Raw genomic sequence first — 288,358 nt, 5'->3', positions numbered from 1 at the left:
TGTCCCAATGTTCCAAAATCACAGTTTGTGCAGCTACAAGGAAAAGTTCACAGAGTCCAATCAGATTTCTTCATACACACTAAAAGGCTGGAGCACTCTTACCAACAAGAATGGCTGATTGAATGACAGATCAGCATAAAGGTTCAGGTACTATGTTACTATAGTTCCCCTTCTTCCTAGATGTCACTCAAAGAGGACAGAAAAAACATAGCGTAATACTGTTTTAGATCCCCACTCGTGCTCAGTGTATAGCCCCCACACGTGTATTATTATTGATAATATATACCTGTGTACTATGATATTGACATGTGGGATATACAAGAGTAAAGCACAGTGCGAGTTATAAAGTGGGTTGATAATACATACCTTGGTCCATAATCGTCTTAGTGTGTAGATATGCCTATTATTGTGCTTATTAGGTATATATAGGTTATGTAGATGTAGGACTGCAAAGGATACTAAATGTCAAAGTACTGTTTCGAGGAGGGTTCCGTTAGTGATGCTAATTTGCTTATTGTATTGTATTGATTCTAATATGACTGATTTACTGTATACATGAATCGACAAATGATTATGGCAATGTCTATGGCGGCCAGATGAGGGACGTCTGGTTTCCATGGAGCTAATACATGTGGTGCGGTGATGTGTTCCGACCTGATAGGGCGGACAGAGTCGAACACCAATATGTGGAGTTCAAAGACGTCTGCAACAAGACGCCATGATGCCGAAGTCTGATCAGACAAATAAGAAGCCGTGAGAGTATGGCCGTTCCTAACCTGGCGATTTGCATACAGGCATGCTTATGGCGTCCCTGCGCTCGGCCTGAGGACATGCCCCTGATGAGTCATTGATGACGAAACCGGTAGGGTGGGGTCTCAGGCACGGTGTGCGGAGACACTGGAAGTGAACGGCGGCAGTGTGGACATCCTCTGATTTTATATGCGCACTGATTTTATACTTCATGAGAGTGCAATACGTTTTACTTCTTCTTTTTTTACATTAACCAGATAGGCACTGCTGCTGCCGCCGGCTGGTGCGCGCGATCGGGCGCGCCCCCGCGTGCGCTCCTGCTGCCCGCCGCTAGCCCCCCGATCAGTGAATGGGAATATAATTCCCATTCACCTATCTAACTTCCCCGCAGAAATACAGACGCTTTCTCTCCAGAGCGCGCGGTATTTCTGCCCCCAGGAAACTTCTCCCCAGCATTTTAGTTCCTGGATGCGAGATCGTTCGCATACAGGACTTATTTCACTGTGGCCATCTTGTGGCCAAATAGTAAACTGCACCCACATACATTTTTAATAAAAAAAATATATTATTTTACATTTAAAATTAGCAGTTTCCCTCCCACACCAAAAATTACCCACATACACTTTTTTTTTATTAAAAAAAATAAATAAAAAATACAATTAAAAAAAAACAAAAACAGCATAAATAGTTACCCAAGGGTTTGAACTTTTTAAATATGCATGTCAAGAGAATATGTTATTATATTATTTAAAATTATAAGCTTATAAATAGTGATGGACGCAAATTGAAAAAATGCACCTTTATTTCTCAATGAAATATCAGCACCATAAATTGTGATAGGGACATCGTTTAAATGGTGTAATAACCGGGACAGATGGGCAAATAAAATACATGAGTTTGAATTACGGTAGCATATATTAATTTCAAACTATAACGGCCAAAAACTGAGAAATAATGAATTTTTTTCATTTCTTTCTTAATCTTCCTGTTAAAATAGATTTAGAAAAAAATAATTCTTAGCAAAATGTACTACCCAAAGAAAGCCTAATTAGTGGCGGAAAAAACAAGATATAGATCAATTCATTGTGATAATTATAAGTATCAATAAAGTTATAGGCGAATGAATGGGAGGTGAACGTTGCTCGGATGCATGAGATTTTCGGACTGCGGTGCTGAACCGGCTAAACGGAGTTACGCTATGTTAGCCTGTTCTCTGAGTTTTTAAAGGTACTGCAATGATTTGAAGGCTCTGAGCCCCAACAAGTGTTTTTAGCTGGTCAACAGTGGATCAGCCATTGAAGCTGGTGAGCGTGCATTTTGGCCATCTTGCCACTGCGTTGTGAACACGTGTGGGGGCTATACACTGAGCACGAGTCGTGACTGTTTGGGGATCTAAAACAGTATTACGCTATGTTTTTTCTGTCCTCTTTGAGTGACATCTAGGAAGAAGGGGAACTATCTAGGCGGAGTAACATAGTGCCTGAACCTTTATGCTGATCTGTCATTCAATTAGCCATTCGTGTTGGTAAGAGTGCTCCAGCCTTTTAGTGTGTATGAAGAAATCTGATTGGACTCTGTGAACTTTTCCTTGTAGCTGCACAAACTGTGATTTTGGAACATTGGGACAATTGTTACATCCTGAGAGTCCTGGAATGTTATTATAAATCTGTTAATTGATTAGCTACTGAGCAGATCCATGTGCAAGACTTATAGTATGGGATGTTGAGCTCTGTACCTTTGCTTTTTAATGTGCTCAGTACATGTGCATTTTAATGTGCTTAGTATATATGTTTCACTTCCTAGCGGAAGCTTTTTCAGGGGAACAAAGTGAAATGCTATAGTGCATAGTGCTAAGTGCTAAGGTGCAATTACATTAAAATAAAAAACAGAGAATCATAGAGCATGTCTGCTCATGACAGCAGTCATATTCAACACCTCCTCGGACTCTATAGGATGGCAGAAGCCCTTCCCATATTTTTTTTTAAAATCTCATTCAAAATAAAGCTGAGCTCAAAGATAGACATGAAAATATTCACCAAAGTAGGGGAATATGGATATTTATTGATTAGCCCCCAGTATATGTGGCCAGGCATAGGTACTCCAGTATAGGTAGCCCGGTATAAGGGCCACCAGTATAGGTAGCCAGGTATAAGTGCCTCCAATATAGGTAGCCAGGTGTACGTGCCCCAAGTATAGGTAGCCAGGTATAAGTGCCCCCAGTATAAGTAGCCAGGCATAGGTGTCCCCAGTATAGGTAGCCAGGTATAAGTCCCCCAGTATAGGTAGCCAGTTATTTGTGCCCCAAGTGTAGGTAGCCAGGTATTAGGGCCCCCAGTATAGGTAGCCAGATATTAGTGCCCATCAGTATAGATAGCCAGGCATAGGTGCTCCCAGTATAGGTAGCCAGATGTAAGTGCCCCCAGTATAGTTAGCCAGACATAGTTGCCCCCAGTATAGGTAGCAAGGTATAAGTGCCCCCAGTATAGGTAGCCAGGTATAGGTGCCCACAGTATAGGTAGCCAGGTATAAGTTCCCTAGTATATGTATCCAGGTATTAGTGTCCCCAGTATAGGTAGCCAGATATAAGTGCCCCCAGGCTGGGCTTCCAGTGCAGGAGGTGGGAGAAGCAGGCAAACTGTGATACAGCCATGAGAAAGGGGAAGTGGGACTCCTCCCTCCCTCTCCTTGGGCTCCCCTCTTGTCTGTACTCCCCCCATATGCAGAGCGATTGGCACAGTGGAAGTTTAAGTAACACACTCTCTTTCCCAGGCTCCAAAAAATGCTACATGGAGGGGGCCGGAGCCTGGGAAAGAGAGTGTGTTTAATCTTTCACTGCGTACGTAACTCGCATGGGGGGAGCACAATGACAGGAGGGGTGCCCAAGGAGTGGGAAGGAGGACAGAAGTGGGGCATCCCTCCCCGCACCCCCAATCTTCTGCAACTTTTTGGTTGGCCCTGTCTTCGGCGCCCCCTGCTCCCCCATCTAGCACTGCACTCCGGGTGGTAGCCCGCCTCACCCACTCCTAGAAACGGGCCTGTTTATTTTGCACTGTGCAATACCTTCATAATCATGACTGTTGTTACTGATGAATAATGTGATGTTGATTATGATTTTAAGTTTTTTTAAATTATAAATTGTGATTGTATATACATTTAATTTTTGTAATTGTTAATATAGATTATCTATATTTATTTATGCAGTGGTGCTGTCTTTTAGCCTTATTTTTGGGAGTTTATTGCTTTTTTTATGATGAGTCTCTGTATTACAGCATCTTCCGCTTTTACTACAGTCACTGAGATGGCAAAGTACAGCATGGGACAGCTTATCAAAAAGTCTTATTATCCACATGGGCTATTGTTAGTACTCCAGTACTAAGCCCAATAGAGGTAATCCTAGAGACCACCTTGCGGGGGACTAAATAGAGGCACTAAAGTTTACTTTTATGCAGCTCATAATATTTGTATAGTTTCTGATGGTGTCCCTGTCCATGCATCTTACTTTATTTTCATGGCAGTTCTTCTACTTGAGGTTTATATTTTTAAATTTTAAAGTGTAAGCTTTGGTTCAGCATCAGTCACACAACTGATGCAAAATTGTAGGGCTTTTTGTTTTTTTCTGTAATTTCAAAATCACAAATGTCGCTATTGGAAATGCTTTTCACTGATAAACTACTGTATAAGTTTAATGTAAGCCCGACATTTCTAGACAGTTTATCAGGCATAACGTCACTGGAATAAACTCACTTAGCATTCCTCTTTCGAGAGCCAACTCAAACAGCTGACATCCTCTTCTGACCTGTGAGGTCAAGTGACTTCCTGATCGCGCTGCATCCCCAGTGGCAACATGCCCATTGTGGCCCTGCTAGCAGCCAGAGGGGAATTGCTAATTAGTGGCTCGATGATCAACCACCCTGTTATTTGTGCAGCCAATAAACTTAATCATCCCAATAAATTCCACTGCATTCCCTCCCATGTAGCAGTTAGTTACTAGCGTGCTACTCTGCTTGGTGTGATCGTCGGACTGCTCTTGTTTTAAACCTGGTCTTACCATTGATCTCATGTTTGAAACCATTGTGTACTTTGATTGTGTACCTCAACTTTTTCTTGTTTAGCCCTTTGGATACTGTGAATACCTGACCTTCCATACATGACCTAGGCTTGTTGGACTACTCTTGCTTAATGGTTTGGTACTTCCAACAGGCCCGGATTTGTACTCTTTACCTCCCAAGGCCACTGTCACCAGCCGCCCCCCTTCAGTATAGGTAGCGAGATGACCCCTCCCCCTTCCCTCCAGTGCAGTATAGGTAGAAAGATGATGCATCCCCCCTTCCCTCCAGTATAGGTAGTCAGATGTCTCTTTTAATCCCTCCTTTTCCCACTCACATTTCAGTATAGGTAGCTAGCTCACATTCACACCACAACAGTCATTAGTGTCACTCATTTCTTCACTCGTCTCCAGCACAGAAGCTTCCTCTTCCTTTCCGCCTTTAATGCTGCCCCAGTCCATAGCTGCTGGCCACAATGCAAATGTGCGCAGAGAGCAAGGTGCCTGCTGCACAGGCGGCTAGCAGCAGAGTACCGCGGTCAGGTGCTCGCCTGATATCCCTGCATGGCAGCATTTGCAAGCTTGCAAATGCTGCACCAGTTTAGCCTGCTGCTTTGGTGCCCTTGCTCCTGTGGTGTCCTAGGCCATGGCCTAAATCCAGCCCTGACTTCCAAGATTTTCTGTTGCTGACACAGACCATCTTTCTACCAATCTTGCCTTTATCTTGCCTTGTGGGGTTCTGGTAATACATTTTCCTTTACGCCTTTGGTCCCTATACTTTACGCTTTTAAGATCTTGGGTGTAACCAAGTGCTGGAATGACATATAAAGTCTCTCAAAGCTGAGCAGGGATGCACCACATAGGGCAAAGACTGCATTAGAGCTTGTGGTATATAAGGACTGAAAACAAGACAAGGTGACCCACCAGACGTTATGATTACCTTAGGAAGTTGCAGGCTCTTTGTCAGACTGGATAATGTCCAATGTCAGGCATAGTGACATCTGACTTTCTCAAAAGCTTGAAATAAACCTCTAGTGGCAGTTAGTCATTACAAGGTTCTACCAACAGCATCTTTTTCATTGTAATAAAAATTGGGAAAAATGTTTAAGATTACAATAACTTACAAAGAACATAAATACAAAGAATCTAGGAAAATGAAGATGTCCTGTATATACTGTAATAAATCAACAAATGAACACCTCACAAATCATTCAGCTGCATGTATAATAGATGGCTCTTGTCATCTGGAATCATCAGCCATTTTCCCATGTAGGTTACAGACATGCCCCGTGAACCAAGTATATTAACAGGACTTGTATTATATGGCCTTTAGTTAACACCTGCAATTTTGCTTTTTCGTTCTCATGGTGGTAACATGAATTCATTGCTGAAGTGAGACCTCCACACAGATGTTTAATACGCTTTGCTCTAATGCTCATACCCCATTCTGCTACAGCAATTATAATCTGTTAGTTCACTGTAGAGGTTTAATGGTATCGTGGAAAACTCTCAGAACCTGTGATACAATCTAATTTTATATTTGTTGATCCTGTTGGAGCTGTCTAGGAAAAATGAAATCTAATAGCTATATCGTCAGGTTTATTTTCCTACTGTTCTTTAGTGTTTTCTTTTCCTGTTTCTCATTCTGATTCCCCATAAAAAGCCCTTTACTAAACTACGCACGAAAAGTCACTTCACAAGTTCTAAGAAGTACCTATGGGACTCCTCGGAAATGACTAATAAAAAAGTAGGAAATGTTTTTTTCCTTTTTTGGATAGTAACACAGACAGAAGGGATTTGTACTTTGTCATTCTGTCTCCGCTCACATTAGGGTAATAACTATTCCATGTCTTACACAATAATAAAAACAATGTGTAGCAGTATCTACAAATTAAGACATATCTGTTTCCATGCACCGAATCAAACAAAACCACAAATATTAATACACCTGCCAGTATTGTATGAGGCTTGTTTTCAGTATGGACTCCAGGAAAATGGACTCAAAGACAATGTCTTTCCATCAGTCAGCACTTCTAAGATGACAAAATCTGAAGTTCATCAGGAAAAGATATTCACAGTTACGTGTTCCTAGACTGTAGTAATCCTTAATACATCATGTTAAATATGTTTGTACATTTTCCATGTGCATCGTTTGCCCGCAATGTGGCAAACAGATGAGCCTGGACGTATCTGTCCTATCAAATTAGTTTAGGCATCTGTTTACGTTTTTCCAAAAGCTCATATGAGGCACCAAAATACTCTTCATTTCGTAAATCAGGGTAAATGCATAGACGTCAGAGACATCATGCCCATAACTATCTTACGTCTATAACAGCTATTATCTAGTGATAAAAGAATACTTGAACTTTTGATTTTGGGTTTTTAGTCAACAAAAAATATTTTACAGAAATAAATAAGTAAACATGCTTATCATCAGATAAATAAAAATAACTTGTGTGCAATAATATGTAGTAAACTGCATAACAACAAACATAAATCACAGATTCAAAAATTTCAAAAACCATACACATGAGTCGCTAGTAAAACTCACATTTGGTAATCTTTTCAGATATTTTACATATGTAATGGCTAAGAGCAGTGGCAGGTTCATCTTCACATTTTCGGGGAAGAGGCGGGGCATATAGGTGGCACGGTGGCTGGCGGCTGGGGCCATTTGGGAAAATGACAGGGGAAAAAATATACTATTACAGTATGTAAAGTGTATTCAACAGATATTTCATGCCTCCATGCGGCCGTGTACACGTTTACACACAGAAAGTTGTGGTGGGGGGGGGGGGGGGGTGGAATACAGTGGCTGCAGCTGCTGCTAACCCAGATCATAGCTCCTAAATGGATGGGACCCATCATGGAACCCCAAATTAACCTCACTCTTACTTGATATGACCTTTATGACCCCCAAAATAGTGTCCATTTCCTTGTTCCCTGATCCTGCAGTGCCCACTGACAAGGTGTAGCCACAAAATATCACTATAAAGTGACCACTGTCAGAAACTCTACCCACACTGCGTTGCTGATGATATACTTACCTGATTCCCTGCAGAACCACTCTTGTACTGTCACCTACTGTGAAATGCTTGTGGTCTCTAATCTGAACAAGGTTCATGGTTTTTACCTTGTGCAATTTGATATCAAGCTAATTTTTTGGGGGAAAAATCAGTTTGAAAATGGCTCAAAGTATTGCCACCAGTTTATAGAGTTCAATGCGGTACAAAGATATGCATACTGTGATTTCTCTGTTCTCCCACCTGTGCTTGGCTGAAATAAAGAAAGATCATTCCTGATGAATGATTGATTCATATTTCAATAAAAATTGATCGGTGTGTCCAAGTTTTTCATTGACTTTTTCAATTTGAAATTTTTAGTATGGCAAACATCTAATCTATTAAAGGGAATCTGAAGGCTATTGCTGAAATCCAAAGTACGGACTGCCACGTGGTAGCTATCCAGCAGCCAGCTGGAGAACCCAGAAGGCTAGGAGACGGCATTCCTCATTGAGGCTGAATGGAGTGGGCTGGAACTGGGAGGACAAGGTGGACCAACTGTGAGCTGGGGATTACATGCTTTGCAGGTATTGATTGTTACTTGCATCTAATGGATCCCAGTTTCTCTACTAGTACATGCTTTCAGATACTGGAAGGTTGTTGACTAAGACACAGCGGACCACTTTGTCTATTGGGCTCTACTGCATAGCAAGACGGTGACTACCCATTTTTTCATGTTCAGGCTAGTGTTGGGCGAACAGTGTTCGCCACTGTTCGGGTTCTGCAGAACATCACCCTGTTTGGGTGATGTTCGAGTTCGGCCGAACACCTGATGGTGTTCGGCCTTTTAAGTTCGGGTTCGCCCCGAACTACTAATTGGCCGCCGAACAGGGCCGAACAGGGCCCCTGTTTGGCCGAACAGGGCCCTGTTTGGCCGAACAGGGCCCTGTTCGGCCGAATACTGCCCCCCTATGGGGTCGCAGGCATAAGGGGGGAGCATGCCCTGATCGCGGGGGGGTCGGAAATTCCCCCCACCCCCTCCGCTAGCGCTCCCCCCTCTGCCCGCTTCCCCATACAAAAGTTTCAGGAAGTACTGGTCCGGTGGTAGTGGGTGGCTGGCAGTGGGCGGCACTGTGAAGTGAGTGACTGAGGAGGAGGAGTCCGGAGAGTGACGCGTTGAGGGAGGCCGGGCAGCGGGCGGTTCAGCAGTAGTACGGTACTACTGCTGAACCGCCCGCTGCCCGGCCTCCCTCAACGCGTCACTCTCCGGACTCCTCCTCCTCAGTCACTCACTTCACAGTGCCGCCCACTGCCAGCCACCCACTACCACCGGACCAGTACTTCCTGAAACTTTTGTATGGGGAAGCGGGCAGAGGGGGGAGCGCTAGCGGAGGGGGTGGGGGGAATTTCCGACCCCCCCCCCGCGATCGGGGCATGCTCCCCCCTTATGCCTGCGACCCCATAGGGCCCCCAAAAGCGGGATGTTCGGGGAGTTCGGGGTTCGGCCCGAACATGCCGAACATTGCGGCCATGTTCGGCGAACTTTCCCAAACCCGAACATCCAGGTGTTCGCCCAACACTAGTTCAGGCATTTTAAAATGTTGGCCCTTGTTATTTAACCTGTGGACAATCAAATTCCTGAAGAAGTTCATTACATTTCTTCTTCCCTAGAGAGAAGGTTGTCAATCTGCTTATTAAAACAGTGTACTAATTGGGTGAATGGTTCGTAATTATAACTAACCATATAAACTGATTTAAGATTTTATTTGCAAAAGGTATCAGCACAAGTGTTTTAGAATTGTATGAAAGAGAGTTTAGTTCATAATAGTTGAGGTGGTTATATTTTATAGGTATTCTTCTCACTATGCACACTGGTTTCTGTTACCTCATGAGAGGCTGTGTTAACTTTGTTCTTTAATATTTGTTTGGTTTTATACCACCTCCAAACATGCTTACTTTTAGGGAACCTCTTTTGAGGACTCATTTCACAGTTCTGGGACTATGATCCAGAGTTACTAATACACTCTCACCATGTCTTCCTCTGGGCGGTAAGACTTTTTCCCCTTCTCCTGTATAATGGAATTGTATACGATCCTTGCTGCTCCATTGATTTTATTTTATTCTAGAAGCTACTACATATTTCTATTTGAGGGATATAAAAGTGTGGAAAGATGTCTTTAAAAATGTTTTGCTGACATAAACTTTGTGTCATATATACACATATATACATGCACACAGGTGTGTTTGTTCAAAAGTGTATTTTTTTTTAAGCTAAAAATATATTTTTAAAAAGACTAAGAGCATTGCACCCCTTTGTCCTTCTGTAATCTTCTGTCCCCCTTGGAGGCTAGTATTTTTCAAAGAATTTAGATACAAGGAGCCTGGTGTCTCTACCTGAGCAATACTAGTCCACATATTTAATGAGGCTTGGAAAGGCGTTTATGTTTTTGGGTTTTTTTTAGGTTTAATTCTCTCAAAAAATATAATAGAATGTTTTTAAAACATTGTGCTTAGTAAGCGCATAGTACTATCAAAAATGGTGTCATTGATCATCACACTGCACAGTCACCATAGATGTAGCTGATAAATTTGCTATTGGCCTGCCATGCTCAATGGAGCCATGTTCGGAAGCAGTAGCAGCTGGGCAGTGGGCACGTATTACAATTTAAAGGACAACTGAAGCTAGAGGGATAGGGAGGATGCCATATTTATTTCCTCAATCATCAATCAGATACTGCTACCCCCAGTACTACTTACCTGGAGCTTCCTTCAGCCCCTGGCAGCCGCAATGTCCCTCGCCGCAGCTCTGTTCTCCACCGCTGGCTCCTGGTCCTTGATGGTACCTCACCAGGCATCCTCTACTGCGCCCGCGTTAGCACCACTGTCAATGACCTCCATGTGGTCCGGAGCGTACTGTGCAGGTGCAGAAATACTGACAGTGGTGCTCGCGCAGGCACAGAAAAGGATGACCTGGAGGTTGTCCTGCGCACCGTTGGGGAATGGGAGCTATCAGTGGAGAGCGGAGCTGTGGCAAAGGACATAGCGGCTGCCAGGGGCTGGAGGAAGCCCCGGGTAAGTAGTACTGGGGGTAGCAGTATCTGATTGATGACTCCTTTATGCAATACAAGTTGCCGATGCTCACCTACTGCTTTTTCGGGCGATTGTGGTAGTGCTCAGTTGATAGATCGCAACGTGCTGTCCTTCATCTTAGTAAATCAACCCTACTGGCATGTGAAAGCACATCTGAACTGAGAGGAATATGGATGCTGACATACAGTGGGTTGCAAAAGTATTCGGCCCCCTTGAAGTTTTCCACATTTTGTCATATTACTGCCACAAACATGAATCAATTTTATTGGAATTCGACATGAAAGACCAACACAAAGTGGTGTACACATGAGAAGTGAAACGAAAATCATACATGATTCCAAACATTTTTTACAAATAAATAACTGCAAAGTGGTGTGTGCATAATTATTCGGCCCCCTTTGATCTGAGTGCAGTCAGTTGCCTATAGACATTGCCTGATGAGTGCTAATGACTAAATAGAGTGCACTTGTGTGTAATCTAATGTCAGTACAAATACAGCTGCTCTGTGAGGGCCTCAGAGGTTGTCTAAGAGAATATTGGGAGCAACTACGCCGTGAAGTCCAAAGAACACACAAGACAGGTCAGAGATCAACTTATTGAGAAATTTAAAGCAGGCTTAGGCTACAAAAATATTTCCAAAGCCTTGAACATCCCACGGAGCACTGTTCAAGCGATAATTCAGAAATGGAAGGAGTATGGCACAACTGTAAACCTACCAAGACAAGGCCATCCACCTAAACTCACAGGCCGAACAAGGAGAACGCTGATCAGAAATGCAGTCAAGAGGCCCATGGTGACTCTGGACGAACTGCAGAGATCTACAGCTCAGGTGGGAGACTCTGTCCACAGGACAACTATTAGTCATGCACTGCACAAAGTTGGCCTTTATGGAAGAGTGGCAAGAAGAAAGGCATTGTTAACAGAAAGCATAAGAAGTCCCGTTTGCAGATTGCCACAAGCCATGTGGGGGACACAGCAACCATGTGGAAGAAGGTGCTCTGGTCAGATGAGATCAAAATGGAATTTTTTGGCCAAAATGCAAAACGCTATGGCCTCAATTCACTAAACTTATCTCCTGTCTTTAATAACTCTTCTAGAGTTGTTACCATGGTGATAAGGCATGTAGTATTCAGGAAACATTTTACCTCAGGCAAGCCTAAAGTTAACTCTTCTGTCTTTAAATTAACTCTCCAATCCTTAAAATAACTCCAGAGTTAAAGACAGGCTGTTAATTAGCTGCATGTGAAAATAACTACAGAGGAGGTAAATTAACTACAGAGGAGGTAAATTAACTACAGAGGAGGTAAATTAACTACAGGAGAGGTAACTTAAGGAATGAAGAGGTAAGATAACTCTCTCACGTGTGGAGGTAAGTTTTCTCTTGCCTTATTATCTCTAGCATGATCTTAGTGAATTAAGGCCTATGTGTGGTGGAAAACTAACACTGCACATCACTCTGAACACACCATCCTCACTGTCAAATATGGTGGTGGCAGCATCATGCTCGGGGGGTGCATCTCTTCAGCAGGGACAGGGAAGCTGGTCAGAGTTGATGGGAAGATGGATGGAGCCAAATACAGGGCAATCTTGGAAGAAAACTTCTTGGAGACTGCAAAAGACTTGAGACTGCGGCGGATGTTCACCTTCCAGCAGGACAATGACCCTAAACATAAAGCCAGGGCAACAATGGAATGGTTTAAACAAAACATATCCATGTGTTAGAATGGCACAGTCAAAGTCCAGATCTAAATCCAATTGAGAATCTGTGGCAAGATCTGAAAACTGCTGTTCACAAACACTGTCCATCTAATCTGACTGAGCTGGAGCTGTTTTGCAAAGAAGAATGGGCAAGGAGTTCAGTCTCTAGATGTGCAAAGCTGGTAGAGACATACCCTAAAAGACTGGCAGCTGTAATTGCAGCAAAAGGTGGTTCTACAAAGTATTGACTCAGGGGGCTGAATAATTATGCACACCCCACTTTGCAGTTATTTATTTGTAAAAAAAAATGTTTGGAATCATGTATGATTTTCGTTCCACTTCTCACGTGTACACCACTTTGTATTGGTCTTTCACGTGGAATTCCAATAAAATTGATGCATGTTTGTGGCAGTAATGTGACAAAATGTGGAAAACTTCAAGGGGGCTGAATACTTTTGCAACCCACTGTATTTATTTCATTTTAAACAATGCAGATTGCCTGGCTGTCCTGCTGAGGCTCTGTCTGTAATACACTTAGACATAAACTCTGAACAAGTATGCTGGACAGGTGTTTCTGACTTAGGTCTGACCCTATTATCTGCATGCTTGTTTCAGGTGTGTGCTTGTTTCAGACATTACTGCAGCCAAAGAGATAAGCAGGATGTCAGGTAAGGTACTGTTTAAAAGAAAATGCATATGGCAGCCACCATATCCCTCTCCGTTAGATGTACTTTCATCGTCCATACAGACATATACTGAGAGAAATAATGCTTTGATGTGTGAAGTAATCCTCACATGGGAGATTGGAAGGTGTGGATAGCATGGAGAAATGAAAAATAAGGAAAGGATACTGGGGGTATTTGCAGATATTAATAGGGAGAGCACAGAGCTAATTAGTAATATAAATGGTAGATAAAAAAAATGTTGGTAGTAAAAAAATAAGGAATCTTAGTAAATATTAACTACGATATTTTCTACACAAAATTAATGAACTATAATTGTCGTTGCACATAGATTATGGTAATTACTGATTTCAGTTTCATGGTAACGTTTTGATCCAGAGAATAGATCCAACTGTCTCTGTTGCATAAGGAATAACATTTTTTTTCCCCAGAACTAACCAGAGTTGCTCGTTCATTATGTCTTGTCTTCTTCTTAAACAAAACTGCTTTATTTATTGTCTTCCTCTTAAACAAAACTGCGCACTGCACAAAACTGTTAATTTACAAAGAAATGTATTATGAATGATGAATATCATCATAATCATATGATGAATATACAGAGCTGGGCAAAAGTTTTAGGCAAGTGTGAAAAAATGCCGTAAAGTAAGAATGGTATCACAAATATGAATTGTTATGGTTTATTTACAATAACAGACGATACATCTAAATTAAGGCCCAGTGCACACTGAGCACTTTTAGGTGCGATCCGCCGGACGCATCCGCCTGTAAAAACGCTTGGCTAATGTATTTCAATGGGATGGTGCACACCAGCGTGTTGAGGTTTTTCCCAAACCGCAAACGTGCCTCCTGCTGCACATTTGCGGTTTTCTGAAGCGTTTCATCCTCAATGTAAAGTAGAGGAAAAACGCAAACAGAGCGGTTTGCCAGGCGTTTTTGTTACAGAAGCTGTTCAGTAACAGCTTTTACTGTAACAATATGTGTAATCTGCTACCCAAAAACGCACCCAAAAACGCTAGCTATGTTTAGCAATTGTCTCTAAACATGCCTAGAATCTCTCTGAAATCAGCTCCCAAAACCGCTAGCGTTTTGTGGATCTGCTAGCGGTTTTGGTGTGCACTGGGCCTATATCAATATTTGGTGGGACTAACCTTTGTCTTCAAAACAGGATCAATTCTTATTGGTACCCTCAAACAAAATTAGGGATTTTGTAGAAGTATAGACAGGTCTATGATTAACCAATTATGCCAAACAGGTGCTAAGTGTAGTTAGTATTGCTGTTGTTTATCTTTATTTTAAAGAACTGCTTTAGAAAATTGACAACCTGTGTCCGACTACCCGGGGTTAACTCCACCACTACCTCCTTTTTATATTTAATTTGATTTATTCTCATTGGTGCCACTGTACCAACAATCTCAGGTGCTAGTGATCATTTTCATATGTAGGTTGAAAGGTAGTTACAATGTATGAACAAGGTCTCTCCCAGACAATGGCTTCAAAGCAGTCTGCAAAATATGCTTCAAAATATGCATACACCCAAAAGAGGCGCAGGGAAAAAATGGTGCATGATAATGTAATAGAACGCTATTTACCGTTATTGTAAAAACGGTAAATAGCGTTTTAAAATTAAATTACTGCCGCTTCTTACTTCCTTTGCTTTACCTGACCACGTCTTCATTCATCCGTAGTCTAAAGCTCTTCCAGTCTTTGCTGCTGCTGGCATTGTTTACAGGGCGCGATTGAGACTCGGGCTGGCCTGTGGTGTTTGCAGTCAAATATTAGAATGGTAGATGGTGCTGTTCAAATGGATTTGAGGAAAGGAAGTGTAGCACAGGGATGAAGTGCTGGTCTTTCATGTAAATTTTGCAGGTTTAAATCTCCTCAATGTTACTTTTTTTTTTTTTTTTGTACTTTAATAGATGGAGATACTGCTGCTATCTGTAAGTTAATAAAATTTTAGTTTAAAAATACTTTTTCATGAAGTAAAAGTTTTTAATACCCCAGCTGCATAACGTATACAAGGTTCAAAAGGAAGTGGGAACACAGAATAAAGATGAGAGACAAGGAATTACTGGCTGCAAACTGACGAAAAATAGCTGTAGTGATTCTCTTTGACTAATCAGTACAGCTATTTTTTGTCAGTTTGCAGCCAATAATTCCTTGTCTCTCATCTTTATTCTGTGTCCCCACTTCCTTTTGAACCTTGTATACGTTATGCAGCTGGGATATGAAAAACTTTTATTTCATGAAAAAAGTATTTTTAAACTAATCTTTTATTAATTTACAGATAGCAGCGCATCTATAAATAAATAATAAGAAGAAGAAAGGAGCATTGACTGGATATGAACCTCCACCTGCACAAAAATAATCACCAAAGTCCAGTACTTTACCACTGTGCTATATCAATAGTAGTAAACAAGGATAACAGAGGCGCCAACACAGGATAAAATTGGTTAAAACCAGTTTAAAAGGAAGGAAATGGGTGGATTCACCTCCCTCAGGTATATAAATGACCAGGCAATTGGATTATGGAGAACACAACTACAGGTCAATCGATTTGCCAAAGCACTAGAGGCGCCAGAGCAGGATGTTGGCCCGTGAAACGCGTTGCATCATATCTGGAGAATTGTTTTAAATAAATGGTATAGTTGTATTTTCAACGGCTTAATTTGCCTGGTCATTTATATACCTGAGGGAGTTGAATATACCCATTACCTTCCTTTTAAACTGGTTTTAACCAATTTTATCCTGTGTTGGCGCTTCTGTTATCCTTGTTTACCACTGATCTAGTCCACCCTTGGTGGAGGGGTGTATCCCCGTTTCTTCCTTTCTACAGAGAGTGACTTTTTAGACCTGAGTGGGGTCAGGTGATAATTATCCCCACCTGCCTTTCCAGTGGTTGCCTGTGTGGTGACCCACACTTGTGAGTATAATCTCATTTATTTGAATACATTCAGACCCACTAAAAATTACTACACTAGATTGGGATCTCGGTTTCAAATTCTTGTTTTCAAAGCTATATCAATAGTACACTACTAAGTAAATTTCCCAACAGTACATTTTCTCTTCCAAAGTCCAATCCGACAATGGCCACGCGCAATAATGTAATTACAGAATGCTAAATAGCGTTTTAGATTAAATTGAATGGCGGCGCCAAACTGTTCAGCCGGAGCTGTGCGCCATTTTTTCCTGCTCCCTCAAAGTATACCGTTCAAACTCTTGTGAAGAAGCACAAAGAAACGGGCAATAAAGATGCAGTGGTAAGCCAAGGAAACTTAGTGTGGCAAATAAAATACACATCATTGCTTCTTTCCTTCAAGATGTCAAGCACAACCATTAGCTCAGAACTAGCAGAAATCTGCAGAGCCCAGTTGCACACACCTACTGTCTGGAGACATCTATCCAGAAGAGATCTTCCAGCCCAAAAAATTAAAATAATACCTCAACATGGAAACAAGGCTAGGCAACTGTTTTAAGCACAAAAACATTAGAACTAGGGTGCAGAAAAGTGGCAGCAGGTACTTTGAACTGATTAGTCAAAATTACTTGCCTGCAGCATAAGGAAGTTTGTTCATCAGAGAACAGGAGTAGCACATCACAATAATTAGGGTCTGCAGGCAAAAGTGAAGCATGGTGAAGGTTCTTTACAAGTCTGGGGCTGCACTTCTGCACATAGAGTTGGGGATTTGGTCAGGATTAATGGTGTTCTCAGTGCTTAGAAATACATTCACACACATACATATTCATCATGCAGTACCATCAGGGAGACATCTGATTGGCCCCAGATTTACCCTGCAGCAGGACAATTCCACCAAACACGCAGCTATTTGTTTAAGAACTATCATAAGCATAAATAAAAACAAAGAGTGAGGACTTAAGAGGTGTTGTCCTGTTGCAGAACAATGTGATGGTATGGCCTGCCCTGCACAAAGCCCTGCTCACAACATCATCAAGTGTATCCAGCATTACAAAAAGAGGCAGAAGAATCGGAGTCTGTCTACTTCCACAGAAGATCTGTGATTAGTTCTAAAAAAAATTCTTCAAAACTGTGTACAAGTGTACCTTGGAGAATTGATGACATTTTGAAGGGAAACTTGATCACACCAAAATTGCTTTGATTTAGATTTCTCTCCTGTTCAGTCACTTTGCATTGTTAATTAATAAGAATCAAGAATTTACATTTATATGTAAGAAAGTTCTATTCTTTGTTTACCACATTTTTTCACACCTGCTTAAAGGGGTACAGCAACACCGTACATTGGCAATATAGACTTTCCTGTATATGTAATCATTTCTTTAAATACCATAATTTGGACACAAGAACATCAGTAGCACCCTGAAGACTTATGAACAAGGCAGCTTCTGCAGGCCTTGGGGGACTGTCTGGTGATATTGAGATCCGTGGCATGCCCCTTGAACTACACAAGGGCAAGCAGAGCAAAGGGGTAGCTCACCTGCCTTTGCTCAATCTATGCAATCATTTTTCCTCCTCCAACATCCCTATCTCTATGGATCCAGTGGCAATTCTCTGTACATGATTCATTGGCATGTAAATGCTTATAGGCCAGGAAACATGGCTGAGTAGAAGACTCTGGAGATGGGGATGTTGGACGAGAAAATGGAAAAGTGCGGACAGACATGCCATGCTTGCCACTCTGCATGAGAGGTGCATCTGACTACCAAATGCTGTGTGGCACCTCTGACTACCTCTGAATACTATTTGGGACTGCATCTGGTTACTGTAACGATTGTGGAACTTTCTCCGTGATCAGCGCACAACGCGTGCGCTGACACGGCGGAAATCCTCCACAAGCATATATATGCAGGCACCCAGCAAAAGGTGCTACGCACCCGTAGAGGGAAATTCCTGTTGGCAGATGGCGCTGGGGAGTGCAGAGGAACCAATCCTCTATACCTCCACAAATGCCAGACAGGAATTGTACGAAGCGCAGAACGCAATCGCAAGAGAGGCGATTGCGAATGAGAACGAGCAAAGGGACAGGTTGTATGTGTGTGCGCCAATCCAGTCGCCACCCCGCGACCGCACACACACAACAACAGATATGAAATAGGAACGCGATCGCGAGAGGTGCGATCGCCGATAGAGACACAAGGCAGATCAGGACAGAATACGAGGTTAGCAAAGGCACAGCAAATAATACAATGAGGAGATACGGAAAATAACAAACGCTAGCTAACCGCGAACACCGCACTCATTCGCAACAGTGCACGCGGTTATGCGCGGTCTCCACGTGATAAGCACAATAGAGACAAGCACGTCTAACTAACCATTAACAGACAAACATGAAACAGAGGACGCGAGCGCTTGCTTAACGGTTACCTCACCGAGCCTCCAGCAAGCGTAGCAGACAAGACAGACACACGAAAACAGGGACAAGCGAGAGATAGGATCCACAGCACTAGCGAAAAGTGGCTAGCGTGATCCAAGTACAGAGTAGCAGAACAGAAGGATCCCCAGCGCTAGCGAAAAGTGGCTAGCGCGATCCCAGAAGACAGAACAGAAGGATCCCCAGCGCTAGCGAAAAGTAGCTAGCGCGATCCCAGGAGACAGAACAGAAGGATCCCCAGCGCTAGCGAAAAGTAGCTAGCGCGATCCCAGGAGACAGAACAGAAGAGATAGCTGGTAGCAACCGCTGCACCAGCTATACTCCAAGAACAGAGATCAGAACCATTTCCTGTCGACCACCATAGGGACAAGACAATGGCAACAGGCAAGACAAGACAGAACAGGCAATACAGATAATACAATCCTAACTGCACTAGGGAAATCTGCCTAGCGCAGATTCAGGAATTACTCTAAGCTGATGTTCAAACAGAGAGCAAGGCTGACACCCCACCAGGAGTGTTACATAGGACGAAATCCTTATAAACAGCGAAGCATTGTGGGAAAGACATAGTACTTATAGTACACGCCTCCAATGAATGTGGCCAGGCAATTTGCATGACAACGTATGCAAATTCCTCTGCAAGCACAAGCTTCAAAACTGACAGAAGCTCTTCTTTCCAGAGTCCTGCAGCATGCAAATCAAAACAATGGTCAAAAAGCTGCCTGCCTGCACAGGCAGCTGAGCAAATCATCACAGTTACCTTATACTTTTTGGGTGGCATTTGTGACTACCTCATGCTGGGAGTTAAATCATGCTACCCAATACTATTGGTAACATTTGGCTACATGATACTGGAGAGCACCACTGGTTACCTAATTCGATCTGGGAGGCACATCTGGCTACTTAATGCTGATACTCTGGGACACATGGGTACTTAATTCCTTTATTTGGAGGCATGTGGCTACTTCGTTCTTTTATCTTGAGGCACTTGATTACTTAGCTGTTGTATCTGAAGGGACATGGCTACTTAGCTGTTGTATCTGAGGGCATATGGCTACTTAGCTGTTGTATCTAAAGGCACATAGTTACTTAATCATTTTCTCTCGAGGCACAAGATAAATAAGTTAATAACTAAATAGGGAATCTCTCAGATCTGGATAAATAAGAAACTAGCAAGAGTAAAATTTAATTTCTTCCAATCTTCTTACTGTGGGGAAGTTTCTAGGCACTCAAAGCTTTATGCTACTACAAATTCTGCACTGTTTACTGACCTGATGAAGTGGCTGTTGGCTGTGAAACGCGTTGTCAATTTTCATGCTGAATAGAGGTCTGAATCTTATAATAACAAGTGTATCTTTCAAGGTAAGCTAAGACTTACCAATTTTACATTATGATTTGATTCCATCTTGCGATCAAACCTCTTTTCTGTCGCCTCACGGTTCTTCCTTTTAAGAGAAAGTTTATTTACATTGTTTATCTGTATGTCTAGAGAATTCTTCTGAAAACAAAGCTGAATCCTTCTTGAACTGACAAGTGAAATAATGAGATAAATGTAGGTACATATAGTACTAGGCCGATGTAGAACCTATGTGTATTCACTATGTATATATTTTTTTTGTTGCAAGAGCTATAACAGAGATAATAGACTGGTGCTTTATGTATGAAAATGAAGCAGTCAAACTGTAGTTGAATGTGGCCCTGGCTCTCCTGAAAAGTAAATAAAAATAAAACACTTCCATGTTGCTGAATAAACAATCCTGAGGTGAGTACAAAACAGCTCACAAGCTAATTTTTGTTTTGTTTTTTCGAGTTGAGCACATTTTCTGCCATGCTGACATAGCGGCTTTGCACACTTCAGAGATTAGATTTAACCCCTGAAATTGAAAATAAGAATGAGACAATAGTGCCCTTATTCAATTAACTTTTTCTCCTGATTTTTCTTCTAGGAGATAATATACGATCTTCTCTTTAAAAGAACTTTTCTGCACTTTGGCATATAAGACACTTTTTCTCCCCAAAAAATGGGGAGAAAAGTCCTTGGCCCATATGCAGTTAACTTTTTCACCTGAGTTATCTCCTAGGAGATAATTTTCATATTATCTTTAAAATAACTTTTAAGCATTTTGCAATTGAAAAAATACATAAAAGTTGGTGAAAAAGTACTATCAAATTTATTTTGAGTATTTTCTTGCTTACTGGTGGCTTAAAGGGCATTTTATTACAAGCTGTGAAAATATCACCTAGGAAAAAACACAGGAGAAAGGGGGAATTGCATATGGGCCCTTGTGTCTTACATGCGGCATACAGGGAGTCCCTGACTTACAAATGTTCGCTGATGTGAACCGCTGACCCGCAGTGACTTTGGGGACTCCCTGTATTGGACCGCTGTGTGTCTCTGTCTCCCTCTCACTCCCTTGGCCAAATGCAATTCTCTTTTTCACTTGAGTTTTCACCTAGGAGATAATTTTTCATCTTTGATTTTAAATAACTTTCCAATACTTTTCAACTAAAAATGTACCAAAAAGTTGGTGAAAAACTACTATCAAACTTATTTTAATCATTTTCTTGCCTTCTGGGAGCTTAAAAGGCATTTTATTGACAAGTTTAAAAATACCACCTAGGAGAAAACACAGGTGAAAAAGTGAATTGCATATGGCCCCCTGTGTGTTTCAGCTCCCACCCTGGCCCCACTCCCCCCATGTGTCTCCTACTCCTCTGTGTATAATTAGCAGTATCGGGAGCGTGTCTCACCTAATCTATGGGTCGTTCTGCGACCACAGGCCTCTTCTCTCCTGCATGGCTCCCCTAGTTTTCGCTTCTGCTGATTCAATCATCAGCAGCAGAATCCAACACTAGGAGAGCCGAGCAGGAGAGAAGAGGTCTGCGATTACTGAGAGAGCCATGGATTAGGCAAGACACATTCCGACATTGCTAATTATACATGGGGAGCAGGAGACATGGGGGGAGTGGAGACACAGGGGATGCTCGAGACACACAGGGACACATGGGGACAAAAGGGGACACAATAATTGGGGAAGTACATCTACAAGACGCACCTGGAACACGGACGCACCAGGTTAAGTATATTTTTTCCCCTGGTTTTTGCCCTCTAAACCTAGGTGTGTCTTATATTCCACAGCATCTTATATGCCCAGAAGTATGGTAGGTGAAAGAGTACTATCAAAATTATTTAGAGTATTTTATTATATGCTGATGGTTAAAATGGTGTTTTATTGACAAAGTATGATATCCAACCTAGGAGAAAACTCAGGAGAAAAAGTTAATTGTATATGGACCCAGGAAAGTTTTATATACAGTACCATTGCTACTACACATAAAATTGATTAACAACTGTTCAATTTATTTTCAGATCAAGTTTGCTGAAAAGTTTGATAACCTCCCACGTGCTTTTGCCCATTTGACAAATCATACTGGGGTATTCATTATATCTAATTGTAGCTATTATAATAGCACTGTTCAGTTCAGAAAAAGAAAGAAAAAAATCTTACTTAAATTCCTATTGGTAACAATATATTTTACCTTTGTGCCACTTGTAATAACTGTTATCCACAATGATTTTTAGGAATTTAGAGGCATGCGTTTTTTAAACAATAGATTCAGAAAATGCTTGCCTACAAAAACTTCTAGTATAGCTTCTGTAAATAATATATCTTTCAATGTTACAAAAGATATAACCATTCATCATTAATGGTAATACAGAAGAAGCCTTTTTTTTCCATTGTGTTGTTTCCAAGTACCATGGTGACTTGGAGAAACAAGACTTATTAATGAGCACATGTCCAGTGTATGCATAAAATCAAGTCTTTCTTTGTGGTATTCCACTTAATCTTTTCTTCTTGTACTTTAAGCCTCTTTCCATTTATTTTTAGCTGCCTGGATGGAGCTGCGGAAGGTGTTTATGTACCGCTTCTTTGTGTCTCATCATCTGTTATTGCGTTTGCAACATGCTTTTATTATAGACATATTTTCTATATTTTAGGGTCATTTCAGGACTAAAACTTGGAAAACTGGTGAAAAGTAATTCTTGACAACACAACAAGGAATATCAATCATCAAAGTAAACAGGGATTTATCTAGAGATGAGCCTAGTCTTAGTTTGCAGTACAGTCATCCGTAAGCATTGCGTTAGCCTTGTAAATCAGCAGCGTGTTAGAAGCTCAAATCAAGTTTATAAAGATTGAAACTCAGAAGAAGAAAATATATTTAATTGCTACCAGTATCATTATTGATTCTGTTTCTCTGCAAAACCTAATAGCAGATTTAGGTGATAGTTGAAGTACATGCATTACCTGATTACCTAATGATCTTGCTCTCAGAAGTCCTGCATATGTACATGCATGCTCGGATAGGTTCTGTGTTTAGAGACCTTAACTGGAAAGAGCTGAGAGGAGTATTATCCATTGCCATCAAGTCTTTAACGTAATTTCATAAAGATACATCTGATATAAAATGTCCAAAGTCAAAAATAGGATAGTTTGACTAAATTATGTGTTCAAGAAAGTATTCTTTCATACCTCTTTGGTAGTACTGTAGATAAATTACCCAGACAGTTATATAGCAGTAATCCTGATACAGTAAGTTCTCTCACTCAAAGTATGTACTGTCAATAAATCATCTAGGTCAGGGCTGTCCAACTTCAGTTCTCAGGGGTCATCTCCATGTCTGTGTTTAGGATGGATTGAGAAATGGAGACATGTTCTACTTTTCATCTTTCAGTGCTCCTTCCATTAATTTGCCTATACATTTATTACTATCACAATGAAACCTAAAATCTATATCTTGGTGGGGTTTTTTGCCACCAATCAGGCTTTCTTTGGTGATACATTTTGCTAAGAATTGTTTTATTCAAAATACATTTTAATGGAAAAAGTATGAAAAAAATATGAGAAAACGTATTATTCTTCAGTTTTTGGCCAGTATAATTTTAAAATAATACATGCTACCTGTAACGGTGGCGGGGTCGTTTTCGTGGTCAGCGCACAAGACGCGCACTGACACAACGAAAACCCTCCACCAGCGTATGATTTTGGGAAACCCAGGCTAGGTGCTATGCACCCGCAGAGGGCAATTCCCACCGGCAGATGGCGCTGTGGAGTGCAGGCGAACACCGCCGCTGCACAGCCACAGATGCCAGATGGGAATTGTACAGAACCCGATAAACGGGGCTGAAGAGCCCTTAAAGAGAAAAAGAGCACAGGGACAGGATGTATGTGTGTGCACCAAACTAGCCGCCCCCCAGCAACAGTGAACACACAACAGGGGAAACAAAGTGGGAACGTAATCACAAGATTGGCGATTGCCGATAGAGACACAAGACAGAGCAGGACAGTGCACAAGGGTAGCAAAGGCACAGCAAATCATACAATGAGGAGATACGGAAAATAACAAACGCTAGCTAACCGCGAACACCGCACTCATTCGCAACAGTGCACGCGGTTATGCGCGGTCTCCACGTGATAAGCACAATAGAGACAAGCACGCCTAACTAACCATCGACAGTCAAACATGAAACAGAGGACGCGAACACTTGCTTAACGGTTACCTCACCGAGCCTCCAGCAAGCATCCGTAGCAGACAAGACAGACACACGAAAACAGGGACAAGCGAGAGATAGGATCCACAGCACTAGCAAAAAGTGGCTAGCACGATCCCAGGAGACAGAACAGAAGGATCCACAGCGCTAGCAAAAAGTGGCTAGCGCGATCCCAAGAGACAGAACAGAAGGATCCACAGCGCTAGCAAAAAGTGGCTAGCGCGATCCCAGGAGACAGAACAGAAGGATCCACAGCGCTAGCGAAAAGTGGCTAGCGCGATCCCAGGAGACAGAACAGATGAGGTAGGCAGAAACAACCGCTGTTCCAACCTACACTCCAGACTCAATCAGAAGGATCCACAGCCGCTAACGCTAGGGCTTGTGCGATCCAAACACAAGACAGACGGAACAGGCAAAACAAATAATGCAATCCTAACTGCACTAGGGAACCTGCCTAGTGCATTCCCACGAATTACACTAAAATAACTTTAACAAACGGGAATGGCTGACACTCTAGGCGTGTCCATCAGGAACAGACCATGAAAGGGAAATGTCCAGCAAAGCATTCTGGGAGCAGAATGCTTTTATAGTGCCAGTCATCAAAAGAAGGCAGGTAAGGGATTTGCATGACTAATGTATGCAAATCCCTCAGCAACACAAGCTGCACAACTGACAGAAGGTCTCCTTTCCAGAGTCCTGCAGCAAGCAAACCTAAACAATGGTCAAAAGGCAGCTGAGCGGATTCTCACAGTACCCCCCCTCCTAGGGTCGAATTCCAGACGACCCTCAAAACTGATATCTCCAAACCACTTTAACAGAAGACTCATGAAGGTGGGCCAGCCCGACAAGGTCCAATTCCAGAGTCAGTCCACCCGAAACCGACCTCATCGGAAACAGAAGCCACCGAAACATGCCCGTCAGCACTACAAGTCTCAGCGTAACACCCATCAGGACTGTGGATACCAGAGAAGAAGCCATCGACACCCTCCAGACAATACCCACCACCTTCCAAGGAGCGTCCGAAAATACCAAATCTGCCACAAAACCTGTTCGAAGTGTCTCTTTCAAAACAAAAGCCGCTGTTGATCGTATTCAGGGTACCAAGCAAAACTTCTCTCGGAATCTCCCAGAACGCCTTGAAGCTCCGCAGAGATTCCAAGAAGCCAGAACGCTCACCAGGCTCACATGGAGAGCTACCAAGCACCCCCATGGAACCTATGACAGTTCCAGATTCAGGATTAGCAGGACACCCATCAAGATCAGGACTTTCAGGGACCACTTCTGGGCATGCAAGCAGGCAGGCTAAATCAGAACATGTCTCCACTGAAGGAAGCATCTGAGTACGCTGGTAACTGAGGCACACTTGGGCTTTCTGGGTCACAGAGCACACTGGGGTACACCAGCACAGGAGAAACCTCAGGACATGTCGGGGAACTGCCAACCTCAGAGTCCGGCATGACAAGACCAAAACCAGGACCGGGCAGAAAATCGTCACGAGTAGAGGTCACTGGTACTGGTCTTTCAAAAGAAGACTCGGTCTCAGGCTTAAAAATCTCAATGACTGTAATGATATCTGACAGAAATTCATCATTGACTACACATGACTGAAGCTCCACCAAAGCTGAAAAGGTAGCCAGCAAGGCAGCAATGCCTACTGAAGTGGGCAACACCTCAGAAGGACTTGGGGGGCAGGAGACGTCTCCTACAAGTTCTGCACCGTTTGGGAGGAACTCAGAGATCTCCAGGAGGTCAGACAGGACCTCAGGAACATCCTTTTTCAAGTTTCCTAAGAAGGATTCTGAACTATCCATGTTACAGGGCAAAGCTTGAACTTTATTTTGTGAACCGGGCAGATGTCCCAGGGAAGGTTCCACCATAAACTGAAACTGAATTTCATTATCAGGACAGGGATACACAGAAATATCTAGTGAAACTAACTCTGGCCTTCTGAGTTTCGTTTCACTGCAGGGAAATTCCTCCATAGCAGTCAAACCAGACTGCAATTCCAAAATAGCAGAGAAACAGGTAACAATGGTTGCAATACCTAGACGAGCCTCTAGGGACACTGCAAGAGATTTTAAACAAGGTAATATTGACTCATCCAGATTACTGGGTGGAGAGTCAGTACTTACTTCAGAATCAGACTCGCAAATGTCAATGCGAGTGGACATAATGTCTTTATTCATGATACAGGGCAGGCTCAGAGACATCTTCTCTGGACAGAGCAAAGGTGCTTCAGTATCAGGTTCACAAAACCAAAGTGCTGTCTCACTCTTAGACTCGGCTAACGATGTCGAATCCGAGGAGACAGAACGCAAAATTTGCGAATCCACAATCGCTTTAGGTTGCGAAACCGAACACTCCAAAGACAGGGATTCTGAGGTCTCCAGGCTGGATTGCTGGATCTCAGAAACGCCAGCTGACAATGTACCTTTACAAACGTCACCTGAATGACGTACACGTAATTCATTCAGAATCATTTTCCACATACAAATCAGCGGACTCACAAAGTCAAATTCACACCCCTTTTTTTCTCTTAAGGCGGAAGCATAACTTATACATGCTCTCAAGACAGATTCACTTCTGGCAATGTAGTACTCACAAAACGACTCTGAATCGTTCTCCAATTCATACGACAACGCTTCGAGCTGCTTTTTCTGGAACGGGGGCTCCCATTCACACCTGACTAGGTCTGAGCATTCATACTGAACAATGTTAGGGGAAGTTGTGACAACAACATGAGGAATCATATTAATTTTACTCTTGAAACTGCATAGTTTGGGAATTTTCCCCATAGCAAGATCATAGATGGAGGATCTTAAAGTAGTACTGAGAGAAGAAGATCTGTTTTTACATGACAAGGGATCCCACAATTCATTGACAAAACTGACACACTCACGCCGATCACAATCGACAGGAACATCTGAGAAACAGGCATCAGATCGCACAGATTTAACCTCTAAACAAACGGGAGAAACTCCATCAGAATTCACGCAGGTGTCCACAGTTGAGGCACACCCATTCATTTCAGGTCGCACAGTGTCCAAACTCACTTGCTTTACCCCAGAAAGACAGGAATAATCATGTGACAATGGTGTCTCTTTATTGGAAATAATTGGTTGGTGTGTGTGCAATTCGTCCAAAATAGTCTGCCACACATAAATCACCAGATCCACATCACACTCATCACATTCATCAGAATCGATCAAAAGGTACATAGAGTCGAGACAATCATTCAGGTCATCCGCGCTCTTTGCGATATAAAAATCGCAAAAGGCTTTCCAATCGAAATCAAACTCTTCCAACAAGGCCCCAATCTCCCATGAGGCAAATGGCGGTTCAAACAACCCAGTATCTAGGTAATCTCCATATGGGTTGGGGTCAGGAACGAGGATAGACTTTCTAACTGCTTTAATGTAGTGTGCGATCCTACCTATAATAGGATCCACATATGCCTTTGCCTCAGGCAATGACATCTGAAACAAATCGAAGGATCCCTCTGCCCTGGGAATTTTGGTTGGGCTGGACATTCTGTAACGGTGGCGGGGTCGTTTTCGTGGTCAGCGCACAAGATGCGCACTGACACAACGAAAACCCTCCACCAGCGTATGATTTTGGGAAACCCAGGCTAGGTGCTATGCACCCGCAGAGGGCAATTCCCACCGGCAGATGGCGCTGTGGAGTGCAGGCGAACACCGCCGCTGCACAGCCACAGATGCCAGATGGGAATTGTACAGAACCCGATAAACGGGGCTGAAGAGCCCTTAAAGAGAAAAAGAGCACAGGGACAGGATGTATGTGTGTGCACCAAACTAGCCGCCACCCAGCGACAGTGAACACACAACAGGGGAAACAAAGTGGGAACGCAATCACAAGATTGGCGATTGCCGATAGAGACACAAGACAGAGCAGGACAGCGCACAAGGGTAGCAAAGGCACAGCAAATCATACAATGAGGAGATACGGAAAATAACAAACGCTAGCTAACCGCGAACACCGCACTCATTCGCAACAGTGCACGCGGTTATGCGCGGTCTCCACGTGATAAGCACAATAGAGACAAGTACGCCTAGCTAACCATCGACAGACAAACATGAAACAGAGGACGCAAACGCTTGCTTAACGGTTACCTCACCGAGCCTCCAGCAAGCGTCCGTAGCAGACAAGACAGACACACGAAAACAGGGACAAGCGAGAGATAGGATCCACAGCACTAGCGAAAAGTGGCTAGCACGATCCCAGGAGACAGAACAGAAGGATCCACAGCGCTAGCGAAAAGTGGCTAGCGCGATCCCAGGAGACAGAACAGAAGGATCCACAGCGCTAGCGAAAAGTGGCTAGCGCGATCTCAGGAGACAGAACAGAAGGATCCACAGCGCTAGCGAAAAGTGGCTAGCGCGATCCCAGGAGACATCCATCTGGATGGAGCTGCGGAAGGTGTTTATGTACCGCTTCTTTGTGTCTCATCATCTATTATCTGATCTCCAGACTCAATCAGAAGGATCCACAGCTGCTAACGCTAGGGCTTGTGCGATCCAAACACAAGACAGACGGAACAGGCAAAACAAATAATGCAATCCTAACTGCACTAGGGAACCTGCCTAGTGCATTCCCACGAATTACACTAAAATAACTTTAACAAACGGGAATGGCTGACACTCCAGGCGTGTCCATCAGGAACAGACCATGAAAGGGAAATGTCCAGCAAAGCATTCTGGAAGCAGAATGCTTTTATAGTGCCAGTCATCAAAAGAAGGCAGGTAAGGGATTTGCATGACTAATGTATGCAAATCCCTCAGCAACACAAGCTGCACAACTGACAGAAGGTCTCCTTTCCAGAGTCCTGCAGCAAGCAACCCTAAACAATGGTCAAAAGGCTGCCTGCCTGCGCAGGCAGCTGAGCGGATTCTCACACTACCATAATAAAAATCCACACATTTTCTTTGCCCATTTGTCCTGGTTATTTAAATGTTTAAAATATTTCCCTAGTACAATGTATGGCACTAATATTTTATTTGGAAACAAAAGTGCATTTTTTTCAATTTTGCATCCATCGCTAATTACAAGCCCATCAGTTCATAAATAACATGAATATACCCCTTTGACATACATATTAAACAAGTTTAGTCCCTAAGGTAACTATTTCTTTATTTTTTTTTATTTGTCTTTTTTTTTTATATGCATATCATTTATTTAGGTAACTATGGGAGAGTGTGGGAGGTAAGGGGTTAATTTTAAATGTAATGGTGTGTCTTTTCATAAAAAAAAAATGAATGTAGGTATAATTTTACTATTTGGTCACAAGATGTCCTGACAAATTATTTCCTATTAGCATACTACAAGTTTGCTAAACATGAATTGCTTGGATGTGTTACTACGGAAGATACAATGATGCAGGCATCTCATTGATGCCGGCGATCATTGACACGGTGACTTAGATTAATGAATGGGAAACCACATACCGTATTTGTCGCCGTATAAGACGCACTTTTTCTCCCCCAAAAATGGGGAGAAAAAGTCCCTGCGTCTTATACGGCAAAGGCAGGGAATCCCCAACTTAATAACGCCCGCCGATCCGAACCGCCGACCCGCCGCCACGTTGGGGATTCCCTGCCTTTCTGTGCCTGCCTTTCTGTGCCCGCCTGCGTCTCCTGGCCCCCAGATTGAGTGTTAATAGTGGCGGCAACTTACCTTTGCCAGGCTCCCGCGCTGATCCTAGATCATTGCGCTGCCCCCCGCTAGCTTCCTCTGCCTCCCCCCTCTGTATCTGGCCCCCCCGGGTGAAGGAATAAGTATCGGCAGCTTACCTCCGCAGTGCGCCCGCGATGACTGCAGACGTCCGTCTTCCAGGCACTTCTCGCTCTAGTGGCCGGCTTTGAACTGCGCGTCATCAGTTCAAGCCGGCCACTAGAGCGAGAAGTGCCTGGAAGACGGACGTCTGCAGTCATCGCGGGCGCACTGCGGAGGTAAGCTGCCGATACTTATTCCTTCACCCGGGGGGGCCAGATACAGAGGGGGGAGGCAGAGGAAGCTAGCGGGGGGCAGCGCAATGATCTAGGATCAGCGCGGGAGCCTGGCAAAGGTAAGTTGTTGCCGCTATTAACACTCAATCTGGGGGCCAGGAGACTCGGGCAGGTGGGAGGGAGGAAGGCAGGGGGGGCAAATGAGGGCACATGGGGGCACCGGAGCACACATGAGGAGGCACCAGAAAAACACATGGGGGCACAGGAGGACACATGGGGGGGCACAGGAGCACACATGGGGGGCACAGGAGGACACATGGGGGCACAGGTCACATGGGGGGCACAGGACACATGGGGGCAGATGAGGACACACAGGAGAACCCATGGGGGGCACATAAGGGCACATGAGGACACAGGAGAACACATGGGGGGCACAGGAGGACACATGGGGGCACAGGAGGACACACAGAACACATGGGGGGCACAGGAGGACACATGGGGGGCACAGGAGGACACATGGGGGGCACAGAAGGACACACAGGAGAACACATGGGGGGCACAGGAGGACACATGGGGGGCACAGAAGGACACACAGGAGAACACATGGGGGGCACAGGAGGACACACGGGAGGCACAGAAGGACACATGGGGGCACAGGAGGACACATGGGGGCACAGAAGGACACATAGGGATATTGGGGGCACAGGAGCACACATGAGGACACACAGAAGGACATGTACAAGACGCTCCTGGAATATGGACGCACCAGGTTTAGTATTTTTTTTTTCCCTGGTTTTTGCCCTCTAAACCTGGGTGCGTCTTATATTCCGGAGCGTCTTATACGGCGCGAAATACGGTAAATTGTTAATCTGTATTTCCTTTTCCCATAAAATGTTGACCTTGAAATACTCATCTGTCATTAATCTTTTGGCATTGTAGAAGAGATGAATACTTCTGAGCCCAGAGCTCTTCTGAACGAGCTAAAAAGTACCTGATCTTTCTATGTAACAAAAATGCTGAGATGTTATGATAAGAATGTATTTATCTTGATGGAGTAAAAATAATCTTTTGAGAAAATATTTTCTTACCAATATTTAGAAATAAATGTAAAAAATATAATCCAGAAACAATGTAGACAATTTCAAAATTAAAGTCAAACGTTATGAAAGCATCTAGGGATAAAATACTGCTACTTTTTCTGTATACCTGTCACCAGTTTAAACCTGTCACATTAGGGTCCATTCCTTTAAAGGACCACTATCATGAAAATCATAAAATTTAACATACATTTATTTATTTATATAGAGCTGACATATTATGCAGCGCTGTACATAGTATATATTGTCTTGTCATGAACTGTCCTTCAGAGGGGCTCACAATCTAATTCCTACCATAGTCATATGTCTATGTATGTATCATGTAGTGTATGTATCATAGTCTAGGGGCAATTTTAGGGGGGAACAAATTAACTTATCTGTATGTTTTGGGGATGTGGGAGGAAAGCAGAGTACCCAGAGGAAACCCATACAAACATGGGGAGAACATACAAACTCCTTGCACATGCTGATCTAGCTGGGATTCGAACCGGGAACCTAGCGCTGCCCACAGACACATAGAAATAAGAAGTATGTTTCTTTCAGAGTAAAATGAGCCATAAATTAAGTTTCTCCTATGTTGCTGTCACTTACAGTAGGTAGTAGAAATCTGACAGAACCAACAGGTTTTCGACTAGCCCATGTCCTCATAGGGGATGCTAAGGGTTTTGTTTATTTTTAAAAGCACTTAGTAAATGGCAGTTGCTCTGTCCAACTGCCAAAAAAATGTGCAGCGAGCAGGGAGGCTGGCCAGCATCATTGTATAAATGCTTTCCAGGGAATGTCTTTATAAAGAATAAATTCCTTGCTGAGAATCTGAGAATTTAAAACACATACAAATAAGAAGTACATTTCTTCCAGAGTATGAGCCATACGTTACTTTTCTCCTATGTTACTGTCACTTACAGCAGGTAGTAGAAATCTGACATTACTTACAGGTTTTGGGTTAGTCCATCTCTTCAGGGGATTCTCAGCATGGCCTTTATTCTTTATAAAGACATTCCCTGAAAAAGATTTATACACTGATGCTGGCCAGCCTTCCTGCTCACTGTACATTTTTTTGGGCAGTTGAACGGAGCAACTGCCATTTACTAAGTGCTTTTAAAACTAAAGAAAACTCTGAGAACCCCTTATGAGAAGATGGGCTAGGCCAAAATCTGTCGGTAATGACAGATTTCTACTACTTACTGTAATTGACAGCAACATAGGAAAAAAGTAATTTATGGCTCATTTTACTATGGAAGAAAGGTACTTCTTATTTGTATATGTTTACATGTATTTTACATTTTAAGATTTTCACAACAGAGGTCCTTTAATGCAGTGCTTACATCCACCGTATTACAGTGTTCATGACATGTACCATGATGGTATAAACTTGATATGGCACCAATCTGACTTAGAACGTGTCTTTTTTTTTTTTTTGTGCACTCACCTTTTGTGCACTTACATGCAGTATATGTGTTTATATGTAGGTGTGTGTGTATAACAAAACACTTTTGACAGTAAGGTATAGATGAGAAGTTTAATAGGTCATCCTTATACTCTGAGTAGGAGTTGAGTAAACATAAAACCAGCAATAGTTTCCAGTGAGACAGTTTATTTTTTTTACTTTCAACTCTTAAAACCCAAATAAGAATATGGGATCTTCGTAAAATCCTATTCTGGTTTAGTTGTATACATAAACTGCTTCCGGACAGGACTAATTGAAATCTATGCCTTGTTTGGGATTTGTTATCCCTGCCAGGTTTCAATTTCCGCACCACACACTCCCGCCACTATCGCTAATCACTAGGGATGCTCATGGGGATTCCGCAAAAATGCAATTTCTGAATTTCCGATCGGAAATTGCATTTCCGCATTGAAAATCGGAAATCGGTAATGCATGTGCGGTAGGCTGATTTTCGCTGAAATTTTCGCCGATTTTAACATAAATTTTCTCAAAAACGTCAAAATCTTTTTGGAAGATTTTTTTTCTTTTTGTTCCTACTATTCTGCTTAACATTCCCTGAAAATTTGGTGTTATCACCTATGGGGGCTTTGCTATTAACCTCTAAAGTCGGTATCATACCGCATAGCGGTTCCAATGCGGATTTTCACAGTAATTTCTGCCGATTTTAACATCGATTTTCTCAAAAGCTACAAGGTATTTTTGAAATATTTTTTTCCTCTTGTTTCCACTTTTCTGCTTAACATACCCTGAAAATTTGGTGTTTGTAGAACCTAAGGGGGCTTTGCTATTAACTGGCAAAGTTGGCCGGTGTTGACTGTAATGTAAAATGCAGAAAATTCGCATTACCGATATGCGGTATTATGCCGAGGTTAATAGCAAAGCCCCCATAGGAGCTAGAAACACCACATTTTCAGGAAATGTTAAGCAGACAAATGAAAACAAGAGGAAAAAAATATTTCAAAAAGACTTTGTAGTTTTTGAGGAAATCGATGTTAAAGTCGGCAGAAATTATTGCAAAAATCCGCATTGGAACCACTACGCGGTTTGACACAGACTTTAGAGGTTAATAGCAAAACCCCCATAGATTCTAGAAACACCAAATTTTCAGGGAATGTTAAGCAGACAAGTGGGAACAATAGGAAAAAAATATTTCAAAAAGACCTTCTAGTTTTTGAGAAAATCAATGTTAAAGTCGCCGGAAATGACCACAAAAAGCTGCATCGGAATGCAGAAATCGTTAGCTGAAAGAGAAATCGGTAGCGGTAATTGGCAATGGCGGAATGCGGATTTTCAGCGGAAACGGAAATTGGCATTTCCGAAGATCCCTACTGATCACACCGCTATGACAGCAGATCACCGAGAAGAGCCGGTCAAGAGCCGATTTCATTGGCTCTGGACCCTGTGATCACTGTGAGACAATCACATTGGCTCACAGTGATCACAGGGTCAGCTCATGGAGCTCTTCTGTCATAGCACAGCAGAGCGAGTGGGCTTTAGTGACAAGTGGGTGGTGCGAATGGCAAGAGCAACAGGTTTGTGACGTTGGTGAGCCCTGTTATTGTACCAGCCTGTCTCCGGTCAGAGACTATTGGTACTTCAGTGATTAAAGTGTTTGTGCTGTTTATTTTCACTTTAGATTCACTTTGAAAACAAGTCATCTATGTCAGACTCTGTATTTCTATCTTGATAAGTTCCCTTTAAGTGAATAACACCACACTGTTTATGTCATGTATGCCTAGAAACAAGTTGTCAGAATCTAAATAGATTTTTATTTTTTCACCAGGAAAAGGTCTGTGGTTACGTGTTACAGTACTACGTTTTACACAATGTGAAGAAGTGTAGATACATAAAGTTAGGATAATATTCTGCAGAGTATAAATGTGTTCCATATGTTTTATTACCCACTTTATGGAAAAATAATATCCTGACCTCACAGTTCATTCACACTTGTTCCTTCTGACAGCCATAACATAGCTGTGAACTGTTCTGCTCAATTAGAACCTTCATTTCTAGCATCTGAGCTCTTTGTATAGGTCCATTGTACTTGCTTCAGTATTCTGATTATACTTTGTAGAATATTTATACATGTGAAAATACACCCTACTGGGAAGTATTAGGATATCAGACGTTTGAAAGGAATTACATGACCACATAAAAGGAAAAGGTCACAAGTCAAGGGTTATTATACACTTCATTGAGCTTTTCATGTCCATGTATTTCACAGTGGTGGGTGGGTGTAAAAGTAAATTACTGGCCACACAGATTGACAATGCCAAACTGAACAAAATCTGAAAATGTTGACTTCTGGCTAGATGTATTCCAGGACAACTAAAGACCACACTGCAGGCACACACTGATGTCATCCATGTCCTAAATAAACACCCCCAACATGGGCATAACAATAGGGGAAGCAGCCACTGCACCCGTGGATGTTCCTTTTTCTAGCATCTGATGCTACTTCCTGCATAAACAGGAAGTAGCGTCAGACACTAGAGCGAGGAACATCTGCGGTGGAATGCAAGGAAGGTATGTGTATATGCCCGCTGCCCGCTGCTGCACAGACTCTGATTTAAGCTGGAGAGGAGCGCAGAGGGGAGAGCTAAAGGTGAGGGGGGTGGGGGCAACTAGGTTTATGCCACATACTAGGCACATGCCTTTGCCACAATATAAAATTTGGACTTATTTACAAACTTGTTTAAACATCCACGTAGAGTATAATAGGGTATCATTAACTCTAGCCTTGCCAGTTATTAAATTCCAACTCCAGGAGACAAATTTAGGAGACCCTTTCAACAAATAAAACCTCAATGCTGGTGAAAGAGTCTAGTACAGAATGGAATTGCTTGCAATCCATTTTGGATGCTAATGCCCTCTATTTCTGCAACCAAATACAATTTGCAAACCTAATTGTTTCTTTTACAACTAGTGTTTCAGCTTGCTATGAGGGTTTTTGAGTACAGAGGGTTAATGATTTTATGTAAATTGACCATTCCCCTCACCACCTGCTCTCCCCTTTAAAATCTTGGTCCCCATTCGTGTTTGTGTGTGTGTGTGCGTGTGTGTGTGTATGTATGTATATATATATATATATATATATATATATATATATATATATATATATATATATATATATATATATATATATATATATATATATATATATATATATATATTAAAAAGCACCAGTTTTTGTTATTTACCTATAGTGGTATGAACGTAAAAAAAATCTATTTTTTGGCTCTAATAACTTTAAACACTGCAAAAAAAGAAAAAAAAATGACTGAACCGCTTCCAGACCTTGGTTATTGAAATCTACGCTGTGTTTGGGACCTGTAATCCATGCCAGGGTGTAGATTTCAATTACAGTGCCACACACTCCCGCCAATCGCCCCGCTCTCCCTGTCGCAGCAGAGCCCACTCTCTCTGCTGTCGGTATGACAGCAGAGCTCCGTAAGCTGGTCAAGAGCCGATTTCATTGGCTCCTGATCCTGTGATCACTGTTATTGGCTCACAGTTACCACAGGGTTTAGGAGCAAATGAAATCTGTTCCTAAATGGCGCATGGAGCTCTGCTGTCATACCGACAGCCGAGTGAGTGACCTCCAGCAACGGGAGAATGACGTGAACAGCGAGAGAGATGGGTCCATGCAGCATGATGTTAGTGAGCCCTGAGTTTTTTTACAAAGATGTCTCTGGTCCTTAATGAGGAACTGTAACCAAGGATTCAACTTCATCCCAATTATTGGCTGATACCCCTTTTCCGATGGGAAGTCTTTATCTTTTCTCAAATAGCTCATCGGGGGGAGGGGGGGGTGTCTGTATGGCTGATATTGTGGTGAAACCCCTCCCACAGTGTGATGTCAGCACCTAGGTCCTGACATCACACTGTGGAAGCCTTATTGCAATGTGGGGAATAACGGCTAATTTCAACTGCCTAGCAACTAGTATTTCCCTCTTAGCAAATAATTACCTATTAGGGTGATGAATGCTGTACAGACATGCAATTTGGCTATAGTGAAGCAATGTGTACTGACGGTGCACGCACGCAAAAAAATATGACTATGGATCTTTTCTAATGTGCTATTTAAGATGGCATGTAACTTACCTACCAAAAGTATCAGAACACCTTATAAGATCACAGTCCCAGCCTTCCACAGGCTTTTAAGAGGTTTGTGCAAATGCGCAAGTTGGTGTGATGATCTCCCTAAAAATAGCTTGTACAATCTAACTCAGGTCAAATAAAGATACTGTATCTTCTCCCAACATCTCTACAAATATGTATTAACATAATTAAAAATTGAATGTACTTACTAATTACTTGGCCTATGATCTTTCATTTTTAATGTTAGTGACACAGTGACCCCTTAACTTCCCTGTACCAACTGGTCTCAATATGACAGCATATCACTCCCATGTCCCAGCATGTCCTCAATATGTACATTCACAAAGACATGGTCAGAAGCAGCACAAGGAAATCACAAATAGATTAGACACTCAGTCCTCTGCAGTCTACACTATGGCATACTTGAGAAAGGTGGAAGGAGCTTAGAACAGAAGGCAATTTATGCACTTTTATGTAAACATTTTCTACTTGTCAGTGGTCTGTCTTCTATATATATATATATATATATATATATATATATATATATATATATATATATATATATATATATATATACTTACTTCATTTAACTTTAGCCTCCCTGGCGGTGCATTTCTGTCTGGAATTATGAGTCAAAACTGTACATTTTTTTCAAGAATTTTAAACCTCCAATTCTTAAGTCATACAGTGGGTTGCAAAAGTATTCAGCCCCCTTGAAGTTTTCCACATTTTGTCATATTACTGCCACAAACATGAATCAATTTTATTGGAATTCCACATGAAAGACCAACACAAAGTGGTGTACACATGAGAAGTGGAATGAAAATCATACATGATTCCAAACATTTTTTTACAAATAAATAACTGCAAAGTGGTATGTGCATAATTATTCGGCCCCCTTTGATCTGAGTGCAGTCTGTTGCCTATAGACATTGCCTGATGAGTGCTAATGACTAAATAGAGTGCGCCTGTGTGTAATCTAATGTCAGTACAAATACAGCAACTCTGTGAGGGCCTCAGAGGTTGTCTAAGAGAATATTGGGAGCAACAACACTGTGAAGTCCAAAGAACACACAAGACAGGTCAGGGATCAAGTTATTGAGAAATGTGAAGCAGGCTTAGGCTACAAAAAGATTTCCAAAGCCTTGAACATACCAAGGAGCACTGTTCAAGCAATCATTCAGAAATGGAAGGAGTATGGCACAACTGTAAACCTACCAAGACAAGGCCATCCACTAAACTCACAGGCTGAACAAGGCAAACGCTGATCAGAAATGCAGTCAAGAGGCCTATGGTGACTCTGGACGAGCTGCAGAGATCTACAGCTCAGGTGGGAGACTCTGTCTATAGGACAACTATTAGTCATGCACTGCACAAAGTTGGCCTTTATGAAAGAGTGGCAAGAAGAAAGGCATTGTTAACAGAAAGCATAAGAAGTCCCATTTGCAGTTTGCCACAAGCCATGTGGGGGTCACAGCAACCATGTGGAAGAAGGTGCTCTGGTCAGATGAGACCAAAATGGAACTTTTTGGCCAAAATGCAAATAGCTATGTGTGGCAGAAAACTAATACTGCACATCACTCTGAACACACCATCCCCACTGTCAAATATGGTGGTGGCAGCATCATGCTCGGGGGGTGCATCTCTTTAGCAGGGACAGGGAAGCTGGTCAGAGTTGATGGGAAGATGGATGGAGCCAAATACAGGGCAAACTTGGAAGAAAACCTCTTGGAGACTGCAAAAGACTTGAGACTGGGGCGGAGGTTCACCTTCCAGCAGGACAATGACCTTAAACATAAAGCCAGGGCAACAATGGAATGGTTTAAAACAAAACATATCTATGTGTTAGAATGGCCAAGTCAAAGTCCAGATCTAAATCCAATCGAGAATCTGTGGCAACATCTGAAAACTGCTGTTCACAAACGCGGTCCATCTAATCTGACTGAGCTGGAGCTGTTTTGCAAAGAAGAATGGGCAAGGATTTCAGTCTTTAGATGTGCAAAGCTGGTAGAGACATACCCTAAAAGACTGGCAGCTGTAATTGCAGCAAAAGGTGGTTCTACAAAGTATTGACTCAGGGGGTCGAATAATTACGCACACCCCACTTTGCAGTTATTTATTAATGTTTGGAATGATGTATGATTTTCGATCCACTTCTCACATGTTCACCACTTTGTATTGGTCTTTCACGTGGAATTCCAATAAAATTGATGCATGTTTGTGGCAGTAATGTGACAAAATGTGGAAAACTTCAAGGGGGCCGAATACTTTTGCAAACCACTGTAACTCACCAAAATATAGCAGAATAAAGGCCTGGCAGACATTCTGCATATAAATAAAACACTAGAATACAAAGTTGTTGAAATAAATACATTTATTAATAAACTAAAAAAGTAGGAAAACTGTGCAAATAAGGCAGCAGATTATTATACACTATGTACAGTGGGTTGCAAAAGTATTCGGCCCCTTGAAGTTTTCATTACTGCCACAAACATGCATCAATTTTATTGGAATTCCACGTGAAAGACCAATACAAAGTGGTGTACATGTGAGAAGTGGATTGAAAATCATACATCATTCCAAACATTTTTTACAAATAAATAACTGCAAAGTGGGGTGTGCATAATTATTCGGCCCCCTGAGGCAATACTTTGTAGAACCACCTTTTGCTGCAATTACAGCTGCCAGTCTTTTAGGGTATGTCTCTACCAGCTTTGCACATCTAGAGACTGAAATCCTTGCCCATTCTTCTTTGCAAAACAAGACAAGACAAGACAAATAACATTAATATTGCGCTTTTCTCCTGGCGGACTCAAAGCGCCAGAGCAGCAGCCACTAGGGCGCGCTCTATAGGCAGTAGCAGTGTTAGGGAGACTTGCCAAAGGTCTCCTACTGAATAGGTGCTGGCTTACTGAACAGGCAGAGACGATATTCGAACCCTGGTCTCCTGTGTTAGAGGCAGAGCCCTTAACCATTACACCATCCAGCCACCAAACAGCTCCAGCTCAGTCAGATTAGATGGACAGCGATTGTGAACAGCAGTTTTCAGATCTTGCCACAGATTCTCGATTGGATTTAGATCTGGACTTTGACTGGGCCATTCCAACACATAGATATGTTTTTTTTTTAAACCATTCCATTGTTGCCCTGGCTTTATGTTTAGGGTCATTGTCCTGCTGGAAGGTGAACCTCCGCCCCAGTCTCAAGTCTTTTGCAGTCTCCAAGAGGTTTTCTTCCAAGTTTGCCCTGTATTTGGCTCCATCCATCTTCCCATCAACTCTGACCAGCTTCCCTGTCCCTGCTGAAGAGATGTACCCCCCGAAAGTAATGCTGCCGCCACCATATTTGACAGTGAGGATGGTGTGTTCAGAGTGATGTGCAGTATTCGTTTTCTGCCACACATAGCGTTTTGCATTTTGGCCAAAAAGTTCCATTTTGGTCTCATCTGACCAGAGCACCTTCTTCCACATGGTTGCTGTGTCCCCCGCATGGCTTGTGGCAAACTGCAAACGGGACTTCTTATGCTTTCTGTTAACAATGCCTTTCTTCTTGCCACTCTTCCATAAAGGCCAACTTTGTACAGTGCATGACTAATAGTTGTCCTATGGACAGAGTCTTCCACCTGAGCTGTAGATCTCTGCAGCTCGTCCAGAGTCACCATGGGCCTCTTGACTGCATTTCTGATCAGTGCTCTCCTTGTTCGGCCTGTGAGTTTAGGTCGATGGCCTTGTCTTGGTAGGTTTACAGTTGTGCCATACTCCTTCCATTTCTGAATGATCGCTTGAACAGTGCTCCTTGGGATGTTCAAGGCTTTGGAAATCTTTTTGTAGCCTAAGCCTGCTTTAAATTTCTCAATAAGTTGATTCCTGACCTGTCTTGTGTGTTCTTTGGACTTCACGGTGTTGTTGCTCCCAATATTCTCTTAGACAACCTCTGAGGCCCTCACAGAGCAGCTGCATTTGTACTGACATTAGATTATACACATGTGCACTCTTTTTAGTCATTAGCACTCATCAGGCAATGTCAATAGGCAACTGACTGCACTCAGATCAAAGGGGGCCGAATAATTATGCACACACCATTTTGCAGTTATTTATTTGTAAAAAATGTTTGGAATCATGTATGATTTTCGTTCCACTTCTCATGCGTACACCACTTTGTGTTGGTCTTTCGTGTGGAATTCCAATAAAATTGATTCATGTTTGTGACAGTAATATGACAAAATGGGGAAAACTTCAAGGGGGCCGAATACTTTTGCAACCCACTGTACATGTATACCTAGTACACCTCCCGTGTATGGTATGGATTTTAAATCGGGGAACTACTTTAAAGAGAATCTGTACTGTGAAAATCTTACATAAATAAATGTACCAGCCTGTTAGCTGTCTTCTCCTAGTCCCCTCTGTGACATTTTTACCGCTCCCGCTGCTTTCCTGGCGATAAAATAACTGTTTTATTCATTGTTTTTGTAAACAATGAAGATGGCTGCCAAACAGGAAATATATCATCAGAGCAGGTGCCCGTTTACAGAAGCTCCTCTCAAATGTGACTTGATTGCTGGAATGTTACTCTCATGTGTTGCCTTAGCAGCTTGTCTGAGCTGTGCACTGATCTCTCTGCACTCACAGCTGTTTGAAATGTCTCAGCTCCACGAGCCTTGCAGAGATGCTGGCTGTGAGCAGAGACATTGCCTGTGACTCGTACACACACAGGAGAGCCTGCAGGGGGCGTGCATAATTTCTCCCTATCACAGCAGAGAGATTGCATTCCTCTTTGCCTCGACAAGCCTTGACAAGAAAAGAAGATTAGATCTATTACAGAGACAGTGTAACTAGAAAAGGCTGCAGTAATCCAGACCACATTAGTACAGGTATAGGAACTTATAGGATAGAAGAAATAAGGCTGAAAATTTTGTTACAGAGTCTCTTTAACCACTTCTCATTCAGACCTTGTTTTCCCCTTATTGACCAGAGCAATTCTGACGTTTTAGCTATGTCCCTTTTTAATTAGCCATAACTTTATCCCTACTCATGACACCTAAATGATCTAGGTATCGTTTTTTTCAGGACAAACTAGACTTTCATTGGCGGTATTTTGTCCCTAGACCAAAAAAGTTTTCTATGCATTTTAATGGGAAAAAGAGGGGGAAAATGAAAAAAATGCATTTTTGCTCAGTTTTTATCAATTCCAGTTTAAAAATAAAAAGTGCCACAGAAGATAAAAACATGTCACCAGTATTCTGTCCCCCAGTATAGATAGCAAAATGTGTCCCGAGTATCAGACCCTCCCCCCCCCCCCATAGCCAGATGTGTCCCCAATATCAGTCACCCCCAGTATAGCCCGATGTGTCCTCTGTTTGGCACCTCCCAGTATAGATAGGCAGATGTATCCCCAGGAATACTGCCCCTTATTATAACTAAATGTGTCCCCAGGAATAGTGGTCCCCCATTATAGCCAGATGCGCCCTCAGGATTAGCGGGTGCACACTGGATTAGGGCCCCCCCACCATTATAGCCAGATCTGCCCCAGTATAAAATTATGCACATTAAATAAAATTGTATCCCCTCTTACTTTATCCTCCTCCTCCAGCTGCACATTTTACCCCCCACCCCCCACCAGGGGTTTAACAACCCCCATAAGGGCCAGCCAGATGTCCCACCCCCCCCCCCACCCCCCTACCCAGGCAGCCCCCTCGGTGGCCAGATCTGTTAAAAAAAAGGATTAGAAAGCAGCCTGACTCACCTTTTCCTGTTCCAGCGATCAGCCTGCAGCCCAAGCCTCCGATCACCGCTCTGCACGCAGCCCTGTGATGCCGGTTACCGGGTCCCGGCTTGATGACGTCATCAAGCCGGGACTTGGCTATTCAGCATCACAGGGCTGCGTGTAGAGCGGCGATTGGAGGCTTGGGCTGCAGGCTGATCGCTGGAACAGGAATAGGTGAGTCAGGCTGCTTTCTAATCCTTTTTTTTTAGCAGATCCGACCACGGAGGGGAGAGATAAATGATCACGCTGTTTGCTACAGCGGTGAGGTGACATAATAAGATTTTGCTGCATGAAATTTCAAAGGGTCATTACTTCTGCTTCTTTTTTAAGCCTAAAAGGCAGAGTGTAGATTGTAAACTGCAAATTTTTTATGCAACCTTAAAAATTAAGCTTTAAAACTGAAATTAAAATCTATACTACTAATGCTCTATTTATCATCCATACAACACATACAATTCATTATCTGATACGTTTATTTTCACTTTAGGTTCACTTTAAGTGTGGCTAGCTTGCCTGGTCTGGTCAGCGGCCTACCTGGACCACACAAATATATCTTTAGGTCTATTTTTCACAAGCAGCTAAAGGCAATGAATTCACCATCTGTCAGCTACTACTGTCCATTGCCCAGGTGCTTGCTAGAGCTCGGTACAAGCAGTGGACAGGCGGCCCCCCATGGAGTTGCATCTGAGCGAAAGTTGTCGTGCTCAGACGTGGCTGCCGTGTGTCAAACTTGCATGTAATTGCAGCCGAATGTTGCTTGTGGCTGGCAGCCGCCGGTGGAAAAAAGGCCTCATGCGTGCATGCCTCACATTAATTCTACAATGAACAATGTGAAAACGCAAGAATGATCCATGAAATCTTTATGTAGAAAGCTCAGGAAGCTCCACTCAGGTGGTGAGGTAGTCAAACAATAAGCTTTTTGAAGTAATTTTTTTTTTTTACAAAAGTAACTTTTTTTATGTAAGTATTTACTGAAATATTAAAAAGACCTGTGTTTCGTCTCAAAACTTAATGAAGGGAAAGTGCCATCTGCATTGAATATTGACTTTTTCCATAGACCTCCAGTATCGTGGAGCAGTGATCTTGGAATGATTGATTTGTGTGAACCTCTAAGATACTTAGAAAGGCTAAAGCCTGAAAGCATTAAACAAGTAAACTTTTAGTTACTGCAGCCAAATGTCACAGCATGTTCATTTTCCCGAGTTCTCAGATCATAAACTGCTGCTTTAAATTTCCTCTTTAAACATCTTTTGAAATATTAGATTGTACAGCTAAAGTAAACACTGGCTTAACCCACGTCATTAAGCTATCCCCACTCTGTCTGTCTGAAAATATAGACACATTTCACATGCACTTCTTGTTACCTCACAAAAGCTCAGCTGTTGGTGAGAAAAAAGGAATATTTAGCTGTGCTTTCATATAGAGAAACAAGACTCGCACTTTCCTTAAAGAAATGAATGTATGCAACAATTTCCAGCAAGTACTGAGATATTAATCAAACAAAGTGAAGACTATTATATATCATAGTATATCACAGTATATCAGCCAAAATGTTTGTTTTAGTATTGGATAATAAGGAAAAGGGTTTTGTATTTGTGTGTTTTTGTGTGGGTTTTTTTTTTTTTTTGTAGAGAGGAATGTTATTATTGTTTCTGTATCTGTTTGGCAGAATTTTCTTTACTTTATGTCCTGAAAAGAAGAGGTGATACGAGAAGATTAGCAAAGCATACCAACGTAGATACTGATAGCAAAAATTTATATTATTTTTTTTCCAGTATTAAAAAGAACTTTTGTTAGTTGCATAACATGAGAGAGAGCACTCAAGTGGTTATGGATTCAGGAAGTGAGAGTAAGGGAACTTCTCTCAAACAGAGACATAGATAGGACTACGTACTAACCTGAAAGCATACTGTCCCATCCCACTCTATTCATAAAAAAGGAGTAATGTGTAAGTCCTAGTTCTCAGTGGTATTTTGCATTTAAGACTGGGACAAAATGGACGTGTTAAGACTAATATCTGAATATGAAAATATTTTCTCTTTCAGGTATGCCACATTCCTCTTCACATGACACTTACCCAAGAGAAACAACATGTGACTGCAATTTCATAATTTATTTACAGAATCATGGTAGAGGCATTGTTTATAAATTAACAATGCCTCTACCATGATTCTGTAAAACCGTAGGAGGTGGCAAATGTGACAATGCACTCAATTTGCATTATTTATCAAGGGTAATTATGCTCAGAAGAATTCAAAAAGCATGCCTAACCTTCAATAACACAAACTTATATTTTAGGCGGAAAATGCATCTCCCTTTGTTATTTGATAAATAGGGACATTACGGATTAATGTACTGAGAGGATTAGCTTTAACATTACACGATGCAAACATATGACTATTGTAATTGCATGTGGGGATGGTCAATGAGATGCAAATGATCCAGAGTTGATGCATAATTATGCAAATAAACCAATAGAAATCCACCTTGGTGGGTTTCGATTGGTACAAATTAAATCTGCATACATTTGCATACATCATTTGCATAATGCTGAATCAACTCAACATTATTTGCATCTCTTTGACCAAATTATCCCAAGTTGCATCATGTCCATCGGGTGTTATCATGAACCATAGCCCTTGCAACAGTTAATACTCAAGCTTAGTTTTAGTAGAATGTGTATATTTGAATCCTATGCTTTAAAGTGACACTGAAGCGCAAAAAAAGTATGATATAATGAATTATATGTGTAGTACGGATAATTAATAAAACCTTAGTGGCAAAGAAAATAGTCTCATATTATTATTATTTTTTTTTCAGTTATATAGCTTTTTTTTATAATATTGCATCATGCTCTAATATTTGCAGTTTACACTACACTCTGCATTTTAAACTATAAAACAGAGCAGAGCTAATTACCATTTGACCTCCCCTTTGACCTCCCCAACTGAAGTTTCTTAACTCTTCCTGTATTGGAAACAATATTAAACTCCTATCTCTGCTGCTATTGTATTTTTCAGCTGTACTACACATGCAATTCATTATGTCATAAGTTTATTTTCACTTCAGATCTCTTTAATCATTTAACGGCAAACTAACGTATTAAAACATCATGCTTTTGCCTGTTAATGGCAACATGACGTTTTAACACGTCGCGCATTCCCGCCGCCGCTCCGCACGTGTTCGAACCGCTACCACCGCCGTTTCCGTTGTGTTCCCGTGCTGGGTGATTGGGGAAGAGGACCGAGCTGTCCTCTACCCAATCGCACTGCCTGGAGTGAATGGACGCGGCCGCGAACAGCAGCCACCTCCATTCCCAAAAACAAGAAACTGTAACAGTTTGTTAAAGTGTAAAAAAAAAAGTGATCACTTCCTATACGGGAGAGTGTTCACTAGCGCCATCTTGTGGCCAAAAAGTATATTACAGATACAAAGTACATACATATACAAGTACCTACACACTATTAATAAAATGGATGAAATTACACTTCCAACCCCCCCCCCCCCAAAAAAAAAACTTGTAAAAAAAAAATCAGTTTCAAATAAATAAATAAATAGTTGCCTCAGGGACTCAGCTTTTTTAATCTATACTGTATGGGGGAAAATGTATTTTAATTTATTATATAGGGGCTTGTAATTATGGCCAGAAGAAGAAAAAAAACAGAACAGAAAAATAACACCTATATTTCAGAATAATATATTGTCGCCATACATTGTGATAGGGACATAATTTAAACGGTTTAATAATCGGGACAACTGGGCAAATGAAATATGTTTGTTTTACCCACACGAGAATGTTTAATTTTAAAAGTATAATGGCTGAAAGCTGAGAAATAATGATTTTTTTTTCATTTTTTTTTGTTTTTTCCCATTAAAACGCATTTATAATAAAAAAAATTCTTAGCAAAATGTACTACCCACAGAAAGCCTAATTGGTGGTGAAAAAAACGAGGTATAGATCATTTTCTTGTGATAAGTAGTAACAAAGTTATTAGGGAATAAAAGGGAGGAGCACTGACAAGTGAAAAATGCTCTGGTCTGTTAGAGTAAAAACCCTTGGGGGTGAACTGGTTAACAAGATACAATATTCATGTATTCTAAAATACATCTTGCATAGTTAATAGTTAATAAACTAGAGATAAATCTATAAATTGGGAATGAATCTATGTAATACATTTATACAAATTCAGAAGTGTCGCGTTTAGTACTTATGGTGCTCGTGGGCCTCTTACTTGTCCTGCAGTTGATGGTCATCTCAGAAACTGCCTCGAAGTTGTTCACAAAGGCTGTAATTTGTGGCTTACCATCAGTGTAAAAGCCAGTAGGATCTCTGCTTTTATCTAACCAGAAACAATTAGACTTGGATAAGGCATGCTTGGTAATTGACATATTAAGGGAAAACAATCCAAATCTCATAGTAACTGTAACTTTAACCTTTTTTCCATTTATAAACCAGGATAAGTTTAGCATAATATTTTGTAACATCTGAAATTTTCCGTCAGCCTTTAAACATATCTTCTCTTAAACAAACACTTAACATTATTTGTATTAAAGGTACATGCCATTAGGATTTACATTGCTTTCATTATATTTTGTAATGTCAGGGGAAAAATAAAATGGTGGTTACAGCAATAACATAGCCAAGCAAGTCTTTTTTTTATTATTGGTCCCAGCATACAATAGCAGTCTAAACTTGCCTAACATTGTTATCTTTCTCATTCTTGTAATGGCTGGATAGTGTACTGTTTAAAGAGACTCTGTAACAAAATTTTGAGCCTTCTTTCTTCTATCCTATATGTTCCTATAGCTGTTCTAATGTGCTCTGTCTTACTGCAGCCTTTCCTATTTGCACAGTGGCTGTATTATCTCTGTTATATATTCTAATCTTCTTTCCTCTCTTGGCTCTGTTGGGCTGAGGCAGTCAGGCTGGAATGTGCTGTGCTGCTTGTGATTGGATAGAAGCTATACACACCCTCTCCAGGCCCACTGCACACTCTGTGTGACTCACACACTGAGCTACTCTCAGCATATCACTTGCTATGTTTTTGTTTGTAAACACTGCATACAAATGGCAATAACAAGCCAGGATTGCAGCAGGGAGAGGCAGAAACAGCACAGAGGGGGGCAGGAGAACATAATGGATAGAATGGTATGCTTTTTATTGTAAGAATTTTACAGTAAAGATTCTCTTTAAGGACTCTAAAATAGGACAAAGTAGACAAGGGTTCAAATCTCGGCTCTTTCTGTTCACTAAGTCAGCACCTATTCAGAAAGGAGGCATTGGGCAAGACTCCCTAACACTGCTACTGCCTATAGAACATGCCCTAGTGGCTGCAGCTCTGGCAGTCCGCCAGGAGAAAAGCATGATATAAACGTTCTGTGTCTTGTCTTGTCTTCATCAGTTAGGAATTAGGAAGGTTTATTTCATCAATCATCTTCACCAGGTACACTTTTTCATTATTATTGTACAGAACAGAAGTCCTTTCTAAACTGAAGAAGTCCTTTCTAAACCAAGTTTTATTTATAATCACTTTGCTTTTCTACTTGTAATGTTTCATTTTATACTGTGTACACATTTCAACAGTTAACTTTCAGATGCCTGTAGACCTACCAATTAAACCAGCAAGTGACAACTATTTCCCTCAGTGTCAACTAATGATTTACAATATACAATTAACAAATCCAATTAAAAAAAGTAGGAGAAAAAATTCAAATGTCAATGGCATCAGTGGTTTTGCAGTGGACGGTAGTGATGTAGCGAACATCACATTTTTGGAACACAAATGCAAATTTTCCGCAAAAGTTAAAATAAATGGCCGATCACTCTCTTGTCCCCCAGGGGGACAGCCGTGTGACACGGCTGTCCCCAGTACAGCGCTGCTGCTGATCGCAGCACTGTACATGTAAATACATGGCGGTTTCGCCGTGTAACAGTCTTCCGAGCGGCGATCGCCGCTCAGAGACTGAAGGCAGAGCTCAGCTTCGCCCACCAAGCAGGAGATGCGTGCGCAGCCTGCACGCAATCTCCTGCAAACTGCTGCCCCAGGACTTTACGCCGATCGGCGTTAGGCGGCCCTGGGGCTGCCGCCGCGGCCACGCCCGTTGGCGTGATGCGGTCGGCAAGCAGTTAAAGAGACTCTGAAGCCTTAATATTTTGCTCTTTTTATTTAACAGTTACCTTCAACAGTATCACACAAGCTAAAATGCTGCATCCCCGCGGCAGAATGCTGCAGTTTAAATCCCGGGGGAAACATCTACTACTTTACTAGTCGTAGATTTTGCTGCCTGGGGAGGCAGAGCTTAGGGCTGTAGCTGTGCCTCCATGCATGTCAATCCGAGTGTATCTCCGCCTCTCCCCACCCCTCTCAGTGAAGGAAGACTGAGAGGGGCGGGTCGAGGTGGCGATCAGTGGAGATTGACGCGCCTGGGGACAGAGCTACAGCCCTAAGCTCTGCCTTTATCAGGAAGGAAGCACTCCCCACAGTTTGCACAGGGGAATTGGGGTGTTTAACTGCAGCATTCTGCCGCGGGGATGCAGTGCTTTAACTTGTGTGATACTGTAGAAGGTGACTGTTAAATAAAAAGAGCACATTTATAAGGCTTCAGACTCTCTTTAAACACTATGGGCTTGATTCACTAACCGTAGCTAAGCCGGTTAGTGTGCCTTATCACTTAGTGGGCACAAACTACAGCGCTAACCTTATCTGAGGTTAGTGTGCCTTATCTGAGGTTAGTGTGCCTTATCTGAGGTTAGTGTGCTTTATCTGCAGTTTGCGATGTAGCTTTGTCCATCTTTTAGTGTGCCCAAAGCAATTTAGTGTGCACAAAGCTACTTAACCACTTAAGGACCACCCACTGCACAGGGGCGGCCGGAAAGTGGATCCCGCAAGGACCAGCTCATGCCCAGAGGCGGCGGTCCTTGTAGGGGCATGGGCGGAGCGATCGCGTCATCCGTGACGCGATCCTCCGCCGGGGATCGATAGCCTGCCATTTAGTCTCCGCTCGCCGGCCACTTAGCAGCGCCGGCGAGCGGAGGAATATACTAAATCCGCCAATCAAATGCGTATAAGGCACTTTGTTAGGTAAACAAAGTGTCTTATACATGCTTCCTCCTCGCCTCGTGGTCTCATTGTTCCAGAGACCACCAGCGAGGAGGAAGCATTTGTAAGTGACATTGCACACAGTTTTTTTTTGCCCACAGCCCCCCTGATCTCCCACCCCAGCCTTCAGACCCCCCCTGATCACCCCAGCAGACCCCTGCCCAGCACCCTTGCACCCCTATAAACCCCCCCCCCCCACCTATCACTAACTAGCGACGCTATCCCCTGCATTAGGTCCCTAACTGCCTCCTAATCACCCCTGATCCCCCGCTACCTTTAGATCACCCCCACACCCCATCCCAGACTACCCCCCTGTATACTGTATACATCTGTATACAGCTACCTTACCCCCTGATCCCCCTCTGATCCCCCTCTGATCACCTGTCTATCACCTGTCCATCACCTCTCAGCACCCCCACCCATCGGAGCAGACCTTAACTGCCCCACGAGGGCAACCGATCACCTGCCCAGACCCTCGATTGCCCTCATACCCCCCTCCTGATTACATCCCCTGCGCATTGTTTACATCTGTCCTCCCCAGCAATCACTAACTGATCTGCGATCAGTAATCCCCTGTGTCTGCCTCTCATCAGATCAGGACTCAGTCTGCCCCGTGCGGGCTCCTGTTTAACCCCCCACCCCCTCAAATCACCCTCAGACCCCCCCCCCCCTAATCACCGTCCGAGTGCATTGTATTTGACTGTGCTGTGATTGTATTCGATTGTGCTGCGATTGTATTCGATTGTGCTGCGATTGTATTCGATTGTCCCGTGATCTGCTTTGATTGTCCCATGATTGTTTGATTGCCTCTGAGACCCCACTTCCCAACAACCCCCACCCCCACCCCCACCCCCCATCACCTTCCGAGTGCATCAGATTTGCATGTGCTGTGATTGGATTCGATTGTGCTGTAATTGTATTTGATTGTCCCGTGATCGGCTTCGATTGTCCCGTGATTGTTTGATTGCCTCTGAGACCCCACTTCCCACCACACCCAACCCCACTCTCCCCCCCACCACCTCCAACCACCACCTTCCGAGTGCATCAGATTTGCTTGTGCTGTGATTGCATTCGATTGTGCTGTAATTGTATTTGATTGTTCCGTGATCGGCTTCGATTGTCTCGTGATTGTTTGATTGCCTCTGAGACCCCACTTCCCGCCACACCCAACCCCACCCTCCCCCCCACCACCTCCAACCACCACCTTCCGAGTGCATCACATTTGCTTGTGCTGTGATTGGATTCAATTGTGCTGTAATTGTATTTGATTGTCCCGTGATCGGCTTCGATTGTCCCGTGATTGTTTGATTGCCTCTGAGACCCCACTTCCCGCCACACCCAACCTCACCCTCCCCCCCCCACCACCTCCAACCACCACCTTCCGAGTGCATCAGATTTGCTTGTGCTGTGATTGGATTCGATTGTGCTGTAATTGTATTTGATTGTCCCGTGATCGGCTTCGATTGTTCCGTGATTGTTTGATTTCCTCTGAGACCCCACTTCCCGCCACACCCAACCCCACCCTCTCCCCCACCACCTCCAACCACCACCTTCCGAGTGCATCAGATTTGCTTGTGCTGTGATTGGATTCGATTGTGCTGTAATTGTATTTGATTGTCCCGTGATCGGCTTCGATTGTCCCGTGATTGTTTGATTGCCTCTGAGACCCCACTTCCCGCCACACCCAACCCCACCCTCCCCCCACCACACGCAACTCCACCCTCCCCCCCACCACCTCCAACCACCACCTCCAACCACCACCTTCCGAGTGCATCAGATTTGCTTGTGCTGTGATTGGATTCGATTGTGCTGTAATTGTATTTGATTGTCCCGTGATCGGCTTCGATTGTCCCGTGATTGTTTGATTGCCTCTGAGACCCCACTTCCCGCCACACCCAACCCCACCCTCCCCCCCACCACCTCCAACCACCACCTTCCAAGTGCATCAGATTTGCTTGTGCTGTGATTGGATTCGATTCTGCTGTAATTGTATTTGATTGTCCCGTGATCGGCTTCGATTGTCCCGTGATTGTTTGATTGCCTCTGAGACCCCACTTCCCGCCACACCCAACCCCACCCTCCCCCCCACCACCTCCAACCACCACCTTCCGAGTGCATCAGATTTGCTTGTGCTGTGATTGGATTCAATTGTGCTGTAATTGTATTTGATTGTCCCGTGATCGGCTTCGATTGTCCCGTGATTGTTTGATTGCCTCTGAGACCCCACTTCCCGCCACACCCAACCCCACCCTCCCCCCCACCACACCCAACCCCACCCTCCCCCCCACCACCTCCAACCACCACCTTCCGAGTGCATCACATTTGCTTGTGCTGTGATTGTATTCGATTGTGCTGTAATTGTATTTGATTGTTCCGTGATCGGCTTCGATTGTCCCGTGATTGTTTGATTGCCTCTGAGACCCCACTTCCTGCCACACCCAAAACCACCTCCAGCCACCACCTTCCGAGTGCATCAGATTTGCTTGTGCTGTGATTGGATTCATATCTGCTGTAATTGTATTTGATTGTCCCGTGAACGGCTTCGATTGTCCCGTGATTGTTTGATTGCCTCTGAGACCCCACTTCCCACCACACCCAACCCCACCCTCCCCCCCACCACCTCCAACCACCACCTTCCGAGTGCATCAGATTTGCTTGTGCTGTGATTGGATTCGATTGTGCTGTAATTGTATTTGATTGTCCCGTGATCGGCTTCGATTGTCCCATGATTGTTTGATTGCCTCTGAGACCCCACTTCCCGCCACACCCAACCTCACCCCCTCCCCCCCCCACCACCACCACCTCCAACCACCACCTTCCGAGTGCATCAGATTTGCTTGTGCTGTGATTGGATTCAATTGTGCTGTAATTGTATTTGATTGTCCCGTGATCGGCTTCGATTGTCCCGTGATTGTTTGATTGCCTCTGAGACCCCACTTCCCGCCACACCCAACCCCACCCTCCCCCCCACCACACCCAACCACACCCTCCCCCCCACCACCTCCAACCACCACCTTCCGAGTGCATCACATTTGCTTGTGCTGTGATTGTATTCGATTGTGCTGTAATTGTATTTGATTGTTCCGTGATCGGCTTCGATTGTCCCGTGATTGTTTGATTGCCTCTGAGACCCCACTTCCCGCCACACCCAAAACCACCTCCAGCCACCACCTTCCGAGTGCATCAGATTTGCTTGTGCTGTGATTGGATTCGATTGTGCTATAATTGTATTTCATTGTCCCGTGATCGGCTTCGATTGTCCCGTGATTGTTTGATTGCCCCTGAGACCCCACTTCCCGCCACACCCAAAACCACCTCCAACCACCACCTTCCGAGTGCATCAGATTTGCTTGTGCTGTGATTGGATTCGATTGTGCTATAATTGTATTTGATTGTCCCGTGATCGGCTCGATTGTCCCGTGATTGTTTGATTGCCTCTGAGACCCCACTTCCCACCACACGCAACCCCACCCTCCCCCCCACCACCTCCAACCACCACCTTCCGAGTGCATCAGATTTGCTTGTGCTGTGATTGGATTCGATTGTGCTGTAATTGTATTTGATTGTCCCGTGATTGTTTGATTCCCTCTGAGACCCCACTTCCCACCACACGCAACCCCACCCTCCCCCCCACCACCTCCAACCACCACCTTCCGAGTGCATCAGATTTGCTTGTGCTGTGATTGGATTCGATTGTGCTATAATTGTATTTGATTGTCCCGTGAACGGCTTCGATTGTCCCGTGATTGTTTGATTGCCTCTGAGACCCCACTTCCCACCACACCCAACCCCACCCTCCCCCCCACCACCTCCAACCACCACCTTCCGAGTGCATCAGATTTGCTTGTGCTGTGATTGGATTCGATTGTGCTGTAATTGTATTTGATTGTCCCGTGATCGGCTTCGATTGTCCCATGATTGTTTGATTGCCTCTGAGACCCCACTTCCCGCCACACCCAACCTCACCCCCCCCCCCCCCCCCACCACCACCACCTCCAACCACCACCTTCCGAGTGCATCAGATTTGCTTGTGCTGTGATTGGATTCAATTGTGCTGTAATTGTATTTGATTGTCCCGTGATCGGCTTCGATTGTCCCGTGATTGTTTGATTGCCTCTGAGACCCCACTTCCCGCCACACCCAACCCCACCCTCCCCCCCACCACACCCAACCACACCCTCCCCCCCACCACCTCCAACCACCACCTTCCGAGTGCATCACATTTGCTTGTGCTGTGATTGTATTCGATTGTGCTGTAATTGTATTTGATTGTTCCGTGATCGGCTTCGATTGTCCCGTGATTGTTTGATTGCCTCTGAGACCCCACTTCCCGCCACACCCAAAACCACCTCCAGCCACCACCTTCCGAGTGCATCAGATTTGCTTGTGCTGTGATTGGATTCGATTGTGCTATAATTGTATTTCATTGTCCCGTGATCGGCTTCGATTGTCCCGTGATTGTTTGATTGCCCCTGAGACCCCACTTCCCGCCACACCCAAAACCACCTCCAACCACCACCTTCCGAGTGCATCAGATTTGCTTGTGCTGTGATTGGATTCGATTGTGCTATAATTGTATTTGATTGTCCCGTGATCGGCTCGATTGTCCCGTGATTGTTTGATTGCCTCTGAGACCCCACTTCCCACCACACGCAACCCCACCCTCCCCCCCACCACCTCCAACCACCACCTTCCGAGTGCATCAGATTTGCTTGTGCTGTGATTGGATTCGATTGTGCTGTAATTGTATTTGATTGTCCCGTGATTGTTTGATTCCCTCTGAGACCCCACTTCCCACCACACGCAACCCCACCCTCCCCCCCACCACCTCCAACCACCACCTTCCGAGTGCATCAGATTTGCTTGTGCTGTGATTGGATTCGATTGTGCTATAATTGTATTTTATTGTCCCGTGATCGGCTTCGATTGTCCCGTGATTGTTTGATTGCCTCTGAGACCCCACTTCCCACCACACGCAACCCCACCCTCCCCCCCACCACCTCCAACCACCACCTTCCGAGTGCATCAGATTTGCTTGTGCTGTGATTGGATTCAATTGTGCTGTAATTGTATTTAATTGTCCCGTGATCGGCTTCGATTGTCCCGTGATTGTTTGATTGCCTCTGAGACCCCACTTCCCGCCACACCCAACCCCACCCTCCCCCCCACCACACCCAACCCCACCCTCCCCCCCCACCACCTCCAACCACCACCTTCCGAGTGCATCACATTTGCTTGTGCTGTGATTGTATTCGATTGTGCTGTAATTGTATTTGATTGTTCCGTGATTGGCTTCGATTGTCCCGTGATTGTTTGATTGCCTCTGAGACCCCACTTCCCGCCACACCCAAAACCACCTCCAGCCACCACCTTCCGAGTGCATCAGATTTGCTTGTGCTGTGATTGGATTCGATTGTGCTATAATTGTATTTGATTGTCCCGTGATCGGCTTCGATTGTCCCGTGATTGTTTGATTGCCTCTGAGACCCCACTTCCCGCCACACCCAAAACCACCTCCAACCACCACCTTCCGAGTGCATCAGATTTGCTTGTGCTGTGATTGGATTCGATTGTGCTGTAATTGTATTTGATTGTCCCGTGATTGTTTGATTGCCTCTGAGACCCCACTTCCCACCACACCCAAAACCACCTCCAACCACCACCTTCCGAGTGCATCAGATTTGCTTGTGCTGTGATTGGATTCGATTGTGCTATAATTGTATTTGATTGTCCCGTGATCGGCTTCGATTGTCCCGTGATTGTTTGATTGCCTCTGAGACCCCACTTCCCACCACACGCAACCCCACCCTCCCCCCCACCACCTCCAACCACCACCTTCCGAGTGCATCAGATTTGCTTGTGCTGTGATTGGATTCGATTGTACTGTAATTGTATTTGATTGTCCCGTGATTGTTTGATTGCCTCTGAGACCCCACTTCCCGCCACACCCAACCCCACCCTCCCCCCCACCACACCCAACCCCACCCTCCCCCCCACCACCTCCAACCACCACCTTCCGAGTGCATCACATTTGCTTGTGCTGTGATTGTATTCGATTGTGCTGTAATTGTATTTGATTGTTCCGTGATTGGCTTCGATTGTCCCGTGATTGTTTGATTGCCTCTGAGACCCCACTTCCAGCCACACCCAAAACCACCTCCAGCCACCACCTTCCGAGTGCATCAGATTTGCTTGTGCTGTGATTGGATTCGATTGTGCTATAATTGTATTTGATTGTCCCGTGATCGGCTTCGATTGTCCCGTGATTGTTTGATTGCCTCTGAGACCCCACTTCCCGCCACACCCAAAACCACCTCCAACCACCACCTTCCGAGTGCATCAGATTTGCTTGTGCTGTGATTGGATTCGATTGTGCTATAATTGTATTTGATTGTCCCGTGATCGGCTCGATTGTCCCGTGATTGTTTGATTGCCTCTGAGACCCCACTTCCCACCACACGCAACCCCACCCTCCCCCCCACCACCTCCAACCACCACCTTCCGAGTGCATCACATTTGCTTGTGCTGTGATTGGATTCGATTGTGCTGTAATTGTATTTGATTGTCCCGTGATTGTTTGATTGCCTCTGAGACCCCACTTCCCACCACACCCAAAACCACCTCCAACCACCACCTTCCGAGTGCATCAGATTTGCTTGTGCTGTGATTGGATTCGATTGTGCTATAATTGTATTTGATTGTCCCGTGATCGGCTTCGATTGTCCCGTGATTGTTTGATTGCCTCTGAGACCCCACTTCCCACCACACGCAACCCCACCCTCCCCCCCACCACCTCCAACCACCACCTTCCGAGTGCATCAGATTTGCTTGTGCTGTGATTGGATTCGATTGTGCTGTAATTGTATTTGATTGTCCCGTGATTGTTTAAATGCCTCTGAGACCCCACTTCCCGCCACACCCAACCCCACCCTCCCTCCCACCACCTCCAACCACCACCTGTGGACCTGTGAACCTGTGGAAAGCAGTGGTTCTCTGACCGAAAGTGATGACGAGGCTTTGGTCCCAGCTAGAGCCAGGAGTACCAGACCCCATGTCGTTAGACCGCAGGTGGCACAGGATCCGCCTCAAGGGCAGCAGGGTGGTGCTAGCGCTGATGAGAGTTTTCTTGGTGAGGCAGGCACCAGCAGCGCAGCATCTCCTGGACTTAGTACCAGTACTTCCGTAGACCCTGGTGAAGTGGTGAGCGCTAGCATGGAAGTTGAAACTGGTAAGGTGGCACGTGCAGTAGTACCCCCGTCGCAGCCACCAAGAAGAAGACGGCCCGTAGTACCCATAGACTCCCAGAGGTGCTGGCACATCCAGATTGGCTCATCCCCTGATTCCGCCGCACTCGTAGTGCCCCCTTTCACCGCCCAGTCTGGAGTCCAGGTGGCGACAGCTCATCTAGGAATGGCCCTAGACTTTTTGCAGCTGTTCATCACCCAGGTTCTCTTGGACTTAATTGTGGTTGAGACCAACCGTAAAGCCACACAATTCATCACCGAGCACCCGGAGAGCAGCTATGCCCAGCCTTTCCGGCGGAAACCAGTCCAAGTTTCCGACATTAAAATCTTTTTGGCTCTTGTCCTTCACTTGGGACTAATGAAACAGAATGTATTGCGGTCGTATTGGTCTACGAACCCAGTACAGCATGTTCCCTTGTACCCTGCTGCCATGTCCAGGACACGATTTGAGTCCATCCTGCGCTTTTTGCACTTCAACGACGACAAAACCTGTCATGAAAAGGGCCACCCTGCTTATGACCGGCTTCACAAAAATACGGCCCCTCATAGACCACCTGTGATCAACATTTGCAGATGCTTATATCCCTGAACAGAACATCTGCGTAGACGAGTCCCTCTTACGCTTTACCGGGCGCCTTGGCATCAAACAGTACATCCCAAGCAAGCGCGCCCGGTATGGGGTGAAACTGTATAAGCTCTGTGAAAGGGCCACAGGCTATACATGTCGTTTATGAGGGTCTATGAGGGAAAAGACTCAAAATTGGAGCCGGTCGGATGCCCTGACTACCTGGGGAGCAGTGGAAAGGTTGTGTGGGACTTGGTGTCACCCTTGTTCCAGAAGGGGTACCATCTTTATGTGGACAACTATTACACAAGTGTGGCCCTCTATCAGCACTTAAAGTTAGAAGGAATCCGATGCTGTGGCACTGCGCGGCCTAGTCACCAGGGCTTCCCCCAATGGCTCGTTACCACCAGACTTGAACGGGGGCAGAGGGCCGCCTTGCGTACTGAAGACCTGCTCGCGGTGAAATGGAGGGACAAGAGGGACATTTACTTTCTGTCCACCATTCACACAGACAGACACGACAGTCCAAATTCAACGGGCAACTGAGGTAATTGAAAAGCCCCTTGTCGTCCACGAATATAATGTCAACATGGGAGGGGTGGACTTCAATGACCAGAGGTTAGCGCCCTATTTAATTTCCCGGAAAACAAGACGCTGGTATAAGAAAGTGTCTTTTTATCTGATTCAATTGGCAGTTTACAACAGCTTTGTTTTCTACAGTAAGGCTGGGAGAACTGGGTCTTTCCTTCAATTTCAGGAACAGATCATTCTGGACATTCTGTATCCAGGAGGTGCCAGCCCCCCCCCCCCCCCCCCCCCCCCAGATGCAACTAGCCGACTGCATGGAAGGCATTAAGCCTATCAGCTTCCGAGTACCCCAAGTCAACGCATCAGAAGAAAACGTTGTCGTGTCTGCAGCAGTACTAGAAGAAGGACTGACAGCAGTTTTTATTGTCCCAAATGTCCTGACCAGCCTGGCCTATGCGTAGGGAAGTGTTTTGAGAGGTACCACGAGCAGGTACACTATTAGAACCTAGGGATCTCCAGACACAGGAGTAGGCACACACTCAGTGGTCTTTCGCACATTGTCCCAGGGAGAGGAGAGGTAAGTGTGAGAATCCGCTCAGCTGCCTGCGCAGGCAGGCAGCCTTTTGACCATTGTTTAGGTTTGCTTGCTGCAGGACTCTGGAAAGGAGACCTTCTGTCAGTTTTGCAGCTTGTGTTGCTGAGAGATTTGCATACATTAGTCATGCAAATCCCTTACCTGCCTCCTGTGATGACTGGCACTATAAAAGCATTCTGCTCCCAGAATGCTTTGCTGGACATTTCCCTTCCATGGTCTGTTCCTGATGGACACTGCTGGAGTGTCAGCCATTCTCGTTTGTTGAAGTTATCTTAGTGTAATTCGTGGGGATGCACTAGGCAGTTCCCTAGTGCAGTTAGGATTGCATTATCTGTTTTGCCTGTTCCGTCTGTCTTGTGTTTGGATCGCACAAGCCCTAGCGTTAGCGGCTGTGGATCCTTCTGATTGAGTCTGGAGTGTAGGTTGGAACAGCGGTTGTTTCTGTCTACCTCATCTGTTCTGTCTGCCGTGTGTTTGGATCCTTCTGTTCTGTCTCCTGGGATCGCGCTAGCCACTTTTCGCTAGCGCTGGGGATCCTTCTGTTCTGTCTCCTGGGATCGCGCTAGCTACTTTTTGCTAGCGCCGGGGATCCTTCTGTTCTGTCTCCTGGGATCACGCTAGCTACTTTTCGCTAGCGCTGGGGATCCTTCTGTTCTGTCTTCTGGGTTCGCGCTGGCCACTTTTCGCTGGCGCTGGGGATCCTTCTGTTCTGCTACTCTGTACTTGGATCGCGCTAGCCGCTTTTCGCTAGTGCTGTGGATCCTATCTCTCGCTTGTCCCTGTTTTCGTGTGTCTGTCTGCTACGCTTGCTGGAGGCTCGGTGAGGTAACCGTTAAGCAAGCGCTCGCGTCCTCTGTTTCATGTTTGTCTGTTAATGGTTAGTTAGGGGTGCTTGTCTCTGTTGTGCGTAACACGCGGAGACCGCGCACAAACGCGTGCACTGTTGCAAATGAGTGCGGTGTTCGCGTTCAGCTAGCATTTGTTATTTTCTTTATCTTTCTCTTTGTATGATTTGCTGTGCCTTTGCTACCCTTGTGCTCTGTCCTGCTCAGTCTTGTGTCGCTATTGGCAATCGCCATTCTTGCGATTGCGTTCCCTACTTCGTTTCCGCCGTTGTGTGTTCGCCGTCGCTGGGTGGCGACTAATTTGGTGGGCACACATTGGTTCTGTCCTTTTGCTCTGTTCCCTGTGGGCTATCCAGCCCTGCCTGATTGTACCTTGTCCCGGATCTGTACAATTCCCATTTGGCATCTGTGGCTGTGCAGCGGCTGTGTTCGCCTGCACTCCGCAGCGCCATCTGCCGGTGGGAATTGCCCTCTGCGGGTGCATAGCACCTAGCCTGGGTGTCCGCAATAATACGCTTGTGGAGGAAATCCGCCGCGTCAGCGCACATCTGGTGCGCTGACCACGGAGACGATTCCACAATCGTTACAGTAAGCTTGAAAACCAAACACCAGGTAAGCATAAAAGTCGGAAGAAGGATCTGTTTCCATGCTTGATATTGCTGATCTGTCCTGAGTTGGCGATATAAGACGGCATGATTGAATTTCCCTTGAGTGTGGACACCCCCGGTTTATATGTGATTTACTTTGGGCCTATGATGATACTTTAATGCCACACAGAGTCATCTCTATTGGCAGGCATATTGCTGTATACTACAGGCATAATGCTGTATACTAAAGTTCTGAGGCCCAGTCACATAAGTTGGTGGCTCACCCTGAGTGCAGGGTGGCACGGGGTGTCTCTCTCCTGAGGTTATCACTGCCATTGATGTGGAGGAAGATCTGCTACTGATGAGGAGCAAGGTATGTTTGCCGTTCATTTTTCCTTTCAGCCCAGAGTGCATTACCCGTATACCCAATATAAGGAGTATAGCAGAAACTCCTAATACTGGCCATACATGTAATGATTGCAGAGACCCTAAAATGCCAGGACAGACTCCACAAATGACCCCATTTTGGAAAGAGGACACCCTAAAGTATTCTGTGAGGTGCATGGTGAGTTCATAGAAGATTTTAGTTTTTGTCACAAGTTAGCAGAATTGTTTTTTTGTTTTTTTTTACAAAGTGTCATTTTCCGTTAACTTGTGACAAAAAAATAAAATTTTCAATGACCTCACCATTCCCCTCATGGAATACCTTGTTGTGTATTCTTTCCAAAATGGGGTCATTTGTGGGGTTTGTTAACTGTCCTGGCAAGTGAGCAGGGTGCTAAATTTTGAGCACCCCTGTAAAGCCTAAAGGTACTCATTGGACTCTGGGCCCCTTAGCGCAGTTAGGGTGCAAAAACGTGCCACACATGTGGTATCGCCGTACTCAGGAGAAGTGGTATAATGTATTTTGAGGTGATTTTTACATATACCCATGCTGGGTGGGAGAAATACCTCTGTAAATGACAATCTTTTGATTTTTTTTACACACAATTGTCCATTTACAGAGATATTTCTCCCACCATGCATGGGTATGTGTAAAAATACACCCCAAAACACATTGTACTATATTGTACTATTCTCCCGAGTACGGCGATACCACATGTGTGGCACTTTTTTGCACCCTAACTGCGCTAAGGGGCCCAGAGTCCAATGAGTACCTTTAGGATTTCAAGGGTCATTTTGCGGCATTTGGTTTCCAGACTACTCCTTACGGTTTAGGGCCCCTAAAATGCCAGGGCAGTATAGGAACCCCACAAATGACCCCATTTTAGATGTAACGGAGTATGACGAGTTCATAGAAGATTTTATTTTTTGTCACAATTTAGCCGGAAATTGATTTGTTTAACTTGTTAGCGGAAGTTAGCGGAAATTGATTTGTTTAACTTGTGACAAAAAATAAAATCTTCTATGAACTCAACATAGTCCTAACAGAATACCTTGGGGTGTCTTCTTTCTAAAATGGGGTCATTTATGGGGTTCCTATACTGCCCTGGCATTTTAGGGGCCCTAAACCGTGAGGAGTAGTCTGGAAACCAAATGCCGCAAAATGACCCTTGAAATCCTAAAGGTACTCATTGGACTTTGGGCCCCTTAGCACAGTTAGGGTGCAAAAAAGTGCCACACATGTGGTATCGCCGTACTCAGGAGAAGTATTACAATGTGTTTTGGGGTGTATTTTTACACATACCCATGCTGGGTGGGAGAAATATCTCTGTAAATGGACAATTGTGTGTAAAAAAATCAAAATATTGTCATTTACAGAGGTATTTCTCCCACCCAGCATGGGTATGTGTAAAAATACACCCCAAAACACATTATACTACTTCTCCTGAGTACAGAGATACCACATGTGTGGCATTTTTTTGCACCCTAACTGTGCTAAGGGGCCCAGAGTCCAATGAGTACCTTTAGGATTTCACAGGTCATTTTGCGGCATTTGATTTCCAGACTACTCCTCACGGTTTAGGGCCCCTACAATGCCAGGGCAGTATAGGAACCCCACAAATGACCCCATTTTAGAAAGAAGACATCCCAAGGTATTCTGTTAGGAGTATGGTGAGTTCATAGAAGATTTTATTTTTTGTCAAAAATTAGCGGAAAGTGAACACTTTGTAAAAAAAAAACAATATTAATCAATTCCCGCTAACTTGGGACAAAAAATAAAATCTTCTATGAACTCTCCATACTCCTAACGGAATACCTTGTGGTGTCTTCTTTCTAAAATGGGGTCATTTGTGGGGTTCCTATACTGCCCTGGCATTTTAGGGGCCCTAAACCGTGAGGAGTAGTCTTGACCTGTGAAATCCTAAAGGTACTCATTGGACTTTGGGCCCCTTAGCGCACTTAGGGTGCAAAAAAGTGCCACACATGTGGTATCGCCGTACTCGGGAGAAGTAGTATAATGTGTTTTGGGGTGTATTTTTACACATACCCATGCTGAGTGGGAGAAAGATCACTGTAAATGGACAATTGTGTGTAAAAAAAATTAAACAATTGTCATTTACAGAGATATTTCTCCCACCCAGCATGGGTATGTGTAAAAATACACCCCAAAACACATTGTACTACTTCTCCCGAGTACGGCGATACCACATGTGTGGCACTTTTTTGCAGCCTAACTGCGCTAAGGGGTCCAAAGTCCGAAGAGCACCTTTAGGCTTTACAGGGGTGCTTACAATTTAGCACCCCCAAAATGCCAGGACAGTAAACGCACCCCACAAATGACCCCATTTTGGAAAGTAGACACTTCAAGGTATTCAGAGAGGGGCATGGTGAGTCAGTTGCAGAATTAATTTTTTTTTGTCGCAAGTTAGAAGAAATGGAAACTTTTTTTGTTGTTGTCACAAAGTCTCATTTTCCGCTAACTTGTGACAAAAAATAATATCTTCTATGAACTCACTATGCCTCTCAGTGAATACTTTGGGATGTCTTCTTTCCAAAATGTGGTCATTTTGGGGGTATTTATACTATCCTGTAATTTTAGCCCCTCATGAAACATGACAGGGGGTCAGAAAAGTCAGAGATGCTTGAAAATGGGAAAATTCGCTTTTTGCACCATAGTTTGTAAACGCTATAACTTTTACCCAAACCAATATATATAGGCTGAATGGGTTTTTTTTAATCAAAAACATGTTTGTCCACATTTTTCGTGCTGCATGTATACAGAAATTTTACTTTATTTGAAAAATGTCAGCACAGAAAGTTAAAAAAAAATCATTTTTTTGATAAAATTCATGTCTTTTTTGATGAATATAATAAAAAGTAAAAATTGCAGCAGCAATCAAATAGCACCAAAAGAAAGCTTTATTAGTGACAAGAAAAGGAGCCAAAATTCATTTAGGTGGTAGGTTGTATGAGCGAGCAATAAAGCGTGAAAGCTGCAGTGGTCTGAATGGAAAAAAAGTGCCTGGTCCTTAAGGGGGGTAAAGCCCACGGTCCTCAAGTGGTTAAGGCACACTAACTCAGATAAGGCACACTAACCTCAGATAAGTCACACTAACCGGCTTAGCGCCAGAAAACTCTTTTTTACTCCGGCGCTAACACTTAGCGGGGATGCAGTGCTTTAGCTGGTGTGATACTGTAGAAGGTGACTGTTAAATAAAAAGAGCTCATTTATAAGGCTTCAGACTCTCTTTAAACACTATGGGCTTGATTCACTAACCATAGCTAAGCCGGTTAGTGTGCCTTATCACTTAGTGGGCACAAACAACAGCGCTAACCTTATCTGAGGTTAGTGTGCCTTATCTGAGGTTAGTGTGCCTTATCTGAGGTTAGTGTGCCTTATCTGCAGTTTGCGATGTAGCTTTGTCCATCTTTTAGTGTGCACAAAGCAATTTAGTGTGCACAAAGCTACTTAAGGCACACTAACTCAGATAAGGCACACTAACCTCAGATAAGGCACACTAACCGGCTTAGCGCCGGAAAACTCTTTTTTACTCACACTTAGTGGCGGTTAGTGAATCAAGCCCCATGTTGTTAATCATAAAATGCCAACCTGGGAGCAATTCTGGAATCATGTTTCCTTTCCTCCCACAGAATATTTTTCAGCCTTGCAAATGTTCCACTTCGTAAATAAGGATAGCAGTGCTTAGAAGAACTTATGGAAAAGCATTTGATCAGTTTGACCAGCTGATAGATGTGTAAGGTTCTTATTTGCTGGTCATCATGATCATGTGTAATATCAGGAAGTCATCACAGCAAATCAGAGCCTTACAAATCTATCAGCTGATCAAACTGATCACATGTTTCTCTGAGTTCTTCTAAGCATTGCCATCCCTATTCTTAAAATCTCTACACCCTACCTCCACTCCAATTCCTCATAGAATGTACTATGAAGCATGGTGTGACTTGCGACTTCTGGAGAGTGGATTGATTTCTTATCTTCACTCGGTCGTCACTCAGCCTTTGGAATCTACCAAACTCCAGTCTATACTAGCGTGGGAGACTGATCTTAGCCTTAAACTTACGCCTGCATGTTGGTCTTAATGCTGTACCACTTTAACTAAAGGAAGCAGTTACTTTTCCCATATTGAAATGAACTGTAAGATCCTCCACAGGGCGTACCTTACTCCAGGCGGACTTAATTCCATTGACTCAACTAAGCCTAACCTAAGTTTCCGAGGTTGTGGCCATGTAGGCTCCTTTTCCCACATATGGTGGTTTTGCCCGGTGGTCAAGAACTATTGGGCACATCACACTACTCTTCTTAATTGTGCATTAGGTACTTCCATATCTTCCAACCCTTTTCTTCTCCTCTAAGGGGACAAGCCTCAAGGATGGAAGTTTCTGGCTAGATTGGCTCAATTCATAGTTAAGGCTGCCAGGATCCACATAGCCAGACAATGGCAAAAGTCTAACCTTTTTGTTGATCTCACCAATAATATCATAGCAGATATACTGATTTCTGAACGACTTCTGGCCATCTGTAACAATACCTTTGAGGTTTTCATTAAAACTTGGCAGCCTTGGTTGTCGGCTAGTGATCTTTATTGGCCTTAGAACCCGTGCTCTCTCCGTGTGACCTTCTACTATCTAAGTCACTTATGTTTATGTTTTGCATGTTGTTATTGTTTCTCTTGATCTTTGACATGACATTTGTGTTTTTTATCTGTATACAGATATCTATATTTTGTCCCACTGGGATGTTTTCTCACTTGCATGTTTCTACTAAAACGTTAATAAAAACTTTTGAAACTAAAACCAGTTTATAGTTGACACATAAATGAACAGTGCCTTTCTAACAGCTTTCGTTGATCAGAAATTACATTTTTTAGTCATGTTTTATTATTTCAAGATATCAGGCCACTATCCAACCCTAAATTGTCTTCTTTATTTGGCTTTCCGTTCATTGTTATAGTTACCATAAAGCCCCTAATAACTATTTTTACTTTTTGTTCCTGGCACTCTTAAAAGACTAAATACTAGTTTGGATTTTAGGCAAGGAGTAGGTACCAATTGCTCTTTCATAAGTCTGCAACTTATATTTTTCTCAGATCACACTTGTTTCAAAGAATTTGTGCTGACTTTTTCAAGAAAAATAGGATTAATGCTGGGCAGGGAATTATTTGCCTTAATAAATATAATTACACAACAGTAACATTTAAAACTTTGCCTAAATTAGAAAAAGGCATAGACCTGATATAGGATTTATTTAAAGATCACTAGGGACTGAGTCACAAAATCTATCTTATAAATTATTTATTTGTGCTAGTTTTTGTTTAACATATGTACCGAATATGTAGGAAGTGGTATATAAATATTGACTAATGCGATATATAAAGTATAACCAGTAGTTACTTTGAAAAATAGAATAGAAGTTTAACATATCTGTAAAATATGTCTTTAAAGGATACCCGAAGTGACATGTGACATGATGAGATAGACATGTGTATGTACAGTGCCAGGCACAAAAATAACTATGCTGTGTTCCTTTTTTTCTTTCTCTGTCTGAAATAGTTACATATCAGGTATGTAAGTGACTGACTCAGTCCTGACAGGAAGTGACTAGAGTGTGACCCTCACTGATAAGAAATTCCAACTATAAAACACTTTCCTAGCAGAAAATGGCTTCTGAAAGCAAGAAAGAGATAAAAAGGGGAATTTCTTATCAGTGAGGGTCACACTGTAGTCACTTCCTGTCTGAGTTAGGACTGAGTCAGCCACTTACATACCTGAAATTTAACTCTTTCATGCAGAGAAAGAAAAAAAGGAACACAGCATAGTTATTTGTGTGCTAGGCACTGTACATACCTATGTCTATCTCATCATGTCACCTGTCACTTCGGGTATCCTTTAAGGACAATACATAGGCTTAATTACTAAAGGAAGTGCATACTTTTTAAATCAGATGTATTTATATTTTTATAATGTTGTAAAAAAATGAAAAATATAAATACATACATACAAATACAATATTAAAGCTTAATGTGTGCACAAATGTAATGATAACAAATACTTACAGGCATTCTTTTCTACCTTGGTTTCCAACAAAATCATGATCGATTGAAACACCTCTTCTCAGCAGATGAAATGATGGCACACCATTAACAACTAAACTAGTCAGCACTAGCCGTAATGTTTACTTTTTTATAATGACTTTTAGGAGAACTTTAAAACCAATAGGAAATGTAAAAAGATAGCATTAAGAAAGGTATTAGAAGTTAGATCTGAACCAGAGTGAGAGATATTTGGGTAAGATTGGCATACAGGTGATAATGGAAACTAAACAAACTCATACCCTGACCACTTATATCCTGACCAAGACCAAAGCGAGAAATATAGAAGATAAATGATACCAGGGCCAAGCCTTGCAGGACACGAACACAGGGAAGATACATGGAAATGGTGGTGCTTTTTGGTTTTTTTTTTTTTAATTTTTAAAAGACATTCCAGTGAGGTAAGTGGAAAGATAAGAGAGCCTGGATGCGTAAAGAAAGGAAAATCTAGAGTAGCAAAGGATGGCTAAAATGAGCATCAAAAGCTGAAGAAACAACAAAAAGAGTATGAAACAGTAGACTTAGATTTACCAATTCACTAAAAAATTTAAAGAGGCTCAGATTCAACATAGATTCAACATAGTGTGGCAAATGTGGCAGAAACCAGTGTAGCCAATCAGTAAGTTAAACTAGGTGTTGGACCAGTCAGAGTGAACACATTACTTGGAAGAACAGGTTCATAGTAAGAGCTGCAGGATACAGAGAGCGTTTTAGGCAGGGTTCACACCTGTGTCAAATTTGCATTTGTGCTCACAATGCAAACAAATGCCCAAGTGTCTGAAAAATTACATACAACAAAGTTAGTGTTTACCTCACTGACTTAATGTGAACCCTTTCTTAATATTGGTCTGATGAAACTGCACTTCTCACAAGCAAAAACTATTATCTGTGGAAAGGAATGGAGACAGCATCATGCTTGTTCTATCAATTTGTTTTACAAATTCAGGAAACTATTTGAACAAAAAAGTTATCAAGCATGTTTGAAAATTTCTGTGAAGTGGCATGGGAGAGGAGCAACAGTTACATAGTTACATAGTTATTTGGGTTGAAAAAAGACTTACGTCCATCCAGTTCAACCAGAGAACAAAGTACGACACCAGCCTGCTACCTCACATATCCCTGTTGAGGAAGGCGAAAAACCCTTACAAGGCATGGTCCAATTAGACCCAAAAGGAAAAAATGTCCTTCCCGAATCCAGATGGCAGTCAGATAAAATCCCTGGATCAACATCACTGGGCATTACCTAGTAATTGTAGCCATGGGTGTCTGTCAATGCAAGGAAAGCATCTAAGCCCCCTTTAAATGTAGGTATAGAATTTGACATAACTACTTCCTGTGGCAATGCATTTCACATCTTAATCACTCTTACTGTAAAGAACCATTTCCTAAATAAATGGCTGAAACGTTTTTCCTCCATGTGCAGATCATGTCCTCTAGTCCTTTGTGAGGCCTAGGCCCTAGGGACAAAAAGCTCATCCACCAAGTTTTCATAATGCCCTCTGATGTAGTTATACATGTTAATTAGATCCCCTCTAAGGCGTCTTTTCTTTAGACTAAATAAACCCAGTTTATCTAACCTTTCTTGGTAAGTGAGACCTTCCATCCCTCGTATAAATTGTGTTGCTCATCTCTGCACCTGCTCTAAAACTGCAATATCTTTCCTGTAATGTGGTGCCCAGAAAGGAATTCCATATTCCAGATGTGGCCTTACTAGAGAGTTAAACAGGGGCAATATTATGCTAGCATCTCAAGTTTTTATTTCCCTTTTAATGCATACCAAAATTGTATGAGCTCTAGCTGCAGCGGCTTGGCATTGAAAACGATTATTTAACTTGTTGTCGATGAGTACTCCTAAGTCCTTCTCCAAGTTTGATGTTCCCAACTGTATTCCATTTATTTTGTATGGTGCTAGACCATTGGTATGACCTAAATGCATGACTTTAAAGTTTTCAACATTTAATTTCATCTGCCATTTATGTGCTCATATAGCCATCCTATCCAGATCCTGTTGCAATGTGTCACTATCTTCCTGAGAGTTCATGATTCTGCACAATTTTGTATCACCTGCAAAAATAGCAACATTGCTTTCTACTGCATCTACTAGGTCATTAATAAATACATTAAAATACCCTGTGGGACCCCACTGCTAACAGTCACCCATTTTAAGTATGATCCATTGACAACAACTCTTTGTTTTCTGTCCATTAGCCAGTTCCCTATCCATGCACACAGGCTCTTCCCCAGTCCTTGCATCCTCAACTTGTGCACCAGACTTTTGTGGGGAACAGTGTTGAAGGCCTTAGCAAAGTCCAAGTATATCACATCTACAGCATTTCCAATATCCATTTTAGCATTCACTACCTCATAAAAGCTTAGCATGTTAGTCAAACAGGACCTGTCTTTAGTAAACCCATGCTGATACTGAGAAAAAGATCATTTTCTACTATGAAGTCGTGTATAGTATCTCTTAGTAACCCCTCAGTTTGCAAACAACTGATGTTAACCACCTTAGAGGTATGGACGAGCTTAGTTCGTCCATTACCGCCAGAGGGTGCCGCTCAGGCCCTGCTGGGCCGATTTTGATCAAATAAAGTGCAGCACACGCAGCCGGCACTTTGCCAGCCGCGTGTGCTGCCTGATCGCCGCCACTCTACAGCGATCCACCACGAGCAGCGGCGAAAGAGGGTCCCCCCAGCCGCCTGAGCCCTGCGCAGCCGGAACAAATAGTTCCGGCCAGCGCTAAGGGCTGGATCGGAGGCGGCTGACGTCAGGATGTCGGCTGACGTCCATGACGTCACTCCGCTCGTCGCCATGGCGACGAAGTAAGCAAAACACGGAAGGCCGCTCATTGCCGGATCAGAAGAACGCCTCCGGAGCGCCATCTAGTGGGCTTTCATGCAGCCAACTTTCAGTTGGCTGCATGAAATAGTTTTTTTTTTATTTAAAAAAAACCCTCCCGCAGCCGCCCTGGCGATCTTAATAGAACGCAAGGGTGGTTAAGCTTACAGGTCTATAATTTCCTGGATCTGATTTTTTCCCTTCAGTAGTTCTGAGCCTGCGCAGTACAGCCCGGAGGACGTCCGATGACGTCAGCGCGCCGGTGTGGAACGCACAATGGAGCGCAGAAGAGGCACCTCCTGCCTGCCACGGGCTGGAGGAAGCCCCAGGTAAGTGGATTCGGATTTTTATTTTTTACCAACTGTCCCTGAACCTTCCCTTTAAGTATTTAATATTACAATTGGAAGATTGAGACTCTTTTTATTCCTAGATGTTTTTTTTTACATATGGGATATATTTACTACAATATTGATTGAGAATAAGTGTAAAAGCTTGCCATTTCCCTTCAGTGTCCTCCCCTTGTAGTACATTATCCCAGTTCACCAAACTTAGTGCCTGCCTGAGTTGACTGAATTTTGCTTTTTAAAATTCATAGTTTTAGTGGTCCCGCTGCCCCGTGGCCTATCAGTCTCTAGATCAAACTATATCATGTTGTGATCACTATTTCCCAAATGTTCTTGAACCTGCACATTTGATACATTATCTGGTCTATTTGAATCTGGTCTAGTTGATCTAGCAAAGTGGTTTACTGCATTACGAAATATAATGGTGTGTACACACATCTAAGTTTGATTGTCCAAAGATTGGCTAATTTTACCACTTCCATTTACAGTAAAGTCCCAGTTATCCGGAACTCAACTAGCAAACAGTCTCAACCATACTGACCCAAATTGCTGGTAGTACTCAGTGTTGAAGGCCAACTTCTTAGTAGAGTTGGGCCGAACCTCCGATTTTAGGTTCGCGAACTGGGTTCGCGAACTTCCGCGGAAGGTTCGGTTCACGTTAAAGTTCGTGAACCGCAATAGACTTCAATGGGGATGCGAACTTTGAAAAAAAAAAATTATGCTGGCCACAAAAGTGATGGAAAAGATGTTTCAAGAGGTCTAACACCTGGAGGGGGGCATGGCGGAGTGGGATACACGCCAAAAGTCCCCGGGAAAAATCTGGATTTGACGCAAAGCAGCGTTTTAAGGGCAGAAATCACATTGAATGCTAAATGACAGGCCTAAAGTGCTTTAAAACATCTTGCATGTGTATACATCAATCAGGTAGTGTAATTAAGGTACTGCTTCACACTGACACACCAAACTCACCGTGTAACGCACCGCAAACAGCTGTTTGTGTAGTGACGGCCGTGCTGGACTGGTGCGCACCATGGCGAGAGTGCAGGTTTTGGTGGCTTTACAGTCCATATGGTCGCCTGGCTGATGTAGCTGAATGACAGAACAGTGACTGTCCAGCTGATCAAATTTGGTCTGACCACAATGAAGCAATGACCTTATTATCTTTTGTGTGCCCCCCCGAGACACTCATCTAGGCGCCGGTCATTGCTTCATTGTGATACGCAAGCCCCTTCACCACGGCAAGGTAATGATCACGAAGGGGAATGGGCGCATGTACATGCCTTTTCTTTTGTTGTTGCAGCTGCCCGCAGTGCAGCCAGAAAAATTAGGCGGTCATGTACACGCACCAGAAAAATTATTACAGCGGCCGCTGCTAGCAGCGGCCTAAAAAATTCAGCAATCCGCCTGGAGTCCCGGACCCTGTTGGTGGTGGCGGAGAAGGTAGTCAAGCGGCCTGCAGGCAGACATGCTGTGTGGAGGGACTGGGAGCGACTTAGTCTTCTTGGGGCAGGCCAGGCAGCCAGTCACACGGCGTGTAGGTAGAGATGCTGTGTGTGCGGGGACTGACTTAGTCTTGGGGCGAGCAGCAGCCCTCCGGGATCCATGCCTCATTCATTTTGATAAAGGTGAGGTACTTAACACTTTTGTGACTTAGGCGACCTCTCTTCTCAGTGACAATGCCTCCAGCTGCGCTGAAGGTCCTTTCTGACAGGACGCTTGCGGCAGGGCAGGAGAGAAGTTGGATGGCAAATTGGGACAGCTCTGGCCACAGGTCAAGCCTGCGCACCCAGTAGTTCAAGGGTTCCTCATCGCTGTTCACAGCAGTGTCTACATCCACACTTAAGGCCAGGTAGTCAGCTACCTGCCGTTCCAGGCGTTGGTGGAGGGTGGATCCGGAAGGGCTACGGCGAGGCGTTGGACTAAAGAACGTCCGCATGTCCGACATCACCATGAGATCGCTGGAGCGTCCTGTCTTTGACTGCGTGGACACGGGAGGAGGATTAGTGGCAGTGGTACCTTGCTGGCGTTGTGCTGTCACATCACCCTTAAAGGCATTGTAAAGCATAGTTGACAGCTGGTTCTGCATGTGCTGCATCCTTTCCACCTTCAGGTGAGTTGGTAACAGTTCCGCCACTTTGTGCCTGTACCGAGGGTCTAGTAGTGTTGCCACCCAGTACAGCTCATTTCCCTTGAGGTTTTTTATACGGGGGTCCCTCAACAGGCAGGACAGCATAAAAGACGACATCTGCACAAAGTCGGATCCAGTACCCTCCATCTCCTCTTGCTCTTCCTCAGTGACGTCACGTAAGTCAACCTCCTAACCCCAGCCGCGAACAATACCACGGGAAGGTTGAGCAGCACAAGCCCCCTGCGACGCCTGCTGCGGTTGTTCTCCTGCCGCCGTCCCCTCCTCCTCCTCCTCCCCCAAAGAAACACCTTGCTCATCATCCTCTGAGTCTGACTCATCTTCTGCACACGACTTCTCTTCTTCCTCCTCCTCCCCCTTCTGTGCTGCCGCAGGTGTTGAGGAAACAGCTGGGTCTGATGAAAATTGGTCCCATGCCTGTTTCTGCCGTAACGGTTCCTGGTCACGTTCATTTGCAGCTTCATCCGCCACTCTACGCACAGCACGCTCCAAGAAGTAAGCGTAGGGAATTAAGTCACTGATGGTGCCCTCACTGCGGCTCACCAGGTTGGTCACCTCCTCAAACGGCCGCATGAGCCTGCATGCATTTTTCATCAGTGTCCAGTTGTCGGGCCAGAACATCCCCATCTTCCCAGACTGTTTCATTCTACTGTAGTTGTAGAGGTAGTGGGTGACGGCTTTCTTCTGTTCTAGCAGGCGGGAGAACATGAGCAGGGTCGAATTCCAGCGAGTCCGGCTATCGCAAATGAGGCGTCTCACCGGCATGTTGTTTTTCCGCTGAATTTCCGCAAAGCGTGCCATGGCTGTGTAAGACCGCCTCAAATGCCCACAGACCTTCCTGGCCTGCTTCAGGACATCCGCTAAGCCAGGGTACTTTGCCACAAATCTTTGAACAACTAGATTCATGACATGTGCCATGCAGGGTATGTGTGTCAGCTTCCCCATATGCAAAGCGGCAAGCAGATTGCTGCCGTTGTCGCACACCACGTTGCCTATCTCCAGGTGGTGCGGGGTTAGCCACTCATCCACCTGTTTCTTAAGAGCAGCCAGGAGAGCTGGTCCAGTGTGACTCTCCGCTTTGAGACAAGACATGTCTAAGATGGCGTGACACCGTCGTACCTGGCATGCAGCATAGGCCCTGCGGAGCTGGGGCTGTAAAGCTGGAGAGGAGAACTGCCACTCAGCCAAGGAGGAGGAGGACAGCGAAGAGCATGTAGCAGGAGGAGAGGAGGTGGCAGGAGGCCTGCCTGCAAGCCGTGGAGGTGTCACAATTTGGTCCGCTGCGCCCTGCTTGCCATCGTTCACCACCAGGTTGACCCAATGGGCTGTGTACGTAATGTAGCGGCCCTGCCCGTGCTTGGCAGACCAGGCATCCGTGGTCAGGTGTACCCTTGACCCAACGCTCTTCGCAAGAGATGACACCACTTGCCTCTCAACTTCACGGTGCAGTTGGGGTATGGCCTTTCTCGAAAAATAAGTGCGACCTGGCATCTTCCACTGCGGTGTTCCGATGGCCACAAATTTATGGAAGGCCTCAGAGTCCACCAGCCGGTATGGTAACAGCTGGCGAGCTAACAGTTCCACCACGCCAGCTGTCAGACGCCGGGCAAGGGGGTGACTGGCCGAAATTGGCTTCTTCCGCTCAAACATTTCCTTCACGGACACCTGACTGCTGCTGTGGGCAAAAGAGCAGGAACCGCTCAAGGGCAGAGGCGGAGTGGAGGAGGGTGCCTGTGAAGGTGGAAGGGATAAAGCGGCAGAAGCAGATGATGCACCTGAAGGAGGAAGAGGAGAAGGAGGGTGACTTTTCTTTTGTGTGCTGCTGCTGCTTTTGCTCAGGTGGCCATCCCATTGCTGTTTGTGCCTTTTCTCCAGGTGCCTTCGTAAGGCACTTGTCCCTACGTGAGTGTTGGCCTTTCCACGGCTCAATTTTTGTTGGCAGAGCGAACAGATGGCTTTGCTCCGATCTGAGGCACACACATTAAAAAATTTCCACACCGCTGAGCCATCCTGGGATGTGGGCACTATGGGGACCTCAGCAGCTGATGCTGAAGGGCAAGTTGGCTGGCTGTACATAGGTGGCGATACATGGTGCCGGACACTGCCACCAGCTGTTTCTGACGAAGAGCTGCCCCAGCTTCTTTCAGCAACTTCTCTCCTCCTACTACTCTCTGACTCCCCCTCTGAACTGTCCCCCTCTTCATCTCCTCTATTGGGAACATACAGAGGATCCCTATCATCGTCATCATCGTAATCATCCTGCCCAGCTTCGCTTGCCTCAGACAAATCCAAACATGCACCATCAGTAGGTCCTTCATCCTCCTTACATGTTACATCCATAGTGTTGCTGCGTAACTCAGACATATGAGCTGGTGAAAATCCATCTGGCTGTAACAACAATGGCTGTGCATCAGTGATTTCAACACTAAATAATTCTTGCGAAGTGTCAAATGCAGCGGAAGTGGTGCTAGTAGTAGCGCTGGTGGCTGAGCAAGATAAGGTGTTCTGTGTCGCTAAATACTCAACCACGTCCTGACAATCTTGGGAGGTGATGGGACGTGCCTTCTTCCGAGCACTGTACTGTGGGCCAGGTCCACACGAAATTACATTTACACGACCTCGCGCAGACCTGCCGGGTGGCCTTCCTCTGGCTCTGGCACTACCTCTTCCTCTACCTGTTTTGTCCATATCGGGTATGCACGGAGTGGTATATCACACTGCGTGCACTCACGTAGGTAGGTGGGTTCACTTAACTGCACAGGTATGCGCACTGATGCGGTGGGTTCACTGAACAGAACAGGTATACAGTGGCGGGTTCACAGAACAGGTATGCAGTGGCAGGTTCACTGAACAGAACAGGTATGCAGTGGCGGGTTCACTGAACAGTACAGGTATACAGTGGCGGGTTCACAGAACAGGTATGCAGTGGCAGGTTCACTGAACAGAACAGGTATGCAGTGGCGGGTTCACTGAACATAACAGGTATGCAGTGGCAGGTTCACTGAACAGTACAGGTATGCAGTGGCGGGTTCACTGAACAGTACAGGTATACAGTGGCGGGTTCACTGAACACAACAGGTATGCAGTGGCGGGTTCACTGAACAGAACCGGTATACAGTAGCGGCTCCACTGAACAGAACAGGTATGCAGTGGCGGGTTCACTGAACAGTACAGGTATACAGTGGCGGGTTCACTGAACAGAACAGGTATACAGTAGCGGGTCCACTGAACAGAACAGGTATGCAGTGGCGGGTTCACTGAACAGTACAGGTATACAGTGGCGGGCTCACAGAACAGGTATGCAGTGGCAGGTTCACTGAACAGAACAGGTATGCAGTGGCGGGTTCACTGATCAGAACAGGTATACAGTGGTGGGTCCACTGAACAGAACAGGTATGCAGTGGCGGGTTCACTGAACACAACAGGTATGCAGTGGCGGGTTCACTGAACAGTACAGGTATGCAGTGGCGGGTTCACTGAACAGTACAGGTATACAGTGGCGGGTTCACTGAACACAACAGGTATGCAGTGGCGGGTTCACTGAACAGAACCGGTATACAGTAGCGGCTCCACTGAACAGAACAGGTATGCAGTGGCGGGTTCACTGAACAGTACAGGTATACAGTGGTGGGTTCACTGAACAGAACAGGTATGCAGTGGCGGGTTCACTGAACAGAACAGGTATGCAGTGGCGGGTTCACTGAACAGTACAGGTATACAGTGGCGGGTTCACAGAACAGGTATGCAGTGGCAGGTTCACTGAAACGAACAGGTATGCAGTGGCGGGTTCACTGAACAGGTATACAGTGGCGTGTTCACTGAACATAACAGGTATACAGTGGCGGGTCCACTGAACAGAACAGGTATGCAGTGGCGGGTTCACTGAACACAACAGGTATGCAGTGGCAGGTTCACTGAACAGTACAGGTATGCAGTGGCGGGTTCACTGAACAGTACAGGTATACAGTGGCGGGTTCACTGAACACAACAGGTATGCAGTGGCGGGTTCACTGAACAGAACCAGTATACAGTAGCGGCTCCACTGAACAGAACAGGTATGCAGTGGCGGGTTCACTGAACAGTACAGGTATACAGTGGCGGGTTCACTGAACAGAACAGGTATACAGTAGCGGGTCCACTGAACAGAACAGGTATGCAGTGGCGGGTTCACTGAACAGTACAGGTATACAGTGGCGGGTTCACAGAACAGGTATGCAGTGGCAGGTTCACTGAACAGAACAGGTATGCAGTGGCGGGTTCACTGAACAGGTATACAATGGCGTGTTCACTGAACAGAACAGGTACACAGTGGCGGGTCCACTGAACAGAACAGGTATGCAGTGGCAGGTTCACTGAACACAACAGGTATGCAGTGGTGGGTTCACAGAACAGGTATGCAGTGGTGGGCTCACAGAACAGGTATGCAGTGGCAGGTTCACTGAACAGGTATGCAGTGGTGGGTTCACTGAACAGGTATGCAGTGGTGGGTTCACTGAGCAGGTATGCAGTGGTGGGTTCACAGTACAGGTATGCAGTGTTGGGTTCACAGAACAGGTATGCAGTGTTGGGTTCACTGAACAGGTATGCAGTGGTGGGTTCACAGTACAGGTATGCAGTGGTGGGTTCACAGAACAGGTATGCAGCCAGGAACAAGCTAAGCCTAACTAATCTTTCCCTATGAGAGACAGTCTGCAGCAGCTCGCCCTACTCTCACTAATGCAGGCACACGAGTGACCGTAATGGCCGCCGCTACCTGCCTTATATAAGGGGGGTGGGGATCCAGGGGCTAGTGTAGCCTAATTGGCTACACTGGGCCTGCTGACTGTGATGTAGAGGGTCAAAGTTGACCCTCCATGTGCATTATAGGGCGAACCGAACTTCCGCAAAGGTTCGCCTGCGGGACGCGAACGCGAACCACGGAAGTTCGCATGGAACCGTTCGCAGGCGAACCGTTCAGCCCAACTCTACTTCTTAGGCTTTTTGTGGGCTCTGCTATGCTTAAAGACTGTTTTCCATGGCTCCCCCAAGGGTAATATTCTTTCAATTACTGTTTTTTAACATTTGCATTTGTACAAAAATACGTGCCGCATTACGAACGCATAGATATGCGGCAACGCGTATTTTTGTATGCGTTGCGGCCCGCAATAGCGCTAATTGCAGTCGGGAATGCGGAAAAAGCTACACGTGGCCAGTCCTGACGGGCCTGTCGGCCAAAACGAAACTAGCTGGAAGCTGGGGACCAGAGGATTAGTGAGTGGCTGCGAGGGCACAGGACTGCTGCAGGGGGCTGGTAGAAGCCCCAGGTGAGTAAAACTCATTTTTTTCTGGCTTAAGGTTCACTTTAACTGCACAATCTGTTCATAGTATTTAAAATCTGTTTGGCCAGTCATTGGCTCCCAAATGCTATCAACTTCAACTGCTCTCACTTTAAACTACTGACACACACACACACACACACACACACACAAAACACTAGTAAAAACATACTGTAAAAAAAGTGTAAGTAGCATACAGCTCCAGGAAATGACACACCTTAATTATGTAGTTTATTGAACGCTGCAAACCGTGTTTAGTGGGAAAAACATGCTTGCTCAGGTATAAGTGCTCCAAGGCTGTTGAAGGCACATGAGTGTCTCTGTAATAAACCCCTAGTTTACCTTTTAGTAAGAGGGCTTTTTGGTCCTTTGTAGCCCCTTACACACGCCAATGAGTTCTGGTTCACCATGAGCTTGCTGGGTAGTCTGTAACTCTGGGTTTTTCAAGTACTACCCTTAGAGTACACATTACATTAATCCATGTCATGCACTGATGAGGATCAGCCAATGTGAAACAGTCTATATGCATGTTGGATTATTGTGGCTCTGTACAACTAACAAGCTGACACATCATTACATTCAGGTGGATCTGGAGGTGTGACTAGTTTACAGGGACAACAAGGGATAATTTGCATATTCAGCAGTGATGCATCATGGGAGATATCATATGCTCACTCCAACCTGAATGATCGCAAATTCCTTCTGTTTAAGTAGGCAAACTTTTGTTTTGCTTTACCTATAAAAGATTGCCATTCACAGACGGCAGTTGTTATGCTTATGTTTTTCATGGTTTTATTGTTCTCAAGTCCCTCTATTGCATGTTTTCATCAGCAACCAGTAGAGGACAACTGGGAGTGACCAAAAGAGAAGGTAAGAGAGAAAGTCTTTTTTTTTTTTTACTTTTGCTTTTTAGGTAATACATTCTATACTGGAGCAGCCATCTGTTTAGTCCTGACATGTTGGAATAAAATGTCAAGGCACATTAAGATACAGGGAGTAAACATATTAAGTATGAGAACTTCCTATTAGTTAGATACTTTGTTCAATTCAGTGTTGTGCTGAGCTGTTACAGCATGTGATGCCAATGAGACTGAGTTTCGCTTGTACCTACTGATGATCAGCCGTCAATAAACCCTGCCAACAACATTTATGTTTCTATGTTTTTTTTTCTTGATCAGTGGCTTGCTAGGTTGTAACAATATGCAGTTTCCAAATATTTGGCATAGGTAAGCACTTCCTCCTTATATTACTCTCTGTACATAGTGCTGACAGTAACCTGTCTCATTTCATAATCTTGGAACATCACAGAGCTTCCTGTACTGAACAGGTGTGTGTTTATAGCCAAAGTCTTGGCTGGAGGCACAACCTTATCTTTCAGTGCCTAACACAGCTGATGCATTCTTTGAATCAGTAGAAAACATTTTAGTCCTGTTCAATTAATTCATGTGCTCTCAATTTCAGCACTGTTATGTTAACAAGAAAAAAAGATACATCTTTGTGCAAATCTATTGTGTCTCCTGTGGCCAATGGCTACCCCTAAAAACCTTGAAGCGGAATGAAACCCAGCAATTCGTCTTTGCTCTAAAACATTGTTTACAGCGTATTATATACTACCAGCATTTTTTTTTTACTAGAACAGCATTCAAAGGCTCTGAATCACTCTGGTGAGATCGCCATCAGTGATCTCACTACAGAGTTACAGCGCCACCCAGAGGATGGAGGAAGAATTGCAGCGCTGGAGCCCAGGGAGGTGAGTAAGTGCAGGGGCTGCTGCTGGCTTCCTGACAGCATGATTTTTTCCTAACTTTAGGGTCGGAAACATGCAGAAAAGACCCTAAAATCAGTAAATAATCATACCGCCATGAAGGTTTAAGTGGCGCAGTTTTTTTTTTAAATTCCAGGCATAAGAGTCCTGGGTTTCTGGTTAGAATGGTTTTGTCATGTTTTGACAGTTTGTATAGGGATTCAAGTGATAAGAAAAGGCATTAGAAGATACTGCATATGCAATAGGTAAATTAGAGAATGCGTACAAATACAGGTCAAGTTTCACCCCGACAGGAAATTACCAAGGTCATCCGGAAAGTAACAACCATTTGCAATTAATCAATTAAGGATTTTATTTTAGACAAACAGGCCCTTATTCAATTTAGATTTTTCTCTTAGGTAATATTTTCACACTTTATAAATAAAGCCAGCAAACAAGCAAGAAAATGCTCAGAATAATTTTGACAGTACTTTTCACCTGCTTTTTGATACTCTTTCAATTGCAGAGTGCTGAAAAGTTATTTTATACATAGAAATTATCTCCTAGGACAAAACTTAGGAGAAAACGTGAATGAAATAATGGCCACTGTATTGTCCAATTATTTCTCTACATAATCACCCCCTTTATTTAAAGAGGAACTCCAGTGAAAATAATGTAGTAAAAAAAGTGCTTAATTTTTTACCATAATTATGTATAAATGATTTAGTCAGTGTTTGCTCATTGTAAAATCTTTCCTCTCCCAAATTTACATTCTGACATGTATTACATGGTGACATTGTTACTGTGGGCAGGTTATGTAGCTGCTCCTAGCTGTTTTGGCTGTTAGAGACAGCTGTAACAGCTATTTCCTGTCTGTGAACCTTGTTACATTGTAACAAACTGCCAAAAGTACCGCGGTACTCAGAGCTTCTTGTGGGAGAGGTTTCAGCACAAAATCAGTCATACAGCGTCCCCTGATGGTCTGTTTGTGAAAAGCATTATATTTCTCATGTAAAAGGGGGTATCAGCTACTGATTGGGATAAAGTTCAATTCTAGGTTGGAGTTTCTCTTTAAGCATTTATCATACCCTTTTACAAGGTTTTAAATCCCCTTTTTGTAATAGAATCAGAGTAATCACCAGTAGGTGGGAGGAATGGAAAGGTTCATGTTAATGCTGCTAAACAAGAAAAGATACCTTGTGGGGCAGATAAAAGCAAATGGTTGTTACTTTCTGGATGGCCTTTTGTAGTACCAAACATTGGGGTGTCTATATATCTAAAAGGAAGTTGTAATATGCAGGACGTGGATGCAGTGCTGTGTGCTATATTATAACTGCCACCTACTGTGCTTGTGATGGAAGGGTGGAGAGGGGAAGGGACACACATGGGGTGGCGGATTCTTTAAACTTTAATTTAAAAAGTTTAAAGTTTAAAGAGTTCTGGGATTACTGGTATTCACTCTCTGCCAGTACCCTTTACATATGCGGGCAATATAACATTTATGGGGATTTGCCTACATTTTTAACTTGAAATCTATTTTACACAACTCACATTATACATTCTATGCTTACATTGCTTGTATAATAGGCAATTTAGGTTTTGCATGGATAGCAGAAGTTACTATATTTTGAGTAGCATGTTAAGTAGATTGCATAGAGACCGGTACACTTTATGTGCGCTTTCTTTGTGAATACAACTTTAAACAAGAATTGTGAACATGCCCTACCATTTGTGCATTGTTGCCCTTAGCAAGGATAGTTTAACCACTTGCCGACCGAGCACTCATAACGTTCGTCGGCAAAGTGGCAGCTGCAGGACCAGCGACGCAGATCTGCGTCGCCGGCTGCAGGCTAATTAATCAGGAAGCAGCCACTCGCGCGAGCGACTGCTTCCTGTCAATTCACAGCAGGGGGCTCCGTGAATAGCCTGCGGGCCGCCGATCGCGGCTCGCAGGCTAAATGTAAACACAAGCGGAAATAATCCGCTTTGTTTACATTTGTACAACGCTGCTAACAGTAGCAGCGTTGTACTAGATCAGCGATCCCCGGCCAATCAGCGGCCGGGGATCGCTGTCACATGACAGGCAGGAGCCTGTTAGAGGCTACACAGGACAGATCCATTCCTGTGCAGCCTCCGATCTCCGGGGAAGGGAGGCAGGAGAGGGAGAGGGGGAATCCTGCGGTGTAGAGGGGGCTTTGAGGTGCCCCCCCCTGCCAGCCACATGCAGGCAGGAGCGATCAGACCCCCCAGCACATCATCCCCCTAGTGGGGAAAAAAGGGGGGGCGATCTGGTCGCTCTGCCTGGTGTTTGATCTGTGCTGGGGGCTGTAGAGCCCACCCAGCACAGATCAGCAAAAACAGCGCTGGTCCTTAAGGGAGGGGTAAAGGCTGGGTCATCAAGTGGTTAATAAACACAGTTACCATTTGACTGAACTGTTATACCCCACTGTTTAACATTCATTTTAGTAACATTATTGTAATAATATATATATTTTTTTTAATAAAAAAGTGGAATATAAACTTTCATAGTTTCTTTCAGGTTTTAAATAAATGTAAGTGCAAAACAACTAATATTTATACATTTTTGTTGTCTGAATACTGCAAGGGAGAACATGCAACAAGAATTGTGTAGTAACCTTTTATCAGGCCTCAGCAGCAGCTCAGATTACTGATTTCTAATTTAGTCTTGTGCTGACAAATCTGTGGTTTCCCATTGCTTGGAGTCTTTCACCACATCTCTACATTATTTTCCTCAGTGTACATTTCCCACTAGATAATCGAGAAAGAGATACAGAAAATAATTTCTTGTGTTCTTCGGGAAAGTGTGTTAACATATACACACAGAAGACCAATTTGGAACAATGACTGTGAGGTTTTATGTTTACTTTTATCTTAATAGAGTTCCCTCTTGGGCTGCATGTGAGACTGTGACTGGCATTAGGAGATCTGGCTCCAAGCCCAGGTAATGGGGCACATTGTGGATTTCATAATCATTATCAATTTTCTCCACAGTATATTATAAGGAAAAAGTCAAAAAATTTTCATTCAAAGATGAGAAAGGGAAATTACTCGTATCTGATGGTGAATCATCCAGATAATAAGACAAGAAGTAGTAGAGATCGGTTTCCAAATGACCTGCCTGAGAACTGTTATACAGTGGGTTGCAAAAGTATTCGGCCCCCTTGAAGTTTTCCACATTTTGTCATATTACTGCCACAAACATGAATCAATTTTATTGGAATTCCACATGAAAGACCAACACAAAGTGGTGTACACATGAAAAGTGGAACGAAAATCATACATGATTCCAAAAAATTTTTTACAAATAAATAACCGCAAAGTGGTGTGTGCATAATTATTTGGCCCCCTTTGATCTGAGTGCAGTCAGTTGCCTATAGACATTGCCTGATGAGTGCTAATGACTAAATAGAGTGCACCTGTGTGTAATCTAATGTCAGAACAAATACAGCTGCTCTGTGAGGGCCTCAGAGGTTGTCTAAGAGAATATTAGGAGCAACAACACCGTGAAGTCCAAAGAACACACAAGACAGGTCAGGGATCAAGTTATTGAGAAATTTAAAACAGGCTTAGGCTACAAAAAGATTTCCAAAGCCTTGAACATCCCACGGAGCACTGTTCAAGCGATCATTAAGAAATGGAAGGAGTATGGCACAACTGTACACCTACCAAGACAAGGCCATCGACCTAAACTCACAGGCCGAACAAGGAGAGCGCTGATCAGAAATGCAGTCAAGAGGCCCATGGTGACTCTGGACGAGCTGCAGAAATCTACAGCTCAAGTGGGAGACTCTGTCCATAGGACAACTATTAGTCATGCCCTGTACAAAGTTGGCCTTTATGGAAGAGTGGCAAGAAGAAAGGCATTGTTAACAGAAAGCATAAGAAGTCCCGTTTGCAGTTTGCCACAAGCCATGTGGGGGACACAGCAACCATGTGGAAGAAGGTGCTCTGGTCAGATCATCTGACCAGTGCACCTTCTTCCACGTGGTTGCTGTGTACCTTTTTGGCCAAAATGCAAGACGCTATGTGTGGCGGAAAACTAACACTGCACATCACTCTGAACACACCATCCCCACTGTCAAATATGGTGGTGGCAGCATCATGCTCGGGGGGGTGCATCTCTTCAGCAGGGACAGGGAAGCTGGTCAGAGTTGATGGGAAGATGGATGGAGCCAAATACAGGGCAAACTTGGAAGAAAACCTTTTGGAGACTGCAAAAGACTAGAGAGCGGGGCGGAGGTTCACCTTCCAGCAGGACAATGACCCTAAACATAAAGTCAGGGCAACAATGGAATGGTTTAAAACAAAACATATCTATGTGTTAGAATCAGGGGCGCCTCTAGCCATTTTGTCACTCCAGGCGAGAGAACCTGTGGTGCCCCCCCCCCCCGCCTGATAAAACTCAGATAATGTGGCACCCATAAGTCAAAAGCAGATAACATGTCTCCCGCAGATCATACGCAGATAACAAGTCCCTCACAGGTAAAACACAGATAACATGTCCCCCGCACATCAAACGCAGATACCATGTCCCCCGCAGGTCATACGCAGATACCATGTCCCCCGCAGGTCATACGCAGATACCATGTCCCCCGCACATCAAACGCAGTTACCATGTCCCCCGCACATCAAATGCAGATACCATGTCCCCCGCAGGTCATACGCAGATACCATGTCCCCCGCAGGTCATATGCAGATACCATGTCCCCCGCACATCAAACGCGGACACCATGTCCCCCGCACATCAAACGCAGTTACCATGTCCCCCGCACATCAAACACAGATACCATGTCCCCCGCAGGTCATACGCAGATACCATGTCCCCCGCACATCAAACCCAGATACCATGTCCCCTGCACATCAAACGCAGACACCATGTCCCCCGCACATCAAACGCAGACACCATGTCCCCCGCACATCAAACGCAGATACCATGTCCCCCGCACATCAAACGCAGATACCACGTCCCCCGCACATCAAACGCAGTTACCATGTCCCCCGCACATCAAACGCAGATACCATGTCCCCCGCACATCAATCGCAGTTACCATGTCCCCCGCACATCAAACGCAGTTACCATGTCCCCCGCACATCAAACGCAGTTACCATGTCCCCCGCACATCAAACGCAGATACCATGTCCCCCGCAAATCAAACGCAGATACCATGTCCCCCGCACATCAAACGCAGATACCATGTCCCCCGCAGGTCATACGCAGATACCATGCCCCCCGCACATCAAACGCGGACACCATGTCCCCCACACATCAAACGCAGTTACCATGTCCCCCGCACATCAAACGCAGATACCATGTCCCCCGCAGGTCATACGCAGATACCATGTCCCCCGCACATCAAACCCAGATACCATGTCCCCTGCACATCAGACGCAGATACCGTGTCCCCCGCACATCAAACGCAGATACCATGTCCCCTACACATCAAACCCAGATACCATGTCCCCCGCAGGTCAAACGCAGTTACCATGTCCCCCACTTATCAAACGCAGATACCATGTCCCCCGCACATCAAACGCAGATACCATGTCCCCCACACATCACACGCAGATACCATGTCCCCCACATGTGATACACAGATAACATGCCCCCAACAGATCAAGTGCAAATTTTAAATCATTCTTAAACTTAGGATAGTTTATCAGCTATGTAATCATGGATCAGGGGAAAACACAGTAATCAGGGGAACACACAGTAATCAGGGGAACACACAGGAGGGCAATGGAACGCACAGGCAGTAGGGAGACGGGAACACATAGGAGTACAAGGGAACACAGGAGGGAAGGGGAACACACACACACAGAAGGCAGGGAGACGGGGAACACACAGGAGGGCAGGTGAACACGAGACAGGAGGGCAGGGGAACGCACAGGTGGCCAGGAGAACGCACAGGAGGCCAGGGGACCACAGATGGGCAGGGGAACACAGGAGACAAGCAGACAAGAGACAGGAGGCCAGGGGAACACACAGGAGGCCAGGGGAACGCACAGGAGGCCAGTAGCCCTGGCCTCCTGTGTGTTCTCCTGGCCTCCTGTGTGTTCCCCTGGCCTCCTGTGTGTTCCCCTGCCCTCCTGTCTCTTGTCTGCTTGTCTCCTGTGTTCCCCTGCCCATCTGTGGTCCCCTGGCCTCCTGTGCGTTCCCCTGGCCTCCTGTGGGTTCCCCTGGCCTCCTGTGTGTTCCCCTGCCCTCCTGTCTCTTGTCTGCTTGTCTCCTGTGTTCCCCTGCCATTCTGTGGTCCCCTGGCCTCCTGTGCGTTTACCACTACGATAGTCTCTGTCTGGCCATGGCGTGGCTGAAGTCTGGACATGACATGAGGTGCATGGGGGACCTGCCATGATACTTCTGCTGGGGTTCTCAGGCCACTGAATGTATGTCACTGACTGCAGAGTTACTGGATCCCTTGGATAATGGCTGCTTAGGGACTTTGCTGCTTTGCAGAGTACCCTCCAATCGTAGGGCCCACATGTGTTGGTACAGTTTAGGAGGTGGAGCCTCATAGCAGTAGGCTTCAAATTCCTTGGGGTATTCCAGCCTACATGAGGGGTTAAAAGTACTTGGGTTGGGGGAACTCGCACTGTCCATTACTTCAAGGTGTTTTTAAATGTTTCACCAATTTTCCACTAAAATGAACTTTGATTTTCTCAAAAAACAACAAGATCTTTTTGAAAAACTTTTTGTAACATGTACCTTCTATTGATTCTGACATACATAGTAAATTTGGTGAAAATCTAAATTCTAGAGAGCTCTGAAGCTCATCCCTAGTACCTATTTAATATAATAGTTTACATACTTAAATTATTTCCTTTGATTTGTGAACCCCCTACAGTTCCCTTTTTGATAAACATAAAAAACCTTCTCCAGCCAAGCATACATAGCTGGCTTGGACATTTTCTGTTGTTGCTCTTTTTAAAAAAAAAAAAAAAAGAAAAAAAAATTCTAGTATTTTCATTCCTAGAGATTTGAAATGTTGTCTATATCGGCTTTAAATATTGCTTGTAATTATACTTATATTAATTATGGGCAGCACGGTGGCACAGTGGATAGCACTCTCGCCTTGCAGTGCTGGGTCCTTGGTTCAAATCTGCACATCTGAACACAGTTTGTATGGTTTCCCTGTGTCTGCATGAGTTTCCTCCGGGCACTCCAGTTTCCTCCTACATCCCAAAAACATAAATGAATTTGGCTTTCCCCTAAATTGGCCCTAGACTATGTCGGACATATGACTATGGTAGGGATTAGATTGAGAGCCCCTCTGAGAGACAGTTAGTTGACATGACTATATACACTGTGATGATGATGTTATCCATTCGGTCATGTCCGACTCTTGGCGATTCTATGGTTTAGCTCTCTCCATGTTGTCCGATCTTGTACCATTTCTGCCAGTTGCCTAACTTGCCTTAAGTTCAATCCTGTGTCAGCTTTGATGGTGTCAAGCCAACGTGTTCTCTGGTGGCCTTGTCGCCTTTTGCCACTGATCAGTCCTAGCGCTGTACAGCACTGCATATAATGTTGGCACTATACAGTGGCGTTTCTACCATAGGGCGGCAAGAGGTTGGGCGCTCCGGGTGTCGGACGTCCCAGTGGGTGTCACCAAGGCCTCCCACAGAGGCCTGTGCAGGAGGGGAAAGCAACACAGAAAGGAGGGGTAGCAGGGACAGCGGCGGGGAGGGAGGCCAGACCCCCCACCTCCCTCACCTGGGTCCCCTCCTTCTGGAACTTCCCCCCTCCTAATTAGCAGCAGCTTAGAGAAGCGGGCAGGAGTGGGCGGAGAGGACTTACTCACCTTACTCACATCGTCCCGTGACACTGGTATCCGCCTTCTCCACCACTCACTGTGCTTCTGCTAATCAGGAAGCACAATGAGCGGCAGAGAAGTCGGAGACCAGTGTCACGTGATGATGACGCTGTGCACCATCGCCTGGAACGCAGGAAGCAGGTGAGTAAGTCCTCTCTGCCCACTCCTGCCCGCTTCTCTAAGCTGCTGCTAATTAGGAGGGGGAAGCGCCAGAAGGAGGGGACCCAGGTGAGGGAGGTGGGGGGTCTGGCCCCCCTCCCCACCGCTACCCCTCCTTCCAAGCTTCCCCCTACCGGGGGCAACTATACTATACTGCTGGGGCAACTATACTAGGGGCCACTATACTAATACTGGGGCAACTATACTAGCTATACTGGGGGCAACTATACTAATGCTGGGGCAACTATACTATGTATACTGGGGGCAACTATATTACCTACACTGGGAGCAACAATACTAGCTATACTGGGGGCAACTATACTAGCTATATTGGGGCCAACTATACTAGCTATACTATACTAGCTATACTGGGGGCAACTATATTACCTACACTGGGGGCAACTATACTAGCTATTCTGGGGGCAACTATACTAGTTATACTGGGGGCAACTATACTAGCTATACTGGGGCAACTATACTAGCTACACAGCTACACTGGGGGCAACTATATTACCTACACTGGGAGCAACAATACTAGCTATACTGGGGGCAACTATACTAGCTATATTGGGGCCAACTATACTAGCTATACTATACTAGCTATACTGGGGGCAACTATATTACCTACACTGGGGGCAACTATACTAGCTATTCTGGGGGCAACTATACTAGTTATACTGGGGGCAACTATACTAGCTATACTGGGGCAACTATACTAGCTACACAGCTACACTGGGGGCAACTATATTACCTACACTGGGGGCAACTATACTAGCTATACTGGGGGTAACTTTAGTAGCTACCTAAACTGAGGCCAACTTTAGGGGGGGGGGGGACCTACACCTGGCATAACCCGCCGCGGCGCATTTAGCATGCCACTGTCACATTTTTTTCTTTTTTTTTATAATGGAGGGGGGGGTGTTTTAATACCCAGCACCGGGTGTCAAATGCCCTAGGTACGCCACTTGCACTATATACTGTAAATACTAAGTAATAATATGATAATTCTTTTAGAATTCACAAACATAATGTTTTTAATAAAAACATTGCAGTCATTATTATTGTGTACCATCTCCTTGGTTACAAGATGCTGGGCTCTACCCTTGGCTCTCTCTTTGTCTAGATCTCCAAAGTAAACAACTATATAATCATAATGTTTTACACAACCCTGTCTTTATTATTCTTTTCTCTAAATGCATGAATCATTACTTTAGCTTTCTTTATAGTATCCACCATCAAAGCTCTTAATGGATCACTATTACAAAAACAATTAAAATTAAAAATCCATCTGCACACATACATACAAAAAAGATATTTCTTCAAGAGATAATTGCATTATAAGTTACTTTTCCCCCTATGTTGTTTTCGTTTACAGTAGGTTGAAAAAATCTTTCAGATCTGACAGGTTTTGGACTAGTCCATTTCCTCATGAGGATTCTCAGTATTTCCCTTATACTTTACAAAATCACTCCCTGTAAAATATCTATACAAAGATGACAGCTGCCCTCCCTACATGTGTGCACACTATTTGGCAGTTGAACAGAACAGCTATTATTCAGTACGCTACGTTTCCACTCCAGTGGTGCGATTCCAGTGCGGAAAACGTGTAAACGAATCCGCATGCGGTTTTTGGATTTGTTTGCGTTTGTATGCAGATTTCCACGCGGAAACACTCGTGGTTTGCGGTAAGCGATTTTAACCATGTCAATGCCAGTATGCATTAACATGGGTTTTTACACGAAAACGAAGGGAAAACTGCAAGACTAAAATGCCTATGATCTTCCTATTAATTACATTACCGGCGAATCGCAGGCAGCGTGTGCGTCGAGCAAATTCTTTATTTTTTCTATTTTTTCTGCACAGCAAACCACGCAGATTTTTGGGCTAGTAGAAACAGGCCTATTGACTATAATTGGTTATGCAAATCTGCATGCAGAAAACGCATGCAGATTCGCTCCAGTGGAAACAGGCCCTAAATGATTTTTTTTTCATATACTATTTCATATAAAATCATTTCTATTAATTTTTTTTTAAGACAAATATGAACATACAGAAGAGAGAGAAAAACAGAAAAAAAATATGACATATGGTATTGCACAGAGAGTGGCAAAAAGCATAAGATTCTCTTATGTTTATATCACAGTGTATAACATAATAACATCATGAAAATAAGGCAACCTGTCACAAATAGGGTCTAAAAAGTACAATTAAAGCTCTTTAAAAAAAGTGCAGAGAGAACAAAAATAATCACAGTGAAAGGACTTGACTTTCTATTTCTTAAATCTTACTTTATAATCACTATGACTATGAAAATCACTCTTCAGTATGTGATAGCTTCAAAGCATATCTCTGAGGTGCACTCATTAACGCCATCTACCATTATAAGCGAGAAACGAATGCTAAGATTCAAGATCTCCAAACTCAAATTCCAGTATTGGAGCAGTTTTATATAGCTGATCCCTCCAAGGCAAACGGGGTGAAGCAGGCTTAGGTGCAACTCAAAGACCTTTTGCCAGAAAGGGCCCAAGTGAAATGCTGATTTTATTAACAGGCCTTTTTGAACAGAGAGGATTCTAGCTAGAATGGCAAGGCATAGAATGTCTCTAGGTGTCACTATTAGTGATTTAGCGAATACTTTAAATCTCTATATTCTCCCAAATCAGAATTCAATAAAACAGAAGGGAAAATGTTCTATCTAACATCAATTTGCCCAGACTTTGCCAAGGAGGACAGAGACATGCTGGATAGTCCTATCCCTCTAGAGGATATTGACCTTGCCATAAACTTATTTCCAAATAAAAAAACCCCGGTCTTGAAGGCTTCCCAGGAGAGGTATATAAAAGGTGTGTGGACTTTATTGCCCCACCACTACTTCAAACTCTCCAGCACGCCTTTGAGGTGGGCAATCTCCCTCTTTCCATGTGCACTGCCATGATAATACTTATACCTAAACCAGGCAAGGACCCCACCTTATGTGACTCATTCTGTCCCATCTCACTTATACCCTAGAACGTCAAGATCCTAGCTAAAATTCTAGCCAATACAGTATGTAACAATATGTCTGACTGACTTCTCCGCCACCACCAACAGTTTCCAGACCAGGACTCCAGGACTCCACTCCACAGATAGATCCTGAATTTTTAAGGTGGCCGCTAAACTATTTTTTTTCTGGCATGTGTACGTGCCTAACTTTTCTGGCCTATGGTGCTGAACTGTGGCTGTAAAAGAAAAAAAAAAAAAAAAAGACATGTACATGATGTCAATTCCCCTTCGAGATTGTTACCTTGTCATTGTGAGGTGGCTTGCATATCACAATGAAGCAATGACCTATATGAGTGTGTTGGGGGCACACCCAAGAGGAGAAGGTCATTGCTTTTTTGTAAACAGACCAAATTTGATCGATCAGAGTTTTAGCAAAACCTTTGGTCACCTCAGGTGATCATTCAATAAAACTTACTAGGCCAACACTGGGCCCACACTGCAGAACCACTGTTTTCTGGGTCACTTTACTGTCATTGATCCACCTCAGCCCGACCATAGGGGCTGGTAAACTGCCATGGCCTGCACTCTTGCCAACGTGCGCACATTAGCATGGTGACCACTACACAAAGATTGCGGTCGGGAGGACTAACGTTTAAGTCCTTAGAGTCTCAACTATTGACAACTCTTTACGGTGCATTAAATGCCGAGTTTGGTCTGTCAGAGTTTGGTCTATGAGCAGCGCGCATAACCCTTACATTACCACTCTGGACATTTTAAAGAAGCCCTTTTCTTTAAATGTGGGAATGTACTGTCGTTTCTGCCCTATAGGGATTAAAACCCAACTCTGCGATAAACTCCGTAATTTTTGGTGGGACTTTTGGCATGGATCCCCCTCCGCCATGCCCCTGTCCAGGGGTTAGAGCTTTTGAAACTAGTTTTCCATCACTTTTGTGGCCAGAAACAGTCTTTGTAGTTTGTGAAATTCGTCTGCCCACTGAAGTCTATGGAGGCTCGCCCAGTTCGCACGAATCCATACTTTTTTCACATGATCGGATTCGACGTTCGCGAACCCAAAATCTGATGTTCGTGACATCTCAGTTCTTGAAGCAAGTCATAGACTTCCTCCATGATGAAATGGGCTCACCAGTCTCTCTAGATGTAAAACTTTGTATTCTGAACTTTACAGATGAGGATTTGCCCAAATTAGACAAAGTTTTTATACTAGAAACCTTATTTGCTGCTTGGCAATTCCCTATCCTCCCTAAGCTAGAAGGGTCAGAAACACCCACCATACAAAAAACTTGGATATGCGCACAGGAAGTTTTTAACCTATTTCTACAAAGTCTGGGACTGCTTGCTAACTAACTAACTATATAATGTATAGCACACATAAGCCCCTTGAATGGGATTTCTTATCACTAGTAATGCTTGCACTTCCTCTTGTCCATTTACCTATGTCCTATGAGATACCTTATTGCTGTTGTGGTAAATAACTGTTGCTGTATCTTTGCCAGTATAATCTTCAACAAATTTGTGTACTGCAGATTCTGTACTGTTCTAATTCTTTAATAAACACTTTTGGTTGATGAAAACAATAAGTCACAGAGCAAGTTTGTTTTTGTGATTTTTGAGTAAAGGTCTAAAAGTTCTTTTAAGACCAAGCCATAAGGAAGTTCTCATAAACAATAATGCACATCTGATATTTTAAATGTTAGTTGTGCCTCTGCATTGCATTAAAAGATCTGGCAGGGTCTGTATTAAGGAATATGTATTGTCAGTGCCATCCAGACCAAAGCAGTATGAACGAAACCAAACTATATTTAAAATAATGTTACCTAGGTTTGGCTGCCAGCCCTCTAGTTTCTTTGAGATATTTTTAATGATAGCCATTTTGTATAAAGTTTCATGGTTCTGTCTGAACTATATTACATGATACTATATTTAGGCATATCGTTTGTGCAAGCAGTTATGATTTGTGGCTAAAATTAACTTATTGCCTATTAATTTTTTTTTTTAAATATATAAGTAAAAGAGTGCCAGGTGCCGTAACTAGAACATATTAGAATATCAATAAGTCTATTTCCAAGTAGTATACAACACACTATATAACAAAGAGGCCACTGACTTTTTAAGGGATGAATTTTTAATATAGGGCCTAATTATGCAATCACATAACACAAGACAGAACACTCAACGTTATTTCAAGGGCATTCATAAAAAGCTTATACAGAAGACATAAGTATGCAAAATATTTAAAAACATACGTTTGGGGAGTTTATCCAAAGCAAATAACAAATCATGCAGAAAACTTTATATGTGGCATGTTTATGAAATTATAAGATAGAAAACTCAATAGGAAAATATCAAACATTTAAACCTGCATTAGTGGTTGGTTTACTTGGATGCTAGACACGTTTTTGAAGTCAAAGGCATCTTCAGGAGGGACACCAAGATTGTACAAGTATAGAGAAAGATATATACTACTTTAACTCTACTCCATGGCACTATGGCTCTAGGACATACATGTCAAACTCTGGCCTTCAGGAAAAATCTGTCCCACAGAGCCATCAAATTTGGCCTGCATGTGGTTTACCCACTTTGCATTATGTTTGGCCAGCTCTAGATCAGGGTAGCCATATGGAGGAAGGAGGAGGGAAAGCACTAAATACCAGGGAACTGTATAGGGGAAGGGGGATCACCATACCCTTGGGATCTCTTTAGGGTTGCGAAAGAGAACCACTACACACCGAGGAAGTGTATAGGGGTGGGAGGACCACTAAACACCAGGGAACTATATAGGGGAAGGAGGAGGCATTAGACACCAAGGAACTGTGTAGGGAAGCGAGTGGGCATTAGAAACAGTTTGACACCCACTGTTCTAGGAGAACCTTGGCCTGCTGTATCAATATTCATCCAACCTTCCTAAATCTCAGGCTTGTACCCCAGCATACCAGCACAAGTATTTTTCTTTGTCATCAATCAGTCTTTTTAATGAATAGTGACGGAGTCACCAACCTCCTGGTATTATATTGAAGGCTTTTACAGTTGCCCTATCTGTAGACATTAATTTCAAGTGTCCATTCCGGCACAACAATTCTCTTCACTTTTGCAACCAGGGGGGGATCATCACTTAGGTTAAAAAAAAAAGCACAGCATCGGTGTGAATTCACCATTTAATATTTCCTGTACAGGTCCCTAGATTTTAAAATCTGCATTATCAACAGACAAAGACATTTTCATCTTTCTTGCATCAAATTCAAATGAGCATATGCTTTCTTAAAACAAAAACATTTCTCAGTTGCAAAAATGCATATGTTCATTTTGTAGTATTTTTAAATACATGTAGATGTTTTATGATTTATATATTTCTTAATTCTTTTTTTATTCAAATTGTACTCAACATTCCAATATTTCGGGAAAATGGGGTAGAATTCCTCTCCTAACAATTTCCTAAAGTGTTACAATGAAAAAAGAATCACAATTTCCTGAGCTATTGTGAATCAGTAGTGATGATACAGGAATCAGTCTGATGAAGGGTTCATAGCAGAAAGCTTTTCTTTTAACTTAGCCAATAAATGGTATCATCCTGATTCAAATCCTCTGAGGTATTGCAACTTCCCTGAATTGGATAGTTAATTATCAATTGATTTTTTTTTTCCATTTGGCTTTTTAGTCATCTACCAATCATTTGCCTTCTCAGTGACCTCAGATTCAATACAGATGTCCTATCCTCAGGGAAGATTCTCATTGGCCCAATTAGTGGTGGGAGAACTTCAGCCTAAACAAACATACTGTCATTAAGTTACATTAGTTATGTTAATTTAAATAGACAGGTAATATAATCTGTTACCCACTCTGTTTTAAAAGAACAGGCAAATGTTTGCGATTTAATGGGAGAAGCCATCTTTTTGGTTGAAAAGAGGTGACAACTGTCCTGTGTCCTGATAACCCCTCCCCTTTGCGCGCGCTAGGTTTCAAATTAAGTAAAATTGTGCCAAAACAACAGAACGTGAACAACAACATCAGAAATCCCATCATGCTTTGCACAGCATCAGAGGAAAAGTGCCTGGGCAGATTTCTTTGATGGGGCCGAGCTTAGCTTCTGTGCAGCTAAAAATGAGGCTTGGGTAAGAAAAACAAAGTTCTGATGCTGTAAAACTGTTAAAGAAGCACCAAGCCTTTTCAGTGCTGCTGAGTAGATTTTTAGTCTGGAGGTTCACTTTAAAGATGCCTTGGCCAATATGCTCCCTGTGTAGTACAGTCAAGTTCTAGTAAGGAGCAGAATTGCGGTGTAGGACCCAACATTGTCGCAACTCAGCAATAGTGTAATGAGGACAGTTGATTTCTAAATGGCTGCTGCTGTTTGCTTTATGTTATCACATAACCTCATGTGCTTGGTTGCAGATACTCTGCCTATCAAACATAAATGTTTTGATGGGCATACATTTAGCAAATCAGTGTCAGTCACAAGTAGACCTAGGCAGGGGCTTGGGGCCTAGTGTCAAGAGGCCCCTGCTACCTTCTCTGACACCTCTGGACCTCAGCTTACCAAAAGGACTATAAGGGGTTGCCAAAGCTACCACCTTGCCTAGCGCCCCATTTCATCTTAATTTGTCTCTAAACCTTAGTATTACACTTTTCAGACTAATTTGTATTTTATTCTTTGCTGTTCCACATTTTCTATTCACTTTTACAACTAAACACAGGTATTTTTTATTGGACTGCGAAAAAAAATTGACGTGCTATGCAACCTCAAAAAGCTGCTGACATTTACAAATTATATTTAACTCCAAGCATACGCTACAACGCAAGGAGATATTTACATTTAAGTCATGAAGGACAATTAGAGAGTATCCATAACGGTCCCTTTGTCTTTCTAATCCAAGCAATTTTATTTCATGGTCTTTCATAATAATTATAGAATAATTATAAAATAATGGCAATAAAACATTCTGGCAGCTCAGGAAGTGATTCTTAATTACTTGGGATTACCACCTTGATGATTACCTCATCATATGAAGTCACCCTGTAAATGAGACCCTTCCTCGGAATGCTTTTTGCTTAGTATACATCCAGGAAGCGAAAGGAAACTGTTTTACAGAACTGGCAATGGCAAGCAGTGTTAAATATGAACCTCAGACACATTCATGCATAGATATACAGTAGGACTGAAGGCTATATTTTGTCATCCTGTTTCTAATCCATATGCCTCTCTTGAGTTCCAGAACAGCAAATCAGAGTTGTTTCAAGCTGTCTGGACTTTAAACTTTTCATTTTGCTTTATAACATGCTCAAGCATAAATAAAGTATTCTGCCAAACACGCCGATTTATAAAGAAGTAGAGAGAAAAAAAAATCACAACTTTTTTTTTCTCTTCACTTCTTCAAATCTGATTGCAGCTTTAATGACATGTTTATGAAAGGGTGTGTGAGGAAACGCGGAAAAGCCGCCGTCTCTCAAAGTAAGGCGGCTGTTTCCTTGTCCAGCAGGGCGGCACAACGCGGAAAAACCGCCGCATGCCGCTTAGGCAGAGCGGCGGAATCCGCATTGGGAACGGCGGAATCCGCATTGGAGGCGGCCCCTGCAAGCGGTTCACAAGATACATTGCAAGACAGTACTGGTGTGGCTGGGACTGATAGTCCACCAAGATTCAGAGTAACACGCGCGCACGTACAGAGGCTGAGTTTAAATAACAGCCAGAAGTGAGTCAGCTGACCAGGAGGGTCAGCTGACATTTTCCACAACTCTCATTGGTCCAGCAATTAGGGAGGTCCTGGAAAGGTCCTTGTGTATATATACTGCTGGCTGTTCACTTGCTCTTTGTCTGGCGTTGCGATCACATACGTGGGAGCACCCAGATCCGTAGTCAGATCCGCAAGTGTGCCGGGACCAGCTGGAGCTGTAATCCTACACTTAGCTAGATTCTGTTGATAGCTAAAGTACTAGTTTGATTGTGATTATCTGTTATGACCTTTGCCTGCCTTGACTATCCCCTTGAACTCTGATCTTGTATCTCGATACTTCTGATATTCTGTTGCCGAACCCCGGCTCGTTCCTAGACTCCGCTTCTGCCTCCTGATTCTGTACCTCGATATATCTGATACCCCGTTGCCGAACCCTGCCTGTACTTAGACTCCGCCTTTGTCTTCTGATCTTGTACTGTATCTGTCCGTGTGTGTACTACCTGGCTTGTCCGACCTCGAGAACCGACCTTACTATTGGAGGCGGTTCCCCGTCCTGTCAGTGACACCTCCTCCTGAGTGTCACTTTCAGACCATCCTTCCTACTGTCAGTCTGACTCCTCCTGTCTTGGAGAGCTCAGGTCTGCGGAAGGAATCTGTGCAGTACTCCTTGCTGCACTGAGGCCTAGTCCTCTAAAGTGTTACTGTTACACCAAACACTACACTCTACTCAGGTGAACAGAGGTTAGCTAGTATATCGGATTATCGGTGATACTGCAGATCACTTATAATCTGGTATACATCTGTATTCCCAGTGATACTGCAGATCACCGGTAATCAGATCCTCTCTGTGCTTCACCGATCGTTACAGGGTGCTTGGATTTTTTTTAACTGTGGCAACCAATGCTTTAATCATACTGTAATTAATGTATAAATAGTTTGGTCTGAATAGTGTATTTTAGCAGAAATAATAGTCTTTAAAAATCTTTTTATGGCAAAAAAACAAAGATTACCTAGTGTGAGGAAACGCGGAAAGACAGCCGCCTCTGTACAGCGTGAGGCGGCTGTTTCCGGGAAGGGCATGGTGGAACGCAGAGAAACCGCCGTGTCTGACGCGGCGGTTAGCGCGCATGACCCTGCTACCGATACTTTGTCCCAGCGCGGGGAGGCCGCCGCCAGTGCTGCCAGCGGTGCGACCAACCCGGCGCATGGGGCAGCAGGAACGTTGCAAGATGGTGTTTGTGTAGCTGGGACTCATAGTCCCTCTAGGTTCAGAATGATGCGCGTGCGCGCGAAGAGGCAGAGTTTATATGGCAGCCAGAAAAAGGTCAGCTGACCTGGTCGGTCAGCTGACAACTCTGCTCCTTCTCATTGGTCCAGCACTTAGGGAGGTGCTGGAGAGTATCTGTGTATATATACTGCTGGCTGTTCAGTTGCTGGTTGTCTGGCGTTGCGAACACTTCGTGGTAGCACTCAGACCTGTCTGTATCTGTGTTCTAGCATAGTTTCCAAAGGTGTTGACGGCCACGGATCTCACACCTTAGCGTTAGGAAATTATACTGTATTATTTGTTATGACCTTCTGCTTGCCTGACTATTCTTCTGTACTCTGATCCTGTACCTTGTTAGTCTGATACTCTGTTGCCGAACCCCGGCTCGCCCTAAGACTCTGCATCTGCCTCCTGATTCTGTACCTCGATATTTCTGATACCCTGTTGCCGTACCCTGCTTGTTTATTAGACCCCGCATCTGCCTTCTGAATCTGTACTGTATCTGTCTGTGTGGTTACGACCTGGTTTGTCCGACCTCGAGAACCGACCTTACTGTCAGAGGCGGTTCCCAGTCCTGGTAGTGACACTCCCTCCTGACTGTCACTCTAGGTTGTCCTTCCTACTCTCAGCCTGACTCCTCCCTCCGAGAGAGTTCAGGTCTCCGGAAGGAATTTGTGCAGTACTCGTTACTGCCCTGAGGCCTAGTCCTCTAGGTATTACTGTTGCACCAAACATTACTACTCTACTCAGGTGTCCAGAGATTAGCATATATATCTGATTATCGGTGATACTGCAGATCTTCAATAATCTGGTATATATCTGTATTCCCAGTGATACTGCAGATCACCGGTAATCAGATCCTCTATGTGTTACACCAATTGTTACAGAACGCCAGACCAAAAAACAATATGGACGCATGCACTGACCGTCTGGGCGTACTTGCCACTTCGGTGGATAACATCAATCAAGTGCTGGGTAGTCATCAAGCATTAATTGATGCCCTATCAGGGTCTGTACAAGCCCTCCGGACGTCAGTGGATGAGGTGCGATCCCCTCCTAGCGTTGATATACGTATGTCCGTACCTGAACGATTTTCTGGTCACAGATCTGACTTTCGTAATTTTAGGAGTAGAGTGTTATCCTATTTCGAATTGAGACCTCGATCTTCAGGAACTGAGGCCCAAAAGGTCACATTTATAAAAACCTTGTTATCGGGCGACTCTCAGACATGGGCATACAGTTTGCCCACTGGAGACCTAGCCCTTACCTCCGTAGAAGAATTTTTCAAGGCTATGGCAGTAGTTTACGATGACCCGGATCTTGCCTTGACTTCTGAGCGGAAGCTCAAGCTGTTGCGTCAAGGCAAAGGTCAGGTCGAGGATTACGCAGCTGAATTTAGGAGATGGTCAGTTACAGCCAGGTGGAACACTTATGCCCTGTTAGATTCTTTCTTGTCAGGGCTGTCTGATGAGGTCTCTGATCTGATGCTTAGTCAGCCCGAGCCCAGAACATTCGATGAGGCCATCTCAGCGGCCACCCGTATCGACCGCAGGCTGCGCTACCAAAAACAGACCAGAGGTAGTTCCCGGGTCAGAGTGGTGTCTTACGCCACAGCCCCAGTGACCCCACCTCCTACTGTCTCATCTCCTCTGGTTTTGCCTCCAACCGAACCGATGCAGATTGGTCGGTCAAAGTTAACCCAGGTGGAGCGGAGACGGAGAATGACCGAACAGCTATGTTTGTATTGTGCTGAAGGGGGGCATAGAGTACGAAACTGTTCTAATAAGCCGGGAAACGCTACCGCCTAGGAGTTGTAGGGGGTATTCCCCTAGGCGCCCAACTCATACCCCTAGAAGAAAAACGGTTGCTTTTTCCCTGTACTGTTACATGGGAAGATAAGACCTAGGCCACGGAAGCCTTTATTGATTCAGGCTCCGCGGCTAATTTTATGAACTTCGAGTTTGCTAGAAAATTGGGTATTCCGCTCACTACGGTGGAACCACCCATTCAGGTTACGGCAGTGGATGATTCTCCTCTGCAGAGGAATCATCCGCTGTCTCAGACACCAGAGGTAGGAATCACTGTGGGGGTTCTGCATTGGGAAACATTACAGTTTTTTGTGTTACATATGTCTACTTCCACTATTATACTTGGTATGCCATGGCTACGCCTTCATTCTCCGCACATTGATTGGGCCACTGGCCAATTAATTTCCTGGTCAGATCATTGTTTCCAACAATGTTTAGGGAAGGTGACTTTGGGCCAAACCAGGATTCAGGTGGAGGGGGTTCCTGAGCAGTATTCAGAGTATTCTGACGTATTTTGTCCCAAGGCAGCAGACAAGTTACCCCCACATTGCCCTTTCGACTGCCCCATCGATCTCCGTTCAGGTTGTATACCCCTCTGGGGCCATTTGTACAATTTATCTGGGCCTGAAAAAATGGCCATGCAGGAATACATCCGTGAAAATTTGGCCAAGGGTTTCATTCGCCCGTCCCGGTCGCCTGCTGGGGCAGGTTTCTTTTTTGTTAAGAAAAAAGATGGAGGCCTACGGCCATGCATTGAATACCGGGGCCTAAATAAGATTACGGTGAAGAATCGCTATCCGCTGCCCCTGATAGACGACTTATTCACACAGGTCACCAACGCCAAAGTCTTTTCGAAACTAGACTTACGGGGTGCGTACAACCTGATACGGATAAGAAAGGGCGATGAGTGGAAGACGGCCTTTAATACACCCGACGGGCATTACGAATACCTGGTGATGCCCTTCAGGTTATGTAATGCCCCAGCCGTTTTCCAAGAGCTCATCAATGAGGTCTTCAGGGAGGTGTTGGGGAGGTTCGTTCTAGTATATCTAGATGATATACTTATATTTTCCAACAACCTCTCTGAGCATAGGAGTCATGTAAAATTGGTATTGGAAAAACTGAGGCGGAACTCATTGTACGCCAAGCTGGAGAAATGTATCTTCGAAGTTGCCTCTGTCACCTTTCTGGGATACATTATCTCCACCACAGGCCTGTCCATGGACCTTGCCAAGGTTTCCGCAGTTCTGGAATGGCCTCAGCCGGTTGGGTTGAAGTCATTTCAGCGATTTTTAGGCTTTGCAAATTACTACAGAAGGTTCATTAAAGGGTACTCCACTGTTATTGCACCCCTCACCAGCCTCACCAAAAAAGGGGCAGATACCACTCATTGGTCTCCAGAAGCTTTTCAGGCATTCTCCACTCTAAAGGATCTCTTTTGTTCTGCACCGATCCTTAGACACGTGGACACCTCATTCCCTTTCATTGTGAAGGTAGACGCCTCAGAGGTCGGGGTGGGGGCTGTGCTGTCTCAGCGGTCAGGTTTGCAGGGTCATATGCACCCCTGTGCCTATTTCTCTCGTAGGTTCTCCCCCGCTGAGAGAAACTACGATATAGGCAACAGGGAGCTCCTGGCCATTAAGTTGGCTTTTGAAGAATGGCGACATTGGTTAGAGGGAGCAGAACACATGATTACGGTTTACACTGATCACAAGAACCTGGAATACATCGAGGGGGCTAAGAGGTTGAGCCCCCGTCAGGCTCGATGGTCTTTGTTTTTTTCTCGATTCAGGTTTATTATTACGTATACTCCCGGGAGCAAGAATGTTAAGGCAGATGCGTTGTCCAGGTGCTTTGAGCCAGAGACAGCACAGCCCTCCGTCCCTGAGACTATTGTTCCACGGAAATTAGTGCTGGCTGCAACCGATACTTGGGAAGACTGGAAGGAGACTTTAGGTCCCTTTCAGCAGGACATCCCGGAAGGGAAGCCTGAAGGGGTTATGTTCATTCCTCTGCCCTTCCGTCTCCAGATCTTAGAGATGTTCCATGCGCACAAGAATGCTGGACATCCCGGAGCAGCCAGAACACAAGATCTTGTGGCCAGGTGTGCCTGGTGGCCTTCCCTGTCAGCAGATTGCAAGGAGTTTGTTAGGGAATGTGCAATATGTGCTAAAAGTAAACCCTCCCGGCTGGCACCTGTCGGTACTTTGCAGCCTTTGCCCGCCCCGAGTGAACCGTGGACTCACATGGATTTTGTGGTTGAGCTCCCCAAGTCTGAAGGCATGTCGGTCATCTGGGTGGTAGTCGACCGCTTCAGCAAATGGCCCATTTCGTGCCCTTGAAAGGACTCCCCTCAGCCCAGGAATTGGCCGACCTATTCATCGTCCACATTTTCCGGCTGCATGGCATTCCGGAAAACATATTGTCAGATCGGGGAGTCCAATTTGTCTCTAGATTCTGGAGGGCATTTTGTCACCAAATGGGCATGAAGCTGTCTTTCTCGTCAGGCTGCCACCCACAGACAAATGGGCAGACTGAACGGGTCAATCAATCTTTGGAACAGTTTTTAAGATGTTACGTTGCGGAGGCACAGAATGACTGGGTAAAATTTCTGCCCTTCGCAGAATTCGCACAAAATAATTTGAAGAGTTCTTCTTCTGGATTTTCCCCGTTCCAGATAGTGACAGGGAGATCGCCCAAGTTCTCCCCATTGCCAGTGGCCTCCACTCCGTTTCAGGCTCTGGAGGCCTGGCAGAGGTCATTTAAAGACACTTGGTGGACGGTGAAGAATAATTTGGAAAAGGCATTTCAAAGTCAAAAGGGTCAAGCTGACAAGAGACGTTCTTTGGAGTGGAGGTTCCAGCCAGGAGACTTGGTGTGGGTATCCACACGTCACTTGACCCTGAGACAACCCTCAGACAAGCTTGGTCCCAGGTTTGTGGGTCCGTTCCCGGTAGCGAAAAAGATCAACTATGTTACTTATACCGTTGATCTTCCCGCCAGCATGCGTGGGGTAAGGTCCTTTCATGTGTCCCTGCTTAAGCCTGCAGTCCATGTGGGTCCTACTCCTCCTCCTCCTGTGATGGTGGATAGTCAACCTGAGTATGAAGTAGAGCAAATTTTGGATGTATTGTGCAGAACTCAGTACAATATCTAGTGCACTGGAAGGGGTATGGTATTGAGGAAAGAATGTGGGTACCTGAGGGCCGCATGCATGCTGATAAGTTGAAGAGGGAGTTCCACACTTTATATCCAGAAAAGCCTGGAAGGAGCTGTCCGGAGGCCACTCCTCGAGGGGGGGGTACTGTGAGGAAACGCGGAAAGACAGCCGCCTCTGTACAGCGTGAGGCGGCTGTTTCCGGGAAGGGCATGGCGGAACGCAGAGAAACCGCGCATGACCCTGCTACCGATACTTTGTCCCAGCGCGGGGAGGCCGCCGCCAGTGCTGCCAGCGGTGCGACCAACCCCGCGCATGGGGCAGCAGGAACGTTGCAAGACGGTGTTTGTGTAGCTGGGACGGTCCCTCTAGGTTCAGAATGACGCCCGTGCGTGCGGAGAGGCAGAGTTTATATGGCAGCCAGAAAAAGGTCAGCTGACCTGGTTGGTCAGCTGACAAGTCTGCTCCTTCTCATTGGTCCAGCACTTAGGGAGGTGCTGGAGAGTATCTGTGTATATATACTGCCGGTTGTCTGGCGTTGCGAACACTTCGTGATAGCACTCAGACCTGTCTGTATCTGTGTTCTAGCATAGTTTCCAAAGGTGTTGACGGCCACGGATCTCACACCTTAGCGTTAGGAAATTATACTGTATTATTTGTTATGACCTTCTGCTTGCCTGACTATTCTTCTGTACTCTGATCCTGTACCTTGTTAGTCTGATACTCTGTTGCCGAACCCCGGCTCGCCCTAAGACTCTGCATCTGCCTCCTGATTCTGTACCTCGATATATCTGATACCCTGTTGCCGTACCCTGCTTGTTTCTGATTACAATAAATTGCTACAATTAACTGAGGACAGCAGGTGTGGCATCATCCACTCTATTCAGCATTGGGAGATCCATACAATTACACTGTTGGCTATACTGACAAGAGTGTGGGACTATCCTCTCAATCATTCATGTTCCAGTAGCACACATTTTTTTTCTGCAAGGGAGACATCATCAATTACTTTTAGATCACTGTACCTGTTACGAGTGACTTCAAATTACAGAGGAATAGAGTGATGTGAGAAACAAAATTTATTGAAAGTTTCCGAACTTTAGATTCAGGATTAAAAAGTTATCATACTTTGTATGCTGATTTGATTTGACCTAAACCCTACCCCCCCCCCCCCCCCCCCCCCACACACACACACACACACGCACATATACACACACAGTTCTCCCTCCCACCACAGATCTTATTTGCTCAATTTGATGAACTTATTTGATTTAATCCTGGATTTAATTTCATACCATATATCTGGTCAGACTTTACAAGGTATTAAGGAGGTTCTTAAAAAGATTTTTTTATGCTTGTTATAAATAGCTGACAACATTTTAGTGATGTTTTTGTGTTAGCAAAACATGCTAATGCTTTATATTCAATCGTTCCTATTGCAACACAACCCAGGTCCAGGCAGCTAGCACAAAATGATTACTAGTATGTACTAATCACAATTCACCATTTGACTGTTTTTAATTATTTTAGGAATAAAGGAACAATTTGATAAGTCTAAAACCTGAAACTTCTTTTAAATCCAACGAGAGATAAAAAAAAAAGTCAATATGCTAACACAGTGTCCTTGTTGAATTCAAGAGGGAGAAGTAAACACCAAAATGTAATAAATTAGCTAGTGTGTATTTTTTTTGTACAGTGGCTTGCAAAACTATTCGGCCCCCTTGAAGTTTTCCACATTTTGTCACATTACTGCCACAAACATGAAGCAATTTTATTGGAATTCCACGTGAAAGACCAATACAAAGTGGTGTACACATGAGAAGTGGAACGAAAATCATACATGATTCCAAACATTTTTTACAAATCAATAACTGCAAAGTGGGGTGTGCATAATTATTCAGCCCCCTGAGTCAATACTTTATAGAACCACCTTTTGCTGCAATTACAGCTGCCAGTCTTTTAGGGTATGTCTCTACCGGCTTTGCACATCTAGAGACTGAAATCCTTGCCCATTCTTCTTTGCAAAACAGCTCCAGCTCAGTCAGATTAGATGGACAGCGACACCTAAGATAGACTTTAATTAGTTCCACTATAACATAAGTCCTGGCAGAATGATTTTTTTAACACATACACTGTATATTCAATTCAAAGTACTAACAAGAGGAGCATGTCAATGCAGAATATTTGAACCCTTAGACTGATGTTGACATCTCTAGGCATCTCTGAATGTTTGCCTCCATACGCCTCAAATGTCTGAAGATGTTTTTTGACAAAACTTATTTTGTCTGCTGCCGATGTCTTCAGGAGTTTCGCATTTACATGTCATGGAAGATTTTGCTACTCTATATTGCACTGCAATAGGAGACACTTCACTATAAGGAGTTGGGGTTTAGAGCACACATTTCACTAGAGATATGCAAATAATTTTGAGTTGATGCAGAGTTATGCAAATCTATGCTGCTTGAAATTGGACCAATACCAAGCATCTAAGATTGGATTAGTCCACTTACACGTTGTGTATATTTTCATCACTATTACCATAATTCCGTATAAAATCTCAATTATTTGCCCTTCAATCACAGTCTCTACTGACTAATGCAGACTTTGGGACATGCAGAGCTAGTCAAAACATTCAGTCACCAGTATGCCAAAATAACTGTTACAGGCCTGTAGCAAAATTAGGCTAAGGGTTAAAGAGTACCTGAAGAGGAAAAAAGTGCCCTAGGGGATACTTACTTCAGAAAGGGGAAGCATCTGGATCCTGGATTCCACAGGCTATGACCACCGAAGAAGCACCAGCATAAAGCAGCCGTTAGGCTTTTAGTACCCAGCACCCATCGCTCATCCACCTTCTCGGTTATGTGTGAGCCCAATTGATTGTATTCAGGTGTGTAATATATGCAGTGCAGTGCTCTCTATATAGCAAAAACAACAAGAGTGGAGGAGCACCCATGCGAAAGGACATATGGTGTGCCTGGTGTGCCGTAGCTTTAAGATCACTGTACCCATATCATGGCATCAGTCAGGTACCTTATTGCCAAACATTGGAAGGGGGATGACAGCATGGGGAAAGCGGAGTTAGTAGATGTGGTAAATAATATAATAGGAATGGAGGAATTAATATTATCTGAACAAAATAGGGGGGAAGAGTTTTCAAGACAATGGTCATCTTGGCTGGAGTATACGGACAGACTTTGATACACCAAAATCTTAAAATTTAGGCCTCTATTGGAATCCACAGGGGGTTTTCTTCTTCCCTTTTTTTTTCTTCTTTTCTTTTTCTACTTCTGTCCTCATGTACTCATGATTGAAATATGAAGGGTTATTGTACAGATATGATTATGATGTAATGAAATAGTGATTTACAAAAAAAAGATCACTGTACTGATGATCGAGCAATGTAGATCCAAACAAAGCTGGCATCTCCTTCAGTAGATTAGAAGCTCTTTATTAGAAAAGTCATTAAACTGACATGTTAACATACCAAGAGCACAAAGCAATGACCACAAAGAAACCGCACCAAAACAGCATAAACCAGTAAACAATATACCATTCTTTATTGAAACTACAAACATTAAAAAAACCATTAAAATATGGTGGGGGGATGTATAAACCCACAATATCAGAGAACCGGAGGAAATACAAAGTGCTAGTGTTAATAATGATGATCCTCAAAATAGCATAAACATGGCACTGAACGTGCATCGATATTTGTGACAAGCGTGAAAAAGCCACGCTATACGTGGCGAATCGCGATAGCGGCGGTGGGGACCCGTGGAGACACTGCACCGGTAGGATCCTATCCACTTGTTGTTGACCTCACTTTACTTTCCTATCCTTACTATCTGCATATTTCACTCAATTGACTCTACTACATTTCTCTTACACTGTGATCACTATGTGATTGATTTTTGCTTCTATGTTGGTTCCACTACACTATCCCAGGGGGCTTCTCCCTCCTTGGTGTTACTGCACTTTTCTTCTCCTTTTTATACTCAAATTGTGTATTTGAACTATTTATTGATGCTATTTGCACATGTAACATTTATCAATGTTTGGTTTTGTATGTGTCACAAATATCGATGCACGTTCAGTGCCATGTTTATGCTATTTTGAGGATCATCATTATTAACACTAGCACTTTGTATTTCCTCCGGTTCTCCGATATTGTGGGTTTATACATCCCCCCACCATATTTTAATGGTTTTTAATGTTTGTAATTTCAATAAAGGATGGTATATTGTTTACTGATTTATGCTGTTTTGGTGCGGTTTCTTTGTGGTCATTGCTTTGTGCTCTTGGTATGTTAACTTGATTTTTGACCGTTCTGCACACTACAGACCCACCCCTTGTCTATATATATAGGGCGGCATATTGTTTATAGGGGATGGTGCTCCCCATATTGTTTTTTTGTTTAAATTAAAATGACATGTCACGAATAAAAATGGCTGTAGCGGCAGACAGCCCGCTGTTTCAAGCTTGGTAGCTCTTTCTCAAAGCCAGAAGCCATATACAAACTGTAAGGAACTCTTCCTACTTAAATAGGTACAACACAGACAATTAGTCAATCAATTAAAAATGTTGCTGGCCAATGGGACCTGATGGGGAACTGAAAAGAAAGACATCACTAACAATACGCCTCCCAGCCATGACGTTTTGCTAACCGCGTTGCCACTCATGATTAGAATTACATTTATTTTGGCAGCAGTATTTTTGTGTTTGTCCAGTTGGGATTATGTACTGCACCAATACATTTGAATTTCACTCTCGGCCACCTTTGCAGGTGTTTTTCCGCATGAGAGTGGCTTTTTCCGCGTATTACGCATACGGTTTTCCGCATGCGGACGACCTTCTGCGCACTCGTCAAGCGAATGTGGACGAGGTTTTTTCTGCGTACTACGCATACGTTTTTTTCACATACGGACGACATTGTACACATGCACTGAGCGGAAGCTGAAAGGCGTATTTTTAGGGATGTCATTCTTTTCAGTTCCCCATCAGGTCGGCGGCCCTACTGAGCTCTCCCATTGGCTAGCCACATTTTAAACTGATTGGCTAATTGTCTGTGTTGTACCTATTTAAGTAGGAAGAGTTCCTTACAGTTTGTATATGGCTTCCGGCTTTGAGAAAGAGCTACCAAGCTTGAAACAGCGGGCTGTCAGCCGCTACAGCCATTTTTATTCGTGACATGTTATTTTTATTCTTTTCTAATAAAGAGCTTCTAATCTCCTGAAGGTGGTGCCAGCTTCGTTTGGATCTACAGTGCTCTCTATATACACATGCAAATAAAATAGCCCAGCAGAGCATGCTGTGCCTTTATTGAGCAGGTATTATAGAAGCGTTTGAGCCTTTAAAGCAAGCCCCTCCCCTCCTTGAAATAACATAGTGCCAACTGTCTTTTTCACTTACTACAAATGTAAAATATTCTCTATATGGGGATTCCTTAGCTCACAGCAGACATGAGTTAGCTATATGTAAATAGTGGGTGGGGAACTGCTCACAGAAAGGGCTAATTAAACAACATAAATATGTAATAATGACTGGGACACTTACAAGATGTATTACAAGTGGGACACTAATTATACATTACAATATTCTTTTCTCCTAGAATAATATTATTTTCTCCTAGAAGACTCAAAGCTCAATGGGCTCTTTTCACAAAACTTCTCATAATTCACAAAACTGCTCTTTGGGAGCTTAAAAAACTTACATAGATAAAGTGAAAACAAAGGAAAACAAGTGAAAAAGCTTTGTGAATCATGCCCATTGTGATCTTGATTATTGTGAAGGACTGAAATAAAACTTTTATTTCTATCTTATGTCACTTACAATATTCTTTCAATTATTAATTATTTTTAAGAATGGCCAAGGGGTAGTAACATGTTCCAGTACTCATTCCCAAAGAGCTTGGGTGGCCGGGAAAGGGATGGAATGGGTAAACAGTCCTCCTCTTCCTCTACCAAACCAGGTTTAGGTTTTGCAGTGACAATATTGAGGTGTGTACCTAGCAGGTTGTTGTGGCCTGCTTCACACACACACTGGCCATGCTTCCTGACACAGTATTACCGCATTGCAAAAAATCATCTAACATGAGTAAAAATATTTTATTAGCACATTTAGGCACTTTGCAAAAGTTGCAAAAACACTGCACTGCACATACAATGAAAGTCAATGTAGATCTTTAGAAATTGTGAAATGGCATTTGTGTTTCATATGCGCAAAAAACCCATGCAGCATGAATTTGCACACCACATGCAATTTCTTATTGACTTTTATCAGCTACTCTGAAAGAGCGTGTGTGTAACAAGAAAACAAATGCACATAGTTTCCAGAAAACTCGCGTACAGAAAAACGCACATGTTTTTGACAAATAACTGTGCCTCAAACTATTTATAGCACTTGCTAGTTGGGAAATGTTAATCCTGCTTTAAAGCATGAACCAAAACAATCAAAAGTTACTTTTCTAACATGTTTTTCCTATGTGAAATATAAATAGCATGTATATTATTTTATATGACATTTGACTACAATTTATGTTTTTCACTTGATATGCTTTTTTTAGCGGCCACCAGTACAGCAGTGTTGAAATCTGGTATTTCCTTCAGGTGTGTAATGAGAATTTAATCCTAAAGATCTTTTTACTGATGGTAGAAACATCATGTGAATCTTATATTTCTACTATGAGAATGCTAGTTGATTTTGGCTATATTTGATGTGAAAATGTCTGGGTGAAATACAATTAGCTCAAGTCTCCTGTTTTAGTAGTGAGTTTGATCATGCAGATAAACTTTCTTTCGTCTTTTTTCTTGCCATTGTTCTGTAAGTGAATTTGTTAACTGCATATGAATTGATTCAAATGTACACAACAGCATGATATAGAGACTGGTATTGACCACTCTTTTGTGTTTGTACTAGCATGCAATACAAACATTAAATTACTATTTATATTATTTGCATTGCATTAAGTTGATACATGTTTTGCTTAAAGGATACCAGAGAAGAAAAAGGTTGGAGAAACTGGGGGGAGCAGGCATTTAGGGAAAGCTGTCCTGATGGCCACCGCTCCCCCTGTTCTCCACTCTGACACCCCTCTTTCTCACCTAAAGACCTCCGCAGCTTTGCCATCACTGTGCAGATGTTGGCCCGGTTGTAAGCATCCTACAGAACCTGACTGCGGCCTGGAGTAACCTGCGCATGCCCATGATGTCATGCGCACAGTGCTCCCGGCCGTGGCCGTGTGCTGGAGGATGCGCGCAGCCGGGCCAACATCTGCGCATTGATGGTGACTCCCAGCAAGTCGACCTGGAATAAGCTGCGGGGGTCATTAGGTGAGAAGGAGGGGTGTCAGTGGAGAACAGGGGGAGCGGTGGCCATCCGGTCAGCTCCACCTAAGTGCCTGCTCCCCCTGTTTCTCCAAACAGTTTTTGGCTCTGAAGCGAGAGGGATATGGAGGCTGCCATATTCACTTCCTGTTAAGCAACATCAGTTGCCTGGCTGTCCTGCTGATCCTCTACCTTAGCCATAGACCCTAAACAAGCATGCAGCAGATCAGGTGTTTCTGACATTATTGTCAGATCTTGACGACATTATCTGCATGCTTGTTTATGTTGTGATTCAGACACTTCTGCAGCCAAATAGATAAGCAGGGCTGGCAGGTGACTGGCATTGTTGAAAAGGAAATAAATATGGTAGCCTTCATATACTTCTTACTTCAGTTGTCCTTTAAAGTGTTAATCCTTTACTTTGTATTGGAGCGCAAATGCTCCAGAAATTCTGCAGGCGGACCATTTGCGGTTTGGCGTAATCACAATAATTCGCTGGGTTCCCTTCGATAAACTTTAACTGGCAAAGATCTTTGCCAGCGATTGTCGGCAATCCAAAAGGACTGCCAAAGGCGCTAAAGTGGGTCCCAGGTGGAACATCCATGTGACATAGCTCATACTTTTTATGTTGATAGTACAATATCTCCATCACCATGTCATTATAATCAGGTGCTAAGAATAGCTGTTTTATCTGAAGAATGGAAACATAGAGATAATTGTCTAAAACCTCTTTTCCAAAAGTAGTATGCCAGTTTTGTGGACCTATTGTAATACCTCTGAAAATATTGAAAGTCCTTCACTTCTACTTGAAGGGGAATGATTTATAGCATTAGCCCAAGAAACTTGGAAACAATACACAGATCTTGGTTTACTGTTATGATGCATGACTGGGGCTGTGGAATAACCACATTTTTTTATTCACACAAACCATTTCCTATAAAAGTTCCCACATAATCCTTTAATGTATGTTATTTCATGCTTCTCTAATACTTAATCTAGATGATCCACAGTCACTGAGCATAGGAAACTAACTGAAAACTGTGAAAATGCATGTTTCTGTGTTGGTTGGCCACTATTTAAAAATAGCAGCTTTGGAGGAAGCATTAGGCAGGGAACACACTTGACAGTTTTCATACGCGTTTTCTGCACAGAAAAACGGAGAACTCATGTTAATCAATGGGCTTGTGCAAACTTACTGTGTTGTTCGCACGCAGAAAAAAAACTGACATTCTGCATGATGACTCTGCACATTTTGGCAGTTTTCTCTATCAATTACATCAGCTGCTGTGAAAAAACGCGCGCGGTTTCCTGCATGGAAACACACTTAGTGTGCATAAAAAGTATGCAGAAAAACGCGTGCGGAAAACTGAAAGTCAAGTGTGTTCCCTGCCTCAGTGCTATTTTTATTAGTGTATTTTGAGGCCATCATTGAAAGCAGTGGCAATGTGTATTGTTTGCTTCATTTGAACTATAATCCTTCCTACATATTCCTACTTCCTGTTTGCAATGCTTAAAGAGGCGCTGCAGTGACATATAGTAGAATGCAGTTCCTAGTTCAGTATACCCACTCTTAAGCTGCCCACTAACAGTCCAATTTCTAGCGAAAAATAGTTAGAGCGATCAGAAATTCTGATCGGATTGGTTGTAAATAATCTCCATTGGTGAACACAATCGATTATGAACGAGTTAAAAAAAAATGTCGCCCAAATGAATTTTCGTCGAACGAAAATTTGGATTTTTTGGGTGGTCGTGATAGATAGGAAGCAATGATTGGTTAGTTGATGGTGTAGTGAACAATTTTTCGTCCAATCAGAATTTCTGATCGCTCGAACGATTCTTCGCTAGAAATTGGACCGTTAGTGGCCACCTTAATGATAATTGTCCTGATTTCAACATCAGAAACACTTCCTGTATCTATATATTGCTGTATATTGCTACATAGCCCCACCATCCCAGTGATGCTTAGCCTAAGCTAATAAAATTAGCAGCATACTGGGAGACACACGATTGGTTCGCATGATGGCCAGGGGCCCCGGACCTCTCTCACTGGCCGGGGCCCCAAAGCCAATGCGCGATAGCTGGAGGGGAGTGCAGGTGGGCCTGGACCTCTCACACCCAGGCTCTGGACCTCTCACATCCAGAAAACCCACCAACACTGCCTCCATACTGAATGCTAAATTTGACACACACAAGCAATAGAACACAGCAATACATGCATGCAGCTACATTTAAGTCATCAGCAGGTGCTCGTCAGCCAATCAGGATGCACTGTCATACACCCTTTACCTGCCATACCACATCTAGCAGCCATTAGCATTCAGGTGGGAGGCTTCAGTTGGACGCAAATCGCAAGATTGCGTCGCTAGCAGGACCGCACCGTGCAGGCATTCCTCCCACAGGGGTGGTAGCAGCATACTGGGAGACCAGGTATATTTTCTACTGAATTTAGAATGTTCAGTAATCAAACATTCTGCAGAGATCACCTGCTAGCAGTAAAGATGTTGCTAAATCAGGGTTAGAAAAGATTTTACAATGAGCAAACATGGACTAAATAATTTATAAATTAATATTTTTAAAAAAAATATTCTTTTGTTATTTTCACTACAGTTGGCATACCATGCAATAAAAACTGTATCCAACCTTCATACTGACTACAATTATCCAACTTTTGACCCAAAAGTAATGTCACAGTAAAGTCATCTCTACGGATGAACTTCCAAATTCAGCAGAATTCTGATTTATGATTTTCCATTCAGAAATCAGCTTTCCACGGTACAAATTGGTATGCAGAAATCAGAATTCTGTGGTAATACCGAATTGTTGATATCAGGAAATGTTAGACCAATCACAAGACTTCGAACCATTGGACCAATCAGATAATTAGTATTGTACAGTAGAAATTAGATTACTGTGGGATCTTTAAGCCAATCAGAAAACTCAGAAGTATTAGGCCAATCAGAGAATGCAGAAGATTACTGCAGTTGCTAATCCCGCATAACATTGCAGATTCCACAATACACAGTGGAATGTGAAAGTTTGGGCAACCTTGTTAATGTTCATGATTTTCCTGTATAAATCGTTGGTTGTTACGATAAAAAAATGTTAGTTAACCCACAGAGATCCAAATATAGAAAAAAACTTCAAAACATTTTTTCAACCTTTCACTTGTTGTTATAGGAGGCTTGTGATGCCTAAATCAGTGTTTTTTTTTATTTTGACATTTTAGTAACTTTTTGGGAGGATGTTGTAAAATTGCAACGCTGGGCTTGTAGAGTAGCAGAATTTCAATAGTATCACTCACACTCTGAACACATGTAAGGAACAATTAAAAGTTATTTTTTACAGTTTATAAAGACCCACATAACTTCATGTATATGCATAATAACAATAGTATAATAAAGAAAATAATACATTTTTATTATCAATTTAATACAAAAAATGTGGATTTAAAAAGAAGAGAATGGGGGAGGTTTTTTTTTTTTAGCCTTAAATGTGATGTTGTAATATTACAACACTGGGTCTGCGTTAAATATATCATATAGGAGACACACACAGTGATATTTGAGGATTGAATTTAAGTTTATTGGATTTACAGAAAGTGTGCAATAATTGTTTAAACAAAATTAGGCAGGTGCATAAATTTGGGCACCACAAAAAATAAATGAAATCAATATTTAGTAGATCCTCCTTTTGCAGAAATTACAGCCTCTAAATGCTTCCTGTAGGTTCCAATGAGAGTCTGGATTCTGGTTGAAGGTATATTGGACCAACCCTCTTTAGAAAACATCTCTAGTTCATTCAGGTTTGATGGCTTCCGAGCATGGACAGCTCTCTTTAACTCACACCACAGATTTTCAATGATATTCAGGTTTGAGGACTGAGATGGCCATTCCAGAACATTGTACTTGTTCCTCTGCATGAATGCCTTAGTGGATTTTGAGCAGTGTTTTGGGTCGTTGTCTCATTGAAAGATCCAGCCCTGGCGCAGCTTCAGCTTTGTCACAAATTCCTGGACATTGGTCTCCAGAATATGCTGATACTGAGTGGAATCCATGTGTCCCTCAACTTTGACAAGATTCCCAGTCCTTGCACTGGCCACACAGCCCCACAGCATGATGGAACCACCATCATATTTTACTGTAGGTAGCATGTGTTTTTCTTGGAATGCTGTGTTCTTTTTCCTCCATGCATAATGCCCCTTGTTATGCCCAAATAACTTAAAGCGGAACCGAGATGAAAAACTAACTATAACAAGTAACTTGTCTATATATCTTATCTAAAGTTTAGATAGTTTACAGAGCAAATCTAGCTGTAAACAGCTTTAATAGAATATGATTATTTCTCCCTGTGATACGACAGCAGCCATGTTGTTTGTAAACATTACACAGAGGCAGGCTTATCTGCATCTTGAGCAAAAAAACCTAATCCCCCTCCTCCTCCCTTCTGCCTCTGAAATCTCTAGCTAGTAATACCTCCCCCTCCTCCTGCCCAGACTGAGCTCCCATGAGCCCTTGCTACTGTCTGAAAGTGCCTTGGCTCTTTGAAAACCTGTGGGCATGGTTTGTTTAGTTTATAGGGAATTGGAGTATTAAAACAAAAACAAAAACGTATTTGGCTTGAGGAATGCCCTATAAACAATAGGAAAGGAACACAATTATGCAATGAGTAAAAGTTCATCTCGGATCCACTTTAATTTTAGTTTCATCAGTCCACAGCACCTTATTCCAAAATGAAGCTGGCTTGTCCAAATGTGCTTTAGCATACCTCAAGCGGCTCTGTTTGTCCTCTTCATCACTCTCGCATACAGCATTTCTTTGTGTAAAGTGTGCTGCATGGTTGAACGATGCACAGTGACTCCATCTGCAGCAAGATGATGTTGTAGGTCTTTGGTGCTGGTCTGTGGGTTGACTCTGACTGTTCTCACCATTTGTCGCTTCTGTTTATCCGAGATTTTTCTAGGTCTGCCACTTTGAGCCTTAACTTGAACTGAGCCTGTGGTCTTCCATTCCTCAGTATGCTCCTACTGTGGAAACAGACAGCTGAAATATCTGAGACAGCTTTCTGTATCCGTCCCCTAAACCATGATGGCGAACAATCTTTGTCTTCAGGTCATTTGAGAGTTGTTTTGAGACCCCATGTTGCTACTCTTCAGAAAAAAATAAGAGGAGGCAAACTTACAATTGACCCACTTAAATACTCTTTATCATAATTGGATTCACCTGTGTATGTAGGTCAGGGGTCACTGAGCTTACCAAGCCAATTTGAGTTCCAATAATTAGTTCTAAAGGTTTTGAAATCAATAAAATGACAACGGTGCCCAAATTTATGCACTTGCCTAATTTTATTTCAACAATTATTGCACACTTTCTGTAAATCCAATAAACTTCATTTCACTTCTCAAATATCACTGTGTGTCTCTCCTATATGACATATTTAACTGACATTTTTTATTGTAACAACCAACAACAGTATCAATAGACAATCACAGTCTAATACCACACAAATAATTAAATGTTTCCATGTTTATTGAACACACCATGTAAACATTCACAGTGTAGGATGAAAAAGTATGTGAACCCCTAGAGTAATGACATCTCCAAGAGCTAATTGGAGTGAGGTGTTAGCCAGCTAGAGTCCAATCAATGAGATGAAATTGGGGGTGTTGGCTACAGCTGCCCTGCCCTATAAAAAACACACACCAGTTTTGGGTTTGCTTTTCCCAAAAAGCATTGCCTGATGTGAATGCTGCCTCGCACAAAAGAGCTCCCAGAAGACCTACGATTAAGAATTGTTGACTTGCATAAAGGTGGAAAGGGTTATAAAAGTATCTCCAATAACCTTGCTGTTCATCAGTCCATGGTAAGACAAATTGTCTATAGATGGAGAAAGTTCAGCCCTGCTGCTACTCTCGCTAGGAGTGGCTGTCCTGTAAAGATTACTGCAAGAGCACAGCGCAGAATGCTCAATGAGGTGAAGAAGAATCTTCGAGTGTCAGCTAAAGACTTACAAAAGTCTCTGGCATATGCTAACATCCCTGTTAGTGAATCAACGATACATAAAACACAAAACAAGAATAGAGTTCATGGGAGAACCACAGAGAAAGCCACTGCTGTCCCCAAAAAAACGTTGCTGCACGTTTAAAGTTTGCAAAAGAGCACCTGGATGTTCCACAGCAGTAGTGGCAAAATATTCTGTGGACAGATGAAACCAAAGTTGAGTTCTTTGGGAGAAACACACAACACTGTGGGCTTGATTCACTAAACTGTGATAACTCATATCACGGCTGTTTTCGTGCGCATTTTCACATTTGTGAGCAATCTCAAATTTGCATGCACAAATTTCAATCGTGCGCAAACGCGAAAACAGCTGTGATATGAGTTAGAGTTTAGTGAATCAAGGCCTATGTGTGCAGAAATCGAGGCATAGCACACCAACATCAAAACCTCATCCCAACTGTGAAGTATGGTGGTGGGGGCATCATGGTTTGTGGCTGCTCTGCTGCGTCAGGGCCTGGACAGATTGGTATCATTGAAGGAAAAAAAGATTTCCAAGATTATCAAGACATTTTGCAGGAGAGCTTAAGGCCATCTGTCCACCAGCTGACGCTCAACAGAAGATGGGTGTTGAACAGGACAATGACCCAAAGCATAGAAGCAAATCATCACCAGAATGGATTAAATAGAAGAAAATACGCTTTCTGGAGTGGCCCAGTCATAGTCCTGACCTTAACCTGATTGAGATGCTGTGGCATGACCTCAAGAAAGCAATTTACATCAGACAACCCAAGAATATTGCTGAACTGAAAAAGTTCTGTAAAGAGGAATGTTCAAAAATTACTTTTGACCATTGTGCATGTCTGATCTGCAGCCAACTACAGGAAACATTTGGTTAAAGAGACTCCGTAACAAAAATTGCATCCTGTTTTTTATCATCCTACAAGTTCCAAAAGCTATTCGAATGTGTTCTGGCTTACTGCAACACTTTGTACTATCACAGTCTCTGTAATAAATCAACTTATCTCTCTCTTGTCAGACTTGTCAGCCTGTGTCTGGAAGGCTGCCAAGTTCTTCAGTGTTGTGGTTCTGCTATGAACTCCCTCTTCTGGCCCCTCTCTGCACACTGCCTGAGTGTTATTTACATTAGAGCAGCTTCTCTCTTCTCTCTTATCTTTTACAAGCTGGATAAATCCTCCTCTGAGCTGGCTGGGCTTTCACATACTGAAGAATTACAGACAAGGGCAAAGCTGTTTGCAGGAAGAAAAGAGCAGCCTGAAACTTCAGTGCATGAGAGATGTAGGGGGAAAGAAACACACAAATGATCTCTTGAGATTCAAAAGGAAGGCTGTATACAGCCTGCTTGTGTATGGATGTATTTTCTATGTGTGGACATACTGTATATCAACCTACTTCCTGTTTTGGTGGCCATTTTGTTTGTTTATAAACAAACTTTTTAAAACTGTTTTTAACCACTTTTAATGCGGCGGGGAGCGGCGAAATTGTGACAGAGGGTAATAGGAGATGTCCCCTTACGCACTGGTATGTTTACTTTTGTGTGATTTTAACAATACAGATTCTCTTTAAAGTTATCGCTGCCAAAGGAGATTCAACCAGTTATTAAATCCAAGGGTTCACATACCTGTTCCACCTGCACTGTGAATGTGTACATGGTGTGTTCAATAAAAACAGAAATCCATATAATTCCAAAGGATTCACAAACTTTTTATTGCTACTGTATATATATATATATATATATATATATATATATATATATATATATATATATATATATATATATATATATATATATATATATATTCAGTCATAACCTGCCAAAATATGTCAGAATAAATGCAAGTTTAAGAAGGGTACTGTACATTCATTGAAATAGTTACACTACAATCTATGTTACAGCAAGGCCCTGATGGCACTTTCTCTTACGGGGCTATAGCCGCCATAGCCCCTTAAGAGATGTACCCTTCTTAAACTTGAAGATTGTATAAAAATGTAAGCAGACTGCAGGTTGGCGCAGTAGAAGTGTGCTGGGCCCATAACCCAGAGGTTGATGGATCGGAAATATCCTCTGCTAGGTGTACTTTATTTTTTTACACCTTGCTTTACCACATGGGCCAATCGGCGGCCATAGCTAGTGTTGGGCGAACAGTGTTCGCCACTGTTCGGGTTCTGCAGAACATCACCCTGTTCGGGTGATGTTCGGGTTCGGCCAAACACCTGATGGTGTTCGGCCAAACTGTTCGGCCATATGGCCGAACTAAGAGCGCATGGCCGAACGTTACCCGAACGTTCGGCTAGCGCTGTGATTGGCCGAACGGGTCACGTGTAGTGTTGGGCGAACATCTAGATGTTCGGGTTCGGGCCGAACATGGCCGAACTCCGAACATAATGGAAGTCAATGGGGACCCGAACTTTCGTGCTTTGTAAAGCCTCCTTATATGCTACATACCCCAAATTTACAGGGTATGTGCACCTTGGGAGTGGGTACAAGAGGAAAAATTTTTTAGCAAAAAGAGCTTATAGTTTTTGAGAAAATCGATTTTAAAGTTTCAAAGGGAAAACTGTCTTTTAAATGCGGGAAATGTCTGTTTTCTTTGCACAGGTAACATGCTTTTTGTCGGCATGCAGTCATAAATGTAATACATATAAGAGGTTCCAGGAAAAGGGACCGGTAACGCTAACCCAGCAGCAGCACACGTGATGGAACAGGAGGAGGGTGGCGCAGGAGGAGAAGGCCACGCTTTGAGACACAACAACCCAGGCCTTGCATGAGGACAAGAAGCGTGCGGATAGCAATTTGCATTTTGTCGCCATGCAGTCATAAATGTAATACAGATGAGAGGTTCAATAAACAGGGACCGGAAACGCTAACCCATCACAGATGTTCATTGTTCATGTTACTTGGTTGGGGTCCGGGAGTGTTGCGTAGTCGTTTCCAATCCAGGATTGATTCATTTTAATTTGAGTAAGACGGTCTGCATTTTCTGTGGAGAGGCGGATACGCCGCCGATCTGTGACGATGCCTCCGGCAGCACTGAAACAGCGTTCCGACATAACGCTGGCTGCCGGGCAAGCCAGCACCTCTATTGCGTACATTGCCAGTTTGTGCCAGGTGTCTAGCTTCGATACCCAATAGTTGAAGGGTGCAGATGGATTGTTCAACACAGCTACGCCATCTGACATGTAGTCCTTGACCATCTTCTCCAGGCGATCGGTGTTGGAGGTGGATCTGCACGCTTGCTGTTCTGTGTGCTGCTGCATGGGTGTCAGAAAATTTTCCCACTCCAAGGACACTGCCGATACCATTCCCTTTTGGGCACTAGCTGCAGCTTGTGTTGTTTGCTGCCCTCCTGGTCGTCCTGGGTTTGCGGAAGTCAGTCTGTCGGCGTACAACTGGCTAGAGGAGGGGGAGGATGTCAATCTCCTCTCTAAAGTCTCCACAAGGGCCTGCTGGTATTCTTCCATTTTGACCTGTCTGGCTCTTTCTTCAAGCAGTTTTGGAACATTGTGTTTGTACCGTGGATCCAGAAGGGTATAAACCCAGTAATTGGTGTTGTCCAGAATGCGCACAATGCGTGGGTCGCGTTCAATGCAGTCCTAGGCCGAAGAGGTCATAGCCTAGGGTCACAAAAACCTGTTTATTGGGCAATTTCAATGGTGGCGAGTCTGACGTACATAAATCGCAGCAATGGCCGTTAGTAACGTCTGAATCTCACGAAATGTCTCATGCAGGTAGAAGACATATTGTTAGACTTGGGCTCCAAAGATGGGTTCCCTACATCTCTGCAAACCAGAGTTACAGGGCTTCAAATTTGGTAAAATCCCCCATAGGCTTTCATTGGGCCTCCTATTTACAGTTCCAAAATCTCACATCTTTTCAAAGGGCAATTACTCAGCAGTGGCAAATTTTCTAGCATTGTAGGGACCCTTGGGGGGAACATGACTGGTGAGTTTCGGGCCCCTAGGCCAAAGAGGTCATAGCCTAGGGTCACAAAAACCTGTTTATTTGGGCTATTTCAATGGTAGTGATGGTGACGTACATAAATCGCAGCAATGGCCGTTAGCAAAGTCTGAATCTCACGAAATGTCTCATGCAGGTAGAAGACATATTGTTAGACTTGGATTCCAAAGATGGGGTCCCTACATCTCTGCAAACCAGAGTTACAGGGGTCCAAAATTGGTAAAATCCCCCATAGGATTTCATTGCCTCCCTATTTCACTTTCCAAAATCTCACATCTTTTCAAAGGGCAATGGCTCAGCAGTACCAAATTTTCTAGCATTGTAGGGACCCTTAGGGGGAACATGACTGGTGAGTTTCGGGCCCCTAGGCCGAAGAGGTCATAGCCTAGGGTCACAAAAACCTGTTTATTTGGGCTATTTCAATGGTAGTGATGGTGGCGTACATAAATCGCAGCAATGGCCGTTAGCAAAATCTGAATCTCACGAAATGTCTCATGCAGGTAGAAGACATATTGTTAGACTTGGATTCCAAAGATGGGGTCCCTACATCTCTGCAAACCAGAGTTACAGGGGTCCAAAATTGGTAAAATCCCCCATAGGATTTCATTGCCTCCCTATTTCACTTTCCAAAATCTCACATCTTTTCAAAGGGCAATGGCTCAGCAGTACCAAATTTTCTAGCATTGTAGGGACCCTTAGGGGGAACATGACTGGTGAGTTTCGGGCCCCTAGGCCGAAGAGGTCATAGCCTAGGGTCACAAAAACCTGTTTATTTGGGCTATTTCAATGGTAGTGATGGTGACGTACATAAATCGCAGCAATGGCCGTTAGCAAAGTCTGAATCTCACGAAATGTCTCATGCAGGTAGAAGACATATTGTTAGACTTGGATTCCAAAGATAGGGTCCCTACATCTCTGCAAACCAGAGTTACAGGGGTCCAAAATTGGTAAAATCCCCCATAGGATTTCATTGCCTCCCTATTTCACTTTCCAAAATCTCACATCTTTTCAAAGGGCAATGGCTCAGCAGTACCAAATTTTCTAGCATTGTAGGGACCCTTAGGGGGAACATGACTGGTGAGTTTCGGGCCCCTAGGCCGAAGAGGTCATAGCCTAGGGTCACAAAAACCTGTTTATTTGGGCTATTTCAATGGTAGTGATGGTGACGTACATAAATCGCAGCAATGGCCGTTAGCAAAGTCTGAATCTCACGAAATATCTCATGCAGGTAGAAGACATATTGTTAGACTTGGATTCCAAAGATGGGGTCCCTACATCTCTGCAAACCAGAGTTACAGGGGTCCAAAATTGGTAAAATCCCCCATAGGATTTCATTGCCTCCCTATTTCACTTTCCAAAATCTCACATCTTTTCAAAGGGCAATGGCTCAGCAGTACCAAATTTTCTAGCATTGTAGGGACCCTTAGGGGGAACATGACTGGTGAGTTTCGGGCCCCTAGGCCAAAGAGGTCATAGCCTAGGGTCACAAAAACCTGTTTATTTGGGCTATTTCAATGGTAGTGATGGTGGCGTACATAAATCTCAGCAATGGCCGTTAGCAAAGTCTGAATCTCACGAAATGTCTCATGCAGGTAGAAGACATATTGTTAGACTTGGATTCCAAAGATGGGGTCCCTACATCTCTGCAAACCAGAGTTACAGGGGTCCAAAATTGGTAAAATCCCCCATAGGATTTCATTGCCTCCCTATTTCACTTTCCAAAATCTCACATCTTTTCAAAGGGCAATGGCTCAGCAGTACCAAATTTTCTAGCATTGTAGGGACCCTTAGGGGGATCATGACTGGTGAGTTTTGCCACTGCTGAGCCATTGCCCTTTGAAATGGTGTGAGATTTTGGAACGGTAAATAGGAGGCCCAATGAAAGCCTATGGGGGATTTTACCAATTTTGGACCCCTGTAACTCTGGTTTGCAGAGATGTAGGGACCCCATCTTTGGAATCCAAGTCTAACAATATGTCTTCTACCTGCATGAGACATTTCGTGAGATTCAGACGTTGCTAACGGCCATGGCTGAGATTTATGTACGCCACCATCACTACCATTGAAATAGCCCAAATAAACAGGTTTTTGTGACCCTAGGCTATGACCTCTTCGGCCTAGGGGCCCGAAACTCACCAGTCATTTTCCCCCTAAGGGTCCCTACAATGCTAGAAAATTTGGTACTGCTGAGCCATTGCCCTTTGAAAAGATGTGAGATTTTGGAAACTGAAATAGGGAGGCAATGAAATCCTATGGGGGATTTTACCAATTTTGGACCCCTGTAACTCTGGTTTGCAGAGATGTAGGGACCCCATCTTTGGAATCCAAGTCTAACAATATGTCTTCTACCTGCATGAGACATTTCGTGAGATTCAGACTTTGCTAACGGCCATTGCTGAGATTTATGTACGCCACCATCACTACCATTGAAATAGCCCAAATAAACAGGTTTTTGTGACCCTAGGCTATGACCTCTTCGGCCTAGGGGCCCGAAACTCACCAGTCATGTTCCCCCTAAGGGTCCCTACAATGCTAGAAAATTTGGTACTACTGAACCATTGCCCTTTGAAAAGATGTGAGATTTTGGAAAGTGAAATAGGGAGGCAATGAAATCCTATGGGGGATTTTACCAATTTTGGACCCCTGTAACTCTGGTTTGCAGAGATGTAGGGACCCCATCTTTGGAATCCAAGTCTAACAATATGTCTTCTACCTGCATGAGACATTTCGTGAGATTCAGACTTTGCTAACGGCCATTGCTGAGATTTATGTACGCCACCATCACTACCATTGAAATAGCCCAAATAAACAGGTTTTTGTGACCCTAGGCTTAGAGTTGGGCCGAACGGTTCGCCTGCGAACGGTTCCATGCGAACTTCAGTGGTTCGCGTTCGCGTCCCGCAGGCGAACCTTTGCGGAAGTTCGGTTCGCCCCATAATGCACATGGAGGGTCAACTTTGACCCTCTACATCACAGTCAGCAGGCCCAGTGTAGCCAATTAGGCTACACTAGCCCCTGGAGCCCCACCCCCCCTTATATAAGGCAGGCAGCGGCGGCCATTACGGTCACTCGTGTGCTGCCTGCGTTAGTGAGAGTAGGGCGAGCTGCTGCAGACTGTCTCTCAGGGAAAGATTAGTTAGGCTTAACTTGTTCCTGTCTGGCTGCATACCTGTTCTGTGAACCCACCACTGCATACCTGTGCTGTGAACCCACCACTGCATACCTGTGCTGTGAACCCACCACTGCATACCTGTGCTGTGAACCCACCACTGCATACCTGTGCTGTGAACCCACCACTGCATACCTGTGCTGTGAACCCACCACTGCATACCTGTGCTGTGAACCCACCACTGCATACCTGTTCAGTGAACCTGCCACTGCATACCTGTTCTGTTCAGTGGACCCGCCACTGTATACCTGTTCATTGAACCCACCACTGCATACCTGTGCTGTGAACCCACCACTGCATACCTGTTCTGTGAACCCACCACTGCATACCTGTTCAGTGAACCCGCCACTGCATACCTGTTCTGTTCAGTGGACCCGCCACTGTATACCTGTTCAGTGAACCCGCCACTGCATACCTGTTCTGTTCAGTGGACCCGCCACTGTATACCTGTTCAGTGAACCCGCCACTGCATACCTGTTGTGTTCAGTGAACCTGCCACTGCATACCTGTTGTGTTCAGTGAACCTGCCACTGCATACCTGTTCTGTGAACCCGCCACTGTATACCTGTTCTGTTTAGTGAACCCGCCACTGTATACCTGTTCTGTTTAGTGAACCCGCCACTGCATACCTGTTCTGTTCAGTGGACCCGCCACTGTATACCTGTTCAGTGAACCCGCCACTCCATACCTGTTGTGTTCAGTGAACCTGCCACTGCATACCTGTTCTGTGAACCCGCCACTGTATACCTGTTCTGTTTAGTGAACCCGCCACTGTATACCTGTTCTGTTTAGTGAACCCGCCACTGCATACCTGTTCTGTTCAGTGGACCCGCCACTGCATACCTGTTGTGTTCAGTGAACCTGCCACTGCATACCTGTTCTGTGAACCCGCCACTCTATACCTGTTCTGTTCAGCTTTACAATGCCTTTAAGGGTGATGTGACGGCACAACGCCAGCAAGGTACCACTGCCACTAATCCTCCTCCCGTGTCCACGCAGTCAAAGACAGGACGCTCCAGCGATCTCATGGTGATGTCGGACATGCGGACGTTCTTTAGTCCAACGCCTCGCCGTAGCCCTTCCGGATCCACCCTCCACCAACGCCTGGAACGGCAGGTAGCCGACTACCTGGCCTTAAGTGTGGATGTAGACACTGCTGTGAACAGCGATGAGGAACCCTTGAACTACTGGGTGCGCAGGCTTGACCTGTGGCCAGAGCTGTCCCAATTTGCCATCCAACTTCTCTCCTGCCCTGCCGCAAGCGTCCTGTCAGAAAGGACCTTCAGCGCAGCTGGAGGCATTGTCACAGAGAAGAGAAGTCGCCTAAGTCACAAAAGTGTTAAGTACCTCACCTTTATCAAAATGAATGAGGCATGGATCCCGGAGGGCTGCTGCCCGCCCCAAGACTAAGTCAGTCCCCGCACACACAGCATCTCTGCCTGCACGCCGTGTGACTGGCTGCCTGGCCTGCCCCAAGAAGACTAAGTCGCTCCCAGTCCCTCCACACAGCATGTCTGCCTGCAGGCCGCTTGACTACCTTCTCCGCCACCACCAACAGGGTCCGGGACTCCAGGCGGATTGCTGAATTTTTTAGGCCGCTGCTAGCAGCGGCCGCTGTAATGATTTTTCTGGTGCGTGTACATGACTGCCTAATTTTTCTGGCTGCACTGCGGGCAGCTGCAACAACAAAAGAAAAGGCATGTACATGCGCCCATTCCCCTTCGTGATCATTACCTTGCCGTGGTGAAGGGGCTTGCGTATCACAATGAAGCAATGACCGGCGCCTAGATGAGTGTCTCGGGGGGCACACCCACGATAATAAGGTCGTTGCCTCATTGTGGTCAGACCAAATTTGATCAGCTGGACAGTCACTGTTCTGTCATTCAGCTACATCAGCCAGGCGACCATATGGGCTGTAAAGCCACCAAAACCTGCACTCTCGCCATGGTGCGCACCAGTCCAGCACGGCCGTCACTACACAAACAGCTGTTTGCGCTGCGTTACACGGTGAGTTTGGTGTGTCAGTGTGAAGCAGTACCTTAATTACACTACCTGATTGATGTATACACATGCAAGATGTTTGAAAGCACTTTAGGCCTGTCATTTAGCATTCAATGTGATTTCTGCCCTTAAAACGCTGCTTTGCGTCAAATCCAGATTTTTCCCCGGGACTTTTGGCATGTATCCCACTCCGCCATGCCCCCCTCCAGGTGTTAGACCCCTTGAAACATCTTTTCCATCACTTTTGTGGCCAGCATAATTATTTTTTTTTTTCAAAGTTCACATCCCCATTGAAGTCTATTGCGGTTCGCGAACTTTAACGCGAACCGAACCTTCCGCGGAAGTTCGCGAACCAGGTTCGCGAACCTAAAATCGGAGGTTCGGCCCAACTCTACCTAGGCTATGACCTCTTCGGCCTAGGGGCCCGAAACTCACCAGTCATGTTCCCCCTAAGGGTCCCTACAATGCTAGAAAATTTGGTACTGCTGAGCCATTGCCCTTTGAAAAGATGTGAGATTTTGGAAAGTGAAATAGGGAGGCAATGAAATCCTATGGGGGATTTTACCAATTTTGGATCCCTGTAACTCTGGTTTGCAGAGATGTAGGGACCCCATCTTTGGAATCCAAGTCTAACAATATGTCTTCTACCTGCATGAGACATTTCGTGAGATTCAGACTTTGCTAACGGCCATTGCTGCATTTATGTACGCCACCATCACTACCATTGAAATAGCCCGAATAAACAGGTTTTTGTGACCCTAGGCTATGACCTCTTCGGCCTAGGGGCCCGAAACTCACCAGTCATGTTCCCCCTAAGGGTCCCTACAATGCTAGAAAATTTGGTACTGCTGAGCCATTGCCCTTTGAAAAGATGTGAGATTTTGGAAAGTGAAATAGGGAGGCAATGAAATCCTATGGGGGATTTTACCAATTTTGGACCCCTGTAACTCTGGTTTGCAGAGATGTAGGGACCCCATCTTTGGAATCCAAGTCTAACAATATGTCTTCTACCTGCATGAGACATTTCGTGAGATTCAGACTTTGCTAACGGCCATTGCTGCGATTTATGTACGCCACCATCACTACCATTGAAATAGCCCAAATAAACAGGTTTTTGTGACCCTAGGCTATGACCTCTTCGGCCTTAGGGCCCGAAACTCACCAGTCATGTTCCCCCTAAGGGTCCCTACAATGCTAGAAAATTTGGTACTGCTGAGCCATTGCCCTTTGAAAAGATGTGAGATTTTGGAACTGTAAATAGGAGGCCCAATGAAAGCCTATGGGGGATTTTACCAAATTTGGAGCCCTGTAACTCTGGTTTGCAGAGATGTAGGGAACCCATCTTTGGAGCCCAAGTCTAACAATATGTCTTCTACCTGCATGAGACATTTCGTGAGATTCAGACGTTGCTAACGGCCATTGCTGCGATTTATGTACGTCAGACTCGCCACCATTGAAATTGCCCAATAAACAGGTTTTGTGACCCTAGGCTATGACCTCTTCGGCCTAGGACTGCATTGAACGCGACCCACGCATTGTGCGCATTCTGGACAACACCAATTACTGGGTTTATACCCTTCTGGATCCACGGTACAAACACAATGTTCCAAAACTGCTTGAAGAAAGAGCCAGACAGGTCAAAATGGAAGAATACCAGCAGGCCCTTGTGGAGACTTTAGAGAGGAGATTGACATCCTCCCCCTCCTCTAGCCAGTTGTACGCCGACAGACTGACTTCCGCAAACCCAGGACGACCAGGAGGGCAGCAAACAACACAAGCCGCAGCTAGTGCCCAAAAGGGAATGGTATCGGCAGTGTCCTTGGAGTGGGAAAATTTTCTGACACCCATGCAGCAGCACACAGAACAGCAAGCGTGCAGATCCACCTCCAACACCGATCGCCTGGAGAAGATGGTCAAGGACTACATGTCAGATGGCGTAGCTGTGTTGAACAATCCATCTGCACCCTTCAACTATTGGGTATCGAAGCTAGACACCTGGCACAAACTGGCAATGTACGCAATAGAGGTGCTGGCTTGCCCGGCAGCCAGCGTTATGTCGGAACGCTGTTTCAGTGCTGCCGGAGGGATCGTCACAGATCGGCGGCGTATCCGCCTCTCCACAGAAAATGCAGACCGTCTTACTCAAATTAAAATGAATCAATCCTGGATTGGAAACGACTACGCAACACTCCCGGACCCCAACCAAGTAACATGAACAATGAACATCTGTGATGGGTTAGCGTTTCCGGTCCCTGTTTATTGAACCTCTCATCTGTATTACATTTATGACTGCATGGCGACAAAATGCAAATTGCTATCCGCACGCTTCTTGTCCTCATGCAAGGCCTGGGTTGTTGTGTCTCAAAGCGTGGCCTTCTCCTCCTGCGCCACCCTCCTCCTGTTCCATCACGTGTGCTGCTGCTGGGTTAGCGTTACCGGTCCCTTTTCCTGGAACCTCTTATATGTATTACATTTATGACAGCATGCCGACAAAAAGCATGTTACCTGTGCAAAGAAAACAGACATTTCCCGCATTTAAAAGACAGTTTTCCCTTTGAAACTTTAAAATCGATTTTCTCAAAAACTATAAGCTCTTTTTGCTAAATTTTCTTTCCTCTTGTACCCACTCCCAAGGTGCACATACCCTGTAAATTTGGGGTATCTAGCATGTAAGGAGGCTTTACAAAGCACAAAAGTTCGGGTCCCCATTGACTTCCATTATGTTCGGAGTTCGGGTCGAACACCCGAACATCGCGGCCATGTTCGGCCTGTTCGGCCCGAACCCGAACATCTAGATGTTCGCCCAACACTAGCCATAGCCCCTTAAGAGAAAGTGTCATTAGGGTCTTGCTGTAACATAGATTGTAGTGTAACTATTTCAACTAATGTACCCTTCTTAAACTTGAAGATTGCATACAAATGTAAGCAGACTGCAGAGTGGCGCAGCAGAAGTGTGCTGGGCCCATAACTCAGAGGTTGATGGATCAAAACCAACCTCTGCTAGACATGATTTAATTTTTGCACCTCGCTTTATCGCATTGGTAAAACGGTTTCCATAGCCCTGTAAGAGAAAGTTTAAAAAGGGCCTTGCCTTAACATAGATATTACGGTAGCTAAGACTACTCCTGGGCCTTTCCTGTAGTTGAAGAGATGAGTGAACTGTGACACCACACTTAAAAAAAACAAAAAACCCATATTGAAGCATTGGATTTGGTAAAGTCTTAAGCCAATGTGTTGTAAAAGACACAAGTAAGCTTTAGGTTAGCAGGAATGGTTGCATGGCCACCTAGCTTTTCATCCTAATAGTGGTGAGCATAGCTGCCCTCCAAGCAGTTGACCTGGGTTCGATTCCTGGCCAATGTATATGAGTTGGCTTTTGACATCCTACAAATCCCTAAGCAAGCTAATTTTTCTCTTGGATATATCACAATGGTACATGCTAGGCTGGCTTCAGCATGTAGCATTGTAGTGTGTTGTGTTGGTGGTATAATGGTTAGGATAGCAGCCTACCAAGTGGTAGGCCTGGGTTTGATTCCTGGCCAATGTATATGAGTTGGCTTTTGACATCCTACAAATCTCTAAGCAAGCTCATTTTTCTCTTGGATATATCATAATGGTACATACTAGGCATGTAGTGTTGGTGGTGGTATAGTGGCGAGGAAAGCTGCCTACCAAGCACTAGACCTGGGTTCGATTCCCGGCCAATGTATGTGAGCTGGCTTTTGAAATCCTACAATTCCCTGGAAGACAAGACACTCCTCCTCCGTAGGAGGGAGGAGGAAAGAATCTGTTATGGGGTGCTATATAAGGAATAACAATCAGCCAGGAGCAAGCTAACAAGCCTACAAGAGCCTAACTAAGCTTCACCTAGCAGAGTCTGTCAGCAGCTGTCCCTTGACTAATTACCGTAGGCAGACGACTGAGTAAAGCGGCTGGAGAACCCTGCCTTTTATAAGGGGGGGTGGGGCTGTAGGAGTGAGTGTAGTCTGATTGGGGACAATGTGACTGCTAACTGTGATGTAGAGAGTGAAAGTTGAGTTTAATGGAGAATTATGGGGGCGAATCGAACTTCCGGAAAAGTTCGCCTTCGCTGGCGAACGCAAACCACCCAAAGTTCATCTGGAACCGTTCGCCGGTGAACCATTCGGCCCATCTCTATTTGTAGTCTGCACATCTATTGCCTGTTACCCTGCACACACAGGTCCTTATCCAATATACTTTTCTAATGGGTTTTCTCCCAGGAGATAATTTTTCATATTATATAAAAATAACTTATCAGCACCTAGCAATTGAAAAAGTTCTAAAAATATGCTAAAAAAGTAATACCAAACTTATATCGAGTATTTTCTTTCATGGTGGTAGCTTTAAAGATTTATTAATGGAAAGGTTTGAAAATATCTTCTTGGAGAAAAGTTAAGAGGATATGAAATTCATTTATCTGCAGTTTCAAAGATAAGACTACAATCTGCAGCTTGGAGAGCTCTATTTTACCTTGCATAGGTCATTGACTGCTGTGCCTGCATAATAAAAAATCTCCACTAACCTCTTACTCATCATACAGGCAGAACCCACTAAGAAGTAGATACAACCATGGGCCGTAAAATGAAGGGGTAATCAGCAACTAAAGCCCTACCCGCTTTGGAAATGACTTTTTAGTGGAGGTGAGGTCCCCCAGATATCCATCTTCTTCCAGATAAAAAGATTAAGAGTGCCATGCTCTGTAATAAATGGTGAAAGTAAGACTTCTTTTGAAAACAAAATTACAAGATCATATTTAATTAGAAATATTAAATTAAAATCTGTACTCCTCTATTTTACTTGCATCATCCTTTCTTCTTCTGTATACTTCTTTCTTCTTCTTTTTTATCCCATTTTAGTTTCTTTTTGTAGTTATATGAAGTCATTTAGTTCCATCTATCTTCTGCATCATTTTCATTTGTAAACTTCTTCCTACTTCCGTGTTGTTTTGTTCTTATAATCTTTAAGTTCCTCTGTGCTGTCGTCTTCTAATACGATGAAAAGAAATATTGTTTAATGTATATATATATATATATATATATATATATATATATATATATATATATGTATATATGTATATATATATATATTTAAATTTCAAATGAAGTCTAAGGCTAGGTTCACTTATACGCATTATAAGGACTGGGTGTAACGACCGGTGTCAGCACACAGAGAGAATCTGATTATTGGTGATCTGCAGTATCACCAACACTACAGATATATACCTGATTATTGATGATCTGCAGAATCACCAATAATACAAGTATAACTAACCTCTGGACACCTGATAAAGTGTAAGTGTTTGGTACAACAGTATATGAGCCTGGACCACCTGAGGAGCAGGTGACCCTAGACCGTATAACGAGTATCTCCTAGTCAGGGTTGGAGATAACCAGAGAGCCAGTGATTCCCTGAACTGCTGGGAGTCAGACTCTACTGCAGTCAAAGGACTCCTATGAGATAGAGTCCCTGACTGGATTGCAGAGAGGTCCCTCTGAGGAACAGGGAGTCCCTGCAGCTACTGGGACCCCCGTGTCACAGGTAGAAGGGTCGGCCAGGCCGGGTCGGCAACACACGAGCAGATAAGGTACAGAGACAGAAGGCTGATTCGGTAACCAGGGACAGGCAGGGTTGGCAACAGGTTATCAGATATGCGAAGGTACCGAATCAGAGAGCAGGAGAAGGGTCAAGAGAGCAATAGGTCATAACAGATATCAAGCAGAGGCCTAGTCTAGAGTGTGAGGTCCGTGGTCTCAACACTCAGGAACTGGTCTAAAGAATAACACAGCAATGACACAGTATCCCTAATCTTGGGTGTGAGGTCCGTAGTCTCAACACCCTGGAACTGGTCTAAAGAATAACACAGCAATGACACAGTATCCCTAATCTTGGGTGTGAGGTCCGTGGTCTCAACACCCTGGAACTGGTCTAAAGTATAACACAGTAATAACACAGTAATCTGGCTAAGTGTGAATTCCCAGGTCCACCTGGTTCTAACACACTGAGGGATCTGACTATGGTCTGAGTGCTAACACATAAGCATTTGCAACGGCAGACAACCAGCAACTGGCAGGCAAGAAGTATATATAGCAGAGCGCTACTTAGCGCCGCCCAGTCCCATTCAGCCAATCACCTGCTGCGCTGGGATCAGCTGATCGTCCTGATCAGCTGATCCCTCTCCTATTGGCATAAAGGGCCTGCCTGTTAGCGCGCGCAGGCGTAGCTCTCCATCTGTGTGCACTACTAGGCTCAGACAAACCAGACGCATGCTGCGGAGAAACCGCGGGTCTGAACGCGGAACTAGCTGCCTCGCTGTCAGACCGCGCGGCGGTGTCTCCGCAATCCATTACAGTGGGAATTGCAATGGAGACTGGGAATTGAATTTAATACAAAGCCTGCATGCAGCAAGTTAGAATAATGTGGTTACTGTGAACAGGCCCATAGAATTGTATGGGCAGTGAGATGTCATGCAGAATTATTCTGCAATGCAACTGATCATCACTGTGAACAGAACCGTAGAGTAAACATTTTAAGTAATGGGTAAGAGGTATACAATGACCCCTTTACCTATTTTGTAAAAGGTGGACATCTAAGAGTTCTCTAATCATGAAAGAGGGGCTCCCATATTTCACCATGGCTTACCCTAAACCATGTGGATGTAACAGTTAACCTCACCTCCTCGAACATGTGGGTTGGTATTGTTTCAAAAGGCCCAAACATTGCAGTGATGAACATGTTTCCTTACCCCCCCCAAAAAACCCTGCGAAAATGGGCAGCAGGTTTGCCTACTAGTGAGCAGGTAAATGCTGAACAATTGCTGATGGCCAGGGTACACTAGTGAACTCCCTTGTATCCATCGACAGTCATGTACTGTGCAGACAAATAGATGTATTTTTGCTGATAGGTAAATGTGTCTATCCCAGTTCGTTTTTGTGAGCCTACAATTATGGGAATTTCTGCTCAGATAATTAGAACGCTGCTGTTTCAAAATTCTATCTGAGTTAAAGACTTTTTTGATAAAGCAACAAAACACTTTGCATATCTGGGCAGAGCAATATACATAGCAAACATTTATTGAATCAAAGATTTTCAAGCTTGTCAGTTAATAAGGTGTCACCAAACCTTGCTCAGTGGCATAGCAATAGTTTTATGGGGTCAGCTGCAAAATTTGGACCTAAGGCCACACATACACACACACACACACACACACACACACACACACACACACACACACACACACACACACACACACTCCTCAAGTACAGAAGCTCAATAACTCACATTAATGCCATGGCAAAAACAATATCACAAACCTATAAAGTATAAATTATTTTTCACTTTACAGTGTGACAGCTGTGGCTGCCATGTACTCCCCGATAAAAGTATTTTAGTTATTTCATTTTAGTATTTCCAGGTCCCCAAGATAAAATATTTAATTAGCCAGTTTCCCCCAGATACAAGAACTATGTAGCCAGGTGCAACCATAACACAAGAATAAGTAGCCATTTGCTTAGGAATAACAATGAAGTACAGTTATGAACCCCAGGCAGCTATGCCTACCTACAGATAGAAGTAATACATAGCCAAGTCTGCCCTAGATAGTAATATTAGGCATCTATGGTTGCCCCCAGATAGCAGTATTAGGTATCCATATCTGCCTCCTAGATAGTAGTATTTGGTAGTCATGCCCACCCTCAGATAGTATTATTAAGTAGGCATTTCCTGTGGCAAAGGTGGTATCAGCTACAGATTGTAATGAAGTTCAATTCTTGGCTAAAGTTCCTTTCTAAAATATACTGATATAGCATAAAGGCAAAGAAGAGATTAGTGTTTTATTTCCCCAACTAAAGTAACACTGATTTTAAGCTTAACAAGCCAACAAGAGCCACACCTAGGCATCTCCACTCCATCATGTACCACAATGAAGGGTTTACTTTAGCTGAAGTTCAAATCTTAAGTTAACATGGTCATTGAAGCTGAACTATGAAATCCAGATAGCCTTTCTGTGCCAGCAGTTGTTGCTATGGGCACAAGTTATTGGAACAAACAAAGCAAAAAGGGAGATTAGGATATTAAGGTAATTGCAGTTCTACACTAGGAATATAAGCGAAACATAAACTAATTCAGAAATATGACTATTTTGAAAGTCTAATCCAATTCTTTCTTTGAAAACACTTTTAATTCCTGGAAGTCATTTTATGAAAAACTAAGTGGTTTGGGAATAAGTCAGTTTACAAATCAGCATCTACTTCTGTAAAATACATGTCAGCGATCCAGTTGAAAGACAAGAGAAAGAAAAACAGGCAATGACAATTTAGCGAAAGCATTTTTTTGATGGTTAGATGCATTTGTTGTTATTAGGTTAAGTAGCCTCTTACAGCACCATCTGTCTGACTTTTTTTTTTCCTTTAAGTGCTAATGCAGCTGTAAACTTACACACATTTCTGTTTTTAGACAATAAAATATTTTTAGCACTTTCCCATGGGGCCTTTTATAAACTACCTAAGGGCATATTTTCTGTTTAGAGACAGGGAGGGGTAGTGCTGGAAAAAATCCTCTGTGGAGAGTTTCTACTCCTGTTGAAATTGTGATGGAACACTGATTTTCTAAATAATAAAATATCAATTCTACATGCATATCAATCATTCACCTCCCAATAAATAATAATTGCACATTCAGGAGTATGTACTGTACTTGCTTGAATCTGCAGTCCCTTAGTAACCTATGCCGAGGAAGTAGATTTTTATGCTATCGCTATTTTTTTTAAGCATTTTTGGTTTTAGTGCGATTTTGATGTTATTGCATCTTGGTGCGATTTTGGTACAATTACGATTTTGGTGGGATTGCCATTTTGGTGCGATTTTGGAGCTCAACATAGAAGCTCAACCAGGATTAATGTAAAGAAAAGAAACATATTTTACCACAGTGCCAGGCTTCAGACACAGGAAAAGTTGTTGCAGGTACAGTATATTTATTGTGAGGGTGCCAAATAATGTTTTTTTTTTCAAATGAATCACTTATAGAGTTTAAACCTGCTTTAACCTCCCTGGTGGTGCATTTCTGTCTGGGATTATGGGTCTAAAAGCGGTACATTCTTTCAAGAATTTTAGGCATCCAAATCTTAACCACTTCACAATGGAGGGGTTTTACCCCTGAAGCACCAGCGCGATTTGTACATTGCAGCGCTGCTTCCATTGATTTTTTACTGTGATATGATTGGTTATTGGGGACTGGGGTCCCCATAACCAATCATTGCACTGCAGAGCGGGGGTGTGTGCGCGCACGCGCGGGTCGCGGGGTGCACGTTTGTTTACATTTCTTTGTTATCAATGGAGACTGATTCTGTTTGAAGCAGTCTCCATTGTGTCCGCAATCGGCGCGTCTAATTGGATTTAGGAACGCTTGTTCTTAACATCCAATTAGTCACCTGCTGTGCTGGCTGGCTGGAGTGTGCGCGCGAGGTCCCCGCCCACTCCCAGCCAGTAAACAAACAAGTGCGCCTTTCTCCGTCCCTGGGGGTGAAGCGGTGCGCAGAGGGACGGAGAAATTTAGCACTGGGGGGGGTAAAGTGGTTAAGTCTTAACTCACCAAAATATATCAGAATAAAAGCCCGGTAGACATCCTGCTTACAAATAAAAGACTGGAACACAAAATTATTGAAATAGTTAAAGGGACTCCGAGCAGTGCAGAAACTATAGAAAAATGCATATCATTTTAAAGCTCTCTTTCTCCTCTTTCCAATGATATATAAACCGTCGCCCTACGCCTTTTAGTTTTCGCTATTTTCACGATCGAAATTGCTGCGGCAGCGATTTCGATCGCGAAAATAGAGAAAACGAAAAGGCGTAGGGCGGCGGTTTAGGGGTCGTCAGAAAGAGGAGGAAGAGAGCTTTAAAATGATAATCATCTTTCCATAGTTACATTGTATTACACAAGGCGACTTTTTCTGCTGAATGGAGCTGCTGACTTTGAGAAAAAGTCGCCCTGTGTAATACAATGTAACTATGGAAAGATGGATATCATTTTAAAGCTCTCTTTCTCCTCTTTCTGACGACCCCTAAATCATCGCCCTACGCCTTTTAGTTTTCTCTATTTTCGTGATCGAAATAGCGGCTGCTGCAATTTCGATCGTGAAAATAGTGAAAACTAAAATGCGTAGGGTGATAGTTTATATATCATTGGAAAGAGGAGAAAGAGAGCTTTAAAATGATATGCATCTTTCCATAGTTTCTGCACTGCTCGGAGTCCCTTTAAATTTATATATAAACTTACAAAATAGTGAAACTGTACAAATATGGCACCAGACTATAGAGTATGTACATATATATATACATACATACATATAGAGAAAGAGAGAGAGTCCCTCATACACCTCCCGCTTGTGGTATATTTTGAAAAAGGGAATGGCACAGAGGGCGACATCACAATCAGAGCAGTATAAGCGTGATTCCTTTCAGACTTTTTTCCCTTTGCTATCAGTCTTAGACAGCAGGCAGGGAGTAGTCAAAACCCAGGCATAGGTTGGTGCAGGCAGCAGGCAGAGAGGAGTCAAAACCCAGGCAGAGGTCAGTGCAGGTGGCCTGCAGAGAATAGTCAAAATGCAGGCAGAGGTTTGTACAGGCGGCAGGCAGAGAGTCGTCAAAATCCAGGCAAAAATCGGTAACAGTTATGGCCCATACTCACGGGCTACTTTTGTAGATTGTCGCTAGCACACGGGAGCGTGTGCGCGACAGTTCGGCGACAGCTCGTCGCCAGGTCCCTCCGCATGCACACGGCGGAAGAGGTATCAGTGATGCGACGGAAGCTGTCGCCAACGTTCCCCCCCCCCCCCCCCGCCGGAAACTCAGTTCTTTGGCTATTAGGTTGCTGTTGCTAGTCCGCATACACACGCGGACTAGCGACAGTTGCAGCAAAGTTGCGGCGGCAACTGTCGCTAGGCGATTGACCATGCCAATCGCCTGGCGACAGCAGCGATGAGCGACGATTCGGGGCACGCGCGCCATACTCACGGGCGACCTGTCGCAGCAACACGCGCGCGCCAAGTGGTTGCGGCGACAATTGTAGCCCGTGAGTATGGGCCATAAGGCAGATCAGCAGAAGCACTTAGCTCAGAAGCAGTTGGGAACCAAATGGCTATACTGTTAGCATTCTGTGCATTCAAATTAGCTTATCTGCCATTTCTGCTATGGCAGTCATTTGACACGGGAGAAATCAAATTACAACTTGTAATTAGAGACAAATTAGGAGGTATTAGACAGGCTAAACTCTACATACATACAGGCTGCATTTCTCTGTTTACCTTCAGTGCTGTGCAAGATCAGGGTCCAGATGGAGAAATTAGACAGGCTAAACTCAGTAGATACATGCAGGCTGCATTTCTCGATGATTTCCTTCTGTGCTGTGCAAGATCAGGGTCCAGATGGTGGATTAGACAGGCTAAACTCTCTACATACATATGGGTGCATTTCTCTCTGTTTTCCTTCTGCCCCGTGCAAAAGTTCAGTTACACTTTAAAATGTTGTGCCGCCGCCACAGTTCCTGTGGCCTTGCCCGAGGTGAGCTTGGGAATATCGACAGGGGTTAAAGTAGGATGAAACTCCATATTAACTGGAAAAAAAATAGATCGTCCAATAAGAAATCATTTAACCATTTCAGCCCGCGGGGATTTTTCACCTTATGCATCAGAGCAATTTTCACCTCCCATTCATTCGCTAATAAATTTATCACTACTTATCACAATTTATTGATCTATATCTTGTTTTTTCCGCCACTAATTAGGCTTTCTTTGGGTGGTACATTTTACTAAGAATTATTTTTTTATAAATGCATTTTAACAGGATTAATAGGAAAATAATGGAAAAAATTCATCATTTCTCAGTTTTCAGCCATTATAGCTTTAAAATAATCCATGCTACCATAATTAAAACCTATGTATTTTATTTGCCCGTTTGTCTCGGTTATGAAACCATTTAAATTTTGTCACTATCCCAATGTATGGTGCCAATATTTTATTTGGAAATAAAGGTGCATTTTTTCCATTTGCGTCCCATCACTATTTACAAGCTTATTATTTAAAAAATGTTCGTAGTATACCCCTTCAAATGCATATTTAAAAAGTTCAGCCCTTAGGTAACTATTTATGTCTTTTTTTTTTAAATTGTAATTTTTTTTCCCATTAAAAATTTTATTTCGGTAATATTTGGGTGTGGGAAATACACAGTTAATTTTTAATGTTATTATATGTGTAAATTGTAATGTAAAAAAAGTAGATGTAGTTTTACTATTTGGCCACAAGATGGCCACCTTGAGTTTTTTTTCCTCCTTGTGCTTCTCGCTAACAGGAAGCACAAGGGGGACGCGGAAAATTTTACGTGCAGAAAGACTGAAGACTCTTGTAAGAGCGCTTCGGTTTTTCTGCTGGGGACATGGATCGGTGATCGGGAACCATGTTCCCATTCACTGATCCCAGGGCTGCCGGGGGACAGCACGGGGGCACGGGGGCATGCCTGCGATCGTGCTCGGTAGCGTGCCGAAGTGCAGCACCGCAGCAGAGCAGCCGCCCGGATTTGAGCTTTACGTCCGGGTGGCAGAAATGGTTAATTAGCTTACCTATTCTGTTGTTTTTTCCATTCTCTCTCAGATTTAAGAGAAATGTGATATTAAAAAAAGAAAATACTATTTCTGCTGCTTTCCATCTTTACTGTTACTATATATTCTGTCCTTTTCTTTTTTTATCCCAGCTCAGTGTTCATCTACTGCTTATTTTACAGATTACTGTCCCTCCCACTGCAAAATAACAGGCTTACACCACTGTGTACTCTTTAAAACGGGGAAGGTGGATTGTTTCAATTACCTTTTGCCCATAGTGTTCTTATCTTATCTGAAATGGGAAGTTTATGTTATTTTGCATTTTGAGATAAGCTTGTAACTGTAGCTAAAAAAAAGAAAGAAAAAAAGACATTGATGTTGGTGTCCATTGATCACAGGATGGGAATGTCCCTGTGGATGAGGTCAGAGATGTAGGTTGGGCAAATCATGTGTACCATTTTGTAAGCCAAGCACAGGATCTTGAAACTGATCCTGAAGCGGATGGGGAGCCAGTAGAGTGATTTGCATAGGAAAAAAGCGGAAGCACTGCAATGAGAGGAATTGATCAGTCTGGCCACTGCATTCATGACAGATTATAGGTTTAGAGGGAGCCTGATAAAAGGGAGTTACAATATTCCAGGCAGGAGATACTGAGGGCATGAATAGGGAGTTTGGTGGTGATAGGAAACAGGTAGGAGCAGGTTGTGGAGATGTTTCTGAGGTGGAAGTTGCAGGTTCAGGTAATGTTTTGGGTGTGGTGTGAAAAGGAGAAAACCAAGTCCAGGGTCACACCAAGGCAGTGGGCTTGGGGGGTGGGACATATAGTTGTTTTGTTGAATGTGGTAATAACAGTCTTCTGGAATGGGGAGTAAAGTTTGCATTAAGCAAGAGCAGGAGCATGTGTTTTTAATGGTGGATGTGACATACATTTGATTTGTGAAACAATTGTATTTTTATGCAGGTCTGACCGGGATCCTTTATCTTGCAGTTACAGGTTCTAGCACCTACTGCCTGTTCCAGGGCAGTTCCCTTCTTCTGAACCTTAGTTCACCTCTCTTTCTATTCTCTAACTCAAGGATGCTTTGTGTTTCCGTGTCTTGTGTGGTCGGTTTTATAGACTTCAGCTTGCACCACCTGCTGGTAGATAAGAACTTCAGTCTAGTTGGATTTAGTACCAAAATATTGATTTTCCTTTTATTTCTTTTAACATGAGAATATATGAATAATAAAGCCCGTATAAACCCAATTAAAATGTGTTTTGTTGATCTAGCGGTAATGTGCCTGTAGATCATAAGAGTGAAGCCTATTCTTAGCTGCAGCATAAGCTTTCTACTCTGCAGTCAGGATCACAATAGCTTTTGAAATTTTGGTTCCTCTTGATGGACCTGATTTCCATAGGCTATCATGAGCGCTTTGAGTCCTATGGGAGAAAAGCGCTATAGAAATGTTATTGTATTGTATTGTATTGTATTGTATCATTTAAATGTACATGAATTCTATAATTTATTCAACTTATGTTATATGGCAGACAGAGCCACCAAATGAACCAATGGAAATAGATGTTAAAGGATACCCGAAGTGACATGTGACATGATGAGATAGATATGTGTTTGTACAGTGCCTAGCACACAGATAACTATGCTGTGTTCCTTTTTCTCTTTCTCTGCCTGAAAGAGTTAAATATTAGGTATGTAGGTGGCTGACTCAGTCCTGACTCAGACAGGAAGTGACTACAGTGTGACCCTCACTGATAAGAAATTCTTCTTTTTATCTCTTTCATGCTCTCAGAAGCCATTTTCTGCTAGGAAAGTGTTTTACAGTTGGAATTTCTTATCAGTGAGGGTCACACTGTAGTCACTTCCTGTCTGAGTCAGGACTGAGGCACTGTACATAAACCTGTCTATCTCATCATGCCACATGTCAGTCCGGGTATCCTTTAAGTAGTTGGAGAAACAGGCTAAAAGTTGGGACAGGCAGAGTATGTGCAAGGTTGGATAACAAGCTAGATCACAACAATAAGACAACTCTAGTAAGGTACACTAGACAGCCAGAGAAAGCAGACATGCATTGAATTTGCAGAGAAAACAGCAGTGTACTGTGTGGTCTAATCAGACCTTAAATACACTAGTTATTGTAGGTTCTTGGTGTGCGCTTCTTGCATGTGCACATGTACATTAACCAGCACAGCAAACCAGTGTAATTCTCCCGAACATGCTTGGATCCTGGTACCATGGACTACATAAGGTATACCAGTACCTTAATGCTCAACTGAAGCCATTTTTTCTGACACTATTCTGAGATTACACTAACATCTGACTGCAGTTTAAAATCTATGCTGGCAACACAAAGGGCTTCTCAATACCATCTGACCTATATTGTAAACTATGTTGTAAACTATGTTAATATATTGTTTAAATTATGTTAAATTTGCATTACGTGAAACACAACACTGATACAAACTGCTAATTTGCTATCTTGCCTTAATTATTTTGAATTATGTAGAGGCATTGGGTTTGCAATCAGCTGTACAAACACAAACACTGGTGCTAATGACAGAAGGGGGCCCCTGGCTCTGCCACTGCCCGGGACCACCAAACCCGCATGCAAACCCAAGATGGGGAGTGCAGGTGGGCCCCGATACTCCCACCACAATGTGACACCTAGAAAGGGAGTGCAGGTGAGCCTCGTTACTCCCACCACAATGCGACACCTAGAGGGGGAGCACAGGTGGGCCCCGGTACTCCCACCACAATGTGACACCTAGAGGGGGAGTGCTGGTGGGCCCCGTTACTCCCACCACAATGCGACACCTAGAGGGGGAGTGCAGGTGGGCCACGGTGCTCCCACCACAATGCGACACCTAAAAGGGGAGTGCAGGTGAGCCCCGTTACTCCCACCACAATGTGATACCTAGAGGGGGAGTGCAGGTGTGCCCCGTTACTCCCACCCCAATGCGACACCTAGAGGGGGAGCGCAGATGGGCCCCGGTACTCCCACCACAATGTGACACCTAGAGGGGGAGTGCTGGTGGTAGTGTTGGGCGAACAGTGTTCGCCACTGTTCGGGTTCTGCAGAACATCACCCTGTTCGGGTGATGTTCGAGTTCGGCCGAACACCTGATGGTGTTCGGCCAAACCGTTCGGCCACATGGCCGAAGTAAGAGCGCATGGCCGAACGTTCCCCGAACGTTCGGCTAGCGCTGTGATTGGCCAAACGGGTCACGTGGTTCGGACCCGAACGCGCACTGATTGGCCGAACTGTCACATGGTTCGGGTAAATAAATACCCGAACCACGTCATATCTCCGCCATTTGTCTGTGGGTTTAGCTTTGGGTAGGCAGGCAGGGTAGTTCGCGCTCCAGCCACGCTAGCCAGGGTCCCCCAGTCATTGTGTCGCTGCTGGGAATAGTAGTACACCGCTCGCTCAGCCACACTATATAGCATTGTGTTTACTGCCACTCTGTGTACCTCGCTCAGCCACACTATATAGCATTCTGTTTACTGCCACTCTGTGTCTGCTGGGAACAGTAGTACACCGCTCGCTCGCTCAGCCACACTATATAGCATTGTGTTTACTGCCACTCTGTGTCTGCTGGGAACAGTAGTACACCGCTCGCTCAGCCACACTATATAGCATTGTGTTTACTGCCACTCTGTGTCTGCTGGGAACAGTAGTACACTGCCGCTCACTCAGTCACCCCATTACTATATAGCATTGCTGGGATCTGTAGTACTCTGCTCACCCACCCATACCATTGTACTGCCAGTCACTGTGTATATTGCTGGGATCTGTAGTACTTCACTCACCGTCAACCACTATATAGCATTGCGTACTCTGCCAGTCAGTGTGTATATTGCTGGGATCAGTAATACTCCACTCAACGTCAACCACTATATGAGCTCACCATGAGTTCCTCAGAGACCTCCGCTGTGAGCAGCACTCCCAACAACAGCAACAGCCAACGCCCCACGCAAGCTATAACATCCACCCCAGCAGCCAGTGGTCAGCAGCAGCCCTCCCCGGAGGAGAACGTTGTGTCCATCGGTCCGGCGCCAGAGCAATTATTGAGGGCTGCCATTGAGGAGATGATGGGGCCTGATGTGGAGGAGGAGGTCGGGCTCAGGCCAGCATCCCAAGTTAATGTTGAGGACGATGAGGGGTCTGTGTCTGGGGATGTTGGGGTGGCAGAGGTGGTGGGTGGGTCAGACTCAGGAGAAGAGTTGTATGATGAGGATGATGATCGGGACCATCTGTATGTGCCTCAGAGTCCGACCCCGGAAAACATGTTGTATCGTGTGTTTAGGTACTAAAATCTGCGTTCCCACTTCCCAGTACTGCCCGGGTCCACGGATCCATATAATTTTTTGGGCTATCAAACTGTGGTACTATGAGTGAGTTGCCATGGTCCTTCTGTGCTGTCACACTCACCGTCTGTCTGCAGATGGATTGTTCAACACAGCTACGCCATCTGACATGTAGTCCTTGACCATCTTCTCCAGGCGATCGGTGTTGGAGGACGTGGAACTGCCCGATTGCTGTTCTGTGGGCTGCTGCATGGGTGTCAGAAAATGTTCCCACTCCAAGGACACTGCCAATACCATTCCCTTTTGGGCACTAGCAGCAGCTTGTGTTCTTTGCTGCCCTCCTGGTCCTCCTGGGTTTGCTGAAGTCAGTCTGTCGGCGTACAACTGGCTAGAGAAGAAGGAGGATGTCAATCTCCTCTCTAAAGTCTCCATCCTCAAGGGCCTGCTGGAATTGTTCCATTTTTGACCTGTCTGACACTTTCTTCAATCAGTTTTTTAACATTGTGTTTGTATAAACTGGGTATAAACCCAGTAATTGGTGTTGTCCAGAATAATGAATAATAATGAATAGTGAATAATGCGCGGGCCGTGTTCAATGCAGTCTAGCATGAATTGAGCCATGTGTGCCAGAGAATCCTGCCAGACTCCTCTGTCTTCATGTTCTTGTGAGCGTTGTGATTGTTGTGATGCACCATATTCGTCACCAGCATCACTTTCTTCCTCTTCTGCTGTCCATTCCCGCTAAATTGTGGAAGTCCAACGTGCACCGCTCTGTCCCTCGGCAGTGGGGGCATCCAATTCCTGCTCCAACTCCAGCTGTTCCTCGTCCTGTTCTTTGTCATAGCTGGGACCAGCGTTTCCTGAGGCAGGTTGCCTGATGTTGGTATCATCACGCTGATCGTTTTCATCTTCAGATTCCCCCACTTGCATCATGCCAGCGGTTTCCATCTTCAACATTGATTTCTTCAGTAAACACAGCAGTGGTATTGTAATGCTGACTGTAGAGTTGTCACTGCTCAGTCACAAGCAACGTGGATTGCTCAAAATTTTGGAGGACTTGACAGAGATCCAACATGGTGGCCCAATCAGATCCACAGAAGCTTGGTAGCTAGCTGCTGGAATGCGCCTCGGCACTGCGCAAAAGCGTGCTAGCATGTGCAGCGTAGAATTCCAGCGCGTAGGGAGGGACATCACCCAGCGAGCGATGGTGCGCTAGATTGAAGCGCTCCTGCATCTCTTGGTGAGTCCTTCAGAAGCGGTACTGGACTTTAAAAAATGTTTGTTTTTTTTTTCCTTCAACAGAAGATCTGCCACGTTGGAGTGAGGAGGACGCCGCCGACCCCGACACCAAGCTGAACCCCGGCGAACTCCAAGCAGAGGATCTTCAGGAACCCTCAAGGCTTTGAGCAAGCTGAGGAGGATCAGCAGTCCCGACGAGACCTCTCCTCATATGTGACTGTGTGCAGTGGAGTAGAGCTCCCCAGAACAACCTCTCACTTGTCACTGGTCACTGGTCACTTTGTCACTTTGTCATTTTGTCACTTTGTCACTTGTCACTTTGTCATTTTGTCACTTTGTCATTTTGTCACTTTGTCAGTCACTTTGTCACTTTGTCACTGGTCACTTTGTCACTTTTCACTTTGTCACTTGGTCACTTGTCACTTGGTCACTTGGTCACTTGGTCACTTGTCCAGATGATCTCGGTACACCTCCTGCAATTCAAATTCCTGCACACATTGCTCTGGGATTTGGGTGTGATGAATGATGCATCTAACTGGCCACCGGAGGCAATTAAGGCCTTCAAAACATTGAAAGCAGCTTTCTGTTCCGCCCCCATTTTGCGTCATGTTGAGTTGTTGACGTCATGTTCATCCTCGGCCTCGCCTTGCATTTCAGTGCGAGGTGCATTTTCCACAGAAAAAGGTTGTGAATCCGGGCACAACATTTGTGGCTGTTCCATTGACCTTTCACAGGTAGAAGATTGTGGGGGTGGGAATAGCTCCTCCGAATAGCCCATTGTGTCCTGAAAACTACTCATTGCATTGCTTTGCACACGCATTTTTTTGTCCTCATGCAAGGCCTGAGTTGCGCCTGAAAGCGTGGCCTTCTCCTCCTGCGCCTCCTCCTGTTCCATCACGTCTGCTGCTGCTGGGTTAGCGTTGCCGCCCGGTCCCTGTTTATTGAACCTCTTATCTTTATTACATTTATGACTGCATGGCGGTACAAAGCATGCTATCCGCACGCTTCTTGTCCTCATGCAAGGCCTGGGTTGTTGTGTCTCAAAGCGTGGCCTTCTCCTCCTGCGCCTCCTCCTGTTCCATCACGTGTGCTGCTGCTGCTGCTGGGTTAGCGTTGCCGGTCCCTGTTTATGGAACCTTTCATCTTTATTACATTTATGACTGCATGGCGGTAAAAAGCATGCTATCCGCACGCTTCTTGTCCTCATGCAAGGCCTGGGTTGTTGTGTCTCAAAAAGCGTGGCCTTCTCCTCCTGCGCCTCCTCCTCCTGTTCCATCATGTGTGCTGCTGCTGGTGCTGGGTTAGCGTTACCGGTCCCTTTTCCTGGAACCTCTTCTCTGTATTACATTTATGACTGCATGGCGACAAAAAGCATGTTACCTGTGCAAAGAAACATGACATTTTCCACATTTAAAAGACAGTTTTTCCTTTGAAACTTTACAATCAATTTTCTCAAAAACTATAAGCTCTTTTTCAAATTTTTTTTTCCTCTTGTACCCACTTCCAAGGTGCACATACCCTGCAAATTTGTAGCATGTAAGGAAGCTTTACAAAGCACGAAAGTTCGGGTCCCCATTGACTTCCATTATGTTCGGAGTTCGGCGCGAACACCCGAACATCGCGGCGATGTTCGGCGAACGTTCCCGAACCCGTACATCTAGGTGTTTGCCCAACACTAGCTGGTGGGCCCCTTTACTCCCACCACAATGGGACACCTAGAGGGGGAGCGCAGGTGGGCCCCGGTACTCCCACCACAATGCGACACCTAGAGGGGGAGCACAGGTGGGCCCCAGTACTCCCACCACAATGCGACACCTAGAGGGGGAGTGCAGGTGAGCCCCAGTACTCCCACCACAATACGAACGACATCTAGAGGGGGAGTGCAGGTGGGCCCCGGTACTCCCACCACAATGCGACACCTAGAGGGGGAGCACAGGTGGGCCCCGGTACTCCCACCACAATGCGACACCTAGAGGGGGAACGCAGGTGGGCCCCGGTACTCCCACCACAATGTGACACCTAGAGAGGGAATGCAGGTGGGTCCCGGTACTCCCACCACAATGCGACACCTAAAAGGGGAGCGCAGGTGGGCCCCGGTACTCCCACCACAATGCAACACCTAAAAGGGGAGTGCAGGTGGGCCCCGGTACTCCCACCACAGTGCGACACCTAGAGGGGGAGTGCAGGTTGGCCCCGGTACTCCCACCACAATGCGACACCTAGAGGGGGAGTGCAGGTGGGCCCCGTTACTCCCACCACAATGCTACACCTAGAGGGGGAACGCAGGTGAGCCCCGGTACTCCCACCACAATGCGACACGTAGAGGGGGAGTGCAGGTGGGCCCCGGTACTCCCACCACAAAGCGACACCTAGAGGGGGAGCGCAGGTGGGCCCCGGTACTCCCACCACAATGCGACACTTAGAGAGGGAGTGCAGGTGGGCCCCAGTACTCCCATCACAATGCGACACCTAGAGGTTGAGCGCAGGTGGGCCCCAATACTGCCACCACAATGCGACACCTAGAGGGGGAGCGCAGGTGGGCCAGGTACTCCCACCACAATGCGACACCTAGAGGGGGAATGCAGCTGGGCCCCGGTACTCCCACCACAATGTGACACCTAGAGGGGGAGTGCAGGTAGGTCCCGGTACTCCCACCACAATGCGACACCTAGAGGAGGAGTGCAGGTGGGCCATACAACACCTACGGGGAGGGCCACAGGTAACATACAGTACACAAAAGTGGAACTTTTTTCTTTTACTGCATTTTTTTATGTCCTTGCTGTCTGTGAACAAGAATTAGCGTGTGACGAGGCAGCACTCTTGAACTCCATTAATGTCTCAAAGAACCAGTGTTGCAGAAGATGCAAAAAAAAAAAAAAAAACCCTGTCTCTTAGCTCTTTAAAGCTCACATAGTTATCCCACCTGCCTTTGACCCAATGTAGGCACATGTGTAAAAAACACAATTTCCCATTTAATTGCATAGTTAGTGTCAGCAGCAACCATTTACATGTTAATGTTATCTCTTGAGCATCAACTCCAAGTTCAGCGTTAGCTGGAAATTCTTCTACTTGAAATCAATGTAGCTGCCACAATCAGTCATACTGCTAACATTTCTCCCTTGCTTACCGAAGTGTCACTATTCTTTTCTGTCTCCTTCCTTGGCAAAACTGTGTGCTGAACCATATCCTGTCAGCAAAATTACTTGAAAAGCTTCCGGAGAAAGTGAAAGTGGAAATTGTAACTATTTCAAGACTCCCCCCTCCCCCCTCCCAATAGCCTGTTGCTCTTACATTTTATCTTCAAGTGGCAAATGTATTGGAGCCTAGGGACATTTTGGCTATAATTTAACTTTTGAGACCTATATATCAGAGAAATAAAATTTATTTTTATCCTTCAAAAAACATACTTCATGTTCACATATTCATGTCACGAAGGTGTATATCACTATCAAGGGTTGTGTCACTAGGACAAATTATCACTGGGGAATCTGTAACTAAAGGGTCTGTCACTAAGGATTTCCATTATTGTAGGATTTTTCCAGTGGTCAGATACTAATAGGTTCTTCTACTAAGGAGGCTTTCATTTGATCAGGGAGTTACAGTTAGTACTGCAGTACCATGCCCAAAGGAAGGGAAGCTCTGCATGTTACTTTAAAGACAGGTCAAAGAAGGGTCCTGACTCCTCCTGAAATATTTGTTGTGTGGCCCACAACGCTGATTAAGTGTTGTGCCACTAAGGGGATCTGTCTCTGAGGAGTTGTCACAACCTAATGAGATATGTCACCAAAAGACCTGTCCCTAAAGGGATCAGACACAATCTAATGCAGGCTTTCTCAACCAGGGTTCTCTGGAACACCGGGGTTCCTTGAGTACTCTGTAGGGGTTCCTTGGCATCCCCCCCCCATCGTGGACATTATAACAGGGGGTACTGTAAAAAGAAGCACTAAATTGGGGGTCAGAATAATGAGTACATTAATAAAAAGCGCTAGCATAAGGAGACAGTATAAAAAAGGGGCACTGTAATGGGGGGGGGGGGGTAGTAAAATAAACAGCTACTTTTTGAAGACCATGCCTCCTGCAAAATAAATGCAGGGGTTCCTTGAGATTCAAAAATTATTTACAGAGTTCCTCCAGGCTATAAAGGTTGAGAAAGGCTGATCTAATGGGATTCACTAGTAAGGGATCTGCGAACCGGATTCAGCAGCCCAAATCTCGCAGTTTGCGCTTGTCATTCCCATTCAGTAAAACAAGAATCACAACGCAACCGCCCTGGAAACGCTGCATGCAGAGCGAAATCGCAACCGCTGCAGTGTGAATATATCCATAGGGTAGGGATACATTAGTAGCTAAGCGCTGAAGAATTGCCCCAGTGTGAACCAGCCCTTAAAGTATCTATCACCAAATCGCATTGCAGTAAGGGGCTGTCACTAGGCAGTCCTTCTGACAGTAAGTAGCCCTGTCTCTAGGAAATCTGCGACTAAGTTGTATGTCACTAATGTGTCAGGAAAAAAGTCAGACCAGTGAAAGCAAGCCACAACTGGTGCCCCTGTGTACCTCATTATGTGCTGCTCTTATATTATTCTACAGCATTGTTTGGTAAAAATTGAGACCATGTATGGACTGTATGCACTGGAGAGGCTCACATAGCTGAAATATTGTGTTACTAGCTGACCTAAGCCCATTTAAAAACTGGCTCTAGGTCTGTCACCACCGCATGTCACTGCGCATGCGCTCGCCGTGTGCGCCCGCCGTACGCGCACTCGCTATGCGCACCCGTCGCGCCCGCCTGCCCGTTGGCCCCGTCCGCCCCTTGAAGCCGCACATCACTCCCCCTCAGTGTCTCTGCGCACATGCACAGTTCATATGAGCAGGGACACACACACACAGGGACACACACGGACGCCGAGATACTTGGATATTATTATATAGGATTTTTCCAACTTCAATGATTTTGATGGATTCTGCTTTTGAATAGTAGGCTAAATAAACAAGGATTGGCACTGGGTACTATTTTCCCAGTTCAAAAAAGACAAAAAAAAAGATAGAAAAGCATGAACCACAAGTCAAACTCGGCATAGGGACGAATTCTGTTATTTTTAGTTTAGATCCAAAAATCTAACCCATTTCCTGAGGTTTGGAAATATCAAATAAAATTCTAAAGTAAAAATGAATAAGCATTGTAATTGCAGATTATTTGTGATGAGGCACTAACAAAGCTGGGGCATTTCCATCATTTCCCACTAACCTAATTTACAGAAGTTTTTTTCTGAACAAGTGAAGTAGGCCAGCACATAAAAATATGGCATGACTTAGCTTTAGAGAGATAATACTTAGCAAGCTAATATTCTTAACAAGTAACTCATTTTTTCGCAGTTGCTGTACCATATATACTGTATAGGGCTGAATAAACGTAAGCACTATAGGGATGTATGCTCTTGCTAAGAATATCATTGTAACAGTGTGATTTTATATCATTCAGTACAAAGTGATTTCATTTACAGATAATTTAAAAAGTGATGAAAATTATAATAGCAAAGTCTTAATTGGAAAAAAAAATTATGCAAAATTTTGAGTAATTATTAGTATATGCATAATTTTTATAATTGTGATTATGTTTGTAATTACTATTATTTTTACGTAATAGCTTATTTGTAATTACGCACAATTTCACATAATTATGACCAATTTTTACATAATTATGATTGATTATGAATCATTTTCATGCAATTGCAAGAAGTTACAAGTAAGCACAAAATTACGCATGAAATTATGAGTACCTATGCTTGGCTACCTATACTGAGGGCACCTACACCTGACTTCCTATACCTATGCTTGGCAACCTCACTGAGAGGTGGGTGGCGTCACATCCTGCCCTGCATCCAGAGCCCTCCCCTCAGTGGTATCAGCTGCCTGAAAGGACTCCCATTATGCTAACCGCTCCTCACCATCCTGTGTGGCCGGGTTGAGCTGTCTGCTACAAGGCAGAAGATGCATCCATTTAAAGACTGAGCACAAGAGTGACCTGATTAACAAGCTCAGGATGGGTGAGATAACGGCCGCGATGTGTTGACGCTCTGTCAGCTTGTGAGTGTATATACTCTGGACTGCAATTCCCTTTATGGTGCACTACCAGCCGTTAAGACCAGCAAAACCCTAGCAATATCTGTCTCCCCACTCTGAAGAAAAATCGGAGACTGGTGGTACTGGTAGCAATGTGGTTGAGGCATATGTGGTGCTGGGTTATGCATGAGGAGCATTCCGCAGGTACTTTTAAAGTGTTTTTAAGGCAAAGTATATTCTATTTTTTGCATGATTTTGATACTGATTAAGGGTTATGACATTTTGGTATCCCCTGAGTTGTTTCTCTTTCATTTAGATATATAACCTATATAGAGGGGACCTACACCTGACTTCCTATACTGGGGGCACCTATACCTGGCTACCTACCTACCTAAACTGAGTCTGAGGGCTTTTTGTGGGGGAGGGGGTGCTGTGCGACCTTTTTCAAATTGGGGAAGGGGGGGCTAACTGTCTCACTGATTGTTTTTATTAATAGTTCTGAAAGGTTCTAGGCTTCATTTTTAAGTGTATTCAGGATAATGCACTCTTTCCATCAATGTTTGTGGTTATTATTAGTATTTTTCTATTATACATATACGATGTGGCATGGAGATCTGCTGTGATGTGTAACAACTTCAAAAAGGTTAGGAACCACTGCCTTGGGATCTAATATCTAATATAATATCTAATATCTAATATAACTCTATTATACATACTGCTGTATTTGCTAGAAGTACGGTAACTTGTTTACTGTTTGGTAAACATGAAAGATTTTGTCATATCAAAGATAAATTCTGAGTAAGATAATTAAATGTAGGTTAGCAGCAGTAGAGTGCTGTACTGTGTTAGCCATAAGTAAAAGCAAGAAGTTTTGAATCAGGATGATACCATTTGACTCTTATTCTTTTAAATTAGCTAATAAATGGTATCATCCTGATCCAAAACTTCTTGCTTTTAAATGTAGGTTAACCATTTATGCCGCGCGGACGTGAGGCTCTCGTCCGCAGCGACAGCTGCTACAGCCGCAGAGACGCAACAGCTTGGGGGCTGTGCGGGCAGATGCCCGCAATCGCCATGTTGCTGGTAGCAGAGAGGATTGGCTGCAGGGGACAAAAGTCCCCTGTGCCAATCCGTACATGTTTGCTGAGAATAAACACTGTTTTCGTCATTCTGTTTATTCTTAAATAGAGCCGACGCGCTTCCTTCTGCAGCCGATTTCCGCCACTTTTCACGCCAATCGTTAAAATTATGAATGGAAATAAAGTTCCCATTCTTTGATCTCCCCACCGCCACTGTGATCGCGGGTTTCCATTAAAGCCTGCGTCACTTCCCTAGTTACAATGTAGCAACACATCGTTTCCTATGTAGCGTACATTGTACACTACAAGGATTTGCTCAGTGGCCAAATAGTAAAATTACACCTACTGACTTAAGGGAATTAAAAAACAAATTATATGTATGTCAAGAGGGCATATTATTATAAATGTATGGGCTAAAAATTAGCAATGGATATAAAAGTGAAAAATGTACCTTTATTTCCAAATAAAATATTGTCACCATACATTATACTAGGAATATAATTTTAATGTTACAATAACCGGGACAAACGGGCAAATAAAATGTGTGGATTTTATTTATAGTAGCATGTGCTATTTTAAAACTATAATGGCCGAAAACTGAGAAATAATAATATTTTTCTTTTTTTATTAGGTATTCCTTTAAAATGCATTTAGAATAATAATAAAATAATTCTTAACATAATGTAGCACCCAGAGAAAGCTATTATTGGGTAATGAAAGGGAGGAGCGTTAAAATGGGAAAATTCTTCTCGTCCATAAGGTGAAAAATAACCGCGGGCTGAAATGGTTAAAGTCAATCCATGAAAAAAAAACTAAGAAAGAAATTACAAAGTAGTTAATTGTTACATGATCTTGTTACACCTTATTGTTATCCTTTTTGAAGAGGATATGTTGCAGAAATGAAAAGTAGGCTTTATTATAATAGAGCTTATTGAGAACCTGTTGGTAGAGCATCTTCCATAGTCCATTATGTAGCCTCCTTTCAGCAACTAAAAGACTGCAAGACACATGCATAGAAGTCCCATATCAAGAAGAAGGAAACCAGGCTGCAATCAAAGCAGCTGATGAATTTGAATGTCCCAGAGAAGAATCTGAAGACGTCTAGAGAGTTGCAGATAATAAAATATCCCCACAAATAGTGCATTCATTGACTCTACAATTCATATGCTTTGGACAAATATTTAAGTGATCTCAGAAGACGCCTGTACACATTGGCCATGGTGAGGCTGCTTATCTTATTTTGGGGTGAATGGATAGTACTATAAAGTTAACCCTTGCTGTAATTACCAGACTCCCTGGAAGCAGGTAATAAAGGGTGCCGGGACAAAAAAGGGAGCCGCCATAGACTCTAATGCAATTATCATTAATACGGTGAAAAAAGGGCGCCCAATAAATATCGTTAACAACATTAGAACATTACCATTTTTGAAGTATGATATCATTTGGGAAGCTTGCAACGTTATCGTTTTTGTTATATTATTTATTTGTATGTACAGATTTTATGTTATCAACGATATTGTCATTTCTATGTGTATAAGGGTGTCTCTGCAGGGGGAGTGATGAGGGTTAGGCACCACCCCGGGGTAGTTACGGTTAGGCAACACTAGGGGGGGGTAAGAGTTAGGCACCACCAGGGGGTGCTTAGGATTAGGAACCACCAGGGGAGTCGTAAGTTTTAGGCACCACCAGGGGAGGTTCTGTGTAAAAGTAGGGTTGGGTTAAAGGGACTCCGAGCAGTGCAGAAACTATGGAAAGATACATATCATTTTAAAGCTCTCTTTCTCCTCTTTCCAATGATATATAAACCATCACCCTACGCCTTTTAGTTTACGCTATTTTCGCGATCGAAATTGCCGCGGCCGCGACTTCGATCGCGAAAATAGAGAAAACTAAAAGGCGTAGGGTGACGATTTAGGGGTCGTCAGAAAGAGGAGAAAGAGAGCTTTAAAATGATATCCATCTTTCCATAGTTACTTTGTATTACACAGGGCGACTTTTTCTGCTGAATGGAGCTGCTGACTTTGGGGAGAAGTCGTCCTGTGTAATACAATATAACTATGGAAAGATGGATATCATTTTAAAGCTCTCTTTCTCCTCTTTCTGACGACCCCTAAATCGTCGCCCTACGCCTTTTAGTTTTCTCTATCTTCGCGATCGAAGTCGCAGCTGCGGCAATTTCGATCACGAAAATAGCGAAAACTAAATGGCGTAGGGCGACGGTTTATATATCATTGGAAAGAGGAGAAAGAGAGCTTTAAAATGATATGCATCTTTCCATAGTTTCTGCACTGCTCGGAGTCCCTTTAAGCTGTATCGTCGAATTACATTACGGTTTTTAACGTTGATATACTGTAATTTTGTTATCAACTCCCATCTGTTTTCAAACCATATTTATCGTTAACCAATTTCGTTAACAATGTTTATCGTTATTGAGATTGTTATCCACCGGCGCCATTTTGTTATCCAGCTGGACGCTTTTTCCTGGCGCCCTTTTTTCATGCATACGACTCTCTGGGGGGTTGGTCCAAGCAGCTTTCATGTGCATTAGCAGGGGTTGTGATGTTCTGATAGGAGCAGGAGGCTATGTCACTCTTTAGGGCTCAGTCCCCCACTGCTGACAGCTGTAGTGAGCTGATATACAAGTTGAGGGGAACCTGAACCCTCATGGGGATTTTCTTTCGCTTATTACCAGTTCTCATAGCCTCGGAGGTTGGTATATTTTATAAGAGAGTGGCATCTTTTATTTTAATGTCTTGCTTAATTTCCACATAGCTGAACATGTTCAGCACTACAGAAAGATCCTTAATTTGCAATCTTTGAGCAAATGTGGTAATCCGGCCACAACACATGGAAAGTGGTGCTTAGTCATAATGCAGCAGCTCGAAAGTGAGGAAAGGCTTACACTTTTTTATGTACTGTAAAGCTGTGGTACATTCCAGTCATATGTTTGCAGTGCCCCACTGTTTACTTACTGTAAATGTTGTTGAATCAACCCCATTGTCTTGCTGCTGGCTGTGATGATTTAGTCTAAATAAGTGGGATACTTCAAAATTTGCAAGCTGATCTCACAAACTCCATCAATTTTGGGCTGCTTGCATGGCATTTGGATCTCTGTGTGACATGATTTGCTCCTACATAACTAATATTTTTGGTGTATAACCGTGATGTTGCGCTCAGTCTCTGATATCCTTATTCTCTTTTAATGCCGGCTGCTGACTATATGTGAGGACAAGTCTCAGATAAATTTCAAACAGGTTAGCCGTGCCAGCCATCCATACACAGGCAATCAAAAGTGAATGACCTTAAAAATACAGCAAAAGGTATGCTCTCATGTGAGTATTGCCTCCACAGTTAACCCTTGTGCAAAACACAGTGGCATATCTAGGTAAGACAGCGCCCATGGCAAATACTAAAATTGCGCCCCCCCAGCCCCCCCCCCCCCCCACCCCCACACACACACAGCTACAATCAACAGCATCCTGTCTAACCTTTTTGGACAGGGTAACCCCATCATGCATTCAGAACTCACACGCACACACAAATACCAGAATGTTACAGTCACTATGAAATAAATGAGGCTATCCTTCTGATCCTCTGCCACTAATACTTTAAGGCAGGGAACATACTTGACTGTTTTCATACATGTTTTCTGCACAGAAGTACTGAAAACTCATGTTAATCAAGGGGCTAGTTCACACTTAATGTGTTTTTCTTGCACAGAAAAAAAACTGACATTCTGCATGATAATTCTGCTCATTTTGTCAGTTTTCTATATCAATTACTTTAACTGTTGTGAAAAAAGCACACATTTTTCTGCATAGAAACACACTTAGTGTGCAGAAAATGTGCGCAGAAAAAGCTGAGTTGAAAACTGAAAAAAAAAGTGTGATCCCTGCCTTAGCCATAGACCCTGTACAAGCATGCAGATCAAATGTCTATAACACATCTGACAAGATTAGCTGCATGCATGTTTCAGGTGTGTGATTTAGACCCTAATGACCAGAAGGATCAGCAGGATTTCCATGCAACCAATATTGTTTAAAAGGAAATAAATATGGCAGCCACCACTCTCATATGAATGAAAGCATTGAAACATTTGCAGTGACAATTATAACATAATAAAAGGCTGACAACCTATTAAATATCAGTAGATAGGTACTGAGCTAGGAATATAATGCATTTTAACAACTGAGGTACACTGTACAAGAGAGAGGTTGTTAAATCTGGACACAGAGATGCCAGCAGCGTAATGGTTAAAGTGCAGAGAGTGTCATAAATAAAAGTAAGTAAACAGCACACTGAGATAAGGCTGAGGAATGTGTGAATGACAGAGCTGAATGGATGTGAGATCTTGTAACCTCCAGACCAGGAGCATCTGCTGCTATCTCGGGGGACTGAGACATGGTAGGGAGTGAGGGAAAACTTCGAAGCTCACCTCTCAATAGCTTGTAATGTAGATATAAGACAAAGGCTGAGACGGGCAGGCTGCTGGATAATTGTTACCCCCTTAGACTCAGGAATGCTGTCAGCAGCACTGCGCCCCCCTAATGATTGAAGAGGGAGGTCACCTGGGGCACGTGTCATGCCTGCATCCCTCCAGATATGCGTCTGGCAAAACACACACTGTGTGAGGGAATAACTACCACCACGAGTGAGAGGATTGACACCCTTTCATTCCCTGTTCACCGAATCATTTCTTTCAACTTTGCATAACACTCTTAACGTCGTTCTTCAGCATCTATAAAAACCATGTAACTTTCATAGTGTAAAACAGTTTTAATATGCGACCAAATGGCCCCGAATGAAAACTGCGTACATAGGTATACTTGAACAATTGCATATAACAATACCGCTCAACTCCGGTCCTGGTCACCTCTCACATGGTTTGGTTTGGCAGTACTAAGAAATTGATTAACGTGCATCCTCCTGGCTCCTCCCTACGCACATTTCATCACGTGATTTGTGACTCATAAGGGGCTGGCCAGTTAAAGTTAGCCTGAAGTCCTTTTGAGACTAGTGTTAACTGAGAGGTGCTTGATTCTTGATTCTGTAAAAGCCATGAGGAGGGAAAGAGGATATTTTCAGCTATCCATGAGAAGGCATTTCTGTTGTGCAAATACTAGAAGGTGAATAGTTCAAGAAAGATATCTGGTGTAAGGTAGTGAAAAGAATAAACCAGCCAAACCACACACCTTTTTCAATATCCCGGGGTGACAGAAATCCCTGCTCTGGAACAAAAATGCCCATCAGACTGCATCTGTCTTTTTTTAGTGAAGCAACACGGCATATTTCTCAAAACGGGCCCTAACTGATAAACAAGCTAATTATTTACTGATCAGTGTTGCTCTTATGTTAAAACTATACTGGATTAAGCCACAGCAGATCCTCATCAAAAGCAGAGATTCAAAGCTATTTAGCGCTTTCCCCCCTTCAGTTCCTTAATCCTAACTACCCTTTATCATAAAATCTCATTCCTGATACTCAACACTAACCTTCCTGACTTCCATTAATCACTTCCTCATGCCTATCCCTAACCTCCCTGCCTAAAGTAGTCTCTTACGTTATGCTTGACCTGTACACTGTTTACGCACATTGCTATGGTAACAATACCATCATTCCCCTTGTCCCTTACCTTATGCCTGACCCTAACCTTAATGCCTAACTTCTCTATCTGACCTAGTCCCCTACCTTATTCCAGACACTAACCTTAATGTCTAACCTCTCTGCCTAACTTAGTCCCTTACCTTATGCCAGACACTAACCTTAATGTCTAACCTCTCTGCCTAACCTAGTCCCTTACCTTATGCCTGACCCTAATCTTAATGTCTAACTTCTCTGCCTAACCTAGTCCCTAACCTTATGCCTGACCCTAACCTTAATGTCTAACCTCTCTGCCTAACCTAGTCCCTTACCTTATGCCATATGCCAGGCAAGGTTTTTAAGAGCATACGTTTCTGGAATACCATAAAAAATGACACATACAATAGACATACACCCTATGCCTGCACTAATCAACCAAACCATTCCTCTCCATCAAAGACATTGTTCCCACTTTCACCAAAACGTTCAGTACCTTTTGGCAACATAGCAACAGACATGTCAACGGATCCAAAGTTAAAAATAGCTTGTGCTTCCACTTACTTATGTCTACTGTGTACGTTTTGTTCAATGCAATGCAAAGGCCCAACCAGCAATTTTTTTTTCTGATCATGGATGCGTTTATTGAAATATGAAAAAATAAATTGGAGCAGACAATGAACTGTCCACTCTGCTTCGGGAACCAAGCCTAAGAAAAGACTGTGCTGCTTTTGATTCTTCCCACCTAGACCACATCTTAGCATGTTTTTAGGACCTCCTCTATTAGGAAATGTAACTGCATATATGGGCAGAACTGCATCAACTGCTAGGACCTATTTACGCACAGATTAAGGATCATTGGATTTCCAGTTTAAAGTGTGCAGCAGTAGTTTACAATATTGATCAAAATAATTGATAGGCAGAGTATTCAGAAGCATGCATTTTGGGTCTACTTGAATAATTAATTGCCAAAAGCCTTTCATTTTGTGACACATCCAAAACATGTGCGTCCATCCTGCACTACACTTCCACTTCCCAAAAGTATGGGCAGTGAAAGGATTAAGCATTGCTCCACAGGGAAGTGTTTTAATACTACAGCACCATGGAGAGGCAAGGCTGCAAGAGTTTCAACCCCATTGTTTATCTGATCAGTGCATCTCATGTATTTATTTATTTATTCAGTTTAGAGGCTAAAGGTAAATGTCCTTGTAGATTTGCAAGTCTTGTCTCCCTCTAATGCTGGGAATACACCATGCGGTTTTTTTAGCAGATAGATGGCTCGATAGATAATTTCCAACATATCCAATCTGATTTTGACTATTTTTTCTGATCCATTTTCTCATAGAAGGAGATGGAAATCGATCGGAAAAACGATCAGAAAGTCGTCAGTCGATCAGAAAAACGATCTTCGTGCATTTCCAGCATTACACTGCTTGGACTTTTGGTGGCTGCATTATCTCCTCTTTTGGATCCTTTAGGTTTAAGGAACTCAGAATCCTTTCACCACTTCTAGGATTTAGGTACACCTGTTACAGTCATGAAGCTACTAAGTATTTTGACATGCAGTTTTCAAGTTTTTAAAGACGATAACCTCTGGCTGTTTGATTATATAATCACTTTCTGTTGGCCAGGTTTGTGGCAAACAAATGAATTGTTTAGCCAGATTGTGGATGTACACCATTTCATGCAGCCTATGTAATTCAAACCCCAAGCAACATACTCTATATTATGAAACTCTGCCCAGTGGGACTATATTCATGCAGAGAAACATCACCATATCACCATAGTAACAGCTGCTTATGATAACTTAGACAGAGACCATAATTTACTAAACTGAAGGATTGTGAATTGCTGCTTTTTAACCTGTGGTCACCTTGTCTTCTTCTTCTTTTCTTTGCTGATCTTGTATGCAGCATGCTGCCCCTCCACACTCAGTGCATATGGTCACAACACTGAGTAAGGGTTCCATCAACTGCACTTTTTAATTTCTCACCTGGGCTCCCTATTGGTCCACTCATGTGGACCAATAGAAATCATCTGTGGCAAAATAAAACAAGTACTCGGCAGGAGAACAAATTCTACCATGGGCTGAGATGACTTTACCTCGTATGAGGGAAACAAATTTTCTGCCGGGGCTGTTTCAATTTACCTGATTCTCGTGTCTAATTTGAATTAACCTGATCTTAGTATTTCAACTAACACTGCAGCATATAAAACTATGTTAAATAATAGTATATTGTAACTAGTGACATCTATATTCAGAAAATAAGAAGACAGATAATGTTCTATTTCATACTTTTATATTTGTTACCTAACCACTCTCACTGTGAAGGACCCCTTTCTAAATAGATGGCAAAAACTTTTTCATGTCCCTTGTCTGTTGTACAAACCTAGGGACAAAAAGCTCATCTGCCAATCTTTTGTAACACCCTCTGATGTATTTATACTTATTAATCAGGTCACCTCTCAGTCACCTTTTTTTCCAAGCTAAGTAAGCCCAGTTTGTCCAATCTTTCTTGGTAAGTGAGATCTTTCATCCCAATGAATAATTTAGTTGCCCGTATTTGTACCCGTTCCAAAAGGTCTATGTCCTTTCTATAGTGTGGTGCCCAAAACTGTAGTCCATACTCCAGGTGTGGCCTCACAGAGGGAGTAGTACACTAGCATCTCAAGATATTATTTCCCTTTTTATGCATCACAGAATTGTATTTGCTTTAGTTACCACTGCTTGGCATTGTATATGATTACCTAACTTGTTATCAACCAGTATTTCTAAGTCTTTCTCCAGGTCTGATGTTCCCAGCTGTATGCCATTTATTTTATATGATGATCTACCATTGGTACATCCAATGTGAATGTCTTTACATTTATCAACATTACATTTCATCTGCCACGTGTCTACCCACATGGCTATGTTGTCAAGGTCCTGTTGTAATATGTCACTATCAGTCTTAGTGTTTATAATTCTTCATAATTTTGTATGATCTGCAAAGATGGCTACATTACTCTGTATTCTGTCTATTAGATCATTAATAAATAAATAATTGAAAAGAATAGGACCAAGTACTGACCCCTGCGGTACCCCACTGCTAACAGTTTCCCATTTTGAGTATGTTCCGTTTTCCACCACTCTTTGCCTTCTATCCCTTAACCAGTATTGTTCCCATTTTTTACATAAAAAACATAAAGTGGCCAAGAATCAAGAATCAAAGTGGCCTCAGTTTGATTTGGGTGCTTTCCTAAAACTGGTTCCAAAATGTAGGTTTCTGGAGGCATCTTTTCTGATTTCCATTGAAGTCAGAATATCGTCATTAAAGTACCAATCATTCTTATTGTTTTTTTGGGGGGGTTTTGTAACTTTTTAAAATACCATTCTTTGTACACCCCAAAAATATTTTCAATGAAATGTCAGTGAATTTAAAAGGATTCTTTGTCTGTGAAGACTCCTGAGGTAGTGTTTCATGTTTATATTTAAAAAGAATTTATACAAAATGACAGGACCCCAAAATAGAGGCAGCTTACTAATATACTGTAGCTCTCTTAGATGTGAGGATCTGCAATGAACTATGACTGTGCAGACTTTGAAAAGTATTTTTATTTATTTTTCTGGTGGCAAATAGTCATTATAGAGTATGAAACACACTTTAAAGTCATACAATTGGTAACGATATAGTGCTGATTGAGTCCCAACCAGAAACAAGAGTACCCTGCCTGTAGAGATATCATATATGTGATTCCACACCACAGTGAATAAGAAAATATACTCTTGTATAAGATGAGTACTAGACTGCTGTATTTTTTAAATTCAGTACTACTTCCAAGCAGCCAGCCAGCAACACCATTAACCGACTACACTGTATTCACATTGATAAATGGCTTCTGGGCAGAGAGATCTGATCTTAAATAGAGCTGGGTGTGGCCAAATATTAGGCATCCAATAAGAAACCTGCCACCACTAAGATGGTGAACACCTTTGATTGGTGCCCCGGAGCCTTAAGGAAGAACCCACTTACCACCAAAACTCAGAAAGCCAAATATTGGCCAATTTCTAATCGTCCCAAATCAGATTATCCAAATTCAAATTTGAGTATAGACACAAACACTACTTACATAATCTGATCTATAACTAAAAAGCGTGTGTGATTATTTCTGTACACGCACACATATAACCACAATCTAAGAGTGGCATTTAAGGAGTAATCTATGACGTCGGCGTCTAGTGCTGCTATCAAACGCAAGTTGCCTGCTTTTTTTGTCTATATGATCAGCTACACTTTTGCAGTAAAGAGACAACAAAGGTAACAGGATTGCAGATACAGATGAAGCACAGTCTTAAAATAAAGATCAGTGGAAAATCTCTAAAAATGATGTAAGAGAGACCTAGGCAGGGATTGCTGTAAGGAGGCTGGATCAGGGTCTATAAAATCCTCAAACAACAAGCTCAAAAAGCAAGGATTAGACAGGAGGAGGAGGAGGAGACACAAGCACAGAGAGCAGACGTAAACTTTCAATTAGTTGAAATTCTGTTCAAGGTAAGCTGCAAAAGGAATTAACACTATGCTATCTTCTGCCTTTCATAAACTATATATGTGTGTATGAGAGTGTGTTTATGTGTGTGGTGTGTACATTTTTAATAAATGATGCATTCTGGCACGAAGATATCTAGTCTTCTTTTTTGATACTAATAATAATATTATCTTTATTCAGTTTAAGGTTTTTGTTAGTTTGTTTTTGTGGTTGTGTTTTTTAAGAAAAATGTCTATTACATATATAATATGGTGTCTATGCACATTATATGATACTAAAGTGTTTATCTTACAGGATAATAATATAACTATTACAAAAAATGTTTTATTTATGCTTTTGTGGTGTTTACATTTATTTAAATTAAAACATGCAAACGTGCACATTAGAATCCATTATGCCTGCAGATTTTTAACTAAACTAAAAAACAAGTGATTCTGCTTTGATAATAATTGTATTGTATTTAATTTTCTTGTTCAAAACAATGCTATCAAGAAATGCTAGGATCAATTAATATTATGTAATATAGTTGTAATGTGGATTTGTATATATTTGGAGAAATAATTTGAAATGAAAATGTTCCTGATTATACTTTACGTATAAGGTAAAGAACCAAGCAGGTTCAGTGGGATAAAAAATACATGAAGATCTTCTTAAATTATAATTAAATAATCTGAAAATTACAAATGATGCTGTGATTTGATTCCCGTGTCAAAAATTGAATTGTCAGCGTCTTTTGTGCATGAAGATGATTTACACGAATCTAATCCTCATATGAAGTGTGCGCATCAGAAATGGACAGCGGCAGTTTACTATCTAGTCATTTAATAGTTCATAATCCTACTATGCCAAGCATGCGATCAGTAAACATAATGCACACATTTTGGTGCTGATGTTTGTGTTGCTCCCTAAATCAATGAGACCATCATGACACCAACATTTGTAATTAGTGGTTGGAACTGTGAAAAAATTCTAGTTACCCTACACACATGCACATTTACCTACAATTTGTTTCTAGCAATTGGTTTGCATTCATTTATTACACAATTAGAAGGAAGACATAAATGTTATCTAGATTGTATATTTATAGCCAGAAGGCTGTCTTTTTTTATTTAAACAAAAGTGGGTACTTAACTAAAAGGTTAGCTTCATAATCAGGTCAGGAAAAAATACAGGTTTCTATTAAAAAGAAAAAAAACTTACATGAATCAGACTTGTTAATTACCTAAAAGAAAAAAAGTAAGCACTCCTTTCCCTATTCAGATTCCTCATGTAGCATTCAAGACGTTGACTCAGGTAAAGGGCTTAAAGTGGACCTGAACTCTTGCACAGGACAGAAGGAAAACATAGAAAAATGCACCCTGTATGTATTTTGAGAGTTTAGCTTCTTTAATTCCCCCTCATTTGTGTCTAATCACAAGTTGTCTGTGATTGTAATTTGACCTCTCCCCTGTGTCACATGACTTCCACAGCAGATAAGGCAGATAAGCTCATTTGAAAGCACAGGCTGTAAACAATATGTCTGCTACCATGAATCAGGAAGTAGTAGCAGTGCAGATTTATTTTAGGATTTGTTTCAGCTGTAACAAAGAAATATTTTTGTTTAACGGTTATTATGCTGTTGCGTATCTTTTAGAGAGGTCATTCTGAGTTCAGGTCCACTTTAAATAACACAGAGAGGGATTTGGAGGCTACCATATTTATTTCCTTTTAAACCATACCAGTTGCCCAGCAGTCCTGCGGATCCCTCTGGCTGCTGTAGTATCTGGGTCACACACCTGAAACAAGCATGCAGCTTAAAACTGAAGTCTGACTAGATTAAGTCGGACTTCAGTTAGAAACATCTGATCTGCATGCTTGTTCAGGTTCTATGGCTAAAAGTTTTAGAGGCTGAGGATAAGTGGGACAGTCATGAATTAGTATTGTTTGAAAGGAAATAAAAATGGCAGCCTCCATATCCCTCTCTGTTCAGGTCTCCTTTAATGACACTGGTAGTATAAAGTTTTCACCACACTCTGATTGTCCCAGCATCAATTTATCTGTTCCCTTTTAGCTGTAAATTATTTTGGAGTTAAACATTCATTTTGGTCAGACACACCTTCTTCTAAGTTAACATTTGTCACATCTGTCGCTATGTCCAGCCAACAACCTGGTTTGCAGTGAACTATCTCTGGAAACACAGAATATTTAGTGTATCCACAGTCTGAACTAATCCTTCATTAGGATATCTACAAAATGTGTACAGTTGGGACTTTGAGATGAGTTTTGAAAACACTGATCTTTGCATGACTGACACATAAACAGAAACACTTGACATCAAAAAGCATAAATATTTATCTCTATGAATGCAGGAAGGGAGTGATCAGGGAGCAGGCACTAGAAAATCCTGGAGATGCTTATCTTGGGGTTAAGGGTATTTATCAGTATAGGCTTTGGATCTTTCTCTCCAAAGGTAACAGCTAGTGGTTGCCGAAGGCTAGGCTCACAGTGTGTGTTGAGTTGCATTCACTGTAACAGCAGGAATGCAATAGAACGGGAAAGTCACGACGCATGTTTACTGCCTGTTGCGTTGCATAGAGTGAAGCATAAAGTCAATGAAAAGTACGCTTTACTATCACTATTAATACATGTGTTTTGCTGTAATGCACTGCATGCAGTGAGTTGCGATGCCGTACGCTGTTAATTGCAGTGCGGAAATGTGTGTAACACTGCAGCCTTTACACAGCAATGCACCACTCTGAGCATAGCCAAAATCACACAGAATTATAAAAAGTTTATCACCTGGTTTGGATGACTGTCTTCTCATACCTTTGAATATTGTAAGAGAAGCTAGTAATTGACATAATCAAGCAATGCTTTAATTAGAACCTAAAGGGGTATGTCTTATCTAAAATTCCAGTAATGTGGTATTCTCTAACATTCTAATATTTGTAAAAAAAAAAAAAAAAAAAAAGTAAATTTTAATGTGGCCCTCTATATTTTCTTCAAACACCCAATCATAGCCAATATATCCCTAGGACAGACACTTGGCATTGCATAACAGATTGTAGCGGCACAGAGTTTGCTTATTGAGATGCACACTGGCAATACTGAAGTCTTGATGTGTCAATAAATATATTACAAAGTACAATTCATGCCTGTCTTTGCCTTAAAGCGGAATATAACCCTGCATTTCAACTTTGCTCTAAAACATTATTTACAGTATATTATATGCAACCAGCATTTTTTTTTTTACTAGACCAGCATTGGAAGGGTTACACAGGGCTTTAAAGTTCCTTTACATTTCTGCAGACGCATCCGAAGCTGAAAAGATACATTTTGTTTACAGAAATGTATCTAAGTGTTTAATGTGACTCATCTCTCTGACTGAGAAGGAGCTTGAAGGACTGCCAAAGAGTGTGTAACTGTTTATCAATAGATACATAGAATGTAACAATCTGAACTTCTGCATATCTCTCCACGGAACTTGAAACGTCTGTGTTTAACCCTTCCAATGCTGGTCTAGTAAAAAAAAAATGCTTTTTGCAGGGTTATATTCCACTTTAAAGGAACTTGGGTGTTGATCCACTAAAAGTAAGTAAGCGAAGTTCACAAGGAGTGCAAGTTACTAAGGAACGTATGCTACGTTCCCTGTAGCTTGTAGGGTGCAGGCTCTGTAATCAAGTCGCACTGCTAGCATTAGGGTGTGTAAGTTCATTTAACTCTCACTGCTGCAGCGCAATACTTTTAGTAAACTCATAGGGCTGATTCACACTACGAGAGCTTTTTAAACGCCAGAGATTTTAAAAGCTCTTGCTAATGCAATCCTATGGGAGATTTTTACAAAATCACATCACTCCAGTGTGTAGGATAACATGAGCTAGAGCTTTTAAAATCACAAGCGCTTAGAAAAGCTCTTGTGGTGTGAACGAGCCCTTAGAAACATCTTCCCTTTCTTATCATAGTAGTATATATTAGGGCTCGTTCACACTACAAGATCTTTTCTAAGCGCTTTTAAAAGCTCTTACTAATGTTATCCTATGCTCACTCTGTCTTTTAAACTGTAAAAGAAAGCAAAAATAATAATGACCCTTTGAACTTGCCTGCAGTAAAACCTTATCTCAAGCTATCTCGCACTGTTTCTGTACTGTTTAAAGAGACACTGAAGCGAAAAAAAATTATGATATAATGATTTGTATGTGTAGTACAGCTAAGAAATAAAACATTAGGAGCAGAGACATAAGTCTAATATTGTTTCCAGTACAGGAAGAGTTAAGAAACTCCAGTTTTATCTATGCAAAAGAGCCATTGAGCTCCACGACTTTCAAAGTCGCAGAGAGCTCTGTCTTCTGAAGCTTGTTATCTCAGGTGTCTGGCACTGTATTTTATTTTTCTCTGCAGAGGACAGGTCAAAAGTTCACTGGCCTGCTCTGTAAAATCTTTTAGAATGCTGAGTGTTGTGTATACTGCAAATATTAGAGAATGATGCAATGTTATAAAAAAAACTATATAACTCAAAATAAAAATATGAGAATATTTTCTTTGCTACTAATGTTCTAGTAATTATCCATACTACATGACCAATTCATTATATCATATTTTTTTCGCATCAGTGTCTCTTTAAGTGCTTCAGAAAACAGGACTTTATTCAATACAATGGGTCGAAGAGCTCAGAGAAGCTCTTTTGCATAGCTAACAGAAGTTTTTTTAACTCTTCCTGTACTGTAAAACAATATGACACTCTTCTCTTTGCTACTAATGTTCTATTTCTTAGCTGTACTACACAATTCATTATATCATAAGTTTATTTTCACTTTATTTTAAAGCAGGTTTGCTTTAAATTCCTGTTATTTAGTTTGGATGTGTGAAGTCAATTCAAGCTTCACTGGGACATATTCACTGGGCTTTCTTAATATTCTTTGCTATCACAGCAAACATTTAGTAAGGAACCCTATATTTAAAGTGCTTATTTATCATTGCATAATTCCACATGACCAAATCAAATTACTTTTGCGTGCGTGCGTGCGTGCGTGCGTGCGTGCGTGTGTGTGTGTGTGTGTGTGTGTGTGTGTGTGTGAATTGGTGGCAATTCCTGTTACCAACAACAAAATAAAGAGAAACATACTGTGTTTACAATATAAGCTTATCTATAAAATGAGCTTGTTAGCAATGCTTTGATCCAACTAAACTATAGACTCTGGGGGAGTCTAGAGGGATTGTCAGCCACAACATCAAATTCCATTTACCCACTGCACTGTGTTCATTATGCAGCCTGGATCCTTACCCTGCATTTCAAGCACTCCAATCTAAATAGAAAAATTTCTGCTGTAATAAATCTTATCTGTTAGCCTGGCGCTATTTGATACATTGCTGAAGAGAAGGAAGCTTGTCATCACCCCTCCCACATTCCTGCACCTCACTGATTGGCTGTGGGCGGTTCAGTGTGCAGCTAGTGCTGCAATCTGATCTTGCTGTGCTCACATGTTTACAAAGCAAACTAGCTATGAAACTGCAGATTCTAGGAGAAAAAAAAGAGTAAGGGAGGACATTACATCAGAGTTAGCTTCAATCAGAGGGAATCAAAATGGAAAATGCTTACAACAGAATTCTCTTTATTTACTATATAAAATTCACTGAAATCAAAGCGAGTATAGTACAATATATCTGTTATGTAAGTAGAACAAGTAGCTATCTACTTATATATGTTTTTTTTCCTGGCATAGTATGGCTGACCCTGCTACTTTAAGCTATCATTTTTCACATGTCACTGATCTTTAATTGATTTTATTTTCTACAGTCTGTAGTTTTGCAGTAGTGTCTCTTCTTGTATGCTAGTGCTTTCGATGGCAATAGCTTTAGGATTACTGAGCTATAATTCAGACCATTGACTTTTGTCTGAATAATGTTTATGAATGTTGTATATTTCCACTTGCCAAGTATGTATTTGTTTGATGGTGGAAAGCATTGTATTAAAGAGCAATAATTCTTAAAAGTAAACTACCTCATTTAAATAAACAGTCCTGATTGGTTATTGGCTAAATGTCTAACGACTACCTGGGTGGCCTTTATGTGAAGGGTAAGTCCAGGCAGCAGCAGTGATGGGGCAGTACAGATCTATGTGTAAGGCTATTAGCATCAATGATTTCTTAGTGTTTGAGTATGCATGATGTTTGTATTCACTCTGAAGAGGAAGGCTAGTTAATAGCACAAAACACTTTGGTGTATGAAATTATTCATGTACTTTTGAGGGTCTGTGTTGGGCTGGGTTGTTTTCCATGCTTACTTTTTTCCATATAAAGACTCTTGCCAAACTTTGTGTTATGGTGTACAGCATTGTCTTCTTATCTTCTTACTCGTGCTTTCACCATATGGTGTCCTCAGTGTTTCTCAACATTTGATAGGTATGTAACCCACTTCAAAGCCTGTGCTAACCAGGTAACCCCTGGTATGGTGAATACTCTCTCAAGTACCCCTTGATGCAGATATATTTAATACATAAAAATCTTTTCTAAACTGTTTCCAAACCGATTCCCAAATTATGTATCCCCCCATCTGAGTTGCTATGACTTGAAGGGGGAATAATATATAAGAGCGTCCGTTCCTGTATCGGAATACAGCACACCGTGGTGTCACACGGGTTTCATTCAGCATCAGAAGATTGCAGTCCTTTTGATCCAGATTCTCTGGCTACCGTTGATAGAACACACTTACTTGCCTCTGAGGAAGCTGCCTCTGGCCATGAAACACGTGTCAGGCATTGTTTGGTTCTGTGATTGGATATCTTGTTTATATGACTGCAATTAAGTTTACTGATATTCATGAAGAATTAAAGACTGATGCTGTTCCTTTAAAACCCCTTTTGTCTGTTTTGTATATTTTTAACCACTTGAGGACCACAGTGTTAAACCCTCCTAGTGAACAGGCCAGTTTTAGTAAAATAGGCCACTGCAGCTTTAAGGCAAACTGCAGGGCTGTACAACACAGCACACAAGTGATTCCTTCCCCCCCCCCTTTTCTCCCCACCAACAGAGCTCTCTGCTGGTGGGGTCTGATCGCCCCCCCCCCCCCCCCAGATGTTTTTATTTTTTTGTTTAATATTTATTGCTTTATTTTTTATTATAAATATTGTTTTTTTTTATTATGTCCCCTCCCTCCCTCTCTCCCCGTAGCCGGCCAATCATGGCGATCGGCTGTCATAGACCTCTGCCTATGAGAGCCGATCGCTCTCTAATGTCCCAGGGGGACATCCGTGTCACACGGCTGTCCCCAGTACAGCGCTGTTGCTGATCGCAGCCCTGTACTACCCTATTAGATGGCGGTTTCAGCATCTAAGTCTCCTGAGCGGCTATCGACGCTCGGAGACTGCAAGCAGGAGATGCGTGCGCAGCGTGCGATCTCCTGCTAGCTCCATAGACGGCCATTCACGCCAATCGGTGTGGAGTGGTCCTTGGGCTGCCACACTGCTTACGCCAATTGGCGTGCAGCAGTCGGCAAGTAGTTAAAGTATTGTGGGGTGGAACCCAGTTTGACATATTGTATTGGCTGTTTGAAATATATAATGCTGCCTGGAATTTCAGCGGCAGCAGGGTGAGCCATCATTCAGCTCACCCTGTGCCCAACTGACTGGGCACTATTTCCCTGTGGTGGTCAGCTTAGCACCAATGTCTCAAAGCCTCCTACACTATTGCCCAAACTGCACTAAAAGTTGATTAAATAATGTTTATGCTCCTTGTTCTATCCTTTCTTTTTGATATTCTTGACCATCCTCCTTCATTGCAAACTCTGCCCTTTTCAGGCCCTTTTCAGGATAAAGTATGCACTCTTATGGTTCTCTTCATACCTATCCAATAGTCCTTCAAAATCATGTTCATTAGTGTCTAATCTTACCTTCATAACATTTTGCCAAACTTCCCTATGGCTCTAGTCTTGACAATGTTCTCTTTCTATTTAACACCTCCCCTGGTTACCTTTTTGTTCTCCAATACTGCTTATGTGCTGATAATACCCAGATAACCCTTTTTACTCTGGATTGGTATCCACCTGTCCTCCTTGTTACTTCAAACAGCCTGCCACTCATCACTTCACAGGTGTCTGAAAGGCACCTAAAACTTAATCCGCATAACAACAGCAACAACAAACAACATTTGTAAAGTGCTTTTCTCCCATAGGATCCAAATCGCATAAACATGGCTGAGATTAGTATTTGGTTGATTTATACATTTTTTGTATATAGGAAGAATTCTACAAGTCCACAAATGCCAGGCTAAACAAGTGGCTTTTCAGTCTGGATTTAAATAACTCCAGGGATGGGGCTCTCTTTACTGGGTGTGGTAGGGAATTCCACACGGTAGGGGCAGCCTGACAGAAATCTCTGGCTCCAAAGGTGGGGGTGATCAAGTTTATGGATCCTGCTGATCTGAGGTTGTGAGAGTTGTGGTGCAGTTTTAGCAAGTCTGTCATGTATCCATGGAACATTGTGCCTTTCCTCCTCCCCCCTCCTATTCCACGTCTAATGTTCTAAATGTCTTGCTACCTGTAAACTGTAATTCTACTTGCCTACCATGATTGCATACCTCTCTAAACCTGCAAGCAATAACACCAGTGAAGTGAATGAAGATGAAAAAAATATTTATGTCAAAAAATAAAACTCCAACATTGGTTGACTCAGGCTTTTAATGCCACCTGTTTGGATTGTGAGAGGTTCTTCATCTGGAGCACTGATCAACTGTTATCTGCCAAACGCTAATCTTCGGTATCTGGAAAATCTGACATGTGAACCAAAGTTTTGATGTCCGCTTCTGTCAAAGAAATATTTTCTGCCATACATCTTCTGCCTATATAATAACAACAAAGTGGCAGTGTCTTCTAATAAGCAGGGCAGTTTTAAGGCTAAACTGCTGTCAGGGCGAGGGTGGCAAAATTGCACCCCCCCCCCTCCCGACTCGAGTACATTATTTGCAATGTGGCACTTAGCCTCAAGTATAAGTAGTCTAGTATAGATACCCCCAGTATAGTAGCCAGGTATAGGTGCCCCCAGTATAGGTAGCCAGGTATAAGTGCCCCAGTATGTATTGCATAATGAAACATACCAGGCAGGCACTGGGCCATACAAGGAAGAAGACAGCAACCTCCCCTATTGTTAATTGGCTCCAATGCTTTTTCTGGCGAGACATTAACAGTCCACCCACACCAATCACATATCTTTTGGGAACTCTCAGCCAATCCTACAGGGGGTGTTTCCCAAAGCCATGTCTACCGCCGTGACAGTCAGCCCATCTCTCCACTGTAAGTGGCACTGATCACTCTGTGGGCGGGACATCAAGGTGTGTTCAGCCAATCATCTCTTGCTAATAGGTAGGTAATGCCTTCTGGGGACACCTTTGGACCATAAGACGCGCCTTTCCCACCACTTTTGGAGGAGAAAGAGGTCTGAAAAATATGATAACTGCTTGAAATACATTTTGATTCAGTAAAAGTACATGCATATAGATAAATGCTTTGGCCACCTAGACCCAACTTTCGTACATGATAATACTGATTTTCATCTAAGGCAGGCAATGTACTAGCTGCAATTGTATGCCATTATGGTCCCTCCCTAAAACTTCCAAGCATGTTGATTGGATAGAGTATCAGTAAACTCATTCTCTTATCTTTGCTCAAGTAACGAGCCCCCAATATTAGATTTAATGGGCTTGCTGTACTAAAGGCATCTCCAGAGATCTCCAAGAATCTCAGGGGGATATGATAAGTGATCCAGAATCCCTGGACTGTGACTGGAATTTCCCTCACTCACCTTGGTTATAATACTTCATAAAATGGTCACTATGTGGTTGTATATAAAGCCTAGTAGACACAACCTATCTTGATTGGCCAGTTTTACCACTTCCATGTAGTATAAGGGCCAACAGAGTTTGAATACTAAGAATAGATTGTGTACGTAAGCTTTCATACTACATAAAAGTGATAGTACACATCAAAATTGCTATATGCAATTTTGTGAAGCCACTTTCAGAGCGATTTTTGAATGAATGAGCTTTTTTGCTCATTCATTGAAGCTGAATTGCTCCAAAAAGATGATACATGCAGCAAGTTTGCGATTTTAGAAAAATCACAATGCTGCTGTGAGAACACCCTCATAGGGTTTCAGTAGCAAAATGCTTTTCAAAGTGCAGACGATCTGAAAAGCACTCAGAAGCGCTCTTGGTGTGCACCAGCCCAAAGCATGTAAAGTGGTAAAATTGGCAAATCAAAATTGGATGTTTGTACCAGTCTTAAGTCCTATACCTGTAGTTTTCTATACCATCCACAGCAAGAGTTTTTCCTTCCAAAGTTTATGTTAAAAAAATTACTTCTCACTGTGGGCTCCTGCCTGGGATTGCCTTCACACAGTTTCCTATAGTCCAGGCTTGCTGTATTATGTATAGCATCCCCACTGGAAATGCTCTGAAGCCCGGTCAAATGTGTTATGCAAAGTAGTGAAGCCTGATTAGCTCACACCTGCCTTTCATGTTCCATTACTGCTATGTTTGGTAAAGCTAATAAAAAGACAATTGTAACGGTTGGGTGTCGCAACTCAGATGTCTGATTATTTGGTGATCTGCAGAATCACCAAATAATGCAGACGCTATACCTGATTATGTGTGATCTGCAGAATCACCAATACTACCAGTATAGCAGCACAAGGAGTTGAGTATGTAGTGCTTGGTGCAACCGTAACTTAATAGTTTGACGAGACCTCACCAGAGAGGCTAGTGAGGTACTATCAGTACACTGTCCGTGTAATAGAGTACAGTAACTTTAATAGTTTAGTGAGACCTCACCAGAGGGGCTGGTTAGGTACTATCGGCACACTGACCGTATAATAAAGTACAAAACCCCAGCAAGCTGGAGATACTGAAACTAAAGAGATAGAGTCTCCCGAGGAGTGGGTGATTCAGACAGTACTACAGCCTAATGATCACCTGAGGGGCAGGAGATCAAGTCCATACTGCAGCCTAGTGATCACCTGAGGGGCAGGTGATTGAGATGGTACTGCAGCCTGAGGAGCAGGAGGTACAGACAGTACTGCAACTAATAATCACCTGAGGAGCAGGTGATACAGACAGTACTGCAGCCTAGGAGCAGGAGTAATTGGTCACTAGAAAATCACTTCACTAGAGGAGCTGGAGAAGCTAACACCTCACCAGTGGCGAGGGCCCACTGGTTAGTAGAATGGTCAGACAGGCAAGGGTTGGCAACAGAGAGGACAGTATCAGAGCAGAATCGTAAGGCAAAAGAATAGTCGGTAAACGGGCAGAGGTTCAGCAACGTGAGGCAGATAGACAGAGGTACAGAATTGGTAAGCTTAGAGCAGAGTCAGAGTATAGCCAGAGTCAAACACAGAATATCAATAACAATAGCAAACAATTCCTAGTCTAGGTTTGAAGTCCTTGGTTTCAACACCTGGTATCTAGTCTAAGGTCTGAGCGCTAACACTAATGTATTCACGACAGCAGACAGCGCCAGACTGAAGTCCGGAGGCTTAAGAAGCAGAGGAGACCTCACTGGCACGCCCCCTGCCCTCAGCCAATCCTGGGCGCCGTGGGTCTCCTCTGAGATCAGCTGACGAGCCTCCTTCCAGCATAAAGGTCCCGTCTGTGCGCACGCCCGCGCGAGACAGGAACCCCATTGGCCAACGAACGTCCCGACCTCGGCGTCCTAGACCGTCCGGAGGAACGGGCAGAGGAATGGAGGCAGCTGCGGGGGCAGTGCTGTTCGCCGCAGCTTCCCCTTCAGACCTTACAGTACCCCCTCTCTAGGCGTGGACTCCGAACACGCACCACCCAGCCTATCTGGATGCAACCTATGAAACTCCTCCCTGAGTTCCTCCGCATGCGAGAGACTGGTACCCAAGATCTTTCTTCTGTACCATACCCTCGCCAGTGGACCAGATACTGCAAAGAATTACGCACTCGCCGGGAATCCAAGATCTGTTCTATTTCGTACCTGGGCTCTCCATTGACTACCACGGGGGGGGGGGGGGGAGTGGAATCCACATACACAGCAGGTTTTACAAGTGACACGTGAAATGTCCCACCACCCCTGAAACTGGGTGGGAGTGACACCATGTAGGTAACATTATTCACTTAGAAACAGTATAGGGCCCTATAAATTTGGGACCCAATTATACAGAGGGCTGCCTTAAGGACAGATGCCGAGTGGAAATCCACACCAAATCTCCCGGTGCAAACTTCCATTCCACAGAACGTCTTTTGTCAGCATGCTTTTCCTGAATGGAAAAAGCTTTTCTCAAATTTTCCTTCACCTTTTTCCAGATATTTTTCATGGACACAGACCAGAGTTCCAGAGTTGGAAATGGTGATGTCACCACCGGCAGTGGTGAAAATTTGGGTGACTTCCCCATGACAATCTGGAATGGGGAAAAGCCCGAAGATACACATCTCAGATTATTGTGGGCGAACTCGGCGTAGGGTAGAAACTTAACCCAATCGGTCTGGGCATCAGCCACGTAACACCTGAGGAACTGCTCAAGGGTCTGATTTACCCTCTCGGTCTGACCGTTGGTCTGTGGGTGGTAGCCGGAGGAAAACGATAACTTCATCCACATTTGATGACAGAAGGCTTTCCAGAAGCGAGAAGTGAACTGGACTCCCCTATCTGACACCACATCCTCGGGAATCCCATGCAATCTGAAGTTGTGGAGTATGAACAGTTCTGCCAGTTCCTGGGCAGAGGGGAGTCCGTTCAAGTGAATGAAGTGTGCCATCTTACTAAACCTGTCGACCACCACCCATATGACCGTTTTACCCTCAGAGAGAGGCAGTTCGCCCACGAAATCCATGGACACATGGGTCCAAGGTTCCTGGGGTACCGGAAGAGCCTGCAAGGTGCCTGCAGGAGCTCGCCTAGAAGTCTTGCTCCTGGCACAAACGGCGCAGCTTCCCACAAACTCTCTACAGTCAGAACTGATTGAGGGCCACCACACACTATGACTTAATAATTCCTGGGTCTGAGCCACCCCAGGATGACCAGCACTTTTATGGGCATGAAATGTCTGTAACACATTGAATCTAAACTGGAGGGGAACAAAAAGAACCCCATCTGGTTTGCCTTCCGGCATTTCCTGTTGAAAAGGGGCCAATTCTGCTGCCCAATCCAACTCAACCTCCTCCCTTGAGGGTTCTAAATCCTGCTCAACAGTTTCAACTACTTGTGCTTCAGTAGCTGCAAGAGGAACCTGCTCTAGACAGTGGATACGGCAGTATGTTGACCAGCTTATTAACTGTCTGGTACTCCAATCAATGTCCGGGGAGTGCTTCTTTAACCACGGCATCCCCAGGATGACCGTGGATGTGGACATCTCTAACACCAAAAACTGCATTTGCTCCCTGTGCAGGGCCCCAATCTGGCATAGCAATACAGGAGTTTGAGTGATGGTGTCAGTAAAGAATCGTCTACAGCGCTAATCTTAATCTGTTCCCCCACAGGAGTTAAAGGAAACCCGGACTGATCAGTGAATCTTTTAGACATGACATTAACAGCGGAACCCAAGTCTATAAAAGCTTGGGTAGTGTGAACCTGGCCCTCCCAGGTGATAGAGCATGGAAGCAACACACGTTTATTATTTAGAGGTAAGACTGGATCGCCTAGGGTAGTACCTCCAGCTACTCCTAGGCGATAGAGTTTTCCGCCTTCTTGGGACAGACGGAAACCATGTGCCCTTTGTCAGCACAATATAAACATAGTTTCCCTACACGCCTTCTATTTTTCTCGACCTCTGAAAGCTTGGCCTGTCCAATCTGCATTGGCTCGTCAGCGGGTGGAGAGGAAGGCGTAGGAGCTGAGAAAGTACAGGAAGAGAACTTTCCTGGGGCCTTAGCCCGAGTTTCCTTTTGATAGCGAACTCGCCTATCAATTTTGATGGCCAAGGATATGGCCTCATCTAGGGTCTTGGGCTCTGGATGACCCAGCATGAAATCAGCCACGGCATCAGACAATCCTGATAAAAAGCAGTCTAAGAAGCGTACTGCCCCCACCTGGCTGACACCGCCCATCTCCTGAACTCAGCAGCATAAACTTCAACTGGACTGTGTCCCTGCCTGAGGGTCTTTAACTTCCTTTCAGAAGTTATTGCCAAATCGGGATCATCGTAAATCACGGCCTTAGCCTTAAAGAATTCTGCCACTGAAACCAAGGCCTCATGCCCAGCAGGAAGACTATAAGCCCAGGACTGCAAATCTCCAGACAACAATGTCTTAATGAAGGTGACCCTCTGACCTTCTGTACCAGAAGAGACGGGTCGTAATTCAAAATACGATAAACATCTATGCTTAAAGTTACGAAAATCCGAGCGATGCCCCGAGAATTTCTCAAGTGGGGGCACCCTCGGTTCGATCACAGAAGGGGGTGACACTCGAGTATTAGGGTCCAGTAAGCAGTTAACTGACTCAGTTAGTTGTTCAATCTGAGTCTGTTGTGCGTTAACTGTTATAATGAGTTCATTAACAGTAGTAGCTAACACATCGACCCGGTTGCAGAGTGTCTCCATATTTTTCTGGTCTGCTGTTCTAAACTTTAATAGTTTAGCGAGACCTCACCAGAGGGGCTGGTGAGGTACTATCGGCACATTGACCATATAATAAAGTACAAAACCCCAGCAAGCTGGAGATACTAAAACTGAAGAGATAGAGTCTCCCGAAGAGCGGGTGATTCAGACAGTACTACAGCCTAATGATCACCTGAGGGGCAGGAGATCAAGTCCATACTGCAGCCTAGTGATCACCTGAGGGGCAGGTGATTGAGACGGTACTGCAGCCTGAGGAGCAGGAGGTACAGACAGTACTGCAACTAATGATCACCTGAGGAGCAGGCGATACAGACAGCACTGCAGCCTAGGAGCAGGAGATAATAAATGGAGACCGAGAGCCCAATATAGTGTAGTATATTATGTAAAGTTGAGGAAATATAAAACGTAAGTATCGTACTTACAAATCTGGGTTGCTCTAAGGCAACCACTGTATATGCAGGTGGGGAGATTAGGCCTGACCCCACTCAGGACTAAGATGTCGCTCTCTGTAGACAGAAGAAAGGAGGGTGTGTCACCCTTCCACCAAGGGTGGACAGCTTGATGTGTAAATATACAGAGGCGCCAATAGGATAAAAATAGATTAATGGTTTAAAATGGTTTAGGTGGCGGTGGTGGACCGTCCACACACAAACAGACCGAAATGCTGTTGATTGAAGAAAAAACAGTTTTTCACATACTCCTACATAAAAGTGCAACGCGTTTCACGGGCAACATCCTGCTTCATCAGGCAATGAATAACCGGAGTATCTCACTAGAAATGACAGAAATGTAAAGCATATCAGGGAGCTGTATATGAATATAAGGTGTCGCATGAGTATGGAGGCATGAGAACACTTGTTTATTTGGCGCATAACAAATCGACTATTTTAATAATATATGTTAAAGGGAGAAACTATTGTGGGATCGGTGTGGTACATGGTAAGGGGGGGCCAACTGTACGTGAAGAGGTGTGGGTGTTGGGGACCCGGTAATAGATGGGTATAAGGAGATGACGAGTGAAGTATAATGGTACTAGTGACAGGCGGGGGTGAGCAAAAGTAGCTAAACTAGGACCAAAAGTTGTAATTATGTGTGCCAGGTGACTGATTAGCATGGGTGGATACCAAGGTGTTGAAGATGTTTAGTGCATTTTGTAGCAGGAATAGTTCAGGCAGAGTGGGGGCAAAGAGAGATATATATGATAACTAACACTGGCAAGAGTGGAGCCCAAGGTACTGAGAAGCACATAATACAAACAGTAATAACCATAGTTAAGGAAGAGTGAGGACAACAAGGGATTTCAATGATAGTTAACACTTACCAGCTCTGAGTCCAACGATAGCTTGGCACCTCTGTGCTGGGGTGTCAGCGTGTGGGCTTTATATAGGGAGACTAATAGGATTACGAGGTAAATGGATTAATTAGATTGCAGGGTCGGGAGCGAGGGAAGGAGGGGGGGTGGCCGTGTGTTGTGAGCCGATTTTCAACCAATCGGCGTGACTCGTGGGCGGGGATTGGGTGATGGAAAGAAGTGGCAGCGAATGGGAGCGCGGATTGTAAGAGAGGGCCGGGTATGTGGGCGGGTTGGAGAGACGTATGACGCGGACGCTCCGCCGTGCGTATGGACGGCGCGACGCGTACGTCATGCCGCATAGGGAACTGCGCATGCTTACTCTGAGCTTATGGCTCGTGTTGGTCTCGGAAGGTAGATGGGGCCTGGGTGGTCCTGTGCGCATGCGCGTGGGTGCGAGGGGTGATAATGCCGCCATATTTGTTATGGGAAAATGCGGCCAACAGGCATGTCTTATCAGAACTTTTCTACCATATTACAACCGTAATACTAACACTTAATACGACATTCAATGCAAGAATACGTGTGTATAGAGAAAGATAAGAAGGTACATGATAATGTTGATTTTGTTAAGATAACAGTAAATACCAGGGGGATGTATTATTGCCCCCTGGTGGTGTAAGTGCAGACTTTACAGAATGTCGAGTTGTCTGTACACAGACTGTTATATAGGACCAATATGAGCAAAAATTGAAATAAAAACACGGTGTATATATATATATACATATATAAAAAACATAAGATGCAGCACGTATTGTACAAAAACATAAGTTACTAACAGATAAAATGGTCCAAAACAAAAAATAAAAAGGAAATATATCTTTTTCTTTAGATACATATGTATAATGTTTAAAAAGTTTAAAAAGAGAGGACAAGGTTAAAAAGAGAAAAATTGCTGCTGATATAATGAATTAATAGATTTTTTCAAGTATTTCATTTAGACCCCCTGGGGTTAAGGTCTTGAGTATTTGAATCCAGAACATTTCTCGTTTTTTGAGAGAGTCAAAGGAGTCGGAGCGGTTGTGTGGAATAGATTCGATAAAAGTAATACGGAAGAGTGTGGGGTCGCTGTTGTGGTGGGTGGAGAAGTGACGCGAAACACTGTGCAGGGGGTATTTGTTTATTATGTTTCTTTTGTGTTGTCCTATTCTACTTCGTGCTTGTTGGGTGGTTCTGCCCACATACTGCAGCCGACACGGGCACGTAATGACATAGATGAGGTACTTGGTTTCACAAGTAATGGTTTCTGTAATGTGGTATTCAGTTTTGGTGACATGGGAACTGAAGGACGGGGTGTTTAGGACAAATTGGCAGGCTAGGCATTTTTTGTGTTTGCAGGGGAAACTGCCCGGTGTGTTAGTAATTTTCTGGGATATTTGCGATCGGTAAACTTTTTAGTTAGAATTTTGGACTGGGTATTGTATTGTTGTATATCAGTGCAATTACGGTAGCACTGATCGCAAATATCCCAGAAAATTATTACAAGATGCACACTGTAAAGCTCAAAGACTCTCTCAAAAAACGAGAAATGTTCTGGATTCAAATACTCAAGACCTTAACCCCAGGGGGTCTAAATGAAATACTTGAAAAAATCTATTAATTCATTATACCAGCAGCAATTTTTCTCTTTTTAACCTTGTCCTCTCTTTTTAAACTTTTTAAACATTATACATATGTATCTAAAGAAAAAGATATATTTCCTTTTTATTTTTTGTTTTGGACCATTTTATCTGTTAGTAACTTATGTTTTTGTACAATACGTGCTGCATCTTATGTTTTTTATATATGTATATATATATATATACACCGTGTTTTTATTTAAATTTTTGCTCATATTGGTCCTATATAAAAGTCTGTGTACAGACAACTCGACATTCTGTAAAGTCTGCACTTACACCACCAGGGGGCAATAATACATCCCCCTGGTATTTACTGTTATCTTAACAAAATCAAAATTATCATGTACCTTCTTATCTTTCTCTATACACACGTATTCTTGCATTGAATGTCGTATTAAGTGTTAGTATTACGGTTGTAATATGGTAGAAAAGTTCTGATAAGACATGCCTGTTGGCCGCATTTTCCCATAACAAATATGGCGGCATTATCACCCCTCGCACCCACGCGCATGCGCACAGGACCACCCAGGCCCCATCTACCTTCCGAGACCAACACGAGCCATAAGCTCAGAGTACGCATGCGCAGTTCCCTATGCGGCATGACGTACGCGTCGCGCCGTCCATACGCACGGCGGAGCGTCCGCGTCATACGTCTCTCCAACCCGCCCACATACCCAGCCCTCTGTTACAATCCGCGCTTCCATTCGCTGCCACTTCTTTCCATCACCCAATCCCCGCCCACGAGTCACGCCGATTGGTTGAAAATCGGCTCACAACACACGGCCACCCCCCCTCCTTCCCTCGCTCCTGACCCTGCAATCTAAATAATCCATTTACCTCGTAATCCTATTAGTCTCCCTATATAAAGCCCACACGCTGACACCCCAGCACAGAGGTGCCAAGCTATTGTTGGACTCAGAGCTGGTAAGTGTTAACTATCATTGAAATCCATTGTTGTCCTCACTCTTCCTTAACTATGGTTATTACTGTTTGTATTATGTGCTTCTCAGTACCTTGGGCTCCACTCTTGCCAGTGTTAGTTATCATATATATCTCTCTTTGCCCCCACTCTGCCTGAACTATTCCTGCTACAAAATGCACTAAACATCTTCAACACCTTGGTATCCACCCATGCTAATCAGTCACCTGGCACACATTATTACAACTTTTGGTCCTAGTTTAGCTACTTTTGCTCACCCCTGCCTGTCAGTAGTACCATTATACTTCACTCGTCATCTCCTTATACCCATCTATTACCGGGTCCCCAACACCCACACCTCTTCACGTACAGTTGGCCCCCCCTTACCATGTACCACACCGATCCCACAATAGTTTCTCCCTTTAACATATATTATTAAAATAGTCGATTTGTTATGCGCCAAATAAACAAGTGTTCTCATGCCTCCATACTCATGTGACACCTTATATTCATATACAGCTCCCTGATATGCTTTACATTTCTGTCATTTCTAGTGAGATACTCCGGTTATTCATTGCCTGATGAAGCGGGATGTTGCCCGTGAAACGCGTTGCACTTTTATGTAGGAGTATGTGAATAAACAGTTTTTTCTTCAATCAACAGCATTTCGGTCTGTTTGTGTGTGGATGGTCCACCACCGCCACCTAAACCATTTTAAACCTTTTATCTATTTTTATCCTATTGGCGCCTCTGTATATTTACGCATAGGAGCAGGAGTAATTGGTCACTAGCAAATCACTTCATCAGAGGAGCTGGAGAAGCTAACACCTCACCAGTGGCGAGGGCCCACTGGTGAGTAGAATGGTCAGACAGGCAAGGGTTGGCAACAGAGAGGACAGTATCAGAGCAGAATCGTAAGGCAGAAGAGTAGTCGGTAAACAGGCAGAGGTTCAGCAACGTGAGGCAGATAGGCAGAGGTACAGAATCGGTAAGCTTAGAGCAGAGTCAGAGTATATCCAGAGTCAAACACAGAATATCAATAACAATAGCAAACAATTCCTAGTGTAGGTGTGAAGTCCTTGGTTTCAACACCTGGGATCTAGTCTAAGGTCTCAGCGCTAACACTAATGTATTCACGACAGCAGACAGCGCCAGACTGAAGCCCGGAGGCTTAAGAAGCAGAGGAGACCTCACTGGCACGCCCCCTGCCCTCAGCCAATCCTGGGCACAGTGGGTCTCCTCTGAGGTCAGCTGAGCAGCCGGCCAGCTGACGAGCCTCCTTCCAGCGTAAAGGTCCCATCTGTGCAGGCGCCCGCGCAAGACAGGGACCCCATTGGCCAACGAACGTCCCGATCTCGGCGTCCTAGACGCCGGAGGAACGGGCAGAGGAATGGAGGCAGCTGCGGCGGCGGTGCTGTTCACCGCAGCTGCCCCTTCAGATGTTACAACAATACCATCTACCTAAAGCTGAACGCACACATAGATTGATAGTACCATTACGGAGGGAGTTTTACAGTGGAGTGTGTTGATGCTATGAAAGAATCTGTCCAACAGCAGCACCACGGCATATGATGATATCTATTCAATTAATGTGAGTTTTCTCACAGTTCAGGCCTTTGCCCATTTGCAATTAACTTTTTTTCTCTTCAAATTGATCCCATGTGATATTTTCACAACTTGCCAATAAAATGTCCTTTAAACTCCCAGCAAGCAAGATAATACTGGAAATACTTTTGACAGTACTTTTTCCCTACTTTTTAGCATGTTTTGTATTGTAAAGTACTGTAAAGTTATTTTAAAAAGAAGATGAGAAAACAAGATAAAAGTTAATTGAATATGGGCCCTTATCGATGAACTACCTTTTAGGACCACAGCAAGAAAGGAAATACTAAAAATCAGTTTGGTAAATCAAATGATGTTACTTTTTACCTAATTTTAGTATGATTTCAGTGGTTGGGTGCTGAAAAGTTATTTTGTAGGTAAAATTACTTCCTGGGAGAAAGCTTAGTAGAAAAGCTAATTTAAATAATTATCCCCAATTACCTCAAGGCCTAGGTTCAAATGTTGGCTCATTCTATTCAGTAAAGCCAGCACCTATACAGTAGTAGTTCTTGGGCAAGACTCCCTAACACTGCTACTGCCTACTGAGTGTACTCTAGTAGCAGCCTCGCAATCACTTTGAGTCCGAAGGGAGAAACACGCTATACAAATATTTGAATTATTATTATTATTTAGCTCAATAAACCTTTTCAACACCAGCTTGTAGGGATGCAGGGATTGCCTTTGGGACATGAAAGAAGGATGCTAAGGCACTCTCTCAATGTACCTTATGCAGTTAACCTTTCCTCCTGAGTGTTCTCCTAGGTGACATTTTCACACCTTGTCACCTTAATTAAATGCCTTTTAAAAGCAAGCAGGAAAATACACAATATAATTTTGATCGTACATTTTACCTGCTTATGATACTTTTTAAGTTGCAAAGTGCTAAAAGGTTATTTTAAAGAGATGAAAACCGATTTCCTAGGAGAAAACTCAGGAGTTATCAAAGCACCTGTCACAACATAGTTTTTAAAGTTTCCTGCACATACAGCTACTGATTGGGTGCTGTGTTATTTTAAAGAAAACATGGAAAATAGTCTCCTAGGAGAAAACTCAGGATAAAAAGTTATTGTTAAATTGAAGAAAAGCCAAATGTGTGAGAATTTTATGTGAAATCACAACATTTTTCCCATTCAGAAATAGCCTCTCCCCCACTCCACTGCAAGTGAAGTGGATACAATATTTAATTAGTTATATTAACAATTCCATATTCTGAAACAATGTTTTTCTTTTTAGCCCAGAGCTTCTTAGGATTTTCTCAAATAGATCAAATAGAAAACCTTTACATCAATTTGGATTAATTAGTGTCCAACATAACATCTCAGCTCTTTTGACCACATTTTACCCTACTAGAAGAATATAATACATGTTTTGGCTTTTGTAGTGGAGTTATACACAGGTCATACATCAGTTAGTTATGCACAATAAAAAACAGACAGGGACCTGAGGTTTGGAGAACAAAGTTTGAGTCTTGTTTGTGGTCATTATTCCAGAAATGGAGAATGTTTTGTGATCTATTCCCATTATTGTGAGTCATAACCGCAAATGGAAACATGTTGTGTAGGCATTTTTAATAAGAATTAGGTGTGTATTTTACATGATGAGTTTTGTAAAAATAAAAAAAAATACTCCTATGTTAAATGTGGCTAATAAAACTTATCACAGTCCCTCCATATTGATAAAAACAAAAGCATTATCTGGCAGGTATACATGTAGATGTGAGTTATAAATCCAATCTAAAGATGACTTAAATAATTAAGACATATGCCTTTTGGTAAACAGATTGAAAATCCTCTGTGGTGTAGCTCAAAAGACTCTTGCATGTTTGAGTTACTGATGGGGTAGAAGTCCTGACTGAGTAATGCAAGTGGTGAGTGATACAATAACTACTAGCCAAACCACATCCTCAACTGGCCTAAATGAGTCTGGGAGACAAAGATCTAAAACATGACTATCAATGTAATTATGCCTGTAAGTGGACTTTTACTTCAGTGGGGTTTAAATAAAAGTTACATTTTAAGTTACATTTAAGGCAGCGTGGAACTCTGCTTGCACATCTTATGGGCTACAATAACATTTTAAAGAGAACAAAATAACACACTAGCGAGATTTTAATTGTAAAGTTACACTGTAATTGTAGCTATGTTAGTTGCACAATAGCATCAAAAAGGTAAAGTAGCTTTCAGGAGTCACTCTTTTCCTCAGATTATGAGAATCAGCATTGGGTTATTTTTAGTTTCCCATCAGCTATCTTTGCTGCCACCTTCATCTCTGAGGCATTCCTTATTTATGACTGTTTATACTGGTTCTACATTCCCACATTAAAGTACTCCTATACTGTACTTGAAAGAGCAGTAAAAAAATAGAAACAACGAAAAAAAAAACAGAGTAACTCACCTACTCCAGGTTCCCTTCGCAGTTTTTTCCACCCAGTCAGCTCTTCCGTTGCCATACTGTGTCCTCTCGTATCAGCCGGCACCTTCACCGCTATGGTAGTGACCCGGAAGTAATCCGAAAGTACTTCCTGGTTAGCGACATCGTGGTGAAGATGCTGGCTGTTACGAGAGGACATGGCGGGGAACAGGCGACTGAGCCGAGTTGACAGGGTGGAAAAGCCAAAAAAGGGAACCTGGATTAGGTGAGTTATGCTACGTTTTTTTGTACATGCCAGTGTTTAGAATGGACTGAGAAATGGAGAAATGTGTTCTACTTGGTGAACCACACCTTTCATGATTCAGTCTCATCAATTAATGTGAGCATGTCAAAAATGTGTGAGGATCTCATTCATTCTTTCTACCAAGCACTGCAGCAAAAGCTAATCAGATCTTCCTGTCCATGTTAAGTATTTAAACCAGTGTTTTTATAAAGGGTTAAATAAGAGTAGTGAGAAAAGTTGTTATTGCTGTTGTGGAAGCATGATGCAAGGTGCGCTTGTCTTCAAGGGTGTAACAATAGACCCGGCAAGGGATGCAGCCACAGGGGGGCCCAGAAGCCTCAGGGGGCCCCGTGGGGGGAGAAGTTTATTTTCCCTGTCCTGAGAGACTGACAACTAAGGGCATGGAGAGAAAAAACGTTTTGCTCTCTGCACAATTGTTCTAATGACCGCATCTGCTCATCCACTGATAAGGAATCATACAAAGTTTTGTAGACAAAGATTTGTATACAGTCCCTATTCAGTGTGCAGCAGGGTCTTGTGTACAACGTCCAGCCCCCAACCTCTCTACCCCTCCCCAAGTGCTCTGTACAGTAATGGTGCTGGAGAAGGCTGAAGAGCCAGTTCTGCTCCAGCAGAGATGGACAGAGTGAGTGTAAATAAGCTGAGGTTGGGGGTACACTCATCTGTGGGGTTTTCTGTATGCATTTTCTGCACACTATCTGTATGTGTGAAAACATACACATTTTATCACAGAAGCTAAGGTAATTGATAAAGAGAATGTGTGCTGTGCTTCACTGCTCTCTGTTTTTATCTGCATGGGAAAAACACCTTGAAGTGTGCACTAACCAACTGAATAAAATTGGTTCTCAGCTTACCTGTGCAGAAAAGGAAGGGGAGGGGGCCCCATCCAAAGTTTTGTGGGGGGGGGGGCAGTGATTTCTAGTTACACCCTTGCCTTGTATTTTATAAATACACTGGGGAGTACACGGGGAAGACTAAATGCCTTTTTACACAATGGCTAGGGAGGGGAATGGACAAGAAGATGATGAGACTGGCAGGCTGCAGAGCTGTAGTGCTGGCCATGAACAGTTGATCTTTTTCAGCAGAGGGAGAGGTTAGGTGGGATCAGTTTACCTCCTGCATGCAGGGGAAATATTTTTCACTGTTCCAGCAGGAAGGAGTCATAGGATGCAGCCAGCCAGGAAGTTTCAATTTATTTGAGGTAATAGGAAATACTTTTCTTCATTGCTAATTAACGGACATGGCGTTTGCAAACGTGAATGTTGGTGAACGTGCTTTTGGGTTGGGGTTCCAAATGCTTTTCAAAAGGTTTGCTGTTCACCTAGTGAACCACACTGCAAGAAGTTTGCTAATCTCTACCAGTTAATAAACATTTACTATCATGAGCATTAAAATGAGAGGCTTTACTAATCTTTTTCAAGAACCTGAGTAAAACACATATGCATCAAGCAGTAGTGCGAGTGGTTTGTACAGCCAGGGATTTGGTGCTGTGCAGTCAGGATTGGGGTAATAAAGTCATTTTCTGTAGCATTAGAAAGTGATGGAAAAAGTAGCATTGTAATTGATGTGCTATGAAGGAACCTGTTAGGAGCTTAGGTTTTTTTTTTTAATTTACTTTTGCTTGTCATGGGGCTTCTGGAATAGTTCACAGGAAAATGATACAGCCACATACACTTGTAAAGGTATGACAGATTCCCTTTTAAGAAGCTCCTTTTTTAGTGATTGGTTCAGCTTGGCAACCCGCCCAGTACCTTGCAGAGACTGAGCTACCTCATGGCAGGTTGCCAATAAACCTTTCCATTGACTATGGCTTATCTATTCAGGAGCTCTGCCTCCTATTAACTAAGTGTAACATCTTTTTCACAGTAGTAAAAATAAATGATATACATGGGCGTAACTAGACATCACTGGGCCCCCCTGCGAAACTTTGGATGCCCCCCCCCCACACGAAACTTTGGATGGGGCCCCCACCCCCCTCACTTTCTGCACAGGAAAATTGAGGACCAATGTGTTTTCCCCATGCAGATAAAAACACTTAGACTTAAAGTAAATGTCAGGCAATCTATGCTACCCCCAGATCTACTTACCCGGGGCTTCCTCCAGCACCTTGCAGCTGACAAGTCCCTCGTTGCAGCTCTGTTCCCAGTACATACATACACACACATACACACACAGCCTTATTATTTTACTACATGAGAGCACATGCTATATGGAGGAACAACAATGACATGCTGAACATAACATATAGTATTCACTGAAACTTTGGCAAAACTTTCAAAATGTCACTGATTGATACAGTTATTACGGGATCTTGGACTCAGTATGAGACAACAAGCTCCCAATGAAGCAGCAACGAAGACATCAATCTCCACTCTGCTGGGTTGTAAAAGTAATCAGAGCCATAAGGTCATTAGCCTGTGTGATAAGAATCCAGGAATCCTTTCAGAGTGAAAAAGGGAAAGTCTACAACTTTTTTTCAAAATGTGACTCCGTTCTTTGTTAGGTTGTACAGGCAGATTGTACAGGCAGTCATCAGATGTTTGCAGCAGTGAGAGACAGATGTTTTTTACGAACCGAGTGTGTATGAGTCCTTATCTGTGTGGTGGACACATGCAGTCAATATAACAATAGTGCGAGAGCAGAATACGTTTTTTTCTCTTGGTGCCCTTAGCTGTCAGTTTCTCAAACTTTTCCCCCCACTGGCCCCCTGTGGCTTCTGGGCCCCCCTGCGGAGACATCCCTTGCAGGGTTATTGTTACGCCCCTGATGATATAGTTCATCTTTTGATTACAAAATCACATTTATCAAGAAAGAAAGACAGAACCCCAATGATCCCAAATAAAATCAGACTATTTCTGTTGGTCGATCTGGAAGAAGTACAGTAAAACTACATGTTGCAGATTTCAAGTGAATAGTCATGCATGGTTAATGTACCCTGTAGTGAGAGGGATATGATGGCCACCCTATTTATTTCTTTTTAAACAATACCAATTCCCTGGCTGTGCAGTTGATCTTCTGATTCAAATACTTTGAAACACAAATCCAGAATGAGTACGAAACTTGGTTGCTCTGACTAAAGTTTGACTAACGATACCTTCAGGCTTGATTTAGGTATGTGATTCAGGCTCTAGTGAAGACACAGTAATCAGCAGAACAGAAAGGGAACTGCCATTTGTTTAAAAGGAAATGAATAGAGTTGTAGGCATCTTTGAACTTTAAAGGAAACCAGAGATGAACGCTTTGGCACAGAATAAACATATTCCCCGATAGATTTTACAAAATAAATACTATACCTGGTATTTTCACCGCTCTGGTGTGCCGTTTTTTGTGTTGTTGTTTTTTACTAAAACTCCATAGAACTCAGAAAAGCATATTATTTAGTGGGCTGTGTGCAAAATGAAATCACCATTTCTAAAAACCTCTTACGACTAAGGGCCTGTACACACTGAAAAACGCAGGCAAAAACGCAAGCGCATGCGTTTTTAAAGTGCCTGTAGTTTTAAAAACGCATGCGCTTTTGCCTGCGTTTGTTGTGCGTTTGCGTTTTTCTTGTAATTGCTGATTGGCTAAAGAATCCTTTGTTTTTTTTCTAGTTTACATTTCAACAGGAATCAGGAGATTGCAGAGTCTTCTGGGATACTGACTTCTGAAAAACGCAGGCAAAAACGCAAGCGCATGCGTTTTTAATGCGTTTTTCATGCGCTGCGCTTAAAAAAGCGCAGCAGGCACTGCGTTTGCGTTTTTTTAAAAACGCATCGCACCAGTGTGTACAAGTCATCACGATTTTCATTCTTTTTCAAAAGACCTTGCGTTTTTAAAAACGCATGCGTTTTTAAAAACGCAACGCAAGCGCAGCAGTGTGTACAGGCCCTTACAAGTATAGATTCAAAAAAAACTGTTTTTCAATATACCCTTACATTAGCGGCTCCTTCCATCTCATCACAACTCTCTGTGATGCTGCAAGTATACAGAAAGTGGAATGCAGAGCCAGAAGGGGGCAGGCTTGGGCTTAAAAAGACGTCACAGAAGACAGACTCAGCTATAATGATTCCTGAGCAAAGCCAGACTGAATGCTCAGTGGGGATTTTATCAGGGCTGATAACAAGCAGGCTGAGTAGTGAAGAATGAGAACAGAAAACAGGGTTAGTGTTTTCTCTAATGTTCCCACTGATATATATGGTAAAACTCATGAGGGTGCTTCGTCTCTGGTTCACTTTAAAAAGAACATAGCATAACGCCCTACCTGATGAGTCATGGCGTGACAAAACTAGTAGGGTGGAGCCTAGATGTTGAAGTAAGACCAGCAAGCATGGACACGTGTTAGAAGCGGCGGATGTTTCCCAGACTTGGATGCACAGCGAGCTGACTAAGAGTGTGGCAGGAGGGATGCAGTCTAGAGGAGATGATACCATGGGAAAGAGCCCATTCAAAATACTCTTCGCTGTTACATATAAACCGGGACATGTGAGTGAAAATTGGTTTTATAGTACAATAAAGTACTAGCAGTATTATGCTATATTAATTATTTTTATTGAGGTACGCGATACACTACAGCTATTAAGGTGAGAGAATAAGAGCCATTCATAGGAGAAGTGAAATACAGTCCTGCCAGAGTGGTGAGGGATGATCTGGGGGCGGTCCCAAGGTGCAGATTGACCTAATTGAGGGTTACCACACACGGTGAGTGCATCACTAGGGATGTGGTGGTGGCTGTCCTGTCAGGAGCTGTAAAAGACCTATTTTGCACAGAAGAACAGAAATATGGCAGGAATTATGCAATGCTAAAGACTGCTCCAGATCCTTATATCTATGCGGATTGATGCATATAGTGGACTTTCATGTTTACATTCAATGGCTATTTGATTGACACTCTCAGGTACATGGAAATGTTCATTATACTTTCTTGTGCCTAAATAAACTTTTCTTGTTAGAAAAAATCAAAGAGTTGGATGAAGGGAAGGTAGTTCTTGGCTCTTAAATAGGCTTGTTGCTAAGATACTAAATTGGACACACTCTTTTACCTCTTGGTTTCTTCTATCTTCCTATTTCTGGTAGGCTAGCAGAGGAATCCTATATAATAATAGGCAACTGTCCCTGGGTACAGCAGGGACAGTTGTCTCTGTGTAGCTGGGTCCGTGCTTTTTGCTACTGCGCATGTGCGCAGCACGGACCCAGCCTCACACAGACAGGAGGACGGGCATGGGCAGGCGTGAGAGAGGGTGGTTGAGTGTGCACATGCAACAGGCAGCGGTGGCGGCAGGGAATCACAGACCTAGAGCCCATTTTTAAACGGACTTAGGTCTGCTAGTTGTTTATATTAATATGTCATAAAGTTCCAGCGGGAGGGGGAATGGGGTAATAAGGTGGTGGGTGATGGGCATTTCTTTGCGGGCCTGTACTAACATTCTGAATTATGTTGCTATTCTGTGCTTTAATTCTGAATAAATCTATGGAATATCTTTATGCCATCTTATTTGTGACTACGGGGCCTATTGGCATTGTTGTATTGTATGACTTGTTTGCAGCCCACTTATTCAATAAAATGATTGAAATAACAAAAGATGTGTATATGCCCCATTGCTTTCTACCCCATGCGATAACCATGTTTAGCATTGTTAGCTGGCTGGCATGGTTTGCAATTTTGATTTTCTGTGTGAATGTCATGTGCCACTTGGTTCAACTGAAAAGCAGTGTGTGAACTGAACTGTCCAACCCCCTCCTGCCATCTCATCATAATCACCCACATTAGGTAGTAGGGGAGAATATAGGAGGGGGCACTAGCCAGTCTTTTCCTCTGTACAAAGAGTTTACCCTCCCTACCTTCTCCCTATGCTCCACAGGAGAGATCAGAGGGAGGAGTTAAGCATGGTCATGTGATGGCTCTGTGCAGAGGAAGAAGATTTCACACTTCTGGCAACTCTATACGTTATGCTTTGATCTCTGGGTCAATTAAATGACTTCTCCAGAGGGAAACTCTCTGGATCAGCTGTATCAAATAAGAAAACGGCATTCACTTTTATTAGCATTGAAAAATCCGTGCAGGTGAAATGGGAATTTTTTTTTCTACTGGTATGAAAAAAATAAAAAATAAAAATGTGAAGCTAGTAAGTCATTTTTTCAGAATAACAACAATGAAAATTGAATCCAAATTTTGTGGGGCATAATGAAACTTTTCAGTTGTTTTATGTGATTCCCTTCCCTATATTTAAAGTTACTTGTGACTATAGTAACTCATGTTTAGTTTGCGGCCCTCTGAGGAAGCTGGTCATTGGCTCCAAGATGTGTGAAGTTGTAACTGATGAGCTACTGTTAATTAAATTGGAACTGGAGCTAACGTTATTTTTTAAATAACGTTTATTATACTTGTATTTTTGCATCTAGGTCAGGTTCCATTTAATAATTTGTACCTTTACATATGAATATCAATTCTCATTGTGTTGTTCTTATGTTATTATTAGTCCTTTTACAGACACTCATCCACTCATTTTAATGATAGCTGCTGACATTGAAGACATTGAATAGAGTTTTTCAGCGATTGTTTTTTGCGTACAAGTGCACCTTGTTAACTTTACTTTTGAGTATTAACTAAACAGTTTGCGCCACTTACTTTTTCCTGTAAGGATGAAATTTTTTATTATTATAATTATTATTGATTTATACTATAAGCTGCCAACATATCCAATGGCGCTGTACAAAATAAGAAACAAACATGGGAAACAGTCAATGGTGTGCACCAATATACAAAATACATAATTGGTGCAAAGTACAGAAAGTAGAGAATTGGTAATTACAGTGACAAAAGTAATGTGAATACAATGTATAACACATTGCAAGACAAAAATAAATAACAAATTCCAAAGCACAAAAGGGAGAGAGAGTCCTGCCCTTGCGAGCTTACACTCTATCACATCGCAATCCTTTATGTTGGGGATACACGGTACGTTTGTGTACCGTGTATCGACCAGCTGATCCGGCCAGCTAATAATATTCAGCTGGCCCGATCATGCCGCTCGACCCCCGCCCGCTCGATTCCCGACGGCGGACAATGGCAGGGAATCGAGCGGTGATAAGGAAGCGCTGGCGGGGACAAACGGAAAACGATCTGCGCGCACACGTGGACGAGCGGGGATGTGCCGGCATCGAGCCGCTGGCTCGATCCGGCGCATAAAACAAGCCGTGTATGCACGGCATTAGATTGTAAGCTCGCAAGGGCAGGGCTCTCTCCCACTTTTTTGTCTTGGAATTCATTATACATTTTATTCATCATGTTACTTTTTCACTGTAATTACCAATTCTGTATTTTGTCTCCAATTCTGTATTTTGTATATTGGTGTACCCCATTGTCTGTATTATTATGTACTCCATGTTTGTTTCTTACATTGTACAGTGCTACGGAATATGTTAGTGCTTTATAAATCAATAATAATAATCAGATCACATCTGGGGCACATTGTTTGTGCTTTCCACTTACAGTCTAAAGGTGTACTATGGCTATGTACCCAGAGGTTGGCAGGTTTAATCTTCACATTGCACACAACCCTGATTTTAGCAAAAAGGGATATTTAAAGGTCAAATGGACAAACATAATACAGATAGTAAAATCCAATCACAGCAGCGCGTCCGGAATTGTCTCCAATGTATTGCCTGTTTCACCAACCTAGGTTAAAAAGGGGATAGATACATAGCGTGTAATCCTTTAACACTAGTACACCCTGTGTCAACACACACACTGTGCAAAGGATGTTCTATCACCGCATGCAGGTTTGGGGGTCACACTCCCCCCCACGTTTCCCTGCTTACCAAAAGTATGCTTTAACCACTTAAGGACCGGGGCTGTTCCTTCAGATCTGCGCTGCGTTGGCTCTCCAGCCCGCAGCGCAGATCGTGAGCAAGGCAGGGCGATCAGACTTCCCCCTTTTTTCCCCACTAGGGGGATGACCTGCTGGGGGGGTCTGATCGCCGCCGCTCCGTGTGGCCGAGCGGGGGGGGGCTCTTCAAAGCCCCCCTCCGCAGCGTTTTCCGCGCTCCCTCCTTCCCCTTACCTCCCTCTCCCTTATTCAGCTGCGCAGGACGGATATCCGTCCTGCGCATTGTGGGATAGGCTTCAGCCTATCAAATGACGGCGATCCCCGGCCAATCAGAGGCCGGGGATCGCCGATCTGCCTTACGGCGCTGCTGCGCAGCAGCGCCGTATGATGTAAACAGCGGGGATTTCTTCCCCGCGTGTTTACATTAGGCGTGCGAGCCGCGATCGGCGGCTCCCACACTGTTCACGGAGACAGTCTCCGTGAACTGACATGGAAAGGCTGCTCATACGAGCGGCCATTCCCATGTAGTAACCACTTAAACCCGCCGCCGCCTATGGGCATAAGGCGGTCCTTAAAACAGGCACATCAGTAATCAACAGCAGCTAGATCTATAAAACATAAAAACATCCGCCTCTCATGGCATAAAATCTTCTTTAATAAAGGTAAAAATCCGCTAATATACATGCGTACCAGATGGACGTATAAAGAAAGCGCATCTCACAAAGACGTAGGCCGCCCTCCAGGCTTCCCTGCCACAGCGCTAACTGTGTCCGTCCGTGGTGTAGTTGAAGGAGCGTGCGTATCAAGAGGGGAGTCAAGTCCCCCCTCGCCACGGCTGTATGTGCCTGCTGCTTCCTATTCTAGATAGGCATCTATACCAGGCTGAATATACTGGGGACACCTATAGCAGGCTACCTATACTGGGGCACCTATACCTGGCTACTTCTATTGGGGTACCTATACATGGTTACCTATACTGGGGACACCTATACCAGGCTACCTCTACTGGGGGCACCTTATACCAGGCTACCTCTAGAGATGGCTCGAACCTCAGATTTTTGGTTCACGAACCTCGAACTTGAACTTCCGAAAAAGTTCGGGAACCTGCAAACTTTTCGAACTGCAATAGACTTCAATGGGCAGGCGAACGTGACAAACTACAAACACAGTTTCTGGTCACAAAAGTGATGTAAAAGATGTTTCAAGGGGTCTAACACCTGGAGGGGGGCATGGCAGAGTGGGATACATGCCAAAAGTCTTGAGGAAAATTATGGATTTGACGCACAGCAGGGTTTTAATCCCTAAAAGGCAGCAATAACATTGCTTTCCTAAATTCCAGGCCTAAAGTGCTTGAAAACATCTTGCGTGTGTATACATGGATCAGCAGTTAGTGTAAGTAGTGTACTGCTTCACACTGACAGACCAAACTCACCGTGTAATGCACCGCAAACAGCTGTTTGTGTAGTGATGGCCGTGCTAAACTGGTGCGCACCATGGCGAGAGTGCAGGTGATGGCGGTTTTCAAGCCCATATAGTCGGGCTGAGGTAGCTTAATGACAGAACAACTGTCCACAATGAAGCAACGACCTTATTATCTTGGGTCAGGTGTGCCCCTGAACACACATATAGCCGGTCATTGCTTCATTGTGATACGCAAGCCCCTTCACCACGGCAAGGTAACGATCATGAAGGGGAATTGTCACATGTACATGCCTTTTGTTTTGTTGTTGCAGCCGCAGTGCAGCCAGAAAAGTTAGGCATGTACACGCACCAGAAAAATTATCATGTTTGGTAGCAGCCACTGCTAGCAGCAGCGGCCATAAAAATTCAGGAATCCACCTGCAGTCCTGGAACCTGTTGGTGGAGGCGGAGAAGGCAGTCAAGCGGCCTGCAGGCAGAGATGCTGTGTGAGGACTGACTTAGTCTTGGGGCAGACAGCAGCGGCCGGCAGGCAGAGATGCTGTGTGAGGACTGACTTAGTCTTGGGGCAGACAGCAGCGGCCGGCAGGCAGAGATGCTGTGTGAGGACTGACTTAGTCTTGGGGCAGGCAGTAGCCCTCTGGGATCCATGCCTCATTCATTTTGATAAAGGTGAGGTACTGAACACATGGTATAATACAATGTGCAGTTACACAGGTGCAGTGAAAAGGTATGCACTGACTGCCGCTATAATACAATTGTGCAGTCACACAGGTGCAGTGAAAAGGTATGCAGTAGAAGGAAATGGCAGCGCTTCCAAACAGACGCTGCACCTGAATTGACTACCTGCACAGGTATGCAGAGCTCAAATAACGGGCAGGTTACACACCTTGCATTCAAAACAGGTACAGTAAAGGGGGGCGTTAGCTTCAGCATAAGTTGTGCACAAATTATCCCTAATAGACTCTCCAACGGCGGTGACGTGCCCCATAGGAGAGAAACTAACCACTAATCTAGCAGTGAAACATATAAAAAAAAAGCGCTGCCATTTCCTTCTGCTGTACAAAACTTAAGTATACTTCAGGCTAGCTGCCTCCAGGGGTGTCAGCTTGCATTCAAATTTTAGAATTTAGATTAGTGTTAGCACATAATTTGCATCTGATTTGTATTCAAGGTGTGTATTTAGCCCCAAGGGGCTGGGCATATCTCTGGAGCTTTCACTTCACTTGCAGCCTGTGAGCGCTGCCCATTGCTTGCTGTCTTCTGAACAAAAGGTATGCAGTGACTGCTTGTATACAATGTACAGTCACACAGGTGCAGTGAAAAGGTATGCAGTGACTGCTGGTGGTATAATACAATTTGCAGTTACACAGGTGCAGTGAAAATGTATGCACTGACTGCTGCTATAATACAATTGTGCAGTCACACAGGTGCAGGGAAAAGTTATGCACTGACTGCTGCTATAATACAATTGTGCAGTCACACAGGTGCAGGGAAAAGGTATGCACTGACTGCTGCTATAATACAATTGTGCAGTCACACAGGTGCAGGGAAAAGGTAAGCACTGACTGCTGCTATAATATAATTGTGCAGTCACACAGGTGCAGGGAAAAAGGTATGCAGTGACTGCTGCTATAATACAATTGTGCAGTCACACAGGTGCAGGGAAAAGGTATGCAGTGACTGCTGCTATAATACAATTGTGCAGTCACACAGGTGAAGGGAAAAGGTATGCACTGACTGGTGGTGGTATTGTATAATACAAAGTGCAGTCACACCGAGGCAGTGAAAGGTATGCACTGAATGTGCTGGGCCTGGCACAGTATAGCAATTAGCAAGGGCCAGCTGCGACAGACAGGGCTGTATATGCAGTGTCAGTGGCACACACACAAAAAAAAAACACACATGAGAGAACATTAGCTCTCAAAAGAGCAGTTTGGGGGGGCTTTTCATCAACAAATATCAGCAAGGAGCAAGCTAACAGACCTCCTAACTATCGCTTTCCCTATCTCTCCAATGTCTCTCCCTTCTCTCACTAATACAGCAGGACACAGAGTGAGAACATGACCGATGCTGCTGCCTTTTATAGAGGGTCAAAGTTTAGCCCAATGATGTAGTATAGGGGGCGGGTCGAACTCGCTAAGTGTTCGCGGTTCACCGCGAACTCGAACCAGCTAAGTTTGCGCGAACAAGTTCTCCGGCGAACCGTTCGGGCCATCTCTAGCTACTACCTCTTCTACTGGGGGCACCTATACCAGGCTACCTATACTGGGGGAACCTATACCAGGCTACTTATACTGGGACACCTATACCTGGCTACTTCTATTGGGGCACCTATACCTGGCTACCTATACTGGGGGACCCTTTCCAGGCTACCTATACTAGCAGCACCTATAACAGACTGCCTTTACAGGGGGAACCAGTACCAGGTTACCTACACAGGGGGAACCTATACCAGGCTACCTATACTGAGGGGACCTATACCAGACTACCTATACTGGGGATACCTATACCTGGCTACCTATACTGTAAGTATGTTTTTTTAATATCCTGTCTGTGGCCCATTCAAATTTTTGCATTGGAGCCCGTGGATTTCTAGTTACGCCCCTTACAGTATGTATGATAATCACATTATATAGACCAAAGCTTTCTGAGACAGCCACTGTGTGAGAGTTGTAAGCAAAATAAAAATATAGTTTCTTTTACTTATTGTCACTAATTAAATCAAATGTAGACATGATCATTACTAATACAATACCAACAAAGAGTGACTGGTGGAGAAACCCATGTGGACCCCTTAGGATCTGGGGCCCTGGTGGGGTTGCAACCTCTTCATACACTATTGCTATGCCACTGGTCTAATATGAAGCAACCACTGACTGCAAATTGTTGCCACTGCAAATTACACAAAGTTCAAAATCATGGGATCACTTGTGGTCTCCAGCATACTCCACATCAACCCTAGCAAATTAATCCCAGTATGTGTGCGTAATTTCAATAGATTTCTAGCATGGGCAAAATATAAACACAGCTCTGAAAAGTTTTCTTTTTTTGTATCTGACAATCATAATGAACAGCATTGCTGTTTACTTTCCTTTGTGGAAAATGTTGCATAACATTGCATCTTAATGTTACATGTGAGATCATGGTGATGTCATTTTGCCATTTTTATATTCTGCACATCGGGCCCCATATTTTATTATTTACTTCAAAGCCTTCTATAGCATTGCAGGTTTATCTTACAGAGCATGTTTATTATGCCTCATTATGGCAAAAATATGTTCTCCTGCCTGTTCCCTTGTGTCTCTGTTTAAGTTGGATTACCAACAAAAGCCTGACACATTGTAAACTATGATTAAGAGTAATAAATAAGTCTTCTGCTCAGACAGTAGATATAATCTGGTGCAAAACATGTAACAGCGTAATTCAGATATCACGTTTCACGAGGCCAAATGACGAGCCTTGTAAACTGTCAACATGCAGCATCTGCAGCTCCATCTCTTTGCTGGCAATGATATTGACTGTCAAGTTCAGTGAAGTGTTAAAGAGAACCTTCAATTTGAATGATAAATTTACTTGTTCGCATCCTGCTCTGCTTTCCAGAAGCCAATGAAGCGCAATATCGCATGAGATTCCCTTCATTTCATGCTACGGACTCACTACGTAGGTTTTTCTTTCAAACCTCGCTTAAATCTTAAAGCGTTTGAAGAGCAATGATTATATGCTTCACCAAAAAATACATAACAGCAACTAAGCAGATTTCCTTACAATGGAATGCACTGCCTGTAATGAATTGCTGTGCTTTGAACATTTACTTATTTTTGTATTTATTTCCTTTTATATGTCACTGACACATTGCAAAACACTTTGCAAAGTACATCAAACCCGTCATGTCTGTCCCTGTCTCCGGAAGTAGTCACAGTGGGCCTTATAACACTAAGACTAAGTTGGGCATTGTCCTGCATTGTAATAGAGGCATTTTAACGCACAAACTTGCACTGCAATTGTAAGTCTATCCCAGCATAGTGCATGAAGTGCAATACTGTATAATGCACATGCTAACAGTGGCAGTGAAGCATACTTTGCATTGACTGTAAGCTTCACTGTATGTGATGCAATCTCCCCCCACCTTAGCCAGTATAGATTGATTGGGTTGCAGATCTCCCCCCCCCCCCCCCCCCGATACACTTCCTCCCTTTGTTTGGCAGAGTAGCACAGCAGGGTTTTACCTGCTCCAGGCCTGGGTTGGTCTACTCAGCTGTTCCTCGCAGCCACTCTGTACGGTATGTCTCTGCTCCATATATGTCGTGTGGGGGTGGGGAAAGTGCGCCCCCCCCAACCCTTCTAATTGCAGGGGTCACAGGGACCAGTATTATGTCCCTGCTTTACAGCATTCTCTAATGCCTTTATAATCTGAAAAGCATCACTTTCCCCCATTCACCGGAGAAAAGCAATCCTTCCATGCCATGGATCAAAGAACACGAGTGGCACAATTCAGAAGGTATACTAAAGGCGGAATCTATCTACTACCTTAAAGGGAAGGTTCAGGGAGGGGATTAAAAAAATAAAAATAAATTTCCACTTACCTGGGGCTTCCTCCAGCCCGTGGCAGGCAGGAGGTGCCCTCGCCGCCGCTCCGCAGGCTCCCGGTGGTCTCCGGTGCTGCGCAGTACAGCCCGGCGGACGTCCAGTTGTGCCGCTGTTCGGGCTGTGTGGTTGATACAAGAAGCCAGCAGGAAACGGGTGTTGTGCGCAGTGCTGAGACGCTGATCCGGCGAGGTGCAGCCTGCTCCGCCGTTACAGTGAGCTGGAAAGGACCTGTTGAGCGCAACCGTATTCTAATTCCGGAAGCTGGACTGTTTCTCCCTATGGTGGGACTTTATCGGACCAAGGCTTCACAGTGGGTACCCACTCAAGACGTCACAGCGGAGGTGGTAAGATTGACTGCTCTGTGCTGAGAATATATCTATTCCTGAGGTGATAGTCCAGCACTTCCATCACTGCTGTGCAGGTGGACCGACTACCCCCTATGGGGAGTGTATCCCCAGTTACCACGCTACATAGAAGAACAAGGCAGCGCTTTTGAGTGCATGGGCGCCATTGTGTGTATGCGTGGGTGGACGAATGATGCCGGCTTAGGTCAGATAGCAATAGGACTTAAGTTATGAGCTTGAATTCATGGTACTTGGATCTCCAGCAAGTTTTTACTGGTTTTAGTGAAGCTAATTTTTGCATGCAGTCAAGCTAGTCTGTGTCATTTGTGTTTTTGCTAATAAATTTTCTATTATCTGACTTAATATATCATGAACCCTAGCCTCTGTTTGTATATTTCTAATGCCTTTATAATCTGAAAAGCATCACTTTCCCCCATTCACCGGAGAAAAGCAATCCTTCCATGCCATGGATCAAAGAACACGAGTGGCACAATTCAGAAGGTATACTAAAGGCGGAATCTGTCTACTACCTTAAAGGGAAGGTTCAGGGAGGGGATTAAAAAAATAAAAATAAATTTCCACTTACCTGGGGCTTCCTCCAGCCCGTGGCAGGCAGGAGGTGCCCTCGCCGCCGCTCCGCAGGCTCCCGGTGGTCTCCGGTGCTGCGCAGTACAGCCCGGCGGACGTCCGATGACGTCAGCGCGCCGGCGTGGGACGCAGAAGTGCCAGGAAATGGAGCGCAGAAGAGCCCGACCTGGCAGCCGACCTGGCCAGGTCGGGTCGGGCACAGGAGACCACCGGGAGCCTGCGGAGCGGTGGCGAGGGCACCTCCTGCCTGCCACGGGCTGGAGGAAGCCCCAGGTAAGTGGAAATTTATTTTTATTTTTTTAATCCCCTCCCTGAACCTTCCCTTTAAAGATAGTCATTTATAATGAGCTTCAGTTTAAAAACTTAATAAAACAATTCAGATCCTGCACTCAGAATACTCAAAATATGTGTCAGTAAGACCAGCATGGTGGATAAGCGGTTATCACATTTGCCTTGCAGTATTTGAGTACTAATTTTGATTCCGGGCCAGGGTATTATCTGTATGAGGTGTGTTCTTTTTGTGCTAGTTTTCCGCACAAACCAAAAACATAGTAATAGGTTACATATCTTTCCACAAAATGATTTTACTGTAGATTAGGGAAGTAGTCGGAGTAGTGAAAGTTTTTGGAGTACAACACTTACTAAAACTTTTGAGTATTTTTTTTTTTTGCTGATACTTAGAAATGTGGAGTTTTAAAACCAATTGACATTCATGTTTTCTACATAGTAGGGTTTGAAGGGAAACAAAATTAGTAACATAATCCTATGATTAAAGGTTAGCCATATATCTAGCGATGATGAGAAAATTCAACCAAGAGACAAATCTCTCTCTGATCAAATTTGGTTAGAGAGGGATCTGTTGGCTGCCCTTACACCACAAGCCAATTCCTGATCAATTTCATGCTGAAATAGATCAGGAATCAGCCTTGTAACACCACATCCTCCGCCTCGCTGACCTAACACTGCCTCCCTAATGTTAAATGTTTCACATGTCCCATTCAATATACATTACCTGTCCGCTGTTTGTCTTCTGCTGGCTCCGTGCTTTCTCTGTTCTCTATACACGCCTAGTAATGTGGCCGTGTGTGTGAAGTCTGACGTCACACACGTGCACCCTTGCTAGGCAATCACATGGGGCCCGTGTGTGTGGAGAACGGAGAAAGCCTGAAGCCAGAAAGAGCACATGTGGAGGCCGCAGAGAGGTAAAATGTCACTTTCGCCAGGCACAGTAGGGAACATTTAACATCATCGATCATCCTGAAATTGCATGCTGTTATCACCGCGCACCCATCAAGCAAGTCTGCCCTTCATCTTGCAGCATGTGCGATCGACTAATACGACCAATTTTGTCCCGAAATTGGTCCTTTTGTCAATGGGGCATGCATTTGGCGGCACCGATTTTCATTCAGTTCAATAATAATAATCAAACTGGATAGTCGATTGGCCACCAAGTCGCCTGATGTATGGCTACCATAAATCTGTAAATTCTCTTTGGTTTTTCTAATACAGTACATAGATATGAGAGCTGTAGAAAAAAGTTTGACAATAAAAATATGAAAACCGGTTAGATACTATAAAATATCCTTATGCATAAAAATGATTTCAATTTCTTTATCTGTATTTTAAGATATGACTTTCTGAATATTTCAACACATTATTTACTTGTGTTTTAGAGTTCAAAGTAAAGAACAATGGCTTCTTGGACTTGGTATGCCATGTCAACTACAGATTGAAAACTAACATTACTATTAAATCCAGCACAAGATTAAAACTAATTTGAGTTTGATTATACAGTGATGTTGTATTTAAGTCAAACAACTTGATGCTTATTTATGTCTAAAAAATCAAGTACATATGTGCCTGATGTATTGATGATGTATTTGTAAAATGTGATGTCAGTGTATTTATAAATAGCAGAAACTATTTTTACCTCCCATCTTTTTTCTGTTTTTGTCTACTTCATTGCTATCATAGCAATATCCACATTCCTAGTGGGTTTTACCATATGAGGTCTTTCTTTGTACACCAGCAAAATGTAATTATTTAAATATACTAGTTTGCCTAAGTCTCTCATAATTAACTTGTGTATTTCAATATTCTTCATGTTATATTCTTTACCTCCATTTCAATTTCTGTTTTTCTGTTTACACTTGAACAATGCCTACTAAAGGGTAAACAATTCATTTGTAATTGTAATTTGTTTAGTTGGGTCTATGGTAGTGACTTTTTCACTTGTATCATTCTTTACACTGGTAATGTGGCTTTTGCCTGGCAGCTTACCTTATAAGCTTAATGTTTTCTTTCTGAATATACATGTGCCCTATATATGGCCTTTCTGCTTACTTATTATGTAGATGTTAACTTATCGTAATATACAGTAGTAGATCCCTAGAAGTGACTTTACTGTACAACTAATTACTAAGTATTGTTACCAAAAAATCCTGGTTGTGGATCTTATAGGGATGAGCTTTCAAATTCAGAATGGCATTCTGAGTGCTTTGGCACAGAGCCAGAGCCTTTACATTAGAAAGCCGTGGCAGGGGGGTTTAAAGAGGAACTCCAGTGAAAATAATGTAATAATAAAAAAGTGCTTAATTTTTACAATAATTATGTATAAATGATTTAGTCAGTGTCTGGCCATTGTTAATGCTTTCCTCTCCTTGATTTACATTATGACATTTATCACATGGTGACATTTTTACTGCTGGCAGGTGATGTCACTGGAAGGAGATGCTTCTTGCATTTTTGGCAGTTGAAAACAGCTGTTATTTCCCACAATGCAACTAGGCTCCCACAGTGTGGTGTCAGGACCTCAGTGCTGTGAGGTGCTGACATCACACTGGGGGAGGGATTTCACCACAATATCAGCCATGCAGAGCCCCCTGATGATCCATTTAAGAAAAGGAATAGATTTCTCATGGGAAAGGGGGTATCAGCTACTGATTGGGATGAAGTTTAATTATTGGTTATGGTTTCTCTATAACTCACCCTTGTTGCCTCCTGTGGACAATGCACTCCATGTCGCATTCCATCTCTTTGATACTTCCTCCTGTTTTTAGCAATTGCCCACATGTTAAAATAAATATTAGATTAATGGTACCTGATAAATAGGCGCAAACGGAAATAAAAATAATTATCATCAATCTAAATGGAGGATCAGCGGTCAACAGGAAAAAAAGATCAATCAAGGTCAAAGTTGGGAATTCTTTATTAAATTCACAACAATGCATTTTGTGGACCAAATGTGCAGTTCCTCTGTTTTTTCAAGAGTATCAAAACATGCCGTGCAGAAGAGCAAATGCCTCCATTACTTGTGTGCTTCAGACAATTCCTCAACCACAACACATACACGTTATTGGATTAAAGTATTGTAAACAAATTAGAAAGAGTGCATTCACATTGCAGTATGTTTGCACTATTTTCCACTATCACAAGCACGCCGTGATGCACTAATGAACTTTCTATTATATACGCATTTTGACTCAATTTTAATTTAACTTTTAATTTTCACAAAGCAATTGCATTTGCATTTTCCAATGATTCATTAATAAAAATAAACAGATAATGTGAAATCGCAAGAAAATTGTGCCCTATGTGTTATGCAATTTTCTTGTGTTCCTATTGATTGTGCAGGAAAACAGTAGGATGCACTATCTTTGCATTTAGAGAAAAGTGATATACCATCCTGGATCTTTAAATGAGCTTGAGGGATACTTGTACACACATTGTATCCACTTAACTGGCGTACATATTATTATGCCGCCCAGTCACTTGGGACGAATGACGGTTCACCCTGCTGCCGAAATTCTGGGCGGCATTAAATACTATTCCCCCTCTGAGTCATAGCAACTCTTAGGGGTACTTAATTCAGGGTCCGGCTATTGCTGGCACCCGAGTTACACTGACAATCTTGATATAGACGTAAAAACGTTATGTCTATGGTAGGACGCAAGCCATGCCCTACGGGAGATATAGCATGCAACCAGACAATCTGTCTCGACTTAACTGAAGGTTATCCATCTACCAGCTGCTATCTGATCAAATTTATCAGCAAATCTTGGCTTTCAAGTAAATGGCAATTTGAATAAAAAGGTGTTTGTAAAATTGCAGTTGCATGCAAGTTGGAGGTAAATTATTGAAATCAAGAACACCTGATCTGCATACACTTTCTGGGTCAGTGATTCAGAAAGTACTATAGGCAGCAGAGGGATTTTTATACCCATCAAACTTCAAGTTTTTATTCTTAATAAAATATGTATCACTAACCTTATGACCTTAAAAATAATGTGCAAAAATTGACATTGATTATTGAAACTGAAAATCACATGTGCAATAAAAAGGTTCAATGTTGTTTTATGTAGTGCTGAGTGTTCTGCTGTATAATCTGTTAGAAGTCTGCATTGCTCAGGAAACAGAAAACTGTTCATGCTCAGTGCCTGTGTTTCTCAGCCAGTGATATGTGTACCCCAGAGGGAGCTCTTGACAGGTTCAAGAGGTATTTAATCTTGTTATTGTAAATTCGGTTGCTAGACTAAAATCTTTGCAGACTTTAAATAATACTTAAACCAGACCTCTGCAAAAGTATTTAACAAGTTTGGCCTTTTTTAGCACAGTATACTTTTATTTTTTGTTGTGTATACTACTAAAACCTGATTCAATTACAACTAACACAGAGGGTGAATAGTAATATAGTGAGCATGAATATTTATTCACACAATTCAATTATAGATGCAAAAGTTCCTCCCCTGCCAATGGAAGAACACAGTTAGATGCAAGAAACAAATATATATCAGTGGGACATTCTTTTCTCTTCATCCAATTAGTCTGTTTAGATGTGAGAGTCGTTCTTTATAGTGAGAAATAAGGGGAGATGAGGCAAAAGTTATTCACCTCATCTGCTCTACTTGTGGGAGAAGACATTTTGTTTTCTAGAAATTAAGACTTTTATTTTTTTTATTTTTAATAAAAAAAAATTTAACTTTGCGTTTTTATTGCAAGTTTTGACAGTACAAGGCAAGATATTATGCAATGTAAAACATATTGTTGGATCTAAAAGATATAAACAATAACAGTAATGCAGTAACTTTAGAACAGCTGCATTAAAGTGTTGTCACCTCCCATTGTTTAGGCTCTTAAAGTGGATCCGAGATAAACTTTTACTCATTGCATAATTGTAATGCTTGGGGGGCATACTTTCTGAGTCAGGGTGTGTGCTCAAGACTATGTAGCTGGGTAATGGAAGAGGCTACATGGGTGGCCACAGGAGTAATGAACAAGGGAGCAAGATTGCCCAGAGCAACTGCAGCTCTGGGCTTCCGATACCGCCTATCACGCTAGATGCTATGTGATACAATACACAACAGACGTAGTCGGTAACAGGCTAGGGTCATACACGTTAGATCAGATGGCAGTGTTACAGTGGACTAGACAGAGAATGGTCAATAAAGCTAAGGTCGTATCTAAGACAGTCTGGCAGTCACATTGAAATACATTAATTGAGTAATGAAAGTTACATTAACCCATTCAGGTTCCGTCGTTTTCACGTGAGAAATGTTCACCTCCCATTCATTAGCCTATAACTTTATCACTACTTATCACAATGCACTGATCTATATCTTGTTTTTTTCGCCACCAATTAGGCTTTCTTTGAGGGGTACATTTTGCTAAGAGCCACTTTACTGTAAATGCATTTTAACAGGAAGAATAAGAAAAAAATGGAAAAATGCATTATTTCTCAGTTTTCAGCCATTATAGTTTTAAAATAATACATGCCTCCATAATTAAAACTCACGTATTGTATATGCCCATATGTCCCGGTTATTACACCGTTAAAATTATGTTCCTATCACAATGTATGGCGACAATATTTTATTTGGAAATAAAGGTGCATTTTTTCCATTTTGCATCTATCACTATTTACAAGTTTAAAATAAAAAAAATATAGAAATATTTCATCTTTACATTGATATTTAAAAAGTTTAGACCCTTAGGTAAATATTTACATGTTTTTTTTTTTTTTTTTATTGTAATGTTTTGTTTTTTTATACAAAAATTTTTATTAGGGTACTTTTGGGAGGGTGGGAGGTAAACAATAGATTTATAAGGTAAATGTGTGTTAATTCTGTGTTTTTTTTTTCCAGGTGTAGTATTACTTTTTGGCCACAAGATGGCGGCCATGAGTTTGTTTACATGACGTCACTCTAAGCGTAACACGCGCTTAGAGTGACGCATCAGGAAGAAGACGGCCAGAAAAAGCTCAGCTTCCGAGAGAAGCTGTCGCTTTTTCAGCGGGGGAGAGGAATCAATGATCGGGCTCCGTAGCCCGATACATTGATTCCTTGGCTACCGAATCCGTGGCCGGGAGTGCGCGTGCACGCGTACGATCGGCCGCGGGGGCGCGCGGTAGCGCGCATGGTTCCTGGACGTAGAAACTACGTCCAGGAACCAAAATAGGTTAATATACAATGGCTGCTTAGTGCGACGCGGCACTAAGCCTCAGGCTGAGTAACAAGACAAACAACAGACAGACAGATGGAATGCTTTGCCAATCCAGTTGCAGCCCCAGCGACGGCAAACATTCACATTGACATAGACAAGATAAACAGGTAGGAGCGTAACTAATGGCAACCGCTGCGATAGTTATGTCCTCAGGAACAGACTAGCAGGAATACTACCAATCACCAACGTAGTGATGGCAGAATCCAAGCTATCAGGAACAGAAGGACTTCACTGTATCCCCGCTGATACAGCAAACATCCAAACAAGAAACAAGGTTAAACAATGCAATATACAATTCACATGAATGACCCAGCAACAACTCAGGGAGCTGTACGCTATGTCGAGCGGAGTCTGAAATGGGAGGCTGACTTTTATGTCGACATCAGCCAATGGATGCAGGCATGCAAATTCCAACACAGCTGAATGGTAATTACTCAATCCTGAGCGAGCTTGATTACAAGCTGCTAGCTGAAGGATTCATAACAAATTGAGGGCTATCTGGCTGCAGTTCAACTGCAGCAAGCAATAGGAGGAGTAATGACAGCATCCTGTAAGTCCAAAGATATCACCAGCACACCACAGATTATAGCGCACCTTTTATTGTGCCAGTCTCCACGGAGACTGGCACAATAAAAGGTGCGCTATAATCTGTGGTGTGCTGGTGATATCTTTGGACTTACTTGGAGCATGGTGCTGCCTATACCACTTCACCAAGCACCCCTTGATCTAATGTCAGATGGTGTGCCTGCTTCATTCTGGAATAATGACAGCATCCTGAGCTGTTCTGAACTGCAGAGTGATTGCAAATGACAATGAGACTTATTGTGAATGCACAACCAAATGCAAGCAGATAAGTCAGAACTGTCCGGTTGCAGTTCCACTACAACCGACAGAACTATACCATCCAAAACCACCAGGCGGATGAACACCTTCTTCCCCCAAGCTGTTCGGCTTCTGAACTCCAGTCTCCCCCTACCTGGCCCGCATACCAGCGTACTCTAGCTGGTTGTCAGCCGGCCCCCGCCGCTGCCGGCCTGGGCCCATCAAATGGACTAGAGGCCACTACCTACTTCCTTATTATTATCCTTAGTATTATTGCCTGTGCCGTGTTGTGTGTCTGTCTTGTATTATACCAATTATGCCTTTGAAATGTGTTGTGTGTCTGTCTTGTATTATACCAATTATGCCTTTGCCATGTGTACCACAAGTAATTCCGATTACAGCTCTTGCTGTACTTGGCGAAATAAAGTGATTCTGATTCTGATTCTGATTCTGATTCAGAACATGCTACAGGAGAGATCCTGACATGTGTTCCTTTTCATATAGTTTATAGGGCATTCCTCGAGCCAAATACTTTTTTTGTTTTGTTTTAATACTCTAATTCCCTATAAACTACACAAGCCTCGCCCACAGCTACTTTTGTGCATTGGCACTGTAGCAAGGGCTTATGGGAGCTCAGTCTGGGCAGAAGGAGGAGGAGGTTACTATTCATTGATTTCAGAGGCAGAGGGGAAGAGGAGAGGGGACTGATTTTACACACAGGCAAGCTGATAGCATCTCCAGCCCTCAGCCTGTGACAATGTGACAAACAGAACATGGCTGCCCTCATTGTATCACAGGAATAAATAATCATAAAGTCGTGAAGCTGTTTGCAGCTAGATATGCTGTGTAAACTTTACATAAGATATATAGACAAGATACTTGTTATAGTTAGTTTTTCATCTCGGATCCGCTTTAGGGTAAGCAAGCAGATGCTAAGATAGTTATCTGACTCAGTAGTAGTCATGGATAACATAAAACATACTGTATAAACATTAATAGTTTGACATAAGATTAATGTAATATATTTGAGCAGTAAACTCATTAATGAGACAAATAAACATGAAAGAAGATGACTCTGCTTCTCAGGGTGGGTGTAACAAATAAAAAAACTGGTAATATTTCACTAGATAAATGAGTTCTCTGAGTGACAATAATACCAAGCAAACACTCCAAAAAGTAATGGCAAACCCATATGTGAATACTAAAATACTAAACTAGTGCACTAGTAGACCAGGACAACAGTATATCTGTAAACCAGTACCCTAGTATCAAGATAGCCCTTCTTTATGACTAAGCTATGGCCAAAGCTGGAGTCTGGACCTTTGAAGAGTTTAGACTCCAACACAGGAGATACTAGTTACAGCAGGCCATAATATTTTGGTTCTGTAAGTAGTGGACCTACCAAAGCCCATGATTCTGAGACTGAGTTTCATGGAGATATTGAATATTGTTGAGTGTTGGAGGTGCAAAATTAAGTTGAAGGTGTGTGTGTGTGTGTGTGTGTGTGTGTGTGTGTGTGTGTGTGTGTGTGTGTGGTGTGGGGGGTCAATGCCCTGAAAGCAAGCTACAGTATAAGATTTATGGCTGTACATAGTAGCTGAGTAATTAGAAATATGTTTCTAGCCCAATAAGAAGAAGTGCTAGTTGAGGTTCTAATTTAAAATGGTTGATAGTATTGGTCGCAGTAGAAGTGTAGTCCCAGTAGAGTAGGATGTAGTGGCTATCCCAGAATAAGTACAGTACGGTACCTATCTGTTGGCGACACCTCCAGCAAAGGTTGGATTGTGCAGTGCAGTAGATAAAGTAGCAAGTTCACCTTGGAGTGTAATACAGTTTTAACAATATTTTATGGAAGGTCTCTAATTGATTAATACACTTGGAAAATGTGCAGATATAATTTGAGGCCGAAGCTATCTGGGATTGTGTTATTTGATATGTAAATCATTTGACCAGGTTAATCAATATTTATGTAGAGAGGAGGCTGTGTGGGGAAGAATTTTTTGATACCACATTGAGACACAAGTAGTGAGGATTTTGAGGAAGGTGAGAATACAATGGGGTACAGCAGGATGATTAGTTTATGAATTCTGGTTGCATTCCTTATCCTAAGATATGAGAATAACTAAGATGTTGGGAGATCATATTGATCTTTAAGGGTCTGAAATGGTAGAAGTTGCTCTTGCGAGAAAAGTTTATTCAAATATTCTAGGCCTTTGGCATGCCAATTGTTGAGGTTTAAATCTGAGACAATGGAACCGGTGGGAAGGCTCGGGGTTACTTATTTATACGTTTTTTAGGCCTGGATGTTAGGGTATCTCATGTCAGGTGTTGGGAGCTTCATCATAGTTTGGCCGATGATGTTTCTAGTGTCTCTGTCTAAAATGTTAGTTTCTATTGTTAGCCACAGTTAATCCTGGGAATGAGTCCACCAAGCTTTTGAAATGTCTAAAATGGATGTTAAATAATAAAAGTGTAAACAGCGTACACCAATGCCACAATTTTGGTTAGGTGTTGTCATGGTGACATAGGAAACTCTGTGGGCCATTTCCTATTCACAGTTTTCTTCAAGGAGATATTTTCAAACCTTTTCAATAAAATACCTTTAAAGCTCCCACCGTGGAAGAAAATACTCAAAATAAGTTTGGTATTAATTTTTTACCTATTTTTTTAGTACTTTTCAATTGTGACATACTAAAAAATTATTGTTACGGTATATAAGATGAAAAATTGTTTCTTTGGAGAAAAATCGAGTGAAAAAGTTAATTGGATAACGGCCCATGTCATTTATGTTTACTTATAAATTTGGAGATCACTTTTTGCAGTTCTGAAAATAAACTTTTATGGAGAGGGATGTTGATTGTCCTAAACATGTACATGATTTTTTGGAAGTGTTCGCATTTTGAAGGTTAAGACCTTTCGTAACCAAGATAGTTCACACGTTTATTTTATATTTTGGACGTCTTCCCTCGCTAGAGGCATAGATGACAATGGATCTAGTAGGGATCTGAATTCCTAAATAGGGCATAGGTATGGGAGCCAACTGGAATGGGAAACATCTGGATATGTTGTTTTTTTATTTGTTTGCCAATTTGTAATCCCAGGAGTAGAAATTTACTCTCATGTATTTTGTAGTATGATACAGCTGAAAAATCTTGCAGAACTGACCAAGTGTGGGACAAAGAATCAATATGATTGGAAAGGGTAATGATTATGTAATCGGCGTAAAGACTGATTTTGTGAGTAAGGTTGTCAATAGTGAACCCCTCAGTCAATGGATTGGCTCTTAGAAATTGGTTTATATCAGCGCTAGTAGGTTATAACTGTTAGGGAAACCTTTTTAAAATAATACAGCGAACCGTAATAGGCGCTGAAAGCATGTCCTTTGGGTTGGAAAGAACTTTTTTATTATAAGGGTTAATTAATTTTGCAATTCTTTGCTTGGCCTGTCTACGCTTAAAGGGGCACTATGGCGAACAACTGTAAAATTGAAAATATGTGCTTGGAAGAACAAAGAGAAATCGAGAGCCCAATATGGTGTAGTATTGTTAAGTTGGTTGTGGTTTAAAGCAAAATATTAAGATATACTCACAAACATGGGTTACCCATAGGCAACCACTTCAAATGCAGGTGGGGAGTATTAGAACCTGACCCCACTCAGGTTATTAAGATGTCGCTCTCTGTAGATAGGAAACGGGGTAGCACCCCTCCACCGAGGGTGGAATCAAGATTTCAGCAAGGCTTGGTGTACAGAGGCGCCAGAGTAGAATAAAAATGTTTAAAAACCGTCTAAAAGAGGGGGATGTTCAGGTGGACTTACCTCCCTCAAAAATATAGAACTCAATTGAGTCACAATATATCAATACAAAAAAACGTTTTATTTAACTCCACTTAGTGCAACGCGTTTCGCAGGTGTGGTCCTGCTTCATCAGGCAAACAGGAGTATAACTCAATGGGTCTAGATGCAGAAGTGAGCGCCTCTGTCTACAGAAAAAAAAAAATTTGAAAATATGTGCAATCTGACAGAAGCGACAGGTTTTGGACTAGTCTATCTCTTCATAGGGGATTCTCAGCAAGGCTTTTATTCTTTATAAAGATATTCCTTAAAAAGGATTTAAACAATGATGCTGGTCAGCTTCCCTGCTCGCTACACAGTTTTTTGGCAGTTGGACAGAGCAACTGCCATTCACTAAGTGCTTTTAAAATTAAATAAATCCCTGAGAATCTCCCCATGAAGAGATGAACTAGTCCAAAACCTGTTGCTTCTGTCAGATTTCTACTACCTACTGTAAGTGACAGCAACATAGGAGAAAAGTAATTGATGGCTCATTTTACTCTGAAAAAAAACGTAGGTACTTCTTATTTGTTTGTGTTTGCACATATTTTAAATTTTACAATTTTTCGCCATAGTGCCCCTTTAAGATTTTTTTGCTAAGAATTAGCTAGCTCTATTGTTTTGCGAGTAGTAGGTTAAAGGGACCCCAAGCAGAGGTATAAAATTAAAATCTGCACTTACCTGGGGCTTCCTCCAGCCCCCTGTAGCCTGCAAGGTTTTCCGGCATCCTCTGGGTCCCTTCTGCAGTCCTGCTGGCAGCTCCGGTAATTTGGCTACTTCGGCTGAAGTAGTGCTTCATCACTCCGGTTGACATAAGCTCCCTGCTAAACACTGAACCATGCATGCGCAAGTGACTGGCTGTTTGAATAACAGACACAGGGCAACAATTTACAACAATTAATTTGCAACCACATTTCATTGTTCAGACAAATCTAAGTTCATCAAAGTATTAATTATTTAGCTAGTTGTGATTAGAGTACTGTGCACACCACTCTTGATTTCTTCACAGTCTTAGAATATTTGTATGTCTAATCAGTCTATGTAAGTGTTCCTGTTTTATATACACAATCTACATTTTTTTAGTTTCCTTCTCTTCTTCTCCAGGTTGTTTGCCTGACCAGTACATGCTAAGCAGATCATTTTCTGTAATGGAAACTAGATGCTGCCCATTAGAATTGCGGAATGGAAAGCTCTTAGATTTTCTCACATTGCAGGAGTCAGGAGAGGTCAGCAGCCAGGATCTCCCCCAAAAAGTGCCAAAATAACCTTGGAATCTAAAAATATATTTCCCCCTAAATCACCTTTAACCTCAGCATTTTGTTTTGGGCGCCAGGGTGAGGAAACTGGAGACAGCAAATGATACACCTTTCAAACTCTGCACACGTTTAATTTCAACCGCTTAATCAAGTGTCTTTTGTAAGGCAGGTGCTAGGGTTTATTTTTGTTAGTATACCATATGCTATTTTTAGAATTTCAGTCTTTTGGATGAATAAACCCAAGCAAGCACATTAAGCCATTTTAAATGTGTGTATTTAGGCAGCTCGTTTATTTTTACATCCTCACATCCAAATAATCAGGATGTGGTTATTGAAGAGGCGATAGAGCCTCTTTATACTTCCACATGCAAACAGGCATAATTCAACACTATTCATGGATGCTCCATTGTAGGAGGAATGGGAGCCTGAGTTGTAAGAATCAGACGCACAAAACCTAAACAGAGCCCTCTTGTACATGGCATTTCATAGAACTAGTTACAAAGTTGCTTATGTTATGTTTCTGACCACTGTACTGGAAATGTATTGTATATGTCCAATAATGATTTTATGAAAATTAACATGGTCATAGCAGTAAGTACGAGGTCAATCCGAGGTGGCAGCATAAAGGGCATGGCAACCTCCCTTTTATAATTCTAACCATTATCGCATTTAGTATTAAAAAAGTCTGATTAGTCAGTAATTACCTTCATCATTATCAGGGTAGCCCTGCAGAAGTTATACTACTTCTAACGACGCGTCCTTTAAGTTGATTAGGTACCATGTGGCACAAAATGGAAATTGTAGATTCAGTGGCTCTAATGCTAGGTAGTAACACACAATGCAATTTTCTGAGATTTACTGTCAGATCGACTATTTTCAACAGGTCCCATTTGATTTCCAATTTATTTTCCAATCGATTTTCCATTCACTTCTATGGATAATCGATTGGAAACTTGTACGGAAGTCAGATAGGACCTGTTGGAAATATATCTACTATAGTATACATTTTGAGAGCAGACAAAATGATTTTTTTTTTTTTTTTTTGCAAAAACAAATTCATGATCTCTACATAACCAACACTTGTGGCTTTTTTAGGAATGTAATATATCTTAGTCAGCCTTACTCATCAAAACATTAAAAGATACCTTTTTAGAAAAATTTAATAATATGATGCTGTCCTCTTTAAATTAACTTACACTTCTACCCTACTATGTAATAACGGCCCCACTAATGAAGTATTGCAGGCGTGCTACACCACTATTGCGCACCAATTAGAATGAAAGCGCATGACTTCAGAGCACACGCTACACAGATAGGACCGCATGCAGCATGTGCGCCGCCCCTTTTAACCTGTAATGCTTGTGTGCAGTACGGTTACCGCATTTTAGTGAATCAAGCTCAATGTTCTGTTATGTATGCAAGCAAGGCACATTCAACAGAATCAGATGACATAAATAATGATTAAAATGTTAAATACCTAAGCATTGGTAACTCAATGTTTCTGATGTATTGGAAACTCTGAATATATGCTGTTCATGGAATTAAGGCAGGAAGTGAATTTCTTATCTTTTAGCATTATGCACAAACTGTTAACCGAATCTTGCTGCAGTATGCGTGGGAACGTAAGGGTGTTTGTTATGACCACTTTGGGTTTAAATTGTTTGTTTTTCATTGATCTATGTTTAATTAAACTAAACCTGTGACTTACTTAAAGGAAGAAATTGTATACTTCTTTTGGAAGAGAGAAAAGCCCCTGGATCCTAAAGAGACTTTCCCCGTCCATATACATCAACCCGTTCCAGCACTGGGACCCCAGAAGAATGGCTTCCTTGCGTCCGCGCACTAGCACCATCCTGCTCAGGCTCCATCGGAAATAGCCAAACCTCATTGGGTCCCTGCTACAGCACAAGTTGCTCGCGTCTGCACCTTAGCGTGGAAACGATTCGGCACGGCTTTTTCCAAAGAAAAAGTGGGACAGTGCTAGTGTGTCTTCACGAGTTGCCAACAAAGGTCCACAAGCTCTTTTTTGGGGTTCCGGGGTCTGGAATGGGGCTGTGAAGGAGGACAAGGGAAGCCTCTTTAGAATACAGAGGCTTCCCCATCCCAAGATAAGCACCCCCTAGGTGCTCTGTTTCCCTACAGGTACACTTTACAGTATATCAAATTCAATTGAACGTTCACATAGCTTGTAATAGAGTGTATTAATACTGACTTAAACTATAGTACCAGTGAGGAGGACATTAATGAGATATATTATAAAGCAAGTGTGTGATGGACTGCTCATTTTCTTTACAGATGCTGGACTGGAGTAATGTGAGTGTCAACCTCTTCCTCGCTTTAACTCTACTACAGTGGATTGGCTTCACGAAGGCTTCTACAGAGGTAGGGCAGTAAGTACTGAAGAATATCTTTCTATTTAGGCTCTTTGGGGCTGATTCATGAAGCAGCGCTGCTATAGCCGCGCAAGCTCCATGACAGCACCACACTCTAAATTCAAGGCTGCACCCTACATTCGCTCTTGCAGCATAACGTGCCTTCCTTAGTTACACACGTTAATTACATAGCAACGTGCATTCCTTTAAATGCCGGCCACTGCTGTGAAGTATCATGACCATGATACTTCACTAGAGTGGCCGCTACTATGGTAATTAACATAGTTACTATAGTAACAGATTATAACATACAAAAAATCCTAAACATACAACATTATGCCTTCTCCCATAAACTTAGGGCGTCTCTGCCTTCATTGGACATGGAGAAGGCATATGATGTTATCGGCTGGCCCTACATGTTTGAAATACTACCCAAATATGGCATCAGCAGTGGTTTTTTATGGCATTCTGTATATAACCGAACCCTAGCTCCTATTTAAAATGACATGCTACTTAGAGGCAACATTTTCATGTACGGAGAGGGACTAGGCAAGGTTTCCCCTTGTCTCCAGGGATTTTTGACCTTTTAATTGAGCCACTTGTTAATGCCATATGATCAGATACTGATATTTTGGGCCTTGAAATAGAAAAGGATACATATAAACGTGCTCTTTTTGTAGATGATATCATTTTGACATTGAGAAGCTCTCACACGACCCTTCTCCTCTTTATTACACTCTAAGACCTCAAATTGAACCTAGATAAAATAAAACTAATGACTCTTAAAGAGAATCTGTATTGTTAAAATCGCACAAAAGTAAACATACCAGTGCGTTAGGGGACATCTCCTATTACCCTCTGTCACAATTTCGCCGCTCCCCGCCGCATTAAAAGTGGTTAAAAACAGTTTTAAAAAGTTTGTTTATAAACAAACAAAATGGCCACCAAAACAGGAAGTAGGTTGATGTACAGTATGTCCACACATAGAAAATACATCCATACACAAGCAGGCTGTATACAGCATTCCTTTTGAATCTCAAGAGATCATTTGTGTGTTTCTTTCCCCCCAGAGGGGGGAGTGCATAGCAGAACCACAACACTGAAGAACTTGGCAGCCTTCCAGACACAGGCTGACAAGTCTGACAAGGGAAAGATACATTGATTTATTACAGAGACAGTGATAGTATAAAGTGCTGCAGTAAGCCAGAACACATTAGAATAGCTTTTGGAACTTGTAGAATGATAAAAAACAGGATGCAATTTTTGTTACGGAGTCTCTTTAATATGTCTGAGAATGTGAGCAGAGCCTTGGCTAAATCTCCTGGTGACTGGTGTCCAATGCTAGCCAAAATATATTAATTATCTGGGTGTTAAGTTGTCCAAAAACCCTAAAGACCTATACATTACCGCACACTGTTAAGCTGAATACACACCTGAAGATGCATCAGCAATCCTCACAACGTCACCACCCAATAAAGAGTGTTCCCCGATCCATCTACTAACCCAATGGAACATGCGACGGCACATGATGGACATGAGTGAGAAGTTAAACGATTGCGGTGCTTTGCATGGGAGTTGTTGAGGGTCTTAAAGATCTGATCCGTTCCGTCATAATGGTCGTAATCAAAGCATGTCACAAAACATTGTTCGTGTAATCATGCACATGTACCCACATCACGAGATCACAGAACGAATTGCTCGTTGCTCAAAAAATTGCGTGTCATCTGAAGAATCATGCAAAAAATCGTGACGTGGGTATGATACTTTATATAAATTATCCCAAGACTTGCAAACATAGAATATATCCCTGCTCTTATTTACAGGCTGCATCTCTGCAGTAAAAATTATATTACTTCCTCGACTTCTCTATTATTTTAGGGTCCTTCCTGTAGCCATCAATAGTAAGCAGCTTTCAGAAACAATGTTTTCTAATTATTTGCGCCTGCAAATGCCCAAGGATTAAAGCTTCCACTTTTATGGCTCCTAGATTTTTCTATTCTAACTTGGGAAACATCTCTCAAACCTGCACCCTATCTCCATAAACCACTCATTCACTGAGACTCTAGAAAACGATTACATTTTCGTAGGGTTTACAATTTAGACAATGTGGTCTAACTATCTTAATTTCTAATCTGGATTTCCCTCCAGGTCTGGATTGTAGAGTCTATGGGTGGTGGACAGCTCTGGTCTTTACTACTGTGGGTCACTTTGTTAGATCCTCTAGGATTGTCTCCCGCAACCTCTTTATGCAGCAACATGATGTATTCCCTCGCCCTTAAAAATGTTAGAGAGGAATTTCAGCCTAAACAAACATACTGTCATTAAGTTACATTAGTTATGTTAATTAAAATAGATGGGTAATATAATCTCTTACCCACCTTGTTTTAAAAGAACAGGCAAATGTTTGATTTCATGAGGGCAGCCATCTTTTTGGTTGAAAGAAGGTGACAGGGAGCATGAGACACAGTTCCAACTGTCCTGTGTGCTGATCACCCCTCCCAGTTGCTAGGCAACGTGAACAACAACATAATAAATCCCATCATGCTTTGCACAGCATCAGGGAAAAAAGCCTGGGCAGTTTTTGTTTGATGGGGCGGAGCGTAAGCTTTTGTGCAGCTAAAAATAAGGCTTATGTAAGAAAAACAAAGTTCTGATGCTGTGAAACTGTAAAGAACCACCAAGCCTTTTCAGTGCTGCTGAGTAGATTTTTAGTCTGGAAGTTCACTTTAAGGTGTTATACAGGTTTTCCACTTTTTGGAAAAATGAAGACATGCATCCACTGATTTATTTTACACACATTTTGAATCGTGGTGTATAAACAATCCCTTGAAAGGTGGATTATTATCTTATGCATATCATTTATTAATCCCGCTCTGGCACCAGTTTGTCCCGGGCTTCTTATTAAGGTGGGAAAAAGATATCCAACAAAATCTCTCTGATGCTAGATGTGCCCATTGCATTATGACCTCAACCAAAGGAACTAGAGTTTTACTAGGTGCAAAGATACCCAATAGTTTATTTGTATCTTCTTTTGGTTGAAAAGTTTTTATTACTGATAAACTGAAGCAAATAAATTAAGGGGAATTAATTATCCGTGTATGTAGATGAATTTCTTACGCGAGGGATAATTTCAATGTAACAGGTTATTTTATATAAGGAGTACTCCTGTTATGAAGCAGGTTTAGATGTGACCACTTTTGGTGGCTTTCCTCAGTTATGTATCTATGTATTCTGGGTCTTCTTTCCTCTAGTGTTGGGATGGTCAATAAGATGCACACTATTCTGATTTGATCTAGGATTATCTAAATGATGTATGCAAACTTATGCAGTGGGAAAATGGAGCAATCAAATTCCACCCTGGTGGGCTTCACAACCTCGCCAGATCGTCCTCTACTGCGCCTTCGTGAGCGACGCTGTCAATCACGCACATGTGGTCTGGAGTGTTCTTCGCAGGCACAGTAGTTCCATAACAGGAGTACGTAGTAGCGCAGAACTATACTATAATAGCCTCAGGCTGGATTCACAGTGGTCAATTGCATAATGCACATGTTAAAATAAGCATGAGCTGCAATGGAGCCTGTACATAGACATTAATACAAAGCCTGCATGCAGCAAGTTAGAATAACATGATCAGTTACAACACAGTATTGTGAACATCCCCATAGAACTGTATGGGCAGTGAGTTGACATGCATTCTGCAATACAACTAAGCACTGTGAACTGGCTCTAACTCTGCCACCGAGTTTGGCTACATAATTACTAAACCCCAGTGCTAATTACACCCTGCCCCCATCTGCTGTGACCATAGTGAAGTTTGACTATATAATAGCTCACCTCTATCAACTCAAGCAGCACCACCATAGACATAAATTTACATTGTGCTCTATGGCAGCACGTAATTTAATGAAAGAACTATGTACCCAAATTAACTGATTTGGTCAAGGACGTAATACATTCCATCTACAGACTTCAAAATAGCATAAAAAAGTCTAGTTTCTTTCACTATCCACCATGCTGTGTTTTATATTACAGAGATTTGACTCTCCGATTGTATTGGATGTCGGACAGCGATCAGTATTAAATGAAGAGAAATCAGCAGATCTGGCCGCTAAGCTCTTTCTTTTAGATGAGCTTGTATCTCTTGAAAATGATGTGATTGAGACAAAAAAGAAGAGAAGCTTCCCTGGGTTTGGATCCCCACTAGACAGGATATCATCAGGTTCCAGTGACATAAAAGGAAAGCAAAGGTCAGTCAGTTTTCTTATTAAATAGTGATTTAATACCTATTCACAATAGCCTAACAAGTCATAAAGCACTATGCACATCATTTTTTTTTTACTTTTTAGCAGATTTTTCCCTAGTTCCTTCCTAGAGACATAACAGGAAGTGAAAGCAAATCTATCCAAACAAAAAAAAAATCTGTGACTGTTGTTAGCCAATTAGGTGACTTCTTAGGAGATGGATTTGAAAAGTCCCAGATAAGTTAATTTTATAATAATTCCAATAAAATATTCTTAATGATGCCCATCAAGTGAACAAGTTCCAAGTCAATATAATATGTCCAAGTCAATATGTTTTTGAGGTACACACACACAGAGGACCTTGACGTAAAACAGCTTGTAGAAATATTTTGGCAATCAGCATAGAGTTTTGGGGTTAGTCCATTCAGAAGAGTGGTGCAGCCTCAACCACTAAAGCCACTAAGCAAAAAAAAAAAGTTTTATTTGTATAACTGTTGGTAGCTCTGTCTCTGCCCACTTCCTGTTAGGACAGGATGTTAGGAAAAGTCTTCCACATGGGAATGCAGCTGTAAGAGCCACACAGAAGCTCTAGCTCATTTCAAAATAATAATAATAAAAAAATAATAATACTGGAACATTTTCAACAAATCAAACAGATGTACAAACTGTGCATCAGGGGCGTAACAGTAGACCATGCAAGTGATGCAGCCGCAGGGGGGCCCAGAAGCCACAGGGGGACTCATCCTGAGACAATGACAACTAAGGGCAAGGAGAAACAAAGCTTCCTGCTCTCTGCAAAGTTGTTCTAATGACTGCATCTGCTCAGCCACTGATAAAAAAATCATACAAAGGCTGGAAGCACACTTGTCTGTTGGTTTTCTGTATGCGTTTTCTGCACACCATGGGTGTCTGCATGTGTGAAAATATGCACGTTTTATCACAGCAGCTTATGTCATTGATAGAGAAAATGTTTGCAGTGCTTCACTGCTGTCTGATTTTAACTGTATGGAGAAAATACATTCAAGTGTGCACTAGCCGATTGAATAACATTGGTTCTCAGTTTACCTGTGCAGACAGCGGGGGGGGGGGGCCCATCTAAAGTTTTACAGGGGGAGAGGGTAGTGATTTCTAGTTATGCCCCGGTGTGCAGTGTTTACTAAAGTACATGGGAAATTAAACTTTACTATGCACTGTGTAGCTGACTGCAAACCACCCTGGCGTTCTATTAAGATCGCCAGGGCGGCTGCAAGAGGTTTTTTTTTAAATAAAAAAAAAACTATTTCATGCAGCCAACTGAAAGTTGGCTGCATGAAAGCCCACTAGAGGGCGCTCCGGAGGCGTTCTTCTGATCGCCTCCGGCGGCCAAAAGTAACACGGAAGGCCGCAATGAGCGGCCTTCCGTGTTTTGCTTACTTCGTCGCCATGGCGATGAGCGGAGTGACGTCATGGACGTCAGCCGACGTCCTGACGTCAGCTGCCTCCGATCCAGCCCTTAGCGCTGGCCGGAACTATTTGTTCCGGCTGCGCAGGGCTCAGGTGGCTGGGGGGACCCTCTTTCGCCGCTGCTCGCGGCAGATCGCCGCAGAGCGGCGGCGATCGGGCAGCACACGCGGCTGGCAAAGTGCCGGCTGCGTGTGCTGCTCTTTATTTCATCAAAATCGGCCCAGCAGGGCCTGAGCGGCACCCTCTGGCGGTAATGGACGAGCTGAGCTTGTCCATACCGCTAAGGTGGTTAAAGTCACAGTGAAATGCTCTCGCTCTTCCTCCCATATTTCCTTCAGAAATCACCTGCTAAATAGGAATGTGCTTCTAAATTTTGCTGAATTGCAATTTCCAAGTTTCTGTTCGGCAAATCGGCTCACCGCAGAGGAAATGGGGAATTGGAATTCCATGGAATAAAGCTATACTGAGATTCTGAATTTTTAGGCCAATCACAACACTTGGAAGCATTGGACCAATCAGAGAATCAGTATTGTACCACAGAAATTGGAATTTCACAGAATACCAAGTACCAAGACTTAAATTTTTTGAGCCAATCGCAAGACCCAAAAGTACTAAGCAAATCAGAGAATTCTGAAGTGTACCACAGTTGCCAGTCAGAAATGCAGACTACACATAATACCATCCATCCACAAAATATAGAGGATTCCACAAAAAGTTTTTTTAATTAACTAAATTTATTGATAAAAATAGCAAAAAATGTTTGTTTTTTTTTAATGGAAATTAGAAAGACACTTCATGGAATGTAGAATTACGTCAGAATCGAAAGTAGGCATTTCCGACCATCCCTAAAGCTAAATGTTGTTCTTCTGACATATATCCAGATCAGATGAGATAAATCTGCCGCTGTGTGGCCAGCACAAAGATAAAAAAACAAAGATTAGTGAATGTGACTTCTGTTCTGAAATGACCCTGTGCCACATGTCTCCATACAATAGAGACAAATTATTATAATAACTGTTTAACAAACACATGCATGTAGTTTCCCAGATGTGCTTTCCTCCTCTGTTCAGACAAAAATCCACAGAAGATAAAAGAACAGCTAAATTTGCTGTAGAACATCATGACCTCATAGCTTGAGAGATCAAACTGTCCTCGCCATAAAAGAGATGAAAAGTAGGTTTTTGAAATGTATTTCATGTGTTCAGTGCACCACTCTGTGTTGCTCACCAGATGTCATGTACAGTCTATTCTGCTAGTGACTTTTTCCAGGATGACGGAAGATCCTTACTTAGCACACCTGTTTTCTTTCTAATTTATGATGTGAGCAAAGGCTTGCATACCTGTTTGGCGGCATCATGTTTCTGCTTCTGCGGAAATTCTTCAGCTACTGTTTTATGCATTTATTTCAGATCACTGCCTAACTTATCCACGGCTTTGGTTAATAGAATTTTATTGGGGTTATAAATTAGATATTTAAGGGTTCTTACCTTTCGGAAACATTTATTCTTTGCTATATTTAATGCACGAATTAAACATTTCTACTTAAATGTCAAGTGACTTTCTAGTACTAAGATTTCTCCTGATGCGTAATAAAGATTCCGTTTGTTTCCATAGAGAAATGTAACAATGTTTTGGGTATTTTTACAGGTATTACCCATTTTGACATTGTTCTTACACATGACTATAAAAGGAGAACACCATGAAATGTCATAAGACTGGGCATTAAGCAGGGGGGTTTCTAGATTCCTGGGAGATCCGGGGCACCCCGGGGTACCAAGATGGAATGCTTGTGCGCACCGCAGAGAAGTCTGCAGCTGTGCGCTCCACGTCTACGCTGGAATCCAGGCATAGGTAAGCCGGTGTTGTAAATGTGCTGGCAGGCATGCGGAGGACGGGGGAGGGGGGAGGGAGGGAGTGAAGGGCGGGCTGAGTCACCGCAATCTGAGGTCTGAGGCCAGAAGAGAAGAGTGCAAACCTGGGCGGGAGGCTCACGGGGCGCTCTGGCCATAATTGATCCGCGGCACCATGGCAACAAGTTTGTGGGCGGTGCCCAAGATCAAACGCTCTAGCGATGCTGATGGCACTAAGTAAAGTTTGCTACTTAGACTTTTTTATGCAGCTTGTTCTTCAAAAGGTATCATTTGGCAAAGTTTTAGTATGTTGGCATCTTGCATTTGACTTATGCTGAGTCTGCTTTAGTGTCCTTTGTTTAGCTTGTTTTGTGTTGGTTCAAAACAGTATTAGTTCCTTTTTTATTTTATTTTTTATATTTTGGCCCATTTCTCTAGTAGCCCCAATACAACTGTAGTCCTATAGTGCCCTATTGTTTTCTTTGCATGTTTGCATGTTTATATATGATATAATTATTATGGAGTTATTTAATGATGGTGCTCAAACTTCAGCGGTACCCCAATTTCTTGCCTTCCACACTGTGAGGTTGATGAGATTACAATCAGGGAGGCACCATTATGTACAGTACTTACTTAACTTTAAGGTCAGCTGAGCGCCTTTTCTATATTTCCAACTGCCTGTGAGCTGCCTGTTTTGACTGCTGTAGGGAGAAGGAGAACTGCCAGTGGAGGGCAAGGCAACACAAACACTGCACTCTTGTGTCTCCCAAAGAAGAAATATGGTTGACACGGAGAGAGGGCGTGGAATGACATGCAGAAGAGACTGAGCACCTTCTTCGACACCAAGTGAGAAGGAAGCTCCAGGCAGCAGAGCTGCATGTCTACCTTGCTATCATCATTACCTCCCCACTCTAATTTGAGATGGAATGCAGAGACTCCAGGTGTCAGACGGGCTTCAGCAAAATTGAGAAGAGAGCTCCGGGCAGCAAAGTCATATTACTTGATGAAGCCCACAGTGCAGCTCTGCTGCCTGAAGCTGAGCTCACTCCTCAAGTGTGCTGCAGCACAGGTGGGTGAGGGTGCTGGTTAGGTGGGAAGAGGAAGGTGAGGGTGCTGGGTAGCTGGGGAGAGGCAAATGAGGGTGCTGGGTGAAGAGAGGTAGGTGAGGGTGTTGGGTGGGTAGGGATAGGTAGTTGAGGGTGGCGTGAGATTGTCTGAGGGTGCTGAGTGAGGGTGGGGGTGAGGCTGGCTTAAGGGGGCTTGCTGGGGAGAGGTAGGTGAGGGTGCTGGGTGGGGTGTGGCTGTCTGAGTGTGCTGGCTGGGGAGAGGCAGGAGAAAGTGCTGAGTGGGCAATGGGAGGTAAGGGTGATGCAAGGCTGGCTGAGGGCGCAGACTGGGGAGAGGTAGGTAAGATTGCTTAGTGGAAAGAGGGAGGTGAGGGTGGGTGGAAGCTGACTTGAGGTGCTTACTGGAAAGAGGCTGGGTAAGGTGCTGAGTCCCCAGGCAAGTGAAGCTGGATGAAGGTGCGGACAGGGGGTGAGGCAAGTAAGGATGGTGAGTGGGGAGAAGCAGATGAGGGTGGTGTGATGCTGGCTGGTGAGAGGCTGGTGAAGTTGCTAAGCGGATAGCGTCATGTTAGGCTGGCTGGGGAGAGACAGATGAGACTGTCCAAGGGTGCTGGCTAGGGTGAGACAGGTGAGGCTGGTTGAGGGTGGTGGCTGGGGAGAGACAGGTGAGGCTGGCTTAGGGTGCTGGCTAGGGTGAGACAGGTGAGGCTGGTTGTGAGTGGTGGCTGGGGAGAAGACAGGTGAGGCTGGGTGAGGTTGCTGGCTAGGGTGAGGCTGGCTGAGGGTGCTGTCTAGGGTGAGACAGGTGAGTCTGGTTGTGGGTGGTGGCTGGGGAGAAGACAGGTGAGGCTAGCTGAGGTTGCTGGCTAGGGTAAGGCTGGCTGAGGGTGCTGTCTAGGGTGAGACAAGTGAGACTGGCTGAGGGAGATGGCTAGGGTGATACAAGTGAGGCTGGTGAGGGTGGTGGCTAGGGTGAGACAGGTGAGGCTGGCTGAGGGTGCTGGCTAGGGAGAGACAAGTGAGGCTGGTTGAGGGTGGTGGCTGGGGAGAAACAGGTGAGGCTGGCTTAGGGTGCTGGCTACGGTGAGACAGGTGAGGCTGGCTGAGGGTGCTGGCTAGGGTGAAACAGGTGAGGCTGGCTGAGGGTGCTGGCGAGGGTGAGACATGTGAGGCTAGCTGAGGGTGCTGGCTAGGGTGAGACAGGTAAGGCTGGTTGAGGGTGGTGGCTAGGGTGAGACAGGTGGGGCTGGCTGAGGGTGCTGGCTAGGGAGAAAGAGGTGAGGCTGGTTGAGGGTGCTGGCTGGGGAGAGAAAGGTGAAGGTGGACTCTGGCTGGCTGTGGTAACTGGCTGGGAAGAAGCAGGAGAGGCAACACACCATGGTTGCACAGTGATATATACACCAGATGACTAGTTACATGTATTCACATCCAGGGTGGCCACCACACCAGTTCCCTACACTAGCACTTACCTAGAATTGTGATGTTATTTACATGGTGCACTACTTCACCACTGATGCCTAGACCAGCAGGCACAGGCAGAGTCAATACAAATTTGTCATCATTGGGTTGCTAAAAGGTTTGTCATCAATGGTGCTGTCATTAAGAGGATCACTAAAAAGTAATCTGAGACTAAACAGTCTATAACTAAGGGGATGTCACTAAGGGACTCTGTTGCATAGGGATCTGTTATTGTGAGGGTCTGTCACTAAGGAGCGCTGTCTCTTAGTAGTCTGTCAGTGAGGCAAATGAGGCCTATCACTAAGGGGCCTATCACTAAGGGGCTCTATTACTAAGGTGCAGGAAAAAAAACCTGAAAAAAAACCCCACCAATTTTCTACAGTGAAAGCAAGAAATGTGCTATTTGTGAGTTTCATTTAGGGCTCGTTCACACTAGAGGCGTCTTCAGCCTTTTTTCAAGCGCAGGTGATTTTTTAAATCGCCCACAAAATGCTGGTGCAATGAATGTCTATGAGAAGGTTCATATCAGCGCGGTTCGTGCGCTGTGCGTTCAGCAAAGCGGTGCCTGGACCATTTTTGGGGCGAATTTGCTATAATGGAAGGTATAGGAGGAGCGCTAAATGCTCACAAAATCTCCTTGTGGGGCGATTGTGTTCGCGTTTTAAAGAATAAATACATTGTATTTATTCTTTTTGGGGTCAAAGAGTTCACTTCCAGACTTGAATCAGGAAGTGAATGAAAAAAATGCTCGGGAAAAGCGCTTAGAAAAGCGGAAACGGAAACGCCAACCCAAGCGCCGGAAAAAAAACACTACAAAAAAAAAAAACCACAACGCTAACGTGAGCGGAGCGCAATGTGAATGAGCCCTTAGTGTCATAATTTGTTAATTAAAAGATTAACAAACTTGACTTATTAGATCTTTGGACAGGGATACAATGTCAGTCCTTTCCATAAGTAACATGTTCCTATTTGATAAGCCACTTACCATAATAAGCCCCAAATGGTTTATGTATGAAGAACATATTCACCAAGTCTACAGACGCTACCACAGAAAATGTAAGAAATGTAAGAGTGCTACACTCACCTGTTTCAAGTCAAACCATTTCAACATCTTCTGCCAAGAAAAAGAGACAGCTACGACATTCTGTTTCCCTTGGTATATAGTTTATTGTTATCCAAATATTACGTTGCAAACAATTTAAAACTAAATGATGAAGTGGTTTCATTAAGGTGACTTGAGAGACGAGCAGTTAAAGGACAACTGAAGTGATACCTGTAGGTATATGGAGGCTACCATATGTATTTCCTTTTAAACAATCCCAGTTGCCTGGCTGCCCAGCTGAACCTCTGCCTCTAATACTTTTAGCCATAGACCCTGAACAAGCATGCAGGAGATCAGGTGTTTCTGACATTATTGTCAGGTCTGCAAAGGTTAGCTGCATGCTTGTTTCTGGTGTTATTCGGACACTACTGCAGCCAAATAGATCAGGAGGGCTGCCTGGCAACTGGTATTGTTTAACAGGAAATAAATATGGCAGCCTCCATATTCTTCTCACATCAGTTGACCTTCAATGGCAAACAGCACTCCTGGATTCCCTTATTGGAGAAATAACAGTAATATGTTATCACAGCTATTACTACTCAGCTACTACTACAGTTAGCACACTGTTTCTTTCCCCAGACTGCTCAAAAACAATAAAACAAGCTGCATCCATAATGAGTAACAAAGCTGAATCTAACACAAAATACTGCCCCATCAAGTCCTGCCATTATAACAGGACAAAAACTTGTCAAAAACAACAAGATCCTCTTTAATTTTTTCAGGCAAGTACACATGCCAGTGGAGTGAATTAAACCCTGCAGTAGTCAACTCTTAAAGCTTGGAACATCTCCTGTCCCTTGTCTTTACCCAGGAAGCAAAGTGTGGTAGGCCGAGCAATGATCACACTTTCCTAACAGTATCTTTCTGCTCATTAAGCAGCACCTTATTCAACATTTTCCATTGGTGACTATCAGTAATGCCATGTCTTCTGCAATTGGTACCAACAATCCTGCAATAAAACTGCCCCCTTGACAATAATACCTGATGCAACTGTCTAAAAAATGAAAATGACTCAAAATTCAAACAGAAAAGAGACTATACAATTTGTAGACATCTGTCAATGTAAAATCCCATTAAAACTGAAATCTCAAAGAGTCAAAATCTCCTTCTATGTTCCTTCTCTCCCTCATTTATGTTTTTGTCTTTAGGATCCTTAACATGAGACAACAAGGGCAGTATATTCAAAAAATGCCCTTTCCAAATATTTTTGTTTAGCAGTCACTAATGAATGAAAACCCAATGCTGCAAACCACAAGCAAAAGGTTCATTGTTACATATTTGTGGGAACTTCTGATGCAAACTGGAGCGGTAACAGTAAATTCGGGCGCCTGAGGCTAGTGGACAAATCGGGCGCCGCCATTCACTCCTATAATAAATATCGTTTAATGGGCGCCCGATAGGAAAAAAGGGCGCCGGAGAAAAATAACGTTTTAAAAGCGGCGCCCGGAGACTTAATGTTTTATTACTGCTTCTCATGATTACACATTATTTAATGATTTATACATTTTTAAATATTATTTTTAAACGAAAAACAGTACAATATTTTATTTCAAACATTATTTTGAAACGAAAAACAGTCCTTTTTTTTTTTTTTTTTTTTTTTTTACATTATTTTTAAACGAAAAAACCAACAGGGGGGTCTTAGGTTTAGGCACCAACAGGGGGGTCTTAGGTTTAGGCACCAACAGGGGGGTCTTAGGTTTAGGCACCAACAGGGGGGTCTTAGGTTTAGGCACCAACAGGGGGGTCTTAGGGTTAGGCACCAACAGGGGGTCTTAGGTTTAGGCACCAACAGGGGGGTCTTAGGTTTAGGCACCAACAGGGGGGTCTTAGGTTTAGGCACTAACAGGGGGGTCTAGGGGTTAGGCACCAACAGGGGGGTCTTAGGTTTAGGCACCAACTGGGGGGTCTTAGGTTTAGGCACCAACAGGGGGGTCTTAGGTTTAGGCACCAACAGGGGGGTCTTAGGTTTAGGCACTAACAGGGGGGTCTAGGGGTTAGGGGTAGGTACAGGGAGGGTTACTTAGGCACCAACAGGGGGGGTCTTAGGTTTAGGCATCAACAGGGGGGTCTAGGGGTTAGGGGTAGGTACAGGGAGGGTTACTTAGTAATTTTTTTTTTAAACGTTATTATACGTTTCACTATTTAAACGAAAGATTAACGTTTTTACAATTGCCGATTTAATGCACATTATTTAATGATTTATAACTTTATAAAACATTAATTTTAAACGAAATACAGTACAATACATTTTTAAACGTTATCCATGCTTATCGTTAAAAATCCGGCGCCCTTTTTTCCCAGCGCCCCTTTTTAACGTACGCAACTGGAGCTACTATAGGGGACTGAGGATCGGCTAATAGTACAGAAAACACAAGAGATAGAGACACAGGTCTAAGCAACACAACAAGAATAGATAGACATAAAGCAGGTATATTCACCTGCTGTGCAACATTAGTTCATGCAGCTGAAAAAGGATTCAGCAGCAGCATTCTTATACAAGCTCTGGTGAAACACTGCACCAATGGGAAAACAGCTTTTTCCCATCCGCCATAAACTTGATGAACTCTTAATCCTCTCTGAAATAATTAACACTGTGTACAAATTGTTTAAACATCTGTAATACCTGTATAATACTTGTATAATTTCTTCTCTTCCTTGTTACTATCACTATGTTCCCTATATGCACCGTGGGGTTGTCATGAAAAGTAATTTAGTTGTGTTACACAATGACAATAAAGTGAATTGAATTGAATCAGTGAGGGGGCGAAATAAAATAAATAATCTGCATAGTTTTCTGTTACACAAAGCAGAACCTAAACTTGCATAGTGTTGGCACTTACTTCCATGATATGTCACTGCAATGCAGGGCACTGGTTGATATTCCCTGATCTTTGGTTAGATTTGCCTGTTGTGGTCATATACAGACTAGTACTGTATACCACCAGTGTAGGCTAGATTTTTGAATGTCTGAATTTCACATATGTAGTAAAAAATGTTTGCCACAAGAGGGAGCTAAAAACCAAGTTTTAGATATGGTGTCCAACTTGAAATGCAGCATTATCAAGGAGAATGTGAACAGTTTTATAAATGAGGAAAGATGTAGACATGCTTTAAATATCTTCTAAGTATCGCAGCAGTTACCCACATGACTGTATTCTGTGTAGTTGCTTTTAGTTACCGTACATTATAATAAACCTATGGATATAAAATTATACAGCAATAGAATATATATATATATATATATATATATATATATATATATATATGTATAAATATATATATATATATATATATATATATATATATATATATATATATTGCGTGTGTGTGTGTGTGTGTGTGTGTGTATATATATATATATATATATATATATATATATATATATATATATATATGTATGTATATAGTGTATGTATATACACATTTGAAGAGAGACAATAATGTTAATGAGGTTTTTAAAATAAAAAACTCATTTTAGGGAGACTTCTGAGTCTCTTTAATTGCTAACAAAGACTTTTCTATTGATTATTGAGAAGGGTATAAGTAATTTTGGACTGGACATTTTTTGCTCAAATGTAGATAAAAGCTGAGAAATGTGTTTTTTCCACAATAATGCCTCTTGTACGTCATCTTATTATCTTTTGGGAGACACCTATGTCATTTTCCGTCAAACGATTACTTGCTGGTTGAATAAAAGTAACTTTAAAGGGATACTGTAGGGGGGTCGGGGGAAAATGAGTTGAAGTTACCTGGGGCTACTAATGGTCCCCCACAGACATCCTGTGCCCGCGCAGCCACTCACCGATGCTCCGGCCCCACCTCAGGTTCACTTCTGGAATTTCAGACTTTAAAGTCTGAAAACCACTGTGCCTGAATTGCCGTGTCCTCACTCCCGCTGATGTCACCAGGAGCATACTGCGCAGGCCCAGTATGGTCTGTGCCTGCAGCGTACGCTCCTAGTGACATCAGGGGGAGCAAGGACACAGCAACGCAGGTGCAGTGGTTTTCAGACTTTAAAGTCTGAAATTCCAGAGGTGAACCGGAGGCGGGGCCGGAACATTGGGGAGTAGCTGCGCGGGCACAGGATGTCTGCGGGGGACCATAAGAAGCCCCGGGTAAGTTCAACTCATTTTCCCCCGACCCCCCTACAGTATCCCTTTAAGTCAAAATTTGGCAGGGGTATAAATAATGATGTTTTATCGATAAAATGTTCAATAAATCTGTAACACTTTAGTGAATTCAAAATTAGATTTTACTCATGAGGTAAATTATCAAACGTTCCATAAAGTGTTTGATAAAGCTTAGTGAATTGAGGCCATAGTGGCCATGTTTCTTCAGGAAATAAAGTACTTACTATAAAAATGTCACTATGGCACATAAGGAAGAAAAGATGCTAAATTAAAGAGAGACTGAGGCCACTATAAAAAAACAGTTTTTACCTTTTATTTCTTTTAAGGATCATTGCAAGACCTAAAACGCCGCTATCCCGCAGCAGAACAAGGGTTCTATCACCCACAAATCCCCGGGGCAATGTTGGGGCAGCGCTTCCTGATTGAGGCAGAGCTTTCAGCTGTAGCCCTGCCTCTAGTCGCATCAATCCACGCTGATCGATGCCTCTCCACGCCCCTCCCAGTCTTCTTTCACTGAGAGGGGCAAGGGAGAGGAGGAGATCCGCGGTGGATTGACGCAAATGGAGGCAGATCTACAGCGTTAAGCTCTGCCTTCCTGGGCATCAAATTCCACGACCAGGTAAGTTGTGGATTTTGAACAGGGGAGTTAGGGCTATAAACTCCTCGTTTTCCCTGCATGGACCTACAGACCCCTTTTGAACTGCACTGCAAATGTGCTGGCTGTCCCAGATGTCACTTCTCCCTTACTTCCCTTGCCTTTCATAGGTAGCTACAGGTGTCCCTTAGCATTAGGAAGCCAGAGTTACCCTCAGTAATAAGTAGCAGAGGTGCCCCTGGCTGAAGAGAGATCTCATCAGTGGAATGCTGAGAGCTGGGTGAGTGACTCTCATTTTCATTCTGCTCAGGACTCTGCATAGGGAACGAGGGAGGGAGACGCTCGAGGAGGGGAGTGAGCCGCCTTTACATCATCAGGCACCTGTAGACATGTGCCTACAGTGCCTTATGGTAAATCCTGCCCTGATCGTATAGGTTCCAGAACAATGCACATAATCAAAGTAGGCAAGGTCAAAATTACACATGGAGTGCAGCCCAGTCAGCCCGGGGGTCCCAGATTTTAACAAAAAGAGGGGTAGTTTTCCTGATGGTGCAGGTTATATTTTCGAAAGTATAGATAAAATAGGTCTTATGAATCAATTATTTGATTCCTTTTTATAGTCATGAATAGGAAGAATGCAAAAACAAAAATTGCACTTGTGTGCAAAAGAAAAAAAATGTATAACAGGCACATTTTTTTTTTGTGTGTAAATGCTGTAGTGTAAAAGAATCCTTACATTTCTTACAGATTAGTGAAAATGCTAGATAAAAGACACCTGACATCAAAGGGATAAGGAGGCTGCAATATTTATTTCCTTTTAAACAATAGCACTTGCCTGGCTGACTTGCTGACCCTTTGCTTGAATGCCTGCAGTTTTCAGCCATAAACCCTGAACAAGCATACAGATCAGATGTTTGACTAAAGTTTAGTACTCCTGGATGAAGTCAGTTGCTTTTGGGTGCTTGACAAAGCGGCATAGGCAGTGCCGCAGTGTACACAAAGTTCGCAAGTATTGTCAGCACACCAGCGGTTACAGCACACACTTAAATGTGCCAGTTTTCACAAGGAAATCCAACAATTGTTTCGTGGGCCACACAGGGTCCCCTTTTATCAAGGCATGTGGTTTTCAAGGCATGTGGTTACCAAAACCACATGCCTTGATAAAGGGGCACCCTGCGGGGCTTTGAAACAATTGTTGGATTTAATTGTGGAAACTGGCACAATAAAGTGTGTGCTGTAACCGCTGGTGTGCCGGCAAACCTTGCAAACTTCATTTGACTAAAGTTTGACTAGATTTGTCGCATGCTTGTTTCAGGTGGTTGATTCAGGCACAGCTGATGCATGAAAGATTAGCATCCTGCCAGGCCACTGGTATTGGTTAAAAATAAATAAATATGGCAGCCTCCATATCCCTCTCACTTCAGGTGTCTTTTAAATAGAGAAATACTTTTGAAGGAACACTCCTTAAACTCAACAGGATTTTTACAGTGTGTAGTTGAAAATACTATCTTTAATTGCAGTAGATGTAACTAGCTCAAAGCTATTCTAAAAATTACAATTACACCTAACAGAGGATAGGAAACCACCACAGAAGTACAAAAAGATAAACCTATATTAAAAAAAAATCGGTGCAGTACATCACAATACATGTCCCACACATTACATCAGGACTTTTCTTTTTTGTGTTGTGGAAGATATGTCACCAATAATCTAAGTAGGTTCTATATAAGGTATGTGTAATACTGAATATTTATATTATGAGTACTTTGGTTGTTTATTACACTATAACTTTTTGGGCAAACTGAGATGTCTTTATGCTCTGTAAAAACTGCCCATCTAGCACACCCTTCCAGCTCCCTATGGTTCAGGCGGTCACCTCCAAGGGAGCATAGAGAGCCTAATCAGACTTCATCTCGCACAAAATATCTACAGCCAACAAAAGAGCTGCTCAACTCTTCCACACAGTGGAATCACTCTGCAATCCATCCTGCCTAAAAGCCCCAACCACATTCTCCAGGGAAAGGTGTGAAGAATTCTCTGCCTTCTTCACAAACAAGGTGTCTGCCATCCATGCCAGCATTACACCAACAACATCAATTGACCACTGGACTTTGCATATGCCTACTACCGTACCACCATGGCAAGTCTTTGACATTCTGAGTGAAGAAGACTTTGGAATTCTCATCCAAAGTCTCCACCCCACTACCTGAGACCTGGATCCTGGCCCAACTGGATCCTTAATGCAGTGCCCAGAGATGATCAGGCCAGCACTTCACAAAATAACTCAGTGCTCCTTGCAAAGTGGACTGTTCCCAGAATAACCAAAGAAAGCAATCATAAAACCCCTCTTGAAGAAACCATCACTAGATCCTGATTCTGTGACCAACTACAGACCTGTGGCGAACTTACCATTCCTATCAAAATTTATCAAGAAAGCAGTCGCCAACCAGCTACAAGCCAGGCTTGCAGATAACAACATTTTTGATACTTTTCAGTCAGGATTCAGGAAAAGGCACAGCACTGAAACGGCATTAGTCCGAGTAATGAATGATCTACCTACTGCAAGAGACAAGGGTGACTGCTCAATTCTGATTCTTATTGACTTGTCTGCAGCATTTGATACTGTGGATCATGAATTACTAATCCAGCGACTGAAGCATTACTGTGGCCTAAGGGGTGCTGTTCTTAGCTGGTTTCAGACCTTCCTATCTGGCAGGACACAGCAAGTATGTCTGGGCACACACTACTCTAATCCAGTGCCACTTGCCTATGGAGTTCCACAGGGTTCTGTACTATCACCATTACTCTTTGCAGCCTACATGCTCCCACTGGGCAAAATAATCCAGAACTATGGCCTAGGATACCATTGTTATGCAAATGACACACAACTGTATCTGTCCTTCAAGCCTGGCACCCAAGACCCATCAGCATCAATAAATGCGTGTCTAGTGGATTTACAGAATTGGATGAACACCAGCTGGTTGAGGCTGAACTCTGACAAAACAGAGGTGTTGGTGGTAGGTGGTCCACACATGATGGATAAAGTTCAAAACGCTCACCACCTCAAACTAGCAATTAGGGGAGATACCGTACAGTATAAAGACTCTGTGCGAAACCTTGGGGTGATCCTGGATGGAAATTTAAAACTCAGACAGCAGGTATCAGCTGTCATCAAGTCTTCCTTAAATACAGCGAAAATCAAACACCTTATCCCAGCTGAAGACCTACCTTCCCTGGTTCATGCAGTTGTATCCTCCCGCCTAGACTACTGCAACGCCCTGTTCATCAGATCTACAGATAAGGTCCTGCACCCCTTACAACTAGTACAGAATGCAGCAGCCAGATTCCTAGCCAATGCCCCCCCCCCCCCCCCCCCCCCCTGCAGCTCACACATCACCCCAGTACTGCAAACTCTTCAATGGTTGCCAGTAAAATGGAGAATCAATTTTAAGATCTGCCTGCTGACATTCAAGGCTCTAAACCCCATGGAACCCAAATACATAGCGAATCTACTGGAACTTTATTCCACTCCACACACCCTTCGCAATGCCGACAAGAAGAATCTGGTTATTATCCACGATACACTTAACATTAGGTGCTCGGGCCTTTTCCTATGCAGCCCCTACTCTATGGAACTCATTTCCACAATCAGTACGAGAGGCTCCTTCTCTGGACAGCTTAAAAAAAAGGCTAAAAACTTGCCTCTTTTTCTGAGCCTTTGAGACTGCATAATGCAGGGTCACAGCACTTTGAGTCCCCAGGGAGAAAAGTGCTATAAAAATATTATTGTTATTGTTGTTAATGAGTGGCCTGAATAGGACTGCCAATCCTGCCTGCCCATCCAGCCCTCTATGGTCCAGGAGCAGAGACAACAGTGTAGCCCTGGAAAGGATATGGACGGATGGGTTGGCCAAGTGGTAAGAGGGGATTCTTAGAAGGGGGGGGGGGAGGTTGCCCAAGTAGGCAGCCAGCAGTGTTATTTGAGTCAGGATTTGTGTGAACTCGTGAACACTAGCTTGTAGCTTCGGAGGTCTGCTGAACAGCACACAAGCAGTTTGCCCCATCAGGGTTGCCCATCGATCTGCAGCACACAAAGTTTGCCCAACACTAGTGCAATCCGTACCATTAGAGGTTATTTTACCCCTGTCTAGACAATTACAGAATGTTTTAACATAAAAATGGTAGCCTAACTAATAATAAAAATTTAAGTTTTCATTATTTGTTAATGAATGACGCTGAAACCATTACTTTTGGCTTGGTAACTGATTTGTTATGTATTTACAGGAAAGTTGTGGATCTTTCAAAAAGAAGATTTGGGATGCCAGTCGATAGGATTGGTATGAACCGTCTTGCAAATACAAGAGGCTAATGGATTTCTATAGTAAGTTTATTGGACTTTTTTTTAGCATTTAAAGCGGAACTGTAGATAGAAAATAAACACATTGTTTCACTTACTACTGGGGCTTGGGGAAGCAGCGGTCCTGTCCTGTCCCGCGCCGGTCCTGCCTGAGCCTCCGTTCTCCCGCCACCGCTCCATCCCGTACCTCAACTTGTAAGTCGAGGCCAGCGCAGCCCTGCCAAGCGTATCCTTTCTTTGCGGTCCCCTCTGCAATAGCGGAGAATGTGAAGAAAGCATACGCGTGTCCAGAGCCGCGCAGGCGCATTGGCTCGGCGGCGAAACTGAAAGTAGCTGGCGGCGGGAGAACGGAGGCTCGTCGAGAAGCGGCGTGGGACAGGACAGCTGCAGGGGGCTTGGGCAAGCCCCAGTAAGTGAAACAATGTGTTTAATTTCTATCTACAGTTCTGCTTTAATCACTACTTCGCTCACACATGTGTGATCATCACATAGGCATCAAGCACCGAGTGACCTGATTATTTAAGTATTGGCAAGTTAGTGACAACATGCCATTCTGTAAAAATGGTCTTTAAATGACAGTAGTAAGCATGGCATGCCAGTATTATGTCCTACAGATTGGATTTTAATGCTAAAGGAAGGAGGAGAAAGGGAAGTCTGCATCAGTTTCTACTGTTTGGATAGACTACCGCCAACAGCACTATGGCTGAACAGCAACACAAGAGTGTAAGGTCACAAGTGAGCCCTTCTTGACGTCTGTTTAGCCATTGTGTTTGAACACTAAGCACATGAAAGTGTTTGAACAAAATAAATATCATCATTTCATTTTTCAAAATACAGTAATGGCACAGGTTCAGTTAAAGTACTGTTTATATGCTGAACTATTACTGATTTTACCCAGCTCTCCTAAATTAGACTGAAGGATGTATTGGAGAGATTATATAATACTTGGTTTCACTTCACTTTAAGGAAGCACCTGTGATGCCGCCGGCCTGTTAAGCAACCTGTGATTCCCATCATTCGTTTCTGTACTGCAGCACTGGTGAACTAGTTGTAAGGCAGATATGCATCAATTTCTGTGTCCCCAATGTTAGCTGAAGACAAAACATCATGATTATTAATTTGTACTAGTGACTTAGCCCGTTTAAAAACGGGCTAGGTCTGTCACTACTGCCGCACATGCGCGCACACGACGCCCGCCGCGTACACACACGCCCGCCCCTTCTGGTCTCGTCCTCCGGCTCTCGGCACCGTCGGCAGTGTCTCTGCGTTTTGTCCCTGCACATGCGCAGTGCTAAAAACCACTGACACAGGGACAAAGACGGACGCAGAGACACTTGCCAATTATATATAGAGATTATTGCAGAACCCATTCATTTAAAGCTTCTTTCACACTTGGGGCACGATTCACAAAAGCGTGATAACTGCTATTGCACGCGTAAAGGATTACTCCACGTTATAAAAACGAACGTTTGCGCACGATCACGTGCGTGTTTCAAAGTTCGTTTATCACGCTTTTGTGAATCAAGCCCCTGGTGCAGTGCAATCGTCCTGCGGCAGGACGATCGCTCAGCACTGTGTCCTCTTGCACCCTGTCCTCGTTGCTATGCCACGCAGTGTGGGTGAAAGGGGCCTAATCATCCACAAGACAATCCTCGGCAGTGGCCTAGGGGCTCGTGAGAGTCTAGGGGCTTGGTGGATACTAGCCCCCACCAAATCTTACTAAATAAAAGCTAGGTGACCATCAGCAGTGGGGCGTACATTTAAAAAAGTTGCTGTAAAATTTGGGCATGATTTATTAGCAAAAAAAAAAAAATATATATATATATATCGGTGATTTAGAATTATCGATAAATAACAGTATTTGTAATGTAAAATTGTTAATTCTGATTGTTATTATTATTACCATTTTAAAACAGATGGGAGTTGAAAACTAAAATATAATAACATTAAATATCGTAATGTAATTCAACAATACAGCTTAACCCAACCCTACTCTCACACAGAACCCTCCCATGGTGGTGCCTAACCCTAACCACCCCCTTGGTGGTGCCTAACACTAACCACCCCCCTGGTGGTGCCTAACCCTAACCACCCCCCCCTGGTGGTGCCTAACCCTGAGAGGGGTGCCTAACCCTAAAACTCCCCTGGTGGTGTCTAACCTTGAAACTCCCCTGTGGTGCCTAACCCTAACCACCTCCCTGGTGGTGCCTAACCCTAACCACCCCCTGGTGGTGCCTAACCCTAACCACCCCCTGGTGGTGCCTAACCCTAACCACCTCCCTGGTGGTGCCTAACCCTAACCACCCCCTGGTGGTGCCTAACCCTAACCACCTCCCTGGTGGTGCCTAACTCTGAGGGGGGTGCCTAACCCTAAAACTCCCCTGGTGGTGTCTAACCTTGAAACTCCCTTGTGGTGCCTAACCCTAACCACCTCCCTGGTGGTGCCTAACCCTAACCACCCCCTGGTGGTGCCTAACCCTAACCACCCCCTGGTGGTGCCTAACCCTAACCACCTCCCTGGTGGTGCCTAACCCTAACCACCCCCTGGTGGTGCCTAACCCTAAAACTTCCCTGATGGTGCCTAATTCTAAAACTCCCCTGGTGGTGCTTAACCCTAACCACCCCCCTGGTAGTGCCTAACCCTAACCACCCCACAGGCGGTGCCTAACACTAACCAATTACTCTGCATAAACACCCTTTTACACATAGATAGGATAATGTCTTGTAATAACTCATATTATCGTAAATAAATCATTACATATAATGACCAATTATCGTAATTACATCATTACACATATTTTTTTATCGTAATGTCACATATATTGATATAACCCACATATATTGATATATTAGTGAAATATCGTAATAAACATACACACTATCAGACAATGAAAGTGGAGATTTAGTTTCACAAACATCTATTTATCAATCGTACTTTATCGTTATAGATAAAATTTCGATATTTCGCAACGGCGCCCAAACATGTGCAAAGTTGAACGTAAAATTACAAAACCGATATTTAAAATTGAAAAGATACCTGCGCCCAAATCTTTTAGCGCTATAATTAGCTGCCCCGGCAGTGGGCAAACACTGCTATCTTGCCAAAGGCATTTCTGGGTCTAATGTGTATTTATTTAATATGTGTAACGATCGGTGAAGCACAGAGAGGATCTGATTACCAGTGATCTGCAGAACCACTGGGAATACAGATGTATACCAGATTATACGTGATCTGCAGTATCACTGATAATCCGATATACTAGCTAACCTCTGTTCACCTGAGTAGAGTGTAGTGTTTTGGTGTAACAGTAACACTTAGAGGACAGGGCCTCAGTACAGTAAGGCGTACTGTACAGATTCCTTCCGCAAACCTGAGCTCTCCAAGGCGGGAGGAGTCAGGCTGCCAGCGGGAAGGATATACTGAAAGTAACCCTCTGGCGGAAGGGTCACTTAACAGAACGAGGAACCGCCTCTAACAGTAAGGTCGGTTCTCGAGGTCGGACAAGCCAGGTCGTACACACACGGACAGATAAAGTACAAGATCAGGAGGCAAAGGCGGAGTCAAAGTACAGGCAGGGTTCAGCAACGGGGTATCAGAAATATCGGGGTACAAAATCAGGAGGCAGAAGCAGAGTCAAGGAACGAGCCGGGGTTCGGCAACAGAGTATCAGAAATATCGAGGTACAAGATCAGAGTTCAAAAGGGTAGTCAAGGCAGGCAAAAGTCATAACAAATAAATACAATCAAACTAGTACTTTAGCTATCAACAGAATCTAGCTAAGTGTAGGATTACAGCTCCAGCTGGTCCCGGCACACTTGCGGATCTGACTACGGATCTGGGTGGTCCCACATATGTGATCGCACGCCAGACAAAGAGCAAGTGAACAACCAGCAGTATATATACTCTAGGACCTTTCCAGGACCTCCCTAATTGCTGGTCCAATGAGAGCAGTGGAATTTGTCAGCTGACCCAGCTGGTCAGCCGACACCCTTCTAACTGCTATTTAAACTCTGCCTCTGTGCTCGCGCGCGTGTAAGTCTGAATCTTGGTGGACTATCAGTCCCAGCCACACCAGTACTGTCATGCAATGTATCTAGTGCGGGGGCCGCCTCTGATGCGGATTCCGCCGTTACCAATGCGGATTCCGCCGCTCTGCCTAAGCGGCATGCGGCGGTTTTTCCGCGTTGTGACGCGCTGCTGAACACGGAAACAGCCGCCTCATTGTGAGAGACGGCGGCTCTTCCGCGTTTCCTCACAGTACCCCCCCCCCGAGGAGTGGACTCCGGACAACTCCCACCAGGTTTCTCTGGATGTGAGGCATGAAATTCTCTCCTTAATTCGTCTGCATGCATGCGCGTCCCCGGTACCCATTGCCTCTCCTCAATGCCGTACCCTTTCCAGTGTACGAGATATTGTACTGAGTTTTGCACAACACGTGAATCTAAAATCTTTTCCACCTCATATTCAGGTTGGTCATCTACCAACACAGGGGGAGGAGGAGCGGAACCCACCTGGACCGCAGGTTTGAGTAGGGACACATGAAACGACCTTACGCCCCACATGCTGGCAGGAAGATCAATGGCGTAAGTCACGTTATTGATTCTTTTAGTCACTGGGAATGGACCCACAAACCTGGGACCCAGTTTGGTAGAAGGCTGCTTCAGGGTCAAGTGACGTGTGGACACCCAGACTAACTCCCCTGGCTGAAACTTCCATTCCACGGATCGTCTTTTGTCTGCTTGACCCTTCTGACTCTGGAACGCCTTCTGCAAATTCCCCTTAACAATTCCCCAATTGTCCCTAAGTGATCTCTGCCAATCCTCCAGTGCTGGAAATGGGGATGACACGACTGGAAAAGGGGAAAATTTGGGTGATCTCCCTGTCACAATCTGGAATGGAGAGAACCCAGATGAGGAATTCTTCAAATTATTTTGTGCAAATTCCGCGAAGGGCAAAAATTTTACCCAGTCAGTCTGTGCTTCCGCAACGTAACATCTTAGGAATTGTTCCAAAGACTGGTTGATACGTTCCGTCTGCCCATTAGTCTGTGGGTGGTAGCCTGACGAAAAAGACAACTTCATGCCCATTTGGCGGCAAAATGCCCTCCAGAAACCAGAGACAAATTGGACTCCCCTATCCGACACAATGTCTTCTGGAATGCCATGCAGCCGGAAGACGTGAATGATGAACAACTCGGCCAGTTCCTGAGCCGAGGGGAGTCCTTTCAGGGGCACAAAATGGGCCATCTTGCTAAAACGGTCGACTACCACCCAAATGACCGACATTCCTTCAGACCTGGGCAATTCTCCCACAAAATCCATGGACAAGTGGGTCCATGGCTCACTCGGGGTGGGCAAAGGCTGCAGCTTACCTACAGATGCCAGCCGGGAGGGTTTACTCTTGGCACAGACCGCACACTCCCTGACATACTCTTTGCAATCTGTTGCCAAAGAAGGCCACCAAGCACACCTGGCAATCAGATCCTGCGTTCTAGCAGCTCCAGGATGACCAGCATTCTTATGGGCGTGAAAGAGGTGCAGGATTTGTAGACGAAAGGGCAAAGGGATAAACATAACCCCTTCGGGTTTTCCCTCACGAACGTCCTGCTGAAATGGACCCAAAACCTCCGTCCAATCCTCCCAAGTCTCTGTTGCGGCTAACACTAGTTCCCGCGGGATGATAGACTCAGGAGCGGGTGGCTGTGCCGTTTCTGGTTCAAAACACCTGGAGAGGGCATCTGCCTTGACGTTTTTGCTGCCTGGGGTGTACGTGATTATAAACCTAAACCTTGTAAAAAACAAAGACCATCGGGCCTGACGGGGACTCAATCTCTTCGCCCCCTCGATGTATTCCAAGTTCTTATGGTCGGTGTAAACTGTGATCGTGTGTTCTGCCCCCTCTAACCAGTGGCGCCACTCCTCAAATGCCAACTTAATAGCCAGAAGTTCCCGGTTGCCTATATCATAATTTTTTTCTGCAGGTGAAAACCTGCGGGAAAAATAAGCACATGGGTGTAATCTGCCCTGCAACCCAGACCGTTGCGACAGCACCGCCCCCACCCCAACTTCAGAGGCATCAACCTCCACAATGAAGGGAAAGGACGTGTCAACATGCCTCAAAATTGGTGCTGAGCAAAATAATTTTTTCAATAAAGCAAATGCCGCCACGGCTTCAGGAGACCAGTGGTTGGTATCCGCCCCTTTTTTCGTGAGACTGGTAAGGGGGGCAACTAAAGTGGAGTATCCCTTAATGAACCTCCTGTAATAGTTCGCGAACCAAAAAAATCTCTGCAGGGCCTTCAACCCCACTGGCTGTGGCCACTCCAACACGGCTGTGACCTTGGCAGGATCCATTGAGAGGCCCGAGGTGGAAATTACGTATCCCAGAAACGTGACCGTGGTCACTTCAAATATACACTTTTCCACCTTCGCGTAGAGCCTATTCTGTCTTAATTTGTTTAGGACAAATTTTACGTGAACCCTGTGTTCGGAGAGGTTATTGGAATAAATTAGTATGTCATCGAGGTATACCAACACGAATCTACCCAAAACCTCCCGGAATACCTCATTAAATAATTCTTGGAAGACGGCTGGCGCATTGCACAACCCGAAGGGCATCACTAGGTACTCGTAATGCCCGTCGGGTGTGTTGAAGGCCATCTTCCACTCATCACCCTCTCTGATGCGGATTAGATTGTATGCCCCCCTCAGATCCAATTTAGAGAAGATCTTTGCGGCTGTGACTTGCGTAAATAAATCGTCTATCAAGGGTAACGGATAGCGATTTTTTATCATGATCTTATTGAGGCCCCGATAATCAATACAAGGTCGGAGACCCCCGTCTTTCTTTTTAACAAAAAAGAAACCGGCCCCAGCAGGCGACCGGGAGGGCCGGATGAACCCCTTGGCTAAGTTATCACGAATGTATTCCTGCATAGCCATCTTCTCTGGACCGGACAAGTTATACAGGTGACCCCTAGGAGGCATACAACCAGCACGGAGATCAATGGGGCAATCGAACGGGCGATGAGGGGGTAACTGATCAGCAGACTTAGGACAAAATACATCAGAGAACTCTGCATACTCTTCGGGAACCCCCTCCACAAGAATCTTGGTCCGACCCAATGTCACCTTCCCTAAACACCGTTGGTGACAATGATCGGACCATCTGGTTACCTGACCCGTAGCCCAGTCTATGTGCGGAGAATGGATTTGCAGCCACGGCATGCCTAAGATAATAGTGGAGGTAGACATGCGTAACACAAAAAATCGTAACTGTTCCCCATGCAGTACCCCTATGGCGACCTTCACCTCCGGGGTCTGTGACAGTGGGCGATCCCGTTGCAGAGGGGAATCGTCTACTGCCGTGACCTGAATGGGGGGACTCACTGGAGTGAGGGGAATACCCAACTCCTGAGCAAATTCAAGATCCATAAAATTAGCCGCTGAGCCAGAATCAACAAACGCTTCAGTGGCTACGGACTTATTCTCCCATGTGATAGTACAGGGGAGAAGCAATGTTTTCTCTTTAAGGGGTGAAAATTGTGTGCCTAGGGTGTCACCCCCCACTATTCCTAGGCAAACTCTTTTCCCGATTTGTTAGGGCAGTTTCGCACCCTATGCCCTGCTGCTGCACAATACAGGCACAGCTGTTCCGTCATTCTCCGCCGTCGCTCCACCTGGGTCAACTTCGAACGACCAATCTGCATTGGTTCGGGCGGAGGCAAGGCCGGAGAGGGTGAGACAGGCGGAGAAGGTGTTACTAGGGGTGTAGCGGATGGTGCCGCGTAAGATGTCACCCTGACGCGGTGACTACCCCTAACCTGCTTCTGATGGCGTAACCTACGATCAACTCGAATGGCCGATGATATGGCCTCATCGACTGTCTTGGGCTCGGATACAGTTAACATTAGATCAGAGACTTCCTCCGACAACCCAGACAGGAAGTAATCCATCAGAGCAAAGTTATCGAATCTAGCGGTGACTGACCACCTGCGGAACTCTGCCGCATAATCCTCGACCGAGCCTCTGCCTTGCCGCAAAAGTTTGAGCTTCCGCTCAGAGGACGCGGCAAGGTCAGGGTCGTCATAAATTATGGCCATGGCCTTAAAGAATTCCTCCACCGAGGTCAGGGCAATATTGGTAGAAGGCAGGTTGTATGCCCATGACTGGGAGTCACCAGCCAGCAAAGTTTTAATAAAGGTGACCCGTTAGGTCTCAGTAGTGTTGGGCGAACAGTGTTCGCCACTGTTCGGGTTCTGCAGAACATCACCCTGTTCGGGTGATGTTCGAGTTCGGCCGAACACCTGATGGTGTTCGGCCTTTTAAGTTCGGGTTCGGCCCGAACTATTGAATGGCCGCCGACAGGGCCGAACAGGGCCCCTGTTCGGCCGAACAGGGCCCTGTTCGCCCGAACATGCCGCAATACGGCCCCCCTATGGGGTCGCACGCATAAGGGGGGAGCATGCCCCGATCGCGGGGGGGGGTCAGAAATTCCCCCCACCCCCTCCGCTAGCGCTCCCCCCTCTGCCCGCTTCCCCATACAAAAGTTTAAGGAAAGTACCTGCGGTAGTGGATGGCCTGGCAGTGGCACTGTGGAGTGAGGAGGAGGAGTCCGGAGAGTGACGCGTTGAGGGAGGCCGGGCAGCGGGCGTGAGGTCATAGAAAGGGCGGAAGTACCACAAGGGTACTACCGCTGAACCGCCCGCTGCCCGGCCTCCCTCAACACGTCACTCTCCGGACTCCTCCTCCTCACTCCACAGTGCCACTGCCAGGCCATCCACTACCACAGGTACTTTCCTGAAACTTTTGTATGGGGAAGCGGGCAGAGGGGGGAGCGCTAGCGGAGGGGGTGGGGGGAATTTCCGACCCCCCCCGCGATCGGGGCATGCTCCCCCCTTATGCCTGCGACCCCATAGGGCCCCCAAAAGCGGGATGTTCGGGAAGTTCGGGGTTCGGCCCGAACATGCCGAACATCTCGGCCATGTTCGGCGAACTTTCCCGAACCCGAACATCCAGGTGTTCGCCCATCACTAGGTCTCAGTCCCCGAGGATCGGGGTCTCAATTCGAAATACGATAACACTCTACTCCTGAAATTCCGAAAGTCAGATTTGTGGCCGGAAAATTTATCAGGTACAGGCATGCGAATGTCGTCACTAGGAGGGGATCGCACTGAATCAACTGACGTCTGGAGGGTTCGCACTGAGCCTGATAGGGCATCGATTAAGGCTTTGTGCTGGCCCAGTGCTTGATGGATACTGTCCACCGAAGTGGCAAGCACAGTCAGAGGATCAGCGCGTGATTCCATCTGTTTTTTGGTCTGGCGTTCTGTAACGATCGGTGAAGCACAGAGAGGATCTGATTACCAGTGATCTGCAGAACCACTGGGAATACAGATGTATACCAGATTATACGTGATCTGCAGTATCACTGATAATCCGATATACTAGCTAACCTCTGTTCACCTGAGTAGAGTGTAGTGTTTTGGTGTAACAGTAACACTTAGAGGACAGGGCCTCAGTACAGTAAGGCGTACTGTACAGATTCCTTCCGCAAACCTGAGCTCTCCAAGGCGGGAGGAGTCAGGCTGCCAGCGGGAAGGATATACTGAAAGTAACCCTCTGGCGGAAGGGTCACTTAACAGAACGAGGAACCGCCTCTAACAGTAAGGTCGGTTCTCGAGGTCGGACAAGCCAGGTCGTACACACACGGACAGATAAAGTACAAGATCAGGAGGCAAAGGCGGAGTCAAAGTACAGGCAGGGTTCAGCAATGGGGTATCAGAAATATCGGGGTACAAAATCAGGAGGCAGAAGCAGAGTCAAGGAACGAGCCGGGGTTCGGCAACAGAGTATCAGAAATATCGAGGTACAAGATCAGAGTCCAAAAGGGTAGTCAAGGCAGGCAAAAGTCATAACAAATAAATACAATCAAACTAGTACTTTAGCTATCAACAGAATCTAGCTAAGTGTAGGATTACAGCTCCAGCTGGTCCCGGCACACTTGCGGATCTGACTACGGATCTGGGTGCACCCACATATGTGATCGCACGCCAGACAAATAGCAAGTGAACAACCAGCAGTATATATACTCTAGGACCTTTCCAGGACCTCCCTAATTGCTGGTCCAATGAGAGCAGTGGAATTTGTCAGCTGACCCAGCTGGTCAGCCGACACCCTTCTAACTGCTATTTAAACTCTGCCTCTGTGCTCGCGCGCGTGTAAGTCTGAATCTTGGTGGACTATCAGTCCCAGCCACACCAGTACTGTCATGCAATGTATCTAGTGCGGGGGCCGCCTCTGATGCGGATTCCGCCGTTACCAATGCGGATTCCGCCGCTCTGCCTAAGCGGCATGCGGCGGTTTTTCCGCGTTGTGACGCGCTGCTGAACGCGGAAACAGCCGCCTCATTGTGAGAGACGGCGGCTCTTCCGCGTTTCCTCACAACATGTTATTCAAGTCACAGAAAACCGCCTAACAGCTTTCAGTATGGCCAAGCTGAAATCCTAAATGTATCCTAGATTATCCTAAAGCTGAGCCTGAGGTTACTTAAAGTGATCCTTAAGCCAAGTAAAAAAAATGAAATTTACTCACCTGGGGCTTCCCTCAGCCCCCTGCAGCCGATCGGTGCCCTCGCAGCCCCGCTCTGACGCTCCAGGACCCGCCAGCAAACACTTCCGGTTTGGCCATCACCGGCCGACAGGCATGGGAACGCGAGTGATTCTTCGCGTTCCCAGCCTGTATATCGCCCCCTATGCTGCTATTGCAGCCAGGAGGGTAGCCCCAGGTGAGTAAATCTCATTTTTTTTACTTGGCTTAAGGATCACTTTAAAGGTAACCTAAACTGAAGGGATATGGATGTTTCTTTTTAAACAATACCAGTTGCGGGGAAGTCCTGCTGAGCTCTTTGGACACAGCAGTGGCTAAATCACACACCTGAAACAAGCATGCAGCTAATCCAGTCTGACTTCAGTCAGAGCACCTGATCTACACGCTTGTTGAGGGGCTGTGGCTAAAAGTATTAGAGACACAGGATCAGCAGGAGAGTCAGGCAACTGGTATTATTTTAAAAGGAAAAATGTATATCCTCAGTTTAGGTTCCCTTTAACTTTCCCTTACCCACCTTGGAATGTCCAAGTGAGTGTAGTAAAAGATCAGTGCATAATAGTAGTGCAGCAGATAATACATTGTAAGGGGAGGTTGTATTACAGTAAGTCATATTTCCCAAAGTTCCTTAGAAATGTTTCCATCAAAAATTGTTGAAAAAAAAAAAGTTGCGTAATATGTTTAAAACGGACCTCCAGTGTGAAATTGCACATTCCGTGGGTCCTTTTCTAATAGGAAGTTATAATTACCTGCTGTGTCTCTTCCCCTGAATCCCTCCCAGAGCCCCATATCTTCCAGCTTCCAGTGTGTAGCCTTGCCCCCTTGCTGATAAAATGCAATAGTGTTATCTTTACTCGAAATAGGGTCTGCAGTTCAATTCCTTTTTCTGAATTAGTGTCCAAAATTAACCGGTTTTGGGTTCTGGCCCCTAGAAAAAATCCAATTTTCATTTGGAGAGAAACATTCTGGACAAGGCAAATCAGCTCATGTGTATCGGAGCTTACACTCGCACCTTAGTCAGAACTCAGCACAGCTATGACTAAGGAGCAACTGTGACTGTCCTTTTACTTCCATATTTGTTAAATGTGAGTCATGGTAAAAAACAATGTTCTCCTGAGGGCACCTTCACACTGGCGTGGTGTGGTGAGGCATTTTACCACAGCTTATCGCTATGCCAATGAAAGTCTATGGGTGCTTTCATACAGCATGCAGTGCGGTGCCCCGGAAGTACCCTGTCTAACACGAGCGCAAGCCTATGTTGGCGCATGACTGTTGAGGGGACGTGTGGTGGACCGGAGGTCATGTAAGTCTATGACGCTGTTGTGGCGCACATGCGCGGAAGCGTATTTTTACAGTACGCTTCTGTGCACTTCTGTATTTCCGAAACAGGGAGTGAGCGTAAGTGAGTGTCACTTCCTGTTTGGCTGTCAGCCTTAAGCGGTAAGGCAAAAGGCCTGTTTTTGGCAAAAGGCCTTTTTTTGGCATTGTGGTGCGGTGTGGCCCTCCGATGCTGCCAATCCGCAGTGTGAAACCGGCATGAAGGCAAGGAGCCAGCTTATTCTTTCATGCTCAGCAATTATTGTGTGCCCAGTAATCACTAATTAGTGATTGTGTTATATTGTAGCTTTGGGTTAAAAAACTCAAAGTTGTGAAATAATAATTATAGAAGTCCAATCTCTTTAGTCCAGAGACAATATGCAATGATCTTTGTGGGATAACATATGCATGCATGCATTTTATAAGCTTCCAACCCATACATTCATTACTGTCATCTTCAGACAGGACTATTACTTATTCAATACATGTCAGTATATGTCATCATGAATGTTATGTGTTTTTCTTTAATGTAATCAGTTTTTCACTCCTTGACATAACTCATTTAAAGCCTCCCACAATCACAGGAAATTTTTCTTCTAGTTTTTTTGCTTATTCATTTTAACTGACAACATATGCAGCAAATACTCCACAAAAAAGGGGTATTAGCTGCAATTGAACTCCTGGCTGATAGAGATTAGAGTGTAAAACGGGGCATGCTATCTCCCCACCAGTCATTGCCTGGGGGTTTCTTCCCCCTTTGTTCAGTGCTGCTCACCTCCTCTATCAACCCAATGCAGTCATTGCCTCAGCTTCTTCTCCCTTTTGCCCAATGCTGCTCAACTCCTTTAGCTTCATGCTATATTTACTGCCTAGTCCTCCCTTCTCAATCTTTTCAGTGTCATTCTGTGCTTAAAGTAAGCCTGGAAGTGTTTTTTTTAAGATAGATACTTACCTTAGTAGGAGGAAGCTTCTGGATGATCCAGAGGCCTGCCCAATCCTAAACAACCCCTCTGCTGCCGGCCAGAACCCTCCTTATACTTGTGACTTTGCTCTATGCTTTAACCTCCCTGGCATTATGATTATTTCCAGATTTAGGGTCTAAAAGCCGTGCAAAATTTTCACAATCTTTTAGACCCTAAGAAAAACAGAAAAAAAACATACCACAGAGAGATCTGCAGCAGCTCCTGCATATAACTCACTCAGGCACAGGATTACCGCTCTGAGCTACAGATTTCCATCCCAAGCCTGTCCCGGGATTACTGTTTAGGAGGTTAAGCCACACACTCCTGCTATCCAACTACATTTACTGTTGCTCCCCTCCTCCTCTATCCACTGCTTGGCACTCTTTTTCCAATTCCTCTACACCTATAGCCCCACCCTAATTTTAAATCGTGGTATTTCTCTCCACCTTTCTCAAGAGCACCATACCTCCTTAAATCTTGCACTACAATCACTCTTCAGTCATCCTCTCTCTCTCTTTCTGATGCCATTGTGCCCCTCCAGTCTTAAATGACACTGAGATCCAAGTTTGCTCTTCATATCTTTTTCTAATGAACCATACTCTAAGCATTCCTCTTTCTCTACTCATTTCCTTCAGTCTCATGCTAGACCCATTACTCTCCTTTGCTGCATTACTGTTCTCCTCCAAACTATAGTGCCTGGTGCCCAGAAACCAAATATGGTTTCAGGAAACTCCCAGTAAAGTCTGCATGTGGTTTTTGGAAGTTGAAAAAGGAAACTGGAAAATAATGTACATTTGAGAATTATACAAAAGATACTGTTGCACGGAACAAGATATAGGTTAAAGTAGACCTGAACTCTTGCACAGGACAGAAGTAAAACACAGAGAAATGCACCCCTGTATGTATTAAGAGAGTTTAGCCTGTCCAATTCTCCCCCCCCCCCCCCATTTGTGTCTAATTACAAGTTGTAATTTGATCTCTTCCCTGTGCCACAGCAAATAAGGCAGATAAGCTCATGTGAAGGCACAGGATGTTAACAATATGTCTGCTTCCATGAAAGCAGGAAGTAGAAACATTGGAGATTTATTTTAGGATTTGTATCAGCTGTAACAAAGAAATGTTTTTCTTTAAAGGTTATTGTACTGTTGCCTATCTTTTAGAGCAGTGTAACGATCGGTGTCAGCACACAGAGAGAATCTGATTATTGGTGATCTGCAGTATCACCAAGAATACAGATATATACCTGAGTATTGATGATCTGCAGAATCAACAATAATACAGGGGTCCATCTAAAAATGGCGCAGGGAGAAAAATGGCGCACTGTTCTGCCGATAAATGTATCATAAAACGCTATTTACCGAAAATACATTAAAACGGTAAATAGCGTTTTATGCTACATTTATTTCAGCACGGTACGCCATTAAAGCAAGCAGGGGGCTGCGGGTCGCTAGTATAGGCAGCGGGGGTTGGGGGAGAGAGGCAGCGGACACTGAAGGGCATAGGCAGCGGACGAAGATGTGTTCAATATGCATACATTACCTTGTCCCGGGCCGCCGATCGCTCCTTCCCTCCGCTACTTCACTTCCTAGTTTGTTTGCTGTAGTCCTGCAGCCGGCCAATCACCATGCGGAGAATGAAACCGCATGGTGATTGGCCGGCTGCAGGACTACAGTAAACGAATGGAGGAAGTGAAGGAGCGGAGGGAAGGAGCGATCGGCGGCCCGGGACAAGGTAATGTATGCATATTGCACACATCTTCGTCCGCTGCCTATGCCCTCCAGTGTCCGCTGCCTCTCTCTTCCCCCCGACCCCTCTGTCCTCAGAAATTTTGAAGCTTTATAACGCTATTTAGCGTTATAAGTGTAAGGCACACTGCCTGCGCCATTTTTTAACACTTATAACGCTAAATAGCGTTATATAATGCAAGTCTATGGGGCGCCCTTCTTATTCATCTGGCGCTGTGCGCCATTTTTAACTGTCCCGTAATACAGATATAGTACTAACCTCTGGATACCTGTATATATCGTGAGTGTTTGGTGCAACAGTAATAACTTTGAGAAATCCACCTGATGAGCAGATGGTCCTTGGCAGTGTGGGCAACACTGCTATTTGAAAAGCACGAGAACCCTCCAGCAGCCCGAGATCTTCCAAGGGGTGGAGTCTCAGGCTGAAGTAGCAAGGGTCAGAGAGTGAGTGACACCTGAAGGTGGATGTCACTAACTGATCTGGAGACTATCTCCTAAAGAGGGGAGATAGCTCTCGAGGTCGGGCAAGCCGGGTCGGCAACACACAGACAAATAAAGTACAAAGACAGAAGGCTGGTTCGGTATCCAAGACAGGCAGGGATGGCAATAGGTGATCAGATATGCCTGGTACCGAATCAGCGAGCGGAGGGATAGTCAGGAAAGCAATAGGTCATAACAGATATCAAACAATTCCTAGTCTTGGGTGTGAGGTCCGTGGTCTCTACACCCTGGAACTAGTCTGAAGTATAACAGAATGATAACACAAGTTTCCTAGTCTTGGGTGTGAGGTCCGTGGTCTCTACACCCTGGAACTAGTCTGAAGTATAACAGAATGATAACACAAGTTCCCTAGCCTTGGGTGTGAGGTTCGTGGTCTCTACACCCTGGAACTAGTCTGAAGTATAACACAATAATAATACAGTAGTAATATGGCTCAGTGTGAATTCCCAGGTCCTCCTGGTTCAAACACACTGTTGGATCTGACTAAGGTCTGAGTGCTTCCACGTAGTGTTCGCAACGGCAGACAACTTGAGAGTGGCCAGCAGTAACTATATTTAGAGCAGCGCTCTCTGGCGCCACCCCTAAGTGATGGACCAATAGTCACTTGCTCTGAGGTCAGCTGACCAGCCTGGTCAGCTGATCCCCCCCTTGGCCGTCATAAAAGTTCTGCCTCTCAGCGCGCGCGTATTCCTGAATCTGTGTGAACTAACAGACCCAGCCACACCAGACGCATGCTGCTGCGTGCAACCCGCCGCGCTGGACGCGGAACCAGCTGCCTTGCTATCAGTACACGCGGCGGCTTTTCCGCATTCTCTCGCAGTACCAGACGCATGCTTCTGCGTGCAAACCGACGCACTAGACGTGGAATCAGCCGCCTTGCTGTCAGCTCACGCGGCGCCTTTTCCGCGTTCTCTCACAAGCAGAGAGGAAGTTCTGAATTCATGTCTGCTTTAACAACTTACAGCTGTTCTGCAGAATTGGAGGCTGATCAAGCCTTGAAAGTTGTTGCTTACAATAAGTATGGTGTCCCAACTTTTTCTAATTACTTACAACCTCTTTGATAGTGTATATTCCCTAAATAAGAACTGTACCGAAAATAATATTTTATGAAGAAGATATTTAAAAAAGAAACAGATTATGAGATACCACTCTACCCTTATCTTACACTTACCTGAAAAGCAATGGCGTAGTTTCAGAGCCATAGGCCCCAGTAAAAATTGTTACACTGCCCTCTCCCCCTTTACTCTGCACTGTATGTATAATAATGTATGTATGTATGTATAATAGTTGCATGATACATAACTCCAAAACTGCTTTTCCAAGGACAGCTACTGTGTGAGTCAGGTGTAAGCAGGGGAAAAGGAAGTGGAGTTCACTTTAAAGCAGGATTGTCACCATAAAAATCAAATTTCAACAGCAACTGGTCTGAGTGTATTATGTGATAAACATGCTAATCCTGCATTCAAAACTTTCAAAACTGTTTCTGCTGCTATGGTTTGAAGTTATCACATACTTTAGGAACACTGGCCCTTTAATTACCATTGCCAAACAGTTGAATGCTGGGGGATCTATTTATCTATAATATATTCCTCCTCTTCCCTTTATTTTCCCCTCCTTCTAATGACATAAGACAGTGCACTTCCTAATATAGACCTCAGTGGGAGTGTCTGAATACTCTGGGAGGAGGGAGGGTAATGAATACACAATTAGCAAGAGGAGAAAAAAAGAGTGAGAGGGGAAATTATGTCAGGATTAGCTTCATTCAGAGGTAACCAAGATGGAAACTGTTTAGAATAGGATTCTCTGCTTTTCCTTTATAAAATTCACAGGAATCATAACATGGACAGTGCAATACATCTGCTATGTAAGTAGAACTAGTATTTATCTACTTATATACAGTATGTGTTTTTTTTATTACTAGGTTAGCATGGGTGTGACTTGGTCTTTAAGCTGGCAGTACATACAGTATAGGGCAGAGTCATCACCAAGAATAATACATGGCCGGTGAGATAATAACAATTTCAGTTCCAGGCAAAGTATTGTACCATTCAACTTGGACTTGGGACACTCTAAATAATCAGGAAGTATATTTGATTGGTCCAGTTCCAAATCCCATTCAGTTTGTACAAAATTTTCATGCTAGCTGGAAACATTAGCACCTCATCATCCATATTTAATAATCAGACATGCGAAATGTGCCTGACATTGCAGAGAAGGCAAGATGTGCATTTCTCCCTGACCTCAGTAATTCTGTTATAGTCTGTGGAAGCTCCTCTCTGTTCTGGTCTGTGATTTCATGTTTTAAGAAACTGCACGATAAAGGGAGCGTTTACTGTTCTAAAAATGATTATTTCATAAAGGACCAATCTGTGTATTGCATTAAGAATAAATGCATAAAGAAACCTGAAACGAAAATAAACTTAAGATATAATGAATTGGATTTGTAGTACAGCTAATAAATATAACATTAGTAGCAAAGAAAAGAGTCTCATAGTGTTTGCCAGAATAGGAAAAGTTAAAAAAAAAATTAAGTTGTTCTCTATGCAAGAGTTTCTTCTGAGTTCTTCGACCCAACCTGAGTCGAATGCAGTCCTGTTTTCTGAAGCACTTAAACAGCAAAGAAGCAGTGAGAGACAGCTTAAGATAAGGTTTTACTGCAGGAAAGTTCAAAAGGTCATCACTTTTGCTTTGTTGTATAGTTTAAAAGACAGTGCGCTTTTAAAGCTGCAACTGTGACAGAATGATGTAATGTTATTAAAAAAAAAAGCTATATAACTGAAAATAAAAAATATGAGGCTCTTTTCTTTGCTATTAATGTTCTATTACTTATCCCTACTACACATACAATTTATTATATGATAAGTTCTTTATGCGCTGGCTGCAGGTTTGCTGTATTTGTGAGCATGGGATTTGTATAGATAACTTAAGAAATTCACAGTGATAAAGCAAAATAGCTGACACTTTGTTCTGCATGTTCTTTACTTTTGCAGGTGTGTACACCCTGGATAATATATGATTCACAACAGACGCCACCAAAACCCTTCCGATATCTTCCAGAACTCCAAATCCTGATTTATGTTACAGTGATTAATGAATTGACCATCTATAAATCTATTTCACATCTACTCCTGTCAAAACAATAATAGACACAATCCATCAGGTCAGAACTTTCCCAGCCAGGGTATGTCTTGCTTTGGTCACAGGATGTACATGTACCGCTGTACATCCTACAGATTTTTTGCTAATGATGGGGTTCCATTTGCAGCTGATTATTTTGGGACAAAATTTCGTTTGAGATTGAAAATGTATCCTCCTGCATATCCAAGAATGCACTTTGTTTAAAAAAAAATACTGCTCACTATATCCACACTGTATCCCCTCTAATATCACATAGGCTGTTTCAATGATACCCTGGCAGAAAACAAAGTACCTTTGTGCCTAATGCTCCAGTGGAGGCAATCAACTGCAGCAGGGTAGTTACAGTGACTAGATTTCCTCTGCTGTCCAGCCACTACATTATACAGAGTCAGGAAATGACTGGCCACGCTCTGTTCTGTAGGCAGCTCTGCATGCTTCCTAATCAATGGTGATGAATCACACACAAATACGAACAAGCAGGCAATACACACACACTGCAAGTAGTTGTACCACCTTTCTGTGGAACAGTATTATCCTTCCTATACTCTTCTTATTGATAACATGGAGAGATGGTCAGAAATGCTGATTTTCGATTCCGCAGAAATTCTGATTTCTGCCAATTACCAATTCTGCGCATTTCTGATTTTCATTTTCCGATTTCCGAGTTCCGATAGTGTTTGTTTGGTATTTTTTTTTTTGCATTCACTGTTTGGCCAAATCCTTCTGTGTTGACTGTGCATTCTCTGATTGGTCCAATGTTTCTGAATTACCGAGTTGTTGTAATGCAGCCTTTCCTCAGAAATCCGATTTCCGAGTTCTGTTTCCTAACTTCTGAGTTCCGATCAGAAATGCAGAAATTCCAAATCCGTGAAAATCCAAATGAGCATCCCTAGAACATGTCACATTTAAACACCCAACTTAGTAGGTGGCAACCATAATTGCAAGTCCTCCAGCAAAGTAGGGAGAGGAGGACAGTTTTTAGATTTAGGTCGCGTTATCCCACATCACTCTCCTGTGTCTGCAGCTCAGTCCTGGATGCGGGGTAACACCGTCACCAGGAACTGTAATAGCCACAAGGGTGAAATTGTGAACAATTAATGGAAATTAAGAATGTGTTGCAGTTGGGCAAAACCTGTGGCAGGTATAAATAATCTGCGTTTCCGGGTATTTCACTGTATGCTAAAAAATAAGAGAACCCAGGGGTGTAGCAATAGCCATAGCAGCCGCTATGGGGCCCTGGAGCAGAGGTGGCCCAGGCAGTACTTGATATATTCACTATTAACTTTCTTGTGTTCCTCCACCTATTGACTTTGTTTCAGGGCCCACTGACTATATGCAGTGTAGATTGCATGAGAATCTCAACTGCCCGATTAACTCCTACCCATAGAGTAAGGGCAGGTGGCCCCATGAAAGTTTTGCTATGGGGCCCCACGATCTCTAGCTATGCCACTGAGATAACCTATAACATGAATAAGCCTATAACATAAATAAACCAATCCTAAATTGCCTCTGATCCATAATGCATTCAGAACACATTATGGGCTTGATTCACTAAGACAAATAGCATGCCTTATCCAAGTTAACACGCCTTATCAGAGATAACACGAATTATCAAAGTTAACATGCCTTAACAATGTTCACACGCCTTATCAGAGTAGCATAGAGAGCGCTACGAACCCGCAGGGGGCTCAGGGCAAGACCATCATCATTGCCAATTAGCAGGCATAAGTCTATAGCGCTACTCTGATAAGGCGTGATAACTTTGATAAGGCATGTTATCTTAGATAAAACATGTTAACTCGGATAAGGCATGCTATTTGTCTTAGTGAATGAAGCCCTATGATTTTACACCAGTGAAGATATGTAAGAACTAACTGGCTGTTTATACCATTCCCCCAACCAGTTGTCTGCAATCTGAATAACAAGTCTGTGTGATCTGCTCTTTGTACATCAAATCTGAGAGACCATGGAAGAAATGGACTTCAGAGAGGCAATTAGATCCGATGTGCAGCAATCAGACCGGATGTGCAGATGACAGGTAGCACCACAGCAGTGCATGGAGTGTACAGATTGCTGATACGCAGCAGCTAGGCAGCTCTAATATCTTCTTGGGGCAAAATCACTTATTCATTATAACTGAACTATTTCTTATCAATAGTCAGATGATATCATGTGACCCATATAGAGTGCATTAACATATTTATATATGTTGCAGTGGATTATTGTACCATGTTAGTCATCAGTAAAAGCAGTAGGCTTTGAATTAGTATGATGCCATTTATTAGCTAACTTAAAAAGAAAAGATTTTTTTTGTAGTCTACAGGAATGGAGTCTGAAGAAGGCTTATTGGCAGAAAGCTTACTCGTTTCTCGTTAGCACATAAATGGTATCATCCTCATTCAAAACATCCTGCTTTAACATATTTATGTAATAGATACACTTATACTGTAAGCTCTAACTTCACTAATAACAATTCAGCTACTATAACCTGCAGTAACTGGCATGACTTGTGTCAATGGATATTGCACTGAGAACTCAAGATAAACAGGCTGCAACTAGCCTGATTATTTTCTACTTTAAAAATTACATTTTCCCTTGTGTCTACTTTTTACAGAATAGTCTTTCAGCTCAATAATTATCATAAAATTACGTGAATAGTACTTCCTTACATATAAAAGGTCTTTAAAAAAAAGCATACACTCACTTTAAAAAATAAAATAAAAAATAAGGCAATGCCAAAAGCAGTAATGCACAAGGAACAGCAGAGTAGCAGATTGAACCTTTTATTACCTTAGAGCAGTTAGACTGATAGAAAATGATTGCTGATTTCTAATACAGTAGATTACTGAATTTTGTGCATTGCGCTTTGCCGTGTTAAATTGGGACAGCATTATGGTTCTGTTGAAGAAGACCACCTGGTACAGCTGATATGGCTACTCATAAAACAATAGAAGGGAACGTCAAATATGTTGTTTTTAATTGTGACAATTTACATCTTCCCAACATTTAGTTCATCATATTTCTGCCTTTGTAGACCAATCTTAATACAGTGTTTATTCTGTTATTATGAAAAGCGAATAGAGCAAAAAGGGCGCCTGACATTTAATGTGAATTACGGTTATAGCAGTGCTCAGAAGGAAATTTGGGCAAAAGGCAGAGCTCAAATTAGGAAAAATACAGTGTAATTCAGCCGACAGCAATTGCAGGCAGCCAAATTGCATTTTACCCCTGAGTGAGTCCATGGCGGCCTGGAGGGGACATAGAAATCAACACCGCTGGGATATTTGCTGTAGCAAAGTGAGACATTTTTCGGCTTCACCCTGTGCCAGAGTTTCCTGGCACCATTGTTGCATGTATGCATAAAAAGATAGGTCTGATAAGTTTACATAAAGTGCTGAAAACATCTTGCTTTTAAAAATAATTTATCCCCGGCTGACATTACTGAGTTTTCTGGAAGCCACTTCAACACTTGTACTGCTGGTCATGTGACTTATCAACATGGTTATTATAGCAGAGCAGTTCCACACAAGCTCCCTTTCAGGGTGGCCAACCTTCAGTTAACCTCCAATAAAGCAGAACTAAATGTCTTCCTACTTTCTTATCAGTAGTCAGATGATATCATGTGACCCAGTTCAGCCAATCAATAGTGGGCAGCTACAGAGGGAGCATTAAAGCATGGAGAGGGCAAACACAAATATAAGATAAATCACATGACTGCAACTGCAGCCTATGGCCCTAGTAAAACATAACTGTCAATGGCTCTATTAAAACATAAGGAGCAAGAGGCAAGGGGGGTGGGGGATAGGTGTTTGAATAAATGTAAAGTGGTGTGAGGTTAGCGGGGAATACTCTAATTATACTGTAGTTCTGTGCCCTGTCCCAACTATATATTGTATATTCTTCTTCCAACAGACCACTAGTAATTTAACAGTGAAAAATAAATGCAGGTTCCCTATAAAAGCTGGTTACGGGTTCCATACATCCCCGCCCAAGAGGTTAATTTAGCACCTATGTCACACTATGGGTCAGTGTACACCATTGTTTTTGGCTACTTGTTCCAACCCCTACACATAAACATTAAATATACATCTTATCATCTCTAACAACAACCCAACATGTTTTGCCTCTAAAAGGCTTAGTCAGGGATACAACATTTAAAATAAATGCTTTTTTTGTGCTGTTCTTGATAAATCTGTCCTATGACCAGCAGTACACTTTGTCAGTTGTTATAATAAGTACAGGACTGAAGACGCACGTGATTGGCTAGCTGCATGGCACTAGCAAAAACTGAAGAGGAAGTGCAGGAGGACCTGTATCACCATTGGAAGTAGGTAATATATCACCCTGCACTACGCTGCTGCTTTGCATTAGGACTGGACCCCCCTAGCTCCTGGCTCACCCCTTTCTCCACTATGATGGAGGTTGGGGGGGGGGGGCAGCCAACAAATCTCTATGGGAGATGTATGCCCAATGTAGCTATGCCCCCAATTCCAAGCTGCATGCAATTTGCATAAAGTTTTCATGCAACCCAGAATTATTTATTTTCCATTGACCATCCCAACTTACACATACGTGAGCTGTAAATTCATATTTTTGCAAGGCAAGTGCTCCCATACTAGCTGAATATTTTATCACTGTAAGAAGAGGAAGGATATAATTTATGTTCAAGAGATTTCATTCCTCATCATCACAACATACTTGAAGCAGTTTTTGTTGTGATGACATGCTACATACATATATAGGAAATCCATGATCATTTTTCAGATATCATTTAGGTCTAGTAGTGAACCTTTTTAGTTAATTGAAAAGCCATATGATTGATACCTGTTTTTGTTTAGCTTTGTTATTGACCATAAATGAACAATGTGGGCAGCTTAAAGCATATTACTGAACTTGTGTTAGGTATGCTTCTATCTGTGTTACTATTCATTTTCAATCTATCTTCTTTTCTTCTGCTTAGAAGTACAATTATCTAACTTTCTATCTAATTCAAATAACATTGTACAACATATCTAATCACTTGTTCCCCGTTAGGAATGAAACTCAATTACGGTAGTTGTTGTAGTACTAGTTACTAATATTTGTAGACACTCATTCTTGCAGAATGGTAGATAGCAGATTTATTATTAGTGTGTAACCACTACATTTTGGTTTATGTAGCAGTTTTGTAGATTTGTATTCATACAGACTGAAATGTGTCTTCTGTTTCAGTTAGAACTGCTAATTAGAGGGCTTGACACTCATACATTGCAGGGCAATGTAATTTCATAATGTCAGATATGAACATGGCAGACCTGGGATACTTAGAGAAATATGCCCTTTGTCCATTTGGAATGTTTGCTACCAAGTTTAACCATTGTAAGACTTATAAACTAATAAATTGGTTTGTATGCACCCTACAACAGCTTTATCCATTACCAACTATGATAATGTTTAGCCAGGTGTTTTGCTTTTTCTTTGCCATACAGAAATCATTAAATGGAAATTCCACTTTAAATATACAATTATTAAACATGCAGCCATTTAATTGTATGTTTTGTAAGATCCAATAAAGTATACCTTTTGGTAAAAGAGCTGTGCTGGATCATTTTGGACTGATGCTGCAGAACTATATTGTCATTTGATGTTTTTAGAAAGGATCTTTTTAAGTTCAGTTGCAGCCAGCTACTATTTTCCAAAACTAACAGTAAGTACAAGTTTAATTTCCTTGGAACCATGGCAACAGTACAGTATATTAGAAAATCATGGCCACTACAAACTTAAATGGAAAAGTAGTTTTTAAATCAAGTGACAGTAAATTGATAAGATAAACAATTGTATCTATAGTCCTAACTCTAAATGAGACTTTCCTGGAATCTCATAGCTTTAGTTTTACTTTACAGGTTACACATCTAGCTTTATCTGTTGTTTTTTTTATGTTTGTTCAGCACCCATACACATAAATCTTGAACTACTGAGCTTATTGTCTGTTCTGTGCTCTCAGAAGTGTTTTTTTTTTTTTTCAAAGACACACATGAGTTTTATGACCTCTATATAGTTATAAACAAGCATTTCCCTGCAGTCTGACTTCTGACTTTAGAGAATCTGTCATTTACAGCCCTGCATTCTTAACCCTTACAGTAAAAAAAGGAACACGGGCCACTACTAAGTATAATTGGGACTGTAGATACACATGTTTATCTTATCAAGTTAAACATCACTTAGGGGTCCCTTTAGTAGCGTTAAATTGCACATTAATTTATGTGGCGCTAAGAAACGCATTTTCATATTTTAATAAAAGTGTAGTTGTCCTTTAACTTTATTTTGAGCCATGCAGAATTTGCATTACTAATGAAAAGGAGGTACTACAATTAGAAAGCAGATGTCCCTGTCTTGCTGAACACAGTACATACGGTACATAAGAGCATTGTCACTTTTTAGATCTGACTTCTCCTGTTATCCTAACGACACCCATGCTGCAGCAAACAATTCATCGTATGACTTGTTTGAGGCTTAAAGCTATGGTTCTGTTTAACATGCATGTTAAACCTCATCTACACGGTACAATTTTCCATCAGATAGATGGATCTATTAGATAGATCTAATAAGAAATTGCATTGTGTGTAGACGTCCAAATTGTTTCAGATCAATTCTGGGATATATTTTGCTTTGATAAGTGCCCAAAATCAAATTTCAAAATCTAACACAATCTTATTGGACTGGTTAGAAATTATCTAATAGATCCGATCTGATGGAAAATTGTACCGTGTAGATGAGGCTTTATACTGGGCATACACGGCTCGATTTTGCCGCTTGATTCTCCCACTCGATCGTTTCGCCACTCGGTTCAGCAGTCAATTCTTTTATCTTCCACTTGTTTTTCTTATCTTTCTTCATTATCTTATCTTCAATCTGGAATCGAGCACGAAATGATCGGGCGGGAGATCGGAAATGATCTATCAATCCATCTTACCTACTACACGATCGCGTCACGCCGATGGGCTGCCTAATGCCGATCGGCGTAAAGTCCTGGGGCTGCAGTTTGCAGGAGATCAGGCTCCTGCTTAGAAGGCGGAGCGAAGCTCCACCTTCAGTCTCCGGCAATCATCGCCGAGATTGTTAGATGGCGAAACTGCCATCTAATTAACCTGTACAGCGCTGTGATCTACTGTGTACAGCGCTGTGATCTACAGCAGCGCTGTACTAGAGACAGCCGTGTTACACGGCTATCCCCTCTGTGTGCTCAGGGCTTCACGCTATGACAGCTGATCATGGGGATTGGCTGACGGGGGGGGGGGGAGGGAGGGAGGGAGGGAGAGGGATTAATAAAATAAATACACACATTTTATAAAAAATAAAGCACATACATATGTATTACAAAATAAACAAACATCTGGGGGGCGATCAGACCCCACCAACAGAGAGCTCTGTTGGTGGGGAGAAAAAGGGGGGGGATTACTTGTGTGCTGTGTTGTGCAGCCCTGCAGCTTGGCCTTAAAACTGCAATGGCCTATTTCACAAAACATGGCCTGGTCTTTGGGGGTAAAGCCTGTGGTCCTGAAGTGGTTAATGGCTCAACATCGAGCCGTGTATTCCCAGCTTTAGACAGGGTACTGATACAGCAGACAGATTTTGGGATTCTTCTAATTGCAGAGCCTTTCTAGCTACTGGGCTCAGTTATTCAAGCCCCATTGTTTTTTTTTTTTTTTTTACAATGGCTTTAAAAAATATATATTCTCTTTGTCAGAATAGAAATATTGTATATGCATGTATAATAGGAGTACAGATCTCATTCCAATTTGACCTGAAAAATAATAAATTATAAACTACTAAGTGAATGCTGTAGGGTAAGTGCAACCCAATATATTGACGTCATAATCAATAGTCAATGTAAGTTAACTTTGTTTAGTTCCATGTACAACTCAACAAGTAGTAAGGTAGTATTTTCATATTTTTAAGTTTACCTCTTCCACTTTGGTCTATAGATTGCCATGATGGTGAAAATTTTATGTTGAATAGAAGTGCATGAAAATGTCAGTTAAACCAAACTAGTCTGTAATTAAAAGTGTCTCAACTCACATAATTTTTTTAAGTGCAGTAGGCCTCTTTCATACAGGAGGCTAAACTGTACAACCTCCTGGCTGTTGCTCACGTGCTCCTTGACAATGCCGATGACAATGCAGCTGAACATGTCATCGTTGCCAGCATGTTACCCGGCAGCAAAAAAATGACATGCTGTGGCCAAGCTCAGATGTGACTTCATGGGGGCCTCCTCAACACTGTCCATGCCGAGCACTAGAAAGCACTTGACATGTGCAAGGGACTAAGGGAGCATCTAGCAGCCTTGAAAGAGGCCTAAGAAAGCTATGAAGATTGCCATATTTACTGCTTTCTAAAGAATGCCAGTTTTCTGCCACTATGGTAAACACTCTGGCTTTCATTCCTTCTGAATCTCTAAGCTGGAGAAAGTATATGAATCAAATGTTTTGAGTTTACTGGTCTACATGCTTGGTGCAGGGAAGTGCCTCACAAGCCTTTAGGTACATAGGTCAGTATTACAGCCTGGAAACTGGTATTTTTAAGGCAGTCAAGATGGCAGCTACCATTATTCTTTAACACAGAGTGCACTAGAAGGGTAGTATTTGCACCCAATGTCCCCTGAGGAGCCTTAGAACCACTAGATATAAGCATGGACTGTCTGGACACAACAACCTGGGGTCTATAGAATAGTAAAGCAGCTGGAGTTTGCATTCATCCCGGCTTGAAAAATGGCTCCTACAATGTTCCCACTATTTGTATATCCCCAGCCTCTTTCCTTACATACACAGTGTTCCTCAGCACTCCCTTTTCCTGTGCAGAAGGGCATCATTACATGTGCTAAAATCAGTAATGCAAGTATATTGCTCAGAGCTCAATTTGAGACATTTTAACCACAATTAAGTATAAGTAACACTTTAATAATAAAAAGGTCTATGCAGGTACCATATGGCACCTGCTATGCTAGTTAGATAATCTTTTATTACTGTCATGTTAAATGTAGCTACTACTCAAATAAAAAATGAAAGTAGCACCAGTGTTGTGATTTGATAAACTGGTATTAGACAAAAACCACCATAACTTTCTTTTTTGTATTGTTATTTTCTATTCTAAAATGTTTGAATGATATGCACCTCTTGCCTTTGTCATACTTTGCAACAAATTTTTGTTTCAAATAAAAATCATTCTAAATGTTGTGTGTGATGTATGATTTTATTCACCATGGTTTGCCGTCCGGAACATAGTTATCACATACAGTACTATGCAGTTTGTCAGTATATCACGCAGAGCTTCGCTTGTAGCTGTAGTGCTGCAGTGTTGGCTGCAAACAGTTTATCTCTCACAGAAGGGAGGAAGTTGCCAGGGTCATGTGATCTGTACACACACGTTATTTCCTGGCAATTTCATGTAGAAGATAATGGCCTCAATTCACTAAGCAGTTTAGACTGGTCTACAGATGGTTTTTAGTCTACTGATGGTTTGGTGTAATGTTTTAGACCTGTTTTTAGACCTGGTCTAACATTCAGCAATAACACAATTCACAAAGGCAAACAAGGAGTAACCACGCCCACTTTTTCGGACATAGATTAAACCAGCTGATTTCTGTAGGTAAAGTAATTCTGTGAGGTATTTTAGATGTGAGGATGAAACCTTTTGATTTAACTATGCAGAAGTTTCATTGTATCCAGAGGAGAGCTCATCAGAGGAGAAGGATGTCAGTCATAGCTACTCGTTTGTGAATTGCATCTTTTGATCATTTCCCCTGCTTTACCAACCTAATTACCAAATGTTTTAGACCAGGTCTAAAAACAGGTCTAAAACATTTGGTGATAGTGAATTCCCCTTTGATGCAACTGCCCAAACCATCAGTAGACTAAAAACCATCAGTAGACTAGTCTAAACTGCTCAGTAAACTGAGGCATGTGACAGGGAAATTGGACAGATGTCTCTTCGATGTAACTGCACAATCATACAGTATACATTTAAAAATGAGGGGGTTGAACTAGGCTTCCAGAAAAACACATGATAAATGCATTAAAATCTACATTAAGGGTATTTTCACACATAGATTTTATGTTTAGGGTCATTGTCCTGCTGGAAGGTGAACTTCCGCCCCAGTTTCAAGTCTTTTGCAGACTCCAAGAGGTTTTCTTCCAAGATTGCCCTGTATTTGGCTCCATCCATCTTCCTATCAACTTTGACTAGCTTCCCTGTCCCAGCTGAAGAGAAGCAACCCCAGAGCATGATGCTGCCACCACCATATTTGACAGTGGGGATGGTGTGTTCAGAGTGATGTGCAGTGTTAGTTTTCTGCCACACATAGCATTTTGGATTTTGGCCAAAAAGTTCAGTTTTGATCTAATCCGACCAGAGCACCTTCTTCCACATGTTTGCTGTGTCCACCACATGGCTTGTGGCAAACTGCAAATGGGACTTCTTATGCTTTTCTGTTAACAATGGCTTTCTTCTTGCCACTCTTCCATAAGAGCCAACTTTGTGCAGTGCACGACTAATAGTTGTCCTATGGACAGAGTCTCCCACCTGAGCCGTAGATCTCTGCAGCTCGTCCAGAGTCACCATGGGCCTCTTGAATGCATTTCTGATTAGTGCTCTCCATGTTCAGCCTGTGAGTTTAGGTGGATGGCCTTGTCTTGGTAGGTTTACAGTTGTGAAATACTTCTTCAATTTCTGAATGATCGCTTAAACAGTGCTCCGTAGGATATTCAAGGCTTTGGAAATCTTTTTGTAGCCTAAGCCTGCTTTAAATTTCTCAAAAACTTTATCCCTGACCTGTCTGGTGTGTTCTTTGGACTTCATGGTGTTGTTGCTCCCAATATTCTATTAGACAACCTCTGAAGCCGTCACAGAGCAGCTGAATTTGTACTGACATTAGATTACACACAGGTGCACTCTATTTGGTCATTAGCACTCATCAGGCAATCTCTATGGGCAACTGACTGCACTCAGACCAAAGGGGGCTGAATAATTACGCACACCCCACTTTGCAGTTATTGATTTGTAAACAATGTTTGCAATCATGTAAAATTTTCCTTCCACTTCTCACGTGTACACCACTTTGTATTGGTTGTTCACGTGAAATTCCAATAAAATTGGTTCATGTTTGTGGCAGTAATGTGACAAAATGTGGAAACCGTCAAGGGGGCTGAATACTTTTGCAAGCCACTGTGTATACATCCATCACTCTACAACCTTTGATAGCTTTAAAGGGACACTGTAGGGGAGTCAGGGGGAAATGAGTTGAAGTTACCCGGGGCTTCTAATGGTCCCCCACAGACATCCTGTACCCGCGCAGCCACTCACCGAGGCTCTGGCCCCGACTCCGGTCCACTTCTGGAATTTCAGACTTTAAAGTCTGAAAACCACTGCGCCTGCGTAGTCCTCACTCCCGCTGATGGCACCAGGAGCGTACTGCACATGCCCAGTATGGTCTGTGCCTGCGCCATGTGCTCCTGGTGACATCAGGGGAAGTGAGGACACGGCAATGCAGGTGCAGTGGTTTTCAGACTTTAAAGTCTTAAATTCCAGAAGTGAACCGGAGGCGGGGCCGGAGCATCGGTGAGTGGCTGCGTGGGCACAGGATGTCTGTGGGGGACCATTAGAAGCCCCGGGTAACTTCAACTCATTTTTCCCGACCCCCCTACAGTATCCCTCTAAATGTACCCTCAAAACTCACTTTTTCCATCAAGCATACACTCTACCTTAGGCCAGTTCGCCTATGTCATCTGGCCAAGTTATACTTCTACTAGATAACCTAAACCACACTGCCTTTAGGTATCGATACTACCTCACCTCTTGTTACCCCATTCCTTTAGATTGTAAGCTTGCAAGGACAGGGCTCTTTCACCCCTTTGTCTCTTGTAATTTGCTACACATTTTATTCATATTAATTTTGTCACTGTAATTACCAATTCTCTATTTTGTACCAACTCTGTATTTTGTATAGTGTATTGGTGTATACCATTGTCTGTATTATTTTGTACCCCATATTTGTTTCTTACTTTGCACAGCGCCATGGAAAATGTTGGCGCTTTATAGATCAATAATAATAATAATGTGCAAAAGTGGTTAGTTTTATCCTCCCAGAATGAGAAACAAAAGAACTTTTGGATATTATACATAAGTGAAAGGCTTTTATTTCCCTAATGCAAAAAATAGTTTTTTATCAACAGCTAAATGTTTAAGAAAATAAAAGACATAGTATAATAAAGACGAGTAAGTTACGTAATTACAGTCAACGTTTGCAATAAATTCAGCTCATAATATGCAGTGAGACAAGTGATGGAGCATCTTTAATGCTTTATGGGCTTAGGAAGCTCTGGAGAATCAGAGACGTAATGGGCTATGTACAGCTTTCCACTGAGATCAACACCAAAATACACAAATGAATTACAAACATTGCATAAAAAAATAACTTCACAGTTTTTCATCTTCACTGAAGTTCACTTGCTTTATGTGCCAAAGCTCCAATAAAAACTGCAATGATTATGCTCTCTGCTGATGTGGAGTCTTCACACACAGTATTTCCAGAAGCATGCTGTGCACAGAAGAAATAAGCACAGAGAAATTAATAAAATGCTGCAGAATATAGAAAACAGTTGTATCTCAGGTTCAACTCTCAAGTCAGGAATGCTATCTGCATGGGGGTTGTATGTGCTCCCTGTGGGCCTGTGTGGTGTTCCTCTGTAGGCAAAGAAGAGAAAGAGGACCTGACAGGATATCTGAACAAAAAAGAATATCCACCTCTAGACACTCCACATTCCAATACCATAAGTTAGTTGGTTCAAACCCACAATTGGCCTCAAACTAGGGTCATCTCGAAAGTAACAGCCATTTGCTTTTATCTGCCACATAAAGTATTCATTTAGTGTACTCTAACTTGCATTTGTCAGGTTAATCTCTTCTCTTGCTGAAATGCTTGTCACATGACTACTGAACAACAGTAATAGCAGCATTAAAGGGACTCCGAGCAGTGCAAAAACTATGGAAAGATGCATATCATTTTAAAGCTCTCTTTCTCCTCTTTCCAATGATATATAAACCGCCGCCCTACGCCTTTTAGTTTTCGCTATTTTCACGATTGAAATTGCCGCAACCGCGATTTCAATCGCGAAAATAGAGAAAACTAAAAGGCGTAGGGTGACGATTTAGGTGTTGCCAGAAAGAGGAGAAAGAGAGCTTTAAAATGATATCCATCTTTCCATAGTTACATTGTATTACACAGGGCGACTTTTTCCTAAAGTCAGCAGCTCCATTCTGCTGAATGGAGCTGCTGACACTGGGGAAAGTGTCGTCCTGTGTAATACAATTTAACTATGGAAAGATGGATATCATTTTAAAGCTCGCTTTCTCCTCTTTCTGGCGACACCTAAATCGTTGCCCTACGCCTTTTAGTTTTCTCTATTTTCGCGATTGAAATCGCGGCCGCGGCAATTTCAATCGCGAAAATAGCGAAAACTAAAAGGCGTAGGGCGGCGGTTTATATATCATTGGAAAGAGGAGAAAGAGAGCTTTAAAATGATATGCATCTTTCCATAGTTTTTGCACTGCTCGGAGTCCCTTTAATATCAAGCCCCTCCCAATCCCTCCAACGCATAGGAAAGGAGTGTGATGCTACTACAACAAAGGGGTTGAAAACCTTGTAAAAATATATGACAAATGCTTAAAAGACAGTTGGACTGAGCAACTGCCATTCAGTAATTGCTTTAAAAATAAAGAAAAGCTTGATAATCCCCTTTGAGGAGATGGACTAGTCCAAAACCTGTAAGATCTGTACGATTTTAATAACCTATTGTAGGTGAAAGGAAAAAGTAATTTGTAGTGCATTTTACTCTAGAACAGACGTACATGCATTTTAAATTTTACAATTTTCACAGTAATGGTCTTTTTAAGTGTACCTGAGAGGCTACATTGTGCCTTATTTATATTTACCTGGGCTTCCTCCAGCCCCATGAGGCCTGTGGACTCCCTCCATATCCTCTTCAGCTGCTCCATTGTCTCAGCACACCCCCGTCACATTTCCATGGTTGGGAGCGTTTTGTGCCTGCACAGTATTACTGTTTATGCACAGAATGCTCCCGGCGGTGGGAGCACAACAGGGGGTGCACGTGATGCGCAGAACACCACCCCTGAAGAAGACTGGGGGGGATCCTGGGACAAATGTGACTAATTAAGAAAAGGATACATATATAAGTATATAAAAAATTTGTGTGTGCAGAATTTCCAGAAATACGTTCAACCATCAGTTAAATGGGAATCTAAAGTGAAAATAATCTTACCATTAAATTAATTGTATATGTGTTGTGCAGCTAAGAAATAGAACATTAGTAGCAAATATTGTTTCCAGTACAGGATACGCTAAGAAACCAGTTGTTATCTATGCAAAGGAGTCAGAGGCAGTCCTATTTTCTGAAGCACTTTTACATGAAACAGTGAGAGGCAGCTTCTGATAAGGTTTTACTGCAGGAATATTCAAAGGGTCATTAGCTCTGCTTTGTTTCATAGTTTAAACTACAGGGCGTGGTTTGCAATTGCAAATATGACAGACGCAAATGTTATTTAAAAAAAAGCTATATAACTGAAAATAAAAATAGGAGATTATTTTCTTTGCTACTAATGTTCTATTAATTATCCATACTATGCATACAATTCATTGTATCATAATTTGTATTCGCTTCAGTGTCACTTTAAAGCATAACAAAGTGAACTCTTGCACAGCACACAATGAAAAGTATTTAATCCACATGTACTTGCTGAAGAAATCCACTGCTCTGTGTTCTGTCTGTGTTTTCTCAGCCAGATCAAAGTGTCTAACTAGTTATTAGCAGCAGCTGTGAATACACTGCAGGATCTCTGCCTAGGCAGCTCTCTCCACACAGTAAGCACTGAGGCTTAACTCTTTCAGTGCTGGCTGCAAAGTGGAACCAATTTGTAAACTTCAGATTTTTTAGGATTTCCATGAATTGTAATGAAGATTTGTTTTGTCCATAAGGGGATATCATGCTGTGGCTAATCTTTTAGAGCAGTGGGGAAGCTCTGAGTGTGGTTTCACTTTAATGTGCATACCGACTGCTGAAACAAAGTGGACTTGCAGAAAAGGGTGTGTATTTTTTTTAGTATATCTTCTCCTGTGAATGAAAATTATTAACTCCAGTATGAGTAACTTGTGACCTTATCACTCCAGTGCTGTGTTAACTATATATGCAAAATAATAATTTGAGCAATTTATTTTTGCATGCATTTTACACATGCATTATAGGTCCCACCTCGTTTGTTGTGATGTGTGGGTGAGATTCGGTCCATGCTGTAGCTCATATCTCTGCTCTTATCTTCTAGAAGTTGTTCTTTTAGTTTTTCCAGCTATGTCAGAAAAAATGTCTTAGCTTTATGCATAATACAAGAGCATTTATCCATAAGACATATCACCTTGAAAATAATCTCATTAACATTTACATTTTTACATATCACTGTGCAATAAGTAATACGTAAAAATCAATGACATAGTATAGATATTACCCGAATTACCCATCCAAAACGTGGCCTGCAGAAAGGTGCACTACCCAGCTGTAATGCAATAGGCAAAGGCACAGTGGACATGTGTGAAATGGCCCATGTGAAACTATGGACGCCACATCATGGCCACTGCATGTCTACCCTGGGCTGTGTAAAATCACAATGGATACAGTGTGAAAGACCTCCAGCAGTTCACAAGTTCACAGTGGTGCTTTTTGATGCATCCTTTATGCATTACTTATGCTGTTTTTCTTAAAAGGAACCTAAACTGAGTCCCCAAAAAGAATTATACTTATCTGGGGCTTCTACTAGCCCCCTACAGGCGCCATGTGCCCGGGCTGGAACAGACCGATCCTCCAGTGACCTGCAGCAAGTCAGTTTCGTTTTTGCCCACTGGCCAGACAATGGCCACTGTGCCAGTGCAGCCCTGGCCGCTCGTGTACTCGATCATGTTGCTGCCGCCACCAGCAGTATTTTATTAGCATATTGATTCCTCTTTTATTAAAGGGTATTAATTAGAAACATAATAGAGCAGCCATTGTTATTACGTTTTAAAATGCTTATTGCCTGGCTGTAACGTTGATCTTTGGCTTCAGTTATATCTCAGTCACACACCTGGAAGTGGAATCACAACATCTACCCTGTATACACATTCTGAGTCAGTGATTCAGAAAGTATAAAAGGCAGAGGATCAGCACAACAGCCAGGTATAAAGGATTTTCAAAATGAAGTCACTCAACAATAATACTACCAATATTTCTCTTAGTTCTGGTTTGCTTTATAATGCCTATTTGTGTTCTGTCACAGAACGGTGAAAGCCAAAAAACTGGGAGGGCAAAATACACACCTAATGCTCTTTTGAAGCCGGTGGTAGCGGCTTCCGTCTTCTTCCGCGTCATGTGACTGGTGACATGACGCGCTGTGTAGTCACAGCAGAAGAAGAGGAAGCCTCAACCTCCGGCTGCAAAAGAGCGTTAGGTATGTATTTGCTGGCAAACTGAGTGAAAACTGATCGGATCGATTGTTGATCAGATCCATTTTCATCATCTGGATACGGTGAAGCGGAGACCGGATCCGCTTGGCTCAAAACGCAGATGTGAACCGGGCCTAAGTGCTTTTATTTACGTAATGTTAGTATTCTTACATTTATGCCTGGAAAAGCAATTAAAAAATCCAGCAATATATCAATCAGCAGGATGAAATCAGAAGCTCAGCAGACATCCCAGTGCCCGGAGATTAATATATAGAATGTCTATACTCAAAATGCATTTAATTGTACAGCTACATTAATATAAGTACAAAAAATACATGGAAGTGAATGCTCTCAATAAATAAAATACAGACCTGTTCAAGTTGTTCTAACTTGTTCTCCAGTTCCATTTCTGTAAAAATACACATTAATATCTAATATTAGGGCTGGCTGTCATTTTAAATTTAAAGACAATTTTTGCTAAAATAAACACAAATCAAAAAAGGTTTTCTAACTGCCAATAGACTCCCTTGCAGCATTGGCAATGTGTATAATTCTCTCCTCCATGTAAAAGCTACCTTTGCTCTAATTAACTCCTTTTCACTTACGGTATCTGATTCCTTTCCACTGATGCTTTTATTTTACATTGCATAGAAGCTCCTATGTGTGTGAAGTGCTTGCAAGATGTTTCTACATACAGTAGTTTTGTTTAGTCAAATGTTCAAATACTGGTGTATTCTCACAGCAAAACCAATCCCTGCTGACATTAAAGGGAAACTTAACCACTTGCCGACCGCCCACAGCCCATGGGCGGCGGCAAAGTGGACGCCTAAAGGACCGCAATACGCCTTCAGGCGGCGCGTCCTTTAGGCATGCCGGGGGAGCGATCGCGTCATTGATGACGCGCGCTTCCCCCGGCAACTGGCTCCGCCCACCCGCCGTAACATCCCGCCGGCCATACGGAAGCGCCGGCGGGATGTTAACCCCGCGATCGCCGCTACAAAGTGTATAATACACTTTGTAATGTATACAAAGTGTATTATACAGGCTGCCTCCTGCCCTGGTGGTCCCAGTGTCCGAGGGACCACCAGGGCAGGCTGCAGCCACCCTAGTCTGCACCCAAACACACTGATCTGCCCCCCCCCCGCCCACTGATCGCCCACAGCACCCCTCAGACCCCCCCCTGCCCACCCCCCAGACCCCTGTTTGCACCCAATCACCCCCCTAATAACCCATCAATCACTCCCTGTCACTATCTGTCAACGCTATTTTTTTTTTATCCCCCCCCTGCCCCCTGCCCCCTCCTGATCACCCCCCCACCCCTCAGATTCTCCCCAGACCCCCCCCCCCAGACTCCCCCCCCCCTGTGTACTGTATGCATCTATCTTCCCTGATAACCTGTCAATCACCCGTCAATCACCCATCAATCACCCATCAATCACCCATCAATCACCCCCTGTCACTGCCACCCAACAATCAGCCCCTAACCTGCCCCTTGCGGGCAATCTGATCACCCACCCACACCAATAGATCGCCCGCAGATCCGACATCAGATCACCTCCCAAATCCATTGTTTACATCTATTCTCTCCTCTAAACACCCACTAATTACCCATCAATCACCCATCAATCACCCCCTATCACCACCTGTCACTTTTACCTATCAGATCAGACCCTAATCTGCCCCTTGCGGGCACCCAATCACCCGCCAACACGCTCAGATTGCCCTCTGACCCCCCTTATCAATTCGCCAGTGCATTAATTACATCTGTTCTTCCCTGTAATAACCCACTGATCACCTGTCAATCACCTGCCAATCACCTATCACCCATCAATCACCCCCTGTCACCCCCTGTCACTGCCACCCATCAATCAGCCCCTAACCTGCCCCTTGCGGGCAATCTGATCACCCACCCACACCATTAGATCGCCCGCAAACCCGCCGTCAGATTACCTCCCAAATGTATTGTTTACATCTGTTATCTTCTCTAAACACCCACTAATTACCCATCAATCACCCCCTATCACCACCTGTCACTGTTACCTATCAGATCAGACCCTAAGCTGCCCCTTGCGGGCACCCAATCACCCGCCCACACGCTCAGATTGCCCTCAGACCCCCCCTTATCAATTCACCAGTGCATTAATTACATCTGTCCTTCCCTGTAATAACCCACTGATCACCTGTCAATCACCTGCCAATCACCTATCACCCATCAATCACCCCCTGTCACTGCCACCCAACAATCAGCCCCTAACCTGCCCCTTGCGGGCAAACTGATCACCCACCCACACCAATAGATTGCCCGCAGATCCGACATCAGATCACCACCCAAGCGCAGTGTTTCCATCTATTCTCTCCTCTAAACACTCACTAATTACCCATCAATCACCCATCAATCACCCCCTATCGCCACCTGTCACTGTTACCCATCAGATCAGACCCTAATCTGCCCCTTGCGGGCACCCAATCACCCGCCTACACGCTCAGATTGCCCTCAGACCCCCCCTTATCAATTCGCCAGGGCATTATTTACATCTGTCCTTCCCTGTAATAACCCACTGATCACCTGTCAATCACCTGTCAATCACCCATCAATCACCCCCTGTCACTGCCACCCATCAATCACCCCTGTCACTGCCACCCATCAATCAGCCCCTAACCTGCCCCTTGCGGGCAAACTGATCACCCACCCACACCAATAGATCGCCCGCAGATCCGACATCAGATCACCACCCAAGCGCAGTGTTTCCATCTATTCTCTCCTCTAAACACCCACTAATTACCCATCAATCACCCCCTATCACCACCTGTCACTGTTACCCATCAGATCAGACCCTAATCTGCCCCTTGCGGGCACCCAATCACCCGCCTACACGCTCAGATTGCCCTCAGACCCCCCCTTATCAATTCGTCAGGGCATTATTTACATCTGTCCTTCCCTGTAATAACCCACTGATCACCTGTCAATCACCTGTCAATCACCCATCAATCACCCCCTGTCACTGCCACCCATCAATCACCCCTGTCACTGCCACCCATCAATCAGCCCCTAACCTGCCCCTTGCGGGCAAACTGATCACCCACCCACACCAATAGATCGCCCGCAGATCCGACGTCCGATCACCTCCCAAGTGCAGTGTTCACATCTGTTCTCTACCCTAAACACCCACTAATTACCCATCAATCACCCCCTGTCACTGCTACCTATCAGATTAGACCCCTATCTGCCCCTAGGGCACTCAATCACCCGCCCACACCCTCAGAATGCCCTCAGACCCCAGCCCTGATCACCTCGCCAGTGCATTGCTTGCATCTATTCCCCCCTCTAATCACACCTTGAGACACCCATCAATCACCTCCTGTCACCCCCTAGCACACCTACCCATCAGATCAGGCCCTAATTTGCCCCGTGTGGGCTCCTGATCACTCGGCCAAACCCTCAGATCCCCCTCAGACCCCCTTCCGATGACCTCCCCAGTGCATTGATTGCATCTATTTTCCCCCTAACCACCCCCTGAGACACCCATCAATCACCTCCTGTCACCCCCCTAGCACTCCTATCCATCAGATCAGGCCCAATACAACCTGTCATCTAAAAGGCCACCCTGCTTATGACCGGTTCCACAAAATTCGCCCCCTCATAGACCACCTGTCATCAAAATTTGCAGATGCTTATACCCCTGAACAGTCATTTTGAGACATTTGGTTTCCAGACTACTCACGGTTTTGGGCCCGTAAAATGCCAGGGCGGTATAGGAACCCCACAAGTGACCCCATTTTAGAAAAAAAGACACCCCAAGGTATTCTGTTAGGTGTATGACGAGTTCATAGAAGATTTTATTTTTTGTCAAAAGTTAGCGGAAATTGATTTTTATTGGGTTTTTTTCACAAAGTGTCATTTTTCACTAACTTGTGACAAAAAATAAAATCTTCTATGAACTCGCCATACACCTAACGGAATACCTTGGGGTGTCTTCTTTCTAAAATGGGGTCACTTGTGGGGTTCCTATACTGCCCTGGCATTTTAGGGGCCCTAAACCGCAAGGAGTAGTCTAGAAAACAAATGTCTCAAAATGACCCGTGAATAGGACGTTGGGCCCCTTAGCGCACCTAGGCTGCAAAAAAGTGTCACACATGTGGTACCGCCGTACTCAGGAAAAGTAGTATAATGTGTTTTGGGGTGTATTTTTACACATACCCATGCTGGGTGGGAGAAATTTCTATGTAAATGGTCAATTGTGTGTAAAACAAATCAAACAATTGTCATTTACAGAGATATTTCTCCCACTTAGCATGGGTATGTGTAAAAATACACCCCAAAACACATTATACTACTTCTCCTGAGTACGGCGGTACCACATGTGTGGCACTTTTTTACACCCTAAGTACGCTAAGGGGCCCAAAGTCCAATGAGTACCTTTAGGATTTCACAGGTCATTTTGCGACATTTGGTTTCAAGACTACTCCTCACGGTTTAGGGCCCCTAAAATGCCAGGGCAGTATAGTAACCCCACAAATGACCCCATTCTAGAAAGAAGACACCCAAAGGTATTCCGTTAGGAGTATGGTGAGTTCATAGAAGATTTTATTTTTTGTCAAAAGTTAGCGGAAAATTGATTTTTATTGTTTTTTTCACAAAGTGTCATTTTCCACTAACTTGTGACAAAAAATAAAATCTTCTATGAACTCACCATACTCCTAACGGAATACCTTGGGGTGTCTTCTTTCTAAAATGGGGTCATTTGTGGGGTTCCTATACTGAACTGGCATTTTAGGGGCCCTAAACCGTGAGGAGTAGTCTGGAAATCAAATTTCGCAAAATGACCTGTGAAATCCTAAAGGTACTCATTGGACTTTGGGCCCTTTAGCGCAGTTAGGGTGCAAAAAAGTGCCACACATGTGGTATTGCCATACTCGGGAGAAGCAGTACAATGTGTTTTGGGGTGTATTTTTACACATACCCATGCTGGGTGGGAGAAATACCTCTGTAAATGACAATCTTTTGATTTTTTTACACACAATTGTCCATTTACAGAGTTATTTCTCCCACCCAGCATGGGTATGTGTAAAAATACACCCCAAAACACATTGTACTACTTCTCCCGAATACGGCGATACCACATGTGTGGCACTTTTTTGCACCCTAACTGCGCTAAAGGGCCCAATGTCCAATGAGTACCTTTAGGATTTCACAGGTCATTTTGCGGAATTTGATTTCCAGACTACTCCTCACGGTTTAGGGCCCCTAAATTGCCAGGGCAGTATAGGAACCCCACAAATGACCCCATTTTAGAAAGAAGACACCTCAAGGTATTCCGTTAGGAGTATGGTGAGTTCATAGAAGATTTTATTTTTTGTCACAAGTTAGTGGAAAATGACACTTTGTGAAAAAAACAATAAAAATCAATTTTCCGCTAACTTTTGACAAAAAATAAAATCTTCTATGAACTCACCATACTCCTAACGGAATACCTTGGGGTGTCTTCTTTCTAAAATGGGGTCATTTGTGGGGTTCCTATACTGCCCTGGCATTTTAGGGGCCCTAAACCGTGAGGAGTAGTCTGGAAATCAAATTCCGCAAAATGACTTGTGAAATCCTAAAGGTACTCATTGGACTTTGGGCCCTTTAGCGCAGTTAGGGTGCAAAAAAGTGCCACACATGTGGTATCGCCGTACTCGGGAGAAGTAGTACAATGTGTTTTGGGGTGTATTTTTACACATACCCATGCTGGGTGGGAGAAATAACTCTGTAAATGGACAATTGTGTGTAAAAAAAATGAAAAAATTGTCATTTACAGAGATATTTCTCCCACCCAGCATGGGTATGTGTAAAAATACACCCCAAAACACATTCTACTACTTCTCTTGAGTACGGCAATACCACATGTGTGGCACTTTTTTGCAGCCTAACTGCGCTAAGGGGCCCAAAGTCCAATGAGCACCTTTAGGCTTTACAGGGGTGCTTACAAATTAGCACCCCCCAAAATGCGAGGACAGTAAACACACCCCACAAATGACCCCATTTTGGAAAGTAGACACTTCAAGGTATTCAGAGAGGGGCATGGTGAGTCCGTGGCAGATTTCATTTTTTTTGTCGCAAGTTAGAAGAAATGGATTCTTTTTTTTTTCTTTTTTTTTGTCACAAAGTGTCATTTTCCGCTTACTTGTGACAAAAAATAATATCTTCTATGAACTCACTATGCCTCTCAGTAAATACTTTGGGATGTCTTCTTTCCAAAATGGGGTCATTTGGGGGGTATTTATACTATCCTGGAATTCTAGCCCCTCATGAAACATGACAGGGGGTCAGAAAAGTCATAGATGCTTGAAAATGGCAAAATTCACTTTTTGCACCATAGTTTGTAAACGCTATAACTTTTACCCAAACCAATAAATATACACTGAATGTTTTTTTTTTTAATCAAAAACATGTTTGTCCACATTTTTCGCGCTGCATGTATACAGAAATTTTACTTTATTTGAAAATTGTCAGCACAGAAAGTTAAAAAAATCATTTTTTTGCCAAAATTCATGTCTTTTTTGATGAATATAATAAAAAGTAAAAATCGCAGGAGCAATCAAATAGCACCAAAAGAAAGCTTTATTAGTGACAAGAAAAGGAGCCAAAATTCATTTAGGTGGTAGGTTGTATGAGCGAGCAATAAACCGTGAAAGCTGCAGTGGTCTGAATGGAAAAAAAGTGGCCGGTCCTTAAGGGGTAGAAAGACTGTGGTCCTCAAGTGGTTAAGTCAAGTATAAAAAATGAGATTTACTCACCTGGGGCTTCCCTCAGCCCCCAGCAGCCGATCGGTGCCCTCGCAGCCCCGCTCTGACGCTCCAGGACCCGCCGGCGAACACTTCCGGTTTCGCCGTCACCGGCCGACAGGCATGGGAATGCGAGTGATTCTTCGCGTTCCCAGCCTGTATATCACCCCCTATGCTGCTATTGCGGCCAGCTGGTCGCAATACCAGCATAGGGGGTGATATACAGGCTGGGAACGCGAAGAACCACTCGCATTTCCATGCCTGTCGGCCGGTGACGGCGAAACCGGAAGTGTTCGCCGGCGGGTCCTGGAGCGTCAGAGCGGGGCTGCGAGGGCACCGATCGGCTGCTGGGGGCTGAGGGAAGCCCCAGGTGAGTAAATCTCATTTTTTATACTTGACTTAAGTTTCCCTTTAATGCATTTGCTTTTTGTGCCACCCAGAAGATTGTTTTTGCAAATATATATATATGAAATTAAATAGAGCAGATTTCACCAATCTCTTGTTATTATTAGTGTTTCAGGGGTTAGGGCACTGGCTGTGCAGTACTGTGCAGTGCTGAACTGCTATATTAATTGCCTAGAAGGCAAGCTATGTTACGTGTATTTCCTTTTTTGTGTTTCTTCCAAATAACTAATTATCTTCCATTCATTTGGTATTAGTGGAGTCTCCTTCAGGGTCATCAACTGATGTGAATGCTTTTACATCCTCTGAAAAAATTTAGCATCAGCATTTATGAAAGTAGATTATATGAAATATTGCTGTGTATTAATGGTTTCTGTATACAGATAGCATGCATCTTGAAACTCAGCCAGAGACACTGCAGCTAGGGCATTTGTTGAATTACATTCCAACCTGCAAGTAACTGTGCTTTTTATCTTATCAGGGAACCTGAGGTGATAGAGCCTACTACATTTATTTCCAAGTTGCAAGCTGCCTGGTTGTTCTGCTGATCCTGTGTCTCTAATACTGTAGTCATGGACCTTGATCAAGCATTCAGATAAGGTGCTCTGACTAAAGTCTTAGTGGATTGGCCACATACCGTACTTGTTTTAGGTATGTGATTCAGACACCACTGATGCCAGAAAGATCAACAGGACAGGATGGGTAACGGTATATTTTAAAAGGAATAAACCTCTCCTCTCAGGTTCCCTGACAGCAATGGTTAGAGATACCTTAGCATGGAGTTAGGATCAATGTATTCATTACCACCATGCAAATCACTACCACTATAACATCAGAATACCAATGAAGAGTGGATGCAGGAGTTGACCTGGGGCCCTACATGAGCCCTCTGCAACCCCTATTCCTATGTCCCTGGCTTGTAATGAGCTGATCTGGCTCCCACTCTGGCAGCACTGAATGTGTTAAGAGCCATAAAGGAGTGAAGTGTTATGTGAGCACTGCAGCAAAGTGTCCTTAAAGAGAACTTGTACTGAGTAAAAATATTTAAAATAAACACATGAGGTAACTTTAAATAAACATTACATAGTTACCTTGCCACCAGTTCCTCTCAGAAGCTCACCATTTTCTTCTGACAATTATCCCATCCAGTTCTGACAATATTTTGTCAGATCTGAAATATATCAGTTGCTGTCAGTAAAATATTAGTTGCTGTCAGTTATAGCTGAGAGGAAAACTGGTGTATCAGGTAATGTCCATGTTTCCCTATGGCTCAAGTGGGCGATGCTACAGTTTAACTGTGTGCTGACCAGAAAGCTGTTATGGGTAATAGCCATTTTCAAAATGGAGGACGGTAAATTCCCTTGATCACAGTGAACAAACAGGGTGTGGGACAGGAGAAAGACACTGAGGAGTAGACTACATGGTAGGTAAGTATGACTTGTGTATCCTTATTTTGCCTTTAATTTTCAGTTCAGGTTTTCTTTAACCATAGTCACGCCTAAAACATTCTTAGCAATGACTGCTTATTGGCTTCCTAACACTACAGAACTATAAGTAGGACTATGAAGTTTATTTTCAAAAGAATATGAAATTACCCCATTCATTTCATATCCAGCCTGGGTAAATAATTATTTTTATTATGTATTTACTATAATTATTTGGAATGAACAGACATTGACTGAGCTTCAACAAGTTAAAGTTGGATCTCCAATGAACTCTTCTGCATTATATGAATATACAGTCTATTGTTGTATCAGTAAAATGGCTGTGGTCTCATTTTCCTTTTTGCCTGGTGGAACATGTTTAACTTAAGCCTTTTAAAACCTCCTTAGCGGTAATCCCGATTCAGGCTCGGGACAGAAAGCCGCAGAACAGGGTGGTAATGCCGTGCCTGAGTGAGTTTCATGCAGGAACTGCTTCAGAGTGCAGACCTCTCTGTAGTATGTTTTTCTTCTTGTTTTTAGGGTCCAAAAGCTTGTAAAACAATGTTATGGCTTTTAGACCTTAAATCTGGAAATAATCATAACGCCAGGGAGGTTAATGCCTTTATTCCTGACACAAAACATTTTTGAGTTTTACCAAAATGTGAAGGTCTCAATGGAAGCTGTTTGTTGAGGAGCAGTGTCAGCAGCATGTCCTGGTGATTCATGTCTTCTTTCTCTGGAAACTGCTCAGTATCTATGAACATACAAGTACAGCACATTAGAAAAAGAGGGCATATAATAACAATCATATTTCTGTGCCTGTTGCCTGTTGTGAGAGACTGATATGTATAATGTGTAGTCATAGATTTATAATTTGGTCTTTCACGTTCATTGTTTTCAAACTGATATATCAAGAGATGTCTAGGACCAGACATGGAATGGAGGGAAGTGGGTGGGTTTCACTCTGACTGCCTGTGACTGATGTGCTGTCTATAACAGAATGCTGCCTATGACTGTTGTATTGTCTGCCTGTAGCTACTGGGGTTGATGACTATGACTGCTGGGTAAGTGCTGCCTGACCTGCACTTTCTGAGTAAGCTGGATGTGACTGCAGCTATTTGAAGCCAGGAGCTGCTTAGTTCACTTTAAGCCAAGCAGTATATTTTTCCAAACAATAGCTGTGGGCAGTGTTATAGGTGGGAAGCTGCCTCCCTTCTTCATGAGACCTTATTAACTATTGCTGGTGGAGTCAATGGAAGTGGTTGAGGCTGCAGGACACCTTTAGTGGAGGACCTGACGCTTTATCAGGACTGCCTGCTCTGCAACAGCCAGGAGGTAAAAGGAGCCACATGTAAGGATTCTTGAGTGAAGGGAGGTTGAGTCCTGTTGTACTTGCCTATCAGTTCCAGTTATCCCTACCAGTAATCATTACATGCCTGCCACTGCCAGCTAAAACTACCTGCTCTCACTACCAACTAGAGGCCTGGGTGGGTCTAATTTTTTACTCCCGCACGTGCAGCCCCACTACCCGCACCCGACCTGCAACCCGCTTTCTGGTGAATCTGGTACACGCATTCCCATATTGGTAATTAATTCACAATAATGTTCTATTAAATACATATTTAAAAATGATTCTTGAACTGGGACTTTTAACTAGGCATGCTATTTTACAGCTATCTCAATAATTAGAAATTGGAAAAAGCATTGAGAATGTATAGCATGTAAAAATCAATAGCAAGCATTACAGCGGTCCGCTGTCATGAAGTGATCCTTGCCAGCTTCCTAATAAAAAAACACTGGTGCTCCGGATATCATCTTTCTTAACCACTTAAGCCCGAAGGGTTGAAATTTTTTTACATCCGAGCAACTTTCACCCCCCATTTATTTGCCAATAACTTTATCACTACTCATCACAATTAATTGATCTATATCTTGTTTTTTTCCGCCACCAATTAGGCTTTCTGTGGGTGGTATATTTTGCTAAGAGCCACTTTACTGTAAATGCATTTTAACAGGAAGAATAAGAAAAAAATGGAAAAAATTCATTATTTCTCAGTTTTCAGCCATTATAGTTTTAAAATAATACATGCCTCCATAATTAAAACTCACGTATTGTATTTGCCCATATCCCCCGGGTATTTCACCGTTAAAATTATGTCCCTATCACCATGTATGGCGAAAATATTTTATTTGGAAATAAAGGTTCACTGTTTAGAAGCCCATAATTTATTAAATCATATTGATATACTCCTTTGACATGCATATTTAAAAAGTTCAGACCCTTAGGTAACTATTTATGTTTTTTGTTTTTTTTTATTATTGTAATTTTTTTTTTTTTTAATTTAAACTTGTATGTGGGTATTTTTTGGTGTGGGAGGTAAACGGGTTTTTTTAATATATTTATATGTTTATTTGTAAAACTTTTTTTTTTAGGTGTAATTTGCTATTTGGCCACAAGATGGCCAGAATCAAAAAGTCCTGGGAGCGATCGATCTCGCTCCCAGGCAGAAGAAAGGAGACCAGAGCTCAGAAAAGCCGCAGCGTCTGAAGCGACGCTGTCGGCTTTTCTCCGGGGGGGTCCGATCAGCAAAAGGGATTTATAATCCCTTTCACTGATCGGTGGGCTAGCGGCCAGCAGCGGGGGCGCGCACAGGGGGGCCCGCGGGAGCGCGCGCGACCCGCGGGAGTGCGCGCAGCCCAACTGGACGAGAAATCTCGTCCAGTTGGGCTTAAGTGGTTAAAGCAAATCTGAAGCTCAGTTTGGGTTTGATACTTATTTAGAGGGAAATCTCTGGATACTAAAGAGCCTTCCAGGTCTTCGGTCTGTCTCATTGTCCCTGCGCCATGCCAGGTTAAAGTTATTCATTCTGATAGGTCTTTATGGTACTCCTTGGACAGCCTTTACGAACTACTTGAGGACGTGTACTGTGTAAGTGCAAGCCCATACTCACGCGTGCACCCCTTAGAATTGCACTTGTTTTAGGGGACACAAATACTTCCAAAGACTTAACAGAGAACTATTTGAGCTAGAAGTTTGGATAACTTCAATATGGAACTGAGCCGGAATGACAGGGCAGACCAAGGTCTGGGAGTGCTTTATGGCAGAGTTCCCAACCCTATCCTCAAGGCCCACCAACAGTACATGTTTTGCAGAAAACCACAAACATAGTCAGGTGAGGTAATTAGTGTCTCAGCAAAGCTGATTAACTACCTCTGTGGATTTTCACAAAACATGCACTGTTGGTGGGCCTTGAGGACAGAGTTGGGGAACACTGCCCTATGGTATCCAGAACCTTCCCTTTACTTATGTATGTATCAATCCTGAAGTGAGTTACCTCACTTCAGGTTCCCTGTAAGCACTTACAAAGAGTAAGTATGCTAATCTGGTGTTCTGGTACTGATCTGCATGCTTGTTCTAGGAGTGTGACACAGCACCCATTATAGTCAAAGGAGCAGCGTGCAACCTGTCCAACCCTCACATCACTTGCTCACTCACGAGGCTCCAGGACTTTTGCAGATCAGCCTCTATTCTATAGAACTTCCTCCCTCCCCCATCAGATTCACCTCCATCTTCAACTCATTCAAGCAGGCCTTCAAGACACCATTGTTTACCCACCATCTTCATAGCTCCAAGCCCCTCCCTTAAACATAAACCTCACCCCCGCTTATCTGTCCCTCTCCCCTACCCCTTAGATTGTAAGCTTATTTGGCAGGGCTCTCCTCTCCGTGTGCTCTTCCTTGCCACGATATGGACTCAATGACTCATCTGCTGTATTTATCCCTACATTGCAATCTGTGCCCCACTGTTTATTGTTACACCCCTATTCTGTGTACTGTTATTTAATGCTCTAATGTCCTTGTGTAACATTGTTTAATGCTGTAATGTCAATAATAACTCTCATAAATATATTCTGCAATCTGTGACAAATATTTAGTGCTGGAAATGCATCATCAAGAAACTGATTACAGTACAGTATATGAATATTTTTCAGAGGCTACAGAAATGATGCCCCCCTCCAGTTATACAGGTGGAAAATACGCTGAAAACAAATTATATTGCAAACTCCCTAAGTCAATAGCTGAGTTATTGAAAAATCTTTTTAGTAAAGTGCTTAACCAAAGATTGCGGCTATATTGATCCTGATGATAATTATGATGATTGATGAGGATGAGGAAAACAACAGCAATGATGATTATTCTCTATATAGTGAGTACAATGTCGGATTTAACATGGAAATGTATAATATTTTGCAGTGTAAAGACACAATTGTTGCTGAGCATGAGTGCACTAACAGAATAAAGGGATTCCCTTGTTACAGATATTCTTATTACAGATATTCTTATCAGTTGGGCACAGTTATGGCTTCTGAATAGAAAACCTTCACACATTACCAAGTCTTTCCAATCAGAATGCAGTAGGAGAGCCAGTACTTATTTAACAATATCTGACCACTAAGAACTGTGTGGCTTGTAGTCTTTCCAACTGCTATATTCCGGGGTTATATTTATACTGACTCAGGGCAGGATATCACATATACATTAACACAGCTCTAGTAATGTGACTTGTAGGTACTTTAAGGTTCCATTTACACTTAATCATTTGGTATGCATTGTTTTCTTCTCCATAGCAGTGCATTATGAAAAATCTTTTAGTTAAAACGCGTACAGTGTGAACTGTACCATAGGAAAACATGGGCATTACTTTGAAAATCAGTTGTCCTATCAGTTATAACTGAGAGCAACTGATTAAGTGTAAATGGGGCCTAAGGATTTTAGTAAGTTTCTTGTAAAGTGTCCCCACATGGAAGGCACCATTGTCAGCCTGACTACTTGTCCCTTGCCTTAACACAATATCAGTTTAAATTTAAAAGGGACACTGCAGTGAGAGAGGACTGTGAAGGCTGCCCATTTTTCATTATAAACTATGCCAGTTGCCTGACTTCTTTGCTGATCCTGTGTCCTGATCCTAAATGAGACTGAACATCAGGTGCTGTGATTAAAGTCTGGCCATATTAGTTTCATGCTTGATACAGGTGTTTGATTCCAACACCATTGTAGCCAAAAGGATCAGCAAGACTGCCAGGCAATTGGCATTCTTTAAAAGGAAATACATTTTTCAGTCCCCATAACCCTCTTACCACAATATCAATTTAAAGGGAACCTGAAGTTAGATGAATATGGAGGCTGTCATCTTCACTGTATTAAGCACTGTATTAAGCACTGACAGTTTATAAGGGAATTAAGATGGCAGTCTTCGTATTACACTCACTTTAGGTCCCCCGTAATGGCATCAACCTTAATATTGTTTACATAAGTATAATTAAATGTCTTGGTAGTTCTAATACTGTCTCTGTGTTTTAATTGCTATATGTGTACCTTGTCTTTGAAATACAGGACTTTAAAGGAATGTACTCGAAATGGAGGAGAAGACCCACCTTTGAGATTTGTTTCAGGAACAGTGCTCCCATGGGGGAGAATAAACCTTAGCTCCTGTTCCAGTGACAACAGCAGCAAGTTACTAGAATTTCTGACACTTTCTGTCCTGCTGCAACTGTCACGGAAACAAGAAGTGAGGGAAAATCTAACCAATGGGCACACAGGCAGTACTAAATATCTGTCAGACACAATAAGCCTCCTCTATCCAAAACTAAAAATGAATGTTGACTAAACTCCGGCTTCAAGTGATGTATAGGCTGTAGAAAGATGAACAAATTGATCTGTCACACTCGTAACATTCAAAGTATAGCTAGATTTAACCTCCTACGTTTGTAATGCAAGCCACCTACTACACGATGCTTCGTTTCTAAACTATTGCACAAATGAGAAAACAGAGAATTTAACTGATCATAGATGTAATTAATTCAGTTACCTCAAAATGCCTACACAGTTTCCATAAAAAAGGTTTCTAAAGACATAACTACCAAGTGAAGTATGGTCCGGTGTTACTCATGGAGCAGATATGCATACGCTGATATCAAACCATCAAATGTTGATTCAGGTAATACCTTTAATGTCTAACTGTACATGGTTTATTGCAAGCTTTAAAGCCATAACTAGGAAAGAACATTATACCTCAGATTTACATATCTGATACTTGGAAAACATTCAAACAACCATAGTGAAAGAAGTCATGAAATATTCAGATTTTGGATCACCAAAATGTTTTCCTAAATGTTGCTTATACCTGAACCTCTGCATATGTCTATAACTAATAGTAATACAACTAATAACTCAGTATTTTTCGTATTACAGATAAACATCTAAAATTATTCATATTGAAATGATCAGTGATGATGGATAAATGTGTCTTTATTTAGCATTCGGCAATATCCTGTTCTGATAGTTTAAACTGCTGTATCACATTATAAAACATGTTAAGTTACAGAGGTACCTACTTGTACTTATCTAAAAACATTATATATTTCTATGAGGATGATGAATGAATTAATGGGACACAGCACTACATAATACATTTTCGTATGCTTCATTACCTGCCAATATATAAGGTTTTCCTTGAGCCGAATGCACAGTGATCATCAGCAAGAACGTTAATGTCCCAAGGCACACATGAACGGAGGTGGCTTTATCCATCATATTGCTCCTTAAGTTACCGGAACTGTGCTGAGGACCTTGGATTTGAATGTATCTCATCTCGAGTTCAGCTATCTTTTAAATGGTCCCAAGACACGTCACTGTGTCATATTCCAAAAACTCCCAATGAAAATCATTCATCCTGTCGGTGGCATTCAATTCTTGGAAAACTGACAAATGAACTGCGTGAATTTCTTGACGTCAAACCCCAATCAATCCATCCACTACATGACCAATAAAATGAATGCCGTAATACCCATTCTAAATACAAGGAGGGTTTGGTAGCAGGCTCGTCAATTTACTGTTTGCATTTTTATGCTCTCATTTTAATTAGGCTGAGATGTTTGTAATGAATGATTTGCAGAGGGCTGAGGGATCACTAATTGAATTGATTACATAACCCAGACCTTTACAGTGACTTGTAAGGTTCATAGCATGATGATATGGAATTATCACAGAGGGGAAGATGATGAAACGAGGAGTAGCGGAAGACAGATAAGAAATTCATCACAGAGACGTAGACAGTCATCACAGATGTCAGGGGAAGTTGTATTACATTGTGTATTGTAAGAGAACACAAGCCAGAAATTGACCAGTGGTTTGATTAATTTTAGATGAATGGATGTCCTGTGCTACTGATGACTTCAGGTGTGAATCTATGTCCCTTTGATTCTCTACAGCTATCTGTCACTGTCACATTTCTCATTTTCTCTGCCAAACTTTGCAATCTGAAGGAAGATGATACAATCCATGGTCTGAATTTAAAACACTATATAAAAAGTCAACGTGTAGTTCATACATAGGTGATATGCTAAATATGTATGTGTTTGAGGGGTGTTTAACATAATGAAATCCATAGTGTTGTTTGTGGTTGGGTTTAGAGACAGTACATTAATTTAGGTTTTTGCTCCCCAACCCCTAATCCACAGATTCAATGAATCTCAGGTGTCACACTGATAAAAGCTAACAAGGTAAATGCAATTTAAGCAAAGTGATGCATGTATTTTTGTTTTCCTTTTACATGAACTATAAGCCAGCAGCTCCTTGAGAACACAGCTTACCACAGGGGAACAAGTGATTGATCACCATGGTTTAGCACTGAGTTCTGCAATAAACTCCTTTTTACAAATTTAGATTAGAACAATCACTTCAAAATAATGTTTTTCATTTTCAAAAGGCACTGCCCCTCTTTGCTGTATTTGACTCACTTACTGATTAAAGCTGTCCTGCAAGGGTCAGTACTAAGTCCAGTCCTTTTGAGCTTATTTATTAACCACTTCTGTGCCAGGGGGGTATTTTGCTGATCGGTGCTGCGTGGGCTCTCCAGCCCGCAGCACCGATCAGCTAGCAGCCAGGGCGATCAGACTTCCCCCCCTTTTTTCCCCACTAGGGGGATGTCCTGCTGGGGGGGTCTGTTCGCCGCCGGCTGCTTGCGCATGCGGGGGGGGCTCTTCAAAGCCCCCCTCCGCAGCGCTTCCTGGCCTCCTTCCCCTTCCCTCCCTCTCCCTCCCCCTGTAAGCGGTGCAGGACGGATTTCCGTCCTGCGCCTGATGGGATAGGCTTTAGCCTATCAGATGCCGGCGATCCCCGGCCAATCAGAGGCCGGGGATCGCCGATCTCCTCTATGGCGCTGCTGCGCAGCAGCGCCGTATACATGTAAACATACACATACATGTAGACACGCTCTGTGAACTGACATGGAACGGCCGCTCATATGAGCGGCCGTTTCCATGCAATCCACTTCAGGATTCAGGGGCGTACTTAAGCGTTCGCAGAATCCTGAAGTGGTTAATGTTCTAACCCAGTGAATGGAATATAGAGCAATGTTGCTGGTAGAATAGTGACATATTACAACAGGACTTTGAAAGCATGGCCATACGGGCAGGATCATTGCAGATTAAATTTAATGTTGATATATAGGCCTCTGACAATAATTACGCTGTTATTGCTGGGGAAAATTAACAAATTGTCACAACTCCTGAACTCCTCCAGACCTTTTATTTGGCCCTGTGTAAGGTTGTTATGCCAAGGTGGCTCCCAATTCAATCTCTCCCGGTCCTAAAACCACCAAGTCCCTGAAAATTATTTTTAGCACATTGTATTGGTGTGATTGACCACTAAATACTTAATGGGTAGTCTGGCCAGATACAGTGAGCCCTAATGTATCCACATGAGACACTTAGGCATTCACTGGAAGCCCTCCTAACGTTAATCATGACCTTTCCAAAAAAAAGTTTTATTGGTGAGTGAGAGAGGGAAGGTTAGGCATCAGGGTTATAGGTCACAAATGAATCCCCCACACTCCCTCAATTTTAACCCCTTCCTGGTGCCTAACCCTAACCTTTCACTTAATGTTTTCCCCTTTTCCACTAACACTAATCACTCCCTGTATCAGAACAAGAAGTAACAAAAGCATGCCAAAGGTATCATTGCATGGCCAATGTGCTGCGCTAGCACCAAAAGGAACAACACCAAAAGGAAACGGATGTATCTCATCACCGTCTACTTTTACAGGATCACCATAATTCCATTATCTGGTGACCAAAAGACAGTCTCTTGTTAAACAATCATGTCCACTGCAGAAACCTATCCCATAGCGTGCTCTAGTCATATTTTTTAAGGATGTTATAAAATTATGTGCTATTGCTAGGAGAAGGTCACAAGATAAATAAATGTCTGCACATGTAGGAACACTGAAAGACATTCTGAAGCTCACAAGATGGGGCTGGAAATAAGATTGGAAATGCAACTTGGTGATACACAACACAGGACATCTAGTGACATTATTGATTGTCCTTCAGATTATAATCAGTCATGTAAGAGCACACTGGGGACTCTTTAATCTTCACAGTCAAGGTAAAACTTTTATAACTTCTCAAAACAACCTGGCTTATTTGGAAGTCATTTAGAGATATTCATGTTGATTACAACTGCATGTTTTCACACTGATACTGAATTGCAGTAGTTTACCAGGAAATGCTATTTAGGCAGTTGTATATTTAATTTATATATTTATTCAAAATATATCATAAAAGAACAACCCCAGTGATTCTGATTACTGTTTGTTGTTACATGGAGAAAAACATGCCTTGTTAAGGTCTTCACTTTTAATGATAACCCATTTCATTTTTATGATTTTTCCTGCTATGTGTTTTCTCCGGACACTTTGGTGGCCTCCCAAATTCCCAAAACATATAGAAAAGTTAAGCGAAGAGACAAGACTACATTTTCTGTGCAGCGCTGCGGAAGTTGTCAGTGCTATGTATACTGAAATAATAATATTTCTGATGCCGTTCTCATCTTAGCAGGAACTAGCAAGGCGATGTTCTTACATTTGTTTCAGCGGGCAGGAGGAATAACTGCGCTCTAAAATCAGATCACTAGGCGGCAAAAAGAGGCATCTCTAAAGATAAACTAACTACCGTAGTTCATGACTCATATTGTCACAAGTACCCATCAATCTTTTTGAACTTACTTTCAGCATCCTGATTGGCTGTAAAGGTAAAAATACAGTTGTGTTGTGGACCCAATTTACAAAACACTTAAGTTATTTTGCACTGCAGGTAGTAGTTAAATGAGTATAAATCTGAAACTGACAGAATATTGCACAGTAATGAGACCAGTAGTGACCTAAGGTGCTGAAAATAAACACTGAAATATGGGATTGAAGAAGTTCTGAGTAGATAGGAGAAGAAGATAGGATGAAGATTTTATGGACCAGTTGTAGATAATGAATACTGGAACTGGAGAATAAGGACAAGTAGCTTGGAGATTTGTATAAGAAGCTAGAGATTGTGTATGGGATTAAATGCAATAGAAGTGGCTCAAACATATAGAGAGGATGATAGAATATAGAGCTGTCAAGAAGGTTTGTGAAGGAAAACCGGGGAGTTGTCACTTGAGAGTAAAGCCGAAGATAAGGTGGCTTTGTAATATTAAGGAGGATTTGAAAAAGACGTGAATTAGAGGGTGGAAGATGAAGAAGATTGGACTAGAAGTGTTCAGGAGACCAAGCCTTCCATGGCCTGAAGTGCAAAGGACTAAATAAGTAAGAACCAACTTTGGTCATGAAATGTGGTATAAAGAGGAGCAGGAAAATGCTTTGTATCATAGGCGGCTTTAAAGAGTGTTAAAATACTGAACAGTTTGATTAAATAACAGTGTTAAAAACACATGAGAATGTGGCAAAGCTAAAGTACAGTATAAGCAAAACACAACAACAACAACAAATAACATTTGTAAAGCGCTTTTCTCCCGTAGGACTCAAAGCACATAAGCATGGCTCAGACCATCGTGGTACAGACTACAGAGGAAGAATTTTATAAGTCCGGAAATGCCAGGCTAAACAGGTGGCTTTTCAGTCTGGATTTGAATAGCTCCAGGGATGGTGCTGTCTTTACTGGGTGTGACAGGGAGTGCCAAAGAGTAGGGGCAGCATGACAGAAGGCTCTGTCTCCAGATTTTTTGGGGTGCACTCTAGGAGTGACCACATTTATAGAACTTGCTGATCTGAGGTTGTGAGAGGTGTGGTGCAGCTTCAGCAAGTCCTTCATGTATCCAGGTCCCAGATTGTGCAGAGATTTGAATGTCAGCATTTCAATCTTGAAGAGTATTCTCCATTCTACTGGTAGCCAGTGCAGTGAGCGAAGGATCAGTGTAATGTGACAGTGGCGAGGCTGTGATGAGGGTGAATTCGGATGTTTGGCAATGGTGCTGACTTTTTGGTGGCGTTGGACAAGGCGTTGTACATGGTGGGCTTCAAGTGTGGGGCTGGGAGCTCAGCTATAATATTGGTAAGCTCTAGGGGGTTATTTTGGCCACCGGAGGATCAGCAGTGGTGTAGGGTGCTCAGCTATACTATAGATGAGCACCTAGGTGTAGCTTGGGCGCCAGAGGTTCAGTTGTGACTGGCGCCAGGGATTCAGCTGTGTTGCTGGGTGCTTTGCTATACTATAGCTGAGTACCAATGGTTACACTGGAAGCCAAGGTTCAGTTGTGGTGGCCTCCTGGGGCATGGCTCTGGTGCTTGGCTATAGTATAGCATGGGGTTTTACAGATTACTGTTAAGTTTTATTATGGGATGGCTAGTGTTATAGGACAGGTTTGGAGCAGGTTAATATACCCATATATACCGTATATACTCGGCTATAAGTCGAGAAATTTTGGACTGACTCAAAGTATAAAAGTGGGGGGGTCGCCTTATACTCGAGATAGTCCAAAATTTCCCCACTTATAGCCAGGAATGGGGAGGCACCTCTTTCTCTCCCCCTTCCTGTAATGTTAAGCAGACAGTTTATTGAAAATCCCCCTCCCTCCCACCACCATGCAAAGGAGCCTCTTGTCACTATTTCTCCCCCCTGTGTAATCGCTAAAGTGGAAGCTTCTCACTCACTAATCCATCGGAGCACAGCGCTCTTCTCCCTGTAGTCACGCTGGCTGGGCTGTGTGTGCATCAGCTCACAGCTACGAGCCCCGATGTCATGTGACTTCATGTATCACATTACATCGGGAGCTCTAGCTTATGCATACAGCCCAGTCAGCGTGACTACAGGCAGAAGAGAGCTGTGCTCGGATGAATTAGTGTGAGTTTGAAGCTTCCACTTTAGCAATTACACGGGGGAGAGATAGAGATAAGAGGCTCCTTTGCGTGGTTGTGGCTGGTGGGAGGGAGAGGGATTTTCAGTAAACTGTCTGCTTTGCAGCGCGGGATAGCTCAGTGAGTGATTGCTGGCTTCAGTGATCACACAGAGGGGGGAGAGGTAGAGAGAAGAGGCCTCTTTGCATGGTGGTGGGAGGGAGGGGGGCTTTTTAGCAAGCTGTCTGCTAACACTGCTGGGAAGGGGACACAGGGGAATAGCTATTGCCCACCAGTGACTGCACAGGCAGGGGGACACAGGGGCCTCACAGCAGGAGCCACACAGCCAGGCGGACACAGAGGCCACACAGCCAGGGGGACACAGAAGCCACACAGCCAGGGGAAACAGGGGCCACACAGCCAGGGGAAACAGGGGCCACACAGCAGAAGCCACACAGCCAGGGGAAACAGGGGCCACACAGCAGAAGCCACACAGCCAGGGGAAACAGGGGCCACACAGCAGAAGCCACACAGCCAGGGGAAACAGGGGCCACACAGCAGAAGCCACACAGCCAGGGGAAACAGGGGCCACACAGCCAGGGGAAACGGGCCACACAGCCAGTGGGACACAGATGACACACAACTAGAGGGGCCACACAGCCAGGGGGACAAAGGGGCCACACTGCTAGAAGGGCCACACAGCC

The 288,358-nt window shown here is 43.3% G+C and overlaps 2 protein-coding genes across 5 annotated transcripts; one reads left to right on the top strand and one right to left on the bottom strand.

The window, feature by feature from the left end:
- Positions 1-159,567: 159,567 nt before the first annotated feature.
- OSTN (osteocrin) lies at positions 159,568-257,617 on the top strand. Of its 3 annotated transcripts, none has more exons than XM_068281192.1 (5): positions 159,568-159,633; positions 211,788-211,874; positions 215,897-216,111; positions 232,038-232,134; positions 250,231-257,617. In XM_068281192.1, exons 2-4 carry the CDS (start codon positions 211,788-211,790, stop codon positions 232,120-232,122), a joined length of 387 nt encoding a protein of 128 aa, XP_068137293.1. In that variant the 5' UTR covers positions 159,568-159,633; the 3' UTR covers positions 232,123-232,134; positions 250,231-257,617. The 3 variants fall into 3 exon arrangements, with proteins under 3 accessions (XP_068137293.1, XP_068137294.1, XP_068137291.1); XM_068281193.1 differs by lacking the exon at positions 159,568-159,633 and adding an exon at positions 208,613-208,689; XM_068281190.1 differs by lacking the exon at positions 159,568-159,633 and adding an exon at positions 208,669-208,749.
- A 4,974-nt stretch (positions 257,618-262,591) lies between these two features.
- Positions 262,592-287,554, bottom strand: UTS2B (urotensin 2B). Of its 2 annotated transcripts, none has more exons than XM_068279323.1 (5): positions 287,472-287,554; positions 276,144-276,242; positions 267,269-267,306; positions 265,678-265,771; positions 262,592-262,949 (listed from the first exon to the last, which is right to left on the bottom strand). In XM_068279323.1, the coding sequence occupies exons 1-5, from the start codon at positions 287,530-287,532 to the stop codon at positions 262,924-262,926; spliced, it is 318 nt and encodes a 105-aa protein (XP_068135424.1). In that variant the 5' UTR covers positions 287,533-287,554; the 3' UTR covers positions 262,592-262,923. The 2 variants fall into 2 exon arrangements, with proteins under 2 accessions (XP_068135424.1, XP_068135423.1); XM_068279322.1 differs by lacking the exon at positions 287,472-287,554 and adding an exon at positions 281,980-282,079.
- Between the last annotated feature and the right edge of the window lie 804 nt (positions 287,555-288,358).

Source organism: Hyperolius riggenbachi, chromosome 4 (assembly GCF_040937935.1).
Source record: "Hyperolius riggenbachi isolate aHypRig1 chromosome 4, aHypRig1.pri, whole genome shotgun sequence".
Lineage (NCBI taxonomy): Eukaryota > Metazoa > Chordata > Amphibia > Anura > Hyperoliidae > Hyperolius > Hyperolius riggenbachi.
The sequence above is the reverse complement of the archived record's forward strand: the minus strand, read 5'-3'. Positions and strand labels throughout refer to the sequence as shown.

What these genes read in the sequence shown, in the direction of transcription:
- OSTN (XM_068281190.1), top strand. Translation starts at nt 208,723, where the DNA reads ATGGCTCATTTTACTCTGAAAAAAAAC. An exon ending in ATTTTACTCTGAAAAAAAAC is followed by an intron (nt 208,750 to 211,787) that starts GTAGGTACTTCT and finishes TTTTCTTTACAG; the next exon opens with ATGCTGGACTGGAGTAATGT. An exon ending in GACATAAAAGGAAAGCAAAG is followed by an intron (nt 216,112 to 232,037) that starts GTCAGTCAGTTT and finishes ATGTATTTACAG; the next exon opens with GAAAGTTGTGGATCTTTCAA.
- UTS2B (XM_068279322.1), bottom strand. Translation starts at nt 282,079, where the DNA reads ATGGATAAAGCCACCTCCGTTCATGTGTGCCTTGGGACATTAACGTTC. An exon ending in ATTGAGACCTTCACATTTTG is followed by an intron (nt 267,307 to 276,143) that starts GTAAAACTCAAA and finishes GTATTTTTACAG; the next exon opens with AAATGGAACTGGAGAACAAG. An exon ending in AGTTAGAACAACTTGAACAG is followed by an intron (nt 265,772 to 267,268) that starts GTCTGTATTTTA and finishes TTTCTGACATAG; the next exon opens with CTGGAAAAACTAAAAGAACA.